Source organism: Lissotriton helveticus, chromosome 4_2 (genome assembly GCF_964261635.1).
Source record: "Lissotriton helveticus chromosome 4_2, aLisHel1.1, whole genome shotgun sequence".
Taxonomy (NCBI): Eukaryota; Metazoa; Chordata; class Amphibia; order Caudata; family Salamandridae; genus Lissotriton; species Lissotriton helveticus.
In genome coordinates this window covers 706,147-994,504 of record NC_136064.1, presented here as the reverse complement: position 1 = coordinate 994,504, position 288,358 = coordinate 706,147, and the positions used below count along the sequence as shown (strand labels likewise).

The following is a 288,358-nucleotide window of genomic DNA, read 5'->3' as shown; positions in this document are numbered from 1 at the left end:
AGCTCTTAAATTTGCCAAACTTATCACTGCCAAAAAGCCATCACCCAGGAGCGTGCTGCTTAGCCCAAGAGAGGACCATCTCAGTGACAATGACTAACAGTTTGACCTTCCGGTGCCGGTAAGAGGTCTCATCCTTCTGGGTGGATCTGTGCGGACCTCTAAACACCCTCACTTGACACCTACATCCTTGGATGGAGACCAGTCAGATGGGCCTCTCGAGGAGCCGCAACATCCACGGATGTGCCAAAGAGTAATGGTGGGTCCGCTGTCTAACCCTCTGGTGTTTAACACCCATTCGGCCACCCTGCCATATCCTCTCCACTTCTAGGGATGTTTCCCAGACTCTTTGTTATATTCATGGTGGGATGTTGGGGTTGGTGGAGGGTTTGTCATACTCAACCACGTTTGGGGGTTGGAGTGGGACGGGTGGGATTGGGTTGCTATTTATAGCTGTTATTTGATGTTGCATATGTGGGCTGTGTCTTCTTCCCTACCATTCTGCATGGCAAGCACTTCTTGTCTAACTCTGATTTTCCCCGTTCATTCTTTCTCCATAACGTCATGCGAACAACCAAATGTCTACCTGGAACATGCGCAGGCTCAATGACCGTAGGAAAGATTGCTTTATACATCCATATCTGGCCAGACACCAAGTGGATATTTGCTTCCTTTAACCACTCCATCTTACTCACTCGTCTGCCCCAGGGCTGGGCGCCGGATGGTGTGGTAAATCATACACTTCCCTATACTCTGGCTACGCCAGAGATCTAGCCATCCTACTATGCAAAGGCATACAGTGGCATTTTCGATGCGCCATTAGTGACAACTGAGGTCGCTAAGTCCTCCTCGCAGGCTCTCTAAATAGACAACCTTTTGTCTGGTGGTTGATAACCAGCCTCTGCCTGGAGCAATACTGTGGGGCGGTGACTTTAATGTGATATTGGATGATCAGTTGGACCTATCGGGGGTTTTCCAACATCCCCACCCCAAACTTAACACGATTATCCTCGACAACCATCTCCAAAACATTTGGAGGCACACACGAATGGAGCAGAGGGTACATGTATTACGTCACATCACAATGCATGGTCCAGAATAGATTAATGGTTAGTCTCCTGTGATGTTCAGACCTTGGTTGCAAAACTAGTACCTCTGACCTCCTCTCTCTCACCTTGCCCCCCATCCTGCTGGAACTCCTCATTCGCCAGACTGGACATGTCTTTCCACCAGGCGGTATGCATGGAAATAGTGGGGTACTTTGCTCATAATAAGCGCTCAGTGGATTCTCTGAACACCCTCTGGGAACCCCTATAGGTGGTTGTCTGTATTGTTAAACAATCAGGTGTATTAAAGGTCATATGTAGGAGGCTTGCACAACTAGAACATTATATTCATGCTCTTGAGATAGAATATTTCTACTCTGAAGATACTGGCAAATTGGCAGCTATCAGGGACAAACTGACAGAAATTTCAGATGAAGTGGTCCGAGAGACAAGCTTATTGAACCGTGATAATCAGGCCCACCGCTACAAGGAGGGCGACCATCCAGGGAGGACCCTAGCCGATATGCTCCGTAAATCGCGTGCATCTACCTACATGATGGAGCTGTTGGATGACAATCTAGATCTCCACTCCACCCCATTGGGCTTTTGAGAACAATGATCTCCTTTTACACTAAACTTTACACTGCCACTTCTGTCCACAACGAGAGAGAACTGCTTGCATATCTGGATACTATCCAACTATTATGGATAGACCGGGCCTACCTAGACTCCCCGTTCACGGAGGAAGAAACAGTACAGGTCATCGAAGTCTTCTGGGCAAAAAAGCTCTGGGTGTGGACAGCTTAACCCCCACCTATTATAAAGAATCTCCATCCATTCTTGCACATCACATGCTCTCCATGTTCTAAGAATCTCTCGATAAAGGTTCCCTGCCACCTTTTCTAAGAGAGGCGGTCATTGTGACGCTTCTCAAGCCAGATAAACCTGCCTCCCATTGCGACTCCTACAAGCTGGTTTCTATGATCAATGTGGATAACCAGATTTTTGCGAAACTTTTGTCTAACTGCCTTCTTCCCGTCCTGCCCATGTGAGCGGATCTATCCGGATTTATTTCTGGCAGCTCCACTTCACACATTCACCGCACCATCCTCGCGGTTATGCATCATTTCCACCCCCAGGTGTTGTCAGTGGCCACCCTACTTGATACAACAAAGGTTTTTGACTCGCTGGAGTGGTCCTACCTCTTCCAACTTCTTGCACGTTTTGGATTAAGCTCTCATTGCCTCTGCTGGATACGACTCCTCTAAACTCTCTCCACTGCCCGCGTACGACTTAACATCATGATATCTGATCTGTTCCCGATCACTCGCAGCACATGCCTGGGATGTCAATAGTCACCAATTTTGTTTGCTATGGCACTGGAGCCCCTGGAAGCACGTCTAAAACAACACCAAGCCCACTGAGGCCTTGTTTTTACTACTAGGAGGCTGCTAGATTCCATGTATGTGGATGATGTCACCCTATATGTCTGCAGGCCCAAGGAGAACATTGCTCTGTGGGCCGCGAGGTCTAACGGGCATGGAGGTCAGTTGGTCCACGTCAATATTATTTCCCCTCACAGATGGGACCCAATCCTTCACTACGGAATACCCAATAAAGTGGGCATCTGATCCAGTAGGATACTTGGGCATCGGGTTCAGTCGTGATTCAGACGAACTCTGGAAGGTCAACTATGGCAGCGCCGTCACGAGGCTAGAAGATAGAGTACCAATATGGTCTTGGTTTTGGATGTCGCTCTTGGGTCGGATAGCGATAGCGAAAATGAATATTTTACCAAAGTTTCTATTGCTTTTTCTTAATGTGCCTATTCCCCTTATGGCTACTTTCTTGAGGCATCTAAGATATAACCTTATAGCGCTAGTTTGGACTGGCAATCAAACCCGAGTTTCATGGGAGCTTCCCACCTTGCCACTTGCTCAGGGTGGTGTGGGCGCACCGGATTTGTTGCTCTATGCATAATGAGCTCAGGCACAATACCTACATTTTTTGCTGCACACAATGCCATTCCAGTCTCACACTGCAAACGAAACCGACAATGTGATGCCATGGACCCTAGCCACTGCTCTTTATCTACCTTACAAGACACAAAGGGCAGAGATAGACTCTGTGGAGTGCATGCACAGGGCATGGGATGGCATGCGAAGACGCGCTCGACTCCCCTACCTTTGCACCTTTGGGCGAAACTCCCAGCTACCAACCCTGCAAAATGGGGTTGCTAGGGTGCACGCACGTGGACGAGGCCTTATAACTTTTGCAGACCTCTATCCATGACATACTTTTATACCTCCATTTGAGCGCCCTGCACCCACACCTCCCACTGCATTAGAAACATTCTTCTATTATCAACTTCTTGCTGCCTGCCGTACACTACACCGCACATTCCCAGTTCCCACCTACATTCCAGGCTCTAGAACACATGCTCACCAATCCATCACCGTGTAAACTAGTCACCTCCTATACTCCATCATGCAACATTCTATGCTAATCAGAACACTGACTGCGCGCATGGCGTGGGAGGCAGACACAAAGCCCTCTATCACAGATACCCTCTGGTCCTAATACTGCGCTCAGATGGAGACACTTTCACCCAACTACATGTTAAGATTGTTACACTTTAAGTTCCTACAGCACCTGTACCGAACTCCCATACTGCTCTCTAGAATGGGGTTGGGTGACGACCCTCGCTGCCTCAGGTGTGCTTCCCCACCAGCCTCCTTTATACACCTAGCCTGGCACTGTCCAAGGTTGCAAAGTTGTGGGAGGACGTGTTCTCCACCATTCATACCATCACTGGACACTTACCCCACCGTGGCCCTCAAAGACACTCCAGCCTGCGACCGCCGTCTCACCTCCATGCTTCTTCTCATGGCCAAGCGGAGATTGGCCATGTATTGATGCCGGCGACCTGCTCCCATGGTCAAAGCTTGGCTACGAGATGTTGCATATTACCAAGAGCGGCTCTCTCACTTCTGGGAACTAATGCCATTACGATCCCGTCCCAAGGACATATGGGAATCTTTTCTTTCTTTCATGTGCCAAAGACTCTCCCCTCCACCCCCGCTAGGAGAAGCTCACTCCGAGATTACCCCTGATCACTCTAGGTCCTAAATGCTTCCTCAACTACTCTAGGAGTGATATCGCTATGGGCGGATCATGGCGTCTGTTGCACACGCAACTGACATGCTGAGCTGTGTTTCTCAATAGCAGGTAAGTATACTCATGCTGGCTGTGAGTCCTGTATTCGCCTTGCTTGGACTGATGTAGGTAGGGATATCGGGTAGAAAAGTTGTAACCGTCTACACTATTGTGGCATTGTGCAACTCCCTCTCTCTACCCAGTACCTCTATGCCCCACCTGACCAATTTCCCCCAAAAAACTTCTCCCCCTTCTCTTTTCAAACTGATGTAGTTGTGCCACTGATTTCCTCTTGACTTAAATGCCAATAAAACAAATTTTAAAAATACTGCATGCCCTTCATTGATAGTTTATGAGCTTTATACATTCATTATCAGGACGTTGGCCATGCTGTCTGCTACTGAGGAACACTGCGCTCAATTGACTTTATAGACTATCCTTTAACAACTTTTTTATTCTATTGACCTAAACAAATAATTATTATCTTTACTCCAGTAATGGACATAGAAGAAAGATAAGTCAAAAGCATGGACAAACACTAAACACAATTGTTATCCAAACAGATTCATTAAAAAGCCTACTGCTGGTCTTCTGTCTTCGTTATTCATTTCTGAAACTGTAAATGTATAGAAGCCATAGTTTTACCGATTCAAATATAGTTTTTTTCCGAGGATAGGGCTGTCAAATGTGCTGGAGGGAGGTTATGTATCAAAGGAATACAGAAACTCTACATCCAATTACCCAAATATGCTTGGCACCGAGGAGTAAGAGACGGCAGGAAGAGCAGGAGAGGGAAAGGAACAGGCACTAGAGCATCGTTCACACCAGAATCTAAGGTTGTGAATGAAAAAGACTTGTTGGGATCTGTTGGAAAAACGTGCTCAATTATTTATTCCTGCTGGAAAAGGAGTTCAAGGATCATTGGCCTAGCACATGTGTGCACCCTTGCAGGAACTTACTTGATGCTCTACTTGCAGTCCCAAATTGTGGGTAAGGTTGTGTCAGTGGAATAAGAAATTTTGCATTGAATGGACAATATTATTTTAAGGATAAAAACTTTTGAGGCTGGAAAATTTAGAGCTGAATTGCTCATGTGAGCAATTGCTCTATTTCGTATTAAACCTTCAGGCCGGGTTTCTCAGATTTGTGGTTTTTCTTGCATTTGGCGTTTTTTCCTCAGCCCCTTCCTTATAGAAAGGTTCCTGCAGGAAATCAGTTCTGTTTAGGACTTGTACAATATTTAGAAATAACCATAGGAGCTAGATACTAAATCAATCAAATATGAACAGGGTAGGCAGTCAACAGAAAAGCGACTGAGTGATAATATTGAATTGTTGGTTAGACTACTTAGTCACAATTTTCAATGAATCACACGGCGAGGCCTATGTGTGTAAAAACACAACAACAAAGTAATCAGTGCAAATAAACAGACTCCAGTGCTACAAATTCATAAAAGGATAAAAAGTTTTGACTGCGTAGAAGGACTGAAACAGTTATTAAAAAAAAGTAAGCTGTGAATTCCTATTGTAAAACTATATGTAAATTACATGAGTTCTTAGCAATTTCAGTATGAATGTTTCGCTCCCATATGAGACCTTCATCAGGGCATGATATGGGTTCAGGGCCGGAGTTCACATCTGTAAACGTTAACACCTAGTACCAAATACAAAGTCCAACCATTAAGTCAAACCTCCATATCAATGCCATTTCCATCACAAATGCAATAAGAGATAATAAGAAAGAATGTGTTGACCAAACCCAAAATTAGATCAATAACTAAATGGCAATCATTACATTTGTAAAGAGAATAGCAATGATGGAAGGTCGTTAAAAGGCAGTGTGCTTGCAGAGTCACATAATTAATGGGTACAAAGCCACAGAAACATTCAATTATTACAAATGGGTCAACTGAAATCCTTATATTGATATATTCAGAGCAACAGAGTTAATCAACCAATCAAGGACCTAAGTGTGAACTAAGTTTTAAATGGAGGTGGGTGGCAGCTGAAGCAACTCAAAGAAGCCAAGACTTACCAACATTAGATGAAATACCATTAAGGCACATTGAGTCATAGTCATATGTCCGCAAAAACATAAATACAATTAATCATTTGCAAGTCTGTGAGTGAGGACAAGCCAAACAAAATACCAAAATGAAGGCTCACACAAGGAAACTAAATTTACAAACCAAGGAAAATATTGTTAAGAAAGTATAATGGGTGCACCAGAAATTATGAAGTACAGGTGGACCAAATTATGCCATAGGTAACTAAAATATATGTAAAAAAGCAATTTCTGCAGCAATGCAGTATTAGCTTGTGTTTTTTCCTCTGTGTTACACTTGTTACTGCTGTATGGACACAAGTTTTACCTCTTTAGTCTTAGTCTAATACCTAACTACAATAAATCAAGGTTGGCCAGCTATATGCTTTATGTTATATGATGTTATGTCATATGAGGTTATATTATATGGTGTTATGTTGGTTTTTATGCTTCATATGTTGATATATTTTATGTTTTATGTGTTTTATATATGATATGTTATGTTTATTTGTATAGCTGTTCTGTTTATTTGCATAGCACACAACTCACCCAGGAAGATATCCTGACGCTGAAGCAAGAGCTGTACGGGCCGAGCCAGAGCTAGGTTAAGAGTCAGGTCTTCAGTTTCTTGAGGAAGTCAAGAACAGAGGAGGTGAAGAACCGGGTTATTTAAGACCCAGCGGCGCCAGGGGCACGCCCAAAGTCTTCGGGTTCACCTGCCCTAGAGTACAGAGACACAGGACTCTTCGTGGTGACGTCAAAGATCGAATTTATTGACTGCAGCCAGTAACAGAAGTCCTAGAAGTCATCACGGTATGAGTTCTCAGGAGACTGCTCAATTTTACAAAGCAAGTCATCCCTTTTTATGCCAAAAATCACATTCCAGACAAATACCTAACATTTACAAACTGTCCAATCACATGTGGCCACACCAGAAGTATCGCATGACGGTAAAACCCACTTTTCAGTTGTCCAGCCCATGATCAATCATCGGTCAAACCCAACATTCTTCTTAAAACAGGCTGAACAAACCCATAATAAAAAGACCACAACCCATATCATAAATAAGCCATAAAGGAAGAAACAGAAACAAGTGGGAGAAAGATAAGACATATTTGTACATCGTAAAAGTTTTACGATGTCCTGTGCTTTGATCCTCAATCTTGATCAGCTACTGGGAAAGGAACTGGCCTAACAAGGTTGGCTTCAGGCAACAGGGTCGGTTCACTCAGGTCAGTCAGGAGTCAGCTAAAGTGTACGTGTACTAAAGGCTCGTTTGGCCGTAGTCATCGGCCTATGTGAGGGCAACCACAAAATGGCTGCCATGCACAAAATGGAAACCAAGGTTCAGAACAGAATCTTCAAATACATAGTGAATCCTTGTGCGTAACGTGGCAAAATCACTCGTACTTGCTGAACTCATCGGTTACGGTTCCTCGTTACCCAAATCGTAACGGAACCATGACATTTGAAAGATGGGTTCAGAATTCACGGAACCTCAGACCCTCTTTTTGCCCTTACATAGGCAATTACTCAGTCTATATCAGAGTCGATGTCAATTCTCATTAGATCACCAAGGTGTTGTTGAAGCATTATCTTATTCCTCTGTGTATCTCTCGAGGCAGGCGATCCCCTGACACACATAGTAGCACAAAGGCCACATATGGCAGGACCGCACTGTATACAAAGACAACACGAGAAAAGAATTGCTAAAGCCACACCAATGACCATCAGAATCTTCCATCCCCAAGTGGATATCAGTCCCCAGATCCATCCAGTTAACGACCAATCTCCTTTGTCCACATGTATAGACTTGGAGATCTTATGTAACTTAGAAATGGCCTCATAAACTGTCGGAGCATTATCTGGGATAAAAACGCAGCAACTCGATTGGATCACCTTACATACTCCACCTCGATCTGCGAGTATGACGTCTAAAACCATACGATTCTGTAACGTCATAAGGCGATCCTCTTAAAGCTCAGCTGTCAGATTACTTAGGGCACCAGTCAGTTTCGTTTATGGTGGATTCAACCACTCTCGTCAATTGCCGTAAGCCTCTGCTGTTAGCCATAGGTCCCCAAAAAGGTAAGAAACCCTTCAAGAAGTCTCCCACTTCCTTTCCAGCGGTATCTTCCCGATCGAGGACACCTCTAACAACTCTCGTCTTGTGGTAATCTGCAGCAGCAGAATATGTAGGAGGCAACAAGTATCCAACATAACACGTTCCCGAAAAATCAGGGGGCAACCATGTATATGCTCTGTTGTAACAAACAAAATACGTGCCTTTAGCTGCCAAAAACGGCGGGGAAGATTGAGACGTAAAAGCGTACGTCTGAGTACAAACACTCTTCCCCAGCTGAGCTTTCGGATTTTTGCCATTACCTTGCAGACATAACTGACCTCGGTGGGGTACGACCCAAATCGGAGGTGACCTCTTTCGTTTCTGTTTTTCACTCAGACTATTACTGTATCCAGTTGCATTCCAACCGACATATGCCATTAGCTCATCTCTGGGAATAGTTCTATAAGTGTCAATCTCTCTACTCATATTCAGAACTCCTTTCACCAAAGCTTGATTACTCGTGTTTTCTCTTACAGAACGCGGAGGATAAACCTCAAGGGCATAAAGGAACATAGTCTGAAAAGCCCACAAAGAACCATTCTGACTAAACGGTAAAATCAAATAGGGAACACCTCTATCCGTAGTATGCGGCATAAGACCACACACCCAGCAATTAGTGATGTTCACCACCAACTGATGTTGATGCAGTAACTGTATGAACGAGTTGTTTACAAATTCTGACCTTCTAATCTGTTCATGTTCAGGTAAGACATGAAAGGAGTGCAAAGAAGTAGTAGTAGGAAAAGACATAGGTTGGGAGGTGGGTGCAGAAGTCAATTGGGTAGCAAAAACAATCCCACCCACCAATGCTAACGTCATGCTTAAAAACATCAGAACACATGTAATCAGGAAACATTTTCTATACATTAATTTACACAGTTTCATTTTAACAGCAGCTCTCTCTGTCTCAGGAAACTCCATCCTCTAACCGTGCTGTTCGCGGTAGTTGGTTTTCTTCTGCTAAGGAATGCGTCTGTCAGTCCAGGGAATGCCCTGAGACCAACCAGAACCGTCAACCTTGTGTCACACAGCCTGCAATCCCAAGTCTTTATACCGCGACCCTACAGCTGAGCTCGGATGGCAGCTCAAAAAAGAACAATAGGCCAAAACAGTTTGGATGAGAGAGTGCAGTTTTCCAAAAACAAGAGGGAAAAATATTATGCTTTTATTTGTTCATTGTTTCTCGGTCGTAGATTATAACGGCCTTTACCAGGCACTGTGTGATCTGTAAATAAGAGTTCAGGCTCAGTGGTGTCCAATCTCAAATGTGGAGGTACAGCTGCTTGCAGAATGTCGTCGTCCTCTCGTTCAGAATTTGTCCATACTAGATGTGCATCGCTAAACGGCATGAACTTCGGCACTTGTTCTGTCTCTGAATCACCAATACCATCACGGACCCACTGGTCATACGGCAGAGGTAAAGGCACCCTCTTACAATCTACGCCGTGGATCCAATTTCGTTTCCCGAAAACCTTCACCAAAGTTCTCGTTGACCGAAGGACTTGATGAGGACCGGTCCAGCGGGGCTGCTCGTTTTTGGTCCGCTGAAAATTCTTTACCAGGACCCAGTGACCGGGATTGATGGTGTGACCTGGATCCACAGATGCTGGTGGCAAGTTATCATGAACCTGTTGTTGCAAAACACGCAATTTAGCCGTCAAATCATATAAATAGTCCACCAACACAGGATATTCGATGTCACTAAACTTCACTGGCCTCGGCACTCCCCACACATTCGCCGGACGGCCAAAAACTATTTCATAAGGACTAAGGCCAATCCGGGAATGCACTGTAGTTCTAGTTGACAAAAGTGCCAACGGCAAAGCATCTGGCCATTGAAGACCAGAACTCGCCTGAATTTTGGCTAACTTTAACTTCAAAGTGCCATTGTAACATTCCACTAGTCCAGCTGATTGGGGATGATTTGCAGCATGAAATTTCTGTTGGATCCCCAACCCTTCACACACTCTCTTCATAACCTTCCCCACGAATTCACTCCCATTATCACTCCATACCATCCTTGGCAACCCAAACCATGGGAAATATTCTTTGATCAAGACTCTAGCTGTGGACAAGGCCGTATTGTCTTTTAGGGGGTATGCCTCTACCCATCTAGAAAAGGCACAAACAACTACAAGGACTTATTTCAAGTTGTTACACCTTTCCATGTGGATAAAATCCAATTGCAGAACCTCGAACGGATACGTCTGAGGCGCAAAGTGACCAGCTGGAGTTGGAGTTCCCTTGCCAGGATTATACATCAGACACACCATACAATTCTTGACCACATTCTCAGCACATTTGGGAATTCCAGTATTCTGCCATACTGGAGCCAACAACTTACTAATTCCTTTCACACTAATGTGAGACAAACCATGTGCCATCGTAACCACCGCAAGCACATATGCATCCGGCAACATCCATCTTTGGTGTTCTGATAACTCAACCCAACAACCAGTCGAATCTAACCTACCCGTAGTTTCTCTCCACGCGCTCTTTTCACTTTCAGTAGCTTCAGCTTGGATTGATTTCACACTCTCAATCGTATCCTCACACATTCCTGCTGCACCAATCCATCTCGCAGGGCCTGCAACATACATTCTACTCATCACATCTCTCGCTGTTTCTTTCGCAACTTCATCCGCAAACGAATTACCACGACCAACATCATCCGTAACCTTCCGGTGAGCACTACACTTCACAATCGCAACTTACTTCGGCAAGGTAAGTGACTCCAGAAGCTCATTCACCAACTGTCCATGTTGAATCTTAGTCCCATGCGACGTCAGAAATCCTCTTTCTCTCCACAAGCGTCCAAAACTGTGGGCAACACCAAACGCATACGGACTATCAGTGTACACATTCACTCACTTTCCCTCAGATAACTCACACGCTCTCGTTAATGCAATCAATTCCGCTGCTTGCGCCGAATTATGGCTCATGCAGTTTCAACAATTGTGCATAATGTCGTTATGGCATATGCTCCAGTCGTATCACCATTCGGGAGCTTGTAGCAGGAACCATCAACCCATAACGTACGATCAGGATCCGGAAGAGGAGAATCTCTCAAGTCAATCCTACCCTTCGTCTCCTCTTCCGTCCTCAAAAGACAATCATGCTGTTCCTGACCATCTGTATCCACTGACGTCGGCAACAACGTAGCTGGATTCAACACATTGCACCGCTTGATGTGCACATGACTAGCCAAAAGCGTCAATTCATAACCCGACAACCTCGCACTAGTAAGGTGCTGAGTCTTGGTTTGATTTAATAAAGTGTCCACTGCATGTGGAACCATCACAACCAATGTATTGTCCATTACCAATCCAGCAGACTGTCGGATAGAAACAGCCGCTGCCGCTGTAGCTCTTAAGCAACTTGGCAACGCTCTAGCTACTGGATCTAAAGTCGACGAGAAATACGCACATGGACGCTGCTTATCAACAAATTGTTGAGTCAAAACTGACTAGGCACAACCCTCTCTCTCGTGGACATAGAGTGTAAAAGGCTTACTGTAGTCAGGAGTACCCAACACTGGAGCAGAACACAGCGCATCACGCAACTCAGAAAAACTTTTCTGACAATCGTCAGACCAAGGAAGAGGATTCGGTATATCCTTACAAGTCAATGCCAACAGAGGTTTCGCCAGCAAAGAAAAATTCGGAATCCATTGTCTACAATATGATGTGATACCCAGAAAAGCAGGTACCTCTCGCTGCGTATTTGGCACAGTCATTCGGGCAATCGCTTGAATTCGTTCTGGGGTCAACCTTCTTCCCTCCTTCGACAAGAGATGACCTAAGTAGGTCACTTCTTGGCGACAATACTGCAACTTTGAAGGTGACACTTTATGATGCAAGTCAGACAAATGTCGTAACAAAGAAAGAGTAGCTTCTTTACAAGTTTCCTCATCATCAGCAGCCACTAACAACTCGTCAACATACTGAATAAGAGCAGTACCAGCAGGCATCGCAAGAGTATCAAGCTGAGTTTTCAAAGCCTGGCTATAAATAGAAGAACTTTCACAATAGCCTTGGGGAGCGCGTTTAAACCGGAAGCTTCGGCCTCCTAAAGAGAAGCCAAAAATATCTCTACTCTCCTCAGCAATCGGAATACTGAAGAAAGCATTTTTCAAGTCTATGACTGAAAACCAGGCAGCTGAAGCCGGAATCATGGTCAGTAAGGCAGTAATGTCTGGGACAACTGGGAACTGTGGCACGACAATTTAGTTAACCTTTCTAAGATCGATTACAAACCTGTAAACAGGTGGCTGAGAAGAGTCAGAGCGCTTTAAGACAGGCAAAACCGGACTGTTACACACATTATCTCTCGTTTCTTCAATCACATCTTTCTCAATTAAATCATAAATGATTGCTAAAAGCGCTCTTTCACCATCGCTAGAAATCCTATATTGGGGGGTACGTGGCAATCTGACATTCGCTTTAAGCGTCAGAACTTAAGGTGAAATCTCCAAAAGACCCACATCATTAGGACCAGTAGCCCAAAGAGTATCAGGGAGAGAACGCAATTTCGGTGGAAGCCGATCTTTAGACAAATACATCGGAGAAATCACTTTCTTACCCAATGTAAGCTGTACTCCCGGAGGAGAACAATGCAATGTCGCATTCAACCTTTTCAACAAATCCAAGCCTAACAAATTCTCACCACAACCTGTCGTTAAAATGAGAGGTGCTTCCAATTCACAAGGCCCTATAGAAAGAGACAAGGGACTAGAAACTGGATTACGAACTGGGGCGCCAGAGAATCCTACCGAAACGTTCGTTAAGCCAGACAAAGGTGCGCCAGGGAGTTTAGAGTGCATGATAGAACTCTTCGCTGCACCAGTATCCAAAAGAAAAGGCTCTACCACACCCGATGTGGCTACTGCAACATAAGGCCCACTCTGATCTACTGGAACCGACACTACTCCCTCTCTTTGTCTATGGCTGTCCTAACAATCATTATAGTCGGCATTCTCACTCTCCACATAATAGTCGTCAGCATAGTACTGAGTCGACGGACCAGCCGCAATTTTCTGTTGATCGAAACAATTCATAGAATTTTGCGGGGGGAAAGGAACGTTCGTTCTGAGGAAACGCACCACGTCCTCTACCCCTCGACACTTGCTGGAAACCACCACGACCTCTCGGGCCGTCTTACCACTCGCACGCTGTCGCAACACAGGGCACTCATTTTTATAATGACCTTCCTCCTTACAATACGCACACTGATTCAAACCCAAGAGTGGTCTTGGAGGAAAATACCCAACGTTCTGTTGCGGTCTCTGAAATTGTGGAGGTTGCTGAAACTGTGGGCGTTGCTGTGACTCTTGCTGATTCGAGCGAGGCGGATACGCCTGCTGTAAAAGAACCTTTGTCTTTAAGTCTTTTGTCTTTTTCTCTGCTTTCTCTTTCTCGTCCTTATCCCTATTCTCATAGTACTGTGCAGTCGCCAATATCTGGGCCGACGATGAAACAGCCCAAGAACTTTCAGAATCTTTCAACTTATTAGAAAGTTCAGGAAGTAAATTAAAGACAAATTTGTCCACAAATAATCTTTGCCCACCTTCCGTACTCATGTCCTGACCACTATGATCTATGAATGTTTCTTCAAACCTAGTGAAGAAATAAGATACACTTTCGTCCTTCTTTTGCTTACATGCTGCTAACTTGTCCCAATTTACTCGTAACGCTGGCATCATAGTTTTCATAAGATTTATAATTCTGCCAGGTAGTTCTGCCACTAGAGCCTCAGGCTTAGAACTACCAACTTGTCTGGCATCCGCAGCAGCAATATTGAGCCATGAGTCACCTAATTCAACTGCATGATCCTCATGATGAATCTTTGCCCATAGAGGTTGAGGTACTACGTTACCCAACAGCATATCTATGTCGGCTAAATTCATGATGCATGCGTCAACTGTCTGAGACAATTCTTTGTAATAGCCAGCTGGATTCTAACGGGGATCAGGTAAAGACTGTTTAAGGGCCAAAACTTCTACTCTCTTCCATGGCACATGTACCCATACTCTTTGAAAATGTGCTGGTATAGCTGGGGGAACATTATTCGGACCAGCAGCTACTGTATCACACCACACTGAAGGAATCTCTCATCGGATACTGTCTCACTTTCCTCCTAACTGCAGAACCAGGCTCAAACAGTCGCTGAGAAGGGAAATCGTTTCTAAACGCAAGTACCATCGCAACTGCTTCCTCAATTCCGGGACCCACTATCGTCCCTTTTGCAAACTCAGACTGGACATTTAGCAATTCTAGAGGGACTGAACCCAAATCATTATCTTCCCATTCCTCACGAAGGAAAGTATACATAACTTCAAAAACATACCTTTGTTTCGGTGCCTCCCACTGCTGGAAAACATCCATAACTGACTCCAAGTTATACCTCGAAACATTCGAAACCCATCTGCGGGCCAAGAGATCTAACACTGCCCGTTCTTCGGGACCAGGTAGCTGACTACGCATTTGTTTACGTGCAGAAACAGGGGTCATACTCAATGACCCAAAGAAAGGAGACAAAAGACCAGTAACAGTATCAGTCATTCGTTGTCGAGCAGAAGGAGAAGCTGTCATAAGGACAGGAGACAAAGTATTCTGAGGTGATAGAAGCATAGGGTTAGTAGCAAGAGAAGTTGAAGGTACAGGAGAATAAGGCAAAGTAGTTCCAGACAAAACCGATAGCAAGGTCGGCGGCCCCAGAGGAGGCTGCGCCGTAGGAGGAAGAACCAGCTTAGGAGGAGCCGGTGGTTGAGCAGCAACAAGAGGTTGTGCAACTGGAGGTTGCGGAGGTGCCGTAGCACTCTGTGCATAAGGGGGTGGTAATCTCAACAAATGTGACATTAAAGGGTCCTTTTCAGGATCCTTTGTCACCTTCTCAAAGAGAGGTGGCAATGCTGGATAACATTTATCAATAGCCATATTATGTTGCCTATCTGATATCTCAATTGCTTTATCTTCTTCGTCTTCTTTAAACTGCCTAGCAGCTTGCATTATCGACAACCCCTTTTCTCTCTTATCAATTTTAGCTTTTATTATTTCTCGTTGTCTGGCTTCTTTACGCCAAAGGCGAAAAGAGTCAAACATTGCCGGCCGGGCTTTCTTCCTAAATTGTCTAAAATCTCAGTATCAAAACTACCATGTTGGGGCCATCGTAAAACACCATCTTTTCTAGTGTAACGGACCCATACTTCATTAAACGAAATAGGGCCCACGCCGTGTTTAGAATAGAGCTCATAAGTAGGAGTTCCAACCGGAGGTATCGGACATGAATCCTCCAATCGGGAATCCCTGTTGCAACCACAACCAAACCAAGTACCAAATTTGCTACGATTAGGCATCTTCGCTCACTAATCGAGCTTCAAACTTCAAGGGATTATCTCTACCGATACACTCGTAAATATACAAGACCCTCGGCTTTGGAAATTGCAATTTTCAAATCAAAACTAAGGACCAAACAAACTAAGAACCAAGAACCAAAAAACTAAGGACTGGGAGCGACCCACTTATACTTAACTAAGGTATCAGTCACGTCACTAGAAGACCCGTCTCGCCTTACAAAGCTTCCCAAAGAGGGGTCCAAGACAGGGCGACAGTCAGGGCAGCGGTCCTTCGTAGCCGTCTAGAAAGTGGGAAACCTCGTAGCAAAGACCTTCAGTCCACGTTCGACAGGCCGGGGTCGATGAAGTGGGGGCCCTCTTCCGGAATTTCCTCACGAAGCTCCTCACGATCTTCAGGCTTGGACCGGTACCGCTTGATGTCCCCCGACGTTGGGCGCCAACTGAAGAACCGGGTTATTTAAGACCCAGCGGCGCCAGGGGCACGCCCAAAGTCTTCGGGTTCACCTGTCCTAGAATACAGAGACACTGGACTCTTCGTGGTGACGTAAAAGATCGAATTTATTGACTGCAGCCAGTAACAGAAGTCCTAGAAGTCATCACGGTATGAGTTCTCAGGAGACTGCTCAATTTTACAAAGCAAGTCATCCCTTTTTATGCCAAAAATCACATTCCAGACAAATACCTAACATTTACAAACTGTCCAATCACATGTGGCCACACCAGAAGTATCGCATGACGTTAAAACCCACTTTTCAGTTGTCCAGCCCATGATCAATCATCGGTCAAACCCAACATTCTTCTTAAGACCGGCTGAACGAGCCCATAATAAAAAGACCACAACCCATATCATAAATAAGCCATAAAGGCAGCGCGGCTGGTACTTAGGCTCCCTAGGAGGTCTTCCGCTAAACCAGCTCTGCGGGCCCTCCATTGGCTTCCAATTGAGAGGAGAGTGGAGTTTAAGGCTCTAGCCACCTGTCATCGCATTTTGAGCGGCAAAGCGCCCAGACCGCTCCAGAGCCTAATAACCCACTACGAGCCCACTCGCAGTTTACGGTCTTCTCAGACTGGGCTGTTAAAAGTCCCCAGAGTATTAAGAGCACGTATGGGGGGCAGGTCTTTTAGATATCTTGCTCCCAAACGTTGGAATGCTCTCCCGCTGGAACTGCGACTTGAACCTTCTGAAGTCTTATTCAGGAAAAAACTGAAGACGCATCTTTTTAGCAGATAGCCTTGCGGGAGGAGGGGGGACAGCTACTTCACTTATCACAGCGCGGGGACACGCCAGTGGCGTAACCAGGCGCTTAACAAATGCCCGAAATAAATAGGAAGAAACAGAAACAGGTGGGAGAAAGATAAGACATATTTGTACATCGTAAAAGTTTTACGATGTCCTGTGCTTTGATCCTCAATCTTGATCAGCTACTGGGAAAGGAACTGGCCTAACAATGTTGGCTTCAGGCAACAGGGTCGGTTCACTCAGGTCATTCAGGAGTCAGCTAAAGTGTACGTGTACTAAAGACTCGTTCGGCCGTAGTCATCGGCCTATGTGAGGGCAACCACAAAATGGCTGCCATGCACAAAATGGGAACCAATGTAGTGTAGCTCCTATTTTCCCAATAGGCTCTGCGCATTGGAATAGTACCTACAGTAGTAAAGGCCTAGGCCAGACGTTAACTAGGTCTACTACTGTCGATACTAGACTTAATTTTTGGGTTTGCCAGCTAAGCTCAGAGTTCGCTAGAAACTTTCTCGAATGTTCAAGGAAGGATTAACTCCCCTGATTAGACAAGAAGGGATTTAGTTTCTGACAACCATAGAACATGACAACTTTGCTCTCCCCTAATCAAGAGTCAATCTCAAGAGTCGTGTGAGCACAAGGCAATTATTTTACTCAGTCAGTACGTGCATTCTTAGTCTCATCAGAGTGTAGAGAAAAGGAGGAGACGGGCGTGTTCAATAAAAGATGTTATTTATTGATCAGTCTCTTTTCTCGTACAAGAGAAATGGATCGATATTATTGCAATACTTATAGTTAAGTAAAGTGCATACATTAAAAGCAATAGTATAAAATAATACTGTAAAAACATTGATATGGTTTCTGAGCCATATGATGTTTAAAATGATTAAAATATATTTACATACACATATACATTTGACTAAACGTACTCAACTGGTGTTTCTAAATACGCCTACCCCGTGTACCTGACCTAAGTCTAATACGTGGGCGGGAATAGAAAGTTACAGTTTAAGTTAAGTTTGTTTTTGCCAAGTGAATAACTAAAGAATTCTCTAGGAGGGGTTATTCAGTTCTGTACCTGGAATTTAGGATGAATGAGGAATGGTATCTCTTTCTCTGCTCTCGATATTCCAGGCTGCCTGCGAGGGCTGCCCAGAAGCGCCGGTGCTGGGTCTCTCGGCTTGAGATAGCAGCGCGTCTCTCAGCGCGTCAGGAAGGCGGGGCTGCTGCCAGCGGGGTCTGCTTCTGCTCTCGGCTTCGGCAAGTATGGCTGCTCCGTCTTGTCACCACGCGTGTGTTTGCATAGGGCAAGGTCGGCAATATTTATACCTTAAAGGTGCCGGGATTGACGTAAGGATGGACATAGGTACGTCAATAAAGATGTCATACGACTTGCTCGTTAGCACATTCTTTACTAAAGTTCTCTGTGAAATCAAAACAATGGCCGCACGGATTATCCAGGTTGTCATAGGTTTGATTTGTTATGAGAACGTCGTATGCCTTATCAGGGGCTGGAGGAATGTCGCTTGTCTAATTAGATCTCAAGCGTTATGACCTAATCAGATAACACGTTCCTGTGCCGTAGTGTGACTGCGTCAGATAACGGTATCTGCATCATGGGGGATTTCTTGCCTCATGGGCTGACTGTTAGTTAACTAGCTAGTAAGTTTAACCAGAATAGGGTCAGGAATAGGGGGATCGATTCAGAACCTATAGAAATACACGACACCCACTCCACGCTAACTATGGTCATATCTACTAATCTATGCATAGTATAACATAGTACAACATACTATAGAGTATAGTGTATACCTTACCACCCCAAAATACATAAATGCATTTTGAAATTTTCAAATATACTGAAAAATTGCAGTCATATATATTGTATGCACTTAAGCTATGAATTAAATGCAAAAGTAAACACGCATTGTTATGCATTATTGCTTGTTGGTATATGAGAAATACACATGAAATGGCTCTTAATATGGCTATACAGAAAAAAAGTCGAAACCATTTCATCACATAAAATATATTGTGAACATACCAGCGGGCAGCTAAAGTCTATATAAAGTATCTAAAAAAAATAGAAATCTTAGTTCTCTAGGAATAGTTTCTTACTTTAAGCAGAAGATCAGTGTCCCGGGCAAAAAATATATAGAAAATTTTTTAAGGGCTTGCTGAAAAAAGTTGCTGTCCGTGAACTGGATTGTAATTGTTCATGTGACTTTATTTTTAAAGTTGAAGGCCGAATTCAGGGAACGCCGTGTGCGAGTTTACTCAAAAGTCTCTATTTCTGTTTCGGAGAGAACATCATATCATTCAGGCTTTCGAAAAAACTGTCAACAGCTTCATGGGAAAGTTCCACTAAGTCGGAAATAGGGGTAACCATGCATTCATGCGCATGATTGTCTGCATTGACATTCTGATTTGCATTGCTGACAGAAGGTCGTACCTGTTCGATGCTGCTTTCATCTCGTACTTCACTACTCTTCAATCGCAGTGGTGAAGATTCCAGGAATGCCGTCATCAGAATTGGCAGCCTTTGAGGGCAGCACAGTGCGTGAACCTTGGTAGGAACCAACAGTGTATCTGCATCCACCGGCGCATCCGATTGTAGCGTCAGACAGGTGTCTAACACGCATTCTTCTCCGCATAGCAGACACCTTAGTACAGGTAAAACACACCTTTGCCACATTGGTCGAAATGATAGAAACCAAGTCATGTTCAGGTCTCTAAGCCGGGAGAGTCCCAGGATTTTTGATATCCGGTCCCGGTATCCAATGGCTAGGATCGTATCTTCCATTGTCGCGAGAGTTTGATCTGTGACATGGGTTGCCATATCGAAAAATAAGGACTAGGAATAGGATTCCTGCAATTAGTCCTAGTATTAGGGGAAGTCCGCCAAAAATCGAATGGACGAAATCTGGAAAAATACCCAGTATGGCTTTGAATGGTGTTAATGCCATCGAAAATACTGTCTTAAATACCTTTGAGACTCCTGTGGTATCAGAAATATTTAAGATTTCGCTCAGGATTTCCGCGAAATGTACGGGGGAATTGGTTGATAATAATGTATGTATCTCTGCAGTCGTCCTTGCGACTTGTAGATCATACGTTTCTTTTGATGACGTGAGCCTTGTAGGCGTCTGAAGAAGCACTGTTTTCATTCTGCTTAAAGTGTCTATTCGAATAGAAGTAATTTTCAAACTGGGCCATGCCCTCGCCTCCCTGTCTGGAAAGGAGCTGGGGAACAAAGAACGTCCACAGCACTTGACCTTCGCCGTCGTAGTGACGAGATAAGGAGTCCCGGGCATAAGACTACAGCATCTGCGGTCTACAATAAGAATGTAACTCCCATTATAGAGTCTTTGAAAGAATGGTTCTATTTCAGTTGCAGGTGCGCCTTGCTGGTGACATGAAAGGTTGTATGAATTCCCTTCACAGGCTCCGTGCAAACTAATACCGTTACACAGAAGCGTGCCGCTTAGTGACATAGCACAATTGTTGCCACTAAGAAACACTTTCTGTCCTTTGTTACTGACACATGCATGTGAATAGGGCAGGTTCCAAGTTGTTTTAAGGTACCCCTTTCCCAATTTCTCGTACATGCCAGCCTGTATATATTTTTGGCAGTATTGAAACCTGAAGGTTGAGATTGGAATATTTATGATTCCGTGGATTATCCATTCACTGACAGGTCGTTCTGACATTGTCAACGGTAATCTTTCTAGTTTTTCAATGCTCAAGATTGTATAATCAGCACCCTTCTGCGCCATACCGATTTGTCTATCAGTAAGGTTAAAGATTTGGAATAGTGACGTAGTGTTGATTAAACGCCAAGGCACATAGCCTGAACGCAGATTTTGTAACGTCCAGCCAAGCTGTACGATAGAACGCAATTGTGACTGACCATGTTGTAATAACAGTAAGTCTTGCGATAATATATCGATTGCTGAAGACACAATGCTGTCCAATGAAAAAATTCTGGAGGACAGAGTCATTAACCCATTGTCCACTACAGAAAGTGATTTTTCCAAATTAATACGGTCAATTTCCCGTATTCTTTCTGCTGTCTCAATTTGAGTAACCTTCCAGGCCTCATTATATGCTGCATATACAGAGGCTGCTATGAAACGCTTTTGACGCTGTTTGCGTGGTCCCATTATGAAATCACGCAAGTCAGCACCATCAGTAAGTAAAGTTAGGTGTTGCTTAATTTCAGGCAGTGTGGAAGTTTGTAGCCATTGAAGGCATAATTTGCCCACACTGTAGGTTGTTATTATCCCTGGGTGTTGTCTTTGGGGATATCTAGGGTCTGGCCTGGTCATTTTGAAACCCTGTGTTTTATTCAGGAATCTATCTTGACAGTGATTTGTATCTGTGGGCCAGATCAACCATTGTTTCCAATCAGGATGTGTTCTGTTTTGGTTAAGTATATGGTTTACGTCTATTTCTTCATCTGTATCAGAGTTATTGCTAAACATTGTTGGCTTTGGAATAGACGGGTTATTTAAATCTTTGATTTTGGCTAAGCCAAGACAGGTGGTTTGTTGAACAGTGTCATTTAAAAATATCATTTGTTCTGGGATCATGCAGGCTCTAAACAAAGCTTCTAAACCCTGTACTTGCCATTCTTTTGTGCCCCAAACACTTTTCAAATCAACATTTTTGTCCCAATAATCGAATCCAAAAGTATTCATTTTTTCAAAGAATGAATCAGAATAAATCAATTTTGTGTTGGTTATCATGGTTTTGGTCCCTGTCTTGTTTGACAATTTATAATAAAATGTTTCAGCATTACTAGTGTTAAAACCTTGAAAGTATGAATATTTGTCATAAACGGTTCTAGAGCTCCCTTTTGGAGGTGTAGCACAATGTTCCCATTGATTAAAATTTAAAACATATCTAGGTTGTGCAGATTTATGCAAGAAATGGTTACCATAGTGGTTATAGCAATACATACTATCATAATTTGTAGAACCTTGCAAATAATCATGTTTTGTAAATTTAGCAGACATTACTAAGTCAGACATCATATTGTTTATACTTTCAAAGTCCCAATCATCAGCAAATGAGTTTGGTTTTGCAAAGTCACTCAAAGAGATCTTAATTTGGTGTGGATATTTCAGGATCTCGACCGGACCATAAATTTCATAGTCAGTGTTGTCCCAGGCTACCCCACCAGGTATTGGAATTGCTGTGAAGTTGGCTGAAGAAAGTTCTGAAGAAAGTTCTCGTTTCTCGACGTGTGAAGATGTGTGTGGTTTGAGGACCAAGTTGATGTTCTGACTTGCTGTGTCCATTTTAGCATATTTTCCCTCAATGAAGCGTCCCAAAGTAAATACCATGATGAGCCAAAGTATGAGGATAAATGCACCAAAACCCACCCAAAATTCAATCCATGGAGAAATCAGATATGTTTCTTTTAGTTGTTTCAAAAGTTCCTTCGCTTTGTCTTTAAAGGATTTTGATGATGGCTGTGTCTTTTGTTCGCTGAAGCCTTCAGAGGAATCATCGAAGTTGATGAAGTAACCGGATGCAGTTCTGTCAATTGTTCCAATTGGTTCAGGATTTTTGTTTTTTGCATTTTCACTTGGTACTTCAGTATAGATTGGTGTGTCTCTGCTAAATGTCTTTATTTGGGTTTTCAGAGGTCTAAGTTCTATTGCATTGTTGCATAGTCCTTGTTGTTCTTCTGTAGGCGTTTCGAATGTGATGAGCCTCTTTGTTAGGACCTCTGTACTGGTAGCAAACCTTGGTGTTCTGCTACTTATTGGGAGTCCACTTGGCCTACTGTTTGTTATTGGCCACATGTTGTGGTTTTACCAGGTCGATGGATACAACTCGGTTCTCCTTTTTTCCAGCAAGTGGCGGTAGTACAACTGATCTTGTCCCGTTGACAGACAAGACAGGAACTGCTTTTCTGTAAGAAGGCCCAAATTCCTTCTTTACCGCGATCTTCTCCCTGACTAGATCCCCGACTTTTGGAATCCAGACAGGTCTTGCTGGGACAGGTGGTGATTCTTCAGTGGTTGTTGGCTGTTGTTTCAACTGTATGTTGCTCAGGTCTTTTCTTGTTTTGTTTAAGTCCTGCAAAATAGCCAAACGGTCTTTGACATCAAAGCTTTTTTCTGTTACCACTGAAGTCTGACTATCAAGGTCAGAGATCAACATCCTAGTTCCGAATAATAATTCGTACGGACTGAATCCCTTCAGAGAATTTCTTGGCAAGTTATTTAGACTACGTTGGACACTTTATTAGATGTTTGACCCACCCAGCTCCCGAACCTAATATCCTTTCTATTATAGATTGCTTTCTGTCTTGGTTTTTTCTTTACACCATCCCATACCCTCAGGAAGGAAGTGAGAAGATTCCCGCTGGGCTGTGCTCATTTGGTCATTCTTTTTCCCCCCAGGCTGGATTGCCTGAGAAAAAGAAAAAAAAATGGTCGAACGTAGCATGCTCTTAGCGTATATGCCATTTAGACTCGCAAATCTTGTATAACAGTCCGGACGTCAGCTGAGTGCTGTGGATCTACATTATAAGTGGGAACTAGCCTGTATATGTTAATCGCAAGCCATTCTTTTTGCTGGTAACATTATCTGCCTTGATACGACGAGGTATTAAACTGCTTCTCTCCCCACTGCGATCTCTGTTGCAGTTTGGGCAGTTTTTTACAAAGATGGTAAGATGGAGGCTCATGCCTGGCCACCAGTACCGTGATTGTAAATCTTCCAGAGAATCTTTTAATTTAAGGTGTCTGTGACCCTCGCCCATATGTGCGTCTGCGATTAACAAGTTTCTCCTGTCCTTGTTTGGAATCACTCTATCCCCCACTCCAGGGATTCGAGCAAAAGGGACGGAGTTTGCATCGATTATGTATGTATAATTGAGTGGATAGTTGATCGGTAACGCTGAGCAGTCGCCTTTTGATGACGTTTTCACCGCCAGCAATGTTTCACCGTCAATGTATTTTAATGTATGCTTTTTTCGATCTACGGGAGCCGATTTAGTGGCTGCCGCTGCGGCTGTCTCAGCCAATGAATTCCCCACAACGTGAACGCCATCACGTTGATGACTCAGTGAGTGAGTCACGTGAGTCTTTGGTAGTTCTTTCTTCAAAAGAGCTACTTGTTCCCAGAGAAGTCTCTGCTTTATTGGTGCACCTGTGTCATCTTTGTAACCGTTCTGAATCCATGTCTGCAAATCCTTGTTATATGCTTTGACGCAGAAATATGAATCTGACACTATAAGTGTCGGGAATTCGCGATCCGCATTATCTAGCGCCATTTTCAAAGCTATTAATTCAGTTTGCATTTCTGAATTTGTTTCTACTGAGTGTGATTTTGTTAATAGAGGTCTTAGTTTACCTCCGCGCCACACTTCTTTTGTGATCTCACATGTGGGATTGTATGCATGTTCTCCCCAAACGGAGGGTTGAGCATGTCCGTCTGTATAGATTACACAGGCGTAATGTCGTAGAGGCAGAATGTCGATTGGCAGAGGATACGTTTTTTCATTTTTTAGATTTTTTAATTCTTCTAGTTCTGGATCAAAGAAGTAGTATACTTTGTCCGTTGTGATTGAATTTACCCATTGTAACCATTCTGGATCCAATGTTGTTGTTGGTAAATTACACGGTGTTGTTAATGCTTCAAAGGCTGATTCAGCTGTTCTGACTGTGATATGTCTACCGTCAGCTATGTCTTTTTCTCTAGCTATTGCGGTTTGAACTGCTTGAACAATTTTTCCTTTGTTGCTGAATCTCTGTTCAGCTTTTGTGTACAAGTGTGATCTGAATGCAATTGGTACCTTTTCTCCCTCATTAGAGGTCAGGTATGTGAATCCGCATCTCCCTGGGATGACTCGGATCACAAGGTTGCGTGTATTATCACGGGTTTCTAATTTTGTTTTAATTAGCATGTCTGTTTGTAAGGATCTCAAAATTTCTGTGTGTGTTTGAGTCCAACTGGATCTTTTAAAGTCTGGTTTAATTAGATCGTAAAGGGGTTTGACCCTTTCTGCGTAATTTGCAATGTAAGTTCTTCCGAAATTTAGGAAGCCTAGAATTGACTGTAGGTTTTTTAGTGTTTTAGGAGCTTGGATTACGGCACATTTCTCTAGGAAATTGTCTGCCAGGCTTTTGCCTTCACTTGATAACTCATATCCTAAGAATAGGACTGTCAGATGGGCAATTCTGGATTTTTTGAAGTTGAATTTGTAACCCTCTGCAGCGAAACCAAGTATTATGGTGTTCACTCTTTTCAAGTGAGTTTCCAAGTCATCATCTGTTAAGTAAATGTCATCGACATAAGATAATGCTTCATCATCATATTGTTGTAGTAATTCTGTTACTCTCGCTGAGAATACCCCCGGGCTATTCTTGTACCCCTGGGCTAACCGACAGAATTGTTTTTGAGTGCCATTTACTGAGAAAGCTGTTAAATATCTGCTCTCTGGTGCTATGTTTTGACAAAAGAATCCGTTGGAGATGTCCAAGGTAGTTTTGTATTTTTTGCGCACTATGTTATTCATTAGTGCAGCACTGTGTGAGTTTTGCACTGCAAAAGTTTTGCACCATGTGTTAAGGTGTCGGTAATCCAAAACTAGACGGTATGAATTGTCTGGTTTGGAGACCGGAAACAAAGGGTTGTTCATTTGTGAGGTGCAAGTTTCAATCACCCCCTGGTATTCTAGCTGATCTAGTATTTCATTTACTTGTTTTTTAGCTTCTTGCTTAATTGGGTACTGCCTTTGTGCAGTTGGTTGTGATTTTAACTGGATTTTGTGAGGAGGAGAATCCTCATCCCATCCTACATGATTTTTATATAAAGCAGGTGCTAAGGCCACTGCCCACTTTCTAGCAAGTGTGTATTTTTTATGAATCGGGATTTGATTCGAGAAGGCAGGCATAATTACTTCTTCGCCATGAGGGCACTCCCTGACAAACTCTGGTGGCCAGTCTTTTTCAGCTAGAAGTATGTCATAACCCTTTGAGAGGTTATCCCAAAATAGTCCCCTTATTTTCCTAGTCTTATCTCCCTCTATACGTAATGTTATCTCGTATATTTTGTGGGGCTTGCTAACTCTGGTATCTGCAGTTTCCACTTGAAGGTATTCATTCGTGTCCACTGTCTCCAGATGATCCATAAGGACTTTGCGAGCTATGCTCACCTCTGCTGCGCTGTCTAGCATTGTCTGAGCCCACTCTCCGTTTTTCAATTGTGTCCTCAGTATTCTCGGCATTGTTAACTACCTTGATACTGGCTACCTTCTTTTTTGGAAATTGTGATTTCTTTTTCAGTTGAGCAGGTTCCTTGTCTTTGGACTTGGCGTGCTCTTCTGATCGTCCTCTTCTTTCCGATTTCTGCGAGGAATTCTGAAAAGATTGAGAGGGACGTGTATCAATGTCTTGATATCTATCAGGTTTTTTAATATTATCCCTATTTCTAAGGTTATATCTATTCCCAGAGGGTTCACTCTGAGGTGACCTTTGTCTCGGGTTTGGTGATTTCTCTCTTCGCCTAGGAGACCTTCCTCTGGACTGGAATTTCTTTTCTTTAGGATTGGATTGTTTGTTCCCATCCCAGTTCTTTTTTGGTGAATTATTATTATTATTAAAAAACATTTTTTCTGGACTTGTAGTCAGTTGCGGTTTTACTGGTATTCCACCTAGACTATCTCTGCCTAGTTCTTCATAGGATTTTTCTATGATTCTGGCAATTTCAGCTGGTTGGTCTGCTATATCTGTCTCTTTTAACCTCTGGCGGATCGCCACGTTTGCTGCTTCACCCTTTATGTTGGCTAGTAATATAGCCGATACCTGCTTGAAGTCTTTTAGTAATTTCATACCAAGAGTTAAAGCGGGTTCTGGACCGTATTCATCTTGAATTTGTTTTAGCACATCTGGTATTACCGAAATGGATGGAACACCGTGCGTTTTTGTGTAGATGGAAGCAAAGACTGTACCCCAAGTGTCACAGTCCTCAATGTGTGGTGCGATTCCCATTGGGAGACATATAGTCAGAATCCTGTGTTTTTCTAATGGGGTGGTGTCAGGAAACACCGCCTCTATTTGGGTAATTTTCTGTGCCAACCAGAATGGTATTTGTTCCCGTTTAGCTGGAACTTTACCTAGGCAGGATTGGATGTTCTGTGGTGTAATTTTATTTGTGTTCCCCTGGTGAGGGGTCAGCTGTGGAAGTTTAATCGCTGGCTGTATTGTTGAAGTCCGCATTACATACTGAACTAATTGTCTGTGAATTTTTAGTAGTTGTTTTAGCTGTATTAGCAGCTCTGCTGCAGGCATTCTTTCGATGTCTGGATATGGTGTGTATCCGGCTAAGACCGGCCACGTTGCTCCTGGTCTTCCTAAAGGACCGAGCCTTGTAATGTGATTATTATGTTTTAGGGCGCCATCAAATAAGAGCAAATGCTCTTGGAATTTGAGTGGTACTTCCACCTCCTCGAAAGGAGTGTACTCATTAGGAGGTTCCTCTACTTTGTAATAGTGGAAGTACTTTGTTATAGTATTAGCTGCTGGAAAATGTATCCATGTATAGTATACCTCTGTCTGCCGATATTCGTGTGCCTCGATTACGAATATGACTGTGCCACCTCTAGGTGTCAGTCCATTTTCTATAAGTTTTAAGGTTATAGATCTTCTTTTGGCGACCGGAATGAGTATTATATCCGCGTCTGCTGCTTGCATGGTAGCATCAGCATCTGCTATTTTAGTAGCTAATCTAGTAACCTCTCGTTCTTCATCGCTGTCCATTTTGCTGACAGGATGGTATTATGTTTATTTGCAGATCAGGTTCCTTTATGGAAACAGAGATTAGATGCACAATATTTTGGAACACTGTTTATCCTTCAACGTTGACTTAGACCAAGAACCATACATAGGAGTTCCCTCCTGCGAGGTTTTGGAGGATATTATAACCTTTCACCCACTCCAGACGTCTTTGGAGTATTTGGGAAAAGGGGTCTGAGTGAGAAAGCACGACTGAGTTACTCTAAATGTCTTACGTTAGTTTTATCGCCCTTTCCAAACGCGTTGGGCGCCATGTAGTGTAGCTCCTATTTTCCCAATAGGCTCTGCGCATTGGAATAGTACCTACAGTAGTAAAGGCCTAGGCCAGACGTTAACTAGGTCTACTACTGTCGATACTAGACTTAATTTTTGGGTTTGCCAGCTAAGCTCAGAGTTCGCTAGAAACTTTCTCGAATGTTCAAGGAAGGATTAACTCCCCTGATTAGACAAGAAGGGATTTAGTTTCTGACAACCATAGAACATGACAACTTTGCTCTCCCCTAATCAAGAGTCAATCTCAAGAGTCGTGTGAGCACAAGGCAATTATTTTACTCAGTCAGTACGTGCATTCTTAGTCTCATCAGAGTGTAGAGAAAAGGAGGAGACGGGCGTGTTCAATAAAAGATGTTATTTATTGATCAGTCTCTTTTCTCGTACAAGAGAAATGGATCGATATTATTGCAATACTTATAGTTAAGTAAAGTGCATACATTAAAAGCAATAGTATAAAATAATACTGTAAAAACATTGATATGGTTTCTGAGCCATATGATGTTTAAAATGATTACAATATATTTACATACACATATACATTTGACTAAACGTACTCAACTGGTGTTTCTAAATACGCCTACCCCGTGTACCTGACCTAAGTCTAATACGTGGGCGGGAATAGAAAGTTACAGTTTAAGTTAAGTTTGTTTTTGCCAAGTGAATAACTAAAGAATTCTCTAGGAGGGGTTATTCAGTTCTGTACCTGGAATTTAGGATGAATGAGGAATGGTATCTCTTTCTCTGCTCTCGATATTCCAGGCTGCCTGCGAGGGCTGCCCAGAAGCGCCGGTGCTGGGTCTCTCGGCTTGAGATAGCAGCGCGTCTCTCAGCGCGTCAGGAAGGCGGGGCTGCTGCCAGCGGGGTCTGCTTCTGCTCTCGGCTTCGGCAAGTATGGCTGCTCCGTCTTGTCACCACGCGTGTGTTTGCATAGGGCAAGGTCGGCAATATTTATACCTTAAAGGTGCCGGGATTGACGTAAGGATGGACATAGGTACGTCAATAAAGATGTCATACGACTTGCTCGTTAGCACATTCTTTACTAAAGTTCTCTGTGAAATCAAAACAATGGCCGCACGGATTATCCAGGTTGTCATAGGTTTGATTTGTTATGAGAACGTCGTATGCCTTATCAGGGGCTGGAGGAATGTCGCTTGTCTAATTAGATCTCAAGCGTTATGACCTAATCAGATAACACGTTCCTGTGCCGTAGTGTGACTGCGTCAGATAACGGTATCTGCATCATGGGGGATTTCTTGCCTCATGGGCTGACTGTTAGTTAACTAGCTAGTAAGTTTAACCAGAATAGGGTCAGGAATAGGGGGATCGATTCAGAACCTATAGAAATACACGACACCAAGATTCAGAACAGAATCTTCAAATACATAGTGAATCCTTGTGCGTAACGTAGCGAAATCACTCGTACTTGCCGAACTCATCGGTTACGGTTCCTCGTTACCCAAATCGTAACGGAACCATGACATTTGAAAGATGGGTTCAGAATTCACGGAACCTCAGAGGCTCAGATGTGTAAGAGCAGGTAGGTCGAAGCTTTAGAAGTGCGGTAGGAGGAGGCACGACTGTTGGATCTGGTTCTGCATATGCAGGGAGTGTGTGAGTCGAAGTCGAGCTCAGTGGAGGTGTCTAGTAGGCTTGTGAAATTTCATGTGGTTGTTGAGGTACGCTAGTGTTGTGTAAGGTTGTGTATGTGTTGTGGCTTGGGAGCCAGTGGAGGACCTTAACATGCCGGTAAAGTGAGCATGGGGTGGGAGTTTAGGGTAAGTCTGGCCGATGAGTTTTGCATAGGCTGGAGTCTTCTGGTCAGTTGAGAGTTGATTCCTGCATAGAGTGCATTACAGTAGTCCAGTTTGCTGGTGATTACTTTTTGGGTTACGGTTCTGTGAGTGCTGTGGGGAGCCATTTGAAGATCTTGAGCATCTTGTTTGTGTGGAAGCAAGATATGGAGACTGCGTTCACTTGGCCAGTCATGGTGATTTGGTTGTCAATTACTATTCAATGGCTATTTGCATGGCTTGCAGAGAGGGTTGTGAGTCCAAGGTCAGCAGGCCATCATACGGAGTCCCAGAACATGGTGTCTTTGTCAAAGATTACTATTTCTGTTTTGTCTGTGTTGAGCTTGAGGAAGTTGGTTTCCTTCATCTGGCAACTTTGGTTGTGCAGCTGGAGAAATTGGCTCAGGTTTTGGCATCTTGTTGGGGAGGGACAGTATGAGCTGGGTGTCATCAGCGTTGGACATTTTATTGATTGCGTGGGAGTGGGTGATGCTGGCCAGTGGGTCATGGAGGTGTTGAACAGGGTGGGGTGAGTGGACATCCATGTGGAACTCCATAGAGGAGTTTGACAGGGTCTGAGGAGAAGGGGACCAGATTGACTGACTGGGTGCGGCCTGTCAGAAAGGTGCAAATCCAGCGAGGTGCTGGCTCTTAGTTGACTGCTTTGTGCAGTCGTTGGATAAGGATGGGGTGGGAGATGGTGTGGAAGGCTGACGAAAGATTCAGGAGAAGGAGTGCTGCACTCTCTCCCCCGTCCATGATCATCCGGATGTTGCCTGTGGTGGTGATGAGGGCTGTTTCTATATTGTGGTTGGGAGGGCCGGACTGGGAACCAAAACCGGCCCTGGCAAAGTGCTCAGCCGGTCCCCTCCCCTCCCCTCGGGGGTTGTGGGTGCCGCCGAGCTCTTTGCCAGGGCCGGTTTTGTTACAGGGCCAAGTTTGCAGCTATGCTGCAAAAATGGCCCTGTAACAAAAACGGCCCCGAGGGGCCTCAAACCGGCCCCCGACCAGTGCGGCGCACTTGGGGATTGCCCGGTGCCCGCTATGGCCAGTCCGGCCCTGGTGGTTGGGTCTGAATCCTGATTGACTTTTGCTGGAAAGGGTAGCATGGAGATAGGACGGCTGTTCGGGTCTGGTGATGGTACCTTATGGAGAGGAAGTACTGTGGCATGATTCTAGGCATCAGGATAGGTGACAATGATGGTTGGGGTGAAGGCTGCTCTGATGGGGTCATGTCCTCTGATAAAGATGTGGTGAGGGCAGAGGTCTGAGGGTGTTCTGGAATGCATGAACTGCATGGTCATTACGGTTTCTTGAGTGGTGATGGTGGGCCAGTAGGTCAGGGTTGTCGTCTGGGTATCGGTTAACCCTGGGCGGGCAACTTTGCTACTCGCCCTTTGCAAAGTAGGCGAAGCAGGCAACACTACGCCCACTTCGCCACCCGCCTCCCTCCCGCCCTCCCTAAATGCTTTAAAAGAAGTTATAAATGAATTATAAAACCACTTACCTTGTCCGCCGCGTCCCCGGGGATCCCGCTCGTCATCGCCTCGCCGGCGCCGCCGTCTTAGATACTAATGCGCATGCGCGGGTGGCTGCGCACGCGCATTAGTATCCAGGACGAGCGCGCCGGCGGCGCGTTGACGAGCGGGAGCCCCGGGGACGCGGCGGACAAGGTAAGTGGTTTTATAATTCATTTATAACTTCTTTTAAAGCATTTAGGGAGGGCGGGAGGGAGGCGGGTGGCGCTTAGTGGGGCTACGCGAAGTGCGCGGGTGGGCGTAGTTTTTTGCCCACTTCGCGTAGCTTTGCGAAGCCCCACTACGCCCAGGGTTAGTATCGGTAGAGATGGGCAGGAGGGCTGTGAGGGTGGAAGGGTCCCATTGGGTCCCGATGTTTTTGTAGATGCTGCAGTGGCCTAACAAAACTTGAGGGGACCCCACTGCAAAGTACTTGGAGCCAGGTCTGGTGGCTCAGTGGACTAATGCGTCCACTGCAGGGGCCTGTGTTCGACCTCATGGTCACAGGTTCAAATCCCAGTGGGTCCACACAGCCTTTCACCTATCTGAGATCGATAAAATAAGTGCCATTGAGTTGGGTAAACATCTGTTATTCAGTGCCTAAATATCCTTATGCACTTTACAAATGCTATGTTATGGAGGGTCCCCCCCAGACCCAGTCAGGATCTCTCAGGCCAATGGCCTGCCGCGCGTGCACAGTGCCGGCCAATGCTGGGTGTGTGACTGAGTGTACGAGCGCACTACCTGATCCCAGATCCAGTCAGTGTATTGTGCTGAGGGGCCCCCTGGAGCTCACCCCCCTCCCCCGCACCCCAAGGGCTAATGTTATGCCACTGAGATGGATGCTGGTGATGTTGTTGCTGAAGAACAGGGACAGCTGGTGCAGATGTCCTGAGAGTGGATTACGCTGGTGGAGCTCACAGCAATGCGTGTGGCACCTACTTTTACCAAATATCCATTTGAGGTAAACACTTCTTTTTGCAAATCTGAAAAATATGCAGCACATTGGGAATTATACGGCAAGCGCTGTAAATATATAGTTGGACGGCCACAGATCCACATAGTCCCATTGGCCTAGTGAATAACGGAAAGCAGAATTACTTATTAAAAGCAATTTACAGTAAATTATCCCGCCTAAAGAAGAAAGGAGGAGAGCCAGTAATAGAAGTAACTGGCGATTGAGATGCAAGTCACCTCTTGGAAACAGCTCTTTGTAAAACTGCTGTCCAGCCTTTTAAAATAACCTGTTTTTTTAATACATCACACGGTGAGCCATTTCTGAGCGCTGTGAACGAGTGTTTCTGAGAGCCCTCCTAAGAGTTCATCGACCTTCGAAGAATGGAAGGCTGGGTTGGCCATATCGAGATTCGTTCTCGTGACCTGAAAAGCCCTGCTGATGCAAAGTCGAGCCTAAACACTCTGAGCCAGCTTCCCGGCGTTAAAGAACCATATACTGCAGTGTATTCGAATATATTTCCACGTAATGTTTAATTATCTTCCTTTAAAATAAAACAAAAATGAGAAAACTGTTTTGCTGAAAATTCTCCCATCTTGGTACTTGCAGGCAGGCAGCCATCCGTCGGCCTGCAGGGCACTCACCCCTTGTTGGAGTGACGGATGACCGCTGCTGCTCTGCTCCCGCCCTGTGACGCAGTTTACATCCGAGGTCAAGGTCACGTTTGGGGGGGAAAAGGGATTTTTGGTTCCGATGTCAGAACAGGCGTCTGTCGGCCTCTCTAGGAGCGGCCTGCTGGTCCTCGTGTCCTCGGCAGCAGGCCCCGCGCCAGACGCAGGAAGTCACCCAGCCAGAGCCGCCGTGCCGAGTGGTCCAAGTGTCAGAGACATGAGTGCCAGTTACCCAAGAGTGAACCGTGTTGCAAAATCAGGGGGGGGGGGTCACCGAAGCAACTCGAAGCGACGGGAATTTACCAAAATAAGATGACATACCATTAAGGTGCATCCATAGCGCGCCTTTTCACGTCGTTGATGTTTAGCTGCAAAATAAGAAAGTCAATCTCTGGATAATATGTGAAGGGGGGCAAGTGAGTCCAATAAAGTACGGAAGGAATACTCCCCCCCCCCAGGAAACCGAATTTACAAACGGCGACCGATCTCGAAAATTAATACAGGGCATCAGGGGTGACTGGCTACCGCAGCGTGGCACCTTCTTTTAAGGATGATCCATTTGAGGCAAACACTTTTTTTTATCAACATCTGCAAATTATCCAGTGGATTGTGAATTATGCGGCAAGTGCAGTAAGTCAGTTGTGTGGGAAATGCTGCAGCTACAGAATCACATTTTTGCAGTGATCTTGGGTGTTAGGAAACTCAGGTGTAGTTAAATTAGCCCGCTTGAAGAAATAAAGTCAGTCACAAATAGAATTCACCAGATTGAGACTGGAAAGCAGTTGTGGCCAAAATGAAACCGGTTACTTTGGAGATGGAGAATGACTCGAAGGTAAAAGAAGTCATAGAAAGAAGTCTGGCAAGAGAGAGGTGCCAGTCACGTTTTGTCGCACCCGTGACACAAACGGCTCTGTGTGCAATAGTCGTTCACACTTTAAAAACAGCCTGTTTTGAACACCACACCGCGTGCCATTTCCAAGCGCTGTAAACAACGGATGTTACCATTTTAAATGTAATCAATTTACCGACCTTGGAAAGATGGAAGACCTAGTTGGCCATGCCAAGATTCGATCTCGTGACATGGAAACCATTGCAGATGCCAGCGTCGAGTCTGAACACTCTGAGCCATCGCACTGGCGTTTAATATATAATGAAAGGGATTCAAATACGTCTTCAAGTATTCAAAAATATTCACTTTTCTTTGTTTGAATGAGAACGAAAGTGGGAAAACCGATTTGCACAAAATCCTCCCATCTTGGTACTTGCAGGCAAACAGCCGCTGGTGAGTCTGCACTCACTCTTGTCTTAATGAGGGAGGTCCTGGGAGGACACACGCTGCCCTGCTGCTGTCCTTCACTCGGCCATTGGACATCCGACTTCAAGTTCAGGCTGGTTTGGGGAAAGGGCGTTTTTGGACTAGATATCAGAACAGTCGACTGCCGCCATTTAGGGGTCGCCTGGCTTTCTCTTTGACCCCTGATTTCAGTTCAGCAGATATAGCAGGCCGAGTAATGTTTTCTGAAAAGGAAATGTGTGGGACAGCTTGCTTTAAAACTATTTAATAAAGACAAGTGTTTTTTTCTCTCTTCTTTTCGGTTGTCTGTATTAGGGTATTTTTAGGGAGAAGAGGCGTAGGAGGTGAACGCCCTTCCAATACTTTCTCAGTTAGGCCTCCGGCCCTGGGAGGGCGGGCCTGGTGACATCACAGTTGAGTGTTTTTCAGAGCGGACGTTCACCCTGTCCTCAGCCTGTGTTGTGCTGACAGGGCCCAGGGAGCCGGACACTATCACATTTTAAATTGCTTGCTGGCCTCCTATCCAACAGTGTCTGCCAAGTTTACCCCAGTGACATGGCCCTCACTTTAGTTAGGTCAAGTCGAGAATCAGGAGCTTATTTATGGGGCTTTGGCGCAGGGCTGCGCTGCACGTGCCCTTGCTGTTGTATAGTTTTATTTCGAAATATTTATCATTTCTTAAAAGCATTACAGTACAAAACAGTTTTAAAATATAGACCAGTTGTGCAGTTCGACCATCTAATACAGAAAGGCAGTGCAGTAAAAGACAGTTTAAAATGTACAGCAATTTGTGCAAATCAGCCATCTAAAATACCTTTATACAACAAACAACGATATACCATCATTAGGAAGAGTAAAAAAGACACAGCATCAAGTGGCTAAAACCAGAAGAGTCGGGATGGATGACCTTTACTGGAGGAGCAATTTCCTCACAGATCTTATCCTCCAAGCCCATCCCAGAAATTTTGCCAGGCAACAAGCAATCAAGGGGTCAGTATCTGCTCTTAGCATCTGTAAGGCCTCCACGTGTGACCGGGTGCCCAGCCTCAAGCAAAGGGGTTTCAGCCATCTGCGGCGAGGGGCAACATACGCTGAACACTCAAACATTAGATGGGCGATGGATTCATCCCTATTGACACAGAAAGGACAGGTCGCAATGGTTTGCCAGGGTGGTTTCCAGTTCGCTGTCCATATACCTAGGGGCAGAACTCCAACCCTAAATTTAAAATACAGTGCCCTATCTATTGGGTTGGAGATCAGGTCCAGGTAAGGTTCTCTAAGGGGGAGATCTTTAATAACCAAAAACTCAGTAGCAGATCTACATAGGTTGGAGTGGCTCGCTCTCTCATTTCCCACCCACGACCAGAATATTTTCTTTAACAGCTGTTTAGGTGGTGAAGATCTATTGGCCCAAGCGTCTCCCAGGCCCAGTTCGCAAAGGAGGCGCTTTACTTCCATGAGCCAGCCGATCTTATACCAGCCCGGGGTTGAGAGGAGTTCACGTAGGGCATCTGCGTAGCTTGAGAGTTCAGGAACATTCCATATGAGGGCCTATAATAGAAGGGCGTAGCTTTGCCTGCTCGGCTATGGAGCGTGTGCCTGTATCAAGTAGGAGAGGAAGAGTGGGAGAGCTGTGAGGTAGCCTCATTAGGTCTTTGTGAAATTTGTTCTCAAGATGGGTCAGAGTGTCAAATTTCTGCGTACCCCAGAGCTCTGCCCCATACAACGCCGCACTCACAGCTTTTGCCCTATAAATATCTAATATCACCCCAATAGGTTTAAGGGGTGAGGCACGATGTTCTTTTAATAACGCACCTGTTACCCTCCTATGAGTCAGAATGATTTTTTGATGGTGCGCCTTCCAACTCATAGAGTCACAGAGTCGGATGCCTTAAATAATCGAATTCCCTTACCCTTTCGAGTGGGACTGAGTCAAGGGTTGGAGGGTGTACTGTCTTCCTAGGGGGGTTCAAAACCAAGAACTTGGTTTTGCTGATGTTAATGGCCAAGCCCCTGGAGTCGCAAAACTCCTGGAACCTCGATAGCAACGTTTGGAGACCTAGCGGGGTTTTCGAAATCAACAGGGTATCATCTGCAAACAGGAGAGTTGGTATCTTCCTGCCCGCCAGGGAGGGTGCGTCTGCTGGTAGTTTAAGAAGATGCTCCACCACTCCGTTTAAATATAGTGAAAACAGAGTGGGGGCTAGCACACACCCCTGGCGGACGCCCCTGTCTACAGAGATGCGAGATGTTTTTTGGCCCTGTGCGCCCCATCTAACTTGAGCAAAGTTGCTTTCGTGGAATTTGATGATCAAAGCGAGCAAGTACGGGGGGATGCCCAAGCCCTCAAGAACAGCCCACAATTGGTTACGTGGAACTAGGTCAAAGGCAGTCCGCAGATCTATAAAGGCGAGATACAGACTGCCTTTGCCCAGCTTGACCACTTTCCAATAAAGCATTAGGAATCGGAATGTCTGCTCAATCGTGCCGGTGCCTGTTCTAAAACCGGCCTGAAAGTCAGACAAGACCTGCTTTTCTTCGGCCCACTGCAAAATCCTCCCTAAAACTACTTTCCCTGCTACCTTCTGGGTAGAATCAAGCAGACTTATGGGACGGTAGTTGGCAGGGTCGTCCCTACAACCTTTTTTAAAAATCGGGACGACTTCCGCACCCCTCCACGAGTCCGGGAGGCATCCGCCAGACATGGCCTCATTCAAAAGTTGGGCAATGAGTGGGCTCCACACCTCCGTGTTAGTCCGGAGCAAGTCGCCAGGGACGCCATCTGGGCCTGCCGCCTTGTTAGGCACAAGACACCTGATCGCTTCTTCAACCTCCTTGGGTGCAAAAGTGTGGTCTAGATCTGTGTTAGCTACCGGCACACTGTGTCTGGGACCCCTATTCTGTCCAAGAGCCCCTAATGGATTAGAATAGAGCTTGGAAAAATGAGCCAACCAGGCCTCCCCTGTGATGTTGCATGTCAGCAATGAGTCGACCGGCCTATCCCTGCCTCTGAGCAGGGCCCAGAAACCCCTTGAATCCTTTTTGGAGCAGGCGTCCATTAGATCTCTCCAAAAGTTTGTTTCATGGGTATCCTTTGCCACTGCTTGGGCTTTTTTATAATTTTTCCTAGCGAGTGTAATCTGAGCGGAGTCTTTCTTTCCAACCGCCCGGATGAGATCGCTTTTGGCTGCACGACAGGCAGAGGAGTACCATTGGTCTCTACCCCTAATTGCCGATCTCCGAGTGGCCCTGGCCCTACCCTGAGGAACTGTAAACAGGTTACTAAGGGATGCGATGGTCTCCGTGAATGTCGTAAGAACGTCATTATCAGAATCCAGTGCACCCAAAAAGAGCTTAACTTTTAACATTATGTTCCCAGCTTGGGCCGTTCTCACTTCGTCCGCGGCGACTTTTGCCCATTTTAATCGCCTACCACAATTGGATGGCACAACTTCGTGGGATGATTTCCAATTGGATCGAGGCGATGGAGAATTCCCTTCTTGCCACAGGAGGGCAAGGGTTAGGACCAAGGGATTATGATCGCTATCGGTTGTTTGTTGGACTTCCATGTCTTGGAAATACTGCCATAAGTTATGGTTTAGCAGTATATAGTCTATTCTCGAGGTGTAGCCCACCCTGTTAAAGGTGTGCGCACCCCTAGAATCTGATTTAGATCGGCCATTAGTGGCCCTAAGGTCATGTTCTAAACAGAGAGAATTAATATCAATGACATTCTGGGTCCATTTTTTAATTGGATCAAGAACGAGCAAAGGGATGCCTCTCTTAGCATCGTCTTCCCAGGTGTCCAAGATGTCTTCGCTGGCTAGCGGTTCGAAACAGCAGTTGAAATCTCCAGCCAGGACAATGAGGGAATCAATGTTGCAACCACTGAGCTCCTCTTCGACTCCAGTTAAAGATAGCAATGAGTTCCCCCCCCTGGCCCCTCTAAGATACAGATTGAACACCTCTAACTTCCTGCCCCCCGGGCACTGAATAGTGAGTCTCATGAGGTCTGGAGATTGGATATTTATGTGTCTTATGGAGAGCCCCAGTGTGATACTGACCCAGATAAGAAGGCCACCAGAAGGGCGGCCTTTACTGCCCTTAGGTTTAGATGCTGGTACAGAGTAGGTCGTGAAACCCACCCTGTGGAAGGGCTCCAGGCACCAGGTTTCTTGAAGGAGGCAGATCCCAAAGGGCTCCACAAAAGAGTTCCAGTCTGGCTTATCGAAATTTCGAGCAAGCCCTGCCACATTCCAACTTAAGATCTTGAGCTGGGAATTATCTGTGGATCTATTGCGGATCGAGGGGGCAAGGGCAGGGGAAGCAGTGTTAAAGCCGATAGGCCGGGAGGACTGAAGAGGAATTGTAGGTGACGACGAAGCAAAAGCTATCTCACTCACAATTGCAGTAGTACTGATGGTACAATTGGTATTGAGAAAATGCAGCGAGCCCTGTCCAGGCAAAGCCTGAGTCCTGGTTTGAATAGGGAGGACAGGGCTAGTCCCAACCAGGGTAGTCGACAAGGGGCAAAAACCAACTTCCACCGAAGATGCATGGGGCTGAGTAGGTGGTGCCAAGTCAGGAGGCATTGGTAGTCAGTCAACATCCTCGAGACAGTCAAACCTGTTTGAGGTTGTTATCCCGAACCAGCCTCTTGTTGGATTATGCTCTTTGGAGGAATACCCCCAGCTGGGCTGATAGGGAACCATGGACCAACTGCCCCCGTGTGGGTATGCAACTCGAGGTGGGTAAAAGAATGAAAATGGCCTCGGGGCAATAGAGGAACCCCCATTTTCCACAGCCCAGGAACAAATATGGCTATCCGTGTAAGGGTCTTCGAACGTCACGACTATACAATCGCCGGGAATGGATTTCCTTGTGGAACCCACCCACGGTACTCTACGTACCATTTTGACTCTGCTCCTCCTGTTAAAAGTTAGGCTGCAAACGTCAACATTATCGGCGCCCTCTTGCTCTTCTTGAACCCATTCGTGCACGTAAGCGGCAGCCATTTTGAGCACCATGGCCTCCCTGCCCCTCGCTGATAGCCAGCGCGTCTCTCTCTCTCTCAACCTCGCAGGCACCCCCCCCCCCGCACGCTGACAACCCCCCGCTCTCACATGCCTTGGGTCGTAAACCCCTCTTCAGCGCAGCTCTGCCCCGGAATCCCATCCTGTTCCCAGCGCGACACCTCCCTTCATTCCTTTCATGGTCCCAGGCCCTTCGATACAAACCCCCTTTTCCTGTGTGCCCGTTTGTCTTCCTCGTTCCCAGGCCGCCACCTGGCCCTGCGGATACTGTTTATTGCCCCCCCGTACAGTAGGAAGCTTCCCCCATTAAAGGACCCTCGAATTGATCAAAGCCCCCTCCCTATGAGATCCGATCAACCCCACACATCCTGTGAATCGGCGGAATGTCCAGCTGCGCGATAATCATCACCTGTTGTGACCGGGGTGGGGACTTCAACTGTAAATGTGTGTGGGAACGGGTCTGAAGGGGAGATTCCGAGGATGTCCTTTCATACTTCAAAGCATGGCAAGAATGTGTTACCTGCAATAAAGATCATAAACCTGTGTATAAGAGGCCAGGCCTCAGAGATGCGGTTAGAGCACCTCGTGACGATACTTGCTGTCCGAACTGATGTGTTCTCCTCCGGAGAGAATAAACCCTTGTTTCCTGCCTTCCAGTCTCCAGCGCCTGCCTCTTCATTGATTAATATTTTGTGGGTTAAAGAGGCGATACCGCCGGGCAATACTTAAGGATCTTTGTTTATTGGTTGTTCCCTGACCTTTTTTACAATTGGCGCCCAACGTGGGGCCCATCAGTGACTCGTGGATCCAGTGGGAGAGGTCCTGACGACAGAGTGAACGACTGCAACGATCGGGAGTGCACCTGTCCGTTAGACCCTCGTCTGACAGCCGATCATCCGAACTTCACTGGTTCCGAACAGACCTCTCTCGAGTGATCTACGGTCCTGACTGGGAACCATCAGGAGTGCCGCGAGGATTACGAAGAAAAGAGGACGATCGGGCGCTGGATTCGGAAGACAAGAAACTGTCCATGCGGTCCGGGTAAGGTCGTGTAAACACGACGAATTGCAAAATGATTGTTTGATTGTTTGGAAAATACTAGTATTACTCTTTGTCGATTTGTTTGGAGATTCGCTGTCTGCAAACGGAGAAACAACAGGCTCTCTCTTTGCAAGCAGTGAAGGATAGGTAACGCAGCCGTCGTGCCTATCTTTCTCCCCCACTGATTAATTATTTGAACCTGGACTACTGTTCACGGATTGTTTTCTGGAGATTCTCTGTCTGCAAACAGGAAAGAGCAGGCCCCCCCCCCTTTACAGATAGTGAAAGGGTAGGTAACGCAGACCTTTGCGGGCCTACTTATTCTCCCCACTGAATTGTTTGATTGACCGAACGTTGACTATTCGATATTGGTTCATGAGGTATTCACTGCCTGCAAACAACGTAGAATAGAAATATTCTGTCTAGTCTTTGCACGCAGTGATAAGATAGGCAGTGCTGACTTTTGTCCCCGTTGTGATCCGTCATGCCTGTCTTCTCCCCACTGATTTGTAGCCTGTTTAGCCCGGACCGCTTATTAGAGATGAACCATCCGGCTCCACTGGAAGGCACCCCTAATAAGGACATGTTCATGAAGCATGGATTGATCGCTATAGCCTATAACAAGCTGTGGCATAAATACACGAAAAAGGATCGAGAAAGTCAGTGGCCACTGATAGGATCCTTTGATGATGACAAAATAAACGCGCTAGAAACAGCCCTTGGTAAAAACAAGACAACGCCCACTATGCTTGATAGTTTCGGCATGTGGCGCAAAGAAACTGAACAACGTAAAAAGAAAACTGAGAGTAGGTTGGGAAAAGAGCTGCGAAAAGCAGCCCACTTAGCTGCTCAGAAACTAGAAGAAGAGATAAAGGAAAGAGAGAAAGCCAAACAGAAACTAGAAATGGAAACATCAAGCCAGTGTCCGGTTAGAACGTCCTCCACGCTCTACCCTGATTTACCCTCGAAACAACGAGCCAACGATGATCTGCTGTTAGGTCCTCCGATCATCTACATGCCCCCTCCATATGCCCCTTCCCAACCCTTAGCACAGCACCCACCACCCCCAGGTACAAACGAGGGTAGCGCCACAGCTTCGGCCCCCATGGCCTCTGTGCCGGCCGAACTCCTTGTATTAAATACTACGCAAACGACAACGTTAGGCGACCCTGAGACCCGAAGGGTTGGTTCTGCAAGAACAAGCAGACTAAGCAAAGATGAGTGAGCAGGGATCGACAAGATAGCAAGGACACTGGTAGAAAGGAAGGAAGATGAAGAGTACATCACGGATATGTTTAACTCGTATACAGGGAGTCACAGACGACATTTTACCGTACGACTGTGTTACCATGTCTTGAACGCATACGAGGACCGATATCGAGACAAAGGTCCCGAGAGCCTAACGACTCTGTACCGGAAGGTCGATATCGGGGATGAGGGCGAGTGTGATGTGACGGACCTCCTTACGCGTACGCTTGAGGTTTTCCGCCACCTCACAGAACGAGAATCGGGAGCTAAACCCACGACATCCGTAGCGACCGAACCACAAACTGAGCAATCTAACACCATGATGCCGATACGAGAGGCTGCCCCTTACTGGGTTCCTCCACAAGGTGAAGGGACTAACGATGATGCAAACCACAAAGATGCAAAAGGAAGGGTAGTGTACAACTGGGTCTACCAGCCATGGGACCGGCAAGAGATTCTGACATTCCGGAAATCTCTGCCTGACCTACGAAAAAACCCCACTGCCTTCTATACTGAATTGGGTACAGCCCTAGGTTCAACGATTATGACCCTGGCTGACATCGACTTGTTTTTCGGGTTATGTCTACCAGCTGATGTGTGGAAGCAAATCCGGAAAGTCGACCACCTTGAGCTGTTTGGACATACCTGGTCACAACTCGATGGCATTGATAAACAACGAGGACCTGGACAAAAGCCTTTGAAACCCATTCTAGACCTTCCAGATAAAATCGTACAGAAATTAAAAACCCTGATTCCAGAAAAGAAAGTGGACTGGTCGATAGTAACGGCCTGTTGCCAGAAACCCCAGGAGGATGTATCGGACTACTTCTCCCGGTTTGAAACGGTGTTCTCCGATTACAGCGGCCAGGACATGACCACTGCAACCGGACACCATCTGTTTGTCCAGAATTATGTTAAGGGTCTGTCACCGGAGGTCTCCCAGAAACTGCAGGCTAGCGAGAGTAGTTGGGCAGCCTCCAAACCTACGGCTATCCTCCAGATGGCCCAATATTATGAACATCAGAAAAATGAAAACGATAGAGCAACAGAGAAAAAGAAGAAGGACTTGAAAGAGAGGGTGATGATTGCCCAACTGCAATGGGTGACTATAGGACGAGACCAATACCGGGGAAACTATCAGACGAACGTCCCTAAGACTGCACTTCCCAAGGACCGCACTTTGACTCCCCACATTGGACGTACAGACATTAGAGAGGACCAGTGTGCTTTCTGTAAAGGAACTGGCCATTGGAAATCCCAGTGCCCAGTTCTTCTGGAAATAATCAGAAGCAAAGACCCCAAGGACATAGCAAGTGGACCGAGAAATAAGGGACAACAGCGAGGGCCCCCAAATGACGCGACTAACGACAGATCAGGCAGACCAAATACATTTGATCGACCCAGACAGAACCAATGCCAGCAATCTGACTACGATGACGCCCACAACTTTGCATAGGACCGCCAAGGGCAAGGGAGGGATCCAGTCGAGCTCTATGTTGACCAGCAAGGCCCTTACGTCACTGCTAAGGTCTTGGGTACTAAGTCTCCATTTCTGGTAGACACTGGCGCAACACGTAGTGCGTTATCTAAACGACTGATTCCAAGGGCACCCTTGTCTGGCTCACTTATAACATCGACAGGTTTCGATGGAACGCCCTCCACTAACCCTTTGTCCGCCCCGATCCTCTTCGACTTAGAAAACAACACCACTGACACCACGTTTTTGCTTTCCTCCAATAGCCCTGACGCCATTATGGGACTTGACTTATTGAAACACTTCCGAGCGACAATAAGATGTTCTCAAGACGGAGTCCGAGTTTTCCTTTACGACAACCCCATTCTGCTTAGACATTGCCCTCCCCGACGCATGTTTTCCATCACCGACGCTGACACATCCCTGCTTGACACTCTGCCTCCGTATCTGTGGGCCAAGACGGATTCGGACGTAGGGCGCATGTTGATTGACCCAGTGCACATTACTGTCCGACCAGACGCAACACTCCCAAAACTTCCACAATATCGGATATCGCCCGAGGGCGAGAAGGCATTGGTAAAGATTATTCAGTCGCTGATAGACGCAGGAGTGGTAGAGGAAGTGGTTAGCAACGTTTGCAACAGCCCTATCTTGCCCATCATCAAGAAACAGGGAGAGGGAGATGAGAAAGCATACCGTTTTATCATTGACCTTCGAGAGATCAACAAAGTGGTGGTACCCCAGTACCCCGTGGTCTCAGACATCACCACCATCCTGACTTTGATTCCTTCTACTGCCACCACCTTCACTGTCATTGACCTCAAAAACGCATTCTTTTCCATCCCCATCCACCCAGACAGCCGATATCTCTTCGGCTTCACCCTAAAAGCCCGCTCATATAGGTTCTGCCGAGCACCCCAGGGCTACACAGAAAGCCCTAGCATCTACAGCCAGGCCCTCAAGAGACAACTGGATCAAGTCCAGTTACCCGATGGAGTGGTGTTAGTGCAATATGTCGATGACATCCTTTTGGCAGCCGACACCACTCCATTAGCAGTTACAGCCACCATTCAACTCCTGCACTTCCTTGCGGAAAATGGCCACAAGGTCTCCAAGAAGAAGTTGCAATTCTGCCAACCCCAGGTCACTTACCTAGGCCACCTTTTGTCCAAAGAAGGAAGGAAACTCACTCCCGACCGGATCCAAACCATTCTCGAAACTCCTGTCCCTAAGACCAAGAAACAGGTTCGCTCCCTACTAGGCCTCACCTCCTTCTGCCGACAGTGGTTACCAAACTTTAGCCTCGTTGTGAAACCGCTGCTTTCTCTGCTAGCTAAAGACGCCCCCTTCCCACTCCCTTGGACCCCTGAGTGTCAAACCTCCTTCACGGAACTACGAGATGCCCTTTGTTCGGCCCCTGTCCTAGGTACCCCCGATTACACAAGGCCCTTCTCCCTTTACACTCACGAAAGGGAGGGGTGCGCTTTATCTGTCCTGACCCAGTCCATTGGCCCAAAGCAACGACCGTGCGCTTACTTCTCTGCCACTCTTGACCCTGTAGCCAGAGCCTTGCCTGCCTGCCTTCGAGCTGTAGCTGCTGCTGCAATCTCTATCCGACAGAGTGAGGGGATCGTGCTCTCGAATTCCCTCACGGTACTGGTACCCCATGCAGTTGACACCCTCCTGAACCAAACCAAGACGCAACACCTGACGAGTGCACGACTGACTGGATATGAACTGACTTTGCTTGCACCCCATATCACCCTGAAAAGATGCACCACACTGAACCCGGCAACTCTGTTACCCTTACCAGAGAACGATCCCAATGTGCACCCTGTACATGACTGCGTGACTCTTACGGACGAACAGACTAGAAGTAGGGTTGACCTCAGAGACACGGCTTTTCCTGACCCTGACAGAGAGCTGTGGGTGGACGGTTCATGCATCAAACTCCCCGATGGCACCACTTCCGCTGCCTATGCAGCCACCACGGCTCGAACTGTAGTCGAGACAGCCCGCATCACGCAACGATCTGCCCAGGCAGCGGAACTGATTGCCCTGACACGAGCCTGCATTCTGGCAGCAGGAACCACAGCGAACATTTACACCGACAGCCAGTATGCCTTCGGGGTGGTTCACCATTTTGGGCTCCTTTGGAGGGAAAGGGGATTCCTGACCTCACACGGCACCCCCATTTTGCACGGGGATCTAGTCTCCGCCTTGATCGAAGCTGTCCTTCTCCCCAAAAAGCTTGCAGTCGTCAAATGCCAGGCACACAAAAAGGTGACAGACATTATTGGGCAGGGAAATGCACTAGCCGACATCACTGCCCGAACGACAGCTGAAAATAGGACGACAACACATATGTACGTGACCAGGTCACAAGCAGAAAAATGGACTGACGCTAGGGACACTATTAGAGACATTCAAATGGCTAGCACACAGCACGAACTGACTGAATGGACACGGGTGGGATTAAAAGATGACGAAGGCTGCTGGCGGACAAGAGACACAAACAAATGGTTGCTACCTGACTCGTACCTGATTCCCATACTGACTATGGCACACTCCCCTGCCCACATAGGATCAGCCCCCATGATTGAACTTGTCTCCAGAGTTTGGCACAATGATAAAATCACAGACTCCGCCAAACGTCTGGTCCAACAATGCTTGATATGCCTGCAACACAACCCCGGGAAAGGAACTGTAGTACCCCGGGGAGGATTTGGGGTCCCAAATCACCCGTTCGAAGTCCTGCAGATGGACTACATCCAGCTAGACAGATGCCAATGCCTGAAATATGTACTTGTTGTGGTATGCGCATTTAGCAAATGGGTGGAAGCATACCCAACCCGTGACAACACTGCTATGGCCACTGCAAAAGTACTGTTAAAGGAGTTCTTCCCCCGTTACGGCCTTTGTCGTATTTTATGGAGCGATAATGGCCCCCACTTCATAGCCGAAGTCATCCAGCTCATCTTAAAGGGGTTGGGCATCAAGCAGAAGTTCCACGCAGTCTTCCACCCCCAGTCTGCTGGACTTGTTGAGCGACACAATGCCACACTAAAGCTGAAACTGGCCAAGATAGTGGCTACCACGGGTCTGAAATGGCCAGACGCCCTCCCACTGGCATTGCTATCGATGCGTTCCACCCCCACCAAACATCACTTAACACCTTATGAAGTTGTTTTCGGCCGACCCATGAGTGTCTGGTCTGCACCGAAACCAACTTCCATTCATGACGTCCCGGACGTCCTAATGTCTGATTATCTGTATAAATTGACTGAAACTCTGTCTGTCATTCATCAGCAGGTGCAGCAGGCCATCCCCGATGCTTCCAGGGGTCCGGGTCACGCCATCCAACCTGGAGATTTCGTGCTGATCCGAAACTTTCAGCGGTCGAAGAGTTTGGAACCCCGGTGGACGGGCCCCTGGCAAGTGTTAATCACCACCCGGACGGCTCTTCGTGTGGAGGGGAAACGGCACTGGCTGCACGCACACCACTGTAAGAAGGTCTCCTCGACCCTGGCCACGACAGAAAACATCGACAACCAAGAAGAGCTCCTGAACAAGGACCGACCGTCACTAACCTGCTATCCTGATACCGAAGCACTTGAACTTTCAAAATTCTCTGATCCCACTGTGCCATCCAGAGAAGGGTATTTCCTGCGTCGAAAGGAGGGAGCTTCGGCTAAGTAGACCACGGACTAAGTTAAATCTCAGAACGGTGACCTAAACACCACCAAGGGTCACCCGGAGAGAAGCTAAACGAAGTCTGTGGTTCTGCCCGCTACCGAGCACCTTGAAGATGATGGAAGCGCCAGATAAGAAGATGATGGAAGCGCCAAATAAGAAGATGATGGAAGCAACAGGAAATACCCACTACAGAAACCTAAGAACAGACAGACTCCACAGCTCAAAGACAATTGCACTCTTCATCACAATCCTTTTCTGCTTTCTCCTCATGACCACACTCTGGATTATGGAAGAAAATGCACCTGCTCACGAAACATTCCTGACCACTGCTCAGCCTACCACCATGAAGGAACATTATCTGATTTCGCTCTCTCCTCAACTCAGAGAGAGACGAAAGGAGTTTGGGAATAACTCTTTCGTACAGCTACTTCACCAGCACAATGGCGCCACCAATGCCACCAACTGTTGGATCTGTGGGTTGCTACCCCACGCCACTGGACACTCGATACCATTCATCCCTTCACCCTTCTCAGTTCATGGCTCCTGCCTTGCCTGGCTGATCCTCCTGCAAGAAAGCTATAAGGACAATGCCACCTCCAGCAAAACCGTAACGCATTTCTTCCACGGGGTCTGGCGAAACAAAACAAAGACACACTTCTGCCCGCAGACCTCCAACGACTCAATCCACATGGACATCCCTGCTAAAGAACGAATTGAAATGCAGGTGTTCAACAATCCAACCTGACCCACCTTCTCCTACCTGCGGAAACGAACGGCTGCCACCCTGACTGTGGCCCTGTCAGTCATCAACGTCACAGGCCACATGTGCATAGAAGGACTTGGGACACAGCTGGTGGGCCGCAGTGCTTGCCGTTTTACCAGAACTTTGGACTCCATGGATCCACCTTCCTTTGTGTCGTCCCCAAACATGTATTTCGTCTGCGGCACAAAGGCCTACACCTGGCTCCCCAAAGGCTGGGGGGGCACTTGTTTCATCTCCTTCATCCTTCCTCCGACTTATGTGGCCCCAGCGAATCATCATAGACAAAAACGAGCCAAGGACATTGAACAAGCCGACTCAACAGGGGCGCAGTTCCTCGATGCCATGAAGGGACTTGTTCCCCTCTGGGGCCCGATGGCAAACAGCCGTGCCATCCGACATCTGACTCAGGCAGTTGAGACAACAATGAACATCACAGCTGGTATCTTTGCTAACAACACCGCCGAGCTTCAAGTGGTCCGCTTGGTGGCCCTCCAGAACCACCTTGTCCTAGATGTGGTTCTTGCGGACCGTGGTGGAGCATGCCGCATTATTGGGTCCAGCTGCTGTACATACATACCGGACAACTCACCCTCAGTGTACAAAGCCATCGAACACCTTCACAGACTCTCTTCAGAAGTCCACCAGGATCAGGAAGAATGGTCGCTTGGTGGTTGGTTCTGGAACACCGTTAAGAACTGGGGCTGGAGACTGTTCACCATTATCCTGATTCCTGTAGTTGTGATATGCGGTCTATGCTTAGGAATTCAATGTCTGCCACCTCTGTGTTCATTATGTACAAATTGTATTTGCCCTAAGACTGTGGACTTTGGGAACGAACGCATGGGAGCATTATATGATGCCGAGGTTAGGAATTTGATGAAGATTGACATTAAGAAGGCAAGTTGGCTAGATATGTTGAAAAGGGAGGACTGTTAAAAGTTAGGCTGCAAACGTCAACATTATCGGCGCCATCTTGCTCTTCTTGAACCCATTCGTGCACGTAAGCGGCAGCCATTTTGAGCACCATGGCCTCCCTGCCCCTCGCTGATAGCCAGCGCGTCTCTCTCTCTCTCAACCTCGCAGGCACCCCCCCCCGCACGCTGACAACCCCCCGCTCTCACATGCCTTGGGTCGTAAACCCCTCTTCAGCGCAGCTCTGCCCCGGAATCCCATCCTGTTCCCAGCGCGACACCTCCCTTCATTCCTTTCATGGTCCCAGGCCCTTCGATACAAACCCCCTTTTCCTGTGTGCCCGTTTGTCTTCCTCGTTCCCAGGCCGCCACCTGGCCCTGCGGATACTGTTTATTGCCCCCCCCGTACAGTAGGAAGCTTCCCCCATTAAAGGACCCTCGAATTGATCAAAGCCCCCTCCCTATGAGATCCGATCAACCCCACACATCCCGTGAATCGGCGGAATGTCCAGCTGCGCGATAATCATCACCTGTTGTGACCGGGGTGGGGACTTCAACTGTAAATGTGTGTGGGAACGGGCCTGAAGGGGAGATTCCGAGGATGTCCTTTCATACTTCAAAGCATTGCAAGAATGTGTTACCTGCAATAAAGATCATAAACCTGTGTATAAGAGGCCAGGCCTCAGAGATGCGGTTAGAGCACCTCGTGACGATACTTGCTGTCCGAACTGATGTGTTCTCCTCCGGAGAGAATAAACCCTTGTTTCCTGCCTTCCAGTCTCCAGCGCCTGCCTCTTCATTGATTAATATTTTGTGGGTTAAAGAGGCGATACCACCGGGCAATACTTAAGGATCTTTGTTTATTGGTTGTTCCCTGACCTTTTTTACACTCCTGCCATTCGGGATCGGTCTGTACGTATTAAGCCAATGCATAACCTTATTCTGTAAGGACCGGTGATATTCGTGGTGGCCATTCGCTGCCTCCGGCACGCCCGTCAGAACCACCACATAATCATTGGCTTCAGGAGGGAGATCAATGTACCCCCCTCGGAAATTGCTCTTGATGTGAGGGCCCCCAGTAGGACGAAAGGAAGTTTTATTCTGGGAGACCTGAGTAGGGCGGTGGGTGGAACTGTTAGGATTCTGCCTCCTGGGGGCAGCCATATTAGTGTGGGTGTGTGTTTGTAGGGTGGAAGCATTTGGGGTGATAACCCCGGGCGGGGGTGCCGGATTTGTAGTGACGACTCTCTTGGTGCGTGGTTTAGGGATAGGCTGAGTGGGACAAGGCGCAATAGGGTTAGAAGACGAGCCATGCGAGACTGTGGGGGAAGGGATAAAAACCTGAGGAGCAGTGTTATTCTCTATCAAGCCTTGGTGTTCAAGACCTCTCAAGCCAAGTGTAGCCAAGGCTATAATGCTTTTCTCCATCTCTAGGAGATGGTTCTAGATTCGAGAGAGTCTTAAATCCAAGGGAGATAGGAGGTTTTTTAGGGTATCCCAAACTACTCCTATGAATTCCCTTTCCCTCCCCACCTGATCATTTAGGTCGAGGTCTGCTCTCTCAGTTGGTGTATTGCTTTTGGTGGCAGCAGGAGCTACCCCGACATTATCAGTGCACCAAGGAGCCTGTGGGAAAGTATGGAGCCTTCCCAGACTACCGTCAGCTGAGATGTTGACAGCGTTAGGTACGTGTGCCCCCAAGGTTTTGGCCTTCTTATGTGAAGAAGTCGATCTAGGGGTGCGTTTTCTTTTGTGCGGATTGGCCGGAATGCTATCAAGTCTACCGTAGGAAGTGGACGCATCAGAAATATCTGGGGAATAAGAAGTGGGGGTGAGGAGATGATGAGGGCTACCCACAGGGTTGGACAAACTTTCGGGCAAAGGTAGTGGACACAGGGGTGGCGAAGGGATAGGCAAAACTGAAGTGTCGTGAACATCAGCCATCGTTGTTACACACTGTTGGTTGTGTAAACGCTTCGGAGTGATGGCTGATGCTATGTGCCCTAGGGAAGATTTCTTGGAGTTTGCAAACTCTAGTGACAGCTTCCTAGCAGCCGCCAGGTCAAGGGACACTCTAGTTTGGAGTTTGGTAATCTCCTGGTCTATGGCGATATTTGTGCGTGTGATAAAATCATCCATAGGACCATTATGAACCAGCCCCCCCTTGGCAGCCCTATTGCGAGTAACACGAGTACACATGATTGCAAGAATAAACTACCAGCCTGGACGAAAATAATGGCCAATGTCAGTTAGGGGGAAGGCAAGGCTAGGGCTTAAGAGAAGGGGCCCAGACCAGACCTCTCAGACCTCGAACGGCCTCAAACGGCCCGCTCTTAGCCCGGTCTTCGCCCCGAGCTGCGGGAGTCCCGTTCCTAGATGTAGGGACCGTTATGGGCGGTGGGCGGGCCACAGGGAGAGCGGACCGGAAGGTCTTGCAGGGTCACGCAGGGACTCCTGGGCAATGGAGTCCCTGCACACGCTCGCAGCCCCGCTGTGCCTCGCACCCAAGCCCTGCTCCACCACAGCGCCAGATGCAGCACTCAAAATCCAGCCCCCAGCCAAGGAGGGCGAGCTTCAGCAACAGGCAGCAAACAGGCAGCAAAAATCCCAGGTGAGCGCCAGGAAGAGCGCTAGCAGTGAAAGTGGCGTCCCGTGCCCTTGCTGCGCATCCGGTGCATTCCTGTCTTTCCCCCTGCGCTGGTGCCGTTTCGGTAGCCTGGCGCCAACACAGGGACCCTTGCACTGTGGTGCAAGGGTGCCTGCGTTGCATGCAGGCTTGTTTTGGTGTAGGAAGGGGCACCTTCCTGCAAAAAAAACAATCCTGGGAGGCCTTTTCCTCTTTCTGTGTGTTCTGCAGAATGCCTGGTGAAGGAGGGGATATGGAAATCATGGGCAATTTCAGTGGTCGTTGTAGAGCACTACAAGACTAGAAGAGAGGTCATGCAACCAGAGAGGTTTAAAGATTTTGGCATGAGATAATCTTGTACACTTCTCCCAACTTTAAGCTTTTATTGTATTTATAATATTCAATGTTAATATGATACTATTTCATGATTTGTATTTTATTATTTTATAGATTTTCCTTTTGCAGTTTTTTTTCATATTTAAGGGGGTGGGGGGTTGCGTTGACTTATCTTCCACTGCCCCGTTTTTTTTTAGCACAGATTATCCATTTACTAGTATATGAAAACCCATTTGATCAAATATTACAAAATTGTAAACCAGTGTGGCGAGTCCAACATCCATCACAAAATGGCTGCCTCCAGGTACCACATATAAAGGAATTGCATCATTTACTGCTGAGAGCTTGTCTTCAAATAATTACCTCCATGATGCAGATAAAAGTCAGGAAAAATCCAGATTTTAAGCATCAAGGGCTTCCCCACTCTGCTCATCGAGGCATCCAAATAATTTTTAGGTTGAATCCTACCAGACAGTACAGCTATCTCGTTTGCTAAAGACATCTTGGGGACTTTCAGGAAGCTTCCTTTTTTTTTTTTAGGAGAGAGGGGGCATTCTGTATTTTAAGTGAGACGACAGTCTTGCCTGGAACTTGAGTTGAGAAGATACACTGAGGCTGCTCCTAATAAATGTACTATATACAAGCCTGTGTCCAATGGACGTCATTTGGGGGCAGCCAGGGGTCGCAGCTGTGACCTCTAGCTTGCTCCTTGCTACTCCTGACATTTCCTTTGCGACCCCTGGCCTCAAAGGGAGCAACACGTGTGCTTCCTCTGAGGTCAGGGGTCGCAAAGGAAGTGCTAGGAGTAGCAGGGAGCAAGCCAGAGGTCACAGCTGCGACCCCTGACTACTCCCACATGACGCCCATGCTGTGTCCTCTCCTCACTATACTTGGTACTTGCAGGCAGCCATCAGTCGCCCTGAAAACTCTTGTTAGAGTGACGCGTGACCTCCGCTGCTCTGATTCTGTCCCACATTTGGCCGTGCGTCCGACTTCAAGGTCAGGTTTGTTTGGGTAAAAAAGTATTTTTGGCTCAGATGTCAGAACAGCCGACTGACGGCCCCTCTGAGAGCGGCCTGCTCCTCCTCGTGTCCTCAGCAGCCCCCTCACCAGGGCACAAGTCCTAAAAAAAAGAAGTGGGGGGTCGCTGACGTCACAACAGGTAGTGACGTCACGAAAGGTGGCTTGCACCATCAGACACATTGTCTCCCCTTGCTCACCCCTTAGCAAATGGAGCCACATATTCACTCTTTGGCCTCTCTGGGGCGAGATCTCGCCCCAGGGAGGCCAAAGTGTGAATGTTTGGCTCCATTTGCTCCAGCTATCGAGGTCCCGGTAAAATAAGTAGGGGAACGCCGTCCACCCGCGTGGTACCCCGACTCGAGCCCTGCCCCTCACCCACCCTGTTAGACAGGACGGTATCCAGCAGGGCCCCTGTGCCAGGAGATCCGGGGGCCCTCCGGCTTATCGCAAGTTTTCCAAGAGTTGAAAGAGTGTCTCTGGGGGCCTAGGGCAGGATGCAGCGAGCGTGCATTGTGCACGTGGAAAAACGCCGCATCATCCTCAGGTCCCAATTTCTAGGTTAAACTTAACGTAGAATCTCTGAAAATACAAAAGCATGCTTTGGACTGTATTGGAATCTAAAATTACAGTACGAAACCTGAACACAAAAAGTAACGATTAGGGATTTTGCCTTTACTTATCAGTAGTGTCATATTTTTATGTTTCTACAGGTTTGTGTAGGAACGGGGAGAAATAAATCAAACAAATACCAAAATATAAATTTAAAAAACAGTCAGTGTAACTGACGAAATCTATATAGATTTTAGCTGTTCGCCGAAACTCTGGGTTTTTGATCAGTCCCTGGTTTGCAGTCATGGTCTCCCAGCAGTAGCCGGTGGTCTTCTCAGTTATCTGTGCAGAGCTTCTTCTGCTAGTGTGACGCGTTGGGCTCATCACCTGAAACTGGAGGTGCGCAGCGGCTCCATCCCTTGCTTGGATATGCATGCAGAGGATGAGAGAGCACCGTCTAGATTCAAGTAGCATTGACTCCCACTGCAGTGGCTCAGTTATTTGTACGGAATGTAGGACAGCGGAACTTGGCACAGGCGCGCAGAGAATCCACCTCCCCACTTCACCTTGGAACCCAAGAGCACCATCTGTGGCGTCCCTCAAGGTTCATTCCTAAGCACCACCCTATAATACATCTACATGGCATGTAGCCTCCAGCCGATATCATCAGAACACACAATATCAACATCATATCCTACACCGGCGACACCCATATCAGCCTCTTACTCTCAGCAGACACCCACCACCACCAACACCAACTTCCACAACAGCATGAAGAATGTCTCAGCCTGGATGAAAGACAACTGTCTGAAGCTCAACACGGAGAAGATTGCTGATCTTTGGCAACCATACCACTCTCTGGAATGACACCATACCACTCACTGAACTCTGACCCACCCCACTAGACCACACTCACACCCTCGGACAGCAAACTCATCATGAAATAAAAGATCAACACACTCTCCGCATGCTCCGAAGAATCTACAAATTGCTCCCCATAAGCATGAGAAAAACTGTCTCGCAAGCCTTAATCACCAGCTGTCTTGACTACGGTAACCTACTGTATGCAGGAATCACCACCAAACTCATAAGCAGGCTCTAGACGACGTAGAATCAGCAGCCAAACCGATCCTCAACCTGCCCAAAGTGACCTACAGCACCCAGCATCTGAGGAACCTCCACTAGCTCCCCATCCAGAAAAGATGCCAAATGAAACTACTGACAGACACCTACAAAGCCCTCGATGACCAAGGAGCAGCATACATGAACCACCACCTGAACTTCCACCAACCATCCAGAAACCTTTGCATCTCCTTCCTCGCCATGGCTCAGACACTGCGCATCCGCCGTCGCCACAGCAGAGGCCGCTCCTTCTCCCGCCTCGACGCCAAGTCCTAGAACGCCCTCCCTATCCACCTCCAAACATCACCCTCTCTGACATACTTTAGAAAGAGACTCAAGACCTGGCTTTTCAAATAAGCTCATCAACCCAGCGCCTGGTTACCCTCATGGGTGATAAGCCACGCTCTGCAAGTACTGATTGATTGCTTGATTGATTGCTGATGTACTTATTGTATGGTTCATTGGAAGGACGATATTGCTGCTGTAATATCTAGGTGGCTTGCGGTTTTGGATCATGATATTTTACCACAAAATAATCTATAACCACATCATCTGCTTTGAAACGGGGGTGGAAGAACAAGGATGTAATGTTTAACACCAGGAACATAGCATAGTTGCTGCAGTCGAGGTGTGCGGTGCATGCTGCAAATGAACAGTGCAAGAAATATACGACAATCCCTATTGCTGTATCCATGAGGCAGCCTGCTCCTCGTTTAATCATTTTGGTAGATCCAATATGTTTTCTTGTGCAGGAAACCCTTGTCACAAGTCTACTGACAAGTTCTCTAAAATTATGTTATAGGTTGTTGCTAATGGAGTGCTATACGCTGTTGTGTGACAGCCAAAGAGATGTTCCATTTGACTTGGGTGGCTACCATCCAGGGCTGGGAAGAGAACAAAAAGCAGCTCTGTCAAATTGTGTCACACCGGCCCTCATACTGCACAAAACAAGCGAGCCTGTTCAATGCTAGGGAAGGTTTTTTGTTGGGGCGTGGGGAGCTTCCACAATGATAACATTTTTACAAATAATTGGAAATGTGGTGCGTTTTATAAAACATTTTTCATTATATAACCGTGTCCAATCGTTGAATGAATGTATAGAGTTTGGCGACAGGGCTGCATAGCTAAGGGGATAAAGGAACAGCTGGATGGTTGCAGAGCAGGCGGGTGAATTAATTGAAGAATAGATGACAATTAACACAAAGCATTAAACTTTGATCCAAAACGGGAGTGAGAAAGAGATAACCACGTGGTGACCAAATTGCACAACCTGAAACCAAGAAAGCCTGCATCAGTCCCAGCTTCCACTTGACCATATTGTGTGATCCTCAGCATTTACAGTTTTTAGTGTCTCCATTTGCTTAATCATCACATAAGAGCACCTTTAAATACATCAGTTTAGGGTATGCTCGGTGTACCTGTAATGTTACTCCTTCTTTTTACTCTATCGATACAGCCTGCTGATGTGTTTAGGTGTTATTTAATGCACCTGATAAATAATGAAATCAAGGTACGTTATTTATCTTGTGTGATAACACCTATTATGAGTTTGTGGGGAATAACATGCAGATTTTGGTGTTCAACGTACCAAAATCCACCTGATACGGAAAATAGCGTATGCTGTTCCCTTGTTAAATTTCAGCAGGTTTGATGCCCTGAAATTTAATGAAGGTTGAGTTATTTAACGCTTCCGACAATTATCAGATGCTGTAAATACCGTCAAACTCGTAATGTCCACCGATGGGTAAGCATGGGTCAATGCCAAGGTCGGAATTCACTGGCACACTCGTATTCAAGCACAAAGGGGGGCTAAAGACAACTCTCTTTCTTCTTGATTCTCGAATAACCACTTCATTAGGGCAGTGGTGCTGGGGAGATGAATGTTTTTAAGTTCATGATAAGGATCACTTCTAAGAGTTGCCATTCTATGTCATGAGATAATTAAATATACTAAACTGAAAAGAGTTATAATGGCCACTTCATAAACAAATACATTGTTGGGCATCTTTAAGCGTGTGTAGTACATCAAAAGAACATTAATAAAGTGGAATACAAAAAGTTATGCTTTAAGGAGATGCAGCAGGAAAAAAAATCGGTACTAACCAAAAGCTCCTGGAGAGGAAAGGTGAACGAGACGCTTGAAAGAAGAATAAACTAAGTTTGCTTGGACCTTATCTTTGTGAGTGTATGTTATATGTGCATTACAATGGCGAGGAGTGAAAACAACGTTGGGTAGGGTTTTGTTCCCTATAACCTCACTAATGTTGACCCATCCAAATGTAATTTGTATCAGAGCGTAGACGCGTTTCGGTGGTATTAAGTGATTACAACTCCTGACGAAGGTGTTTGTAATCACTTAATACCACATACCATATAGGGAACAAAACCCTACCCAACGTTGTACCAAAGGATTCTAGATTTTCCTTTGCAAGTGTTTCACAACTAATTAAGGTGTGTTATCAAAGACTAAATGGGTGAATGATCTGAATGTTGGTTGTGTTTAATGGTATACAAATAACCCTAAGGGAAAAATCCTGTTTTTACATAAGGTTGCTGATTTTATCCAGTTGCATTTTCTCCTGTTTTTTCTTTTTTTAATACTAGTCTGTTGGACTGTCATAATTGAGGATGTTGTAATCAGGCAGTACGAGGTGGCTTGTGGTGGGGGAACTGCTGGAAGCAAGTCAAGTCTGTTACCCAGGCAGTACCAATATTATGAAATAAATAGGAATCCACAATGAGAGCAGATCTGGGTTTCGGGGTATCTGCTGAAAATGAACATGGCCGGCTAATTCTTTACAGAAGCTCTGGCGAGGAGTGTGCAGTTCATCTGGATGTCAGGTTGGGTCTGACACTCTCTCTAGGTGTACAGGATCAGATCTTGAATCTCAGAGCTGAAGCATCCTAAGCAAATTCTCAGAGAGGAATGCTGCAGCCTGTGGCAGCCAATGATTGGATGCCCTGAGCTGGATAGCTGATGCTGCACACCAAGGGAAGAAAAACAAAAGCAACAAGGAGAGGGAAAGAGGGTCTCCTCTAGTCGTGGGGATGTAAGCACACAAGTATAAAAAAATCAGTCAGTAGATTTATAGAGCGCTACTTTGTCACCCATGATGCCGGGGTGTTAGGCTTGCCACATTCTGGATTGGACAGGCCTCTTACTAGGCTAAAAAGAGTTTGAGATTTGCTAGCCGAGTGTAGAACAGTCTCCTCAAGGTATTTGGCCTTGGCCTTGCCTATTGACTGCTAGTAAGTGTGAAGTAGATTTTTTAAGGCTACTTTATCTGACTCTAAGTAGTTACTCCTCCATTTCCTTTCCGTTTGTGTACAACTAGTCTTCATCAACCTCAGCTCTTCATTGTACCAGAGAGCAGAAGGTTTTTTGCAACTTTTAACTTTCCTCAAAGGCGCAAACTGGTCCAACGAGCTAGTGATTTGATGGCATAGATTCAGGTAGTTCACTTCCACCGAATCTTGCATGACATAACTGTTGTCAACAAGCCGGGGAAGGTCCGTTAGTTTTCATATTTTGGACCATTCCCTACTAGTACGAGTAGCTGATGTGTAAGCTTAGTATAGTTGAAGATTATCAACTTTCAAGGTGAAAGACCAGGAAATGGTCTGTCCAGCATTGTGGAAGTATTTCCTTTACGACTATATTGTTTTCATCAGCAAAGTTAAGGTCGAGCACATGGCCCTTCTGGTGGGTAGGATGTAGTACCAGGTGTTGTAAATTGACATTCTTACAGGCCTGGCAAAGTTCTTTAAAAACGGTGTCAAGGGTGCCATTCTCCCAGAGATTGAAATCTCCGAGGATCAATAGCTTAAAGTGAGACTATGATAAGTTATATATGGCATCGATCAGTTCTTGATAGACATGGACAGCACCCACTGGTGGTCTATAACAAAGTAGGCCTGTACACAGAACCCCACTAGTATCTTTGAGTGAGAACCCCAGCGATTCAATCCCCGGGATGTCCTCCACACAAAGTGGGGTGATATTCCAAATGTCTTTGTATATATAACCTACTCCTCCCCCCTCTTCCATCCAGCCTGGGCTTATGGCAGATTTTATAACCTGGAGGGCAAGCTAACCCAAGCTCCACTTCGCTATCTACTCGTGTCCAAGTTTCTGTAAGAAACAGGACATCGAGGTCTTAATTATCCATAAAATAGAGATCTCCAAGTGATGTTTGCTCAAAGATCTGGCATTAATCAGTCCACAATTAAGAGTCCCTGAAATTACTTTCTTAAGGGGGTACTTACCAGTCCCGGTGCCACTTTCATTGCTCATGGTCCCATCTCTCCGAGTATTGAGCCAAGCAAGCTCGTCTCTAGAATAGACCAAGCGGGAAGCGATTGGGCCTACATATCTGGCGCTATGTGCGTCCGGGGCGCGGATGGGCACAGACAGGCTTGCCTTTGGCGCGCGGTCGGCGAGCCCATTGCACGCGCGCTGCACGCTTGCACCACCTCCATTAAATAGTGAGAGTGCAAATTATCAACTAGAACTCACTCTCACAGACGTGTACACCAGTACATCAAGGGAGCGTGAGAAGAAAGTGACTATGTGCAGCAGAAAAGGTAGGGGGTGCAAAAATACAAAGTATTTTTGCTAAAAAGCAGCATCTTTGATTAATAACAATATTAAAATACACACAATGCCCCACTTAAAAATTAGCAGTCTTAAATGCACAATCGTGCTTTGGCTATCGTGCTGAACGTGCTGCAGTAATCTCGTATCTAACCGCGCGCTTGCACCATCTCCATTAAATAGGGACACTGCAAATTATTGACTAGAATGCTACCCAAGATGGAGTCGCTCTGGTGACTCGCTTTCACAGACTAGTACTCCAGCACATCAATGGAGCGTGAGAAGAAAGTGACTATGTGCGGCAGAAAAGGTAGGGGGTGCAAAGGTACACAGTATTTTTGTTAAAAAGCAGTATATTTGATTAATAATATTCAAATACACACAATGCCCCACTAAAAATTAGCAGCCTTAAATGCACAATTGCGCTTTGGCGATCGCACTGAACGCGCTGCGGTAATCTCATATCTGCACATTGCACCGCTTTCATTAAGCGAGCTAGGTTTGTTCCTTTAGCGCTCCATGGGAGTGCATGTGTGTTTTTTTGTACTCTCTCCCCTGTGGGTTGCTTTTCCCTTCACACCTGCCATGCTCGGTGTTGCTCTCCCACCCCACCAGCTCGTCCGGTGTTTTTTTCACGTCACTCTGTCCAGATTGTTTAGTTTTTTTTTGTAACCCCCTCACCCAACTCTCCCTGTTGCTTTCTGTAGGAAGGTGGCTACCTGACTATGGTTACCCCAGATTTTATGCCTGTGATTAGCTGGTTTTTTGACTTAGTTGACCTGGTTCCCTGCTAATCAGGGCCCCAGGCCATCTGCTCTCTCTGTAAAATGGATTCCATGTACCCTAGGTACATACCACAATTGGAAATGGACTCCTTGTCAGCCCCTGTATAATGCACTATAGGTGCCCATGGCATAGGGGCCACCAAGGCCTACCAGGGGCTGCAGCATATCTTTTGCCACCCCTGGCTGGTTCTTAAATTGACACAACTGGCTGATCACTCAGCTGGGGTAAGGTGGTGTCATCACCCCTTACTTAGGTATAGTATACCTATATCTAAACCTATATCTGGACACATATAAACCTGTGAGCCACTCCTATGGAAGGCCTCATCAATCCTGGAGGCAGAGTGCGTGGTTTAATGTGAGATGGAGCTCTAACATGAGCTGAGCCTGTCTGCAGCTGTCGGGAACAACTCCCTAAGCTGTTTCAGGATAACGCCATACCATATACTCTTAAGTGCCTTATAATCCTCGCGGTTATATAGCAACTCTGGTTTGGCTTTATCAAAACATGTCGTGTAAGGTGTCATACGATTTGGAATACTATCCCCTCGCCAGTTCTGGCGACGGGGATAGCATTCCACCCCCCTAGAGGGGTAGGACATGTTGCTTTACTTAAATGCGGTTAATTTCTCCAAAGACCTTAGATCCACAAAATGGATGCCTCTGCCACAGACAAGAGTCTGGACCCCTGCAGCTGACCGAAACTCAGCCAAATGGGGCCTGGACAAAGGGTTTCCTGTCACAGGAGGGTGTCACCGCCCTCCAGACAGGAGATAGTGGATTGTAGCAGGGAGGTTTGAAAGAAACCAGACACTGCTTGGGGCGCACAAGGCTGCCCCTTGCGTAATCCGGCCAAACCGGTTCTGGGGCACTCCAGCCCTCGTGCCAGGGCGGCCTGGATCAAAGGAAGGGGGTGTATCCACCCACTTCCTGGGTCCCACCCATAGGGGGGGACCTAGCAGGTAATCACGCCCCCCAGATTCGAATAAGAGTGGGAGCAGTGCCAATGCACATCAGATTTCCTGGAAGAAACATTAGAAACGAAACTCTGGACCCTTGGACCTCCATCTCAACGTGGAAGCCCGAAGAATCTCCCTTGTGGTCAAGGAGTGACCACCCTGCAGCAGCAGGCACCATCCAGCCCTCGACGTCTACTTGGTTGCAGTTCCCGCCGGAACTCGAGCGACTGAGATTGACGAGATCAAGCTTGCCTGCCTTCCAACAGCCCGATCCACAGTCCCTGCAGAGCTGACACCCGTGGAGGCGACCGGAAGCGTGGGGCACGCCATCTTGAATTGACCACGAGACGCTGACCGTGCAGCCCACGAGTGACCCTCAAAGCTGTGCACCGGGGTTTGAGAAGCCCCCACCCTGAGCTACTCTTGAACCGAAGTTCAGCCCTCCACACTCGACGAGTGCTGCGTGGGGCCCTTCTGCTCCATTTGGCTCAACGCGTTGGCCCGGTCACTTGCCAGCCGGCTAGTGGTCCCTGTGCCGACGAAACTACAAAGAAGACTCGTGAATCTGGTTGCTCCAGATCCACACCAGCTCCCCTGAAAAGGAGCCCCCACTCTGACCTTCCTGGTTCGAGTGAGAAGCAATCTCCCGGTTCCGCGTGGATTGCTTTTGCCAAGTGTTGTTTGCTCCAAACTTGAAGCCGACAGCGCCGACGGCGAGAGCCTGCGTGGGACAGATCGTGACCCGCTCCTGGACGTCGCAGATGCCCCAGAGCCCACGTGACAGCGGAGAGAAGCTCCTCGACGACCACCTGATTGCGCCCGACATTGCCTGGTTCCGTCCTGGTTCCACCCTGGTCACTGCTGAGTGACCCAGACTCTGTCCCCTCTGCTTTCAGGTACCCTTCGACTTGAGTCCACCCTTGGACTCCACCGGACACTTCATCTTCAACCCGCCTGCAGCCCTTTCAGCTTCAAGCACCAAGAGCCTGCGTGTCAAAACCCGACGCCACTTCGACCCTGTGCACCCACTTCCTGTGGGTGAGGTAACTTTGCTCCGCCGGTGTTCCCACACTGGTGCACACCTCTAGGGTCTGTGTCTTAAGTTTTGTTCCTCTAGGTTCAGCGGAGTGTCCTAAAACTCTAACTTTACACTTTTTACGCACCATTGGTTAACATTGGTGCATGCGTGCGCTTTCCGCACTGCTCCCGAATCCCGAGGGCCATTCCCGACTTCAGCATTGCTTGTCCTGACTGCTCCCAGCGATTCCCTAGGCCCTAGGCCTAACCACTGCTCGAGTGGCATCTCTTATACCACTTGTTTAGTATATGGTTTGAGTGGCCCCCTGCCCTCATCCATAATTGTGCAACTTGTATGTTTAAACAGTGCTTTTGATTTAACGCTTGTGCCCCTTTATTCATAAAGAATACTGGGGATTGTTTTTAGTAATAAACACATATATTTTTATAATATATACTTGTGTGGTGTCCTTTCATTTGTTATTACAGGATTGTATGTGGTAAAACAGCTCGCTTAACACGACCTCTTAAGTTAAGCCTTTAGGCTGCTTAGTCCATGCTACCCCTAGGATAGCTTGTCTAATAAGGTTGACTTACAACCAGACACCATAAGGGATTGTTTGGTCTGATAATAGGTGGTTCCAGAATTGGAAACATCACCTATCAGGCCAACTTCTCACATTGGTGAGCAGCGGTGCGGATTTGAGCTTGCTGTTGTTTTACCATTGCAATCTTTGTATCAAATTGAAAGATCACATCAAGTACCTCTAGGTACATATAAATCAAAAGCTTAGCATATTAAGTTCTACTGAACTTAGTAGTTGTAGATTAAAGGGATTAGCACACCCTGACTACAACTCACTAGCAAGGTACAGTAGGAAAACACTTAGTGTAGGTAAGTGCACCACTTACACCTCGCTAGCAGTCATGTCTGACACAGGAAAAGCCTCAGGGTCTGCTTCTGTGACAGTTGACCTTACCAAGGCAACTTCCAGCTATGACAAGTTAACCTGAAAGGACTTGATTGCCTTGTGCATATCAAGAGGGTTAAAAAGGGGCAGAAGTCTCACCTGTCCTATCCTGATAGCCATTCTAGAGCAGGATGACTTAGAGAAGGGAAATGAAGCTCCCTTAGAATCAGGAGAAGGAGTGAACCCCCCTGTAACTGATACCCCTCAAGAGGAAGGAGAAGAGGAGGAAGAAGAGGAGGAGGAGGACTCAGATGTAGAGGACCCAGAAGATCAGGATCAGAGGGGTAGCCAGGTCCAAGTTGCCAGGCTTAACCAGGCCAACTTAGACCTACTGGGAAATGGAGAGGGCCAGCACCTCCCCAGATCCAACCATGTCATTCTCCCAGGCAACAGAAGAGTGAGATCTCCCTCAGGGGACTCTCATATTTCTAGTGCCTCAAGAGAATCTCAGAGAGGCATGACTGCTTCTCAAAAGCTAGAGCATAGGGCCAGAATGAGGGCTGTCAAACTCCAAATAGAGAGGGAGGAGGTAGCCTTGGCTCAAGCTAGACTTGCCTTGGCAAGAGAGCAGAAATTGTGTGGCTTAGATGCCACTGGTGGCAGCAATATTCCTAAAGAGAAACCCAGGTCCTATGATAGTAGAAACCTGACAAAGATTGTGCCCCCCTACAAGGAAGGGGATGACATCCACAAGTGGATAACTGCTCTTGAGAGAGCCTGCATGGTACAGCAGGTTCCTGAGGAACAGTGGGCAGCAATCTTATGGTACTCCTTTTCAGAGAAAGGGAGAGATAAGCTCCTCACTGTTAGACATGAGGATGCAAACAATTACAAAGTCCTGAAGAGTGTTCTGATAGATGGGTTTGGCTTAACCACTGAACAGTACAGGTTGAAGTTCAGAGACACCGAGAAGACACAGACTCAGGACTGGACTGATTTTGTTGATTGTGCAACTAAGGCTCTGGAGGGTTGGCTACATGGCAGCAAAGTACATGACTTTACAGGATTGTATAATTTGATTATGAGGGAGCAGATCCTAAGTAATTGTCAGAACCAGCTCTTACACCAGCACCTGGTGGACTCTGATCTGACCTCTCCCCAAGAATTGGGAAAGAAGGCAGACAAGTGGGTCAGAACCAGGATTAGGCCTAAGAATCAGGACAGTAACCAGAAGAAGGAGTCTACCAACCCTCAAGATAAGGGTGGGGATAAAAATAAAGAAAAGACTTCCCCAGGGCCCCAAAACTCCAAGAATGGGGGTGGGTCCCAAGACACTTCTTCAACAGAGAAAAAGCCTTATTGTTATGCCTGTAAACAGGTGGGGCATTACAAAACAGACAACTGTTGTCCCAAGAATAACAATAAAGAGAATATACCTCCAAAGCCAGCTCCAACACCTCCTGTTACTGTCAGCAGTAATCCCCCAGGAAGTGGGAGCACACCCAGGAATCTGGGTGGGTTTACTTTTGGAGCCCAGGAGGACCCTGGCCTATCCAGGTCCCCCTCCCCAAATGATCTTGTTTATGAGACTGGCAGGGGGTTTGCCAACTTCTCTGATTGCCCAAATACTTTGAGCAAATATAGACAAGAACCCATCATCAATGGTTTGAAAGTTGAAGCTTTTAGAGACACAGGGGCTAGCATCACCATGGTGGCTGACTGTATAGTCCCCTCTAAGCAACTTTTACCAGGTGCCACATACCAGGTAACAAACATTGATGGCGTCAAAACCAATCATCCCATGGCAGTAGTAAGTCTCAGCTGGGGAGGTGTCATTGGCCCAAAGAGAGTGGCAGTGTCATCAAACTTGCCTGTAGACTGCCTACTTGGTAATGATTTGGAAATCTCAGCCTGGGCTGAGGTTGAACAGGAAACCCATTCTAGAATGGTGAATTCCAATGGAAAGGTTAGTGGGGCTGTAATGGCTACAGCCCCAATCCAAGATGTCCTTCCTGAAAAGGTTGGTAGGGCTGAGAAACTCTCTGCCCCATCTTTAGCAAAAGCTCTTCCTGAACAGAATAGCAAAGCTGTTATGATAACAGCAGAAACCCAAACTGAGTCTCCTCCTGAAAAGGTTGGTGGGGCTGTGATGGCCACAGCCCCAACTCAAACTGATATGTGCGTTGTGAAGCCTGAAATGATGGATAACTCCACACAAACTGAGAGCATGGAGGAGGAAGAGAAATCTCCCCCTCACCAGACTTTAGGACAGGATCAGCCTCCTCAGGGAACTGATCTTACCCCTGATGAAGGAACTGCCCCAGAGGTTGTTAGGCCTGGCCTGACAGAGCCTCTGATGGCGGTGGACCCTTCTCAGGTGGGACCCAGTCTGGAGCAGATAACCTGCCCCTCTCTCCCTTGCCTTAGCCAGCCCAGGGCTGCAGAGGACAAGAAGGACAGTGAGACCCAGAGGGCCCCCTGTCAAATAAAGCACCCCCATCAACAGATTAGGGGCACCAAAACTAGTAAAACTTTAAAAACTCCTGAGGGAGCCCCCTTAAAGACAGTTAGGGACCTCCCACAGATGGATTCTGTTGGGCACAGCCAAACCTGGGGCCCAAACCTGAACTGTCCCTCCAGCAAGCCAAACAGAGGGACCCAGCCTCCAGCTTTAGGTAGCCAGAGGTTGACCCTGAGAGCACAGTGCAACTCAGTTAAAGAAAGAAAGGCACACATGGTGGAAGATAATTGGAGGAAGCCAAGCCCTAACTTAGTAGAGCCTCACTTCAATACTCCATATACAAACCAGCCTTTAACTTTGCATAAACACACCCAAGGTAGTGATTCCCTATGGTGGAGACCCTCTAATACCCAAAGGGTGAGGGACTGCTTAGTGGACCATGAGACAGGGGGTACCCATGCTAGTGCAGGTACTTCCTTATATGGCCACTCAGGCAATATAGGCTTACCTGGCCAAGGATAGCCTTATCTCCTTTCGTTTGGGGGGGGGTTATGTAGGAAGGTGGCTACCTGACTATGGTTACCCCAGATTTTTTGCCTGTGATTAGCTGGTTTTTTGACTTAGTTGACCTGGTTCCCTGCTAATCAGGGCCCCAGGCCATCTGCTCTCTCTGTAAAATGGATTCCATGTACCCTAGGTACATACCACAATTGGAAATGGACTCCTTGTCAGCCCCTGTATAATGCACTATAGGTGCCCAGGGCATAGGGGCCACCAAGGCCTACCAGGGGCTGCAGCATATCTTTTGCCACCCCTGGCTGGTTCTTAAATTGACACAACTGGCTGATCACTCAGCTGGGGTAAGGTGGTGTCATCACCCCTTACTTAGGTATAGTATACCTATATCTAAACCTATATCTGGACACATATAAACCTGTGAGCCACTCCTATGGAAGGCCTCATCAATCCTGGAGGCAGAGTGCGTGGTTTAATGTGAGATGGAGCTCTAACATGAGCTGAGCCTGTCTGCAGCTGTCGGGAACAACTCCCTAAGCTGTTTCAGGATAACGCCATACCATATACTCTTAAGTGCCTTATAATCCTCGCGGTTATATAGCAACTCTGGTTTGGCTTTATCAAAACATGTCGTGTAAGGTGTCATACGATTTGGAATACTATCCCCTCGCCAGTTCTGGCGACGGGGATAGCATTCCACCCCTCTAGAGGGGTAGGACATGTTGCTTTACTTAAATGCGGTTAATTTCTCCAAAGACCTTAGATCCACAAAATGGATGCCTCTGCCACAGACAAGAGTCTGGACCCCTGCAGCTGACCGAAACTCAGCCAAATGGGGCCTGGACAAAGGGTTTCCTGTCACAGGAGGGTGTCACCGCCCTCCAGACAGGAGATAGTGGATTGTAGCAGGGAGGTTTGAAAGAAACCAGACACTGCTTGGGGCGCACAAGGCTGCCCCTTGCATAATCCGGCCAAACCGGTTCTGGGGCACTCCAGCCCTCGTGCCAGGGCGGCCTGGATCAAAGGAAGGGGGTGTATCCACCCACTTCCTGGGTCCCACCCATAGGGGGGGACCTAGCAGGTAATCACGCCCCCCAGATTCGAATAAGAGTGGGAGCAGTGCCAATGCACATCAGATTTCCTGGAAGAAACATTAGAAACGAAACTCTGGACCCTTGGACCTCCATCTCAACGTGGAAGCCCGAAGAATCTCCCTTGTGGTCAAGGAGTGACCACCCTGCAGCAGCAGGCACCATACAGCCCTCGACGTCTACTTGGTTGCAGTTCCCGCCGGAACTTGAGCGACTGAGATCGACGAGATCAAGCTTGCCTGCCTTCCAACAGCCCGATCCACAGTCCCTGCAGAGCTGAGACCCGTGGAGGCGACCGGAAGCGTGGGGCACGCCATCTTGAATTGACCACGAGACTCTGACCGTGCAGCCCACGAGTGACCCTCGAAGCTGTGCACCGGGGTTTGAGAAGCCCCCACCCTGAGCTACTCTTGAACCGAAGTTCAGCCCTCCACACTCGACGAGTGCTGCGTGGGGCCCTTCTGCTCCATTTGGCTCAACGCGTTGGCCCGGTCACTTGCCAGCCGGCTAGTGGTCCCTGTGCCGACGAAACTACAAAGAAGACTCGTGAATCTGGTTGCTCCAAATCCACACCAGCTCCCCTGAAAAGGAGCCACCACTCTGACCTTCCTGGTTCGAGTGAGAAGCAATCTCCCTGTTCCGCGTGGATTGCTTTTGCCAAGTGTTGTTTGCTCCAAACTTGAAGCCGACAGCGCCGACGGCGAGAGCCTGCGTGGGACAGATCGTGACCCGCTCCTGGACATCGCAGATGCCCCAGAGCCTACGTGACAGCGGAGAGAAGCTCCTCGACGACCACCTGATTGCGCCCGACATTGCCTGGTTCCGTCCTGGTTCCACCCTGGTCACTGCTGAGTGACCCAGACTCTGTCCCCTCTGCTTTCAGGTACCCTTCGACTTGAGTCCACCCTTGGACTCCACCGGACACTTCATCTTCAACCCGCCTGCAGCCCTTTCAGCTTCAAGCACCAAGAGCCTGCGTGTCAAAACCCGACGCCACTTCGACCCTGTGCACCCACTTCCTGTGGGTGAGGTAACTTTGCTCCGTCGGTGTTCCCACACTGGTGCACACCTCTAGGGTCTGTGTCTTAAGTTTTGTTCCTCTAGGTTCAGCGGAAGTGTCCTAAAACTCTAACTTTACACTTTTTACGCACCATTGGTTAACATTGGTGCATGCGTGCGCTTTCCGCACTGCTCCCGAATCCCGAGGGCCATTCCCGACTTCAGCATTGCTTGTCCTGACTGCTCCCAGCGATTCCCTAGGCCCTAGGCCTAACCACTGCTCGAGTGGCATCTCTTATACCACTTGTTTAGTATATGGTTTGAGTGGCCCCCTGCCCTCATCCATAATTGTGCAACTTGTATGTTTAAACAGTGCTTTTGATTTAACGCTTGTGCCCCTTTATTCATAAAGAATACTGGGGATTGTTTTTAGCAATAAACACATATATTTTTATAATATATACTTGTGTGGTGTCCTTTCATTTGATATTACAGGATTGTATGTGGTAAAACAGCTCGCTTAACACGACCTCTTAAGTTAAGCCTTTAGGCTGCTTAGTCCATGCTACCCCTAGGATAGCTTGTCTAATAAGGTTGACTTACAACCAGACACCATAAGGGATTGTTTGGTCTGATAATAGGTGGTTCCAGAATTGGAAACATCACCTATCAGGCCAACTTCTCACACTTCCCCTTCCCTTGCTGCTCACCGTTGATGCTCCTCGCCAGATTTACTTCCTGCATCCACCCTCGCCAGTTGTCGTCATCCCCAATATTTTCATTTCCTCTTCACTTCTCAGGAGTGTCCGGCAGCGACAATTTGTTATGTTGAGCTCCTTTTTGTCATTGCACTTTTGAGCACATTTTTGTTTCTTTATTTCACTGCTCCAAGTTGTGCGTACACCATCTCAGAATGCAAAAATAAATTTAGTAAAAATGGCCACCCCATTATGACACGTGCATACATTTTGACACATTCATGCGTAGACACGCAGGAACCACCGTAGTATCACATGCACAGTTAAGCATCAGAAAAAAGTGTGATGTATAACTTATCAATATCATTAACAAGGTTTTATTCTTATTGACAATGCTGAACAGCATTCGTAAAAAGCACTGGCTTCTGACAAAGTAAACAAGCATTAGCAAAGCAAATAACTCCCCACTAATTTTTAAAAGAATAGACCGATTGGCATTGCCAGTCATCCTCTTATGTTTGAACCCTTCTCAGTTACCAGTGTCATTGAGCCAGAGTGAATCTGCTTCTCTTTCCCCATCATCCGCCCCCATGTCTAGCGAGTGGTAGGCCTTCCAGAGGCCTACAAGCGTGCAAGGAACCAAGCTTTCTCAGTCTACTGAACAATTCAAATCTCTAATAAAAAAGGATTCTATAGCTCCGATACACTTCATATCAAAAATACTGTGATTGTCGGCTTGAATTGACCCCAAATCTTAGCGAAGAGCCATTTAATCAGTGCCCGGTACCATGTCAAGTGGGTTGAATATTGTTTTTGTTGTTAGACTAGCAAACTGCAGGCACGAAAACTGGACTGGATCAGAATTGTAATGCACATCTTGCTAATAAATAGCCACAGTACCCACAGAGCCAAGCCTAAAACCTCTCCAGGTAGAACGCTCTCTGTACAGGCCAATCAATGCCGTGGGAGCCAAACGTGAATGCTTTTAGAGCCGACTGTGCTTAGATCAGCCATTCAATGCCCTGAGACCACCATGGGATCCTCTGTAAGCCAGCTGTGCTCGGTGAAGGCCATTCATCAAAGACATTCATACTAACTGGAAACCACCAGCGTCAAGAAAATAAGCCACATCCTCGCCAGGTAGGATGCTCTAGGTACAGGCCAACCAATGCGCTGAGAGCCATAGGTGAATCCTCTGAGGGCCATTTATACCTATTCGATACCCTAAGATCACACTGGAATCCTCTCCAAGTCTGCTGTACTCAGTGCAGGCCATTCAGAGACATTCCTTTTAACTGGAAATCACCACCAGCAAAAAGCAGAACAAGTACAGGAACCCAAAGTGTTACTTTGCAGCCCCGCGCTACCAATTACAGAGATGCTGAATACCAAGGCTGCATCGTCCTACACACTCACACCGCTTTCATCCATCACCTTACATTTCCTTTCTCTTTATCTCATACTCACGAGTTCTTTTCCATGCCTACTTTGGTACTTTGCCACTTCCTTTTACCTCCTCCTTCTTCCTCATGTCTCACTTTTCTGCCTTTCTCTCACTTGCTCTGGATCAGAGTCTGATGATGAATATTATACCCCACAAATGAGTGCTGGTGCCCACCACGTGTTAACACCACTATTTCACCACCCCGCAATGATTTATAAAGTGCTATATAAATAGAGCAATATAATACAATCCAAAACTGTCTTTAAAGAAACCACTCTGTTCGGCAATCATTTATTTAGTTACAGCATTAGTTTATTTATATTTTTGCTTCTGCCTGTAAAAAAATATAGCTTGATACAAGATATTCATATATGAAGGTATTATACAAATTAAGAAATTACCTTCAAGAAATATTAGGGTGGATTTCCATTTTTTTTTACTTACTCAACAAAAGCAAATAGACCCTTATGGTGTTTTTAAAGAACTAAAGGGCAGTACTCAGAGGCTTGTGAGATCATATTCCAAAAAGATTGATAAATGGGAAGTTTACTAGTTTAGTGCAGGTCTGTGGTGCATCCTGGTGGCGCCCACCAGGAGTGTAATCCATTCCCAGAGTCAAGTGTGTTCATAGTAAACTTAATGAGTGACGTAACACATCTGCGTTGGCATAGGTAATCAGATCAGTTGTTCAAATTTGTCAGATCTTTGATCTCAATTAAAGGCAATAATGTGTGTCCTAAAGACGCCCATAATGCCCAGTGTTCTATCGACCAAAACACACACACGGTCTAAATTTTTTTAAACAAATATAAATATATAAATATCCACAGTCTCTCCACTGGGTCCACAATGTTGCTGCCGTCCAGTTTCCTTAATTTTGATGATCAGCTGGAAAACCATTTCCATTTGGGATGTCCTACGAAAGATATGGAAAGCTGCATGTACACCGTGGGTGTAGTTCAATTCCCAAGCTGAGTGTTCTTGGCCACTATTGAAGGGAAAAGGTTCCCCAGATGCTTCAAATGCGTCAACTTGGCACCTTGTTCACCACTGGAGACAAGGCGAGAACCCATCCAAAAGGTGGCTCTGCTTGCAAATTTACTTTGTGCTGTGAACCACCTGGAGAATAAATCAATAAGCCAGGGCAGGTCACATGCCATCAGATTACTGCTGTAGACTTAACTCTGGCAGATAGGACCTGCTTGAACCTTCTCTTGAGATCCTGCATGTTGGGTGATTTAGGCCTGATCAAGTGCAGACCTTTCCTCTTCTCGCCGTTGCAGCTGGCCATCATCCTGCTCATCTCCTGGCAGAGATGGTGGAAGGCCTCGTGCACCCCTTCAAAATGTTCCCGGGCCGACACTTCGCAGTAAGTCCCAGAAATCTCATTGGCCAGCTGAAGACCTTCGGACGGCGACACTTGCCGGGCCCGCAGCAGGTCTTCCTTGTTTCCGATCAGCAGCAAGGGGATGTTGGCGTTGGGGTGGATTTTTCTGATATGTTGGTAGAGAGGTCGGATCACCCTGTAGCTGTTGTAGTCCGCGATGGAATAGACCAGAACGAATCCGTCGGCCCAGTACATGGAACGATTGATCTGCTCTTGACAGCAAATACTATCGGTGTCATCCTGTGAAGAAACGAAAAAGAGAAATGTTGTTGGTAGAGGGAAGAACCAGGAAGTCATTTCATACATCATGGAATAAAATGCATCAGGCATGAAAAGGGCAACTGTTGTGCAATGCAATGAACATAGGAGCGGAAGCAATGAACACCCCTCCAGAGACTGCTCCACTGACTGGCAGACCAGTACACATAACTGGACTGTACTTCGAGGTGTACTTTGCATTTAATAAACCGCGTGTTATTACAGTTCAGGTAACAACAGGAGTCCACGGCACTAATGCGTGCCAGTGGATAAAACTACCTGGCACAATGTGGCGTTATCAAAAGAAATTTCAAACAGATCAAAATAACTTTGTAGATCACTTAAAATTGTATGTCTTAAACACAGGGGATACAGAAAAAATAAGGAAAGCATGTCTTCATTTAGGGGTAGCAGAGGTGGCAATCGTCATCTTTGTGTAACAGCTGGCTACTCACGAAGATTGTAACTAGCTTTTGCTCGCTTTTTTGAAGCTGTCTGATTGGGGCAATAAATCTATGTCAGATGGCCAATACCCACTATATGTGGCATTGTCACCAGGCAATCAAAGGGCAGGTGACCGCACTTCAAGGGCAGGTGACCGCACTTCAAGGGCAGGTGACCGCACTTCAAGGGCAGGTGACCGCACTTCAAGGGCAGGTGACCGCACTTCAAGGGCAGGTGACCGCACTTCAAGGGCAGGTGACCGCACTTCAAGGGCAGGTGACCGCACTTCAAGGGCAGGTGACCGCACTTCAAGGGCAGGTGACCGCACTTCAAGGGCAGGTGACCGTACTTCAAGGGCAGTTGACCGCACTTCAAGGGCAGGGGATCGCACTTTCCAAGGGCAGGGGATCGCACTTTCCAAGGGCAGGGGATCGCACTTTCCAAGGGCAGGGGATCGCACTTTCCAAGGGCAGGGGATCGCACTTTCCAAGGGCAGGGGATCGCACTTTCCAAGGGCAGGGGATCGCACTTTTCAAGGGCAGGTGACCGCACTTTTCAAGGGCAGGTGACCGCACTTTTCAAGGGCAGGTGACCGCACTTTTCAAGGGCAGGTGACCGCACTTTTCAAGGGCAGGTGACCGGACAGCATGGCTGAAAGTAGCAAAACGAAGTGCAAAGATGTGGTAAGCACTGGACGCATCATTGTGTTTTGTTTTGCTTTTAACCATGCTGCACAGCAACTGTGCCTCTGTACAACATGGTAAAAAACACATTGACAAAGCCATACAGCTCTTGCATATGTGAGAGCGGATTGGCTTTGTCAATGTTTTTTGTGGTGTCAGGGGTGTGGGTGGGATGGCGCAAGCAACAATGGGTGGGAGGGGATGGTAGCGGTTGCCACAGGGCAAGTAACAGCCTGTGGTAGGGGGACGGGGAAGCATAAAAAATGGTGTAAGCAACAACAGGCAAGCAACAAGCAACAATGCGGGAGGGGGCACAGGTGAAGCATAAACGCAGGGGAGGGGGAGTTAAGCAAAAACGAGGTACAACAGGTATGCAACAACGTGGGAAGGGGTAAGCAACAACAGGGTGAGGGGAACAAATATTGACCACTATGGGGAAGAAGTACCTCAATCACAGAGCAAGCAGTCTTAGGGCGCTGATAAAAATGATAAAAAACAATTAGTACTTGGTCCATGCTCCACGGAAGGGAGAAACAAATGAAGAGAAAGTGAAACTGGTATGTGTCAACCACAAAGGAGCCCACAAATATGAGTGACATTGAAACCAATGAATGGAGAGCAGTGGATGGGCTCCAAACGCCCTTTAAGTTAGTTATCAAAAGATCTTGCAAGGGACAGCACATCTCAGACGATGCCAAAAAAGTGCTACATGTGGGGCAGTGAAGCGACAGACCTTTTGGAAAGGTTAACTGGTTGCCTTGTTGATTGCTGTATTTAAATGTACAGCAGACTAATAGTTCCGAAGAATGTGCTGCATTAAGACGCACATTTGATTTTGCGGGGAATTTAGTGAATATTACTGTATAATTCCAGTGTTTTGGAATTATACGGCTCTGAAGTGATGGGAGGGAGTTCCACGCGTCAGCTATATGGTTAAAGTATGTGCTGACTTCCGATAAGGCTCATAGAACAAGAAGAGTGTGAAACTAGAGATCACAACATAATGTGTCTGTTAGTCTAGACTAGCACCACTTTTGAGGTAACGCAGTCTGGAAAATGTAGACGTGACCCGCCATTCTTGCTAAAACGGGTGCTCGGATGCAAGTATCCCTGATTTCTAGGAATAATGTTCCTACCTAAAGCACGCCAACACTCATACTGGGAACTCGTAGCCCACAACTCAGACACTTACCCAGGCAATATAGTTTACCTTCTGTTTTAGATATTAGCACACACTTGCTAGTCGCTTATTCAATACTGTAAATTAAATGGTAACATCGACAGCAGTTTCTTGGCGAGGCTCATGATGATTCAAGACCTGCTCTCCTCATGGTACTCACAGCAGTGGCTGTATTCATAGCTGTAGTTCACAGGACTCAGTTGTGCAGAATAAACTAACCAGACGGGGTATCGACTGTTGCACCCCTTGCTTGCCTCCATCTCAGCCTACCACGCACACTATTACAATCTAACATGACTACGCCAGGTCAGATGCACATTCCTGCAAGCCATTTTGCCTGTATTCTTCAGCATGTACCTACCGCTCTTTCATCAAGCTCAGACACTACGACACCCCCTTCTACCAATGCTTTACCAACAGAGACCAATACCAAGTCTTGGAAAACAGCAAACGCTGTCGGATATCCTACCATTCAAAGTCCTAAAATTCATGGGCACCAAAACAATACCCTTGTTCTCAAACTCCAAATACAAGTCTGGTCCTCCTCAAAGACCCGCAACTCTGTACCCGTCCTAGAGGAAACCATCCCTGCTCGAGCCCAAAGCCGCCTAGATGTCACCAGACTGTGCTGTAACACTTGACCCCCGTGAACACCCCAGGAACTGGTGGCTTCCGTCACATACATGATCCCTTTGATCCTTTGGTATCAGATAGCTTTGATCATTCAGATCCCTTTGATACTTCATTCATTTGATCCCCCAGAAGGGAAATGAGAAGTTCTTAATATCATAAACTTGGCTAGATTATACAAGCCAATGGCGTCTAAGTGGTTTATAGTGTTACAATGAGACATACCTAGAATTTCTCCCTTCAGGGTACTTTGCTAATGTACTGTGAAACCATAAGAAAACTTCGGACCCTTTGCCTCACCAACAAACACATCCACACAAGTATTAACAACAAAACTCTGTGCCCCGGATGCTTCCTCCAATATGGTAATTCACATCATTCTGTGCAGCTACAAGCAGTCACTGCATCTAAGTGCAGCAAACCAGGATAGATGCCGATTGCGCATTAACTTTCTTTAAGAAAAAGTGATTAAAAAAACTCCCGCTACAAAAGTTGCAGTTTTCCAGGTCTCCTCCAACTTCACAAAATGTAACACTGGATTAGTAAATCATGAGGTATTGTGCATTTGCACATGTAACGTTTTTTTCCAACAAAGAAATGTTTACCCCCAGACACACCTCCCCACCATACAAACATTAATATTGTTAATTTATCTTCTCTTACCCATCCCAGAAAGTCAGATACTACTGCCTTTGATAAGATTACATTTGGGTACAATTTCACAAATCTTGTTTCTGTCAATCAGGATGTAGAATTCACCACCACAAATTGCTCTTTTGTGGACCCAAGTAACTCTTGACTGTACAAGGCTCTAAATGCCTGAGGGGCTATGTCAACCATGAGAAGTCACACTGGGTAGACCACAGAGGAGGACTTTGCTAGGGCTGGTAAGTAATTTTGGGGTGACTAAACATTCCTGAACTATCCAAAAAGCCTTTTGTGAGATCTAAATATCTTTCTAGACAGTGGATACACAGCGGATGAATACAAGGACACTACAAACGCCAATCAAGGTTTTGACTTACAAATGTCCCATTTCTATATACATTGAAACATTTAACCTGTTCAATTACAAACATCTCAATTTGTAGATAGTGTGAATCATCCGTTTCCAGGATGCTCTAGTCCTGTGCATTATCCAGATCAATTTTCAAAACTTCACAGCACATCACAGAAGGTGGATCCAATCGTTTCTGCTGCCTTCCTTCTAGACTTTTCTCCGTAGCTCTGCACTCAACCTCGGATTTCATATAGACAGCGAAATAAGTGATTCAGCATTGAGAACATCCATCACGGGCTTCTACTATTGCCATGTACTCGCCATCAGCAAATTTTGCTCTTATTTCTAGACTGCCAAGATAGTGATAAACATACTCCGGTCAGCAAAGGCCGCTACAACAGTGGGTACTCACAAACATTTTCCCGGGGGCCGCCAAGTTTGGTCTTTGGTGTGACCGAGGGCCGCACTGATGCCTGCGGGTGGGGGGTGTTAACGTCTGTGTAGGGGAAGCAAAGCATGTCTATTTAGTGGCTAAATTCCTGTTTGAAAACCATCACTTTAAGGAAAATACTTCATAATGCATATTTTGAATTACTAAGGTGAAAATGGATCTATAGGTCAATGAAATACACTTTTTGAATTTTGAAAACACTATCCTATTTTTGCACGTTTGCGGTCTTTAAAAATAAAGGTGTGCCTAAAGTTAAGGGCCTTGTTACTTCCTTTCCCTTTCTGCAATTAACTTTTACGTAAGTGCTTGCTTTATATTTAACATTTTTATTTGTGTTTGTGCTGAGTCGAGTAAACAGCAGCTCTGTGCTGCTGCCCGCGGGCCGCACGCAAAGGTTAGCAGGGCCGCATGTGGCACCCAGGCCGTACTTTGAGTGTCACTGCCCTAGACACTCCACCACTCCTTTCATCTCTCGAACAAGTTCTCAGTGTGAGTACCTATACACTGTAAAACACTACCAGGTTAACTCATCCCAGACTGTAGACATTAATATCCTTAAAAATGTCCTTCTTTCAGCGCATATATTTCCAAAACCATAGACAATCCCATTTTTCATGCCATTCCTTCTAGAAGCCCAATCTCTTGCTTCCCAAAAAATGGTCAATCACATCCTATTCTGATTACGGTTAATTCCTCAGGCCCAATGAGTATACTTGCCGACGTGATGTCTGCAAAGACAGTTGCCTTGCTCAGCCACCAAACACTACAAATGTATATTCAGGTTTCATGCAGACGAGCACTACAACTGCATCTTTAAGGTTCTTCAACTGAAGACACTCCAGAAACTACATAGAGTCCAGCATTACACATGATGCCTCATTTTAGGACTGAGATACTTAGACCAAGCCAGCTATCAAGACTCTGCAGAAGCAGACAATTTAACATCATAAGTTCCCCTGGTACACAAAGCCCAGGAAAATCCGCAGTCCTCACCATGGACTGGAATTTGGGGTCCACCCAGAACCAACTCAGACGCAGCCCACATGAGGTGGAGAAGCTTGTAACAAAAAGTAGGCCTCGCTCTAGGATCCTGTGGGAAGAATGAAGTTAGTTTTAGAAAGAAGGGAAGCAGTGAGGGCCCAGGTCCCAACTTGGGCATAACCTGCCCACACAGGAAGGACATCACAGGAAGTCACATTTAACCTCTCAGCCCTTTAGTTGGATATCTGAGCTGATGACGTTGATGGAGAGGATACTGAGGGTTTATAAGGTAGTCAAAACAAAGGACATCAGGGAGTGCCGATGAGTGGCTCATGCAACGCGTCCAATAACCACCAGAGAAAGCAGCCAGTGGGCAGGAAGTGTAGGGGAGCTCAACTCCAGCCCACTGGGGAACCAGCTGGAGGGTGGCAAAAGGAGCCTACCACAGCTTCGGCCTCTGGAAGAGATGCACACCCACCCTTGTGGCACACACGCCATCTCAGTTAACAAAACAGGGTATATATCCTGTCAACAAAAACCATAGCAGCAGTGCAAGCTGTAAAAGCAGCACTGCTGAACAGAGAGTGGATACTTGTGGGGGCTCTGCTGCTGAGAGATGGAGAGGACAGCGTGAGGCCTAAAGTAAGGTCATGGCATCTGAGGACAGCCCTCGCGCCCACCTACTGACAGGTGGAGTCTGATGCACAGGAATTAGTCGGGTCAGACGGTGAGGAGATAAGGGCGGGACATCCGGCTGCAGCCTTCAGCTCGATCACGCTGCCAGCAAGTGCGAGAGACCCGCATGGGACGAAGGGGTTAATTTTCCTTTCAGCTTAGCATGCTTTTTATTATTCCTTCAAGTAGGGCCAATGCTTTATTTTGCATGCTTTCTATTCTGTCTAATAAGGCCAGGCTGGTGAAAGACCACTCCAGCCCCTGGCTTACACTTCACGAGCCAGCGGCTCTCAGCGCAGAGATTTTGGCAGCTGTTAAGCCTCTAATGGAGTTCACATCGACTCTTCCCTCCCCCCCCCACACACAGAGATATTAATTAAAAATAGAAAAACTACATCCTGCGAACGGCAGAGCCCCGGGTTCCAACTCAAGTATCAGTCACTGGAAGTACAACAGCGCGGCGGACAAGAAACAGCTGGAAAGGAATTAAACTCGGCCTGGCTTCTGGTCTGTGGCATGACACGCGCACATACCCGGGCCTGCAACAAAAGCGAAAATGGGCGACGCTGCCAAGATGACAAGAAAGGGCAGAGCAACCAACGACTCCGCTCAAAGCCTGCTTCATGCCGGAGAGGGTGCATTACAGGCTTAACTCTACTATACCCCGGGCCAATGGAATTAAGTGGCAGGGGAGGGTCTGATTATGGGCAAGAAGAGGCAAATTATTAGACCTGGGCAGTAAATTTCGTTCCGCTCGCGGAATTTGCGATATTTTGACATTTTCGCGTTCCGGGCAGAGCGCGAAATTGTCAAAACTTTCGCAATCTGCCATGAAACAAGTATTTTCTTGTTTGCGCTTTATAAATGCGTTCTCACGTGCGAGGTAGCGACTTACCGGGTCCCTGCGTTCGCCGACGCGTTTTCCTATCCGTTCGGCACAAGATGTTGGATTGTTGGTAGCCGGTCGCGCTATCCCGCGCGAGTTTGCGATTGCGAACACGTCATTTGACCCGGAACAGGAAATAAGCATCACGAGCAAGATGGCCACGCCCATTAGCGACCGCATGGGCAAGTTGGAGATAAATTTCCCAGCGAGCACGCAAAAACACTTCGCGAACGGGCAGGAAAAGCAATCTCCGCATCTTCGCGAAAGTTTTGTGCGCTCGCAGAGATTTTGAGCAATTTCGCGATAATTTGCAAAAGTCAGTTTCGCAAATTCCGCCCACCCCTACAAATTATGCGGCACATGTGATATTACTTATTCATTTTGTCATTTGTAAGCTTTCTTTTTTACACTGTCTGGGCATTAACTGTACCTCATTAGTAACAGTTTGAAACCCAAATACAGCAATAAGTCACAGAAAGGTGATTAGTCCAGCTGTGCAAAGGCCTTCCACTGCGCAGCAACACGTCACTGCACTTTTACTACATTTTGAACCGTTTGAGCTACAAGCAATGTTTTTTATTAAAATCTGCATATTACGTGGCAGTTGATGGATTATGTGGCAAATGTGGCAAACCAACAACTAAGCGAAAATCGCTGTGGCCCCGACTATACCTGAAGCTGGAGCCACCAAACAGGCATGATGAGAAGCATTTGCTAATGACGCCACTCCGTGCAGATAGAGTTCCTTGAAGATATCTGTTGTATTTTAGATGTAAATTGAGAACTAACAAAACGCTGCAAGCAGAGGCTCTGGTCATGGAATACCTGCATGAGTTACTCACAACTATCTTACTTTTTGTTCCAACTGATGAGACAGAAACCGAGCGGGAAGGTTGCAATTATGAAATGTTTAGTGGGGTGGCATGTAAGACTGGGCTCTCAGAGGCCACATGCCGGCACCAGGCACTTTTTCCAGGACACTCTTCCTTAGCAGGTGAGCGGTGCTGGAGGTGAGTCACTTGGAACCTGGGGCCACAACAGTAAGTGGTGCACAGTGGTTTACTTCTACAGTGCTACCACCACTGTCGGTACAGAGCGTGGCAACCACATGGTCACATTGTAGCCTAGGACTGAACTATATTCCCGTATTTTACAACCACCAGTGTGGCTGTGCGGCATGGTATGGGCCTCGTCCATCACAGTACAAGCACTTCTGGTACATGCCAGCACTTGCACGCAGTTGCCTTGTTTGAATTTGGAATAAGTGGGTGCTTAAGTGTGTAGTTGTTAGAGTTCATGGGTGTAATCAGGCCTATGAGGAAGCACTGTTGTTACGTGTGAGGTCCCAAGAGGTCCTGCGAACATCTTGCAGCAACTTGACACTCAATACGTAGATGTTTGCTTCAAAGAGGATCCAAGTGGATGTCATCATTGGGTTGTGTACCTACTCCACTCGATCTTACATCAGTTCTGAGCTGCGCATGCCAAATCCGATGCACACCAAAGCTTGTAAGTGTGACTGCCTGGGATGACTTGGTAGAGCCAGAGGTTGCATGTTCAATGCATAGTTCAATCCGGTGTAAGCTGGGTGAGCATGCTTAGTCTGCCCTTGGTTGTGTACCTACTCCACTCGATCTTACATCAGTTCTGAGCTGCGCATGCCAAATCCGATGCACACCAAAGCTTGTAAGTGTGACTGCCTGGGATGACTTGGTAGAGCCAGAGGTTGCTTGTTCAATGCATAGTCCGATCCGGTGTAAACTGGGTGTGCATGCTTAGTCTGCCCTTAGTTAGGAGATTACAGCCAGGATCTAGCATAGTCCACAACTGTGTCTGCTGTGGTGTGACAGGAGTGCAAGGTCCACACAAACAAGTCACAGCCGGTCAATCTACTGCAAGCCACTGTGCTGTCGACCAAGGAGGGAATGTAATGCCGCAGAACAAATCGCCCTGTTAGAGGGAACGGGTGAGCCCCTCACACCAACGTACATGATCCCGCTGGTATCTTTGCTACAAAGACACCAGCACAGCATGTAGTACCCAGGTTCAGAGGTCCATAAGGGCGGGATTCGTGCAAGGACAAATCAGATTAATGCGTGCCGATGAAGTTATGAATAAGCTATTCAGATGGGCATGGAAAGAGCGTAGGACATGGCACGTAGTTTGTGGTGTTTGGAGTATGTGTTCCTAATGTGTAGGGTCGGTGGACTCGACAAAACAGCTGGAAACAACGGTGTGTGTAATAACGTGTTATTGCCTAGTTTGGAACTTCATTGGTGCATGCTTGCATATTCACACAAACAGCTCGTCAACACAATGCCTGCAGGATGCTGGGCAGCTCCAGGCACATCACCGTCAACAACATACACTACACATTTCCGATTGGAAGGAAGACTGCTGCTAGGAAACCGTGGGGTAGTCGTATCTGCACCTTCCTTTCGGATACTGATGAAGAACTTGGTGGGGTACTCAAGTCTCAACAAAGTCCTTCATAGGGTCTTTATATTCACCAGAGGACACTTTCAGCCAAGGCTAGGCTTGATCAGGGTTTCAGGGCTGGCTTTTCTGTTGGAGTTCCCTAAAAAAGGGGTCATTTGGTTTTACAACTGCATATAATAATCTGTCCAGGTCATCGGGGATGATTCTAGGCACCTCGATGTTTGCTTCCCTATCCTAGAGAGGATACTTTATAACTTCCTGGTTGCAAATAGGGTGTGGGATGTCATGTTCAGAAGCCTCAACAATGACTTTGAAAATGATGGGTTTATCAGCAGCTCTGGTGTTGAGGCTCCTGTAAAACTGGACACATCAAATTAGGACACAATGTGGTACAACGAGAGTGCAGAGAAGGATCTGAAACAAATTCTCTCTATAAACAAGCAGTGCAGATCCTGCTCACACACTATGCAGAAGATGAAACAACCAAGAGGAACAACAGACACAAACTTCAAGTAGGGCATTTCCAATAGGCCTCCGTCAAGGTATGACGCGGGTAGTGCTAAATGCAGGCAAGGGAAGGGGTCCTGTTCGAAGCAGGTACAATTTCGAGGCAGTTCTAATGAAGCTTGGACACTTGGAAGTCTAAGGGATGGGCATGGAGGCCCATCGAGTATGGAGCTTACATATCATTGTGCCCAGTTGCAATTCGCCATTGCGGTCACATGCCTGACGCCTCCTTACATGTCCTTTAATGTCAATTATTTGGTCTATCTTGTTGCCACCGTGTGTATTCCATTCTCTTCTTCTGCATGTGATCTTAGCTTGTGTAATTCTCTTTTTTTGATGACTACCGAAGAAAATGGGGTCTTTCTTACAAAACAAATAACCTTGCTAGTTCAATAGAATTAAGAGTGTTTTCTCTAGCTAGGCACATAATGACACTAGTAGTGTTGGTTTATGTAAGCACAAACTTCCCAGTGCCAAGAATCCCAGTAGCGATAATACCAGTTCTCTATAAAATCAATATTGCTCCTTCTTTTTGGTTCCGACTACTTAACCTTCATCACACTTATGCTTGTGGGCAAACCTACGTTGCTCGCTTTTATTCTCTCATTGTGCTTATTGCACTCGCGATACTCTTCTTGTACTTTGAGTATACTCCACCTCTTTCAAATTCTCATGAAATATCAATTTATCTTTATTTTTCCCCAATTTGCTTTTTTCTACACTTCTTTTGCCAACTTCACTGCCACCCTTTCAATCTCTCAACTGATGATTCTTTTTTCATTTGATTTTAGGTCAACCCCCTGATCTTTCTCCCACTTTATGCACATTTTGTTCTTCTTCATTTAGACTTGCAGACTTTTAACCTCTTTGACCCTTCTGTATTTTGTTCATTTACTTCGCTCACCCCTTTATTACTGCAAGGCTCTTCGCCTACCCGTTCATCAAACGTAGGTCTACAACATCAAACGGTGCAAGGAGCTTCAGTGGTGGGCGCAAAATTATTTGTCTCTTAGCATGCTCCTCATAGCCGGAAAAAATGTGTTTTGGTGGAATTTTACAGTAATTTAGTGCCACCAATTCTTGAAGCACCGCCATACCCTCATCTAAATACCCTTAGTTGACTGCGGGTGTCTCCATTTTTCAGTTCTCTCTGGATAAAGGCATTATAAGTAAAATAATTAAATACCTAATATCGGGCCGCAGACCTTCAGATAGATTTCACCGTGTTAAACAAGCAGGGTCTGTCATGGGGCAGGACCATACGCCTATTGCTTTTACAAACCATGAGGGGGAGGGGGCAAGTAAAGAGACAGGGGTTTGTGTTGCAAAGTGACCCAACCCTGTTGCCCCAAAACAAAAGCTTCCTATGCTGCTGGTCCTTTCCGGGGAGTTTTCAACCCCCCACACCCCCATGTACATCAGCAGGGCCCAGCCTCCAAACATCTGGAAACCCACAGTGCACAGGGGTTACCAGCTCATTTGTTCTTCCACTGTGTGGTATCAGCTTCTAATCATTAGATAGTGTGATACACAATGGGACTAGGAGTTGGCAGATCTGTAATGTATACACATCTGCAAACATGCTAAGCTGCATGATGCTGTGTGCACACATGCTCATCCTTGAACTAAAGAAATAAACCATGCCCACCTTTATCTACAGAGAACTGAATCTGGCCAGGTTTTCATTGCTTCTGGGAGTGCCAAAATATGAAACAAGATAAACATCAGTATTGGTAAAGATAATTGTTTTGACACTAGCATCACATGAGGATTGGAAATGTGCACGCCGTACAAACATTAAACCAATTGCCTTTGCCAATGGTTATTTGTGAACACAAAAAACGAATATGAAAATTGGATGTTACAGATTAATACGAGTTTTGTTTTCTGTAGGATCAATATTTCTTAGGTGTTTGTTAGTGCTTACAAGTGCGGTCGGGCGGCTCACCAAATGATTACTCACGTAAAACAGTTCCCACGCATTCTGATAGAACAAGCACTGGCAAAACCAATTGTTTGCGCTTTGAGACCTATCGTTTTCCGTAATAATTTTCAGCCATGCTGAACAGTATCCTCAATGCTATGAAGCATTGTTAAACAAAAAAAAATAAAACACCTTGATACCTGGCATCCGATCTTGTAGGCGACAGCACTACGCAGGAGTGCTTCTACAAAACGATCAGGGACTAAAAATAAAAATAAAAAAAATGCCACAACGTTTATTTATTTATTTTAATCAGGTGATGTGTAAACAACACTAGGGGTTGGGAGTGGTAGCAGAAGCAGCAACGGGGGCAGAAGCAACACGTAGGGTGCTAGAGCGCCATGTTATTTTGAAAATTTGTAGGGGTGCCCCATAATCCCAAGTAGTCAGCACCTACATATTTAGAGGACCATGTTATTGTGTGACTTTATAATATGGTACTAGGCCGGGGATCAGTGCAATATGTAGTTGTGTGCTTATATTGTTTAAAGAACTAAAGTAGTGCCAGATTCGAGAATATGCCTTAAAAAATGTAGAAATTATTGCTTCGTGTTTAAAATGTTGCATTAGATTGAACGTGCCATATTAAAAGTTGCACGTATAGGCTGCCAATTTAAGAAACGCGTGATGCTCTAACATGAAAAGGAATAATGTTTAGAAATGTAATGAAATATTGCTTTAGAATGGTTTAAATGTAATGCTTACGTTGTATTAGAAATGCATTTAAAAGTGTAAAGGCCTGAGACATGAAATTGCCAGCAGAGGCCTAACTGTACTTTTCTTAGCATAACTAGAAAGGCAGGGTTGAATGTTTCCTTGGGAAGAGGCTCCTGTTTACAGTCGAATTTCAAAAAACTTAGAGAGTGTACAGGATTGTTTCTCATGCATTTCTCTTGCAGGTGCAAGGCCATGTAGCTCGTTAGGTAGAATAATCCATTGTTTTAGGAGTTAGGCTGGTAGGAGTGAGAACGAAGTTAGTCTATTGGTATGCGAAACTGCAAAATTTGGCGGAGAAGGTGCCTGGGACCCAAGGACACAGCAACGGTTTTTGGAAGAAGATGGACCTGTGCTGGAAAAGTACAAGGAGCTGCACCTGCCTGAAGGAGGTGTGCCATGGGCGTGTTGACTGTTTTGGGATTTTGTATTAGGGAAAGTGCCCCGAGGGAGGAGAGTCAGTTGCAGTTGAAGACCATCTCAGTCGTAGTGGGGTTAGAGTTGGAGTCAGTCTGAGTCCTGTCTAGGGCAGTCCAATTGGGGATGCAGTTAGACAGGGTCTCAGTGGGAACTAGGCAGGAGAAATTAAGGAGCATCTTAGAACGAGCTCAGTAGCTTCAGCTAATTACTTGCGGAAATTGAATGTGCTACTTATGGAGCCTTCACAGCGGACACCTTTTTCTCTTGCCTGGGAGGAATGTTATGTAGGGATGTCACCTTAGAGTTAGTGTAGAGATAGACAAACCTTTTCTTTCCCATTTGAGCAGATGCAGTAAAGACTTCAAGTGAGAAACAACCAGTGTATGCCTAATGCTACTTGAACTTACGTTGCTCTTTAATCTGAGTCGTCCGAGACTCCTGCGTAGGATTATGTTTGTATTAGTGCCAGTTTATATCTTGAACCTCTTGCTGAGGTGCTTGTATGTTCAGTTATTTTTGGCTTTGTAATAAATCTTTAAACTTTACTTCGTAGTCAGTGGTCCTTTGGATTGAGATGTATCTGGCCTTTGGGAAATTGTCATAAGTATGAAAATAGGGAACTTTACTTCTTTGCAGACTAAAGAGATCCAGTCGGCCAGGGATTCTAAGGATTGGTAAGGACAAATCTGTATGATAATCCCAGTGTCATCAAGGGCATGGACAGGCGGAGGAGAAGCAACATGCGAGAGAGCAATGTGGAGCAGGCAAGGGAGAAGATCACAGGCGAGCAGGCAACAAGGTGTAACAGGGATGGGGAGGAAAGGCGACAGGCGAGAGAGGAGAGCACGGGTGGGGAAGCAACATGGAGTGCGGGCTGAGGAGGAGAAGCAAAGGGTGAGAGCAACGCGGAGTGGGTGGGGAGAAGCACATGGGCAAGAGAGGAATGTGGGAAGTACATGAGGACAAGCACAACAGAGCACAAGGATGACAGTGAGCAACATGGAGTGCAGAGCGAGAGAAGCACACGTGGGAGGCAGCTGCAAAAACATGCAATTTGTGAAGTGCTTAAACAAAAAGAAGAAAGTAGTGCTTGAAAACCAAGCTGTGGAAGCACAGAAGTCATCCAATCAAAAGTGATGGTAAAGAGACCAGGGTCCATGGGAAGGACAAACACAATGTTGACACGCTGGGACACGAATAAGAATCAGGCAAATGCAAGATAGGAAAGACAACCAATGGTGTGTACTGGGTGAGCTCCAAGCCCCTGTATGTTCGTGGTAAGCCCACAATGTAACTCGCACCAGAGCGCATGCAAAGTCTAGTAGGCAAGACCTAAAAATGGTGAGAATAAATACTCCAGAGGGTTGATCCAAGATGTAATTGACAATTTCTTAAACAAATGGCTGAAGGATACAAAGAAAAAAGAATGGTTGATGGAGGATTGTCCCAAACTCCTTAAAGAAGAAGAGGGGGAGAGGATGTAGCCTCAAGGCTAGAGCGGTCGACCTCGAAGCTGGGGAACCGGGTTCGAGTCTCGGCAACGGAACTAAACATCCTGGGATTCTGGGCAAATTACTTAATCTCCCCATGCCTAACAAAAATGAATGTGTCTTTCATTAATATTCAAACAGTTTATACTGAGTAGCAATCTTTTATGAGGGGTTACTGGACCCAAGGAAACTATACAAACCACTGGAGATGCAATTAACTAACCAGAATTCTCTTCAGTGGTGTCCCAGGATGGCCCGGGTGCGACAGAACTAAAAAAGAAAGGATTGGCAGGAGTCTAATGCTGCAACAAAATCTGTATCACAAAACAGGATGTGTACTTCCCGTTGGAAAACAGAATCTTGGATTACTAACATGTTACAACTGGCCATCACCGAGCAAGCCAAGTTAAAAGTGCAAGACGACACCCTCAGCCTCTGCCTCTATGAATAGAAGTACCACCTTATTACAGATTTTATGACGAGAAATTGCATATTCGTTACCTTCTTGTCTGACAGAATAATTTCAGACAATGGATGCAAATCTCAAATGTACATTTTATTGTTAACCTTCAGGGTTTCTCGTAACTAGAGTATGCTTAATAGGGATAACAGAGCTTGTAGCACCTTATAGCTGAACATTCAACACAGTGTAGACTGGATTGACAAACCTGGTAATGTATATTTGAAGAAGTACCTTGTCATTTGAATAAACTTTCATTTTGATGAAAATAAAAAAAGTGATTTTTTTTCCTATTGGGTGCATGCAGAACTCGGTTGGAAATATTTTCTGTTGAATCAGGCATTTTTTGGCAGTAGACTACGTCTCTCAAAAAGCCTGCCATAGATTTAAAAAAAAAAAAATCAGCTTGACATGTCTTAATTAACAATTGTTTGATTAATTACTGTTGTATGGTAAATTGTACAAATGACCAGAGGTAGCCAGGAGGTATAATTCAAGTAGAGGGTTTATTAATAAGTTGTTATAAGTTTCAAAGAGGTTTCAAGGAGGTCCCAAGGAGGTCCCACCAGGAGCAGCATCTTAGCTACTCAGCCCACTCACTCCAACTGTCATTCTCCACACAAGCAGACACACCAACATTCTACTCTCTCTCTCATCAGGCATTCCAACATTCCACGTAGTTTCAACTTATTGTTGTTTATTGTTGTCCAAGGGAAGGGGATATGTTGTACCTTAATTACCTCAAATGCATCCTCTCCTTAGCTGCTCAGCCAAGATGAATGTGGTGTCTGCGTGGAATGTTGGAATGCCTGATGAGAGAGAGAGTAGAATGTTAGTGTGCCTGCTTGTGTGGAGAATGACAGTTGGAGTGAGTGGGCTGAGTAGCTAAGAAGAGGATGCATTTGAGGTAATTAAGTTACAACAATTACCTATGCTGAATAAACCTGGACTTTAATGTACAGATAGAGGCCATTCATATTGATCATGCCACGTCTAATGGCATACCATTAGAGTTATCTTTTAGACATGTGGATTTTAATGAGGGTCAACATTAACATACATTCATAATCGAAAGCACCACTTCCACAGTAAGCACTAGGGACTGCTACTGATGAGGAAGGACACCTGGTACGGACTCACTAGGACAATTGCTTGAGCTCCCACTTAATAGCCACAATAAATTATTATTATTATTATTTTGGGATTTATATAGCGCAGCAGCTACACAGTGAGCGTCATGGGGCTTGGCAGTAAATTCGGATCCCAAACTTACAAGGGGAGTTACAAAGCAGACCCGAAGAGCCAGGTCTTAGGGAATCATTTAAAGAGCTGGATGTCCACAGTACAGTGCTTAATTTGTAAAAAAATAAGTGCTGGGACTCTCATCAGGAGTCAGTTTGCACCTGACCATTTCTCCTGTTAGTGCATCCTACTAACCATGAAAGTGGGGAGAAGATGTGGTGTAATGGCCAGAGCTGTCGACTTCATAGTGGAGGAACCAGGTTTGAGTCTCGACGTCGGCTTAACATCCTTTGATTTTAGGCAAATCACTTAATCTAACCTTAAATTATTGTATCCTTAAGTGGTGCTCATGAAAAGAGCCGATGTTGATGATTAAGTGCCTGTTCTGAGCACTGTAACCCAACAGCTCAAATTAAGCACTGCCACAGTGGTGCAGAGCTGTTGTGGGAGGACATTCTATTCCCTGGTAGCCAGATAGGAGAATGAGCTGCCTCCCCACCTTTTCCTTCAGAATTGAGGAATTACCACCCGGGAGGAGATCAAAAATAATTGGTTGGAGTTTGGGCACTGTGCCGTCCCGTTATTATAGGGTTTTGTATCCCAAGGGTTAGTAAGCGTAAACACACAGAATGCAAACACCTGATAACATTTCTGAAAATTTCACATATCACTCCTCGTGGTGCACAGGGCTGTGGCCTTTACTTCTTTTTTGGTAGCATAAGGACGGCAATATTCATGCCCCCTCCAGGACAGGCCGATGCACGTTGTCCTGACCCAGCGCTACTCGCTCGCTATGGATGGACGGGACCACATCATTAGATCTATCAGGTGACGCTGGTCAAACCACCGGACTCACCATGTTTAACCCCCTGGCTGCGGCCGTAATTCTGCACCTGTGCGGCACATTCAGATCGCGGGCCTGGTCATGATGGCTCCCGGCCGTCATCAGCACACGCCCACCGTAACTGATGACGACCGGGAGCCGTCATCAGCACCGAAGGGGTTAATATCAAATAGTTGTTGACCTAACCACAGAACATCATCTTAATTACCAAAGAGATAAGGTAAGAACTACACATCCCTCAAAACCTAAGTTAGGGCGATACTTCCATGAGCCTTGAAAAAGGACCAGGACGGTACTCTGCAAGGAACAAAACACGTGTTGTCTGCCAGACCCTCACGTTTTCAGTACTGTACAAGAAGCGAACGATATTCAAAAACAAATAATTCAATAAATGAGCAAATACTTCTCTCAAGAAACCTTGGCGGAATCTTTATATTTTGTGTTTTTTTACTATCTTCAATTATGTTAACATAATTATCTGAAACTAGCCTCTTTATTCCGATATTTCAGCAGTACTTCAACTTTGAAACTTACTTTTAGAACATAACTCCGGAAACAAGCAATCCCTGGAGACCAGTTATTTCAGATCCCAGCTTCCTCCCTCATTGCAACAACCCACCGTGTGCTTAATGAGATTCCTGACCCAGTTAAACATTAGTTCCAGTCTGGCCTTTGAACACCAACACAGTGTGTGGTTAGGTTTCCAAGACAATCAGTAAAACGAGTGGATGGCTTGCTCCTGTGTAAGTAATCCGAATAGAAATCTGATAAAGGAGAAACCACTTCACCGCTTACTTGGTTAAGCAGCAAATGCAGTAAGTTGAGCAAACTTCACATCCAAATGGAATCTGACTTTTGATAAATTTGGCGTCACCATAGGACACCATGTCATGATGGGACAGACTTACACAGTCCTTGACTTCCTTTACACAAATCATTTATTTTAAGCGTGATAGCGCAATAAGTGCAAGACTACTTGTTCCACAATGCGTTGAGGGGGTGAGGTGTTTGGGGACCCCAGGGGCTCATGGACTTCAACTGTGTCAATTGTAGCCTTTTACCTTTGATGTCCTGGGGTCACATTACTATTGCGCACTAAATTGAGAAGTAAGCACGCGTTTTAGCACTTGGTTCTCAAATAGTGAGGGAGAGCGGCCTATGGCTTACTCAGAGCTGTGATGTGAGCTGGAAACTCAGCAGAAGCTATAATAATAAGAATTAATGCTACCATTTAACTTTAGGTTTAAATAATTTGTAAGCCTTCAACACACACCATAAACCACGTGGCTTGGGCAGAGTAAGAATCTCTTTAGTCCATCACTAGATCCACCCCAAAAAATCCTACTGCAACATCACATAATCGGTGCAAACAGAATCACCTGGGAGGAAGGAGTAGAGCAGAAAGTAAAAAGATGAAAACATTGACACACAGTTATTTGAACACATTTTGCTTTCTAGACTCACCCCCACTGAAGGAGGACCACTGGTCCATGGACGGATCCGCCATCCACATTAACTCCTCCCACCCAAAACCTCCTCTAGTCTAACGTCAGGAAAAGCAACAAAACAACTGCTTTACAGCATCCATCACCTAGTATCTGAACAGGATAGGCTGCCAGGAAAGGCCTTAGCCAAGTTCAGCCGCATAAGCACTTTTCTCCGTTCTATCAGGAAACCAACTGGGCTACAATACCGCTCTCCATCAGCCCACTCCCTACTTCCATAAGAGCCTTCTTGATAACATCTCAGTACTCAAGTCAGGAAAGAGTTGGTCCAAGTGCAATTGTACTGTGGCCTTCCCGACTACCACCTTCAACGTTTTGTCCCTCCGTGTTGACTTTTCATGATCACTATAACAGCACTACCTGTAGCCACTTTACCACCCCGCGAACTGCGTGGCAACTGAAATGAGCTGCACACGGTATGGAGCACTTTGGTGTACCGCGTCAGCACTCATTTCTTCCAGTAAGGATTTAGCAGCCATTGCCACAGGGACACCCAGCCATCTCATCCAGGTCCCTTGATGCATGCTTGAGAGTCTGGACCTTAGTATGGCCTTTATGAAGGCAAGTAACAAATAGGACTTTAAGGACATCAAGTCCTGCATCACCGGTCCAAATTCCTGAGCCTGGCGCTCCAGCAGCATGATTCTATTCAAAGACTTCATGCTCTCTCCATTCTTGCCACTTTGTCTGTTAGCCCCTCCAGCTTTCCTTCAACAGCTCTCACGCCTTCCTCAATGCTGGCACTTCTGCTCTCAGCTAGATCACAGAAGGGCTTGTTCCTCTACTGTCAACTCCTCCATTTTCAGACCCTGCAGCCATCTCCTCTTTGCTCTTCCCAGATGCCCTCATGCATGGAACTATCGTTATGCCATCTCCTGTCTGCCATTGAAGTGCAATTTTACAGGATTAGGAAGGTCAGCTGGAGGTTCAAGGCTTTATTGCATACCCTGATGGTCTGGTGATGCCATGTTTGTGAGTATTTGCAAAGCTTTTACAAATCACTCAGTGTCAGGTTTTATTCTTGAATGGAGGCATGGTGCACTTCATAGCACCCAACGATCTCGGCTGGTGGATGGCCCAGGGGAGTCAAAATAGTATCTCCCTTGGTGAGAATCCTCTCCTGCTCATCACTCTTGGTATCATCTTGTTTCCTAGTAGCCCTGGTTAAGGTGCAGACTCGGCATTCATTCTCTATTTCCAACCTTCCCCTGTGCACCTAATCGCCCTGCAGGCCCCAGACAGTGTTAGGCTTCAACCAGGGATGCTGCCTGCTTCTGGTTTGCCACCACCAGTCTAGGGATGCACCATTCAGTGTGCAAGCTACATCGCCATTAGGGTGGAGCGGTGAATGGAGAGGCCTCCACTGCTGCACCTGTTGATGCTACCCAAGTACCACTTCCAACTGAGGCTCTATGACCCGCCGGCTGCCACCTGCACTCCAATGTACTCTCAGGAGCCCAGGGAAGTTGTAGGAGGTGAGCAACCAAGGCCGCATTGAGGCCGCTGTTGTGGATCTGACCAGCGTAGTATCCTACCTTTTCATTTCAAAACTTAATTAATTGTATATATAACTAAATATTACACATGAAATTATAAATAAAAATGTAGAAGCACACATTGTAATTCAAGCTGCCTATTTGCTGTGACATGTTTGCCTTTTCTAAATGGTCTCCCCAGTTTTTTATCATTTTACTGGACCTTGTGCACTGCAAAACTGCTATTCAGTGGAAAATGATCTGCGTGCAGGCCTCTAAATGGTATTTGTGAAATTAGTTCACCCAATTAGGCTCTTTAGCTTCCCTTTAAGGCCATATAAGTTGGTGAAAAAATGCACCATTACACAGGAGTTAAATGCCATATGGGTGCTGCAGTGTGTATTTACAGTACTCACAAAAAAAAAATGACTGTCAGGAACCTAAATGCACTCTGGAAGGGCTCTAGTTTAAGGGCACTGCAGTAACTCATGGAAAGGAAACATGCCTTTACCCTGCAGGAAAACTTATTTTTATATATTAATAGCCTACTCAAAGTGTAGCCTGTAATAACATAGGGAAGGGTGCCTAATATGTCAAAAAGTGACACTATGGAAAAAAAGTATGGCTTCACAGAGCTTGGAGCCCTAAAAGTTATTTCACTATGTATGTATAGCTACATTTTCTATAGGACAAGCCGAGGGGTAATTAGATTATTTAATTTTCTATCCATGCCTGCTCAAATGCCATCAAATTCGTACTTAAATTTCAAAATCCAACCTAACTGTAAAATCAGACTTTTGATATAGTAAGCAGAAAATAAACCTTATAATAATTTACTTCAGGCTGCCTAAGCCTGAAGTGGCTTACATTTCTACTTTTTGAATCTTTAAAGTTACCCAGCAGCCCCTGGTTGACTTAGAGTAATGCAAAAAGAACAATTGAAGGCCAAAATGCTGAAGAACGTCAAACACTTACCCCCAGTCACAGATAAGGGCCTACATCGATAGTTTTTTTTTTTGCTCGCATGCCATTCCAGTTTGGAGCCAGCCATATGCAATCAGTCTTGACCCTGCTCCCTATGAGAACAGTCTAGGCTGAACTGCAAGGCCAGTCCCTACTTGGACCGTAAACAAGCATTCTAGGACCGGTTTTGTGGTATCACCCCTCATCAGCCAAGATAGCTTGAATCCAGTGGCATGGCGAGCACGGCACCCGCGTCTGGGTATACCTGTCTGACTTGGGGTACCAAATGCAACAAGCACTGGCGTTGCCAATAGGTCTCGCAGTAGGAAAGTTGGAGCTATTACAATTGCAAATAACAATGCCTTTTATTTTTGTTTTTATTTTAAAAACATAAAGGGCTTTGTCATTTACAAAACCAATAGCTCCAACTTTCCTACTGCGAGACCTATTGGCAACGCCAGTGCTTGTATGAGATGCCCATTGATTGGTATCTGCCTTTTAGTGCACATTCCCTGAGATTATTTATTTCTGCTTTCAGTGCACAATTCGGATTATCAGATAGGTTGTGCTACTCTAGTGCATTTCACTAACCAAAAGAATGCAGAGTGACTAGTCTGAGCTACTTAGTGGCACGGTGGTACACAGTGATGGAGTCGGCTCTGTCTAGTTCGGTATGAAATTTTCGGAGTATGTAACTGACTTTCGACCTTTCCTACCGTCTGTTAATTGAGCTGTTTCTGGTGGTCATTCGAGGTCGAGTATTTGTGAAACAGTATGTGGGCGAGTGGTGGCTCCTTTAAAACGTGACATTGATGCAGCCGGTTTAATGCATACCTCCAAGCTTGGCAACAAGGAAACATTCAGACGCAGGTGGTTTGTTACAGCTCTGACTGGACATATATGTAATGTTTTTCTCCTGAATGTAATTGAGACAGTAGATTTTTGTTATGACGGGGGTGGGGGGAGAGGCAGCAACATCGTGAAATTGTATTTTGGGGTGAAAATAGACAGGTGCGACTGGCGTACTTGCGCAGGAATTATAACTTTTCAAAAGCAATATTGTGCGTTTTCTGTGTACTTTCACCCTGTATATATTACGCATGCCGGGTCTGTCCGTATCACTGCATTTAAATGGACAACGCCTTACTAAACTTTGCTCGCGAAATCAGCCTGAGTATTGAATGCATCATTCTGTACTTTGGTTATTTTTGAGTTACTTAAAAAAAAAAAAACGGTACAATTTAGAATATTTTACGGGAGAGAGTGAGGCACGTGCGGGAGAATGTCTTGCTGTACATTGAAGCCATGGCATGCTTTTAAAACACACACAAGGGCTTTTGCCTGTTTACAATGGATTGGAATGAAAAAAAAAAAACAAGCGAGAAGATGAGCGGCCGGGAAACTGAAAGTACGGCCGGCCGGCCATCCATAAATAATTAGGGGAGGAGAAGCCGAGAAGCCGCAGAGCGCACGCTGGGCGAAGCCCTTTGATGTGCTGTGCGGCCGTTAAAAAAAATGCAATTAGGAGGGAGGGAGGCTGATGCGCGTGCTTGTTTGGTCACGTGATTCACGTGAACTTAAAGAAAACCGCAGCGCAAGAAGCCCTTGGTTTCACGAGGATTTTCAGGACATGAATTCTCGCTCCGCTCAATGCGCTTGCGCGCATTGATAGGTCGCGAGACCTAAAAAGGACAATTGATGGATAGAATGCTGAACAATGTCAAACACTCACTCCTAATATAGAGATCTGGGCCTTAATCTTGAAGATTTCAAATCCAAAAAAATGACCAAAGGTGAACCTTGGACCAGTGTGGCAGCAAATCTATTTATCCACTTGGTGAAGCATGCTTGGCGCCTGAGAAATCAAGATTCATCTTTATCCTGTTTGGTGCTTTTGGTGCCAATACCATCAGCTTTAGCGTGAGCTCGATTCCTACGAGCCACAGCATTGGGCCGGTAAACAACCTTTACAACGAAACTTTTACAACGCACTACCATTACAACGCGGTCATTACAACGCAAACCATTACAACGCATTGCGCTGGGGGGCGCTCTAGGATAGGGAATACGTTTAATTTACTATCCAACACCTTCCCTAGTGTCCACGGGGACTGGAGTTGGAATAGTAAATTAAACTATTCACTATCCAACACCCAAAAGCACTATGCGTTGTAATGGATTGCGATGTAAAAACCGCGTTGTAAAGGCAGGCGTTGTAATAGCCTGCGTTGTAACGTCATACATCCCATTGGGCCTTGTCCCGCTAAAAGACTTTGACTTCTGTTAAGGATTTTTGTGCATTTATGTTTTCATGCAATATTAACAAAGTACAACATGCGGTTTCTCACTCAATTACCCATGGACACACTGATATAGTACTATTGTCTATGAAACAAATTTCCTATGTTGTGTAGAAGAGTGATTTTGTGATTCTTGTCAACTAGGCTCCAATTTTTCCCCTAGCAGTAATGTTTCGAAAGAGGACGTCACCCTTGTCCTCCTGTACATCACACTAATTTCTGCAGCATGTAGTCAAGCATATTATTATTTGTTTATTTCCATTGTCGTTACTTATGCTGTTCGATAAATCTTTTATGGCTGAATCACCAAAATGCAGCAATTACTACAAGATCTTTCCGCTAGATCACTTAGGCCTGTTCACTCACATTGAATAGCTGTTCATGTACCTAGTTTGATCCACCATCTCCTAATTAGATTAGCACAGAGGGGGCAGAATCATCATTCGTGTAGTGGGATAGTGCTTAGGTGCTAAGGCAATAAGACGTTTTAGGAGACTGTGCTCGGATGTGCTCTGAATGTAACAATTTTTATCACACCACATGAATCTGCAGTTCAGTTACATTCATATGCGAGAATAATGTATAAAAAGACTTTAATTTGGGGGTGAACTAGAGACTTTCCTGATCTAATAGGGATGCAGTCTGTTGCTTTCTCTCTGATTTTGCTACTCACTTGGAACTTAAAATATTTTAGATGTAGCATTTTTTTGTAATGCTCTATTTGCCGAGAGCCTTCCTAGCAAATAACCAGTATTGTAGTTTATTTTTGTGTAATAAATCTTTAAATTATTCCACTGATCAAGAACTTCGATATTGAGTGGGTCCTTTTACTTATTTGGACTATATTTCTGATATTTTGATGTGTTGGGAGGTGCGTTATCTCAGGGACACATTACCTCATGAAGTGGAGGTTTAACACTGTCCCAGGTTTTCGAAATTGTGTGTGTTTTGAGGTAAATTGCGAGGTGTCAACATTGTGGGTTTACCCCTGCCCACACTTACATTTCAGAGAATATGGCATAAGTTAAAAACTTTGACTGGGTCGACCAGCCTGGAGTATCTGACCGCTGCACCATGACTGTTGACCTGAAATTGCTTCTAGAGTCCCGGATAACTACAAACTGTTTTTTGATTGTGCTTTACTTTATCATGTTTTTTTTTAATTAAAAATGGTTCATATCTCTGGTTCCCCTTATCCTATTTTAACAATTCTCTTGATTTTTTTGCTGAATTAATCATTCTCTATTTTTCTAGATTGGTTTGGGAGTTTTACTGTGTTGTATTCTTTGCATTAAACTTGTTGGCACTGCTTGAACCTAACACACTACTCTGGGTATTACCTGCTGTTTGTGCAAGAGCTGAGCAGAGATTCTCTCAGTTATGACTTAACCAGATTGTGCTTATTAAGTTAAGGGTTCGAAATATTACACCCTCACTTGCAACACCACCAAACACTCCCAGGTCAGGGACTTGGTGGTAACCAGTGGTACACACCGAATTTCCCAGACGGAAGGATCTCAACACACTTCCTCATAAGGCTGATCCTCCTCTTAGGTCTCCTAGCAATGATGATCAGATAGTTCTTTGGCCCCATGGCACAGCTTCCTCAGACAGTAGGCGTGTGTGATGCGATGATCTCTTCTGGACAGCTTATTCTCCTGCAAAGCTATCCTCCTAGTAACACTTCCAGAGCAGATGTCTTCCTTCTTCAAAGAAGAGCCTGGCTGCATTTTCAGAATTCCAAGTCTTATTGACCACTCCCAGGTATCCTGCTGGCCTGATGACTCCATATGGCAGGTGGTCCTCTGGAGAATTCCGTCCAGCAGTACATTTCTACCAGTCTTCATCTCTCATGGTAGGGTCTTGTTGCAGCTTTTTCCTGAACCTGAAGAGGAGGTGGTTAAAGATCCTAGCCTTGCCACACAGAAATCTCCCCCCCCACACTGCTTTATGGGTCGTGGCTGATGTTAATGAGAATCCTGGGCACCCAGAGCACAGCAAGTGATCAGTATGTGTGCTTCACATGATCAATCCATTCTTCGCATGATTACCTATTAAGGGCTATTTCATCACTTCTTCCAGATATGGATGTGATTTCCAGAAGCCTCGCTCTTGTGCTTGTTTGGGTCAGACCTTGACTTTTGCTTATTAGCTCCAGGTTGGTACAGCCACATCCTTTGTCACTCAAATGCAGCAGGAAGATGGGGTGGGGAGGAGTGTCCCAATATGGATAGAGGAAAACAAACTACAAATTAAAAGTAAATGCATTCCTGCCTCAAACCTGTTTATCTTGACTACAATGATATTCTTGTGGGAAAGGGAAAGATTTTTCCAGTGCTCGCACCACACGTGAGACAAAAGACAGTATAATCCTCACCCTCCAGAGCCCAGCTGTGGATAACATCTTGAGGGGTGAAAGAAAGGGACCTCTGCAGCCCCATCAAACAATCCATTTCGTACAGCCAGCAAAACAATGGAGCCCAACATGGATTATTGCATACATATTGTAACACATAACACACTTCATGCACATGCCACCTCCTTCATACACAGGCACACTCCACCCACGGATGAAGAGAAAGGGCCAGTTGCGGGAGACCCGCAGACCTTTCAACAAAAGAATGCAACAGGCAAAAAGGGTCTGCCCATTACTGTGTTCACCGCTGCCAGCCTTTCTCAGTCCAATGAGAAAACAGCAGTCATTCTCAAAAGGAGGTGTGCCCTTTGGGTGCCCATCGCAACCTCCTGAGCACACACTGGGGGCTCAGTCCATTTCATTGGGGGTCCCATATAGTTACCGTGTTGCCTGAGGCAAAAATCAAAACCCTCCGGAGACAGTGTGCCTAGCATTCCAAGTGAGTGTAGCAGGGATGAACATTCTACAGAGCCATGTAGGAGATATTTCTATCAAAAGAGGGGGTAAATAAAAGCCTCATGACGGGAAACAAGGGGTCTTATTAATTTAGAGTCCAATGATAATCTTAGTAAATTAGAATTTGCTGAAAACCAATAGAGTGGCCATAAACACCAAACATCTGCTCACTGGGTAGAGAGAGAGAGGATTTGTATCACTAGTGTAAATGGTTCCAATTTCTCAAGAAAATACTTTGTATCAGTGCATGGAGCTCCCAGCAACTCCAGGTGATTGCCTGGTGCTATTACCTCAAATTTACAGCCAGTACAGTAAGCATTTACTTAGATTGGTATTATGGGAGAGGTCTTGCCTCCAATTGAAAGGCAACACCTGGGACACTCAAGAATCAATGACTGGGGCCTCAAAATACCTTCATGAGATAATGAAAAAAGTTTGGGGGGGTCACAGTTCCCAGGGATTTAGATTTGTTATATTTTGGAACTCAAAAACCATATATCAGCCACGAAACTGGTGTTTAATGAAAGTTACATAACATATTAAAATAAAAATATATAAGATGTATTTTTTAGCAGCTATATAATGAAAAGGTAGCATTCGGAGGCATTTAAGGGTTGCTACACACTTTCCATGCATCACAGATCTGTTGATGATTTACCCCAAATTTGTGACGCAGAATTAGGGAGAGGAGTTGGCCTAACGGCTAGGGCCCTCGACCTCGGACCTGGGGATCTGGGTTCGAGTCTCGGTAACGACGCCAAAAACTCCTGTGATTCTGGGCAAATCACTTAATCTCCCCGTGCCTAAAATGGGTCGTCATGTAACGTAACTGTAAAATATGTAAAGCGCTCTGATACCTGATTCGGTTCGGGTCTAGTTCGCGCTATATAAAACTCTGCAAAAAAAAATAAAATGCTGAAATAAGCAGTGAATGCTGCCCAGTGTTTTGATGTCAACACAAGTTTGACCCCAGTCCATATTCTAGTCTGTGTTGCTGATCAAGACTGAAAGGGAGGCCACCTATGCCACATGGAAGGTAATCATTACCATGAAATGTCCATCCAACAGATGAACAAGAACAAAAGTCCTTGCTTCAGACTAATCGACCCACAGGAAAATTTACTTTCAGATGGGATGAGGATACCAAATGGGATTAGCCCCTGCCTCACACGGATGGGGTGTCCGTTCGAGACCAAGACAGGGTCCTTCATACTCTCACACCAGGAAATGGGGTTAGCTCTTTCCTAGGGGGATTCTTGGCTATACACCTACATACATGCTACGTACATTTTAGGTACATCTAGTTAGGGTTAGTATCTTAGGAGTAAGCATTTTACGGTCATGTATATATATGCTTGCATATCCTTGCTGGATGAGAAGATTCTTGGCTATACACCTACATACATGCTACGTACATTTTAGGTACATCTAGTTAGGGTTAGTATCTTAGGAGTAAGCATTTTACGGTCATGTATATATATGCTTGCATATCCTTGCTGGATGAGAAGACGGGGTCGAGTGTGTGTCCGGCGTAGTGGGTGGGGGTGGTCACCAGCTGCTTGAGACCGAGGTTGGCGAGGTTGTCCAGCAGGGTGGTGGTGTTGCGGTCGTTGTTGTTCTCCAGGTGGAAGTTGAGGTCCCCTAGGAGGATGTAGTCGGCGGAGAGGAGGGCTGATGAAGTTTTAACTGTTACTGTTTTAACACTATGGTAGAATTCTACCATTTATTTACTCTGTTGGTGCTTATGACTGTATAAATCTGTTTATGTCTTATGGTTGTTGTAGCACACGTATTTTACACTAGAATGATGCTGGTTCAATAAATGCATATTGAAAAAGTCCCCACCGTTTATTCTGTGTATCCCTCTGAGACAAAGTAAGCGTGAGTGAGCGAAAAGTACTGTACTCTTTCCACGTTCCTGAGGGATCAGGGTTGTCGTGTTCGATAGTTACCAGAAACTTTTCACTCCTTGGTAAGAGGAAGGCATAGTGGCACTATGAGCTAGCAGGACTACAGACTAACCTATCCTGTGGGGGTATCTGGAATCAGTTTGGATACCAATACCATAGTTTATGTTGTCTAAACGCACAGGTCGTATATACATTTATAGGAACTACACGACAAAGGTCAGACAGCTACAAGTCAGCAGAGACAAAAACACAATATTTAAAGAAACACACTTGAGGATGTTGTGGTTTTGTCACGTAATGCTGACCGCTGAGCCTCTCCAGGCGAGGTCGCCCCCACTCCGCTGCTCTTGCCCACTGCCTGCCTGAGCCCACTGCCTACCTGAGCCCTGCTCTGCTGCCTCGCTGCTGCCTTCTGCATCTCTCCCCCCTCCTGCTGCCTCGCTCTTGCCTTCGTCGTTTTCCTTTTCCTTCTCCCCTCTGCTAATTCACTCGTTTTTCACCTCTTTATTTTCCTCTTTGCCCTCTGTGCACCCCTTTCCCCCCTCTGCTGCCCTCCCCCTTCCTTGTGTCTCTTACCGTCCGCCGGACGACCCAGCCGCCGCTGAGCCGCCCTCGGACCTCCTTCCCGCCGCAGACCACCGCCGACCCCGCCCCCTCCTGCCCATTGGCCGCCCCGCTCCCGCCACCCAGCTGACCCGCCCTCCCAGCTCCTCACTTATGACGCCCCCAGAGTGACCGCGCAGCGGACGCGCGCAGCGGGAGCACCGAATGAGCGCCAAAGGTACGCCAAAGGTAAGCCCGTCTGCGCCCGTCCGCGCCTGGACCGCGCCCAGTGCCAGGACCCCTGGCCCCCGCAGACACCAGCCCACCCGCCGAACCTACGACGCCGCCGAACTCTACGCACTCAACGCTGGTCGAAGCCCGGGCTGCTATCGAGCCACCCCGAGACGCACCCACGGTCCCTTCGGCTGCCACTCCTGCAAGTTCACCTGCATCCGGACCTGCACTACACCAGCTTCGACCAAGCCGAGCACCAGCAGCAACCACCTCAAGTGCATCCTGCTCAACACCCACTCCGTCCACAGACACGCCGTCCAACTCTGGAACCTGATCGACACCACAGCCCCAGACGTCGCCTTCCTCACGGAAACCTGGATGAACGCCTCCTCATCGCCCGACATCGCCATCGCCATCCCGGACGGCTACAAGATCATCCGGAGGGACCGCGTCAACCAGACAGGAGGAGGCATCGCCATCATCCACAGGAACACCATCCGCATCACGACCAACACCGACGACACCCTCGCACCCGCCGAACACCTGCACTTCCAGATCCACATCAACCCCAAGACCACCCTTAGAGGCACCCTCATCTACAGACCCCCGGGACCACGCACACAATTCAGCGAAGACATCGCCGACTTCATCAGCCTGCACGCCCTCCTCTCCGCCGACTACATCCTCCTAGGGGACCTCAACTTCCACCTGGAGAACAACAACGACCGCAACACCACCACCCTGCTGGACAACCTCGCCAACCTCGGTCTCAAGCAGCTGGTGACCACCCCCACCCACTACGCCGGACACACACTCGACCCCGTCTTCTCATCCAGCAAGGATATCACCTTCAGCCACGCCACCGGACTCCACTGGACGGACCACATCTGCGTCCACTTCAGCTTCAGAAGGACCACGATCCGCCACCACCAGCAACAGGTTGCACGCAGAAGCTGGAACAAGATCACAGCCGACCAGCTCGCGACTTCCCTGAGCATGAGCCCTCCCACCAGCGCAACAAACCCAAGCCAGGCCGCCACCAACCTCGCAAAGTGGATCAGCAACTGCGCAGACGATCTTGCCCCTCTGAAGACCCCGCCTAGCAGACCAGGCAGCAAGAAGGCCCCATGGTTCACCGACGAACTCAAGAGCTCCAAGAAGAACTGCCGAGCCCTTGAGAGAACCTGGCGCAGAGACCCAACACCGGACAACACGACTGCCCTCAAGCTCGCCACCCGAAAACACCACCAACTGATCCGCGCCACCAAGAAAACTGCATTCAAGGAACGACTCGACAGCAACGCACACAACAGCAAGGAACTCTTCAACATCGTTAAAGAGCTCTCCAACCCCGGAATAAACGACATCACCCCTTCGCAAGACCTCTGCAACTCCCTCGCCTCCTACTTCCACAACAAGATCGCAGACATACACAACAGCTTCAACACTCAACCGACGCACGCCACGACTGAACCACCGCCCCCCACCACCACCCTCCGCGCCTGGACCCCGATCAGCACCGAAGACACCATTCGCACGATGAACTCCATCCACTCTGGATCTCCGACCGACCCCTGCCCTCACCACGTCTTCAACAAGGCCGACGCTGTCATCGCACGCCACCTGCGGGACATCATCAACACCTCCTTCGACACCGCTACCTTCCCGGAGAGCTGGAAGCACGCCGAACTCAGCGCTCTACTCAAGAAGCCATCAGCCGACCCCACCGACCTCAAGAACTACCGCCCCATCTCGCTGCTCCCGTTTCCTGCAAAAGTCATCGAGAAGACCGTCAACAAGCAGCTGGCCGCCTTCCTCGAGACGAACGGTTCCCTCGACCTCTCGCAGTCTGGCTTCCGGGCCAACCACAGCACCGAGACCGCCCTAATCGCTGCCACCGATGACATCCGAGCCCTGCTCGACAACGGAGAAACAGCGGCCCTCATCCTCCTAGATCTCTCCGCGGCCTTCGACACTGTCTGCCACCGCACCCTAGTGCAGCGCCTCAGCAGCATCGGACTCCAGGAGAAGGCACTGGAATGGATCACCTCGTTCCTCGCCGGAAGGACACAGAGAGTCCGCCTCCCCCCGTTCAGATCAGAAGCCACCGAAGTCATCTGCGGCGTCCCTCAAGGCTCCTCGCTCAGCCCAACCCTCTTCAACGTCTACATGAGCCCCCTCGCAGCCATCGCATGCCAACACAACCTCAACATCATCTCCTACGCCGACGACACCCAGCTGATCCTCTCCCTCACCAACGACCCCGCCACCGCCAGAACCAACCTACACGAAGGGATGACAGATGTAGCCAAGTGGATGATGAACAGCCGCCTGAAACTGAACTCGGACAAGACGCAAGTCCTCATCCTGGGTTCCTCACCCTCTGCCTGGGACGACACCTGGTGGCCCCCCACCCTGGGCAGCGCTCCCAAACCAACTGACCACGCATGCAACCTGGGCTTCATCCTGGACTCCTCCCTCTCCATGACCAGACAAGTCAACGCCGTCTCCTCGTCGTGCTTCAACATCCTGCGCATGCTACGTAAGATCTTCCGGTGGATCCCCACCGAGACCAGGAAGACAGTCACCCAGGCCCTCGTCACCAGCCGTCTGGACTACGGCAACTCCCTCTACGCCGGAACCACCGCCAAACTCCATTAGAGACTCCAGCGGATTCAGAACGCCTCAGCACGACTCATCTTGGACATCCCCCGCCGGACACCTGAGGGATCTGCACTGGCTCCCGGTTAACAAGAGAATCACCTTCCGCCTCCTCACCCACGCACACAAAGCCCTACACAACCAAGGCCCAGGATACCTCAACAGCCGTCTCAACTTCTACGCTCCCACACGCCAGCTCCGATCAACCGGCCACGCCCTCGCCGCCATCCCCCGCATCCGAAGAGCCACAACAGGAGGAAGGTCCTTCTCCTACCTGGCCGCCAAGACTTGGAACTCCCTCCCGACCCACCTCCGCCTGACCCAGGACCTCCTTCAGGAAGCAGCTCAAGACCTGGCTGTTCGAGCAGTAGCGGACCCCCCCCTCCCCTAGCGCCTTGAGACCCCCCGGGTGAGTACTGCGCTATATAAATGCTTTGATTGATTGATTGATTGAGCATGATCAGTACAGACAAGTCCAAGTGTAGTTTTTAGCAGTTCCTTACAAATGGACCCCAATTAAAGACGGGCAATGCACATTTCAAGATAGTAAACAGAATTCCCTTGGCCATGACAAGATAAGCCTGTTTTCATCAAGCACTTTAATCCTCGTCCTTCACCACTGTCACTACACTACCCGTTGCAGCCGAGCACGCGGACCTCTTACAGAAAGTCCCGATTTTCTTTAAATCAAACACACAAAGCCTCATCATTATCATATATTTCTACTAAGAAAAACTTAGTAAAAGAACTGGGTTGCAATGAGTTTTTTAGCAGTGAAAAAGAAGAGGATCTCAGGCACGTCTGGGACGTTTGAGATGTTGCATTAAAAGGTGTTACTTGAGCCTCAACTAGTGAGCATGAAGGTACAACCCAGTATATGGATAGGAGTTTAAATGATGTTTTGAACAAAAGGTAACCTGAAGACAAATTTCCGCTGAAAGAGTTTTCAGACATGGCCTAAAAGGATGGTTCGATGCCAATGTTCCACACAAAAAGGAAACTAAGGAGAAAATCAAACTGTACTGAGGTATCTTTATGGTTGTGCTTCACATGTGGTCTATAGGCTTTAATCCAAGGCCCCTCTAGATGGGGAAGTCTGAACAGTGTGATCCTCGTCATTTGGGATCTGGGCCACATAGTTCATTCGAAACGCCCTGCATGCGTAGCATAAACTTTTTTACTTGTTGTCAAACTATTCACTTCTCCATTGCACACAATGCTTTTTACATGCCAAGAATGAGGCACGGGTGTTTGTTTTCTTCTGTACTTGTGAGGGCTACAAGTCTGCACGTGCAGTGTAATGCAGCGATAATATGTATTAAATGGGTCGCCCTTAAGGACAGGTTCTTTGCTAAGACCTTAACAGCAACAAACGCCAGCAATGGACATTCCAGAATATTGCTTGGCTTGATGACGCGTGCCAGGGTTTTAAGAGAGGTTCTGTGACGTCATACGCAGGAAGGCCCTTTAACCAAACGCCTTTCACTACTCCAGAGCTGGAAAGAAGGGTCTCTGGCTGAGAATAGTTTAATATGTTTGTGTTATTAAGAAGCAAGTTAGGCTGGTTAATTAAAAATTAGATGTTACCTTTGCCCGTCCCAACCCAATCTCTCCCCACTCTACCAGAGCCCGCTAGAATATTTCTTTTAAACTAGAACCCACCGATTTTATTTTTACAGGACCCAGTTGCCCAAATATATTGGTTAACAAGTCACAGTTTTACCAGCACCGCTGAATGAACATATAAAACAGTAGGATCCGGCACTCTACTCAATGGAGTTCTTTCTTATGGGCGAACCTATAATTTTCTGCTACAGAGAAATTAAGCCCGCCTAAGGGCAATTTAGGGTATCCTGCAGGGTCAAGACGTGAAAGTAGTGTGCTTGGCTCTGATAGGGCTATTCCAGGCCAGGCCCGGTTTGTAGGCTGAACGATTGTACCCACTTGCTTCATTGCTAGGCTTTCACGCAAGCCTTTCATTCAAGTACTGTGTAAACTGGGGCAAATTCACAGCGTGAGACAGAAACATGAGGGAGAGACAAAGGATGATGGGGAGAGGAGGAGACAAGTAGTAAGAAGGGGAGATCAGAGGGAGAAAGTGTTAGAGAAAAGGGGAGAGGAGGAGAAAAGAAGAGGAGAGATAAAGCAGGAGAGAGTAAGACCGAAAGAGGGAGAGGGAGTGAGACCGAGTGTGAGTGAGAAAGTGAGAGAATGTTGGATAAGTGTGAGTGTGCGCGTCTTTCCAGCTTCTTGAGAAGTAGTTGAATAGAGGTGAGACGGCCCGGCTCGGTCTTCATTTATTGAACATACGGTGCGGGAGTTGAGGATTGCGGTAAAGGGTTGCGTAATGGGTAGGCATAAACTCAGGTCTATGATGAGGCTCAGTTTTAAGGTAAGCTTTACAAGTAGGATTATGCACAAGCCTAGGGTAAGTTATAAGGTTTTGGGCAAGATTAAGGTCCATGTAAGAGTACAGATGAGGTATTGGCATCTCTGTAGCAAATAATGACATGGTATTTATGTGTGTGTATGCAATATAGTAGACATCAGTTAGGTCAATGTAAGGGCACATCTAGGAATTTCCTGCCTTTCTGAGAACCTCCAGGCAGCCCCAGTATGGGCCGCCAAGAGGCCTCTGGAGTCTGAATTGATAAAAGACAACTCAAATCATCAGACGAAAAACCATATTTGAATTGCCTGTTTGGCCTACTCCAGAATTCAATAGAAATAAAATGGCTTCTTTAGCCTATTGGTTCTGGCACCTTTACTTACTAGGCCAACTCCACTGGCACTGCCTACCACCAGAAATCCAGCAAAGCCCCTCGCTGCACGAGTTTGAAAAACCACAAAAAAAGTGATCTTCTAAAACTAAAGAACCACAAATTACCACTCCCTGGGCACCTGCCTGGCTCAGTCGCTATATATTTCTGTTAAGATATATCGGTCTTCACCATATAGATGCTGACTTTGCATATTTTTTTTTAAAGGCGAAAATAATACGATTGGTTCCCTAAAGTGGATGCTGGAGGCAGCACACACTCTTAAGTGGACATTTATATGAAGTCAGTAGTTTTTTAATTTTACATAGCCCACAAATGTGTTGGTAGTCCGTAGACTTTTTTTTCCAAGACTGTAAACTCGAGACATCCAAAATAGCATCTATAGACCATGGTCATTATGCCTCTGGCCTCGACTACGAATCTCATGCACCCCTGTTGGGTCCACTTTGGTAGTCAACAGTCTGTACGGGACCAAGGATTATGGAAAGGGGCCCCAAAGTGGATCTGAGTTGCATACTCGGAGGTCTTATGATAAAGACCGTGAACTCAACAATCCAAAATTGCATCCTAAGTCAGTGGCTAAGGTAGCAGGGCTGTAGACTTTGAAACTCATGAACTTGTGCGGGACCTTGGTACTGAAACCGCAGATTATGGACTGTGAATGCAGAAGTCCTATGCCTGTTTGGGTTCAAAACCAATGTTTTATTATTTTATTATTATTTTAGTATTATTACAAATTTGGGGGATTTGGGGAATCTTTGGGAAGCTACCCACTCAGAACTGGGGGTCAGGGTGTGCTCATGGTAACCTTTATGTGGCCTTTTTATTATCAGGATGCAGTGATTGTGCCCACATTCTGTAATGGTAGGCACAAGAGAAAATCCTCCAATATCTAACAGGAGGCCTTTTATTTTTGAATTTGGGTACGCAAATCAAGTTTGCGGATTGTCCGTAAACTAAAACAGACAAGATATACAGAAGTGTTAACCCATTCAATCCTACTCTTGACTTTTTTGTAGTTAACTACTAAATAGACGTTGCACAAAGTCAACAAAAGCATGCTTTCTGAGTAAAGTTCTACTTTCAAGCCAACTTGGGTGTAAATAGGTTCAGGAGTTTTTGCTGTAGCTGCAACTAAAATTTCCTATGGGCGCTAAAATTAGAACACGTCCTTTTGAACCTCCCCTTTCAACTTTATTCCACCTGTGCACGGAAATATATATACAATATATATTTATTTATTTATATATATATATATATATATATATATATATATATATATATATATATATATATTAAAGCTTTGGCACAGTTTGACAAAGTTTCATGCAACTTTCCAAAAAAAGTCTCATTTACCTCCGCTCCTTCCTGAAATGTTTCAAGGTGATCCATCAAGCGGGGGCTGTGAAACAGGAGGGCCCTAAAACATGTTTTCCCCATTAAATTTTCCATAGGCAAATTACACAGCAACAGTAAAAATACCAGAATGGAATTACACCAAATTTGGCAGAAAGCTAGATCTTTACCCAGAAAGCATGCTTTTAGTGAATTGTTGCAAATCAGATGAGTAGTTTTTGAGAAATTAAGTTTTAAATTGTATGTATATATAGAGATGAAAGGATCCGTGGGCCCAACAGATCAAAAGATAAGGTCTGATTGGCTGCCACAACATCAAAGATGTTACAGCAGCCATTTTGGGATTCAGGGACTCTGTCCCCTGCCCTGAAAAAAAGATGCAAAAATTAAAAAACATACAGGGGAAAGGTAGGGATACCCTGATCCCACTAGGCCTGGTGGATTCCTTGCACCCTCACATATTAGAATACTCATGACATGTTCAGTGACAACATTGATAACATCCTTAATGACATCGGAAATTACATCATTGAGAACAACACTGTGCTGATAACATCCTTAATGACATCGGAAATTACATCATTGAGAACAACACTGTGCATGGTCAGGGCACAAGTTCTGTTTTCTTTAGGGCTGGAGTTCTAATTACTTGAAATAACTATAACCGACATTCCAGACATTTTACCCTAACTAGCACGTCACTCTAGCCTTAGTAAAAAATAATATATATGTATATATACACACACACAAACACACACAGACAAATCTATGTCTATATATACACACACAATAAAAAAAAGAGTGGTACAGTCGACATCTAATACTAAATTAATTAAAAGAAAAAGATTACATTGAAAAAAGTTGCACAAAAAAAATGCATGCTTCCAAATATTATTCACCCTGAGGTAAACACCCCACAATTAATCTGAGGGATTAATGCAGTTAACATAACCACATGAAAAAGTCAATAACACCGCCTGAAGGAGAATACACAGCACACACAGAGCATCCAAAATTCTTGAAATCTGAACTAGACGAAAAAAAAAATCAACTGGATATTATAAGATACCTCATAATTTCATCACAAATGAATCTATTACTTGTGCCCGCTAATACACTCAGAGGCTCAAGATATGCTGCGCCCATGACAGGGACAACAGAGGCCGTGCAGCAATAAACAAATCTATTACCTCTAGCGACACAAATGGTGTATCTTGAACCTGAAGAGAAACCTGTTCTCCGTCAATAGTCAATTTTCTGGCATAGAGGGCACCTGGAAAGCAAAGAACAGGATGTTGAGTAAAGAACTCCAATATCAACTGAGATCAAAAACACTACTGTTCATATTTAAACACCGCCTGTGGAAAACACAATGTAACCAGGATTTGCAATTTTAGTACATAATTTCATCATAAACTGCAGGAAAATGTATATAATTGAAGATCAAATAGGGCCTCTACAAGAATTAAAATGAGGAAGTTGTTCACTGTTGGGGTGTCAAATACAGGTTTATTGACAGATTTTAGGATTAGTTAGAACCAGAGTTTAATGATTACAACTGACTAAAAAATACTTTCCATTAAGATTCATTGTATGTAGTGCCATAGTATGTGGGCATAGTGAAATTCTAGTAAGTGCCCAGGTCTCCTGCATCTACACTGGGTGGACATCATTGGTGTAAGCGCTTTCATAACCATCAATCATATTTGGGAATGGGCACCACGCGCAAAGAAGCAAATAGTTTTATTGTAAAACAGCTGTTTGCACAGGTCAGGCGGGATTGCAGATGTTCCATTAAATGAGGTTTAAGACTCAAAGAATCAAAAATCATAGTTACTAGACTTAATGCTTAGCTGAATGCAAATTAATTCCTCATTTATTTAAACAATCTTACGATAATTCGCAATTTACAAGTGTTTTTTAGAATTTGATTTTCATTTTGTAGAGAGCGACAAATGTTAGTGTCCACTTAGGAGGTATTGCGGAGAAGCCTAATCTAGATAACTTAAGTAAGATGAAAAGAAAACTACAAAGATGAAGAAAATAACCAGGTTTACAGATGCTTTCTAAAGAGAACAGTTTAGGTTGGCATCTGAGGTGTCACTGATTTCTAAAAACCACTTCAACATACACACGTGAAATATTACATTTGCATTAAGGTATTTTTCTGTGACTGTGTAGACTCGATGTAGAGCTCTTGGCTTAAGAGAAGCCATCTTGTAGTTATGCAGCAGAAACATATTAGGATGTTAATATACATAATGGATGCATTTTAGTATTGTCTGTGGTTTCTTGATCAGTATGGATATGGGTCAACACTGTGTAGCAAAGTAGGAAGAAAAGGGAGCAGACTGGGTGGGTCTAGTTGGACAAAAAAGTCTTCTGATAATTATAGAAAACATGACCAGATTTTATCAGCTAAGCGAAATCAGTTTGCTAGGTCACTCCTTCCATGAACCTAATTTTCAATGAGCCTAGAGTATTGCATTTCCAAACATACAATCCGTTTTTCTAGAATTAAGCATCTTTTTTCTATTATTAGAAGTTAGAAGGCTCCACATAAGAAAATGGCAAATGTTTATGGTAGCTCTTAATCTGATTTTTGGCACTCTCCTGGCTAACATCCTTTCTGACTCAGCGGAACTATCAGATCTGGGAGAAGAACGCCCGCTCCTCCGAAATTCCCCTCCAATGTGGAGTGCCTCAGGGCTCCTCCCTGAGCCCAACATTATTTAATATCTACATGTCCACATTGGAGGAGGTTATCACCCCGTTCGGAGTAAGCGTAGTAAGCTATGCTGATGACACTCAACTAGTGGTGTCACTATCCCACCCCAGACAACAATCAGCAGAATTATTCAACTGCCTTACGCAGGTCCACTGCTGGATGAACAGCTCAGCCTTGAAACTAAACGGGACAAAAACTGAGTTCCTGCTCCTTGGCCCGAAAGGACTTACACTCTCCCCGAACATATGGCCAGCTTGCATGGGCCCCCCCCCCTGATCCAAAGGAAGAAGCAAAAAGTCTTGGTGTGTGGCTGGACAAAGACCTCTCATTCACCACACAAGCAAAAACAGTTGCAGGGACCTGCTTCGGGCTCATGAAATCACTGAGGAAAGTCCTGCCCCTCCTACCCCCCAACTCCCAAAAATTGCTAATCCAAGGGCTAATACTCTCGAGGTTGGATTACAGCAATGTGATCTATCTGGGCGCCCCCGAAGCGACGCTTAACAAGCTCCAGAGAATCCAGAACACGGCGGCGCGGATTCTCACAAACACCCCTGCCAGAGTCTCGGCTAAACCGGCCCTAAAACTCCTCCACTGGCTCCCGATAAGGGAGCGGGTCAAATTCAAAGCCCTGTGCCTGGCCCATAAACTGCTACGAAATCAAGGCCCCCTTGTCCTCAGGAAATTCATCATACCCTACAAACCTACAAGACCCCTTCGCTCGGACACGGAAAACTTCATCATGATCCCCAGATACAAGAAAGCCCGCTCAGGAGGAAGACGTTTCTCGGTCCATACTGCACGTCTCTGGAACTTGCTTCCTCACGACCTACGACTGGAACCGCAATATCTTCGCTTCAGGAAGCTGCTTAAAACTCACCTTTTTCCCCAATGATTCACGCTCGCTGTAACCCTTCTGTCTGCCCCCATCCCTTACGTTCCCCCCTGGCCCACTGAACTTAGGAGATAGGGTCCACCAGCGCTGGGATACCTCCTGGTGACTACGCGCTCTACAAAAATAAATAATAATAATAATAATAATAATTTTGTTTACCTCCCTTGAGACTTTGCCATCACATTATTAGTTACTGCAGTGAGGCACAACTTATCTTTGATATTAGGATATTTAAGCCCATCAACACCCAGCATTTACAAGATGGCACTTCTGCAGTTATATATGACCACTCAAGTGAGCTGCCTGGTCATGTGCCTATCAAAGATGTGATTGGGATGCAATCGCAATAAAATCACACAATGGAGGGGTCAAATGAATCAAGAATGATGATGGGTGGGGAGTGTGCTCTAGCCACGAACAAGAATGGTCGCTTGATTTCGGAGCACCGACGCGAGTCGGGCCTCGGACGGAGATGGTGGCCTTTAGGGTGTGGCGGGGGTCCCACAACCTACCCCTTTACCTCACACACCTTCTGATGCTTGGCCAGGGACAACTGCCATCCCAACCCAACTCTTCTGTGTCTAAGCGAGGCTTCGGGGCCTTGAGGCTGAAGTGAAGCTTCGGCTCTCGCCTAGCAGCCTCGTCTCTACCTCTGGAAATGGTGCGGCAGCGGCTGGCAGCCCAAACCTTGCGGCGACCCCAGTCAGCGCCAGAAACACATCGTGGGACCCAGGGCTTGTATCCCCGACCAGGACAGAGGACTTACCATACCACTACCGTGGTAAATAAAGACACGGCCCAACTTGTTCCCCAGATGGCTCAGTGCCTGCATGCAGCCATATACTGGCGCCCTAAAGACCCTGTATTTGGGCACACACTAAGACGTGAATTGCTGCAGGTAGGTGGGGGCTCCACGCACTCCGCCCCCCCACCCCCCTGCTCCACCTCATCGCCTCACTCCCGCTATACCGGCACACAGGGACCAGGAATTGGACACACGTGGACAACAGCGGGAGGGCCTGGGCGCGATCCCACCGCAGCACCTTCCCCCAACGCATCACCTGGACATGCGGTAGCGCAGCTACAGCATGGCGGGGGCAAATCGGGTATCCAGGCCCCAGCTTCTCCATCCACCACAGCTCCAGTGGAACCCGATTGGAGGCCTATTCACACAAAACAGAGGACACAGACCCACGAATGGGTCTTGCCTCGTCACCCATGGACCCACAACCTATCCCCACATACCTACGTAGCATGAAACCACAAGTCCGAAGTGCCCCGCTCTACCCTACCTACACCGAGTAGCTAGATCGGATCCACTCTCCGGCCATCTCGTCCAGTCTGCCACAGAGGACCTCTCAACCCATCTCCTAGGGCCTCTCAAACCCCACAGACCACCTGCTGCCCCACACCCCACAGCCTTCTTGCAAGGAGGCCAATTCAGCAGACCCAGGGACAGGTGGGCAACTATGTACTCTGCATTACTGACCAGCCGCCATGTTAGCACAGCTTGCCTGTTACCTCAGCACCAGAAACACTAGCTAAGAAAGCTCTTTCACAGTCATACAGAGTGGAGTGAGGCGCACCGGAAAAGAGTGCACCCTCAGCGTTGTCCCCAAGGGTCCTGGTTCTGCCTTTAAACCGATTTATCCAGGAGTCTGCACATTTGCAGCAGCTTGGGACCTGCAGGTACTCAGCCAGCCTTACTCTGCAGATCATCCAGGGGGGCTCCTTCTGCAGGGCCCATAGTCATTGAAGGTCGGCAGTGCTTGTAGGCCCTCCAGTCTAGAAATGGGAGGCGCAGAGCAGCAGATACCATCCCAAATACCACTCTTTACTGGGGGCCGGACCTGTACCCCGGGAAAGCAGACAGCTCCATAACGATCATGGGTGAATGTCAGCTGGCGAGGCCATGTGCAAAACCGCAAGGCAGCTCCTCTTCATCGAAGCTCTTAAACAGCCGCGCACCATGACTGCACCGAAGGGCCCCCACCCTAAAAATGCCTTGCCCCAGCCTCCTGCAACCACAGCTCAGGACAGTACCATGGATCGAATTCTACAGGAAACCTCGGTGGAGGGCCACTGACTGGAAGTCATGGACGCTAACATATCTACCCTGACTGACGAAACAAAGTCAATACGGCAAAATGGGCTGGACCAGAGGCTGACAGTGATGGAGGACCACCTGAACTATGTGCTGGACAGAGATCGAGAACTTCTCTTCCTCTTCAGTAAGCTGATGGACGTGGAGGATCACAGCAGAAGGGACAATATCTGTTTTTTTCAGATTTCCGGAAGCGATAGAGGGCTTCAATGTCAAAGCCTTCCTCAGAGACACTCTCCCAAAGCTCTCGAGTGTCTCCATTGAGCCGCAGCAGGAGATGCAACACGCTCATTGCATCGGCCCTAATGCGCAAGGATCCTACGGATCGTCCCCAACCGCTTATTGCCTGTTTTTTTAACCATGAGCAAGCTCAACAGCTACTATCTGTGGCATGCCCTCAAGCCCCACTTACATACTAGGGTCACGAAATAGGCATGGCAGTGGCTTTTTCCAGAGAGGCCAATAACCGCTGCAGGGCCTTTCTCTCCTTTTGACCCGCCTGCGCCAAATGAATATCAAGTATGGCCTCTTAAGAACTGCATGATTCAGGATCACCAAGGACGGCATCTCCAAAGAATTCTACAATCCGGTTGGACCTGCACTGTTCGTGGACAATTCTCAAATGCAGGACATGGACACCTTATGCTCGTTAGCCAAGGCGACCCACAACACAGCCCCTCCACTTCCGGTGGCAAACAAACACTGGGTCCCGACATCAAGGCAGAGACCCCGACAGAGCAGCCCGCACCCATGGACATAGAATGCAGGCCCTCCATGCGTTAGCGGTTGTCATCCAAGATCAGGTTTGAGACAAATCTCACTCTCCTATGAAACCCAGCTAAGCAACAGGGTGATTGCCAAGAGACTTGTGCTGTTGTCTCGCAGTTGGAACAACTGGACCTACCGATGCAAGGCTGAGAGCAACAACGCCCGCCGGCTGAGTATCACACCACCAGTCTTGAACACTTTTATAACTGACTGCACTTCTCATTGATATGCCGGTTATAGTTATTATTGTTATCATTGTACTCTTTGTTTGATTCATATTATACGCGTCGAGCCCTAATCTCCCTCCATCCTCCATCCCCGACCTTTTTCTCATGAAATTCAATTCTCCGCCCTTAGCGAAGAGCAAGTGGTAGATATCCTCTCACTAACCAAGTCTGGGTCCCCACTTGATCCCTGTCCCCCATTTATCTTACATCTAGCTATGGATGAGGTTAGTACATCGCTGACCCCTCTATTAAATCTAGTTATAGGATCAGGGATCTTCCCTATGGGCTGGAAAATGGCCTGTATCAGACCTATTCTAAAAAAAACCTCGCTGGATCCCTTGGAGACTAAAAGCTACAGCCAGATCTCCTGTTTACCTTTACCCTCTAAAATCTTGGACTAAAGCCATAAACCTAGAGCTGACGGCTTACCTAGAGAATAACAACATCCTTGATTCCACCCAGCATTGTTTTAGAGCCCAGCATACTACAGAATCAGCCCTAATCATGGCTACAGAGGAGATTCGTAGGGTGATGGATGAGGGCGGTAGGGTGGCCTTGATTCTGTTAGACCTCACGGCAGCTTTTGATACTGTAAATCATGCAGTGTTAATAAATAGGCTGCAGTCTGTGGGAGTCAGCGGCAAGGTTTGGCCCTTTTAACATCTTTCCTCTTCTACGGGGACCAAATAATATACCGGGAGGGTTTGAGGTCGAAACGGTTTATCCTTTCGGGTGGAGTCCCTCAGGGCTCGGCCTTGTCCCCTACTCTGTTCCACATTTATGTGGCCTTTTGGACCCTGCCTCATGGCGTGGTCCTACCCCTCCCGAGTGGCGGGCCCCGGACGACATCGGCCCTCCACAGAGCCCCGGGCGGCCCCTTCCGCCCGATCCTGCACGCACCAACACTACCGGTCCGGTTACCACCACGGGCCCCCACACCGGCCTGACTCCATCGTGGGCCCATCACGTCCTGAGCACGAGGCCTCGCCCGACTCCATCTTGGGACCACCACGTCACGAACACGCGGCCCCGGCCCCAGCGAAGCCCCGACATCGAGGCGCCAAGATCTACCCAGGTGGTCGAGTGGCCACTCGACAGATCCCGGAGGAGGGGAGTTTCGATGGCCCTCCAGCCGTCCCCGGACGCCTTGTATCGATCGCCCCCGGCATCCCTGGGTGCTGGCTCCACCCCCCTGCTGGGTGTCTGGACACCATCTTCCCGGCCCCTCTGGCCCCCAGGCACGAGGGTCCGGACATCAAAGGACTCCAGTCGTATATCTGGGCCAGCCCCGGAGTAGGACGCCAGTTGTATCCTGGACTGGAAAGCCCTACTGACGCTGTCACGGCCGACACCAGAAGAACTCATTGTCCCTGTAACCAGAGGATACCCTGAAAGCCTGCTGGCGCTGCCGCGGCCCACCCTTGCCGAACCATCTTGAGAGCCTGCTGGCGCTGCCGCGGCCCACCTTTGCCGAACCATCTTGAGAGCCTGCTGGCGCTGCCGCGGCCCACCTTTGCCGAACCCTCTTGAGAGCCTGCTGGTGCTGCCGCGGCCCACCTTGGCCGAACCATCTTGAGAGCCTGCTGGCGCTGCCGCGGCCCACCTTTGCCGAACCACCTTGAGAGCCTGCTGGCGCTGCCGCGGCCCACCTTTGCCGAACCATCTTGAGAGCCTGCTGGCGCTGCCGCGGCCCACCTTCGCCGAAATCATCTTGAGAGCCTGCTGGCGCTGCCGCGGCTTGACCTCTCGGAACCCCCGGCTCGAGGATTGAGAGCTGTGCGCAGGGTATCCCTTCATACCCCCCAACCGAGACTGTCCCGCTACCCTGACCCCCTTTTACGAGACTTTACAGACACCTCGGTCTACTTGTATATATCACTGAGAACCAGCAGCCTTTATTTCCTGATAAAGCTTACGAACTCGACCTCTGGTGTGGTGTCCATTTGTAGTGTGTGGTTACTCTGCTGTACGATCCTAGGAGAGGGCCCTCACCCAGGAGGCCTCTCAGTAACGCTCGGCTACTTCTTGACGGAGAGGTGGACCTAGGGGTGGCCAGTCAGACATCTTCTGCCTCCCCCGGGGTCGCCTTTCTAACATTGGTGGCAGGCGACGGGATCCGAGCCGACGCAGATCGTACAGAGAGTAATTCACTCACTACCGAGAAAAACACACCGCGACCATGACTACTCAGGAAACCAGACAGACTGCGGAATTCCAGAAAGAAAAGATGGAAGATTACAGCCACAAGGAATTAAAACAATTCTGCAAGGACCTAGGCATCGCTACCACGGGCCTCAACACCAAAGAGGACTTTAAATCAGCCCTGCAAGCCTGGGCGGACGCCGATAACGCGCCACCCCAGTATGAAGACAACCCGGGCCCGAACGGACGCCCGGAGACCGACGCGAACCCAGCGGGGGAAAGACCCGCAAACCTGGACACGGGCCTCCCCCACGGAGACGCCCGAGAACAAGAGAGGAACAGGCTCCACGAGTTGGAGCTCGCCCGACTCCGACAAGAAGGGGAGATACAGCTGGCAGAAAGGAAATTAGCCCTCGAGCAACTACGGCTGGAAGGAGACCTAGAGGAAAGGCGAAGACAACGAGACCTCGAAGAAAAGAAACTCATGCTCGAGCATGAGCGCGGCCTCAAAGAACTGGAAATCAAGGCCAAGACAAACGAAACCGGCACCGCCGGGGGCAAGACCTCACCCCCGCCGGTGGACACGAGGGTGCACATACCCAAGGAGGTCGTCAAAGAATACTATAAGAACGACGACATCCAACAGTGGTTCAAAGCCTACGAGGTCGCCATGACCGCCCATCGAGTACCCCTCAAAGACTGTGGCGCCGGCTTATGGGGAAAGTTCATCAACGAGGGGAGAGACGCCCTGCTAGAGCTCCCCGACGCCGAGATGACCTTGTACGAACACATGAAGACCGCCCTCCTCACTCGCTACGGACTCACCCCCGAAATGTACCGGCAGCGATTCCGAGACTGTAAAAAAATCCCCGGTACCACTTGGGTGGAGTACGTGAACTTTTACAGCAGAGCCTTCGAAGGGTGGATCAGAGGCTGCCAGGTCACCACCTACCAGCAGTTGGTCGACCTCCTCCTATGGGAACATCTTTCCAATAACTGCTTCATCGAACTCAGGCAGCACCTCCTCAACAGCAAATTGACAGAGCCACGAAAACTCGCTGTCGAGGCGGATAGATGGGTGAGCACCCGAGTTCCCCGGAGTCCAATGGGAGACTACGGCCGGGGATTCCCGGGGAACCACCGACCACGAGGCGGCGGAGGAGGCCAGAGCAGGGGCCGAGACACCCCCGCGGGGTCATCCCCTACCTCCCCGTCGCCATCACTGGGTTGGAGGGGGGGCCCCCCAGCCAGACCCGGGCCCCGCCCGAATGTTACGTGCCACAAGTGCCAGCGACAGGGCCATTATGCGAACGACCCTCTCTGCCCGATGAACCAGCGACCCGGCACCACCGGTCCCCCGAGCTGCCAGATCGCGGCCGCCGCCCTGAGTGCAGAGGGAGGCGAAGAAGAGGGCGACGACACCGAGCAGGCCGAGTGGGAGCCCGCCGCCATGATCTTAGCATGCCTGGGTGATCGAGACATGATCCCCCGAGACCCGATCCCAGGTAACACCCAGAAATACCGCCACTGGAGCCAGCGTGACGGCGGTCCGCTGCTACTTGGTGACCTCCGAACAAATTCTTCCCAACGTCTTGTGCCCAGTACGGTCGGCGGACAACTCTGAGAGTTTGTGCCAGATGGCCCGCATCCCCTTCGAGTGGGGAGGGGTGTCGGGCATGCTGAAAGTGACTGTCCGAGACGATTCCCCCGTGGACTGCCTCCTCGGGAACGACCTGGAAAGTTCCCTCTGGGCCGGCGTAGAGCGGAGAGAGCACCTGGGGATGCTAGGCCTTCCCGAGTGGGTTTGTGCGACCACCCGCTCCATGTCCGCCCGGGCCTCCACCCCAACGGAGGAAGCCCCGATCGAGGAGCCGGAGTGACCCGCACCTCCACCGCCCGCCATCCCCGAGGACGCCGACCCGGAACCGGGCCCCCAGGGGCCCAGCCATGAAGAAATCACCGAGCTCAGCCACCTTCCAGAACTAGCTCAGTGGCGCCAAGAAGGTGGCCCCACCCGCGAACAATTCCGACAAGAACAGAGCACCTGTCCCTCCCTCGAGGGAATCCGACGACAAGCTGCCACTCAAGCCGCTGGAGACCCTGCGGGGTCCCACTGGGTCTATTGGGACAACGACCTTCTCTACAGTGAGCAGAAGATTGCCGAACTAGGGGTCGTTCCCCTCCAATTTAGAGACTTCCTCTTGAACTTAGCACATGATGTGCCCCTCGCCGGGCACCTGGGGCAGGACAAAACTTACAGCCGCCTGGTGACTCATTTCTACTGGCCGAAAATGCGCAACGATGTGCATAATCACTGCAGAACCTGCCCGACCTGTCAAGCCAGCGGGAAGAGCGGGGGGAAAGTCAAAGCCCCGCTCCAGCCTTTTCCCGTGGTCACCACCCCCTTTGAGCGAGTGGGGATAGACATCATGGGGCCCCTGGACCCCCGCACCTCTCAAGGGCACCGCTTCATCCTCGTTCTGGTGGACCATGCCACCCGCTATCCGGAAGCCATCCCCCTCCGAACCATCACGGCCCCAGTAGTAGGCCGAGCCCTAATGGGGATCTTCTCCAGAGTCGGCTTCCCCCGAGAAGTCGTGAGTGATCGGGGCACAAACTTTATCTCCAAGTACATGCGATCCCTGTGGCAACAGTGCGGGGTCACATATAAGTTCACCACCCCGTATCACCCCCAAGGGAATGGACTTGTGGAGCGGTTTAACCGAACACTGAAGGGAATGATCAAGGGCCTAGAGGAGCCCCTACGACGCAAATGGGATGTTCTGCTGCCTTGCCTCCTGTTTGCGTATCGCGAAGTACCCCAGAAGTCCCTGGGGTTCAGCCCCTTCGAACTATTGTATGGGCACCCGGTCCGAGGCCCCCTCCGCCTGGTCAAAGAAGGCTGGGAGACGGCTGTCCGAGGTGCTCCACCAGATGTCTACCAGTACCTCCTGACCCTCCGCAACCAAACTCGGAAGTTCGGGGAACTGGCCGAAGCCAACCTGGAGGCTAGTCAGGAGGAGATGAAACGCTGGTATGACCGGAATGCCTCGTCCATCGAATTCGAGCCGGGCCAGCAGGTCTGGGTCATGTCCCCGGTTGAACCTTGCGCCCTCCAGGACCAATGGACGGGGCCCTTCAAGGTGGTGGAGCGCAAGAGCCCCGTCACTTACTTGGTGGACATGGAGTCCCCCAGGAACCCCCTCCGGGTTCTACACGCTAACCGGCTCAAGCCGCACTTTGCCCGCACCGAACTAAGTCTGCTGTTAGCGACCGATGACGGAGCTGAAGATGACTCCGAACCTTTGCCAGATCTCATGAGCACCACTGAGAGGGACGGCTCCATCGAAGGGGTCATGCTCTCCTCCACCCAGACCCCAGAACAGCACCATGACTGCTGGCAGCTGCTGGGGCAGTTTGCAGATCTGTTTTCCCTCACCCCTGGAGTCACCCAGTGGTGTGTCCACGATGTAGACACCGGAGACAGCCCGCCTGTAAGACACCGCGCTTTCCGAGTGCCCGACCGAGTGCGGGCCTGCATCCAGTCCGAGGTGGCCAAGATGCTAGCGCTGGGGGTAGTCGAACCCTCCGACAGTCCGTGGGCCAGCCCAGTTGTCCTGGTACCTAAAGCCGCCGCCCCCGGAGCTCCGGTTCTGTGTTGACTACCGGGGGCTGAATGCCGTCACCAGGACCGACGCCCATCCCATCCCCGGGCGGATGAACTGATCGATCGCCTGGGGGCTACAAAGTATCTCAGCACCTTCGACCTCACGGCCGGGTATTGGCAGATCGGCCTCACACCTGGAGCACAAGAGCGATCGGCCTTCTCGACCCCTGATGGCCACTACCATTTCAAGGTGATGCCCTTCGCCATGAAAAACGCCCCGGCCACCTTCCAGAGACTCGTGAATAGAGTGCTGGCCGGGCTAGAAGAGTTCAGCGCCGCCTACCTAGACGACATTGCGGTGTACAGCCTCCGCTGGGATGCGCACCTGACCCACCTCCGGGAGGTCCTGACAGCCCTCCGTCGGGCCGGACTGACAATAAAGGCCAGCAAGTGCCAGATAGGCCAAGGGTCCATGACCTATCTGGGACACCAAGTAGGGAGCGGCCAGGTGGCTCCCCTCCAGCCAAAGATTGACGCTATCCAGGCCTGGGAGCCCCCGGTCACCCAGACCGCCGTCCGAGCCTTCCTGGGGCTCACTGGATACGCTTCATCAAAAACTATGGGAGCATTGTGGGGCCCCTCACAGAACTGACCTCAAAGAGACTACCACAAAGGGTGCACTGGACCCCCGAGTGCCAGGTAGCCTTCGACACCCTAAAGACCGCTATGTGCACCGCCCCTGTGCTCCAAGCCCCCGACTACAGCCGGGAGTTTGTGGTCCAAACCGACGCCTCAGAGCACGGCATTGGGGCGGTCCTCTCCCAAATAAACCCTGAAGGGGCCGACCTTCCCGTTGCCTTCATCAGCCGGCGGCTGCTGGCCAGAGAACAGCGATGGAGCACCATCGAGAGGGAAGCCTTCGCCGTCGTGTGGGCCCTAATGAAGCTCCGGCCCTACCGCTTCGGCACCCACTTCCGGGTCCAGACCGACCACCGGCCTCTACGGTGGTTGATGCAGATGCGGGGAGAAAACCCGAAACTGTTGCGATGGTCCATCTCCCTCCAAGGGATGGACTTCACGGTGGAGCATCGCCCCGGCAACGACCACGCCAATGCTGACAGCCTGTCCTGATTCTTCCGCCTCGGCGAGGAGAATCCCCAAGAAGATGGGTGACTCTCCCCTGCCTTCAGCTGGGGGGGACGCGTGTTGGACCCGGCCTCATGGCGTGGTCCTACCCCTCCCGAGTGGCGGGCCCCGGACGACATCGGCCCTCCACAGAGCCCCGGGCGGCCCCTTCCGCCCGATCCTGCACGCACCAACACTACCGGTCCGGTTACCACCACGGGCCCCCACACCGGCCTGACTCCATCGTGGGCCCATCACGTCCTGAGCACGAGGCCTCGCCCGACTCGATCTTGGGACCACCACGTCACGAACACGCGGCCCCGGCCCCAGCGAAGCCCCGACATCGAGGCGCCAAGATCTACCCAGGTGGTCGAGTGGCCACTCAACAGATCCCGGAGGAGGGGAGTTTCGATGGCCCTCCAGCCGTCCCCGGACGCCTGGTATCGATCGCCCCCGGCATCCCTGGGTGCTGGCTCCACCCCCATGCTGGGTGTCTGGACACCATCTTCCCGGCCCCTCTGGCCCCCAGGCGCGAGGGTCCGGACATCAAAGGACTCCAGTCCTATATCTGGGCCAGCCCCGGAGTAGGACGCCAGTTGTATCCTGGACTGGAAAGCCCTACTGATGCTGTCACGGCCGACACCAGAAGAACTCATTGTCCCTGTAACCCGAGGATACCCTGAAAGCCTGCTGGCGCTGCCGCGGCCCACCCTTGCCGAACCATCTTGAGAGCCTGCTGGCGCTGCCGCGGCCCACCTTTGCCGAACCCTCTTGAGAGCCTGCTGGCGCTGCCGCGGCCCACCTTTGCCGAACCATCTTGAGAGCCTGCTGGCGCTGCCGCGGCCCACCTTTGCCGAACCCTCTTGAGAGCCTGCTGGCGCTGCCGCGGCCCACCTTTGCCGAACCATCTTGAGAGCCTGCTGGCGCTGCCGCGGCCCACCTTTGCCGAACCACCTTGAGAGCCTGCTGGCGCTGCCGCGGCCCACCTTTGCCGAACCATCTTGAGAGCCTGCTGGCGCTGCCGCGGCCCACCTTCGCCGAAATCATCTTGAGAGCCTGCTGGCGCTGCCGCGGCTCGACCTCTCGGAACCCCCGGCTCGAGGATTGAGAGCTGTGCGCAGGGTATCCCTTCATACCCCCCAACCGAGACTGTCCCGCTACCCTGACCCCCTTTTACGAGACTTTACAGACCCCTCGGTCTACTTGTACATATCGCTGAGAACCAGCAGCCTTTATTTCCTGATAAAGCTTACGAACTCGACCTCTGGTGTGGTGTCCATTTGTAGTGTGTGGTTACTCTGCTGTACGATCCTAGGAGAGGGCCCTCACCCAGGAGGCCTCTCAGTAACGCTCGGCTACTTCTTGACGGAGAGGTGGACCTAGGGGTGGCCAGTCAGACATCTTTTGCCTCCCCCGGGGTCGCCTTTCTAACATGGCCCTGCTGGCTAGACCAGTCAAAAGTCATGGGTTAGCTCTTGTGTCCTACGCTGACGACACGCAGCTAGTGGTGTCTGTTACCCAAAACGGTAACATGTCAGCTAAGCGGTTTTGCAATTGTCCCTCCTCGCTGATGTCTTGGATGAACGCAAATTATTTGAAACTCAATACTGAAAAAAACGAGATCTTGGAATTCGGCCAGAAATCTTCAATCTGTAGTCAACTTTGGTGGCCCCCTGAAGCCGGAACATGCCCGTTGCCGGTGTCTAAGGCCAGAAATCTCGGCTTTCTTATTGATAAAGATCTCACGTGTGCCCCCCAAATAAATCAAGTGGCCTAATCCTGTTTTTTCACATTAAAGGTATTGCGTAAGATTCTCCCATTTATCCCTTTCTCCTTGATTCTATTAAGGATAGATTAATGTAATGCCCTCTATCTTGGCGCTGGAGTCAAACCGCTCAATAAGCTTCAGTCATTGCAAAATGCAGCAGCGCGAGTCTTGTATGGTTTACCCAAGCACCATTCCACCTCAGCCAGTATAAAAACACTTCAATGGCTTCCAGTGAGACGTCGGATGAGTTCAAAGCTCTCTGCCTTGTGCATAAAGCCCTCTAAGGAGGTCGGGCGGCAGACATACAGCCACTATTCCCCCGCTACATCCCATCTCACTGTCTAAGGTCTATGGACACTGAGCTGGTTCTTCTTCCTAGGATGAAAATGGTGAGATGGGGAGGGAAACGTTTTTCAATCCTAGCAGCCAAATTATGGAACTCCCTAGCCGCCTCACTGCGACTTCAGCCCTTGCACACCCTTTTTAGGAAGGGCATTAAAAACTTGGCTCTTTATGCAATGCGAATCTTAGGGCAACTCCCGGTTCACTCTACATAACGCCAAGCCGCCTCGGCATAAGTGCGTTCTATAAATACCTTCAGTCAGTCAGTCAGTCATGAAATACCATCACTCATCCCTCCAGCATGCTGGGTCTGGAGCTAAACTACAAAGAACGCCAATGGGCCATCCCTCCCCCCTGCATGCCCCAACTCCCCCCTCCAGGCACATCTGTAGCCACCAACTACTCCTACCTGTTGCATTCTGGCCCGCTCTGCTGTCGGCAATCTGGACCTTCCATATCTGCCTACTATCTCAGGGAGCCTGCAACACTGGAAGGCTAGGAGGTCACCAGCCTCCTCACATTATCATATTCTTTGGAATCTGGCTGCCTACCCACCTTCCCCAGATGATAGTAGGGACTCCATCAGTCTTGTCCCCCCACCAAAGGACCTGTACAGACTCTGAGCCCCCCCCGCCCGCCTCACCCTGCCATCCCTGCCAGCTCATTGGTCCATCTTGATCAGTGCCCTGCCGCCCAGATGAGGCCCCCCTCGAAGCGCTATCTCCACAAGCTTAGACACGCAGTACACAGATCAGTGTTCCCAGTGCTGCATTTTTAGCAGCAGTTACCTATGATGTATTTCCTTCCTGCCCCTTCCACCCCCTCTCTTCACATCTATACTCTTCACATCTATACATACATTTACCCCATGATATTTGCACTTTAGATACTGGTCCCCCCAGCGCGCCCGGGGGTACACCTATCCCCCACCCTTCTCCCATATGTGACTCCTCACCTCCCCAACCCACACTCTCCCCCTTATCCTGACATCTGTTGTTCCCACCGATTCCTACCCCTCCTCTGTATCTCCAACAGACCTAACCCCACCCCTAGCCTTCTCATATTTTTTTTTTTGTACAGAGTTTTATGTAGCGCAAACTTGACCCGGTATCGCTTATCAGAGTGCTTCACATAGCACCAGTTGCATTATAGGAGGACACATTTATTCTTGTTAGGCACATGGAGATTAAGTGATTTGTCCAGAATCACAAGATGTTTAGTATCATTGCCGAGACTCGAACCCAGTTCCCCAGATTCAAGGTCGACCGCCCTAGCCGTTAGGCCAACTCCTCTCCCCCTACTCGTAATTATCAACACTTTCTCACCAACTACCGTGGTATATTTTAGCATAAAGTGTAGCCTCCTTTTGGACCCTCCTTCCTACACTTGATTGTTTAACATTATCTCAATAACACCACACAAGGGGTGAGATCCAGTCTACTACACCTATTTCAGATAGGTTTGCTTCTCTTCCGCTGTGCGCCCACTCCTGGAATGTTCATGGTTTCACGCAAAAAGTCCAAAAGGATAGATATGGCCTTGTTACAAGAGACACCTCTAGATTCCATGGAGTCTGACAAATTATGTAGAGACTGAGTAGGTAGAGTGATACATAGCAGTATAGTAGCAAAGTCAACCCCCGACAGTGGGCCTACCTGCAAATGCTGAGTCGCAGTCCTTCTCTGTAAATCTCTGCCTGTCACCGTAACAAAGACATGGTCCGACCCCAATGGCAGATACGCATTTGCCAAACTACGGTTTGGAGGTAACTCCTTATGCGTGGGGTCCGTCTACGCACCGACTGGGGCGAAACAGTCATTCTTCCTTCATTTGAATCAATTATTAATGGAGGTAGGATCATCTCAAAGTATTGTGGGTGGGGACTGGAACCTTGCACGAGATGCTGTCCTGGACAGAACGGGACCTTTAGACAGAGACAATAAAGCAGAGAGGGCTCAGATGAGTGATATAATATCGGACAACGGACTAGTAGATCACTGGTGCCTTAGTCACCCAACAGGCACAGAGTATACTTTCACTTCCCGGTCCACGATACCCTCTCCAGGCTGGACTATTTTCTCATCTCTCAGAGAACAGTTGTGATCGTTCGGGAATCTTGAATACTAGAGGCAGCATGTTCCGATTACTCTCCAGTTACACTGTCCATAGAGGTGTGTTTGGCCTCCCGGAACGCAAACCATGGCCCGTGAACATATAGCAGCACCGCACACCTCAGGGCAAATCCCAAGTGAAAAATCAAATCTACACGCATCTCTCGGACAATAACTCAGTGGCCTCTCACAGAGTACTTTGGGCTGTCGCGAAAGCCACCATTAAAGGTCATCTTATGAGAGATGCCGCGGTGGCCAACAAACAGGCGCTTACCAGTCAGAAGGAACTGGAGAGGGATATCTCCTCTTAGACCCACCTCTACTCCACTCACCCCAACTTGCATCACCTCAGACTCCTAGAACAAGCCCAGATGGCCCATAACACCCTTTTCACCTCTAAGGGGGAGTGCGCTCTGCAACGACTGAAGGGAGACATTACGAACGGGGGGGAAGGCTGGGTGACTGCTGACGGCACAGCTATGGCAACAGGAGGCAGCAATAGCCATCCCCGCAATCAATTCAGTAGGTAGTGAGGTCCTTACCCACCCCCAAGACATGGTGAATGAGTTTGCCTCTTTCACAAGATGCTTTACACTCAGAGGGACCCAGCCGGCACAAACTGAGTGACCACCTTCCTGGGAGGGGTACGCATCCCTCGTCTCTCAGTCAAAGGTAGAGAGCTGCTAGAGGGGGAAATCAGTAAAGAGGAGATAGCACTCATTATATCCAAACTGCCCTATTACAAATCTCCTGTAGAGGATAGCTTCCCAGCAGAATTTTACTGGTGGCCTAGGGAGAGACGGTCTCCCCAGGAGTGCCACCCTCACCTCTCCTATTGGCTATTGAACCCCTAGCTTCTACCATCCGCAACTCTGCCAGCATAGGAGGTGTCCCACCTCCAACCGGCCACTCCAAGATCTATCTCTATGCAGACGATGTCCTACTTACTCAGACTAATCTTAAACGATCCCTCCCGTGCTTGTTGGGCGTCAGACAATGTTTCAATTGTCTCTGGCTATAAAATAAATTGGAACAAGCGCAAAGCCCTCCCAATTTCGGTTGGCACCACTAAAGCCGCCATACACTGATACCCCTTCGCTGGCAGTGCTCCTTCCTTAAATACCTAGGGATACTGGTGAACAGGGGCACTGAGAGATTGGTCTGGGATGACATGGACCCATTAATAGTCCAGATAAAACCAGGCTTTGAGAAGTGGTCTAACCTGGGGTTCTCCATGTGGGGTAGAGTGCAGGCAATACAGATGGTTATGTTACCTTGCTTTACATACACACTTGGGATGCACCCCATCTAGGTGCCTCTCTCCACACTACGCCTCATCGATTCCCAAATTCGATCTTTTGAATGGGGAATTTACGAAACCCAGACTAGCCGTGACCAAACTGATGGCACGCCGTTCATGCAGTGGCCCCGGCCTCCCATTGGTGCAACATTACGCCCTTGCTCTCCAGCTCTCCCAACTGGCATACTTGCTGCCTGGTGTCCTGGACTCACCGCAATGGGTCCACATTGAACAGGACTTACTCTCTGTTGGAACAGGACTTTCTATCCTATACGGGGACCGCACCCGTCAATTAAGCCCCACCCACCCTGTGCTACGTGCCATGCACAAGGACTGGCAGTGAGTACACTACCTACTCGGGATAGACCCACGACTACATGAAAAAGCTCCCCTGTGGGGCAATGACTGTATATGCATAGACGGACAGACTTTCTCTTGGACTCAATGGAGGGAAGCGGGCATTCACACTTTAGACCAGCTCCTACTTAATGGAGACCTCAAACCATTTGATCAACTGAGAGAGGAATTTGGCCTACATTGGAGACAAACTTGGCGCTTCAAGCATCTGCAGCACTGCCTAAGGAGTTGCTTGGGCCCTCGTCCCTGGTCCCTACAGTCCTCGCCTATAGTATGTTATCTGAATGTGTAGGGGCGTCACAAAGGAGTGATGTCAGGATTATATGGCAAGCTCTCATCCCACCTTTTCTCGCAACCCCTTTCGCAAGCTCTTCATGCCAAGTGGCACACCTTCTTACAGACCACAGATGAAGACGATGAATGGGCAGACATCCTAGAAGCTCTAGATAAGGGCACGAGGGAAGCCCGCTTGAAGTCTGGCTTTTCAAGACGCTACACGACTGGCACTGGACACTGACGAAATTGAACAGAGCAGGACTTCTCCCCATGCAAACTGCTGGCGATGCATGAACACCCACTGTGATATAAGTCAACTGCAAATGTCCTTCGACCCTACCCTTCTGGTCACACATCGGATCGAGCTTGAGTGTCTCCATGCCACTACACCTACCACTTACCACCTCAGTTATCCTCCTCCACGACGTAAGAAATTCAACGGAGCTCTCTCATCCACAGCGTTGCCTCCTGGCCACAGCCAAGACATGTATTCTCCGCCAGTGGAGATCGCCCACACCCCCATCACAGGGGGCCTGGCTGGTGGCAATGATTCAAACAGCCTTCCACCAACACATCATTTACAACCTGCAGGACCAGACTGAGTTATTTCTACAGACATGGGCACCCTTCCTCCGCGACAAGACCGTTGACAGACACCCTGCCCCAGGTTCTCCACCACCCCTGAATGGCACAACTGACTACTGTTGTAACATGGAAAGTTTACTTCCCTTCCCCCCTAATTCCTCTCCCCTCCCCCTCGCTACCTGCGTAATGCCAATGTATGCCCCTCCTCCTCACCTCTCCCACTCCTACCACACCTTACCCTCCCCCAAATCCCCAGATTTCGCACATTCTTTCCCCCCTCCATCTCTCCCACTCTTCCCCTCCTGGGTTACCACTACTGGACTTTAGTATTTACTAGAGTATTTGTTAGTATTTCCCAGTAGTTTTCGGACACTGCCTCCTACCCTATCTCCTGTGACCGTTCTCCTGTCTCCTCCTCCCTTCTTAATACTATATATCAGATCATCCTGTTTACTACTGTATAGCGTATTCACATCTAGCTGTTGGATGACGCTTACCCATTCTGTATGTCTCTTCTATACTTAATAAAATATTGCAACACAAAAAATAGAAGGACGATGGGTGCTTCACAATGTAGAGAGCTGTTGGTGGGGGAGTAGTAGTATATTTATTTATTCGGTTTTTAAAGTACATAAAAAAACATAAAAGCAATGTCACAGATAAAAAAACATCAATTATACATAATTAAGAATGAAAGCTATTACAATTCATATGAAACGTGTTATCCATACAGGACAACGGGGATCCCTAACCATGTTAGCTAATATATCAGCATTCTAGATTTCTAAAATTCATATATTTCCATGGAGATAAAACTTATCAAAGATTTACTCTATGTTTAAAAATACATTTTAGAAATGTCACAATGTATTTACAAATCTGTTCAGTCTCTAGAAACTGTAGTCGCAACATGGCTGGGCGGCATCTTCTAATACCCAATGATTTTAACAGCGGTAACAACCAAAGCTTACGATGACCATCATAAAATTTACAGAATAAAACAGTATGAATAGTTGATTGCTCTGATATTCCATCACATGGACAAGATAAAAGAATTCGGTCCCAACTGTATGGAACAGGAAATACCACTAGTCGATGAAAGATGTTAAGTCTGAATCTAACCAAAAGAAATCGCTCAAATTGTGACAGATCATATGTTAGATATGGTTGAATTGAAAGAGCAGTCTGGATCGCCATTGAATGTTGGACGGAAGCTTTACTTGCTTCTGTGGCGATACGCAGCTCTTCTACGAGGCTCAATGCCCTTGCTTTCAATTCCTTTCTGGATATTTCAGAGATCGTCTCAGATGCGGAGTAGTAATTCCCAAGCCCAAGATTAGTCAGAAACTTTTTCACATACGTAAGCCAACTAATGTTAACTGCATAGTCTAATGGCATGCAATCAGCCACTATTTGCTTAGTGAGTGAGTTTTTCGTTGATGTCCAAATACGTCGCCAAAGTAAAAGTGGTTGTGTTTTTGCCAAATCCACCAAATACGGGATCCCCAATTCCGTATGACACACAAAGGTAGAAGCGCATTTAGGGGCCGCTAGTAAAAATCTTAAAAAAGTGTTCTCTGCCACTTGTAGGGGACTAGTATTGGCATGCCCCCACAATCCAGCCCCGTACAGTGCTATCGTCTGGCATTTGGTTCTATAGATTTGTAACAATTCTACGGGTGGCCTTTTTCCCAGCTTCTGGTAAAAAACCTATGAGTGGAGCGATGGCTCGCATTAAGGGGTGTTTCTTGGCCTCGATTTGCGGGTTTCCAGTTTAATCTGTCATCAATTATGATACCAAGATAGGGGTATTGGCCAGTAACTTTGAGTCTTTCTTTAGTATGGAATATGTCTTTACCCCCTTTTTTTCCTAAACCTGCTGCCATTACATAGGTCTTTTTTATATTTATTCATAAATCAAGGTTCCCCATGAAGGTGGCATACCTATCCAAGGCCTTCTGTAGTTCACGTGGGGTGCGGGCCAGTATCACGGTGTCGTCCACGCAGAGCGGGGATCGGGCGTTTTCTTACTTGCGGTAGATCCTGGCCCCCCTTCAACATTGCCGCCTCCAAGTCGTTTGTATAAAGTGAAAAGAGAAAGGGGGCCAGGACACAGCCCTGCCGAACACCACGCTCTACTCTGAACGACTCAGACAGTTCGCCTTTTACGCCAAAACGTACCCTCGCAGAGGCATTCGAATATAATTCCCTCAAGAAATCAACCAGAGGGACATCAACACCCATTAATAACAAAACGGACCACAATTTTGTGTGGGAGACGCAGTCAAAAGCAGCAGACAGGTCAACATACACCATGCATAACCTGCCCTGCTTTGCACAAACATATTTACCCATCAGCATTGATAAATTTAGGGCTTGCTCGGTCGTCCCAAAACCCTCCCGGAACCTGAACTGGAGGTCAGAGAGAATCCCACCATCATCAGCCCACTGCTGTAAACGCTCGAGCACTATTCTCCCCACCACCTTTCCCAGCGAGTCCAGCAGTGAAATCAGGCGATAGCAGGATACCTCATGCCTATCTCCTTTCTTAAAAATAGGGACCATGATGGATTTAGTCCAGGAGGCCAGCAAACCACTCTTCATTGCTGCCCCAAACACCCTAGTCAATATTGGGGGCCACTAGTCCGTTTTGTATTTGAAAAAATCTACGGGAACCCCATCTGGGCCCGGGGCTTTCCCATTTCTGCTTGCGTTTAACGCTTGAAGAACCTCGCCTATGGCAATTTCTAACGAAATGGGATATACCACCGTAGAGACGCTACTACTGGATACTATATCAATCCCTACTCGTTACGGGCCTTTCAGGAATATTTTTGAAAAGTGTTCCACCTAGGCGGATGCCTCGATGGCTACTTCTATAGTTGGAAGGTTTTTACGATCTACTAAAAAGGGAGCTTTTACCACCCTCCAAAATGCCTCGCTATTTTTATCTATTGAACTTTCATGCAGTTGATCCCATAGGGCTTGCTTTAGTTCTGCCTTCCTTTCTTTACATACTATGTTATAGAGCTTTCTTAAAAATCTTATTTCTTCTGGATCTCTTCGTTTTGTTTAGGGCTGTTTCAGTTTCTTGTGTGCTGCCGTACATTGATAATTAAACCATCCTGTTTTCCTGGGGCAATCTCTGTCTCTTAACTAATAGTAATTCTTTTATTTTGTCTAGAATTACCTCAAAATTATCTAGGACTTCCTCCCCCGAGACTCCCAGATCTAGGCATTTAACTATAGAAGGATAGACTGCACATATCACTTTTCTGGTTATTTCCCCAGTGTCTACCTTTTCCCATCTCAGGGAATATCCGTTTGTTTTAGCTAAATGCAGAGTATTCTGAGTTAAGGCACTGGCTATGGTCTATGATCTGAGGGGAAGACTGGGCGTATACTAGAAAAATTTCTAGACTGAGAGCACTGTGATCACTTAATGTATTCACCAATATGTCAAAGCTCATGACTCTATTGGCCAGAGGATTTGATACTAAGATGTAATCTACTTTTGTCTCATGACCCCGCCCCAAAAAGGTTGGATCTAGCTGACGGGAGTCCATATTTAGTTTATTAAACATCTTGAGTCTCAAGTCTGAGAGCACTTCATTCAGGTATGCCCCCATGCGAGTATGGCTAAAATGCACGATTGGCTCTTCATATTCATCCACCGTCCCACAGATAATACTGTTACTGTGTGTGTACAAGGATGCTGGTTGAAGTCACCCCCCCATACAATACTTACACTAGCTCTAGCTCCTACCTCCTGAGTCAGCTGGGAGAACTTGTGGCATAGGGAACCCAGAACATTCAGGGCCTGTCCTTCCGCTAAATTATTATAAAAATTAAGCAGAAGGATGATCTCTTTATTATTAAACGATAGGCTGAGCAACTGATAATTTGCATCCAGATGTACTACCGTTGTTTTCAATCCCTGAATTGTATTAGCTATAAAAATCGTCAGACCTCCCTTACCCCTACCCGAGGTGACTGCTAATGCAGAGGTAAAGTAGGTTTTATATCCCACCAGATGCAGTTCTGTCATGGCCCATGTCTCCTGGAGACAAATTACACTATGGTTCTGGACAAAATTTAAGGCACTTCCGTCATCAACCTTTGTACGAAGGCCCGCAATATTCCAGAACATGACTTTAAGTGATTGCCCATTTTTTACTGGAATACTATCTTCCGGGGGGGGTATAATATGCTCCCAACTGAGCCTCAGCTACAGATGTATCTACAATATTTTCTTCTATATTTTGGGTGGCCCCTCCTATCGAATTTCCAGCTTTATTTTGGTCTGCCATATTATTTACCTTCCGAGTGAATTGCATTGATGGCGGTTTGACCCTGATGTCCTCTTCCTGTATGTCTGGACCTCCTGCTATTGAACTTTCAGACATTACAGGCTTGGCAGGAGAACTAGAGTTACGAATGGCGGTGGGGTGGAGTCAATCCACTCCTTCTAACCCACACAGCATCGAAAAGTGGTTAAAGGTTGGAATATTAAAACCCTGGTGTTGTGTATTAAGGTTATGGAAACCCTGGTTTAGAGGGAATCTTTGTGGGTGATTAAAAATTGAGTGGTTAATACCATAATGGTCTATGCCACGCCTGTTTAAAATCTGGGTTCCTAGAGAAAAATCTTCAGAGTGTGAGGCCGACGTCTGTGGGTAAAAGTAACTAAGATAATGTGTAGAGCTATTATCACTACCTCTCACATCATACCAGTCGCCGATGTGCCTCACTGCTCGATGATCTTTAAAATGAATGATAATGGCGTCTCCCTTTCTATCTTTGGGCCGATATCCAAGCCAATTTACACGTCTAACATTTAGGATTTCTCCATAGACATGGGCAGGCAAAGGTCTATTATTACACAGCCAGTATATTACTTTATTTTTTAGGGCTCGATGATCTTCCTTTACTCCCACCGGAAGAACAGGAACTCCTGCCATAATAACACCAAAAGGAGCAGATTCTGGTGGTAAATCTACTCTTCTGTTGGTTGGTCTATGTGTATTTTGTAAGGCAATGATCTCATTGTCCTTATTTTGGGAGAATTCCGCTTTTCCCCCTGATTCCGGTATGTCCCCCTTTGGATTACTCATGCTTCGTTTTAGTGCTACTTTAGGGGGAATCGTCTTCTGTGATAAGGACGATATTTGAACTTTTTTGGGGGATTTGGGTAGTGACTTTTTACCTGCATGGTTGTCTTTTTTGGAGACTGTAGGGCAAGGGGGGCATTGTTTACTGAGCAGCGACGAGTTCTTTAGCACCTCCTGTTCGATGGAACCTAATTGTTGCCCAATCCTCTTAACCCTTTCTAATAATGGGAAGATAAGTGATTTAATCAACTTTTCTAAACTGGGAAGAAGCTCATTTACAAATGTGGATGAAGGCTGTTGTCTTGGGGTATTTTTAAAAAATAGGTGTCCGAGTACTACTCGGTTCGGTTTCAGATACCGTCACCAATTTTTTGTCCTTATTACCCTGACAATTTCTCGTCAGCTTCCTCTTTTTTGACTGTGGGACTGTTATGCCCGTTGTTGTAACCGATGTCTCTTTGACTTAATAAGCCCCTTTTTGGGTGAAATAATTACGGGGTCGGGTGATATATTTAAAAGAGTATCTATTAATGAGTCAGTATTGTTTGTATCATGTATTGATATTTCCAGAAGCGGCGACTGTGACAGTTCATTCGTAGATAAAGAATCATGGATTTGGGTGTGGGTATCATCTACATACTGTCTATTTGGAGAAACACACAATGCACTGGGTAATATCTTGGAGACCACAATCAAAACATTGAACATGCAGTCAGATAAACTTGACATACAAATCCACTTAATGAGTACAATAGCGGAACACATATTCAGTATAAACAAAAAAATGGATACTTTGGGAAATCTGTTTGACGTTTTTCGGGGGCAGTCTCGCCCCTGGACCCATGTCCCAAACTGCACCTGTAGCCCAATACTGGAAAAGATTTGCCGTCAATACTCAGAGACATTCTATACGAATGCAAGTATGCAAATCTAGGACCAAACAGTACATTAAATGAAAGAGACCTTATCGCTCGGCACAAAGAAGCACGCAAAGAACCAACATCGAGCGGTGAAAAGAGAACAGTAGACCTGACAACGTTAGCAACGCAACAGATAATAGATAAAGAACTGAAGCACAATTTGCTACCCAACAACAAACTTGATGATAAACAGAAAGAACAAAATATCTTGGGAAACAATTCAGGAGCCCAGATTAGCGCAAACCATGAAACGGCAGAAAAAGATCGCCACGAACATGACAATGAAAAAAAAAAAATCGCACATCAAACAACCCCTAACCAAAAGGCAGAAAAAACGTGCGAGGAAAAATAGAAATCAACCATCGAACCGCATGCCTGCAACCAATCAGGCTTTGATTAATTTCCCGATCTTTGACTGTCGAAAGCCATCATCTAAAGCCATAGAGGAAAATGAGGAGGGACTATGTCAGTTGTCAATAACACCAAAACCAAAACCCCAATGCAGCCTTTGGAAAAACAATGCTATTGAAAAAGGGCAGCAACTAACCGCCAAAGATGAATATTGCAACATCGTAGCACAAGCAAAAAGAACAAGAGTACCAACAAAATTTGAGGAAATCGTGTATGCAACAAACTCAGACACATGATGAACAGGAGATCCTAGCTACATCTTGTGGGGCGGACTGGAGTCTGGGAAGTACCAATTATGATCAGCCTCAATTGAATAAAATATTAGGAAGTCCTAAGGATGAATCAAACAAGAATGGGAATAATCAACGACAAAAAACTTGGGCTAAGCAACAATGTACCAACAGTTGTATAAGGAAAAATGAATGCTGTAGACATGAAACTATTAAGCAGAGGGGCCAGAGGGTAGTGATTAAAGGTCCAGACATCATGCATAAAGGTCCAGACAATATACACAAAGTCACTCTAAAACCAGAAACTGTCATGAGTATTAACGTTACCTCGAGCAGGGATAAAATCAAAGCAATGCAACTTACACCAATAGCTGTCCAGATTAAGCCAGATCAACCACAAGCAAAGATTATTAAGGAGCAACATGACGCATGCCAGAACATTGGGCCGGAAAGACCGACAAGGCGAGGTCCTAATTCTGCGAACACAGTTAACGACTGCATCCCTAATATAGATCTAGGGGGACACATAAGAACAATCATGAGAGTAAAAACTAAGGACAGCATACAATCAGAATCACCAGGGAATGATGATCATACTCAACAAGTCAATAACACAAGGGATGATGCAAGGAACAACGGAAGTAAAAAAATAAGGAGAGCAAGGCCGCATGACATAATCCATGGTACAAAACCAACAATAAATGGAAAGTTACTTTTTATACCTAATTATAAAATGCAAGGTATACAAGATTATCTTAATCGAGGAAATATCCTACATCTAACATCGGCCATCTCGAGCCTCAACCATATAACGTCTGCAGACCTTTTGGAAATTGAATTCATCACCCTTGGAAACAACATAGTCAACGAAGGCACCCTTACAACCTGGAGGAGCATGGAAACTGTCAAGCAGTTACTTAATGAAACTAAGAAATTTGAGGAGTGGGGGATCTCGCTCAAGGAAGAGGTGACTACAGGCTATCCCTCGCCCCTATTAAGGAAGCGTGCTAAATTAGGAGATTACGCTGGGGCTAGCTGAGATACATATTCAGTACTGCAAGGGGCAAGGGGCGCAGACATTTCCAAATTCAACCAACTGAGCAGACCAAGGCAAGATCATCCAACTGAAGACTGAATCCAAAGCAGGGACCGTAACACCCGATATCGCACAGTAAAAGTCCTTTCCTGGAACATCGCCGGTGCCAAAGTAATCCTGAATAACAATAGGAAAACGGACACATGGAATAGCTATGATATCGCCCTGCAGGAAACATGGCTAATAGAGCCAATTGACGTTCCGGGAAGAATCAGTTTTCACGTCAGTGCAATTCGCACTCAGCGCCATGGTCGAGCAAAGGGGGGCCTGTCGGTGTATATAAGCACTGCATTAAACGTCAAGGCCTCCCAACTGGCAGCCTCCAAGGCAGATATGCAAATAATTAAATTTGAGAGGGTGTCCCAGGCTGGTATTGGCACCATTATATTAATCAAGATATACGCCCATCCAAAAATGAATGTAAAAAAAGAATTATTTCACGCCATTAACAAAGTAATATCAGGTTTCCACCTCGAACATCCAGAATGGGAGATAATTCTGACGGGCGATTTCAACTCCAACCTTATACAGCTCCCAGAAGACGAAGACAATATCATGGCTGCCAATGAATTCTGGGCGGTGGAAACGCAGGAGATTCCCCTAGCCAACAAGACTGACCTAGTGGGAAAACAGTTGATGTGGGCTCTGGAAAATCAGGGGCTGCGCGTATTAAATGGAAGAATTAAACAGGATAAACCCCCCTTAACCACCTACATAGGCCAGAGTGCAAACACAATTCTGGACTACACCATCGTCTCGCTCCCTCTGCTGTGTTTAGTCAAAAGCTTCCAAATCCAATGTACAGTGGATAGTGACCATTCAATGCAACACATTTAGATCAATTTGGCACCTTTTAAACATCTAAAAGCACAACCGACAGCTGGGGAAATAACAAAGATCAACCTGAAGTGTATAAGGTGGACGACTAATTCACTACCACAAATAGCCAAAGTTGCCAAACACCTACTTCAAACCACAACCAATGGAAGTGAACTGTGTGCAGAAGCATGGACCTCTTTTTTGAATAAGCTACTAAAAACTAGAGTCAATTTGAGCAATAAATCCAACCTAAAGAAAGGGGGTCAGTTTAGCAATACCATACTATCCTTAAGAAGGCGCCTGCGGAAGTGTATGAGGCAAGCAAAGGGCCACAGTTCAAACTCTCACGTCTGGCAAACAGTACGATCAATCAGGAAACAATATAAAAAACTACTTTGGATTGAAAAAAGAACTCAATTCACAGAATTCTGGACTAAGCTATTATACAACGCAAAAAAAATCCTATTCAAGAGCATTTTGGGCACAGGTAAATTCATTAAATAGATCAGGACAAACAATAAGCACGACCTGTGTCACGGAAAAAGCTTGGACTCAACATTTACTGGACACCTTCTCAGTAAACCCATCGGTGCCACCCACAACAACATCTAATAACACACTAAAAACACTGGAACTGAGGACTCCAGCAGCTACAAAATTTAAGAACCTGAATGTTAACCAGCCGTGTGGAAATCAGACATCCAGTACAGATGCGGAATTTGAAACATTGAAAATAATTAAGAGAAGCAGGAAAGACTGTGCTCCAGGACCAAATTGTGTCCCCCAGGCAATCTACAAGGAGGACCCTGAATTTTGGGCAGGCAAGTTAAACACCTTATTTACATCAATAAATAACACGAGTCGTCTCCCAGAAAGCTGGAGAGGGGCGATCATAAACCCGATCTATAAAGGAGGAGACCGTAAAAATCCATCTAATTATCGTCTTATAGCACTTATCGATGCCGAAGCTAAATACTATGCATCTTTGGTGCTAATCGATCTTTTAAAATGGTCTGAGGATAACAAGAAGATTCCGGTAAACCAGACTGGGTTTCGTAGGGGTACAGGCACTATGGCTAATGCCATGGCATTGAGTTTAATCGCCGAAAAGAGTATACAAAACCACCAAGCATTGTACTCCTGTTTTGTTGATTTCAAGGCGGCGTTTGACCGTGTCAGCCGTCAATTATTATGATGCAAATTAAAGCAGCAGGGCCTGCCGGATGCAATTCTGAATCCCATAATGGACTTATATACTGATACCTGGATGCAGGTAAAGATAGCTAATGGGCACTGTCTAACACGGAAGATCAACACATTTGACGGACTAAAACAGGGTTGTGTCTTGGCCCCCCACCTTTTTAATCTGTTCATGGCAGACCTAACTATAAGGTTGGACGGGATTAACGCCCATCCGCCGAGGCTAGGAGCATTACTCCTGACACATCTCTCCTATGCCGATGACGTGGTGCTCCTAAATCAGACAAAAATAGGTCTGCAACGCCTCCTGCATGGTCTGGCAGAATACACAAAACACAATCGTCTCGAAATAAATAGTCAAAAAACAAAGATCATGATACTGACACGTCGGCGTAACACATTTCCTGTTTTTATCATAGATGACAAGAAGCTGGAAATAGTGGACAATTATAAGTATTTGGGAATACAGCTGGACAGACGCCTTAACTTTTCTTTGCACTTTGATGTCATTGAAAAAAGGAAACAGCCCTGTTATATGCGTTAAACAACATCTCCAAGCAGCTAAAAGGTCCCCATTTTAATCCACTTTTGACAGTCATCAAGGCCAAGCTGCTCCCTACAATAGGCTATGGCAGTGTGTTACATCATGGCAGAAGTGCACAGCTTCTTGACAAAATTCAAATTAGGGTCTACAAGCGGGTTTTCACATTACCGTCCAATGCCTCACCTGCGCAGGTCCGACTGGAGTTTGGCCTACAATCTCAAGAACTCCAAAAAAAGTATGAGACCATTATATTCTGGTATAATATATGGATGAACAGGGAAACAGAAATCAACCTTGCCACGTGGGAAGCAATGCAAAACAACCCGAACTCCCAGTATGCCAAGTATTTAAAACAGTCCCTTGACATTACTGAACTTGCATCGCTGTGGCAAATTAAGCTACCGGTACCATCATTTAAACTAGCTGTTAAAAAGGTTGCAAACAGGCATTCGCTGATCAATGACAAATCGATCTTCAGTCACCGAGCTCACGCATGGATGACAATTCAATCATACAAGGTCCTCAAACCTGCAGCCTATTTCGGGTTTTATTTCTCTCCATATATCAAATCAAAATACCTCAGCTTAAGGATGGGAAATCTGCCGACAAACGCTGATATACCAGACTGGAGGAAACCTGACACTAAGGAGTGTGACCTATGTGGTGACTCAAAACAAGACTTTATCCACCTACTTTGCATCTGCCCCGCACTGGCTCAGGAACGACGAACTGGTTAAAGGCAAAGTTCATTGCGTATGGAATACGTACCTGTCGCTCCGCCACTACACAAACCCTGAGTGCAGCGGATCCACAATTCATCTGCAGATTCATTAAATTTGTCATGAAGTCGGAATGCAAAAGGGGTGTCACTGCACAAAATTGAAAACGAAGAATAGATCTTACTCCGTGTAGCCATGCAAGAAATTGCATCTACCATTCTCCCCAGCCAGTCAATGGATACAGTGGATACATTTGATTTTAACTCACCACCCCACAACTAGTTAACGGACAATGTATAAACAAATTGACTTGGCACTGGACACTTTTGACTTAATTTTCCTCTCTAATGTTGCTAAGTTCAATCAGGAATGTATACTGATCAGTTTTTAACCGATGTTTTTATTCTTTTGTAATGGTTTTTATTAACTATACAATAAATTCACTTCACTATTTGGAGAAACCGCAGATTGAATTGCCCTCAGGGAAGAGCGTTTTTTGTTCATTAGTTCTGATGACAGACGTTTCTCCGTTAGAACCATTTCTTTTTCCAATATAGAAGCAGCCCTGGTGATAAAAGCATCAAGGGTCCCCCTCACAGAGCCCCCCACCAGAGACGGCCTACCTGAGCTATTACGTCTACTCATAGTTCCTTAATAGAGTTACAACAAAAAAGGCCTGGCTATTAATCATAAAAATCAAACACGTATGTCTTCCCAAATTAATAGAGTTAGCACAGACTTTACAAGCTTGGTGAATATATATTCTACATAATAATAGTCCTTACTTGTAGTTCGTATGATGCCTGAGGCATTAATGAGGTGGCTCAGCCCAGCCATGGCCAGCCCCGGACGGCCACAGACGGCCCGCCCTTTGCCCGGGCTTAGCCCCGTGCTGCGTCCCGCGGTGGCGTTAAGGGCGTACCTTAAATAGAAGGAGGAGGAGGGGGCGGGAAGAGGCACCAGGTGTGCGAGGTTGCCACAGCGCAAAGACCTCTGGGCCTCGCAGTCCCGCACCCCGGTGAGCGCCCAGATGAAGATTAAACTACAAGCAAACTAACAGCAGCTCCAGGTCTCCAGGTACGATGTCAGCTTGTGAATCAGCTACAATCCTGGTCAGTACGAAATTAAGGGCTTTAAAACATGAGAAACACCAGTCTTGATTATAAGCAAAGTCCACGACTACGAGCGGGGGAGTAAGGGTGGTCGCGTTTACAGGTTGTTAGAAAAGAAAGAAGAGGGTAGTCGAAAGGACTATGTTCATGCGAGTAGTTTCTCATCACTCTTGGAAAATAAAGAGATGGTGGTATGTGTGCTGAGGATTAGGAATGTATTAGTATCAAAATGTCAGTTATCAGACCTGTATCCTATGACATGAATAGCTGAAGGAGGTATTCTACTTTCCGGACGGAGGAGGTATTCTACTTTTCAGATGCCACATGCCAGGCAGGAAATTAAAACTCTAGTGAACCAATTTGAGTTAACAGATAATTAGTAAAGTTATATTTACTTCCTTTAAAGAAATTAAACTAAGGCCCTTAAAAGATCCACTTTCTACTTTAGTGATCTCAAGAGCCTTGCAATAGCACTATCAACAGCTGAACCATGTGGTTTCCCAAAGGAGGTGTAAAAGTTGTACTTCGAGTCTCTGACAGAACAAGAAAGAAAATGGTTTAATACAATAATAAAAAAAAGTATTCACCACAATGTCTTGGCAGCAGGTTTTGATACAGGTGATTTATAAAGAGGAGGAAGAAGCCAGGATTAGGTCAGTCATATTGTCCCAGCTCCTTCCTGAATTGAGAGAATGTATTGGTGGGGAGATTGTGAAAGTTCATTGGATCATTAGTAGGTCTAGATCAGAAAAAGGTTTAATTCTACCTGCTGACAGGCACTCCAGACAAAGGAGCACACATTTATGTTCATGCTGTTGGTGTCGCCATAGTAGGGTTCCCTGAGCACTGGAGTACCGCTAGTTGGGTAACAATAAACATAAGTTATTCAGCGCCAAGATACCATGGGGTGAACATGCACTTTACAAATACACATGTTATGCTATTTTGGATTTCCTTGGAAGCTCAGAATGTGTGTAGATGCTCTGTGCTGGGCCACACTCCATGGGTGTGATTATAGCGAATGCCCTTTGTCAGCCATTCACTAGACCTGCAGAAAGGGTCACCTCTTTCACCACTACCGCTCTTGCTCTTGGTCGAGCATTTAGAGATGTGTTTAAGACTGAATGATAAGATTCCCAATTTGTATTTGAGCCTAAAATTTGAACTATATGCAGACAATCCTATCCTGTATGTTAGTGATATGAAAACTCTGTTTCTATTTGGGTCAGATATTGTGGGGGCGTTTTACAGCTACTGAGTGAACTACGTGAACTCTGAAGTGATGTACGGTGAGAGGCATGAATATCCCAATGGGAAAGTCTACAATTAGAACGTGAAAAGTAAGTGTGAGTTCTAACTATCTTCAGCATTGACTAAGTTAATTCTGAAGTTAGGCTATTGCTCAACAAAATCCGATACTCCTTTATTAATCATGAGAATTATACCCATTACGATGGAGATAAAGCATAAAATAATATTTCCATTTGAATCAATTTACCTTTATATTATGAACTTGTTTTTCCAAAGAGTGCAATCCATGATCAGTAAATTCATGTCGGCATCATTGTTTCCTAAACAGCTCTGTAACTCTTTGAGAAAGGGTTTTAACACTGCAGGAGTTTCAGCTCTATTAAGGGACCTTCACTAGATAAAGTGGAATGGGAGCAAATTACACTACCTTTACTACAGGACTGTCGGTTGCATTTACAGAGTGAGTGAGATAACCCTCAAAATATTGTCACTATTTTGGATAATGTTGAGCAAGAACACCTCTTCTATTGATGAGCATCAGAAGGCTGGTGGAAATCTGAAGTATCTCCCCTGGGCCATGTCTGAGAAGAAGATAGAACAAGCATTTGCAATGCAATAGGTCGCTCATTTGCGAGAGTTTAAGCTATTGGCATTGTAAATGAGAATGCCTTTTATTTATTTGATAATTAACACATAAATAAAAGACATTGTCATTTACAATGCCAATAGCTCAAACTCTTGTAAATGCGAGAACTATTCAGAGAAGCAGCCGCCATTGTCCCGGCTGCTCGGAACGTGAAAGCACGCATGGCGCACTGAATGTTGCAGGAAAGCATGTCGTGCCTGCAGTAGGAGAAACTCATTAAACAAAATAGTGCTTACAAACGAAAAAAAGACTCACCGTGTAACAACCGAAGCAAGAGGGCCAGTCCTCATGGGAAGTTACAAATGAAGACAAGGCTGTACTAAGGAGGGACTAACAATCCTATTAACGAAGCCAACATTAACGAAGGACAATGACAAATATGAGCGGAGAGTGGGCGGGGCTTCAATCCCATACTCCAATACAGCAAGTCTCGTAGAGCAGCGCATGCGCGCTGACTCTAGTCTAGACCTAAAAAATTATAGAGCACTATCTGCAAATGTCCTTTCAGTGCAGGACGGATGCACAATAATAGGCAACATGTAGACATATTCACAGCTGCAGCATAGGGAGTAGCTCAGTGGGGCACTTCGGCTTATGGCTCTACATCCCTTCTCCATTCATCTGTACGAAAACTACCAATATAAGATTTCAGAAAAAATGTTCTCACAACTCTTTTAAAAAAAAAAAAAAAAAAAAAAAAAAAAAGCAGTTGCAAAGCCAATAGGTTTGACTTGCATTCAGAATCCTGAGCAGAACATTTAAAAGCAGTCTACTGCAGTGGAAAACAAATTTCGGCAAAGCGAATAGGTGTTCCTTTTATAATGAGTGCAGATCTGTTGGCTGTTCCAATGTTTGACTGAAAAGTACTGTTTATAAAAAATAAAAATAAAAACTTAAATCCATATATTATAATATCTCAAAACTGTACATTGAATCCAATTTTTATAAGTGGCATGGTCTACTTTTCACTCTGGAAACTCTAAACAGAATTAAAAAATAAACAGGAAGTGTCAGAATGTATAGGGAAATGCTTGTCAAGGCCAATTTACTATTCATAGGATTCAACCAGTTGGCCCTCTGCAACAGCCCAGTGAACAGATTTATGGCCCTCTAGGAGAAGAATCATGCTGAGTACACCTTCTTCAGGCACCAGCTGAGTGTGTGCAGTACATGGCGGTCCTACCCCCAGTACCTTGAACGCCTTTGTGTGCCAAAGCTTGTGTTTTCAAACAATGTCTGGAATGCAGGTAATAAAACAAGCAACAAACGTTAAAGACTGCTCTTGAGTTAGACAGCAGAAAGAATATCACTGTTGCTGTGCTTTCAAAGACAGGTTTGGAGGGGTGGGAAGCAAGACAGCACGGGGGGAGGTGTGGATTTGAGGGAGGTGGTTCAGCACACGCTGGAGAGAGCTTGAAAATGTGTACACGCTCGTGAAGGGTTGACAAAAACCAAAAAATACAGAGTCCTCTAAATGCAAGCGGTGGAAGGATGCCAGATGTAAACGTCACCCGAAGCTAGGTACTTTGCAGGGGGAGTCCTGTAATAATGGACCAAGCAAAATCGGGTCTCCGACGGGCATTAAGTATGCTTCATACATACAACTCCGCCAATGCCCTGAAAATCAACCAGGCAAAGACGAAGGTACTGGTATTTGGCAGATGTAATAACAAGAAAAGGCTGGCATGGAACGTCGGGCCCGCCAGGATTAACACAACAGTAAAATATAATTACTTGGGAGTCTGGTTCAACGAGACGTCCAGGCCTACAGCTCACCTAGCCGCTTTGCAAAAGAGAGCAGGCGCAATCACATACTCCCTGACCCGGCTGAACCAAACTCCGAGCAGCCCCTCTGCAGAAGCCATCCTGAAGGTGGCTAAAGCTACTTTACTTCCTGCATTAACTTACGGACACCAGGCCTTTCCTGGAGCATGCTCCTCCAATCTTGAGCTCGCCCAAATCTCCACCTACAAAAAACTTTTCCATCTGCCAAGTTTTATTCAGCGGGCAAGACTACGATTGGAGCTGGGCCTACAAAGACAATCTCTTCACTGCGAGGCCGACATCCTGAAATATTTTATTAGGACCCTAAAAGCAGGTGATAACACTCTTAAATTCCAGCTAAAAGGAATCCTGTCTAGCCCTGGCAATCCCTGGAATACCCAGATTATAAAGGCCATAAAAGTGTTAGAGATTGACGAGTCATCTCTCCCCTCAGTCACTATCCCATACTCGGCCTGGAAAAGCACCATCAATAAGCAAGTCAAACTTATTTCTCAGTCCATGGATCTGCAGGCTCTAAAGACATCAACCATTCTGCTCCCCTTGAACTCTTCGTATCTTCTTGGGCGTCCACAAGCATACTGCCAGGAAAACTTAAGCAAAGTGGCTCGGAAGAACATAATGTTTATGCGACTTCTAGGCCTGCGCTCGACGGCCTTCAACAAATGGGCCCCAACAAGCGAGGGGGGGGCTTGCAGGCTGTTTAAATACCACTCCGAATCATGGCTGCATCTCCTGTGCTGCTGCCCGGCACTAGCAGCCCCCGTAAGGTCCCTTTTGAAACCCTTGTTCTTAAAATGGGGCGCCAGGTCGTGCTGGGAGGCCTTGGCCTTGTGCTTTACATGTACTGACATTTAAGTGCTCGCTAGGTTTGGAAAATTTGTGAGACTTTTGGACAATCTTCTATTTCCTCCCTTGGTTGCCATGCTTCCTCCCCCTCCAAGACTCATTACAGGCTTTTTCCGTCCTTTGGCCCAGTACTCTCTGTCTTAACTATTCTATCCAGCCAAGCATAGCAAAACGCTCATATAGGCAACTATAATGCTGCTCCTCAATAAGCATATTGGTCTCTAAGCCTTGAAAATTGTTCTTAAGCCTTGTTTTTATTTGATAAATGTGCTAAAAGCTAAATTTTATACTCGTGCTAAAGTAGACTTTGTATAGCAATGGTTTTAAGTAACTGTGCTAAATTAATAAAAACTTGAAACTTGAGTCCGCATTCTAGCGTATTGGTGACTGGACTTTCATGGCAGGGAAAGGAAGTAAGGGCACAGAAGAACGGCTGAGGACTACGACCCACATATCGGATGATAGCTCCAGTAGGAGTAGGCCCTATGCCTGGATTTACTAGGGTTTGCAGAAATAAAGTAACCTACTCAAGAGCCAGGTCCTGTCCATCACTGTGCACCCGCTCAATCCCCAGGCCTGGCGGAACATACCACAAGTCAGCTCACTAAATGGATAACAAAGTGGCTCCAGAGGAGGTACAAACACAAAAAGAGGAAGGCAAACCATCAAATAGCAAGCAGTCTCTCAACCAGACAGCTTGCGCTATCTGGGAAGCGAGAAATAAAAGCAATTACATTCATTATACAATTTATGTATTTCGAGCGAAATAATTTACCGTGCTATGAATCAGTGTACTTTTGATATGTAAAAAAGTCTCATACCCTGCAAAGCAACCACTTCTATAAGAGGATAAATGTAGCTTTAAACAACCAAGAAGATTGCGTGGGTGAGTAATACACCTCTGGATAGGGCAAAAGCCCACTCTATTTTACAGAAGTGGTAACAAAAATCAGTCAGGCAGACGAAAAAGGACCTTCCCCTTCTCAAGTGCCTGTGCCGGTTGGGGCACATGCGCTCAAAGTTCACAATTAACGCACCACTGCCAGTTGTGATTTTGCAGATTCTAATCCAGCATAAAAAACTCACTTAACCATTCCTGTGTCGTTATTTCTTCTATTTCTTTTAGTGTCAATTTGAATCATTGCATTACACAATTAATGGTACGGGAATAAAACACCCTTAATTAAGCAGTGGTAAAAACAATATTAGAAATGATTTATAGAAAGTATTATACAGAAAAAGCCAAAACGATGAAAAATTCATTAGGTTATGCTATGAGGAAAAGAGTCCTAATGAACAGAGATAAATCCATCACATACTGGTTATCAGCGGATCGAGATTAGCTCTAATCCAAGTCACGTTTGAAGCAACCCCCAAACCAACCAAAAGCTGTCTTCCTGAAAGATAATCGTGTGTAGATACTTTTCTTAAAAATAGTAATCCATTAACTCAGCGTCCCGCTGCTTCCCAGATTCCCGTGTTTACACTGTGCAGATCTGTAAAGCATCGAAAGCTGCATTCAAGCGTCGGAGGGCCCCAAGGAAGATGAGCACAGTGACCCAGAACTGTTCGCGAGCAAGGCAGTGGCCAGGATATGATCAATTTGCATTTGGACAAGAGCTATACTGAGGCTAAACATATCCTTGTCTCCTGTTCCACTTACAGTAGTTTTCTGAGGTGTAGCAGGCAACAGAAATAGTTTTAAACTACTAAAGTCTTAATTTCTTAAATTCTGTGGAATAGCTGTTTTATAAATATTCAACATTGTTGAAAATATATATTTGCCCATATAAATTCATGTGTATGCACTTCAAAGATGCTATGCTTAGATATATCACACTAACATGAGGCCTGGAGCTCCAAAGGGCTTCCTATCTGACCTTGACTGGACAAGCTTCTAAAGCCATTCTGAACCCCCTTAGAGGTCACTTTGCTTGTCCTTAGTTCATGATAGTTTCCTTATCTGGTTGTGCAAGTTGCTTACACAGTGCCGAGCCAGGCTTTCTGGTCTGCCATACCTAGCTGTTTATAATTGGCATGGTGCAGAACTAGCACATCCCTGCTAGCCATATTTGGCTATGTGCCTTATTCTAATTCCTCTGACATGGCATTACTAAATGTATATAGCACCCAGAGACCAGTCACTCTGGGAAGAAGCAGTCTGAGAGCCCCTAAAGCAGGAGACCTGACTTCTTTTTTGCTAATTAGCAATGATGCATGCATTTGGTACCAATAAATACATTTCACTCTGTTTCTGAGCAACCCTGCTATGTCTGGTGAGTTTCATTTTTTTGCTCCTGGGAGGGTGCCAGTATTTCCCTATCAAACAACCTGAATAGACTCCCTCATCCCAATCCTGCCTCAAATGTTGGTTTCTTGTTGCTATTGTAACTAAAGTACAATATAGAGCCACCACTCTTGACGAGTCTTCCTGGCCTCCTCTGTACGACCACCTCATTGAGGAGAGTTCTATCATAACAGCAGTGGGCTCCTGCCTTTGAACGAGTCGGTAGGTCCCTCTAACTTCCATAAAAGGTTGGAGTGTTAGGAATATCAGCTTTTGTTTTGGAAAGGACCTATGTGTACAAGTTAATGTGAACTCTAGTTTTGATGTCTGGTTACAGACCTATTCAGCTGTTAAAACACAGATAATTTAATGGCTGAAGGGCATAAAAAGTATGTGCGCTGCGATCCTGAGTGGAATGGGGCGGGGTCAGTAAACATGGGGGCGTGGCCAGTAAATGAAAGGGCCAGGCCAGTAAATGCGTGGGCGAGGCCAGAGACGTGGCTAAAAAGAACACAATATTCTGCCAGTATTTTGTTGGCCTTTCCCCTTCAGGTACATACATATAGAATAGAACACACACCTTTAAATAAAAATTAAATGCAAGTTCCAACAACCAATGGGAAATGCACTATTACATTATGAAAGCACATTTGGTTAATGTGATCCCTGCTGAGGTCTGTGTTAGAAACCAGACTCTCTCAGAACTGAATCCTGGCTTGTGCTGTGGGGAATTGTAACATTTATATTTATAGTGTTAGAGTTTCCAGCCTGCGGCTTAAAGCACTGTGAATATGCAATTCATTACTTTAAAATGGTACTACACATAATGCAAGATAGACTCCCGAAAACTGTGATTTGATTTTAGAGACTGTTATTAAGAAAAAATAAGTGCTTTCAAAATACTTATTTGTAGTAACAAACAATCAAACTATATTTAATATAGACCTTTCTTTAAAAGTTTCAATTAGAAGGAAACCCTTGAGAACTCTGCTACTAACATCTTTGCATGACCTTTCAAAAATAAAAATAACCGTCACTATGAGGCCTAAAATGACTCAATTAAAGCCACATACTGGCTCCCACACCGCCTTTCGATTGGCAGATTACCCAATTGTGATTAATCAAAGAGACCCCCACCAATCCCTTCCTGCCAGAGGCCCCTGCAGCCCCCACATTAAGGGGGAGAGCCCAAGCTCCAGGGCCCCCCCTCAGCACAGTACCCTGGCCTGAGAGCTCCTGATCACAGTCGCGGCTGGCATTAATCGCCGGTTGGTGTTGCACCGGGGGAAGGAAAAGAGGGGGTTAATACATTTTAAAAACTTACCTGTCCAAGAGTTCCGCATTTCCCTGTTCTCTTGTACAGGAACCAGGCAGCCTCCCTCCCCTAAGCCAATCACAACACTGCAATGGCAGCATTGTGATTGGTCAGTACGCCAACGAGCCAGGCACCTATGAGGAGGCCATTTTCATCCATGTAGTCTACACGCAGCCTACATGGTAGTTTTACCATTTTATGTTTCTGCTTCTCGCACTGCAAGAAAGCAGTGAGGCGACACTCCCCCGCCCTAATGGAGGAGCTGCTTCTGCCCGATTGAGTCCGGAGGGGGCCCCTCCATGTGCCTTGCGGGCGGGGACCTTAATTTTCGCTAGGCCACTGAAGGTCGGCATGAACTATCCAGTAACGGTTGGTTTTCAACCAAAAATAGAGGTACTTGACAGTAAGATTAAATACATATTGGAAACGTCGTTTCCATTAGATACCGTCAACTTCAACCACTGAATATGAGTGATGCAGAAAGGTACATATAGTCCGCCCCATCGCCCCCTAGGCACTGGTCGGTGCAAGTGACGTTTGAATAGTGTTTAACACATGTCCATTATTCCATTGGTTGACAGTACTTCGCCCTACTTCCTTTGCATCTTCAAGCAGCCATTTAATTGGGGTCCAGAGGAAGAGACAGCTAAGAATCCAACATACAAAATCAATGACACAATAAGACTTACTAACAGAAACGCCAGATCTGCTGGCTTTGCCATTGCTTGTTTTAAAGGGGAAATTGTTTGCATTTAATTTTTAACCCATTCCGCGCGGCCGCGATTCCCCCCGTGTGCGGCAGCCGCACGAACAGGGCGGGGCCATGACGAACCCCAGCCGTCATCAGCACACGAGCACCGTGGAGCGTGGGGTTCGTTACCAGCATGGAAGGGGTTAAAGCCCATTGGAAGAACAGCGCAGCTATGGATACTCTTGTAGAAGTTCACCTTCATAAGCTGCAGGGCAGCATTGTTGGGTGTTCTAGGTGAAATGGTAAAAAAAATGCACGCCCCCCCCCCTATTTGTCAAAGAGAAAAGTCTCTCTAGCTATTCATTCAATCCTGAAAATGACATTTTGTGACGTAGTACATTCTGCATGGTCGCGGCGCCATGGTTCACACCACAAGTGTACAACAATGGGATAGGTGTACTCTGCTGAAGTTACAGGGATAGGCATGAAAGGTGTCAAGTTCATTGGTTTAGGAGTGCACAATTAAAAAAACTATATAACCCTAAGACAATAAAGTCAAATAATTTGTGGCTTGGAAGTTCATTTTGTCCCGAGTTAAGACACAGCTTTCTCAAAGAAGGAGAGTTTCATTAGACAGTCACAATTATTTTTACAGATTCTATTGGGGTGATGAGCCATTCTCCGTCCACGTCACAGGATCTGAAAAACTTCAAGATCCATCAAGGGCTCTGCTGACAATCCACATAATTTTTAATTGAATTCTTCAGTTTAGTGAATGGCCACTAGATGTCTGGTCGTGGTGGTCAAACATCATAAGACTGTTGTAATCAGTAGCTTGGAGACTTATGGATCAGTTTGCTCTACGCTGCTGTGTAGACTACGTTGCAGTTGTTCAACAGGGAGAATATCATGGCTCTGGCGGATTCAAGCCGTCGTTTTCTCTAGAGAAGAGGAAGGACCTGATCAGTATCATAAGCTGGGAATTGGCGCCCAACGTGAAGGCCTTGTTCAAACAGAGAACCAAATTTATAACTGTGCATCAGGGTTGCAGCAAGTGTTGAGGACATGGGAATGGGAGCAAGGCCCAGACAGTAGTATTGGTTACCAGGACAACGGATTTGGCAAATGTCTGAGCACAGATAGCGGTCACATATGCAGATAAGACATTGGATTGAGCTCAGAAGTTAGGATTGCTCTAAAGCCTTCAGTCTGCATGAGTATCATCCACATATCACTGCAGCTGGCTGGGTCTCAGCTCTAGACGGCGTGCATGCCCTGCCGCGAAGAGAGACATGCTGTGTCTACTGTTGTGGGTTGGGTGGATGAGTCGAGGTGAGGAATCCCACTAGAATTAAAAGAATCCACTTTTACAGAAGAGAATGGAACATTGTAGGCAGAGCCTACAAACTAAGGAAAACCAAGTGATGGATGGAATGCTTGAAATAATCTCAATCATTGATAATTGCTCTGGCCTCCTCTCAGGCAAGTCCATGAGTTTTCGCTCACTATGCCATTATATACATACATCACAGCTCCAATCGGAATACCCCAGCTTGAAGTAATATACCATGACCCCAGATTCACAAGCAACCAAAGACCGTAGCTTAAATCCTATGGCACAGTGAGCTACAGGACCCACATCTGTGCATTCATATTGCTTAGAGGGTAGCTCGCTGAGAAATACAGCAAGCATTGGTACAACCAATAGATCTAGCCTACAATAGAATTATTTCACAATATCTTGTCAGTGCAGCTGCTGTGCATCAAAGCTGAAACAAAAAAATAAAAAAAATAAAGAGAGCAATAGGACACAGCCAGTACTAGCTGCAGGGTACCAAGCAAAACATTGGTGTACAACGCAGAAGAGGTAGAACGGGTGTGGGGGGGGGGGTAAGCAACACAGAGCAGGGAGGGCAGGTGGCAGGCCAAACAACACAGAGGAGGGAGGGTGGGTGAGGGGCCAAGCAACACAAAAGAGGGCAGTTGGGGGGCATGTAACATAGTAAGGGAGGTCAAGGAGGGGGAGCTAAGCAACACAGCGGAGAGAGGAAGGGAAGGCGGGCGGGTGGGGGCCAAACAACACAGAGGGAAGAGCAGGTGGGGGGCGAAATGGAGGATGCGCCAAGCAACACAGAGAAGGCATCCAAGCAAAACACAGGATGTTGTGCCAAGCAACACAGAGGAGGGAGGGAGGGCAGGGGAGACGAGCAACACAGAGGAGAGATGTATCAAGCATCAAGGAGGAGGGTTCAAGAAACACAGAGGAGGAAAGGAGCACAGACTAAGGAGTGAGGGAAGGATAGAAGGAAGGATAAAGTGAAGGTGAGAAGGAAAGAGGGAGGGAAGGTGAGAAGGAGGGAGTCAAGGAAAGAAGGAGGGAGTCAATGAAAGAAGGAGGGAGGGAAGAAGGGAGGGCTGGCAAAGCAACACAGAGGACGGAGGCAGAGGATTGCGTGGGGCCAAGAAAAACAGAGGAGGGAGATAGAATGGGTTGCGTGGGGGACAAACAACACAGAGGCAGAATTGATGCCAAGCAACACAGAGAAGGTAGGGAGGGTGGGTGCGTGGGGGCCACGCAACACTGAGGGGGGAGGGAAGATGAGTAGAGGGACTAAGCAGCAGAGAGCAGGTGGGTGGGATTCTAGCATCACTGACTTTGGCAAGCAACAATGAGGAGGGAGGTCCTGAGGAGAGTTGGAGCAGTGCTTAATTTGTGCCAGTTGTTTCCAGTGTTCAGCACTGGCACTTAATTGACATAATTTTTTTTCTCCCTCGCTCGGAATACCCGATAAACTATTCAAAATAAATATAACTAGATGGGCGACTGCGTGACATGCCTCCACAGACCGGTATACCCAGGTTTAGGCATGATGAGTGTGTATTGTTCATCACAACAGTAATGTCATCATGTCTTGTTGTCTCAACCCTGGACATTCACTAAATAATTGTGCCGTGCTCTCCCACATCAGTCCTCCTTTTAGCAGTGTGCAGGCGTTTGTCTGCCTCACGGCCCCCTGGTGCACATCTTCTACTTTTAGCTGTGTGCAGGACAATGTCTGCCAGGGCGCGCTTCCCATTTGCTGAGCTGCATGAGTCTGGCAGCATAATGTGGATGTTTTACTCCCCATTGGAGTTGCTCTTGGAGTCTTTACGATTGTTTAAATTGCTTTTGGCAAATTTTCAGCATTGGGACTTAATCTTGTACAAATTAAGCACTTTGGGTAAGCAATATGGAGGAAGGAGGGAGGGAGGAACACTGAGTGGGTAGAAAATAGCTGAAAAGGGGACACAGAGTGCTTAAACACAAAGAAAAAAGTAGCTCCTAAAAATGAGCAGTCTAAGGACACTAGTAATGCATTCGTGCTCCAGGGGAAGCACAAACATAAAGTGAAAGAAAGCCTACACGGCTGAGCAATAAGAAGCAAGCACATGAGTGACATTGAGGCCATCTAATGGTAAGCAATGGGAGGCCTCTAAGCCCATTATTACAAAACAAAAGATCTTGAAGAGACAGTATAGGTGCTGTCTAGGAGAACCCTAAAAAGTGATGGTTGGAATGCTTGGATTAATCTCAGATGCTGGTAATTATTCTGGGCTACATTACAGCTCAGTTTTTTGCTCACTGTACTACTATACATAGGTACAAACCATATGGAAATCAGCCTCCCTATTCGTTGTGCCTCTGAAAATTGCACATATATTGTCAAGAAATAGGGGGGGCGCTAGGTGGCACACTTGCGAATCGTAGCCTTCCTGTGAGGCTCTCGCCGCCCAGCGACAAATATCCTCAATTTATCCTGATTTTGGCAATTTTGGGGGATTTTGGAGACATCCCTGGGTAGCACTATCCCTTCGACATATCCTGGCCGATTTTCAGCCGAATCGGCAGTAGACTGCAGCTGCGTGACGCTGGTGAAAGTATGCCGGGAATGGCCTGCGGAGGTTACAGTGCCTGAACGTCGGCCACAGCACCTGCGTGAGTCCGCGGCTTCCCACGAGGCTGCAGGCTGCATCCAGCGGCGGGCTCAAAACCGTGGCTACAGGGGACCGCGAATCACTGCTGTGGGCGCCACGACAGTGACAGCAGCTTCTGTGATCCTTTTCGTCTCCCCCTGTGCCCATGCTGAGAGAGGAGCCTGACGCGCGGACATTGAACGTGAGCCGGGAGGGGCCTCGGCGCCTGGCCTATCCTCGTGCATAGTGGGCATTGACCGCGTCCCCTGGGCGCTCTGAACAGTGTTGAATCTGCAGCCTACACCTTCCCCCCCCCCTCCCCGCCCGATTCCCGGTAAATCGATTGTAGGCACGGCCATGCGGCCATTTGGGGGAGCACCCGGAAGGCCTTGTTGACGAGGCGACAGGAACTCTGGGACACCAGTGTGGAGGGCGACAGTCACTGGCCCGAGCTGTAGGATCACCACAGGGACGGGACCTGACCAGCTGGTGCCTGTCCGGACTAGGAGCACCCCAGACACCGGCGCTTCACCTGGGGGTAGGGGGCAGACAGAGACACGCCAGGAGTGCTGTGAACCGGCTTGACCTGCGGCTGGGGGCGCCACCATTGCGCCTGGCCCTAAACCATCACCAGAACCGGCAGGTGACGTCTGGACGCATTCGCGGAGCAATACCTTGGGAGCTGCATGAGTGGGAACCGCCGGGGGGGCCTAGCACCCTGGTGGGAGAGCCGCACGACAGAGGTTTGGCTCCATTACACCACCGGTCCCCATTAGCGCTGACATTGTTGCCCCTGCTTGCCTGCAGTCCTGGTACTGGACACTAGTGTGTTGATTGTATGTGCGGAGCTGCTGCCCAGCAAGGGGCACAGCAAACATGGGCAGGCCTGACGCTAAACAGCCGAAAATTAACTTTAATGCTGCTAAGAGGGCGACCCGTACGGTGCAGGACCAGCGGATGCCAAGCGGGGTCCAGTGGGACACTTGGAGATCCCTCCGAGCCGGCTGCTGACCTACAGGATATCCTTCGGGAAGTTCGCCAGGGATTTGCCACGATTGCAGACAAAGTGGACAGGATGTGCTCACGTATGGACGCCATGGTCCATAAACTGGATGTTCACGAAGAACGATTAAAAGAAGCTGAGCAGCGCATATCGGACTCGGACGACACCACGGATAGACATACCTCGCAACTCTCCAGGATGGACAATCTGTTGCGAATAATTGCGGCTAAGAATGAGGACTTGGAAGCGAGGAGCAGACGCAATAACATTCGTATTTTAGGCATTCCAGAAATGACCAGCACAGGGAGAATGGAGGAATATGTTGAGAAATTATTGCTGGCAGCGATTGGATCAGAAACCTTTTCTCTACAATTCATAGTCGAACGGGCACATCGCTCGCTAGGGCCCCGCCCCATGCCTGGCACTGCCCCAAGACCCATCATTGCTAGGCTTCTGAATTATAGGGACAGGGATGTAGCCTTGCGTGCGGCACGCAGCAAGAAATCGCTTTCATTTGATGAAAGACGAGCGGCGAAAGTTTCTGGATGTCAAGGCAAAACTGCGCAAACTACAAATTGGTTACGCTCTTCTTTATCCGGCGCGCTTGAGAGTTCTGCACCAAGGCCGACAGAAGTTCTTCACGAAGCCACAACAAGTGGAAGACTTCCTAAAACAGCTTAAACAATCAAACGGATCTGGTGGTGGGATGGAGGGGCCTCCGGAATCCCCACTGGCGGCAGCAGATGAAGACGAAGAATGAACTTTCCTGACAATGTTGACATCATGGATCTGGTGGCCTTTCTTGTGAGTAGTATTGTACATGATTGGAGGGTAATGACTTTTCCTGGACAATAAATTCTGTTTTTTCCCCCCGAAGTGCCTAATACCAGATCGCTGGGCACCCCTCTTCCCCACTCGTAGCGACTGCTGCCTCGGCTGTGGCTGTTCTGGGTGTGAGGGGTTGTTGTGTCACCACCTAGATATGGCCCCCAGCGGGAAATACCCTACGGCTCTTTGCCATTTACTCAGGAGTGGGACGATATCAAGTCCCTTCTTGGGGAACAGTTTGGGGAGGGAGCACAATACTGGCAGGTTGGGGATGCTTCATTGGGAGGAGGGGGGGAGGAGGAGGGGAGTTGCGGGGAAGTCGGGGGTTTTGAATGTTTTGACCTTGGTAGACACACACAGCCTTATCTTGGGAAAACGTATATTGCTAGTGAAAATTGTAGAACAATGGCTGCACAGCGACTCATGGTGATTAATAACTGCAATGTGATGCCATGGCGAGAAGCGCCGCGTTTGGTATTTCTACATTTACGACTGAATGGCTCAGGATAGTAGAACACAACTGAACATTATCACGTGGAATGTTAGGGGGCTAGGAGATCCTCGGAAGAAGCGACAAGTGCATGCATATTTAGACATACACAACACGCATATAGCTATGCTGCAGGAAACCCATTTTCCACCCCAGCAGTCTAATGTCTTTGCTTCCCGATGGGCTGTGCACAGATTTTTCTCCTCTTATTCCAGCTATGCTAGAGGCACTGCCATATTGATTAAGAAGCAAGTACCTTTCTCCCTGGTGGGCTCACAGTCTGACGATAAGGGCAGATATAGCATAGTATGGGGGCGCTTAGGTATGGAATCAGTTACACTTGTGTGCTGTTATGTACCTAATGTGGACGACCCGGACTTCTACTTCGCCTTGTGGGAGGCGGTGAGAACTATTGGGTCGAATCACATTATTTGGGGTGGCGACTTCAACGTCACTTATGCTCCATCTATGGACAGATCGCACCCCGCTCCGCATCATCACACCAAGGCGGGTGCACTGCTCAGAGACATCATCACAGAACATCAACTTCTGGATGCATGGAGACACGTACACCCAACGAAGCGAGAAGGCACACACTTGACAGCACATGCAGCTACTTGGGCGAGGCTAGACTATTGGTTCGTTTCTAGAGGGCTTGGGCCTGCCATCTGCACAGCACAGCACTTTGCCCGAATCTACTCTGATCATGCACCTGTCAGACTAGCACTCTCTTCGGCGGATCTTAGTCCGCCGGGCAGCGCGTGGCGATTGAATCCCAAAATGTAGATGGACACAGTATTCCAAGAAGAATTGTGCGCTGAGATATTGGATTTCTTTGAGCGCAACAAGGGTACGGTGCGGGACGTAGAGACCATTTGGGAGGCCTTCAAAGTCACACTGAGAGGGTACGGCATCTCCAATGGGGCGGGGGTGCTTCGGGATATTACTAATACACTTCGCAAGATAGAGCGAGAACTGAAAGCTTTGGAAGACACACTGCAACATGCCCCAGATCGGGAAACGCAGGAGAAGGTCAGTGCCAAACTCACAGAATACTTGGAAGAGGCGCAGAGGGAGGTGTACTTCAGGGGCAAACATTGGCAGGCTCGTAGATACAGTGAGGGGGGAGCGTCCGGGCACAACCTTAGCTGATATTGTCCGTACGCCGCGATACTCCAATTTTATAGTGAAGACGTAAGCGCTTCTCATGTGCCATGAGGAAAAGCAAAGAATAATGACAAACCTTGGTTAGAAACATAAAACTTTGTGAAACATGGTGAATTTCGTGGCATCTTTGATATGCAAGGAAGATTACCCTGTGCATCTGGATTTGGGGTGTCGTTCCGCCCCAGGCTTTTAGAACTTAAGTCTCAGCATGAGGGATGGAAAGGTACCAACCCTGGCCCACACAGCAGGAAGCAGGGTGTGCTTTAGAAATTCTGTAACTTATCAACCAGACTCAAAATAAGTAACACACAGCTCATGCGTTCTATTCACAGCTTCTCCTCACTCTGCTACACAACTGAGCCTAGTGATAGTTGACCGCTTAACAACACTTTCCTCTGGTCATCATGCACAACACCAAAATACATCCCACAAAGGCCACGCTGCAGCTCAACATTCTTCCCTTTGGAGTGGGGTATGAAGCTTTACATCAATGCAACTACTGGACAATAACTTCACATGCCACCGAAAAAGCTTTGATACAGTCCCACTGTCACGCATTTTTGTTTGTTGAAAGAGCGGGGGTTGGGGGGGAAGGGGTCAATGTCCTGGAATACTTAACAGGAGTTAAGAGAATGGTTTTAAGTGAGATTACTCATTTACTTTCTTGATCACAAAAGAAAATGTGTTGTGCTAGTCGCATATAATAAAGAAGAAAGTCGGCTCCAAGCAAGACTCGTGTATATTTTAGAAAAAGTTAAAAAGCAGACTAAAAACCTACACAAAAGTTAAAAGATGTAAATATAAATACATGTAAAAATACATTTTCATGCATGTACGAGTATCTCGCTCATAAGGAACCCCACCTGTTCATGGAATTCAAATAACAGAGGTATGTCAAAGTCAGAATTAACAAATCAGATAATTGGTGGAGGTGAAATAAACATTTCAAGTTGGAGATAAGTGGCATTTTTGTGTGTGCCTGGACGGTAGTCTTCTTGATTAGTAAACCAGTTAATGTACAAGCCGCGTGTCACTGAAAGCAATTCTTTGCATATATATTAAAATTTAAATCAAAAGCTACTTTGCTTCAGCATCCCGTCAAGGTTGCTTTACCCTTGCCATGCATTTCTTCAGACACACGGCTGAGCCTGCTGTCAGAGTCTGGCACAGTGGGGACAGACTGAAGGGCGTATGTCTGGCCAGTCTCGAGTGGGCTCATTTTAACTCGTGTTGAGGAACTATAAATAAATGATCAGATAGCAAACCTTCCGGTAAAAACTTCATCCTTCTGTTTTGGAACTGAAAATCAATTAATTTTTATACGGATTGGGGGCAGAGGCGGTTTCTCCTTTAGGTCTCTGGGACTGCACAGCGCCCCTATTAAATTCCTACACCTTTTCTGCAACAAAAAAAAAATCAGAAACAATTTATTAAGAGATACGATCGCTGGGCCGTGGGATTACCTTTCTAAAGCCCTTCAGTGCGTGGTAGTCTTTGGCGATATACACTGTAGGCCCGGGGCGTCGCTGGCGTCACGGTTTGGGTGACGTCTGGCCCTGCATGAGGTCAGGCGTCATTCACATCTATTCATCCAACCCTTCCCCATTCGTCACAGCGTAGGATTGGATGTGAGCGCAGTGTGAGTTGGCACCTTGTCTCGGTAATGGTAAGTGTCAGGGCTTCAAGTGGGCCGGGTCTCACCGGGTCTGAGCACCTGCAGTTTTTTAAAGGAGGCCTCGAAATAAGTCTCTATCGGGCTCTGTTTTGTGCCCTGGCACAGGCGGTCCGTTGTTTTCCGGACTGCAGTGACAGCAGGCACATCCATGTGCGCCTGCTCACACGGCTCACTTTTCTCTGGATTTCCCTTCTCTTTTTGAAACTCAGGAGTAGCAACATTGTCATAGTGTCACCAGGGCTTTAAATGGAAGACTTTTCAATTTTCGATACAAGCCATAGTTGCCGCTTATTTATCGTATGCAACTAACAACCATTTACAAAGCCAATAGTCCTGACTTGTTGTAGGTTTGATGTTACTTGTTGTATCATATGTCTGGATGCAATGACAAATAGCAAACTACAAGTCGAGTGCACACTATGCCAAGCACAGATTTTTAATTTACGTGTTTTTAAGCCATGCCCTTAATGACACTGGCCGCGCCCCTTTGAGACCCCAAAGTTTTTTCAGCCCACTTAAAGCCCTGGTAAGTGTTAATGCTAAACTTGCATTAGGGATATTGTGCTGAAATACATGGTCACGATGACCTTTTCGTGCACCTTAAATACTGTTGCATAGTGCATACTTTGAGTTGTGCCAGGTGTTTGTAAGGGGCTTTGATTGTGAGCTCTGGCACAGAGGCTGAAGGCAGTACGAGTTTCTCACAGTGCCCGTCCGTGGGTTGGCCCCCACCTGCAGAGCTCCCAGAACAATGGTAATTTAGGCAGTTTCAATTGCAACTGGAATAAATGTGAGTGAAGGGGGCACACAGTTGTCAAAATACCAATAAGGCGAAAGTAAAATAAAACACTTTCATGCAAGTGAGTGCAGTGCATGTTGGGAGCGGTGAAGTGACAGATGCAAGGAAGTGCATTCAGGAGAGAGTGAAAAGAGGGTGTTGAAGAGGAGAGAGATGAGATTTAAGGTAAGCAGATGGACGCAATGTGGAGAGAAAAAGGGCATACATTTCTAACAGAGTGCACATAACAAAAGATAAATACTCCTTCCACAGGCCTCAATAATATTTAATTCACAGTCTCTCAATTGAAACATTTTCATGTAATAACAGAAAGCTCAGAGAGAAACAAAATGAAAGGTTGAGTGGCACATTATGGGAATCGCAGAAATGGTCTTTACATGTTTAAGGCACACCCCTTTTAGAGACCCCCACTTATTTCATTCCACTTAAAGACCGGTCTGCGCAGATCTTCTATATGACTGATTGCAGCCAGCAGATGTGTGTGCTTTCCCAAGCCTGGTTAGAGCATTTTCTTCTGAAGTCTATATGGCACACATTTCAAGACACTGGGCAACCACACACTTTAAAGGGCCTAACGTTGTCAAACTGTACAATTTGTACACAACAGTAACTGTTGAAGATATTAATGCAGTAAGATATGGGACAGTTTTTAATGTGCTAAAATATTTTAAGAATACACATTCACAATTGCTTTATGAACCTTCTTACTTTCCTCACTAAATTCTTTATTAAAATTTGTTTTAAAATGTACCATTTGCCTATCTTATTTTAAATGTTTCTCTGAGAAAGGCCCCTCCCCCACCTACCAAATCCCACATTTCTCCTTAGGAGTCTCTCAATTCGCTCGCAACATAACTGTCAAAACCAACTTTTATGCCTTACCACTTTCAAATTTCACCAGTCGCCACTGGGTGTGGCACCAAGTCTATGGTGCGAAAGGTAGCTCCAGGGGTACTGGGATACCCAAAGCCCTATTAAGTAGGTCATGGGGCTAATCTTAATCTTTGCTTCACAGACATAGGTAGGAAAAGCATTTTACCAAGCAGAAATATCAGACACAAGAGACAGACTGCTTGGTAAGCATCCACAGCACAATAGAAAACTGGCATCGGTCCATGAAATGTTTAAAGGAAGCGGGGAAGACGCTGCACTCCCTTCTGCAGCTTGCACTTGCAGCCCTGTTTAAGTTGTCTCTAGAAAGTAAACACTGAATTGAGTTATATTGGATTTTACTTGACAGAAACCATTGCTGCTTCAGTTTACACTGCATACATGGTGTTCCTTTCATTTTCAGAGAATAAGTTGTGCATTGCAGATAAAGAATACTACAAGAATAAATAAGGAAGATCCAGTGGTTGTGCACTGGATGTCCAGGTACTAAACGCCAGAGGGTGAAGGGAAAGATCTATCCAACTGGTCACATTTTTCGATCCCAAAGCATTCGGTCACCACATTCTATTTGCTATTGAATCATGTATACCATGCACGGTCTTATAAAAAAAAAAAGCATTCACCAGATCCTGCGTACATATAATTTGTGTTCATCCAGGACTATGTATGTAGATATGTAGGTATGCATTTTTAGTGCAAACGTAGCCCAAAGCAGCAGAGCAGTGTACAGGGCCAAAGAAAAAGCCCCCAGTCGAAGAGTGATAGGAGAGGTAGCTGGGTTGTGGACCGTTACTGCATTGGGATGCAGTATTCTTTAAAGAGATGTGTCTTCAGCTCTTTCCTAAAGTGCAGCAGAATTGTGGCGCTCAGATGGATCCAGTATGTTGTTTCAGATACGGGGTGCATAGATGAAAAATGCCTGCTGATTTGTTTTTGTTTTTTCAATCTTTTCTGCACTGAGTCAACAGTCTGATGGTGTCCTGTGTGCAGGTGTGCCGAGAACTACGAGAGATGGTGAGCTTGTCGGCAAGGTAAATAGCAGTGCTGGTCGTGATCAAGCCTGGGCGTAGTTTGCGTAGTTTTGCTACGCGAAACTCTGCGAAGTTACTAAAAACTCTGTGAAGTTACGCGAGTGGCGGAGTGCAGCGTGAACTACAGTTTGTGCTGGTTTTCCTGCTGCTCGGGTAGAATTTCTACCCGAGCAGCAGCTCGCACTCGCCAGCTTACTGATCGCGATCGCAAACTTACCATTCAGGATCGCGAGTGAGAAAAAACGTCACTGCACTACGCGGAGCGGAGTTCACCGCCCAGGCCTAGTCGTGAAGGCTTTGTGAATGAAGCAGCTGGTCGTAAAGATGGTGCGGGCCCGCAAGGGAAGCCAATGCAGCCGCATCAGGATGGAACAAGAAACCAAGCTGAATGAGAGCGCTACTGAGCTTCCCAAGAAACCTTCATCTTTAGAGGAATGCATTATTTGCTCCTGGTGAACACCACTCATATCACACATTGCAAATCTCATATAAATCATTGCATGTAAACTCAAACACACACCACTCTACAAACACGTGGGTAGGGGGGACGGTGATGATGGACCTCAGCTAAAGGGAAATTGATGAATTTTAGGTCAATAGCCTCCTTGCATTAGGGTACAGAACCCAAATTAGGCCTTTGCCTGTGGCCCTCACTAGACCTCCAGCAACCATTAGCCAGTCTCTCTAAAGCTTTGTCGGGGGGGGGGGGGCAGTAACCACAGGTTCACTTTGTAAGGTGGGGTGCACCTCTTGGCCAAGAGAGTCTTGTGTGCTGCTGTTGTAAACCATGTATTCCCCGCCGATTCCTTGGCACACTAAATTAAAAGCTCAGAAGACACAGCTTTCCTTGTATGGGGAAAGGGCATGGGGGATGCCCATAACTGAGTGTTCACTACTGTACTGGCCAGTATTGTGCCCAAGAGGCATGGCATTCATCCCCATTCCCTGGCATGTTGAGGGGGCCTGGGGTCTAGGGCAACAGTGATTTATCACAGTCCACCACCGTGCACAAACTCACCTCTGCTAGCATACCTTTTAAACAAACTCGACGGCGCTCTAGAATACAGCTTTTGGTGGTAGCCTAATGTGGGTTCTAATCTTGGTACAACACAGATCAAGGTCGACTTGATCCTTTCACCCAGAGCGAATGCAAGATTCTTACGGGTTCCCCTTGTCAGGTGATACAGAGGACATAAGCACCTTACAACTGGAGGAGGGATCTCCCAGGAACGAGCCTGGTACTAATTGATACCAGCTGGTGCTCCTTTGTGAGAAGTTGTTCCCCAATAGCCAGTTTGAAGATAGATGATACAGAATCAGTGGTGGTTGGTGACCGACAAAAATGGTGCCGACAAATAAAATAGAAATTAAAAAATACAAATCAGCAAACATTTTTAAATTAAAAAAAATCAAGTTTCACTTACCTTAGCCTGTCCTTTGTGTTCTAGTCCCTGGCTCCAGACTTCTCTTGTGCCTGTTGTCCAACTCAGCTGTCTAGGGCAGCTGGGTTGGAAAGCTTGAACTGCACATGTCGGCTTGGCCGTAGCAAGGTAGCCGGCCAAACGGACATGCACAATTCAAGAGTGTGTGTGTGGGGAGTGTCTGTGTGGTGTGTGTGGGGTGTGGGTTGTGTGTGGGGGGCATGTGTGGGGGGGCATGTGTGGGGGGGCATGTGTGGGGGGGCATGTGTGGGGGGCATGTGTGGGGGGGTATGTGTGGGGGGGCATGTGTGGGGGGGCATGTGTGGAGGGGCATGTGTGGAGGGGCATGTGTGGAGGGGCATGTGTGGAGGGGCATGTGTGGAGGGGGGGTGCGCGTTTGAACAGCGCTCCTGCACTCCGATGGAGGATCCACCACTGTACAGAATTAATGTAACAAGGAGCTGATGCACTGAGGGGACTTATTTAAGAGGGAGAGACAAACCCAACTCCAATTTTGTTAGCATGCCAATAACACTCGTCTGCTGTCAGAAGCCTGAACAGTGTCCATTGAACAACAGGTTGTCACTCAAGTAACAGATTGGGGTGCACAGCTTCAAGAAGTCCACTGAAACAATGTAAATAGAAAAGTAAACACTTTATTCGAAAATTGTTTTTCATAAAAGTCAATTGGTTTTTACATAGTCCAGCCTGGATTATGTAAAAACCAATTGACTTTTATGAAAAACAATTTTCTAATAAAGTATTTACTTTTCTATTTACATTGATTCAGTGGACTTCTTGAAGCTGTGCACCCCAATCTGTTACTTGACTATTTGATCTGGAGCACAGTGACGCCATTAAACGGCTGGCGTAGGGGTGGTCTGCACAGCGACTATACCTTTAGGAACCGGCAAAGAGGTGCGGCATAGTTGGTCCGCCGTTGTTGCTTTGGAACTTTAACAGGGTGTCACTCACCTGCTCTGCCAGCCACTAAATACTCTCCAGGCAGCAGCTCAGCAGCTCCCACAGCAGTATACCCTGCCTTTGTAACTTGTTCTGCATCGCTGCTACCATAAACACTTAGAAATTGGCAGGCCTGTTACCTGGGCACAAGCATGGTGTTCCCCACTGAGCACCCTCTGTAAAGATCAGTGGACAGGAACATTTGCTAACAAAGGTTCACGGTGTGCGAGGAGTCCCAGGCCCCGCCAAAGGCACTTCTACCCAACCCACAGCCCCTACAAAAGTAACCAAATACACCTAAAACACACACCAAGCCTGCCACCGCTGTCCTGGGAACGTTTCACACCCCGTAATGGAGTGGACACTGGGTGTACAGGGACTCGAAAAATGAGCTGAACCCCCCTCTGAAGGGGTTTCCAGCTCATCTTTTGTGCCACCGGGTGATATGGTCTCTTCAAAGGGAGACCGAATGAAGGGGGCCAATATAGAGTTCAACACGGTGGCCCCATGTGAGCAGGCAGGTCTGACGTACAGGGCAGACGGTGCTTGATTTGTAAAAGAATGAATGCCTTATTACATATCTGCGCGCCGAATAACAATGCTGCTGGGTACTCTTGAATCTTTAATGTAGGACCCGGATCCCCCAGCATGCTCCCCGCTCCCACCCGATACCTGAGACCCCCATTAAATCATCAACAGAGATTTGCCTGGGTGTAAAACGGCCATGTTTATTCTTTGACACTTCATAAACATGACGATGCATTTCAAATTCATTATTCACAGTTATATCGACATAATTTTATTATTTATCAACATAATTTTATTCTTGTCTTTTTCTCTCTTCTTCAGCAAGATTCTCATCCTCCAGCACTAAGGGGCCATCCAGCTCGCATCTTCCCTGCCGAGCATCCACGCAGGTGCATCCACGCACCTGCGCCCATGAGGATTGGGCCCCAAACCTCTGATCCTTGTCCGTTCTCACCAGGGGCCCGCCCTCCGACCACCAGGCTGCCCAGGGACCCAGGAGGCTCGTAACCTGTCGCCCTAGCCTCCCCAGCCGGGGTCATATTTTCCACCGGGGAGCTTACCGTCTCCCCCCCTCAGTGCTGACCTAGGGAGTACGCAAGGCGGACTTCCGTCCATTCCGTCGGTCAATTTTACTGTTACAAGGTCTTTCTACCGTAACACGCCCTCTAACTACTGAGCTGAAGGGACGGGTGGGTGGGAGTTAAATTAGAAAAGGCGGGAAGTGGGAGAGGACGCTTCCGCGACCAGCAACCGGTCCGGTGGAACAGAGGGCTAAGAGACAGAGGTCACTGCCCCCGGGCCCTAAATAGGTCCCCTGTCCCCGCCCTCTGTCCCACCGGAAACGCGTCACAGGATGCACCGGAAGGGCTTACGCGGCCGGCCACCCCATTGGGTGGACCAGCCGCCAGGAACTCTAGCCGAGGTAGGAGCGGGGGCCGGGGGGCCGGGTCCTAAGTGCGCGCTCGTTTAGGCTTGCGCTTGTCATAGGACCCGGATCCCCCAGCATGCTCCCCGCTCCCACCCGATACCTGAGACCCCCATTAAATCATCAACAGAGATTTGCCTGGGTGTAAAACGGCCATGTTTATTCTTTGACACTTCATAAACATGACGATGCATTTCAAATTCATTATTCACAGTTATATCGACATAATTTTATTATTTATCAACATAATTTTATTCTTGTCTTTTTCTCTCTTCTTCAGCAAGATTCTCATCCTCCAGCACTAAGGGGCCATCCAGCTCGCATCTTCCCTGCCGAGCATCCACGCAGGTGCATCCACGCACCTGCGCCCATGAGGATTGGGCCCCAAACCTCTGATCCTTGTCCGTTCTCACCAGGGGCCCGCCCTCCGACCACCAGGCTGCCCAGGGACCCAGGAGGCTCGTAACCTGTCGCCCTAGCCTCCCCAGCCGGGGTCATATTTTCCACCGGGGAGCTTACCGTCTCCCCCCCTCAGTGCTGACCTAGGGAGTACGCAAGGCGGACTTCCGTCCATTCCGTCGGTCAATTTTACTGTTACAAGGTCTTTCTACCGCCACAAAGGTGACCAGGGCCCACAGGTCCGTCACCTTCCCCACCAGCGCTCCATGAAAGACCTACAGTCTCTAATCCCAGTATCCGTAGCAGTGTGTGCTAACTGTACTCCCTCTTTATGATACATCACCTCACCGTAAACCATTAGGTGTGGAATGTGCCGCGGGCGGCCCTTCACTGAGCACAACCCGGCCCATTCCCCCATTGAGCCGCCTCCCTCGAGACATTCCAGGCTCTTGGCCGCGCTCCGTGCCTTTCCTTGAGATCTCTCAACTCACCAAATTTCATCAATGTGACGCAAGTGGCCCTTCACTGAGCTCGACTTGGCCCATTGCAAGTGGGTCGGTTCACCGAAACCCTCCCGGCTCCTGGCTGCACCTGGGGCCCTCTGCCCTGCGTGGTGTCGCCCGACAGGCATACTCATTCAGCAGCGCCTCATTGGCCGCCAGGCTCCCCAGTGACTCTCCCCTCTCGACAGGGCACACTAATGCACAGGAGAAAAACAGCAAATTCAGACATAGTCATGACGAAATCGTAACCCTTGTGCACCCGTCACTCATGCTCGATATGTGGCAAAACAAACTGACCACCCGCATGCCTAGTAACAACATTGGGGCACCGTATTATCATGCAGGCTCAGGATCCCGCCAGGTACGGTGTGAGAAATACCACCCCCGCGTTCAGCCGGACACAGTATTGTGTTGGACTTATTACCATTATGAGTCATGACCCCCCCATGTCCCAACTAAAATTACAGCGGGATCCGTCAGGTAGTAATGAGATACATGTCTTTAACATGGTAACTATGACCTCACGGGTTCGGGCTGGCCCCGCCCAATCGTCACTACCTGCCAGTAGCATACAAAATGCGACCAGATAGTTCCGGTCAACCCACCAATATTGCACAGGGGCCTACCGACATACGAAATGGCATGCAGTCCTGCGTACATCTTGCTTGCATGGAGCACTGCCGAGCAAAGCCACGCGGTGCACGCACATCTCAGGGGATCTATTTGTAACGCTTTTATTGTGAGACAGGGGCTGTATTATTAAACACGACTCTCCTAACACTGGAATTCCCGGCCGTGCCATTTGTCGTCCCTAGAACCGCGAGTTTTGTTCCCCTATTCAGTTACTAAATACGAATAAGTATTATATTATGTTTTCGCGAAAAAATTCCTCGCGCATACCCAGGAGCTCAGAGAGCTGCTGCCCACTGTATTTAACACCAGTTCGATTTATAATGCCAACCCGGCGCTCTTCGAAGACTGAACACGATTTTATTTTCGAAGTTGTGTTTGTACTAAGGGTATACATGGGCCTATCACGCTACGGGAGTCTTGGTAAGGACTGTACACTGCGGCATTTATCCGTTATTAGTTTTAGGCCTAAAGTGGTGTTCGTACTAAGGATAACGCAAGGGCCTATGACGCTACGGGAGTCTTGTTAAGGACTATTCACTGGGTATTTATCCGGTTATCAATCTGGGAGGTGGACGACCATGTCCATGTTACACTTACCCCCCTGAATGTCACTCCCCTAGTTATAATTCTGTCTGAAGATTAAACCGGCCTTTTTCGGTCTGATAAGGATGGGGACTAGGGCCAGTATTGTTCGATTAAGTGGTCTCTGGTATGCCCTTTTGTTTACCATTAAACTTGCACCGGGCACTTTCTAACCGGCAAAAAGGCTGTGTAATGGTGTCGTACCCTACCCCTTTTTCATTTATCAAAACAGCTAAGCCTCGCGCCACAGTTCCGGCCTGTTGGCAGAGGCATAAGTTGCCAGCTTTCAAACCTTGCAAGTTCGCAAGTAAGTGAGTAGGGTAAGAGTGCCGAGCCGCCTTCGCCATTGTGCCTGAGTGTAACAGGCACTTCATTATCATTGCATACCAATATCTCAGAACATTGGTGCATCGCATCACCAACACTACCTGTATGTACCACGGCCCCCCAACCCCCGAGTAGGCCACCAGTCCATGCTGGTTTAAGGTGCGCCATCAGCAACATCGATTCTGCATCAGCCTCGTGACTGTGCGCTGATGAGAGATTACATTTATTTAAGCCCCCAGAGCTTCAAGGGGCATAAAATGTGTGTATATTTAACTGTGGTTTTTAACACGTTTTAACTGTCTCAGATCACTCGGTTCATATCATAGTGGTGAGAAACGACCTCCTGAACTACATCACTAATGTAAACGCAAAGCCCTTGAGGACGGTCGTGATGTATTAGCTTTCAGGTCCACTGTGTGTACGTTTTTCTTCAAACAAGACCGCTGCTTTGAAGGCTGTTGCCTAAGGGGTCCATCATATTCATTCGCATCTACCTAGCTAATGCCTTAAAGTCATTTAGTGAGCTAGGAGCCAGAACAAGTCGTTTGTGATTTGTGGAAGGTACTGCAACCCTACCGGGCTGGGCCCCCAATTAGAAATGTGAGGCTCGTTGTTGTCAGAGATATCTGTCTGAAAAAGGAGAACACTACTGAAGCATGTTTCCTTTAGCACAAGTTTTGTACAACGGGACAAAATCATAAATGCAGACACTTTTCTCTTATCACAAAACAAATACAGCACCCTTAAAATTGTGTAGTTTGCTCTCCATGCAGGTAAGAGCCTCAGTCTCCCCCAGGGGTAGTTAGCGCTATTGAAATATCTTCATAAAATACAAAAAACAACCACAGTACCATACTCTGTAATGAAAGTGCTTAAAACCAATTTTTATGAGTGGCAACCAAAGTACGTGTCCCCCTTATTACCAGGTTTGTGCTGTGCTCATCCAACCTTGAAAATACAACCAGTGCCTGACCAGGTGATGCCGAGAAACGTGATTGATTAGGGAATTTCTCCTTAGCATGGATCTAGAAAGTCTATGAACCAATGGTGCCAGGCAGTGACTAGACCGCATCAAGTTGCACTATTGCAGTGTACTTCCCCTTGTGCGCCTCATTTAGACATGTTCTCCGCACTTCCCTCTTCAGATAAAGGAATTCATCCCCGCCCTACTTCTCCTTGTTTGGTAAGAGCCGCCACAGAATGTACACTCAACACACAGGCAGACACGGGGGAAATCGGGACACACAGAGCTTTAACACATTTGTTTTAAAACGCTACAATGGCTTTTTATTCCTGCTCAATGTTAGACTAGCCGACCCTAAAAGGTCAACTGACAGCCGGTACCAGGCCCCTACAGATAACGTAAGCATGCGTATACCCCAGCGTACCTTCGGGCTGAACAACAGATGTCTAATCAAATGTAATGTTACACGGTAAAGGCATGGGACGAAGAGGTAATAATTTTCCAGTGTACACAAGTAGCATTTGCACCGCCTAAATCTCGTCAACAGGCAATGCAAAGCTGTGCAGGGTTAAAAGGTTATCTTTCCCTCCATGCATGAAGATAGAGGGAAGTGGCTCAACCAATATCCGGACTAAAAATTACGTACTCATTATTCCATATGAAATAGGACGCATTTTCCGTGTCATAAATTCTAGAGCAGAGGTTAGGTAGCTGCTTTCGGTCGCCTATGACCAACAGTTCACCAAGTGTACACTCGTCACCCAGATGGGCATGTGGGTGTCTTGCCTGTAACACCAGTCTTAATGTATGTGCCCCAAGGCACCCTGCGTACACACCACTAACCAGCAACATTCCTCACACATTAAATCAATGTTCAAAAACGTCACACATAGCAATCTGAAACCCTGGCAGCTATGGTTTTAAATAGCGTGAAGCCTGAAACCGAGCGCCTTACCTAGCATAAATTACATTACATAGGGACACCATCATTTGTTGGGAGATTAAATGTTTTGCCCAGACTCACAGGATGGTTAGCGTGGATTCCGAGGCTCGAACCCACATCCCCAGTTCGTATAGCGTGAACATGAATAATGAATCAGAGCGCCTTACATAGCACCAGTTACATTATATAGTAAACGGACCGGATTATCGAAAGTCTGGCTGATATTGACTTTCTTTACTCTGACCTCAATTAAAAACTTTATACAAACAAAGGGAAGGGGATCCCCGCACCCGGTCCCCACCCCCGACCGTCCACGTCGCCCAGAAAGGAGCCCGTGAGCCCAGGGCCCTGCCGGCAGCCGCAGACCACCGAAGCAACCTAGTCCCCGCACTACCTACAGAAACTCCGCGGCTGCACCCAGGCCCCCGAGCACACCCGACTCCTCACCTGGCGAGATGAACGGCCTCCGACCTCGACGCTCTTTCCCTCATCGTCCCCCGCCATGGAACTGCTGTGCTGACTCGCTGCCACCCGAGGATCTGCCGACCTCCGCCTCGATTCGAATGGGGATTTAAATTAAGTTAAATTAGAAAAGGCGGGAAGTGGGAGAGGACGCTTCCGCGACCAGCAACCGGTCCGGTGGAACAGAGGGCTAAGAGACAGAGGTCACTGCCCCCGGGCCCTAAATAGGTCCCCTGTCCCCGCCCTCTGTCCCACCGGAAACGCGTCACAGGATGCACCGGAAGGGCTTACGCGGCCGGCCACCCCATTGGGTGGACCAGCCGCCAGGAACTCTAGCCAAGGTAGGAGCGGGGGCCGGGGGGCCGGGTCCTAAGTGCGCGCTCGTTTAGGCTTGCGCTTGTCAGACTACCAGACTCTCCCTGGTCATTTATCGCCCTCTTGCAGGTACCCGCTTTGTCCCTTTGGGACTGTTTTCAGCGTTTCTCTTTCTTCTCTCTGTTTTTATCTCTCCTACTCAGAACATTTCTTGTTAGGAAAAATAAGTCCTGGTCCTCAAAAAGGACCACTGGCGGACCCCAGCTCAAATTAAGCACTAGGGACAGCACTCAGTCATCCATCAACACTCATCCAAGGGATTAAAGCACGGAGGAAGGTCCGAGACTTCGAAGCGCCCCTAGTTTCAGCTCAGAGTAGATTCTTAGTACTTTCAATGAAGGAAATGATCCAAAAGTATTTTTTCCAGCCTGGCGTTCAACAAAGTGATCGGGGGTAGGGGTCTGTCCACTAGACTATGATACGCCCCACAAGGAACCAGTATGGATTCTGGAAATATCAGTTCCTGGGTGTTATTTCCTAAAAAATAGCGTCATGGAGCGTAATCTTGGCCTAGAGTTACCGTGTCCTCAGCATCAGCAGTTCATGGGAAAATGTAATTACGCACCGCATCCCAGCTCACCTCGAAGGGGGCCGGGTGCTCGCATTACTGTTTTTTAATCCCCTCTGGGCCCTGCAACTACTTGTTTTCTGAGACGATTTGGTAAAAAAAACAACACATTTTCCAGCGCTCCCGTTAATCCGTCGCAACGGTCTCCGAGGTATGTCATGACAGGCCTAGTGATGGGTGAAATCAGTGTAGGGATTAGAAAGCAGGGTGGATCAGAAAGCAGGGGGGGGGCAGAGAAATCAGACACAGTTGCCCACAAAGTTCATTAGAAGATGCACGTCGTGGGCAGGAATTGCTGGAAACCCATTCATATTAAAAAAAAAAGCATTACTGTGCATTATTAACAAACAATCCCTTCTCAGTGACACATCTGGGACGGGGGTGTGCTCGGATAGGTAGATACGTCGCCGGCGGTGCTGTGGCTTCAGGGGTTCCACAGTGCAGTCACACCAGGGCTGTGCGTGCTCTTTTCGAGGATGGGTCTGGCCAGGCTGTGGTAGCCGGCCCTGACTTGCAGAGGCAGAGCTGGGGAATGTAAAGGTGGCGAAACCGAGCACTAGTCACTACATTGAGTGAAGGAAGACGCTTGTAAATTACTATTCCCTCATATTTTGCATTATTTGAATGTCCATATATCAGAAACAAAGAAAATCATATGTAATGATCAGTTAAGCATGTATACTTTGATCAAATATTTTACATGCAATTACTTGTAGGTGAAATGTGAACAAAATACAAGGCAGGTACTTCTTTGAGGACTTGCTCCATAGCCCAGTACTAAGGGCTTTATTGTGAGTCTGATGATCCACAGACTGCCAGACTCACGGGGGCGCAGTGGTGGCGGTCTTCAGACCGCCCTATTACGATCAGGGCAGTTGAGTCGCCCTAGGACCACCGCAACCACCATGGATCACCAATCCCTGGCAGTGGCGGAGCGGTGTTGGGACCTCTATATGCAACGGCCCTGCCAAGCATTCTAAGAAGTTCATCACTGATACACCTTTCATGGCAGTGCGACCACCATGAAAAGTGTGGCAGTGAGGAAACAAAGAGGGCCCTGTGCCTCACAGCATGTGGATGCACACAGAGGGAGCATAACATGTGCCCCCACCACATGCACACCAGTACCTGCACGGCATGGACTGCAGCGGTCTGTGCCGTGCAAGCACGGCATTTGATGTTCCCATTGTGGTGCCTATTTCTTAGGTACCATGCTGGGAACGTTAATGAACCATCCACCAAGCAGGAGAAAACGCCTAATCTGGCGGGTGGTTTGTACATGGGTTTGAAGGAGCAAGAGCGGGGTGGTCCTGCAGAGCCAAACTCATGATAAGGCACTTAGTCTCCACCCCAATCTGACTGACCGAAACCTTGGAATTCACACTCTGCTATTTAATTAAAGCCCACAGTTCCTCCACTATGGTCAATGGAAACATAATCAAACTAATTGCCCTCGTTTGTAGTCCCAAACCAGTAATTTCGGTTAGTGCATGCACCACTATGCAATGCTCTTTTTCCTGCTTCATTCACTGCCTCACCCACCACCCTGGTGCTCGGGGTTGAACGCCTAAAATGTACAGGCCACCTGCCTTGTCTCACACACAAATGAGATATTCACACACACACACATCCCTACACCACACCTGGCAGACCTTGGACAGGAGGAGGAGCTTCAAACATTCTAGAGAGAATTGAAGGGCCCTCTTGCTCTCCTCTGGGTAGGAATTGCTCCTGGCCTTAGAGTAACGCCTGCCCAGCATTACATCCAGCTATCCAACCCCCCACCCCCATGATAGTCAGTCATACAAAACTGATCGAAAGGCCTGAACCAAGCAGATCCAGAAGTATGTCCAACTACCATCAAGACCTATTCACCATCATCTCGTTGTGCCATGCCAATTATAGCGACTCTTCAATACAGGTGGGTGCACCGGAGCTCGCTTTGCCATAAGTCGTCGGCCCATTATGTCATCATCGATGCATCCACCCTCTCACAGATGTCTGAAACCTTCAATAGAATAGACACCACCTCCACATAGAGACACCCAGGAAGCTACAAGCATCAAAAGTCTTAATGAGACAAATATGAATAATGCTGTCCCCACACTCGGGAGACAGGAGGCTGAGGAAGGGAGGCGGGAATACCATATACAGGCACACAACACTCAACCAGCACCCAACACATAAAGCACTATCACACCTGGTCTTTACTTATAGTGGTGATCCAGAATGAAAACAATCAAATCCCTTTCCTGCACAATCGCTGCAGGGCGCTTTTACTGCGGAAGTTGAAAAGCATTGTTTAAATGGGACTGGGAGTAAATGCTGCAATCAGTCTTCTGGATTATGAAACAGAGATGAATGTGTGTGATAATGTGTGAGATTTGGTGTAGGTTATACCCCACCTTCTACATTACAACACTGGGCTGAGTTTGCACAAGTTATCAGCCGGAGCAATCTTATGCAACATAGACAGGGTGTGATATCGCTTATAGGGTGCTCAACACCTTTGATACTCCAAGTTCCCACTCCGTCTGCCCCCACCTCCCTACAGCTCCAGTTCTGTTCCAACACTTCCTGTACATGCCTTTGCACGATGCTGTATCCACCATGTCATGTTTTTTTTAATTTACCACCTACTATATAACTCCTTCTATGTCCAATTCCTTACAGCTAGGTTTAAGCTATGTTAGTCACACACAGACGAATATAGACAGAATTAAGTTGTGTGCCATATAAAGAGCATATAGGTCTCACCACAGAAATGTTTTTAGTACACCACAATATTTGCCAAAAACATAAGTAGATTAGAACATTAGAATGTTGTTAGCTCCATTGAAGACAATGAAGTAGCTCAGGGCTAATAATGGCTGGTAGAACCCTTTTGCTCCACCACTCCAATGTTTGTCTTTGTTTCTCCCTTTTTAATTTAGGACATTCTAACCTAAGTGGGTAAGATGTTCGAATAGCCTTATAACCCTTCTGCCTCAGTCTATTCTGGCTGCTAAAGGCTCTCTCCCCTATCATGGGAAACAACATTTACAACGCAACTTTTACAACAAACTACCATTACAACGAATTTTTTACAACGCAAAAACTTTTACAACGCATACCATTACAACGCAGGATTTTACAACGCAAGTACCTTTACAACGCATACCATTACAACGTAAGTATTGGTAAGTATATACTTATTTTTAAAATATTATATGTTTGGGTTAAGTTTTCAGTTTTTGGGTAAAGGGGTATTTTTAGGGTTCAGGGTCAGTTTTCGGGTAAAGGGGTATTTTTAGGGTTCAGGGTCAGTTTTTAGTTTTTGGGTAAAGGGGTATTTTTAGGGTTCAGGGTCAGTTTTTAGTTTTTGGGTAAAGGGGTATTTTTAGGGTTCAGGGTCAGTTTTTAGTTTTTGGGTAAAGGGGTATTTTTAGGGTTCAGGGTCAGTTTTCAGTTTTTGGGTAAAGGGGTATTTTTAGGGTTCAGGGTCAGTTTTCAGGTAAAGGGGTATTTTTAGGGTTCAGGGTCAGTTTTCAGTTTTTGGGTAAAGGGGTATTTTTAGGGTTCAGGGTCGGTTTTGGGGGTACAGGGTTAATTTGTAAAAATAAATTAAAATTATATTTAAATTAAATTAATTAAATGTAATTAAATAAAAATTATTTATATTTTAATAATTTAAATTAATTTAAATTAAAAAAAATATTTTTAGGGTTCAGGGTCAGTTTTGGGTTTTTGGGGTACAGGGTTAATTTGTAAAAATAAATTAAAATGATATTTAAATTAAATTAATTAAATAAAATTACATAAAATGTAATTATATTTTAATAATTTAAAATAATTTATATAAAAAAAAATATTATATACTTACCAATATTTACGTTGTAATGGTATGCGTTGTAAAAGTACTTGCGTTGTAAAATCTTGCGTTGTAATGGTATGCGTTGTAAAAGTTTTAGCGTTGTAAAAAATTAGTTGTAATGGTAGTCGTTGTAAAAGTATGCGTTGTAACGTCATACATCCCCCTATCATAGACCCTCACCTGAAGCTCAGGCCTATAACTCGGGTTCATGGTCTTTAACAACTGGTATAACCCTCAATAGTGGGCTATTAGGCTATAGCATGGCCTTCGTGTGGATAGAAGAGATGTGTCATTAAGTAGCAAGTATGCCAGACGGGAAAAAAAATATACAACCTTTCAGTGTCGATTTGATAGAGAAGGAAAGGTAAAAACTATTCAACAGGCAGAAATTTCGAACAAATCATGGGATCTGGAAACTTTCAAAACGGAATAAATAAAAGGGAACATCGAGCCATCAACCACTGAAAAAAAATCTTAGAAAGGAAGCTGTGAGGAGAGGTTGGCCTTTGCTGGTCATCTTTACATTGTTTCTGTACTCAAAAAGTGCCAAGTAACTCCAAAAAGTTCCCAAAAAAGGCCATATTTTTTGACGGGTGGGGCAAAATGCCTGTTGTATAGGCACTATAATTTTCCCAAAGCCAGTCATGCTTTGCAGGGTGGCGGGCTCAGGCCTGCTGCTCGGTTATGCACTGACTCCCATGAGCCACTTTGACTTGGTGTCGGGGTAGGCTGTACATGTCCATGTCGCTGTCCTTCACGTGAGCACCAGTGACATGTATAGGCCTTGAAGGGCTACTCCGGTCACTGTTTAGACTTACATTTCCACTCCTAAATCAAGTGTGAGAATGTAAAATTGTATCCACAGCTCATACAACTCAGTGTAGGATGGGGTCTGCAGTGCAGACAGGGGACATTTTTAGGTCGGATGTTATCCAACACCTTTTTCTATTACTATGTATATTTTCACAGAAACAAATCTTTAGGTTTTAGTGACGTCATAGTTTGGTGAAAACGTCAGTTAAAATTAAGCATTTTAAACTGAAAATAAAAAAAATTAAAAACCACACACTGAAATTCACCTCTTATAGTTGGCTCATATAACTAAAACTTGTGCCCTCGCCATGAACAGTGATGTCATTTCAGCTGTAGTTACAGATTTCCAATTTTGCCTGCATAAGGTTCTCCAGCCAGAACTCAAGACACCCTAAATAAAACACTTGATTGTTACTCAATGGTGGATGCTCACAAATTTCCTGTAACTGAACTCCATAAATCCAGAAATGTTGTTAACCACCTTGTAATACACCCGAGACAAACATGATGGGGTCTCCACTAAAGGTGGTCCACAATTTAGCTGTCCTTAATAATTCTAAACTACCACTTACCTTCCAGGTGGCAAAAGCTACAAAGGTCTATTTTGCCAACGATCCTTCCATTCATGGGCACAAATTTACTTATTTCTGTAGTAAATGTGATCACCCAATCTAGACTGGACTATGCCAATCCACTACACCCAACTTCCCCAGAAAAGCCTCTCAATCACCTCCAATACTTCTATTACTTGATCTGTAGTGTAACTAGACACAAGTATAGCTCAGCATCTGGGTGGAGATGCCTTTACAGGTTGTGCAGCTTTTCAGTGTAGAGATGTCTTTACTGATTGCACATACAATGCAGCATTTCCTTTAATGCATATGGCAATGTATCAGAGACCCCCAATTTGTCTGGTCTCCAAGTTTACTCTACTGAGTAATAGCCACTCAATATACTCAATTGCTCCTTTTCCTTACTATACTCAAAGGAAGATCAGTACCATGTGGAGCTGCATCCATACTTTGGGACTCTTTGCCTTTGAGTATGTGAGTGTAAGCTAATTTGAATATTATATATATATATATATATTTTTTTTTAACTTTTGAAAATCTGGCTTAATAATAAATAGGTCTCTATTCTTTTTTTTAGTTGTACTTACTACACTTTGTTTTGTACTTTTAATATGCTGTTTGTAGTGAACACCTACAAGTAAATTTAACACAACATAAACACTACATTACATCAGATCTTCCCTTTCTGTCAGTGGTCTAACTGCAACAAGGCGGAGCCCAAGCAAAGAAAAGAAAAACCGACATTGAGCCAGGACTCCACAGGGACCCTCTATTTTTGTCGGCTGAAGAAAAAAATGTTTTTGCTTTGCCGGTCATGGGCTGGAGATAGAACATAATGTCTGGAAATCCCCTTTCGGACACAAGAATGAAGTCACTTGGTGGAAACTGTTGTTTAGCATTGGTGTCCCATGGCCTAAAATAGCCTTTCCATATAACCAGGGCTTTAAGTGGGATGAAAAAACTGGGGGGGGGGGGTAGTCTCTCATTGGAGAGTGGCCGATGTAATTCAGGGTGTGGCTTAAAACACTTAAGCTAAAAATCTGTGCTTACCATAGTGTGCCACTCCACTGGTATTTTGCTGCTTTTGCCATTGCATCCAGATATGGAGTACAACAAGTAACACTAAACCTATAACAAGCCAGAGCTACTGGCTTTGTGAATGGTTGCAAATTGCATAAGACAAATAAGAAACAACTATGACTTTGTTGTATATAATATTGGAAATGCTTCTCTTCTTGTGGGTGAGGTTGTGCATAAGGCTACAGCTGCCTACTTTCGAGATGAGAAAGCAGTTTTGAGCCTCCTGTTATTCAAAACATGAATATACCTTTGTGTAATGTAACTGGTCCTCGTGTTTGCTTCAAGTTTGCGCTATATAAAACTGAAGAATTAGTCTCTTTGAATTTGAATCGAAAAGCAGTGACCGCTGCTGAGTTACGTTTTTGTTTCCCTCCACCCTGAAGGTAAAAATGGAGAGCCCGGTAGGGACCTGTCTCGGCACCTGCTTGAACTGCCGGTGCTGAGTACCAGCAGGACCCGGCCCACTTAAAGCCCTGATTATAACTGGAGAAGCAAGTGTTCTATGTATACTTTGACTTTTCAAAGGTAGAATAGCAAGAGGTCAAACCTCCCCCAAAATTTTAATTTACATGGAGTGTTTTTTTTTGTTGCTCACGGCCCATTACAAAGGTGCGATATAAACCGTTAAGTAAATATCTTATTGCCCGCTGACTGGGGATATTCTTTGTAAGATTCCATTTATGAGTTGGACATGCACTGTATTCTATTTCCTATGTATTAAGTCACACATTTAGTTGCATTGATCTTGCCTCTTGTGGAGGTTCCTTACATACTCTGCTTGGGCCACACCCCTTTTTAGGGCCCCTATTAGCCCCAATTTTAGGTACTTTAAAACGAGGCTTGCTGTAGTTTTGCATTAGGCCATGGCTGGTGTTGCACAAGGTGAAATGTAGCATGCATCACATTCTTTGAAGTGTAAAAGATTTTACAACCAGGGATCAGGGCACCTCTTTTCATTTAGAGGAACATCATGTAATCAAGTCCTTATGTTAATATACAAAAAATAACATTTGTAATTAATTCCAATAGTCCAATTTGGTGAACCGAAAGCTTACAATATTAGCTCATTAATCAAGTATTACTCTACTCTTTTCAATTCTATACATTAATATATAAATCTTTATGACGTCAATCATTGTATTTCATATAATAATAACAAAACACACCTATATAAATATTGTAAATATTAAGCACAACAGCATCATTTGCCAGTGTGTTTAAATTGTACCCCCTCCCTCGTGCCACCCAAACACAACTGATGCCCTTATTGCATGTCCTAGCAGGGTCTCCCTTACCTGGGGCATTCCCACTTTCACTCCCAATCGGCTTGCTCCATCCCTCTTCTCTTGATGCGTTATAGTTCACCCATCCACCCGAGGGACCCTTGCTTAGCTTGCCTTCCCACCAGGCAGCGGTGTCTGTTCTATTCAGGGCCACCTGGGGTGATCCCATTCAACCTTCCACCAATAAGCAGCAGCCAGACCGAGAGCAACAGCAGAAGTAAGGAAGGCAGCTCAGGGGAAGAAGGTTAGGGTGTAAATATTGATGCTGTCGGTATATGTGTAGATTTGGAGGAGAGAGTTGTGCCCACTCTCAACTCTTCTGAAATACTCACCTATGCAGAATGGTGGGAATTCTTGGCAACTTGCAGGTATCCAGGACATGAAGCTCATTACCCACCATAGGAAAATGCTGGCTCTCACAATAGGAACAATTTTTGGTAACCTGTAGGCATTCTTCTTAGAAAGATGCCCATTGCCAAAATGCTGGCCTTTGGGTAGTGGCAGAATTTCTTGGCAAATTGTGGGGATTCAGGCAATGATCTTCACCCCTGGTAAAATGCTGGCAGAGGCATATGTTGGTAATTCACCACAACCTGTAAGCATCCATGCCATGTTGCCCAACTTTCGGAAAAATATGGCGTAATTATGGGCCCTGGTACAGTGTGGGAATTCATAGTATGAGGGGCCTATAATGCTTGGTCATTATCGGCATACCGCGTGCCTCCACGGGCTAATGGCTAGTGATAATTCCGGCCATGTTAGTGGTATCCTTAATTACATAGTGATAATTGTGTCCATGCTGTGGGCATGCATACCGCGCATACACATGCTATAAGGCTGCCCATTTGTTATGATGGGACCATGTCATATTGTGAACTTAGATGGCATGATGGTTCCCTTATTAGCATAATGCTGGCTCTCTCACTGTAAATAATTCCTGCCATATTATAGGCAGCCGTAGTAGGACTTGACCACCACGCAAACCTCTGCAAAGTTGTTCAAAATGAAGCAGCTAGAATATTTATTGGTCTATCAAGAGTAGACTGGTTGTCAATCAAGCAAAGGGTGATCTTTATGTCCCTCTGCTTAGTGTATAGAACATTGTATAGCAAGTCTGGGAAGCATCTCCTATCACTGTTAAATTGTACTGTCCCTTGCGGGGGCTTAGATATCAGCATCACTTCCTTATCCAGGTTTCTAAAGGGAAGAATGCCTCACTGGGAGGCTGTGCCTTCTCCCAGTGTCCTCCCACTGGAACAGTCTTCCACTAGTTCGGCGCACACAGAAATCTTCTAAAATTTTGGAAAAGTATTATGAATCTTACCTTGTTCTTACCCAATGTAGTGCTTGAATGTGGCTCAATATTGCAGCCGTGTGTATTGCCAGTAAAATGACTTTTTCTAATTAGCCCATCTTGTATTCTCCTACAACTTGCGTTTAAATTTGTAACGGAGAAATAAAAATTACACATCCAGACCAAATAGTTTAGTTTCTCTAACTTAGATCCGTTTTTTCGTGAGCAAAGCTGCATATCGTTTGCTGGGAGTAAGAAAATAATGCCCAAAGCAGCTTTGCATTCATTTTTTCCCCATCCCCTCTGCCATCTGAAGGAATCTTCTGTGCGATTTCAAGAGTTTATGCATTGACAATCCTTGCATTTTACTTTTTTTCAGTTTACTAAGTACAAGGAAACGTATCCCAACATGAAGTGTTTACATTCCATAGGTTCTCTAAATTGCAGTTACTTTATTTGAGTCCCATAATTGGTGTAGAAATTGGATAACTGCCTCAACCCAAATCTTCATGAATAGCGCCTTTTATTCAGTTTTACGGAGGGATTTTCCGGACGCCAGTTGTCTTCTTACAGTGCACACTGATTCTCTCCTCTGCAGGGCTGGTTTTAATGTTTCCAGTATCTGGCTCCTGGTAGTGCTGTGCGAAGCAGCCTAGACTTAGTATTTGTAGGTCACTTAAGAATAGTGACTAGCACGTGTTTTTCCCCTAATTACTGTCCGCGCACAAGAATCTGTCGCGCTCAACGTATTTGGTTACGAAGTTTGTGTTCTTGACCTTCTATTCACGTAAAAGACAAGATGCACCTGGCCAAACTTCAAAACATGGCAGAAAAAAATGTAAGCCTGAATCAAACAAGCATTTGCAATGCAATAGGTCTCGCATTAGGAAAGTTTGAGCTATTGGTATTGTAAATGGCAAAGTTTTTATTTATGTTTTTTTTTTAAATAGCTAAATTAATAGCTTTGTCATTTGCAATGCCAATAGTTATAACTTTCGCAAATGTGATACCTATAGCATTTGTAATGCAATATGTTTTGTATTTACATGACTTCGATGTATTGATATTACAAATAACAATGGCATTTAAAAAAATTAAACAACTAATACTTCAATAAAAGTTATTGTAATTTATAATGGAAATAGCTTAAACTTTTCTAAAGAACTTTTGTGAAATTATGTTCAGTGTATTTTATTGTGACGAATATCCAAGAACAGAAGTGAAATATTAACATCTTTTTGTGACATTTGCAATAAAGCTTGAAACATTGATAGCGTATATTTGAACCAGTTGTTGTTGAATGGTTGCACAGATTGATTCTGTGAGGAAAGACAACGTCCTTCCAGACAATGTATTTCACAAAAACAGAACAGTGCTTAGAAGCATTAGCGAGCCAAGTGAAGCATTCGTTGCAGTTTTCTCTTACCTTACAACAACTGCGAGGGCAGGGAAATGTTCGCCAGAGCGCGTGCTGCAGTCCGTCCAGAGCTCGCGCCGCCGGCCTGCGACCAGGAAGTCAGGCAGGCCGGGCGGGACAACCGGAAACAGAAAGTAGGAGGGCGGGAGCCTACCCCGCCTCCCACGGAAGACCCGCGATTGTTTGGAGCACCGGAGCAGGCAGGAGCCTACCCTGCGCCCCGGTGCCGAAGAAGGGAGGAAGAGTCCTGCTGCCGGTGAGAGCCGCTGCACAAAGGAAGCCGGTGAGTGGGGCTTCGCCTTCTTGCTGTGCTGCGAGGGCGGGGGGCATGTGTGTGCGCGCGCGCATGCGGCGGCATGCTGTGTATGTGTGTGAGCGTGCGTGCGTGTGTCTTGGAGTCTGTGTGTGTGTTTGTGTGACTGTGGGGGGGGGAGGGGGTTGCCTGTCTGGGTGCCTGCGTGTCTGTGTCTGTGTAAGTGTAAGTGCGTGTGCGCGCGTGTGTGTGTCTGTGTGCATGCATGCGCGTTAGGCTGACTTGCTGGGAGTATGGGAGGGAAGTGCACGGCGCGGCGCTGGACGGAACGTGCGCGTTCGCGCACACAAATCCAGGAAAAAAGCTCGTACCACTTTCTTGTCCCTCCTTCTCCCCAGACTGATAACTATACGTCTCCAGCTGGACACATGCATCCTTCGGATTCAGTTGCCATCTCTTATTACTGTCAAAAGCAGGAATTAAATAATTTCCGACTTCAAACTAGCACGGATCTAGTCATTTAATCAAGTCACAGTTTAGACTGGAGGGAAGTTTATCTTCTCGAATAGTATAATCTGTCCATACAGGGATATCACAACCTGGACTGTATGGGAGATTTCCTTACCCTAAGATGTCACATTCTGGACTGGAAAGATAATTGCCTTAACTGGAACACTGATTTCAGGTACTAACAGGGATATGAAAGTCAGAACTAGAAAGTGCTCTGTCTTTGTAGGGTACTGACATTATGTGCCCATAGTCATGTGATAGCCTGGACTAGAGAAAGATGTGGTTTTAATGGGACACTGATGTTGGCTACCCATTGTAATTGGGGGCATATCAAAATCTGGACTGGAGAAAGCTTTGACTTCACTGGGATAATGATATCATCGACCTACAGCGGTGTCACAGTTTGTACTAGTAAAAACTTTACTTCAATGAGGTACTGACATCGCATTACCATAGTGCTGTCACAGTCTAAACTCTATGGCCTCTTATATGTGTTCTTCTCTAATAGCGCATTATTTATCGCACACGCTCAATCACGATACTGAGATTATTTATAAATGTACGACAAATAATGGCAATTACGCGTTTTGCGGTGAAAATGAGGCAAAACCTGGATTTTGGTCCAGAGCTCGCGCCGCCGGCCTGCGACCAGGAAGTCCGGGCGGGACAACCGGAAACAGGAAGTAGGAGGGCGGGAGCCTAACCCGCCTCCCACGGAAGAGCCGCGATTGGACGGGAGCAGGCAGGAGCCTACCCTGCGCCCCGGTGCCGAAGAAGGGAGGAAGAGTCCTGCTGCCGGTGAGAGAAGCTGCACCAAGGAAGCCGGTGAGTGGGGCTTCGCTTTGTTATTTGCTGGGCTGCGAGGGCGGGGGGCATGTGTGTGTGTGTGTGTGTGCGCGCGGCGGGCTGTGTATGTGTGTGAGCGTGCGTGTGTGTATGTGTCTTGGAGTCTGTGTGTATGCGTGTGTGTGTGTGACTGTGTGGGGGGGGGAGGGGGTTGCCTGTCTGGGTGCCTGCGTAAGTGTAAGTGCGTGTGCGCGCGTGTGTGTGTCTGTGTGCATGCATGCGCGTTAGGCTGACTGGCTGGGAGTATGGGAGGGAAGTGCACGGCGCGCGCAGGACGGAACGTGCGCGTTCGCGCACACAAATCCAGGGAAAAAGCTTGTAACACCCTCTTGTCCTCCTTCCTCCGAGACAGGCAACATTAGGTCTCCAGCTGGACACCTGCATCCTTCGGATGCAGTTTACCAGCTCGACCTAAAAACGGCCACTCTCCTCTGTCATACCACAAAAAAAGGATGCAACTGCTTAAGCACTGTTAATGGAAGGACCATGGATGTCACCAAAATATCAGGGGTAGCGGAAGAGACGTCCCAGGCTATTTGACATTTACTTTGACTGACACACACAGACACACAGACACACACACACACACACACACAGACAGACACAGACACAGACACACACACACAAAATACATTGACAGTATTTGTTTCTTACCTTTGTTTCCAGATAGTGTCATACTCCAGCTAAGGTTATCCCATTTTCATCACACCAGTAGTGATTAATATTATTCACTATTTGCAAAATAATTTTTTCTTCGGAAACCAGGCAAGTGGAGTTCCAACAAGTGTCTATTAGTAAGAGCTACCCCTGTGCTCCAGGTACTGATTTTGTCACCTCTAAGGCCAGGGGTCGCAAAAGCAGTGCCAGGGGTAGCAAGGGGCAAGACAGAGGTCGAACCCAACCCCTAAATGTTGTCAATGGGAAAATCTACTAACTACAGGTACACCCTGTTAGGAGTCCTATGCGACAGTAAGCTCACATAATAAGAACTGTGTACAGCCCCAATTCCTGGGCCTTCAACTTGGTGACCACAATTCCAGCTGCAATTGAAACTCTATACTAGACTCCACACCCATGTAGGTGTAGAAGCTGTATTTTCTATTGTAGTATTTAAGGTATTAGAAGCCTATGCTATTATAAATCAGTTTCTTGCTTTCTTCCATTTTGAAAGTGACGTCACACCCATGTAGGTGTAGAAGCTGTATTTTCTATTGTAGTATTTAAGGTATTAGAAGCCTATGCTATTATAAATCAGTTTCTTGCTTTCTTCCATTTTGAAAGTGATGTCACACCCATGTAGGTGTAGATGCTGTATTTTATATTGTAGTATTTAAGGTATTAGAAGCCTATGCTATTATAAATCAGTTTCTTGCTTTCTTCCATTTTGAAAGTGACGTCATAATACAATACATGCTCACCGCTGCTGTTAGTTTCCTTGCTCCAATAAAGAATTTTGAGCTTTGACACTGAAAGACTGTAGCTTTCTCAGTCACGCTGAACGCGATGTACCTAACCAAGGACAACCCTGGCTGTCCCAAACTGAATCACTTGCTAAGTCTCAAGTCATGCCACCTGAATAGACTCTGGGAACCTCTGCATCTAATATAATAGTATTCAGAGAGAATCTTGATCATCTTCAATGATTCTTCTTGATCTTTCCACTTTGGTGCACATCCTGGGAACCATGTTCTTGTGTAGAAAATGTAGGAAATCCTTTATCTAAAGTCCTATAAAACAACCTGCCTTTTCACTGTAAGAGATACATCTTTCTCCCCACCATAGAACACAGATCTATGCTGGATTTTCTATTGAACTTTACCAAGGTCTTCGTACTTACAATTTATGTACTAATACACCAAGTGGTCGATGATCCAGCTTTTGTACTTCTGTTGCATAGTCTTTAAGTATACTTTTAAACTTTAGCAGTGTCTGTCATTCTTATGGAGAATGCCATAGCTTTATTCTAATGTGCAAGATTTACAAAGGAGACGGGTCCAGTCGGGAAGCACCAAAGTCCATACTGGTACTACACCGCTCCTAGTCAAAGTCATTGGCGTGTATTGGGCAGGTAAGGAAGAGACAGATTTGTGCATCGACACAGACATCTCCCCTCCATCACCTAATCCTGCACCTTGGCTGATTAATCATAAAGGCCTCAAAAAGTATTAGTTCTGAAACTACCTTTTCCTGTGCAGAAACCACTTAACACCTCTTTCGGGAGGCTGGGAGGTAGATAAACACCTCTTTCTTCCGCAGAGGCTCAAATTACTGGCTCTTTCATCACTTAATGTATTTGACTCCCATTCCATCTTTGAACACAACAGACTGCAAAAGCAGAGTTCTGCAGCTACTAGTCCTAAATGAAATGCCTTGACATTGTAGAATCTAGGCACAGTCAGAAAGATTTATTTTCAAATCGAACCCTCACACGCGTAATGTGAGTATCGAGGTCAGTCAGCGCTTAACTTGAGACAGTGGTGTCCGGTGCACGGCAATGGCCCTGATTATAGTCTGCCACATGGTGGCGCTGTATGCCCAATTTTGAGAAGAGTACAACAGTTGTTAAGTAACTCAATAAACATTAACAAGGACTAATATTTGCCACACAACCTTTCTGATAGCTTTGGGTGGCCTGGAGTAGGCTGAAATGTCACACTTGTAGGAATGTGATGAGTAGTAGTTGTGTTGGTACTGTCACTGGCAGCACTGACCTGGGCAGTGGGTGGGGCAAGATGCAGTGTACTCCTGATGAGGGCCTGGACGCTGATTTTCTTTTACAAATTAATCACTGGTGTCATTGTGGCTGGTCAATGGTGGTTCATGTCCTACAAAGATGTGTGGTGTCCTAGGGAGTCATATCATGAACCACCAAGGCTCCTCAATATAAAGAGGCAGAGATGCCCCACCAGGGATGCTCCACCCTCACACTTCAGCCTCCCACTCGTGCCCTGCAACTTTCAGACATCATAACAGAACATTCCACAAAGAATAGAGAAGCACACAGGGTCAGAGAGTACCACACATTGACAGACACCACACAAGATGAAGTGATCAGTTGAAGAAGAGACTCTACTGTAGAAGTTCTATCTGTAAGTCCATGATCTTCCCCTACTCTACAGTTCTTTATATGCATCTCTACGATTTGCCACCAAATTGGCAACATGTAATAATTCTGCAATATTATCTCTCCCAGTTAGGTAATCACTGGTGTGGAATCGGAGGTTACAGAGGCGAAGTTCAGGGCCCTAATCCACCCTAGTCAGTACTCTTAGAGTGCCCTCCCACTTGGATAATATTGCTACTGTAAATAATATCCTAAAATAAATTTGGGTTGAGACTCAAGACATTGTGTTTTTATGGGACTATTTAAGTAGACATACTAATTTGGGCGATTGTGGAGAGTTCTAAAGTTATTTCACCATGACAAAAATGGAGAACCTCTGCCAGGATTACGTTTGAGAGGAAATTATTGTCCTACATGATTTTCTAATGGAATTAATGGCAAGTGTTCCATAAGCTAAAATGGAGACACATTTTCTATAAATACACAAATATATTCCTCAGTCATGAGAGGAAAAATGTAACATGATGAGTAAAACATGTACGTCCCATTGGAGAAGCAGATACCACTAGGCACCTGGAGCGCCAACATTCTGTATTCAAAATGCGACACACCTGAAGGCCATTCTCCTGGTACAGAATCTGTAGAATTGAAATCTTTTTCCAAAGAGGAAACTGCAGCAAATGAACAAAATGATTGATTGAATGTTGTCACAGAAAATAAATACTTTTAGTACTCTGCAATGCTTAAATTAGAACACATTTTCAATACATTTTCAACTGTCTTCCGCATTCAAGTTAGAAATTAGTCTGGGAGGCTGAGTGAAACACATATTATCAACTCTAGCAGCAGTCTGAACGTTAATGCTCCAGAGGCTTACTGTAGCATCACCAGAGATTTCTAATAAAGTTGACTGCTAACATTCTATACTCATGACTGGCTGAGATGCACAATTTAAGCTTCACCCCTATATGTCACTAAATAGCAATACTTGCGTGCATTCGCACAATATATTTACTGTGTGCCTTAACCCTATTAATGTAAAGTGAAGCACCAAACATACTGCTGGAGTGTATTCACTGTAGAAAGTAGTCATTCATATAGGTGTGTGCATTAATATTTTCATAATCATGTTACAAATTGTAGTTCTCGTTCACACTTATAAATAAATGCATGAGTACATAAGAATGAAATTCCAGTAAAAGCAGTATAACTCAAAGTGCACAAGTATGTTTTCCATTTTTTTCTATATCTGTAGGTACACCTACAATCATGTATTTAAAGTGTACACTGACTGTTTTTCACTGTGTTAGCTTAACTAAAGGCCTGAAGCATTTGGTCTTTAATGTTGAATCTTCAACATGACAGGTTTGCTTGTGCGGCAATGTTCTTTCTTTGCAGGTGCAGTCACCTAATCTCATAGTCAGTGAAAGGCTTATTGTGTAGAGCTTCTGAGGTCCCGCAGGAGAATTTTTGGCAAGAATGAGAGGCGCTAAAAACCCTCAAGGAAGACTCCTTCCTATTCATGTCGCATCAGCAGCAGGGAGACATCAAAGGTCGTCCTGACGTTCAAACCGTAGGATGGGAAAATTGAGTGACGTTGCCAATTTCTACTGTGAGAAGGTGAAAACTACTGGAGTCGATGACATGGAATTCTCAAATGTTCTGTGGGTTTAATTGGTGTTCACACTGTGAATCTTTAAGTCAGAGTTTGAGGTTTTCTCTAAACTTAAGTGGGTTCAGGAAATTCTGTGTTCTAAGCAGAAGGGTTCTACGAGAGGAGTAGCTATCATTGTGCCGGCAAATAAGGGTATCAGGATGCAAAGCTGGGGAACTGATCAGTCTGGGCGATGGCTGGTGGCAGTCCTTTCTATTGGCAGCTTCACCTTCTTAAGTGCTGTTTACTATGGTCCCAATGAAGACAACCCCGGGTTTCTTAAAAAACTAGAAGAGTATATGATACAGTACACAGTTCCAGTTATTTTGGGAGGCGACTTCAACCTCATATTGGATCTCCATCTGGATCGCACCTCTATGGCAAAATACAATTCCCCTAACAAATCCCTGTCAGCCCTGAAGAATATTATGAAAAACTTTAACCTACAGGATGTTTGGAGAGTTAAGCAAGGGAATCTTAGGGAATACTCGTTCTACAGTAAGAAATATAAACAATACTCTAGAATCAATCTCTTTCTTTTAGATCAAGCCTTTCTGTCAGATATTGTTTCAGTATCCTACATTCCTGTAGGTCTGTCTGATCATTCGGTCGTGGAGCTAAAAATTAATCTCAAAGTCATCCCCTCATCATATAGATGGACTTTGGATAGAACGATCCTTTTAGATGATGAAATTAAAAGTAAAATTAAGGGAAACCTGTTGGAATTCTTCTTATTCAATGAGAGTACAGCTCCAGAACAAATAGTCTGGGATACGCTTAAGTCCTTTTTAAGGGGCATTCTTGGGTCGCATATGGCTTTAAAGAGAAAACTTATGAAAGAAAAAAGACAGATTTGACCTTGAATTGATCAAAACAAAAGAACAACAACTACAGTTAGCTGTATTGGAAGATAGATGTAGGATGCAACAACTCGAAAAAGAGCTGTTTGAGTTACAGATAGGTTTTAAGGCACGTGCTGATAAAATAAACAAGGATAGGTGGGAAGTGAGTAAACTCCGAAATTTTGAATATGGAGAGAAGTGCCGCTCTCTTCTCGCCTGGAAAGTTAGAACGGAGCGGAGTAGGAATAATATTAGTACACTAATTCAGCGAGGTTCAGGTTTGTTCTTAATAGAAGATGCTGAGATCAGGAGAGAGGCCAGAGGGTTTATGGAAGAATTATACCAGGAGCAGAATAGTCTGGGGGCGGATGAGCTAGAACATTGGTGGGCCATGAGAGAGTTACCCCAGTTGAGTGAATCGGATAAAGAATATTTAGCTACAGAGATTACTGAGGGAGAGGTACGGGCCCAATTGAAAAAGATGGCTAGGAATAAGGCCCCGGGCCCGGATGGATTGCCGACGGAGCTGTATAAGGACAACGTGGAAGAAATCCTAGCTCCATTATTGTCAGTACTTAATAAAAATTTTATACAGGGGGAGGGCACCCCGGCTTCTTGGTCAGAAGCAACTATTATAGCAAAGCCCAATAAAGACCCCAAAAATATAGAATCTTACAGGCCCATTTCACTCCTTAATTCGGATTTAAAAATCTATTCAGGTATCCTAACGTCCAGATTGGCAAAAATTATTAAGTCTATCATTCACCCTGATCAGCGGGGGTTCATACCAGGGCGTCAACTGAACAAACTTACTTTTCAAGTTGTAAGAGCAATGGATATGGCAATGGAGAGGGGGCTGCCGCTGGCTTTTGTTGCGATTGATGCTGCAAAAGCATTCGATCAGGTCAATTGGCTCTTTTTATAGAAGAGGTTCTATCAAAAACAATTACTTGTTCCCCCAGATTTATATTTTTTGGTCTCCTCCTGGACTATAATGTTAGTAATAGCATATCGCAGTTTATCTTCTATGTTATTGTTATAGCCAGAAGGGAGATCTGTAGGGAGTGGAAATCTGTAAGTCCTCCTCGATTTGTAAACTGTCTTAAGAATATTATGGCTGTTAGTCGTTTAGACCTACTGTGTGGAGGGGAAAGCGCTGTTAAGATCTGGTCCCAATTAACTGCATGGTCTGAGAGATAACGGACAAGGTACACAGAATGTCCAATGATTATGCCAGAGGTTTAGTGGTCCTGTCCTCCCAAAGGGGCACGATACATCATGAATGGGAGTGGGATAAGGAAACGACCTACCTCTGGGTGATCTCCGTTGGCTATCCACGGGATCCAGGGCGGGAACAGTTAGCCCGTGTTAGTGGCCAGGAGAAAAGCCCATCTAGAGTTGACAATTTCTGGTGGCATTTATGAGGACGAAAAAAGAAAAAAAAAAAAAAAGAGTTTGAGGGATACAGAGCACTCTGTTTTTATTATTCTCTTGGTCTAGTTTTATGCTACGCATTGTCTCGATTTGGAGAACTTCTACTGAAGTCTCCACTATACGGACACTTTCCTGCTATCCCCAATTCAACTAGGTTTTCTCAACTTTAGTTTGAGACTGGTTTAGGTGACTTTAGAATTATTTGTGTATAGACAGTAGGATCGAAACCTGTACACGATTATCAAATCCTATTTCTCATCTTTCGTATTGCTGCAAATGAATTTCTTGCATACCTTATGCCACGAAGACTTAATTTCATTTGACACTTTTGCTCACCTGTGGTAGTTTTGTATCTTTACAATAGGTTTTTGAGATTTATATTTATCAGTTTGGCCCTTAAAACTCATTTAAATTTACTCATCAATTTCTGGTCCTTAATGTGTGGCCAAATGGACTACAATGTAAATTGAATTGTTTGATTCACATGAACTCCTCTTTACCTTTCAGGCAACTAAAAAAGATTAATCGCAGGAGAAATGGTAAAATCAGAGCTGTGCTCTAGTACTGGCAAAATGGATGCTGCTGAGTAGAGGAGATTTACTGTAACAAGCTTTTCCTATGGGGTAGGCTGTAGTAAATTACCCTTGAGTTCTTCATGCAGATATGAAACCAACTGAATAAAAGGTGAGTCTTTAACTATTTTTAGAACGTAAAAATATTTAATGCCACAAACAACAGTTGACCGAGATCCCTACCTCAGTCTAGCATCACCTTTGCAGATCGTTTTTCTAGGGAAATCCATCCTCTCTCTGGATTAATACCTTCTCAATATTAAAATAGTAACATGTTGGTAGTTGTTGAAGCCTTTTTAATCTTTGATCTAAATGTGTGGCAGTACAAACTGGAAGTGCAGGTTGCAGTTTGTTCATTTTAAATATGAGGTAAAATCTGCAGATTTGCGTTCATATGAATTGCTATTTGGACATTTAATTCTTGTTTTAAAATTTTCCCCCCACTTTAATAAGTAAATGCATCTCCCTGCATGAGTTTGCAGTGTCATCAAAATTATTTTATTGTATGTGTCAGGGGGTCCCCTGCTCGGCGCAGGCTGAGCTAACCGACTCTTCGTCTTCCCCACAGAGCGGTTGCTACGGGCCCTTTAAGGACAGCCTGGCCTTGCAGTTCCCCGGACCACCTGACTTTGTCGGCCTATCAGGGCCGGCCTCGCGGCTTAAGGAGGTGGATCCGGAAGACGCCAGCGCTTGTGAGCCGCGGAGGATCACGTCGTGGGAATCCGACGTGCAACGCCAGGAGAAGCAAGCCGACCAGGACACCGAAGGACCTGAAGAGGACGTGGAGGTGCCCCTGCTGAGTGACGACGGAGACGGGAGCCCGACGGACGGCGTAGCAGAAGCAAGGAAGCCAGGAGGCCAACGGTTCTGTGTTCCGCCCAGCCACGCGAAGGAGGACGCGTGGCTTCTTCAGGTGCGTGGGCGTTTGCGTGCACTGTTTCATTGGAAGAGGGGAGGGACCGGGTAGGCAGCGAGGCGCTGTTTGGGGCACTACAAACTCCCTGTGCACATACTCACGGGTCGCCCTATATAGATGTCCTTGCTAAGCGGTGGTGGTTGCCTGTTCCCTCACTCCCTACCCTGACTGTAACCATAGACATTAGGACAGTCCACTAAAGCCCGTTATTCTCTTTTTCTTTGCATACGCTGGAGTCCGGATGCCTCCACCCAGGGGAAACTACGCCTGAAGCCTAGGATCCTGGACTTTGCCTGCGTTTATACACCTACAACCCTGTGTTAAAAACATTAAAAAAACTGTAGAACTGTCGCCCAAGTGTTGGCTCCTTCCTTCTTGCACCCTCAAAGGTGACAGTATGGTAAAAAAAATATATTTACTTTCCATAAAAAAAGTTGCAGTGGATACTTTACATAGGAGTATATTTAAAGGTAATTAATCAAAACATTAAAATAAATAACACCGTAAATCAGGCAGAACATTATGGCTAATATTTTAAAAACGTAGTATAAACTGCTGTGGATTACACATGATGCGGAACACTTTAAAACTATAATACAAAAAAAAGTGAAAGAAACCCATTTGGGAACTCCTTTATTTCACAAACTTGAAGAGGCAGTGATAAACTTCTTTCATGTAATATTCAGCCATCTGTACAGGAAAGTGAAAGATTCTAAAGCTGCTTCCCTTGCTAGTGGAACATTCCAGAGCTTTATTAAAGTTCTGTGATCTTTGCAGGCAGCTATTTTAGCCCTGTGGCCCGCTGCCAAGTGCTATACGGGTAGTTAAACGCCCTGAACCAGAGTCATAAGCCTGTGATGCACGGCACATCCAGAGGGGAAATCTGTTGAATGTTTAGCAGAGAATATTTGAAGCCAATTGGAATTTGATTCAGCACTCAAGTTTGTTAAGTGGTGTGTTTGAAATTTTCACTTTGGTTTAATGCTTTCCGTGGTGCGTAGGTAGGTAACCCTACTGAGCAATAGGGTAGTGAGAAACATGTATTGCATGTGGTTCCTGTACCTCAAGAATCACCCCTGCCTCGCACTCCTTTCAATTTTCCTTAATCAGTGACACGAGTCATTTAAGTACTTTCATTCCTTTTTATTTTCAAATTTTCTTATTTTTTATATTCATGATTTCTTCCTTCTGTAATATTGTCATCATATTACATATTAATCATTTTTGACTTCCCAATGCATTTCAAGCAATACTGCCCTTCCTCAGGGGATTATCTTTATCTGCAAGGTCAACATAATAAGTATTAAGCGACTGGAATATCATTTTGATACTAGTGCTGTGTTACAAAAAACCTAAACAACAAACAGTAAACAATACATTTTTCACAATAATATATCCATAACCGTGAAACCAACGTTGGTGTGGTGTCTGAAACTTTTAAATGGTTTGTGACCTTTTAAGTGGTTTGTGACCTTATCACCCGTTTAAGAATACGAGGAAGGCCGACTAACCTTGATTTGATGTTCGGTAGCATTCTGCACGAAATAAACGTCGAAATCACGACCTGAGGGACTCTAGGTCTCTCCTCTCAATCTCCGTTCAGCGGCGTTTTTCGGTTTCCGATCATGTGACCGGACGTCGCTTAATACACGTCGTGGAACGCATAAACATAGTTAACGGACTGTTCATGGGACCGAACGTCGCTTAGAATACCGCACAGAGCGTGTAAATATAGAAAACGGACTGTTTGTTGACATTCACGTGCACTAGAAATGTGTGTTGAACTTTTAACGATGCTATATGTGTTTCAGGATAAAAGACTCTAGTTGGTTATATGTATATCACCATGTTTCATGTACAATTTGCTGTAGAATTATAACTAAATTTATAGACAATCAATCTTACACGTGACTTAAAGTTAATGACGGTGTAGAACTGACAATGAATCATCGTACTTCCCAATATCATTATGTACATGTAGTTCAGAGAAAACAATTAAAATCCAATTTTTCATTGAGTCCCGATGGGTTCATGGTATTGAGGTGATTGATCCAAAAGGTTTCTCTCCTTAGCAAGTGAGTGGCATTGTCTCTCCCTGGCAGAATTGGTACGATTTCTAGGATACAAAATCTCAGTTGGCTCACATTATGATTGGCTTCATTGAAGTGTACTGCAATTGGTGACTTGTGGTTCCTTAGTCGGATGTTACTTTTATGTTCAATAATCCGCGTTTTCAATTTCCGTTGTGTTTTACCAACGTATGATTTCCCACATGGGCATCGTAACATATATATAAGGTTCATCGAGTCACATGTTCCTGAAACTTTCAATTTGATGGGTGTTCCTTTTGTGGGGTGATTGATGGTGTTACTTTTTATAATCGCGGAACAATTTCCGCAATTATGGCACGGTAAGGTTCCTTTGTAGGTGTGTGTAGTTTCAGTGAGGGTCTGTTTGATCAATTCCTTGACATTTTTTGTTCTTTCATAAGCAAAAATTGGATCTTTTCCAAAAATGCCTTTGAAGTCTTCTTCCAAAGTTAATAGTGGCCAATGTTTTTTAATGCTTCTTTTTATTTCACCACTCCTAGTGGAATATTTTGATACGAATACCATCCTTTGGTCATCGTCCTTTCTTTTTTGTGAGAGTAAGTGTTTCCTTTGCAGTTTGTCCGCCCTTTCCGCCGCGGATTCCAAGATGTAGTCAGGATATCCTCGTTTTTTAAATTTATTGAGTGTTTCCTCCTTGTGTTTTTGATACAGTTCTTCTGTGGACGCTATTCTTTTTATTCTCAGCAGTTGAGAGAATGGTAGGTGATTTTTTAATGAGTTTTGATGAAAACTTTTAAAGTGCAATAAGTTGTTCCTGTCTGTTGCTTTCGAAAATACACTGGTGGTAATTTTGCCCTCTTCATGGTTGATTAGTACATCTAAGAATGATAATTCTTTTCTGTGAACAATAGATGTAAACTGAATTCTTTCGTTTACTTCATTCAGATTTTTTATGGCTTGTTCCAGACTGGCCTGATTGCCCTTCCATAAGACAAAGATGTCGTCGATGTATCTCTTGTATATGATGGTATTCCTTTGCCATTCTTCATTTTGAAGTATATGATCGATCTCGAATCTATACATGAAGGTATTTGCGTAGCAGGGAGCTGCGCAATTGCCCATAGATGTACCAGAGGCTTGTATATAAAACTTGTCTTTCCACTTGAAGTAGCTGTGATACAGCGTGAAGTGTAATAGTTCCATTATGAACACTTTCAAGGATTCTGGCAGAGAATATTCACAGATTAACGAGGCCATGTTGAAACAGGTTTACTCAAGCATGGACTCTTGCGTTAAGGTTGGGTAACGTCCGAGGTCTAGTGAGGAACCAGACAGGTGCCACATCTGGTGCAGCATATGTGAAAGCAAGTACCTAAACCTCGTGACTCTTAGGTTTGTAACTATTGGAAAGTATTCCCAAACTATATGCTTAGGAGTTTATTTTGTGAGAGAGAAAGATGGGCTAGAAAAAAGAATCATACAAGATAGAAAAATGAAAGAAGTGGGAGGAATGGCCTTTGGTACTGAAAAGAAGTGTCAATTCAAAAAAAGCATTGGCAAAGCCAGACGATTGCATTGACGATCAGAGTAAAACATTCAGCTACAGTGAACAAATCCAAAAGAAAATGTATAGTTTTCTGTATCTAAAGCATCTATTAGATAAAGAATTACATTTTTGACTTTTCAGAGTACATTTGAGATTTAAAACAGTCCCTTGTGCATTATAATGTAAGTATTCCACGGGAGGTAAAAGTGATACAAAATGCCAATAACATGAGGTGAAAGGTAACTAAAGCCCACCCATGTATCTTTTAAAGAATATGCAACAAGAGGCCACTTAGCTGTGCTGTCAAGACAGACCTATAGATTCAGCATTCAATGCACATATGTTTATCTAGAAATGCAGGTAACGCGTAAGCAGAGAGCATATAAACGGAGGATAAAATGGACAGATTGAGAAAACAAGATCAACTCTGTTGGTAGCTAAAGAAAGGATGAAGTGCTTTAGTAGACCACGCAGGTCATAAACCGTTACCATAATACAGCAAAAAAACTAGAAATGAGCTTCATTTTTTATACACTTCAAGTATAGTTTTAAAACATTTCCAGCGTTATCTTAGCTCTAGCGCTATACTTCGTAAAGCAAGTTATTGGCCAGTGCAACATTTCATATCCGCACATTTTTCACTGCATTAGAAACGACGTACAAACCAGTATGTAGCGCACATCTAAGTCCACAGGTTAGAAAGTACAACCTCCCCTCTTGTTCTCTCACTTTAACAACCGCTTACACAGGGTTGAAGAAGGACAACCACCTAACTCAAGGGCAATATGGACACTCTTCAGTCTTGAACTTTTCACCCACAAATCACTGATTTTAGGTGTGTTAGACTAATTAGTTAAAACAAGAGGACTCCTCCCAAAATGCATCATGCTCTCGGGTCTGGAAACTAAGTCTAATGATCTGGAGGGAGTCTGGGGTGACGCATCTTCTAAAGATAGGATCTACTGTCAGGAGCTGGGTCCCTCAGCGGAAATGAACCGATACTGGGTTCCAAAAATAACCCCAGCGAGCCCCTTCCACCTACTAGAGATCAGATATTTTTGCACCGTTGTCTTGGTACAACGCTCTCAAGGTCCATTAGAACTATCCTACTTATAGGTGACGTCACTACAATCCATTTGATATTTTTAAAGCAGAGAGGTCAAATCTTGTACATTTAAAATCCCCTGCAATAGATGAATCCTTGTCTTTTGTGAGCCTAAAAATGAGAGATGCCACCTCTGTGCGTTGCTCTGGGGGCTTTAAAACAAGCTCCAATGTAGGTGCCGCATTATGGTACTTCGATAACTGCACGGCCATCTGCCATTGTTTGCCCACACAATGATTTAGATCGGCTGATATCTCAAGAGGAGGAAGCCATAAATGACCAACAGGGAGACCTTCCACTCATAAAGGACTAATATAGCGCTAACGAAGACAGAAAGCAACAGAGCTCTGTACAGAGTAGAGGATGCGGAGAACAAACGGAGAGGATTGGGAACGAGTTAGTAGATGTAAGGGGTGAATCACCGCAGAGAGTCAATGGCCATAAAGGCATCTTATGAGGGGGTGTTAAACTAAATGAAGACTGGGAAAGGAACTAAAGGATGCAAGGTCAGCATCTATGAACAATGCTATGGGGCTTACTGAAGATAGCCTTAACGGCAGCACAACCCTGTGAAAAGGTCCATGTTGGTTTGTCCGAGTGCTACCACAACCTGTGTACACGACTGACTCTTTGACATGTTATAGGTCAGATAAAAACGAGGTGTTTAGGCGCAAGCTGGACCGGAGAGTTACCATTAAAACAAGTGATAGCCTCCACTTAACACCTTGGACACTCACTGTGCCAGGTGAATGTCTGAATATCAGCTTATTGCTGGTCCCTCGTAAAGGTCCTTGTGAGGTGGTGTGACATTGTGGCACCGCGTACATTCCTCTATGAAAGCCAACAGATTCTCAGCAGGGTCAGGGGTTGAAAGGGAAAGATTAGGATCTGTAATAGTCACCAGCCCACCCTTTCAGGCAGCTCCTTGAGTTTAAAGTGCCACCATTTTCCCGAACATTCAGAAAATAAAACAAGCATTGCCAAAGCCAATAACATTTTAATCCCTGGCTAGAAAGCCTGCTGCAGTAAACAAATATACGAAAAATGATTGTTTCCTGTACACACCGCATTGGAGATAAATAATTTAACATGCGACAATTCAGTGAGATATAAGATAGCCCTTCATGCATTGCAATAGAAGCACTCTATGGGAGATGGAATGATACACCAAACAGATAATGGCACGAAGCGAGAGATACTGCTTTGTGTGGAGCCAAAGCCAACTTTATAAGACCTATTGTTACCAATTCCTTAAAATGTTCACTGACAGCTGAGCTCTCAAGCCAGAGCTAAAAAATAAAAAACGCAAAGACAATTCATAGATCATCTATTCAATACAATCTCTTGGTTTTAGGTTATGAGAAAGAAACCATCTAGAAAAGTGTCTAGAGCTTTGAAACATTTTCCCCCCATGTCCACAACAACCCCAATAAAGTATTTATTTTGGTTCATTTTCAAAAAGTTAAGAAGCCCACAGAAGATTGAATTTGTGCCACATGCATGCACAAAAGACAAAATAAAATGATTTTTTTTTCTAATTTCATTGTATGGAACCACAAACATCTCCTTTGCAACATCTGTGCTCTTGAACTTACCCTACTAAATTGGATAGTGCAACATAAAACAACATTGTGCATATGATCTAGAGTTCATTTTAGAGAAGGTACAAACAAGGGGTAAGTCAGGGTTTCTTAGCATTAACAATAAGTTGCTGCATACTTGGTGCCATGAATGTTACACTAAATCAAAATCTTACCAGTGTTTGCTTCGTAATCTCCAATAAACCGTTTTGTGAGGAAGCGTACAACCAGAGCTGCAAACAGAACAGAAAAGGTAATCATCCTAGGATATATAGATTAATTTTCTACAATGTAAGTTTGCATCTATCTGAAACCTAGTCTAGTAACAGTACTCTTTCAAACGGTGGTCCAAGGGGTACACCCATTGATGTTGAGCAACTGGAGCAGAACTAATACCATCACTGGCCCTGTAATGTATTGTTTGAGTCCACAGTTTCCAGCTTAATTAACAGAGTATAAGAGGATTATTGTGCGGATACTCATATCGCTACCACCTAACAATATTTTGTACTTTTTAAATTTCTATTACTGGTTAATTATGATGCCACAATGTGCAATTAATTAGATATGTTGCATGAGGCACCTTGCTCTCATTCTCTTATGTGTAACTGATTAAAGCATTTGAGAAGTTTTCCCTTTCCACTTCTACCTCCATTCCACTCAATGATCCCCTACTACTGACCTACCAATCTCTTTGCATCTTTCTTTTATGTCCTTACCACTTGACAAACACTTTACTTTTTCTTCCCAAATTTCTAATATGGATTGAAATTCTGCTTTCTATCCAATTTCCTTGCAGACTCTCACTCCAATTATCCCTACTCTCACCTTACTCTCTCCCGAGCTTCTTTAATGCGGCCTCTACCAACAACTCTCTAACTTCCTCTCTCTCTCCAAATCAAACCCACCCTTGCATTCAGTGAGACTTCCTTATTATATCTGATTCTCATTCCTTTACGGCAGACGATCCACCCTGAATAACCAAGCATATGCTTATCAAAGCACCGAGATACTTATTGCAGATCTGTTTCACGATCTCTGTATAGGGCATCTTAAGACAGATCTCCTTCGTCTTTTCCACTGAGAGCCATCCTGATACTTTGACCAAATCCACCCCATCCATGTGGTAATAAAAACAAATTTCTCACACTGGCCGATTTTACAACCAGAACCTTCTTTATAAAGATCACCAAATTCCTTCCCCTTCTCCTTCACCCCCTAATACTGTGCTCCTCCCCACAATCTCACTTTACCCCTATAGCTGTCCCTCACCATCTTTCCATTTATTCTTGCTCAATCCACTCCCCCCACTTACAACCCTAGTTCTATATTTCTATGTTACACAAGTCTACCCTTCCACTTGGCACCCATTGTCTTGGATTCCTCACCAAAACCCTTGCCCAAATGTATCTCCTACCATGGAGACAGGTCTATCTTTACATAGAGTACTGTATACTGCCAAGGTTGGATGACCGACCAATGGTCCAGTCTCTAAGTCTGGTCCTTTTATCCCCCCCCCCCCCCCCCCTCAGTCTGAACACTTGCTGAATCGTTACGACTTTATGTCTTGTAACAGGGAGAGGGGAAAAGTTTCTCACATTCTGATTAATACTAGTACCTCTGGTAAATTTACAGCGGACTCAGTCTCTTGCATAGACATAGACAGATCACTCCTAAAGCTGCACTTCCCCCACTGGAATGAAACAAGTCTTCAAGACCCTCACTTGCGATACAGAAGCCTTGCAAATTAATGGCCCCCAAAACCAATCCTTTTTCACCAATTTTGTCAATATGCGGTTTGTTCAGGATGCATCCTTGAACCTCATCCTCACTGATCTTCAGCTTTTTTAATCTGAGGATGCTCTTGTTTCATTGGAAGATTAGGGGCCAGCTGTACGACCATATATTAGTGTGTCAATACTTTCAATGTTCTGATTTGTTACCTTTACCTCAAATTGTAAAGTGCTCTGATATCCTTCGGGATCAAGTTTCGCGCTATATAAAACTTTATAAATAAATAAATAAATTCCACAAATTGCGACTCGCAAAATGGAATGTACAACAGTGTCTGAGACAAGGTTTACGATTCGCAAATGGGTCGCAAGGGACCTGCCTCATTGATATTGATGAGGCAGGCCGCAATTTGCAACCCATTGGGAATGGCTGGCAATCACAGGGATGGTGGCCAGGTGGGGTAAGCAGACTACCATGTCTGTGACTGCTTTTTAAATAAAGCCTTTTTTTTTTTTTAATGCAGGCCGTTTTCTTTAAAGAAAAACGAGATGCATTTCAAAAAAGAAAAATGAAACGTTTCAGTTTAATTTTTTAATAGCAGGTCCATGGTTCACAAAGCTTATTTTGTTAGTCAGTAATGGGTTACTGACTCACAAAATAGGGTTTGTTAATGCCGCAGACCTATTTAGCAGTCGCAAACGGGCCGATTTCCAATTTGCGGCAGTTAAAAAGGGTCGTACGTCTGGCCCTATGACTCAAATCATCCCAAACATGCAAACCTTTATCTCCTTCTTTATAACTCATAAATTCCTAGATTTTTAGGACATGGACTGGTGTCCTGTTAGACCCGGCTTCCTTGGAGTGGTTTCCCCGGTCTTTATGCCTCCACTTCCTGTATTTTTGGTGTTAAGCTGGACTTCGTTTTTGCTGGTTTATGTACTCTGGACACTTTACGACTGCTGATCAGGGCTAAAGTGCAGGATCTCCCAGTGTAAATTGTAATGCTCATTGGTTCTCCATGATTACCATATTGATTTACAGGTAAGTCACTAGTAAAGTGCACTATGTGTGGCCAGGGATTGTAAATCAAACGCTGCTAGTGGGCTTGCAGCACTAGTTGTGCCGCCCACATTAGTAGCCCTGTAAACTTGCCTCAGGCCTGTCATTGCAGTGTCTGTTAGTGCAGTCTTAAACTGGGCAATTGCACCCACTTGCCAGGTCCTAACCTCCCCTTTTACTACATGTAAGACACTCCGAAGGTAGGCCCACACTACTCCAATGGGCAGGTGCAGTGTATGTGAAGGTAGGACATGTGTTGGTGTGTTTCACATGTCCTGATAGTGAAAGACTGGCAATTTCATGTTTTACTATTGCAAGGACTAGTTCTACCATAGGCTATCATTGGAGCTGCCTTGTAACAGCTTACAAGTGTAACTTTCAATTAGGAAGAGCTAGAGATTTTAAAAACCCATATCTTTTAGTAAAGGTGGTTTTTAAATTGTGCGTCTGATAATGCCACTTTTAGAAAGTGGCCGTTTTCTTGTTTAACCATCCTGTGCCTCTGCCTGCCTGTGGAATCAACGTCTCGTTTAGAATGACAGGGACCTGTTCGAGCATTCACTCTAGACAGCCACATGAAGGGAGTTGAGGTGTGCCCCACATATCCTGATGCCCATTACCAGGCGGATGGTCCTTGCTGAGCTAGAGTGATGGGAGGAGCTGTCACCTGCACCTCAATAGGGCTGTGCCCTGGCCTTTCTCAATGCGGTCTCCACCTCGCTGGAGCATGCCTGGTGTCAAGAACAAGAACGTGTGTACTATATAGACAATACTTTGAAGAATACCTACTTCAAAGGCCAGAATGGGTGCAAGTATTGGACCTAAATCCCCAGCCTGTAGAGCAATGCTGGATCAAGTAGAACCTCTGCCAAGGAGAAGAGCAGAAGAGCAGTGAGGAGCAGTAGTGCCCCTTTGCTGTGTGTTGCTTTGCTGGGTTGGCCTGCAGTTGCTGCTTCTGCTTTGGAGAGGAAAAGGACTGGACTTTGCTTTGTATCCTGCTTGTGAATTTTCTCAAAGGGCTTGTGTGTGCTTGCCTCCTGTTAGGTAGTCTCAGGGCCAGCAAAGACTTAACTTGCAGCATCCCTGAACTCCACTGCGGGGAGTTCTGACCTGCCAAGTGGTGCCAATTCCAGTTCTTGGCCCTTGAAGGTTGTTCCTTCCGCAAACGTCTGCTTGAAATCATAAAAAATAGAGAAAAAAACCCCAACGCATCGTCCTTCCAGCGCTTGTTTTTCTGCCGCACCACCACCGTGCCCCGCACCAGGTCTCCAAAGTCAGATATCACAGCAGTGACTCAGACGCAGACCCTGCTGTGTGGCTGACAAGATCAATGCATTGTGGGCTGTGGCTTAAGAAATGGATGCAGCGCCGGGTTGCCTCTGCACAGATCTCCAGTGCGTCGAGATGCTACACTGGAGACTGTCACTAGTCATTGATGAACAAGGAAGCATCTATAAACATATAGAGATAAATTGGGTTCAGACTGGCTGCTTCAAGAACAAGAGAAGCAAGGGGTGCATCTGTCCTCCAGCTCTAAGTGGGCCAGAGCGGAGCCCTGGCAAAGCAAAAGAGACAATGAACCAGAGCTCTTTGTGTCGGTCTATTTCTGTTCTTTTCTGGCTTGTAACATTGTAGGTACTGTGGCTTATGAATAGTAATGTGGGCGCGGGGAGCCCATAAAATCTTACAACCCAAAAAGACACCTCAACAACACGCCCATGGGTGGATGAATTAGGGACAGTGGTAAACCTCAATTTCTTGAAACAATGTGTCCCCAAGATCAGGTACTACACAGCATATCATAATACAGCCAATTAAATGTGTGATAGACTCACTAAGTGAATAGGGTAGAATTGGAAAATTTAGGAAGATTTTACAAAAACTGATAAGGCACAATACAGAAACTGTAAATAAAGATGCATAAAGTCATTTCCATGAAGGCTCTCAGCAACAGCACACTATAGAACTAGAGGCAAAAACAAGAATTATTTTATTCCCAAATGAGCAGTAAAATCAATAAGAAATGGGACAGCATCCCTCGTATCAAAAAGAAAGTCATTAGGGGTTCTCTGGCTTCACCCCAAGTTTCAAGGGTTTATATAGGATATCGTCTCAGACTAACATTAAAAGTGACATTCAAGAAGGTGTGAGCAAAGACAATATTATTTTGATAAATCTAGCATAGAAATAAGAAGCATCACACTCTACCTTACCGCCTAAGAACTGTCCACTACATGAATATTGATTCAGCTAGAGGATGCTGAAGTCATCCGGTGATGGTAGAACAAAACTAGTTATGAAAACAATTATGTGGAAGAGACCTTGAGCACTTGAAACATTACTGAGCCTGTGTTGGAAAAGTTTTCTTCAAGAAGAGCGAGAACAGAAATAACACGACTATGAATAACTGTGCACAGCAGAAATAATAAACGGTGAATGTGCAGGATGAGACATCCATTTTGCATGGAGGCCTAATTGGCATAAGCCAGTAATAGAGATTGTATCAGGTCATAGCAACATCCTTTTAAAGGCAATAACAGTATATACGTGTACACGTGTAAATTCAAATGTAAATCTATATTTTGATTGTTGTTAATAGTGTACAATTTTATAAATTCACAAAAACTATCCCCTCTGATTATTCTATAATCACTACAACCCGCAATAAAGCAGAATACAGTCTGCAATATTTTCTGCTTGAGATTTGATACCTCCAGCAGTTTCAGTTTATTATACACCCAATCTATGGCATCTTCCAGATCAGTTTCATTCCACTTCGACAAAGCCCTTTTCTTTTAACACCCACAAAAATATTAATTCAGAAAATATGAATAAGCAAAATGAGCAATTAAACAAATCAACACAATTGCAGGGGTTTGCATATTCCTCAACACAGCTCCCCACAAACGATCAATCTACTTACTGTTGGGGATTTCCTAGCACTACAGTTCCTCTGCATTGCTGCCATTGCCTGTATTGTAATTGTAGTGCTCGCATTACTCTGCTCGCATTGTATTTGAAAGTAATTTATGCCCGATTGTGCATCTGCCCATACAGTCACCTCAGTTTGTGCCCCAGTCTAGCCCTGTTTCGCTTTCTTTTTCTTGCTGCCATTTTGTTGTTGTTGTGCCTTTACAGCCCGTCTCTCCGCCCCGCTCACGCCTCCCAGCTGCTGCTCCCTCCCACAGATAGTTATTCACTGGCCCGCCTATCCCCGCGCTGTGACTCTCCTGACCCGCTCAGAAGAGGTCGCTCCCCACGCTTCCAAAGCTCTGTGGCATCGTAGCGCTTCAAGCTGCTCCCAAGGCACTGTGGCATCGTAGCGCTTCAATCTGCTCCCGAGGCTCTGTGGCATCGTAGCGCTTCAATCTGCTCCCGAGGCACTGTGGCATCGTAGCGCTTCAATCTGCTCCCGAGGCTCTGTGGCATCGTAGCGCTTCAATCTGCTCCCGAGGCTCTGTGGTATCGTAGCGCTTTCAGGCTAATTTAGTCCACCGCTCGCTCTGCTGCCATTATCTGTAGCGCTATCTCAGTGTGATTGTTGGGGATTTCCTAGCACTACATTTCCTCTGCATTGCTGCCATTGCCTGTATTGTAATTGTAGTGCTCGCATTACTCTGCTCGCATTGTATTTGAAAGTAATTTATGCCCGATTGTGCATCTGCCCATACAGTCACCTCAGTTTGTGCCCCAGTCTAGCCCTGTTTCGCTTTCTTTTTCTTGCTGCCATTTTGTTGTTGTTGTGCCTTTACAGCCCGTCTCTCCGCCCCGCTCACGCCCCCCAGCTGCTGCTCCCTCGCCCCACCCCCCCCTCCACTATCCACATATGACAGATGCTTTTGCGCGCAGCGTTCACGTGCAGCGGACACGCCCAATGCGCGGCGAAGGTGCGCCAAAGGTAAGCCCGTCTGCGCCTGGACCGCGCCCAGCGCCAGACACCCTGGACCCCGCAAGACCCACCCCGCTCGCATTACATACGACGCAGCAACCCTCTCAGCTCTGAACCCCGGCCGCTCACCACAATGCTACCAGGCTGCCCCGGGACACACCCATGGACCCTTCACCTGCCACTCCTGCAAATTCGACTGCATCAGGACCCACACCAAACCCACTAACTCCAAACAGTGCCCCGACAACAACTACCTGAAGTGCATCCTCCTCAACACCCGCTCGATCCACAAACACTCCATTGAACTCTGGAATCTCCTCGACACCACATCTCCGGACGTCGCCTTCCTCACAGAAACATGGATGAACGCCTCTTCAGCTCCCGACATCGCCATAGCCATCCCGGACAGCTACAAGATCATCCGGAAGGACCGCACCAACCAAACAGGAGGAGGCATCGCCATCGTCCATAAAAACACCATCCGCATCACGACCAGTTCCGACGATCACCTCGCAGCCGCCGAACACCTTCACTTCCAGATCCACACCGACCCCAAGACCACACTCAGAGGCACCCTCATCTACAGACCACCAGGACCACGCACACAATTTAGCGAAGATATCACTGACTTTATCAGCCCACATGCCCTCCCCTCCGAAAACTACATCCTACTGGGAGACCTGAACTTCCACCTGGAAAAGAAGAACGACAGCAATACCACCAACCTTTTAGACAACCTGGCCTATCTCGGACTCAAACAACTTGTTGACACCCCCACCCACCTTGCCGGACACACGCTCGACCCAATCTTCACCTCCAGCAAGCACATCTCCTTCGATCACACCACTACTCTCCATTGGACGGACCACAGCTGCGTTCACTTCAACTACAAAAAGATCTCGACGCACAACCCCCCACAACCTATTCCCCGAAGAAACTGGAACAAAATTACCACCGACCAACTCCTCACATCGCTTCACCAAAACCCCCCTGCCAAATCATCGGACCCAAACCAAGCAGCCACCAACCTCACACAATGGATCACCCACAGCGCTGACGAACTAGCACCCCTGAAAAACCATCAAATCAAGCAAGGCAACAAAAAAGCCCCCTGGTTCAACGACGACCTTAAGAAATCCAAGAAACTCTGTCGTACCCTCGAGAAAGCCTGGAGAAAAAACCCAACCATCGACAACCTGGCCTCCTTCAAGAACGCCACCCGCAAACACCACCAACTCATCCGATCCACCAAGAAATCAGCATTCAAGGATCGACTTGACAACAACGCCCAAAACAGCAAGGAACTATTCAACATCGTCAAAGAATTTACCAACCCCAACGCCGGCTCCAACGACATCACCCCCTCCCAAGACCTCTGCGACTCTCTATCCTCATTTTTCTACAACAAAATCGCCGACACACATAACAGCTTCAAAAACCAATCCGAAAATCAGCCCACTTCACCCACCCCCGAACCAAAACCGCACTCTAACAACCTCTACGCCTGGAACACAATCACCACCGAAGACACCATGCGCCTGATGAACTCCATCCACTCAGGATCGCCAACCGACCCTTGCCCTCACCACATTTTCAACAAAACAGACTATCATCGCACCCCATCTCCGCGATGTCATCAACTGCTCCCTCAACTCCGCTACCTTCCCGGAAAGCTGGAAACACGCCGAACTCAGCGCCCTTCTAAAGAAACCCACAGCAGACCCCACTGAACTTGAGAACTACCGCCCCATCTCGCTCCTCCCATTCCCCGCCAAAGTCATAGAGAAAGCCGTCAACAGTCAACTCGCCGCCTTCCTTGAATCCAACAAATCCCTTGACCCCTCACAGTCCGGCTTCCGAGCCAAACACAGCACCGAAACAGCCCTCATCGCAGCAACAGACGACATTAGAACACTACTGGACAACGGAGAAACGGTTGCCCTCATCCTACTTGACCTCTCCGCAGCCTTCGACACAGTCTGTCACAGCACCCTCATACAACGTCTCAACAATGTCGGAATACAAGGAAAAGCACTGGAATGGATCATCTCGTTCCTCACCGGAAGAACCCAGAGAGTCCGCCTTCCCCCTTTCAGATCAGAGGCCACCGAAGTCATCTGCGGCGTACCACAAAGATCATCACTCAGCCCCACCATCTTCAACGTATACATGAGCCCCCTCGCATCCATCGCACGCCAACACAACCTCAACATCATCTCCTACGCAGACGACACCCAGCTAATCCTCTCCCTCACCAAAGACCCAAACACCGCCAAAACCAACCTACACGAAGGAATGAAAGATGTAGCCGAGTGGATGAAGAACAGCTGTTTAAAACTAAACTCGGACAAAACGGAAGTCCTCATCTTAGGTTCATCCCCCTCTGCCTGGGACAACTCTTGGTGGCCACCTGCCCTGGGAACCGCACCCACACCTACGGATCACGCACGCAACCTGGGCTTCATCCTAGACTCCTCTCTCTCGATGTCCAGACAAGTCAACGCCGTCTCATCATCCTGCTTCAACATCCTACGCATGCTCAAAAAAGTCTTCCGATGGATCCCCACAGAAACAAGAAAAACGGTCACCCACGCCCTGGTCACCAGCCGTCTAGATTACGGAAACACCCTTTACGCCGGAACCACAGCCAAACTACAGAAAAAACTCCAACGCATCCAAAATGCCTCAGCCAGACTCATACTAGACATTCCTCGTCAGGCTCACATTTCCGGTCACCTGAAAGACCTCCACTGGCTCCCCGTTAACAAGAGAATAACGTTTCGTCTCCTCACCCACGCACACAAAGCCCTCTACGACCTTGGACCCGAATGCCTCAACACACGACTAACCTTCTACACCCCCACCCGCCAACTACGATCATCCAATCAAGCCCTCGCCGCTATCCCACGCATCCGTAAATCCACCATGGGAGGCAGATCCTTCTCCTACCTAGCGGCCAAGACCTGGAATTCTCTCCCCACCCACCTCCGCCTTACTCAGAACCACCTCTCCTTCAGAAAACAACTAAAAACTTGGATATTCGATAAGTAAATGCACCCCCCTCCCCCAAGCGCCTTGAGACCCTCTGGGTGAGTATTGCGCTATATAAATCTCTGAACTTGAACTTATTAAATCTCTGAACTTGAACTTACCAACCTTACTAAAAGCCTTTCAAATCTCACTAACTCAGGAACCTACTACTTCCCATAAGCCTTAGTCTTCATGAGAAATGTTAGTTATGTTTAATTCATAAGCATTAATAACCCTGCTGTTATCGGCGTAAGTGTGTAATGAACATCTGCAATAAAAATATATTTCCCAAAAAAAAAAAAAAAATAACCCTGCTGTTATCTGGGATGAAGCTACAGTATTCTTTTACCTTTAAAACCCGGCAAACACTGCCTTCCTTTGCGAGAATGATATCTAGTGCTAAGCTGTTTTGCATATTCCTTGCATGCATTGCAGTTAACTCTGTGTTAATGCACCAGCTGTATTCGAAGTGGTCCAATCCTCCAGCATAGACAATCTTCTAATATTCACATCATTCATAGCCACTCCAACAGATGGAACCATAGCTCCTAATACATCTAATACTATCTGCCCAAAACCACATTTCACTCTCTTCAACCAACAGCATAATTAATCTCACTCGCATGATAAAGCCTAGGGCGTACTAAAGCCAATAGCAAGAACCCGCCCAATTACCAGCCAAGTTGAAGTGAGCAGGTTTACCACACACATAATGCATTCCTTTCAGGAAGGTTTCCTCACCAACCAGAAAATCACCACAAACGCCATAACTGCTTTCACACTCACTCTTTCCCACAAACTCGATTAACTGAACTAGTGAACTAGAGGCATGATGCACCATGCACAATTACACCTTTCTCTCACGCGCCATTCTCAACCTTGGATGTAAATTTGAAAACTTAAATTCCTTTTAAGCCTTAATCTGTTCTCTAATTTACTTCTCATCTTCCTAGTTTCACAAAATATTCACTCTCCTCATTATATTATTCTTTAACACATTCATGCACTTTAATCAAACTACACAAATAGTACCCTTTAGTTTAAGCATAGCGTTAGTTTATCCAACTATATTCAAATATTTACTAAAGGTTACCCTATTCCCAGCATCTTCGGAAACGGGACTCGCCTCCAGCGAGACACTATCAAATATACTAACAAAAACAATACAGGACAAGCTGAAAGAAATAGGTAGCTGCAAAAGGGAATAAAATACACACCATACAATTTATGACTCCCATAAGTTTATGTTATTCATACAACACATTTGCATAGATATTGTACTTAAAACTACTAATTAAATGTTTCCTATTTGTCAGTGTGTTATGTTCAATTACTGTAGTCAATTCAACTTGTGAGGAAACCCAACATACCCAATGGGAGAAATTATTCATGACAATATTTCAGAATCAACAGGACTTGCATAAATTTAAGGAGGCTCTTCTTCCAAGAAGAATTGGCAAAGGTTTTTTCAGTTGTAATTCTGATGAAGCGTACTTTTTGTTCGGAATTCTCCTTAATATTGCTGTTTTAGCAATAGGCAATTCTTTATCACTGTTCTCTGAATCTATTTCAATTACTTCTGGCTCTGCTCATATGGGCTCTGATCTTTCATTCTCCTAATGCCTTTCTTACAAGTGCTCTTCACAGCCTTATGAGACACGACTCTTGTATCTTTACTGGTGACTAATGCTGACCCTTCTTCATTCACAGATGAACTGGTGCTTTGACCTGCATCAGAGACTCAACTCGCTGAACTGGTTTCTACACCTGGAGGTTCTAGAGACTTGGTTTTTCAGCTGGAGCTTTTCATGAGCAGAATCAGAGACAATTTCTTGCTGCTTATTTCTTCACTCTGATTCTCAAGTTGAAAATGCCAACTCGCACCTTCACCAGGATCTTCACTTTGATTTGCAACAGCAACTTCTCCAGTTTCAGCAACAACTTCAACTTCTTCTCCAACTTCTCCTCCCTCTGGAACCATGTTGCAAAGTTGAGTTTGACTCTGAACAAATGGTTGTTGTCACCATGTCATTATTTGCCAGCTTCACTCTTCCTGTTTGAGTAGTGTGGATCCACTGCAGGACTGGCAACACTTCACAGCAGTGTTATTCACAAGCACAACTTGATATGGTCCTTTCCAACATGTCTTAAGACGTTTGCAGACTTGCTTTTTGGCCAGGATCCAGTCTTCTGGTGGCAGTGTAATGCATGAAGTTTTTTGTCAATGTGGTTACCAAATTCACTTGGCGAGAGACAAATGTTACCATTGTTGTAGAAATTACATTTTGTTTCCATTGTCACTTTCCTTTTTAACTTAGCCTCTTTTTTCAATGATGGTTTGCACATGTTTTCCCCTACCTCGAGAATGTGCCAAGCACACATTTATTTCTAGTAGACATTGTGCCCTGTAGTTGGCACAACTGGTTCCAGGGTCACACACATTAGAACGCAATGCCCTTTTTTTTATTTTTGTGCTCTAAGATATGACTCTCTCACCAGACTAACCAAAGACACTCTGGCACTGTACGATAAGGCTGGTGTTTTATTATTTAAGTAGCGTCCATGCTGAAGTCGGTGAGAGACACTTCATGCTGGAGTTATTGTAGAAACTGCTGCGAGCGGTGACTGAAATGCAGCCCTGCAGGCCCAGAACTTCATCCCGAGAAGGAAGATCGCTGTGCAAGAGAAGTGTGCAAGAGAAGTATGCAGGCCTGTACACTCAGATGGGTTCATTTGTTAAAGCACGGAGACCAGCTTCCTGGCACATTATGCCAAGGTATGGGGTTAGATCATTCCAAACGTTGTGGCAGAAGGGTATTCCTGAGATGCTAGTGTAGAGGTATTAGTGATAGATCAGAGTAACATTAGGAACAATTGACATGGTTGAATGGTTTGTGTTTTTCATCATTCTAATAATGCTTGTAACAACCATGTGCATCATCAACAACAGTGCAGGAACAAGGAGAGGCACTGGCGAAAGGACTACACTGAAGAAGCCAAAATTCGGTATAAGGAAACGGTGGCCAAATATAAAACCATGATTAGTGAGGCCAAGAAAAAGTTTTTTAGCGACAGGATTGAACTAGCCAAAAACTCCACTAAGGCACTGTATGAAACCACTAAGCAGTTAGCTGGCTATTCTTCCAACCTGACCCCACCTCCTTCCCAATCTCTCTGTGACGCCTTGGCCAACTTCTTTTTTAGTAAGGTCAATGACATTTATTTGGCCTTCTCAAACAACACTAACACCCCCTCTATAACCACTACCTCTACCCGCACTGGCCCTATGCTCACTCAGTTTGCAGATATCTCCAACACCCAGATAGCGGACATCATTTTCACGATTAGATCAGGCTCTGCACTTGACCCCTGCCCTTTTAAAGTATTACTACCTGTTATTGATGTGCTTCTTCCCGCTATTACTTCAATATGTAATTCCATGTTCAGAACAGGTATTTACCCAGTCACCCTCAAAAAAACCCTCCTCAAACCGCTATTAAAGAAGCCACATCTCGACATGGACGAAGTAAAAAACTACCGGCCAATTGCTAGCCTCCCAGTCCTGGCAAAAATTGCCGAAAAAGCATTGAACCTACAACTGTCTGCTTTTATAGAGGAACACCATCTACTCGATGAGTCCCACTTTGGTTTCCGCCGATTCCATGGGACGGAGACGGCTTTGATTAAAGCCGCGGATGACATTAGATCCATCCGTGACGTTGGGGGTACAGGAGTATTAATACTGCTAGATTTATCGGCTGCTTTCGACACGGTCGATCATGCTATTCTGATCGACCGTGTCGAAAACATGGGTGTCCAACAAACTGCCAAGAAACTTTTGGCCTCCTTTCTGGCTGACAGGACTCAGGCGGTCACACTGGGATCCTTTCATTCCTCCAATCTGTCGCTGCCATGTGGGGTACCTCAAGGCTCATCCCTAAGTCCGACACTTTTCAACATCTATGTGTCGAACCTAGCTAACATCATTCGAGCACACGGGATGAGCCTTACCTCCTATGCAGACGACACTCAGTTGGTCCTTGCCATTAAAAATGATGGCCGAGGGGGGCGTGGCTAGCAGCCTACGATGGCGGCCGCAGCTTAGAGAGGCTCCCGAGAAGAGGCGGCTTCCCACAGCAATCTGAAGTATTAATCCTGATTTTAACGGTGCTTGAAGGGGTGGACCGGACCCGGAGTCCTTGCGGCACCCAGCGCAGCATTTTTGGGACGGCGGCTGCCTGACCGCAGATCCGAACCACTTGGCGGAGCCCGGAGAGAGGTGGGGCCTATCGTCGGCCTGGAGGCAGCGGAGTAGCGGACAGGCTGAGGCCGGCCGGAAGTTGCTTCTCGGCAGCGGTGATTGACCGGAAGTGCCGGCTCCTTGGACGCGCTGCCCGAACATCCGTGGGGGGTCCTCCGGGAGCCCGGTGACAAGGGCGGGGCCCCGCGACGTCCAGCAGCAGCCAACACGACCGTGAGGTCGAGCTCAGGGGTGCGGACAACGCCACAGATCGGAGAAATGGAGCCGCCATTTTACGCGCTGGACGCGCGTCTCACCCCGAGTCCCTGCAGCGGCCGCCCTTGCTGAGCGGAGATAAGGCCAGCCTCCCGGGAGTGCACACGGAGGTCCGCTGTCTTGGCGGACTCACCTTTGGCAACGGACGGGTGTGAGGAGGTCACATACGGCAGGGGCGGTGAGTCGGATACCTTCCCCCCCCCTCCTGGAAAGACTTTGACGAGGGCTGGAGGGACACTAGCAGCACGCACGCCGAGGGGGCACTACGTTTCAGCAGAACGCGGGGACACGACCCAGCACTTGCCGCGGTCCGCTGCACCCCGCCTGGCCTGCTAACGGACGCCCCGCGGACATATAGGCTCGGCGGGCCGCCTAAGTTATAACGCTGTTGGGTGGGGTGTCACATCAATTCCCACTCGTGCAGATAACGCCCTGCCTGACCTCGCGTTGTGATTGGGGAAAGACCCAGCAGTCAAGGCCATAGGCGGGGCCAGTGCTCTCACTCACTGAGGAATCTAATGCGCTACCGTCCCACAGACGGTTACAAGTAGACGAGTGGCCAGCCCTCCTTGGCCCGAACGCCGACCCTCCGTGGCAGATCGGAACGCCTGTCACCACTGCATCATGTCAAACAGAGGCCCCCGGCACAGCGCTACCCAGGCCAAGCTGGACAAATTCGCCTATGAGAGGCAGTCTCCTCCCCAAGAGCAGCGCAAGACGGCGGGGAAAACAACGGAGACCGAGGGGACGAAAAAGGCCACAATTGAAGATGTCTTGGCGGCACTGGCTCAGGTGCAGGCGACAGTGGGAGCTACAGCCACTGAGGTCACCTTGATACGGGCGGACCTCCAGAAAATGAATGAAAGGGTCAAACAGGTGGAGGTTGTCACCAAATCCTTGGTCGAAGATGTGTCCGAACTGCAAACGGCAATGGAGCGACTACAAACGGACAACAAACTACTCCGAGACAAACTGGACGACCAGGAAGGACGCTCCCGGCGCAACAACGTCCGAATTTTAGGTGTGCCAGAATCGGAAGATACGGGGGCAATGGACCTCTATGTGGAGGACATAATCAAAACCAGGCTCCAGCCTAAGGGACTGTCGAACTTCTTTTCGGTAGAGCGGGCCCACAGGGTGCCGGGGGGAAAACCTAAGACAGGAGGCCCACCTCGCCCAATACTGGCAAGGCTGTTCAATTTCAGGGACCGCGACGCCATCCTGCAGGCCGCTAGAGTGGCGCCGGCCATCCAGATCCAGAACTCGAGAATAGCCTTCTTCCCGGACTACACGGCGGAGGTCTCCAGGAGGAGGAGGAAGTTTCTGGAGGTAAAAAAAACATTGAGGGAGAAGGAACTGCCGTACTCGATGCTATTTCCAGCCCGGCTGCGAGTAGTAGCGGACAAAAAGGTGTAGTTCTTCGACACCCCGGACGCTGCCCGGGACTAGCTTGAGGGATGGCGCACCGTGGACCGGCAGCGAAAAACACACAGACGGAATCACGACCGCGAAGGAAACAGCGGGACTGGCTCACAAACATCTGGTAGAGAAGGAGCGGTGGGCTCTCCCTCACATGGATTTGCAGGAGCCGGCGGAGAGGAATGACCCCTACTCTGAGATCGGCGTTGGAGGCAGTCGCTGACCATTGACACACCGTTTCAAATGCTGCACGTGGACTCTGGCAAGGCTACCCCGGAAGCACGCAGGGATGCCGCCTGCTCGGGGAGACGCTCTCCCCCTACACGCAAGTACTCTGGTTGTGGGATGGGTCAAGCACTCTGCTCAGTTGGGGGGGGCGGGCAGTTGAAAGTCCGTTAGGCAGGGGTGCAGGGAGGGGGGGTTGGGGAAGGGGTTGTTCATTTAAAATTAGGAACACACATGTACGGTGAAAGACAAAGACCAAGCTTCCACATGAGTCAATACAAGGTGGGTGGAGAGGGCAGGGGTCTAAAGCTTCCATGAGGACCTTCAGCAATTTCCTACACGACTATACACCCGGCGCCCGTGACACACTTGCCCATCGATATACCATGGACCCCATAGTATCAAATGGCTGACGTTCCAATTCCTGAAAGGGGTGGAGTAGACGTTGAGACACAGTGCCCCTCCTTACGCCTAATGACCTGGAACGTGAGGGGACTGGGGGACAAGGTGAAACGGGGGCTGGTACTAACCGCGCTTAAGAGACAAAAACCCACCATAGCACTACTACAGGAAACTCATTTAACAGGGGGGGCTACCAAGGCCATGGATAGACGAGGCTACAAGATGATAGTCCACTCGGAATTCACGTCCGGCTCCAGAGGGACCGGTATCCTGATACAGAAAAACACACAATTTATCCCCCTACTTACTAAGACTGATGATCAAGGCTGCTTCGCAGCCCTGCAGGGGCAGTGGGAATGAAAGCTTCTCAACCTAGTTTCAGTATACATTCCACCGGCACTACACTCGGTACACCTCCCTAAACTGGGGGACTTTATTCTGACTCTCCCCGAGGGGGAGGTTATCCTTGGGGGGGACTTCAACGCAATTCTGGATACACAACTCGACCGGTTTCCAACCCCAGTCCCCACGGGAGGGATCCCCCGCTTCCAACGGTTCTTAACCGCCATGGGCCTGATTGATATTTGGAGACACCTCCACCCCGGTGCGAATCAGTACACCTTTCATTCCGCGGTACATGGGAGTGTCTAGAATCGACCACTTTCTGACCATGGGAGATGGTCTCCAACATGTAGATACAATGGCAATTCACCCTCGAGGGATCTCGGACCACTCCCCACTTACTCTCACACTCTCCTCCCAGGAACGAATGCGCAAACGCATATACCCCATACATGCAACTTATCTCAAGATTCCCCAGATTCGCAAGGCTCATAAAAAGGCAACGACACAATATTTCACTGAGAATGTCCACTCGGTGCGCTCCTCCGAGGTACTATGGGAGGCTTATAAAACGGTCTTACGGGGACAAGCCATAAACTCCATCACGGGCTACAAAAGAGAACGGTCTCAGGACCTGGTTGATCTGGACTTAACTTTGCGGGAATTGACAACGGCACACGAACGACACCCCACTCCATCCACCCTACACACACTGACACTGCAACAGCAGCTATACAATGATCACTTGCGCATCCACGTGAAAGGGCACCTAACCGACACTCAAAATAGGATCTACGAGGTGGGCGACAAGGCAGGGAGAATGCTGGCATGGCTCGACAAACGGGAAGGGAGTTCTAGGGGAATCCAACGTTTGAAGGATGAATACGGGGGGATACATACTAACCCGGGACAAATTGTTGAACTGCTTGCGGCCCACTTTGAACGGGTGTACACCCCTGAACACACGATCACTTCTGAGATGGCCAGAGAAGTACTAGCACCGATCGAGGTCCGAACGCTGTCCTCGGAGGTGTCATGTGAGCTGGAAGCAGACATCACCGCTGATCAAATACACCTGGCAATTCGTGCCTTAAATCCGGGTAAGGCTATGGGACCTAACGGAATACCTGTAGAGTGGTATCAGGCGGTGCCTGAGACCCTCAGTACATATCTGCTGGGGATGTTCAAGGAATGTCTGGAGAGGGGTACACTTCCGCCGGATCAGAGAGCGGCGACTATAGTGGCTATCTCCAAACCAGGCAAACCACCTGAAGAATGCTCCTCTTACCGCCCCATCTCGCTGCTTAATGCAGAGGCCAAAATTCTTGCCAAACTCCTAGCGACGAGAATCTTGCCCCACTTACCGTCTCTTATACACCCGGATCAGTCCGGATTTATGCCACACAGAAATACGGCATTAAATCTACGCAGACTGCATGGAGTACTGGCCAGGGCGGAATCGGTCACATCACAAGCAGTGATATTAGCCCTTGATGCTAAGATGGCTTTTGATCTTGTAGAATGGACATACTTGTTTGAGGCGCTGTTGCACTTGGGTTTTGGGCCCCGCTTTATTGCATGGGTCAGACTGTTGTACACTGACCCGGTAGCTCGGGTGGTGGCCAATGGACATATCTCGCGGATGTTCCCACTAGGGAGGGGTACAAGACAAGGATGTCCCCTCTCGCCGTTATTGTTCGCGATCTCGCTGGAACCCCTTGCCACTCTTATTAGAACCTCGCCCCTACTCAAGGGCATTTGCTGGAGGGAGGGTTGGGAGGACCGGCTGTCCCTGTATGCAGACGACATGCTGATATACCTAACTAATCCGGACAGCGGAGTGCCAGCCCTATTACATCTCTGTGATATACTCACGGCAGAATATCCGGCTATACACTTAATTGGAGCAAATCGGAATTATATGCTCTGAAGGGGCAGGTTCCGGCCCTCGGCGCGGGGTGTCCTCTGAAGATAGCGGGTTCGTCGTTTAAATACTTAGGCATTCAAGTTACTAGTGACCCCGCGGAATTCATGGACAAAAATCTGAAGCCCCACTTGGATAGGCTCAAGCAAGACGTTAAATTTTGGTCGGGACTCCCGTTAACGGTCTTGGGACGAGCTGCACTTTATAAAATGATGGCCCTGCCAAGATTTTTGTATGTCCTTGAAAATACACCTTACCCCGTAGCCCCTAGGTTCTTTCAAAAGGTTGCTGCATTGGTTTCTAACCTTCTATGGGGTAACCTCCCCGCACGCATCGCCCAATCCAAACTGCATAGAGGTTGGTTTGACGGTGGTATTGCCTTACCCAACTTAAAATTGTATTACTGGGCGGCACACCTTAAACCCATCAACCAATGGCTCCATGCTTCACAAGCCGAGCCAGCATTCCAGGCTGACAGGGGGCAACTAGGCACTAACAGCTTATTGGCTCCATTATATGACCACCGTAAAATTCGCGCCTTAGTGGGACCCACCAAACTAACGGTGACGCTCTGGCATACAGCGACGGCTGCCCTGGGTTGGAAGGGGAGGATCACCAAGCTGACTCCACTGTGGGACTCTCGAGTCCTCGGCCACATGAGGAACAGCAGGGGGTTTTCACACTGGGACACTATAGGGATATCCACGGTGGGCGATCTTTGGGACAGGGGGGGGGTGGTGCCCTTCAATAGACTGAGAGAATTATACGAACTCAGCGAGAGGGAGCTCTACAGGTACATCCAAATACGACATGCATTGCTAGCGGCTCTGCCCATAGACACTGACCTGCCCGAGTCTTCCCCGCTGGAAGATCGCCTCCTCACTGAATTTATGGTTGAACGCGCAACATCTCTTACCTACCGCAAATTACTCAACAACTTACCAGACCCAACACTGTCCTTAAAGGCGAAATGGGAGGGGGACACTAGTGAGATGGACGAACATGAGTGGAATGAGGCACTGGCGTCACCTAAGGAAGTGGGCATCTCTGCACGACTACGGCTAGTGCAACTGAAAATACTACACAGGGTGTACTATACAAGGACAATGCTACATCGTATTCACAGGATAGAACACCCTTACTGCCTTCGTGGGTGCGGGGAGGAGGGCACGTTCTTTCACACCATATGGGACTGCCCCCGGATTCAGGAATATTGGAAGCAAATATTGCGAACAATCTCACAAACACTAGAAGTAACGCTGTTGCCTGAACCGAAGAGGTGCCTTCTGAATGTAGGGGAACCTACGGATCTCTCTACACACGGGCAACTCTGGGTTACAGTAGGATTGATGGTAGCAAAACGTGATGTCGCACAACGCTGGGGAGTGGCAGAAGTGCCGACCAAGTCACAATGGTGTTTAAATATGGATAGGGTAATGATGACGGAGAGGGCGGTGTACTCTAGCCGTGCCTGCCCGGGGAAGTGGAATAAAATATGGACCAAATGGAATATATACAGAGGGGAGATTTGCGACCCCTTGCCGGAGGACGTCCAGGATGAATCAGATGAGGAAGAGGAAGAGGAAGAGGGCTAGTGGAGTGGGCGTTTTGTGAGAGGGGGAGACCAGGGATTAGGATAGTGGCCTTATACTACGTTGCCACGCAGGATTGACAGGGGGGATTACATGGAGCGCCAGCTCAGAGGGTTATATACTTGACCACAACATGACCCTCAGGGGCTGTAACGGGAATGGGGGGGAATCTGAAATGAGACACCTTGGTGTGATATTTACGAATGATCAGTATTGCTCTATGAATGACCACATTCTTGTTCCTAACGGTTATTTTGGTTTGTTATTGTTCATGAAAACTAGAAAATCAAAAACCATTACTTTCTGGAAAATGCTGCTTGTGTTGTACCTCTTCATTGCAGCAACTGTATTGCTGTCTATAATATTGAATACTCTACCAGAGACTTTATGGGGCTGTATTGTGATTAACAACCTGCTATAGCGGCCAGCCCGTTGGGTTGTAGGCATTCCGCAGTGTAACTTAATGGTGCAATAAAGGTTTTTGAAAAAAAAAAATTTTTTTTTTTTAAAAATGGCCATAAAATAGCCGAGGATTTCAAATTGGGCATGTTGGCAATTGGGGACTGGATGGCCTCCAATTGCCTAAAACTAAATTCCGACAAGACGGAAGTGGTTATCTTCGGACACTTGACCCCGGAATGGTCCTCTCTCTTGTGGCCCTTGTCCCTTGGACTTCCCCCTAAGCCTGTCAGTAAGGTGAGGAACCTGGGAGTTATCTTCGATGACCGCTTTAACTTTCTCCCACATGCCAATCAAATCACTTCCTCCGCCTTTCACAAACTGAGACTCATAAAGAAAATCCTTCCCTTCCTCCCCGATACAGCTGGCAAAACCTTGGTAACTTCCCTGGTACTGTCCACTTTGGACTACTGTAATGCCTTGTTCATAAATGCACAAGGAAGGGTCATAAATAAAATGCAAGTTGTCCAAAATTCAGCCGCCAGGCTCCTGGGCAGAATTCCCAAACATCTATCTGCTACGGAAACCATTAGAGATCTACATTGGTTACCCATTAGAAATAGGATAAAGTTCAAAACCCTCTGTATTGTGTATAAGGCTCTGCACAATCTAGGACCTGCTTTTCTCACTCAAAATCTGATTCCTTACTGTCCCCCCAGAACATTACGCTCTTCCACTTTAAATGACCTAATGGTTCCCCGTACCAAATCTGTTTCGTGGGGAGACGGAAGATTCCTGGTGTCAGCCCCAAAACTATGGAACACTCTGCCTCACTCGATAAAAACAAGCCCTTCACTCTGGTCATTTCGCAAACAACTCAAGACTTGGCTCTTTAACCAATAAATTTAGACTCCCCTCTCTGGTTAAATACTGCAGATATCTTAGCGCCGAGACGCCCACGGGCCATTGTTCGCGCTCTATAAATATTATTAATAAATAAATAAATCTGCTTAATTATCATAGCTCACATTTTATTTATAACGATTAGATCTTTTCAGTAAAGATTTGAAAAATTATTCTTGTATCTTTTCTTTGTGACAATTTGGGCATGCAAAAGTGACAATCGAAAAGTAAAAAAAAAAACTTTATTTGTAAATTTTCACATCAAACTGGGAGGTCATTTACAGAATCCTTTGAGATAATATCCATTGACTTATTTTCTTTTCACGCATTAGAGTCCTAAGCACATAGCACAGTTGAATATGCTTCACACTTTTCATGACTCCACAGCCAAGTCTGCATCATATACAATTAGGGTTGCCACAAGCACCAACGTTTACATACTGCTGCTACCATCAGACTCACTACCCTGTTCACTTTCTGTACCCTTTGGGTACAACAATTCTCTGCATAACTCTACAACTTGCTATGTCCTCTTCCAACTTTTCGTCCTTGCGGCAGGCTTTCATATGCAGTTCCTCCGCCAAAGACCACTCTCCTAAATGCATCGCTAATGCAATATACAGGGCAGGTGTATGGGGCTTTGTTAATACCTTCCACATACAAACTGTGAAAAACTCATTTTTAAGATATATTTCATCGCTACCTGCCAGCTCACCATCTTATGCCTGCCACGATGAACTGGGTCTTTCTTTCATTTCTGATCTTATGAAGTTAAAACCAATACTCCTGTGGCACAGGATCTGGACAAAGGATCCACTGAAGCTAAATAGGGAGATCCTACAGGACTGCCTAAAACTGGAAGGGGCTTTAAAGATCCACTGGGTAAAGTAAGTGCGTGACTTTATGAATGATATTGATCACCCAGAATACTTTTCTGATCCTAGGTCCATACAGGCAATTTCTAGAAAGGCCCTAAGAAAGGAGTGTCTTCAGCTATTGGCCACAACAAGAATGGCAGGAGAAATCATTAAACCCAGTGTGAGGCAACATCAGTTAATTGTAACCACCTTTAAAATGGAACCTTACCTTACTTTTGTACCTGGCACTTGGGACAGGCGGTTATTAACTTGGTTCAGGCTGGACATTAACTGCAGACCCGTGACCTTCCCTAAAATTAATGATTGGTCACAGGTATTGCCTTTATGTCCATGCGACAATCACTCTACTCAGTCTACTATTCATCTGGTTTTATTTTGTAAATTTTATGTAGTTCAGAGGAAAGCATGGATTTTACCGATTTTAAAACTACAGGGACTGCGACAATGCCATCCAGCATTGAGTAGGTTACACTTTTTAGCGAATGAAATAACTGCCTGGTGCTTAACTATGTTCTTCAAGAAGGTACTTTCACAAAGGAAAATCAGGACAATGAATGAACTATAGTACAATTGACTTTTGAAAATGTTTATGGTTTTTATTACTGCAGTTTTAACATTAATTGATATTTTAATGTCATTATTTGGATTGCTGTTTTTATACTTGTAACTTTGTGATAATATGCAATTTTGTTTTTATTCTTGTGCCTTTATTATTGCTATAACAGCAGTCGAATAAAGCTCTCCTTGACCACTCTCCCACATCTCTCATCCAGTTCACAAAAGAGGGAGTCCGCTCACCCATCCAGCAAATGGCGACCCTCCGTTTAACCAACACCAGCGCTAGCTGTAGTAGCTTGTTAGCCATTTTCCTTTTTTACGTTGCGGTACCAGCCCTAGGAGGCACTGTTCAGAGGTAGCTTCTAGTGCAATTCCCACCCCTCCATGGAGCCATGCTACTACATCAAACCAATACTGATGAACTTCTGGGCATTCCCATGCCAAATGCATGAACCTCGTATGGGCTCTATGACATTTAGGACATTCATGCGAATGGGAGGCATCGATACAGTGGCACCTCGCCGGAGTCATATACAACTGTTGCAAGAAGTTATAGTGTAGCAACTTCAGCCGGGCATTGCAAGACACCTTACGCTTTAGCGTACATACTCTCACCCAATCTCTCTCCGGCAACGGTGCCTGCAAATCCTGGTTCCAAGCATCCCACGCCCTAAGAGCCATAGATCCCGAATCCGCCCTCATGGCCTTGTACAACAAAGACACCAGTCTGCGCCCACCTCCACATGTTAGCAATATGTCTAAGGTGTCAGTGGTCCGGGGCATATCTGGATAAGTGGGCCATGTCAACTTGGCCAGTTCCATCAGGCCATCATATTAAAGATATTGCACTGTCCGAGGCCAAGCTCTTCACACGCCTGCTCAAAAGTGAACCCTCTCTCTATGCCTGGAAAGACATGTTTTCCACCATCCTTCGTACAACAATCGAAAAGGTTAGATTGGTTTACAGGAAGTCCTTGGGAATCAGAGTGGTCATGTTCGAGGTTACAGATAACATGCATAACTCTGTAAGGTTAGGGATTTAGATGCACTACTGTGTGCTAGCCTGACCAACATTTACTGATTAGATAAGAAGACTCAGTCTCTGTGTTATGAAGTTTGGTTGATCTACTACACAGTCGTAGTAACTGTATAACATCATAGAGTTAAACCTTTGCAGTAATAGAATATGATATCATCAGTTATTGACACAAGCACTGCTGAAGGTATGAATGCAATCCTCATTGCTCTGCCCATTATCACTTCATGTGGCAAGAGTCCAGTGTTTGACTGGAGTAGTACTTTTTTTTAAACTTTTTTTTATTGCTTTTGTATAGACAAAGTAAACATCCAACACACCCTCCACCCAATTTCAGCCATCCCTCGATTCCAGCCAGCACCACCGTCATAAAACAGCCACACTACATGGCATGACAGCTCAGAATAGGCATAACCAAAAAAAAGAATAAATAAATAATAAAAGACCAACACATCTTGAAAAGAAGGGGAATCACAGTCCATCTGGCAGGGTGTGAAAGCTGGCCCACCACCCACCCCATATTTCCTGTATGTCTAGGGGCACCACCTGACTTTATAAATGGACTCTTCGGCCACTGCACACCCTTCACATCTTGCTGCTTCTCTGATCAAGTACATTATTTAATTCACTTATTATATGACGTTAGTCTATTTAAATCAACTGTTCCCAGCAAATTTTCTACAAATTCAATCTTTAAGAGACCAATATTAACCTCCCTCTCTTTAGGGACCACAACAAGGTCAGGAGAGCAGGAGCAGCAATAGGTAGAGTGGTAGTAACAATGGTAGAAACAGTGACAATATTCTTAGATGGGAAACTTGCACTATATGTTACACAGTCACTAGTTACTGCAAGTGCCATTGCTCTTGTGCTCGGCTCTCCCGATGCACCCATATCAGGTACAAAGGTAAAAAACACTAGTGCCTGCGTGTACGGAGTAGGTATAGAATTGAAAAGATCATAAAAAATGATCCTACTCATCTGCATCTTGTTCTTGTTCCCCTGGTCATCCTCATCAGACTTTGGAGTGGTATTTCAAAAACTATTACAGGAACAACTCTTACTCCAGCTACCACATCCTCTATCCAAAGTCTCTCCTGAATATCCCACTTGGTTTCTAACCACTGTCCAAACGAACCCTTAACCGGTTTCTTCGTTTTCTTTCTCTCCTTCTCTGTGGTCATTCAATCCCATATATTCAGTGCCTTAAATTGTATTAGTCTAGGTTTTTCATTCAGTTTCTCTCTAAGAAAATCTAGACTTCTAATGGTCATGATACCCTCTAAAGGAAATTGCAAGTCCTTATCACCAGAAGTTTATTCATATCATCACGAATACTGGTGCACGTATAGAGCCCAATATCTGTCGACAGTTTGTACAGAGAAGACATCTTCTGTCGCTCCTTAGCAGGTGCGCTAGGCGCTTTAATCTTTTTCAACACAGCACCCATTATTCTCACTCAAAATAATTTCAAAACGGTACAAAACAAGGGAACAAACACTGAAAGACAGCATGGAAGAAAAGGTCAGCTTGGGATGGTGAGCCTGGAGGCCTCAAAGGTCACAAGGACCTCCTAGAACATGCACTTCTTGTAAGCAAGAGAGGAAGGAGACAGGCTGAAGAGGGGAGATCAATGGCACGAGCAGGTTGTGGCGGTGAGAGAGGGAAGAAAGGCATCAAAATGCATCCTCCCTTGTAGATTCAACTCAGCTACTAGGAAACTGGACACTACAACAGACATACAAGACAAAGCACCTTGAAGCACAACCATTGCTACACAACCTTTATAAAGATCTAAGGTTTTTCTACTCTGCGGTTTCAAGTCACCACACAGAAAGCGTAACTGCACTCATGGATTTCACACAACCAGTTCCATGAAGCATAAAAAGCTAATACCAATTGAAGCAGAGAGCAGAGCCCACCGCTTGCCTCCTTACCCGACTACCTGTCTCATTGCATCTCCCACTCGTGGAGTCACACAAAATGATGTGGCCCCTGCAGAATCTGAAGGGCCCGAGTCTATTACTTAGAGATATTCATTGGTCTTGGGCTGAAGGATTTCTAATGTCTGCTCCCTACCTCCCCCTCCCTCCCTCCCTCCCTCCCTCCAAGTATTTATGCAGCCATGAGGGGGATTCTCCAGTCCTACTTGGGAGCAGGCCTTATAACCAAGCCCTGCTAACTGAACCGGTACCAGTCATGCCACCCTGCTGTAAACTTTCAAGAGACAATTTCAAATGTTCTATAACAGCCGCAGAACAGGTCAGTCCAATTCAGGATACCCAGGATGACGTATAGCATGCAATACATTGTCTAAAGGCAGCAAACAATTTAAATACAAAACCAGTGGCGGCGAAGCCAATAGGTCTGCCTGTATTCCATCCCAAAGTGCTTCATCATGGATTAAATTGTATTCTATTGTTATTGTATTAATATAGTGTGTGATACCCTACAAGAGACACCAAAGCACAGTAATTTAACGTAAGGTAAGTACACCTGGAGGGGGAGGGGGCAAGTGGTTGGAATAGCGACAAATCAAGGTTTGTCCTAGGTGCAGGGCATTTTTCGGTCAGACCCAAGTGACCAGTGTGGTGCTCTCATCCTGATACAGGTTGTTGCCATTAGGATAGAAGTGGTGCAAGGGACAGAGCACCTGGCTGGAAGGATGTGGGATAGGAGTGTGCCCCATGTAAGAGGGTGTTACATGTCGTATGTGATGACTAGCGGAATGCACTGTGTCTTACTGCGCTTATCCTGAAGTAGAATGAAGAACAGTGCAAAACAGTGCATATACCGTCCATTATCGAGCTGAGATCTAGGTCTTTGATGCAAAGTGTCACTGTGCATCACTCCTTAAGAAACTGCCGGGCCTCCATTTCCTTCTGGAATTTCATCTTGGCTATTGAGGGTTTTCCTTAGTTTTGCTACTTGTGCAGAGACTGAGATTTCACATACAAGTCTCCTGCTGTTGGAGTGGCGATCGGTTAACAAGAATAACATGTTCTAGGAATATCTTTAGAAGTTAGCTCGGTTGGACAGTAGGCTTTTGCCTTGGAAGGCCTGTTGGAGAGATTTGGATGCCTGGATGCACACAGCCATGGAAGCGAGCGGTGCCTGTCTGTGATCCATTGATACAGGTGCAGGGGTTGGAGCCATCTTGCTACTCCATTTTGGATCCTTAGCTATTTGCAGAGGTTAAATAAAGTGACCTCTAGGGTAAAGACCACTTGCAGATTCTACTTAGGACATATTGAGGGAGGTTTCTGCAGACAACCAGGATGTGGTAAGAAGCATTGAAGGGTTTGCATCGTGTAGCAGGCAGTTCATATGATTATTCGTGAAGGATCAGGACAATATTGGAGTCCAACAAGATTGGAAAGTTAGTGTGCATCTGTGTGAATGAGTAGTTGAATGTGTATAAGACTGGCTGGCTGAGTGAGTGCTTGGTGGATGAATGATAAAGGTCTGGATTATTTATGGAAAGATGACCTCTGAATGGATGGTTGAATGAATGAGTGCCTAGATGGAGCCAACAATTTACAAAAAAAGGTAATAGGCCAAGGCCTCAGCAAAAGGGGTATTATTATGAAAATGTCAGATTTACCAATATCACGTAAGCGCAATCATTACATAGGAGCAAGGCTCCTTCGTGCCTACAATATATAAAACATCATCATTATGCCAGTGCAGGCATTATGTAGGAGTGGGCACTATCATGTCAGTAATTACCACCATTATGCCATAGAAATAATTGGCGCGTGAACCATCCATGGATGCTCACAGCCTGCCAATTATACCAGGACTTGCTCTCATATTGTAGGGCCAGAATTGTGAACTATCACATCATGGATGGGTGTCCACAGCATGCATAGACCTGCCATCATGTTGCTAGGTCCTGGAGGGACGGTTCCATGCCAGATTTTTAGCATATCCCCATTTAGATAAATGTCGTTATATTAAAAATCTGGTATGGATCCACCCTCTCAAGCCGACTTTGGAGAACCCTGTGCTTGGGAATTAATTATGCAAAAAAACACAGTTGATGGACAGAATGTAGAACAATGTCATAGATTCACCCCAGTACAAGGATCTGGGCCTATATCCATCTTTTTTTGCACTCCACACCACCCTGGGTTAGACACTGGCTATATGCAAATCAGCTCTGTCCCTGTGCCTCATTGGAACAGTCCAGTCCGAACTACCAAGCCATGTCTTTCCCAGACCGGAATCAAGCATCCAAGGACCGGTTTCTGGCTATCAGCCTTCATCAGCCTGGATAGCTTGACTCCAGTGGTGTGGAGAGCCTGGGACTCACGTCTGAGCATCCCCAGCACACTCGGGGTGAAATTTGCAAAAAACACAGTTGATGGACAGAATGTAGAACAATGTCATACATTCACCCCAGTACAAGGATCTGGGCCTAAATCCATTGGTTTTTTGCACTCCACACCACTCTGGGTTAGACACTGGCTATATGCAAATCAGCTCTGACCCTGTGCCTCATTGGAACAGTCCAGTCCGAACTACCAAGCCATGTCTTTCCCAGACCGGAATCAAGCATCCAAGGACCGGTTTCTGGCTATCAGCTTGGATAGCTTGACTCCAGTGGTGTGGAGAGCCTGGGACTCACGTCTGAGCATCCCCAGCACACTCTGGGTGAAATTTGCAAAAAACACAGTTGATGGACAGAATGTAGAACAATGTCATACATTCACCCCAGTACAAGGTTCTGGGAATTAATTATGCCAAGGGTGTCCACCTGCATGCCACTAATTGCCACATTTCCCCAAAAATGAGAGAGCTCTCGCCCCTTTTAATTTTCACAATCAGTAACACTTGAAAGTAAATAATGATGTGCAGTCCATCAAAACACAAATGGAGAACTTGCTATAGCAAACACAAGCACACACGTTGCAGACGTTCCTCCTTCCCAAACGCCCACAAAAGGTTATACATTTGTGGCACTTCCTTCCAACACAGATGGCTTGATATATTATGCTTTCTAAAATTTCAAAATAAAGTCCTGATGCAGGCCCGACGTAGCACAATACAACAGCAACACGCTACATCAAAATAATAATGCCGAATGATTGTATTATCTTATAGTTGTGTTGCTCCTATGTTTTGTTTTTTATTATGTTTTAGTACTAGTGTGTTGTGAACCGCATAGTTAGTTATGTTGCCTAGGTATATTTTATTTAGTTGTTGCTGTATGCATTGTCATATTGTACGTTGTGGCGTACGTTCTGTGTTGAGTGTTTTGCATTTTTCAAAGTTTCTGCTGCTTTTGTGTGGTTACATGGTTTCTGTTGTATGTAGTGTTTCGAGTTTGGGTTGTTCTGTTTTTGTTGTGAATGGTCTCCTGTATTCATTATGGTGTGGTGTATTGCTCCGTTATGGTTGTGTATGTTCTCTATTGTAATTGTATTCATAATCGTCTTGTTGTATTATTGGTATGTTGCGATATGTATTGTGTTATTATTGTTGAAGTTTTGTTTTTTTGTAATATTAGTGTATTTGTATAATATGGAATGATGGTGTGCATTGCTGCGTTGTTATTCGGTTGTGTTGTGGACCTGTTGTGCAGATGTGGTGTTCGGTCTCATTTTTGGAGGGTATTGCTCAGCAGAAGTAGTGGCCAGCATTACAACAAAGTGTGATGATCAAATGTGATGGGGCTGTGATGCAGATGTCCTGCAGGCATATAAAGCACTGATGAGAGGATGTAGTGTAGTGGTAGAACGTGGTAGTAAAGGAAGCGAGTGCGGGGAGGTCAGGGGAGTTTGCGGTGGTGGCTGTGGTAGAGTAATTGTGGAAAGGTTGGTTGTGGTGGTAGAGGGTGGCTGTGGCATGGCGTTAGTCTGATTTTGCTGCAGTTATGTGGCATTTTGAAAGAGTGGTGCTTGGTTTACAAGTTCATTGCTTTTGGTGGTAGTTGCTACATGCATTAACAAAGGAACATGTGTGTGCTGGCATTTTCCGGTAGCCAGGATTTGTTCCTGGTAAATAAGTTCAAGAAACATCATCTTAAATGTATTTAAAAGTATTAAGTGTCTCAGGTGTAGTGTCCCTCCACACAGATGTTCGCCTTAACTCAGTCCCAACCTGTACTCCAGCTGCAAGCCCAGCTGGCCTCTGGTGGAGCGCGTAACAACAATCAACACTCAACATTCCAGTCACTCATCACACACAGCCTACTACAAGTACAACAGACCAAGATGCACTCCTCCCCCGGTTCAACCACGCAGAGGAATGACCATTAATAACTGCGCTCACGACCAGTCAATCCTTTCTTATAGCAAACCACTTCATGGTGCAGCAAAACATGTCACACAAAATGTCAACCATTGTCCGACTGCACGCAACAGGAAACTAAAATCTAAACCCTTCCATAATGTGGGCCAAAATATTACAAGAAAACCTCTAAGGCCAGGAAAGTGCAGAGAGGAGATCTTGGTCCTGGGGAACCAGATTTGAGACCTTGCATCGACCCAACATTCTGCAATTTTGAGCAGGTCACTCAATCTCCCCGTGCCTAAAAAGACAAAAAACGTGAATCTGATCTTTTGTAATGTAATCAGGTGCTCAGTATAGTGCTCCAACACCCTTGGGCCAAGTTCGCAGTATATAAAACTATAAAAAAACAAGCATTGGCAAAGCCCGAACTATTGGCCTTGTCAACGTGAATGTCTTTTAGCGATGTGGTCTAGCAGCACATCTGTTCAGCATGGATGAAAGCTACTGGAAGCCCAGAATCACAGGATGCTGAGCCGATGCAGATTCATGCTGAGTTACTTGTCCTACCCCTCCTAACACAATAAGACGCGGCCTGTGCTGGCCGCATCATAGCACTTTTTTCGGTGACTGTGGCACAGTTTGATGAATCGTCACAAAACTTTCCAAAAGGTGCTACTTTTGACTAGTTGGTGCATGGAAAGTTTTGTGGGTTATCTGTCAAGTGGGGGCCGAGGAAAAAGGAAGGTCCCAAAATGCAAAGTTCCCATGCATTTTCCATGGACTTCTTTAAAACAGGCTACAGCAAAAACTGCTGAGCCTAATTATACCAAATTTAAAAGGAGTCAAGATCTTGGGCCACAGATTGTGCTTTATGTAATCTGGTGTATATCGGTTTGGTCGTTTTGGGGAAATTAAGGTTAGAAAATAACTATTTCTGAACACTTGGGTCAGCACGAGTCGAGAGACTCTCGCCGAGACGCCAGTTTAAACAAAAGAGTATTCCGATTACCCCATGGAGCTTTGTTTCCCTTGGGCCATCTCGCTCCCGCAAGACTCAGACTCCTGTGGGAGCGAGCGTTCTGATTGGCGGCCAGCAACATGAGAAAAGTGTTGCCGCGCAGCCATTACAGGACTCATAGTGCCCACACTCCCAGCGCTTACTCCACTTTGCGCACCATAACACTTACATACCAAGGAAACTCATGAGACAGATTTGTGGGAAAGCAGTGGTGCAGGTTTATTTTGCACAACAAGTAGCAATAAGGTGGGTCATCTTACGGGCGATCCAATGCGACAGCCCCTCGCTGACCCGCATGCCTAATGAGCCATTCTTGCACGGCGAGTCGATGCTCTGACGGTGCAGTCCATTATCACTTTCTTTCGTTCACTCCCGCCCCGCCCCCCCTGTCAGGGCGGAGCAATGAGGCACACCCCCGGTCGGTTCAGGCCCCCCGACCGCCCGAAGGACTAACGGGGCGCCGACGCTGTTTCCTGGAACCCCCTCGGCTCCAGGTTCTTGGCTCAGGCACCCCTACTGTGCCAGGCAGAGGTATTGACTGTATCCTTCTGCCGCAGAGGTACCCCTACTGTCCATCTGCTTCCAGATCGCCCTGTACTCCGCCACAGCTCTGGAGGAGGCCCCCGTCGATGACAGAGCCCCCCACCAACTAGCTACTTTCGGCCGCTGTTTAGTGCACCCCTATCATAGTATCCTCCACCACACCCTTTGTAGATTTATAAGGACCGTTCTTATGACTCGCCCTTTGTTACATAGGCCGCACCTCGATGGGGATTGCTTAGATACTGTTCTTAGGCCACGCCTTTAGTTACATAAGCCGCACCTCTAATGAGGACTGCGTGGACACGCCCTTAGCTACACAAGCCGCGCCTCAATGGGGGTTGCGTAGATACTGTTCTTAGGCCAGGTCTCACTCTCACAGGACTAGTTACCACAACATTGATCTTGCCACCTTGGGACCTGAATGACCCATAATTCACTGCCGGGGCGCCCTGCCCTCTTACTAGTGTACCTGGCCCCGGGCCCTCCACCTCTTGTGAATCCTGCCATTTTTTCATTGGCTGTTTACCTGCCAATATCTACAAGGGGAGCCGCACGTCCTTGCTTAGCCCTGCTTCTCTGTTGCATTCTGCATGTTATTTGCAATATTTTATGGATGCTACTGGAAGACCGGTGATATTGGTCCCAGGAACCAAAGATGGGTATGGCAGGTATAACGTTAATGCCTGCAGCGAAAAGCCCTCATGTACATGCCTGAGACTGATCAGTAATTGTTGTAGCTTTCTACTTGCAGCTCATAAAACTAGAATGGAATCCATCCTTTCTATATAGCACTGTGGACTCAGAAGGATATGGGACTCTTGTACCTGTAACCCGCTGTCTCATGTGATACATATGCATATTGTTTCCTTCACCACTCCACAAGCTATTGTCCCTGTATGACGCGCATGTTACCCAACCGTGCTCTGCCATCCTGCATAGGGATGCGTGGTGCTGTCAAGCATAAAATAGTGCTATTTAAATTGTTATTGGTAAGTACCGGGATAGGTAAAGACGACTGGCATTCTTACGGTGCCTGCACTAATGTAAATTGTTATTCGGGTAAGTACCTGGACAGACAAAGACAACTGGCGGAGCCACCATCGCCTATCTTACGTTTGTTCTAGGCCTGAGTGTCTACTACATCTTGTAGTATTTCACCACCCATTGTATCCTGACGCTCTCGTAACCTGCACACTTATCACTTGTCCCTTCTGTAATGCACTGTTTTCTACCTCATGTAACGCATAATAAATAAATGAACAAGTTGACCTTGCATTGTATAATTCGTTCCTTTTTTTTTTTTTTTTTTTAGTTAGGGCCAGGCAGGGGGCTGCGCCGCCTGCTAGAGCACTCGGGTTCAGACTCTTTACTATCATGCTCGATATATGTTGTTAAAACAAATTCCTTCTCTGTAAGGGGCTGCTGATAGCTAGGCAGCCAGAAGGTGGCGACAGTGACTGTGTAGTTGTACACCACGAAGCCTGTCGGGCCTGTATCGCTCCCTTGATGGAAACCCGTTCAGGGGCTGTTTCCCTGGCGCCCTTAAACGACATTTTTAATATGGCCCAATTCCAACTTTGACTGAGCCTGTCTGTGCACTGCTAGTACAACCAGATATATTAACTAATCCCCTGTTACAAAAACGTATACAGTCACCGTGCACTTTATGTCACTCCCCGCACATTCTGCCATGTATGTACCACCCGAGCACACCCTCCAAATGGATGCATTCTCACGTAAACATTAACTCGCTCCAACATAACGATGGAACTGTTACTTTAAACTACAGCAGATGTGTGACATAGTCAGTGACTGGTCTGCTAGTTAGAAGGCACATAAGCTAGCCTGAATTGTCATATACACTCATTACCTTAATTCCAGCTCCGTTCGGCGCCAGGATGTCAAGGGCGTAGGCCACAACGGCCATCTCACATTCCGGAAAATCAAATAGTAAAGCCTTAGCAATTGTTTTACTGACATTAGTATGAATCAACCAACTTAACTTTAAGCTGCCATTAAAACATGAATACACCTTTGCGTCATAATGGTTACCTGGTGGATGTGTGATGCTTTCAGTGGCATTGGGCCCGGACTAAATTGTAATATCCCTAAGTTATTTCTTTTAAACACTGTAATCCTTCTAATGTCGCCTGTGGCCTGGAAGGATAAGGGACTCTAGTACCTTTGGACCTGCTATCCCATGTACACAACATGCATACTGCCTCATTTACCCACTTGTATTGTCCCTGTGTAAGTGCATGTTACCTACCGCGCTCCGCCATCCTGCCGAGGGATGCTGGAGCTATACAGGAATCAATCCTGTGCCTAATTCGTAAAAGATGTATTATATCCTTACGCATAGAGTCAGAAAGTGTTCTATCCATCGTTGGGAAGCCAAAGAAGGCTGCCTGAATAGTCCTGCACCCATCACTTGTTACGATTCGTTACCATAATTTGTCAGCTCAGGTGGTGCCAGAAGTTCCCGAGTGGTATTGGATAAGCTACCTCCCTCTGTGTAATTACAGCAATGGCAATTCTCTTTCCTGTAACTTTCCAAAGTTGGATATGCTCTTTAGCAGCAATGGAAAGTCTCTTCAATGTAACCTGTGAAGTTGAAATTGCTCTTTAGAAGCAGACATTTGCTTTAAAATCGCCACACCTCAGCCTCTTCGACACGTTCGTCAGAAACTTCTCATACCAGGTTTACTCGACCCTTGCATATGTTTGCCATGCGCTCACCTTAGCCAAGCGTGGCAGGGTGAGAAAAACAGATAAATTGTTTGGCACATTTATTAAGGAAAATATGACAACAGTTACCGTATACTTTTATTCTTACTTACCCACAAACTCGCACTTGCCTTTCGCGATTTGCCAGGCATTGAAATTGACTTATGTACTACCAAGTATAGAAAAGTATCGATCGCGTGCCATTACAGGAGGACTGGTCTACTGAACGTTATTTACGCTCCAGACCTCACTTGCTGTGTTCGATTACCAAAAGGAAACCTAGTTTTAAAGCAATTTAACCCGCTCTCGTCCCTTGGAACAGTTCCTTCATTGAGAACAGGGACCAAACCTGTGAGCCGTCAATAATTGTAATCGTTTGCCACCACAATTGCGATCACCAACTACCCAAGCAAACAGGATCGCACCGACCCTGGATTCTGCGTGGCCGCTCTGTGACAGCCTTGCCAACGTAAGCACTTAACCTGTGTTTTATATGTAGTCAACGCTAACTTTGTGTAGATGTTATTACTTCTTTCGGGTAGCAAATGCCCCTCTTTTTGGTAATTTGCGCTATGTGCTCACTGTCATAGAGTGTTGTATAGCCACAGCGAACATGGGGTTGTGCCAGTTTGTAGAAGCACATTAGAAGGAATATCGCACTAGACAAACACGGCGTTCTGGTGTGTAGCATGTTCTGTTATGTGGACCCCCAGAGATTTATAGTGGCGCGTGTCCGGTAGCAATTTCCCCGTTGTCCTTAACGCAATATGTCAACCCACACTGCCCGAGTTACATTCCTGTACACTTGTGCTCTGCGGGACCAATCAAGCTTGTGGAAGTGACCGAACAAGCTTTGTAGAAGTGAAGCTCCGGTTACTAATGGATACGTCGGCTCACAAGGCTGGCTTTGTGCGTCCGCTGTGTACGCTTGTCTTATCTGCATGGTTAGAACCGCGTCATTGTCACTGGGGGCCTAGGAAATGCTGCGTGGCGAGACGATGCTTGTGCAGGCGTCTGGATCACGTTACCGCATGCACAGACAATGCCCAGCAGGAACACCATCCTAATGGATATCTGACAGGGACAGGCAGACAGGTACTGCAGGCCCCGAATAGAACAATGAAAGACCGCAGCAGTGCAGAGCAAAACACAGCGCCTCTAACTGCTATTTTCATATACCGTGTCTAACCTGCTCCATGTTTAGGCAACTCCCCGCCTATTAATCTGTTCTAGCATTGCCCAAAACCAGGAATCAATAAGTACTACTTATGGCATATTGCCTCATGCTACAATGACTGATAAATGTACTCATCCTTGTAATAAGTCTGAGCTGTGTTTTCAGGGCCTTTGACAACTGTTATTGCCATTGGCTGTGGCAGTGCTCTATAATCCTTAATTATGGAATATGTTGCACCCTGACGTAACTAGGGAGACATGGGTCCCAGTGCAAGCAATAAACAAGAGGCCCTCCTTATAGGCCGGGAAGTGAATAGAGCAGCAATCAGAGTGCAATGGGCCCCTCGAGCCGATGGCCCTGGTGCTACTGCACCTGCCGAACAACTGGTAGCTACGACCCTGTGTTACACTCCACTAAATGTTGGTTGTTTCGTCCCGCCGCCCTCAGCCGCTGCCTGCCGCAGGAGTGGATGCACAGCCAGCCCCGCTCTGGTACCTGTGAGTTACACGCTGCTTCGTTCCCTCCGACCTATGCAACCCAGTATTACCTGTCGCTCCCTCAAGAATCCGGCGGCTATCCCTGCCCGTGCTCCTGGCAATGTACTGCTCCTTCCAGGCAGCCGCTACCGGTCCCAACCCGCGGTCCAGAACGGAATCTGTAATACAACACTGTGTTATTTGTGGACAGACTACTCTTTGCCAGTCCACTTGCGCCAACGATGCCCCGCTCGCAAACGGCGTAGGCCATACGTGCATTTACCTGCTATTCCTTAAATTCAGCCGCTGTCGGTCCTTTCCCCCCCCTGTGGCAGCTACCTTGAGGTATCTGGAAGAACAACAACTGTTATTCACCGGCATGTACGCTTATGCACAACAACTTTTGTTTGAAGTCATATACTCCAGCTTGCCACCTTGAGGTATCTGAAAGAACAACAAATGTTATTCACCGGCATATACGCTTATGCACAACAACTTTTGTTTGAAGTCATATACTCCAGCTTGCCCGGTCATTCCCCTGACCCCGTGGCCCGCAAAGATATTAATTTCGCTATTTTTCAAAACCCACCCTTAAATGAAATTTGTGTCATTTATAATGCAAAAACTTATACTTTCTTAATGCGAGGCCTATTGCATTGCACCTGCTTGTTAACTGAGCGCCTTTCCGCACGCTGATATTACGACGCATTTCGCACCGAACTGTCCCTCCGAGCCACTGAATCTTTCCGCACGTCTTCCCGTTCTGGAAAGGGTCACATCTTAAACTGGTACAGGCTGTCTAATCGTTCTTGCTTACATATCTCCATCCTGCTATTGCTCTTGTAACCCAGCCAAGCACAACTGCTATTGCCTCGACCTGCTGCACCCACCTCTGTGTCTGATATTCAATGCACGTGCAGTCTGCAATGCTCTACCGAGCATTTGAATGCCAGTTTCGACCATTCCCTGACCCTGTAACCCACAAAATGGCCACCCCGGGTCCATGCCATATAAGTAAATAAGGAAGTGGCTGTGATATAAGTTTGACTTATTAATTCTAGTCCCAACCATCCAGTAAAAGGCCAGCCTGACTCTACCGCTACCACCGCCATGTTCCGCATGCTCGTTGAGGAACCAGGCGTCCCCTTGAGTTCCCCAAGGTATAAACCACCATGTTGGGCTGATATAAACCACCATGTTGGGCTGATGCTGAGTGGGTGTATTTCCCAGGGAAATCCTGCTTGCATACGGCTGTATCCGGATACAGGTAACATTTTGGATCTCACTTTCGGAAGGTGCCCTCAGCAGCGCTACGTTCCCAAAACGCTATTCCAGGAGCCGTTCAGAGAACCGTGGGTGCAATCACGCCATTTCAAATGCAGAAAACTAACATTTCCACTTCTATCAAGCATTGGCAAAGCTCGCACGCAGGGCCCGAGGGCTTGATATTTATAAGGGCGTGCATACCAACACAGCCTGATCGCATATGGCTGTATCAGGGAAACTAACATGTCCACTTCTATCAAGCATTGGCAAAGCTCGCACGCAGGGCCTGAGGGCTTGATATTTATAAGGGTGTGCATACCAACACAGCCTGATCGCATATGGCTGTATCAGGATACGGATGTGGCAGGCTCAAAAAGTTCAGTTGTAATTAGCCGCCATATTATGTGGCAGGCTCAAGCAGTTCAGTTGTAGTTTGCCGCCATCTTAGGGTCAGGCAAACAAATCAGATACTTCTTTATTTTCATGGGACTTAACACATTTTTTAATCGGCGCTGCATCCGTTTCACACTCACTGTGATTTCTCTTAATTCATGGGTACGGTAAGGTGGTACACGTTAAACTGTATCGATATTCTGAATCCATATCAGTTTAAATCTTAGCGTATTATGCTCCGCATTCTGGAATGTTTCTTTTCCCCAGCAACACAGTAAAATCCTTCTTGTTACTCCAGTCACCCGGGATGTGTTTTAGCTGAAAGTTGGGCTACACTGCTACAATGTTACCTTTACGTACTCCAATGACTGGCAAAACGCCGCTAAGACTCGCAGATGGCATTTAGTATTTCTCTAAGTAGTGTCTCATAGTCTGAGCATGCGCAGCTAATTACACTGCAATAAAAGCACACTGGTCACTATGCCTGCAATTACTAGCCCGAATTGCTAGCGCGAGAGCTTGGATTTTTAACTGATGCGTGCATGCTACACACGATGTTTCCGGGGCGCATATGTTCATCACGGAAGGGGCGGGCGTTATGAGGGCTAACGAACGTTGCCGGCCAGAGCCCTCCCTGCCCCCGCTTTGCCCCGCTCCCCCCCAGGCAACCAAAACAACGTCTAAAGAAGGCGAAATTGTGTTGCGTCCCATATTGCCCTGGGGGGGCACACCCTTGCGCCGTCGCTTCCCAAGCACCCATGTATCGCGCGCTGCTATCCCTTCCTTAACTACCCGTTGGTACCTAACTTGCCTCGTGGTCGGCAATGGCGGCTGTCCCTAACTTGCCTCGTGGTCGGCAATGGCGGCTGTCCCTTTCGCTGTCCCCCATGCTCACAAAACGTTGCTAATCCTGCGTTTGTTCTGCAGAAACATTGTTAACAACGCCTTCGTAGGTACCTAACTAGCCTCGTGGTCGGCGATGGCGGCTGTCCCTAACTTGCCTCGTGGTCGGCAATGGCGGCTGTCCCTTTCGCTGTCCCCCATGCTCACAAAACGTTGCTAATCCTGCGTTTGTTCTGCAGAAACATTTGTTAACAACGCCTTCATAAACATTATTACCAGCACGCCTTCGTAATTCATGTCTAATGCCATGCGTGCGTTTGCTCCGCTCGAAAGGTATTTTCAGAAACGCCTACCAATTAGTCAAAATTCAACATCCAACTCCCTTGTTACGTCCGCTCGTCCTCGCACAGCTAGTATTCTGCTTTCTATTAGCGCAATACCTTCACTGCAAACCGCCGCCTAACCCGCCTCGTCCTCGCATTGCTAGTGCTCCGCTTTCTGTTGACCCATATGTCCTACTACACATCGCCGCGTAGCTTGGTGGCAGTGGATGCTCGCGGCAAGTTGCCGATTCCCTATGCTTAACGATGAACCTGAAACAGCCCGATTCCGCTGTCCTAACTACACAGACCCGCGCACCCAGCTTTCCACCGAAGCGCTCTCAGACACTACCCGAACCCACTCAACATTGTTCTCCGACAATGGACACGACCAGCAAACCCCAGCCCCCCCCGTGATCACTATCACAGGGCCCAATCGACCTGAGCATGTCCAGGGATCGGGCCGGGGGGAGACCAAGCGAATGCTACATACCTCTGAAACCGATGAAAGAGCGAACCGAACAGCGCAGAGCAGCCAGGAACGCGACGGCAGGAAAAGCCGAGCCTCGCTGCCGCGCTTACTTTAAACCCCTTAGGGCCGCCCCTCCCACCTGGTGACCCGCGCCCATTGGACGCGCCTGAAAGGGGGGGGGGCAGCCAGGCTGACGTGCACCGTTTTGCTCGCGCGGAATGTGGGACTAAGATGCTGTCTCGCTTAGCTCCCCTTCGCGTCGCGCGGCCAGCGGCAGAGACTTGGTCCCCGTCCTGGACAGTGGACAAATGAAAATGTAAAGTGGAAGGGTAGAAATAGCTTGACTTGCTCGTCCCCAGTGGGAGGGGGGAACCCTTATGGCCATGATCCGGCGGGACTTGTGCATTGTGTATTTACTGTAATGAATTATCTCATGAAACAAGTAAAAACAAAGCATGGTCTTTGGACTTAAAAAGCAGAGAAAAAGGTGATTGCTATTCTGTGGCATATGTGAGCAATGTGTTACCGAGAAACTTGGGCTCAAATCCCAGCTTCCCCTATTTAACCCCACTATGTGATCTGTGGCCAATCAATGTGCCTCATTTTCCCCGACTGACCAAATTTGAACGGGCATTCCAATAATTTGGCTCGAGAAACGCGCTCTAAAAGAAAACCTTTCATTTCTAAATTTAAAAAGTCTAACATTTTTATATGGCATTTGCTGCGTGATTGCATGCCAGTTCCTTCAATGGCTCGGCTGGTGTTCTGGCTCTTGGAGGTAAGCCAGCACCCCCACTAGGCGAGCTCTATGAATAGGCTAACTTGCCTATCTCGAAGCACACAGCCCCCTCCCCCTCCCGAAGACTGAAGAATGCGGTCATAAGAGGACAGACAGCTTTTTCCGGAAATATCTCCTAGTAATTATTAGCCCTCTCTTCCCCTTTCAAGCTTTTGATAGAAGCAAGCGAACACTTGCCAAGTTTCAGACTCTCGGCCTGCTGCAGTTTTTCCTATGTCTCTGGAACTCTGCTCCTCATGAACATAATACATCACTTACTTCTTTTGATTTCCGGGTGTTGTAATATTTCCACTTCAGAGCTTAAATCACCCCAGGTTTCTTTTAATGGTTCCGTCATTCTAAGAATGACATTTCATTAAGTACCCCGCACCTCTCAACAATTCACATTTTTTTGAGGCTTGGTCCTGATGTAGACAGCATCAGTGCATTTGTGATCATAAAAATCCATGTGTTCAGCTGCCCTGGGCACAAATCGAATTGTTGGTTCTCAGACTTCCAATGGGATAGGATTCCTGGCCTTGGGACACACATGATATATTTTATTTGTGCTGAATATTGTACCCACATTCCCACCTCTAACATGGGTTCCATTTTTAGGCCAGGCTTGACAGCCCATGTCAGCTTTTCTTTGGTTACCAATTCTCCAATGTATACAAAGAGTGGGGTTCGGCTCCGCCCCACAGGTGTATCACCATATCACAGCAAGCCATTGGCGGTCTGCGTTTTGCCGTCGTCCTACATTTTACTGCTCTTGTTTTTGCTGACCTTAGGACTCTACCACTCTTTAGCACAGAGCGCATGCGCTCCTTAAAACATGGTAACACTGGTAACTTCTACTCAATTGGCATAATTTACTTATAACTCCCTAGTAAAGTGGTACTACATGTACCCAGGGCCTGTAAATTAAATGCTACCAGTGTGCCTGCAGCACAGATTAAATACAGATTGTCCCACCCATTTAGGTCGCCCTCCCAAACATGTCTCAGGCCTGCCACCGCAGCCTGCGTGTGCAGTTTTAAACTGCCATTTCGACTTGGCAAAATAAACCTTTTGCCAGGCCCACACCTTCCTTTTTTAATACTTATAAATCACATTCATGGCTGGCATGGCTCGCGGGGTAGTCACACAGGGGGGAGGGGGAAGAGGGGGTTTAATATATAAAAAAATTAAAAATGTAAATGTATTGTATTGCAACTTATATAGCGCACGTATCACCCGAAGGTATCAAGGCGCTTGCTTAGGGAACCCGTCCTGGTATTCCCCTGTGAGATACCCTGGCAGGGTATCCACAAGGTGAAAGCCAGGCATCCCGCCGCGAGGGGCCGTGGTGGAGATTAAGCAAGCTATTGCCCAGAGTCGCAGAGTGTGACCCCGTGAGTCGAGTAGGCACCGGAGCGAGAATTGTCGAGTCCGTGGAATTTTGAGCCCGAGACCCGCCGAGGCGGGGAATCGAACCCTGGTCCACGGCTGATCTCAGCTTCCGGGTCTGCCGCCTCTAACCACTGAGCCACGCTTCTCCAGAAAGCAGAAAGCAGTGGGACCGCCATAGCGGAGGAGCCGCCCCTGATAAATCACCTTTAGGGTAGACCCTGGACGGATCACTGACATAATATCGACCTCACAAATATCGAGATACAAAAATATCGAGACAAAAATATCGAGTCAAAAATATCGATTGACAAAATATCGACTCCCTATCTTCAAACAGGTAAGTACCAAAATATCGACTCCAAAATATCGACTTACAAAAATATAGACTGTCAAAATATCGATTTTTTTAAATGTCTTAAAATTAAGTTAAAACTAATATAGTAATAAATATATTTAATATAAACTTAGAAATAATTATTAAAAAAATGTAATTTTAATAAATAATTTATATAATTAAAAAATTATATCACCAAAAATAATATATATATATATAAAAACATATTATTAAATAAACATATATAACATTTTTAGCGTAGCATAGAAAATGGTTAAAATTTATTGTTACAACTATAGTGAGTTCAACATTAGCAAAAGTGTTGGATAGCGTAGAGGTAAAATTTACTATTCCCACTCCAGTGGGTGCAACAGTAGGGAAAGCGCTGGATAGCGTAGGGGTTAAAATTACTATTCCCACTCCAGGGATGTATGACGTTACAAAGCATACTTTTACAACGCCTACCATTACAACAAAACTTTTACAACGCATACATTTACAACGCATACATTTACAACGCATACATTTACAACGCAATATTTTACAACGCATATACCTTTACAACGCATACCATTACAACGTAAGTATTGGTAAGTATATAATAATTTTTTGAATATAAATTAATTAAAAATATTATACTATAATTTAATTTTATTTAATAAATTTAATTTAAATGTAATTTTACTTTATTTTTACAAAGTACCCCTGTACCCCAAAAACCCAAAACTGACCCTGAACCCTAAAAATACCCCTTTACCCAAAAACTGAAAACTGACCCTGAACTCTAAAAATACCCCTTTACCCCAAAAAACTGAAAACTGACCCTGAACCCTAAAAATACACCTTTACCCAAAAACTGAAAACTGACCCTGAACCCTAAAAATACCCCTTTACCCAAAAACTGAAAACTGACCCTGAACCCTAAAAATACCCCTTTACCCCAAAAAACTGAAAACTGACCCTGAACCCTAAAAATACCCCTTTACCCAAAAACTGAAAACTGACCCTGAACCCTAAAAATACCCCTTTACCCCAAAAACTGAAAACTGACCCTGAACCCTAAAAATACCCCTTTACCCAAAAACCCAAACATATAACATTTTAAAAATAATTATATACTTACCAATACTTACGTTGTAATGGTATGCATTGTAAAGGTATCTGCGTTGTAAAAACATGCTTTGTAAATGCATGCGTTGTAAAAGTTTTTGCGTTGTAAAAGTTTCGTTGTAATGGTAGTGCATAGTAAAAGTTGCGTTGTAAACGTTGCATACCCACTCCAGTGGGTGCAACAGTAGGGAAAGTGTTGGATAGCGTAGGGGTTAAAATTACTATTCCAACTTCAGAGAGTGCAATAGTAGGGAAAGTAAATACTTCACAAATAGATATAAATAACATAAATAGTAATACCAATTACAAATAATTAAAATATTTTACAAGTGTATAAAATATATTAAATATTTATTTATAAATACAAAATACAATTATTTAATTATAAAAATTGCCTACTCATACTAATTAATTACCTATTAACAATAAATTAATTTACAATTTAAAAATTAATCAATTAATTTTAATTAAAAATTATATTTTAATGTATTTCCTATTAATAATTAATTAACAATTAATTCAAAATAAATACCAATAAATTAAATGACATATTTAATCAGAATTAAATTACTTCCCACCCTATTCCCCTATAAACCAACAACCCGCTACAGAAAATAAATTAATGAAATTAATATATTTATCAAGTAATCAATTAAAATGATTTACCAATTATATTTTAATTAATTACCAATTATTATTTAAGTAACAATTAATTCTAAATAATTAACAATGAATTAATTAACATATTTAATTAATTATAATTAAATTACTTCCCACCCTATTCCCCTATAAACCCACCACCCGCTACAGAAAATAATTTAATAAAATTAACATTTATAAATTAATCAATTTTAATTAATTACCAATTATATTTTAATTAATAACCAATTATTAATTAATTACAAATTATTTCTAAATAAATATCAGTAAATAAATAAACTTAATTCCCACCCTATTCCCCTATAAACCCACAGCCCGCTTCAGAAAATAAATTACCAAAATTAAAATATTTATCAATTAATAAATTATAATTAATTACCAATTATATTTTAATTAATTACCAATTAATAATTATTTAACAATTAATTCTAAATAAATATCAATACATAAATTAACATATTTAATTAATTATAATTAAATTACTTCCCACCCTATTCCCCTATAAACCCACAGCCCGCTTCAGAAAATAAATTACCAAAATTAAAATATTTATCAATTAATAAATTATAATTAATTACCAATTATATTTTAATTAATTACCAATTAATAATTATTTAACAATTAGTTCTAAATAAATATCAATACATAAATTAACATATTTAATTAATTATAATTAAATTACTTCCCACCCTATTCCCCTATAAACCCACAACCCGCTACAGAATAATATTACACAAAAAATTAAAAATATTATTAACTTACCTTAAATTGGATATTTGTTGTCTATATTAAGTCTAGTCGATATTATGTCCATTCTATATTTTTGATTCGATATTATGTCCATTCTATTCGATATACATTTTTTCTAGTCGATATGTTTGTTGTCTATATTATGTCTAGTCGATATTTTGTCCATTCTATATTTTTTACTCGATATTCAGTCCAGTCGAAATAAAAAACTCGATATTATGACTGCCCACCACCCTGGACAGCCCAGAGGGCAGGTTGCAGTATATTTAAAAGGTAGAACAAATGTTTAAGTTTTATATGTCCTGGTAGTGAAAACTCACAATTGTTTTTCATTACTGTAAGGCCTACCTCTCCTATAGGATAACATTAAAGTTACCTTATTACATTTAATAGGGTGTAACGTAATGGGAACAGGAAAATAGTTCATGTTTGGTGTCTTTGAAATTGTAATGTAAAATCCTCTATGATCATGAAGTCCGATTTTTAATTACTGTTTTGATAATACCATTTTAGAAAGGTGGCATTGTCCTGCCACCTTAGGGGCTAGTGAACAGTGCATCCCATTTTACAGTTTCTGTTGTTTTCGATTGTCCTGCCTTAGCCATTTAGTGCCTGTAACTTGTCTCCGGGTCACATGACTGGGTGTAGTTTACAATTGGGCTTTGTGTATTCCTCCTACACAGCCACACAAAACAGAGCTTAGGCATACCTGGATGGGGCATCGCTGGCAGGATAAGAGGGAGGAGCTGGGCCCAGCCCTACTCACACTTGAATAGGATGTTTCCTGCCGCCACACAAAGGGCTGCAAACCCCCTGAAACTGGTCTGGACCCATGGCCAGTAAGGCAGAACACCTGTGCATTTCAAACGGAAACCTCCAGAACCATCTCCCATGTCAAAGGCAGAACTGGGTATAAATATTGGACCTCCGACACAAACTCTTCAGTAGACTTCTGGACCTGCGGATAATCTGCCAAGAAGGACTGCTGTGCTGCTGAAATGGCTGCCACTCTGCTGGACTGCTCTTCTGAAGGACTGCTGCCCTCTTGCATGGGTGAGAAGGACTGGTCCTGCATCTGTTAAACCCAGGACCATCAGAGTGACTGCAAGGGCTAGTTGGTTGTCTTCTGAACTTTGCTGCAAGACTTTGCATTGCATGCACTCATTGACAGGATCCTAGGCGGTGCAGGAACTCACACTGCATCTCGGAAGAGGTGCATCACTTCACCTGCACTACATGTCTTCAAAGCGAACCCTTGGGATACTCAGCAATCCAGGATTGAAAGTATTTTTTAGCGGGCCTAACTGGGAACCTGTCGCTGGTTCGCGCTCCATTGCGGTCAGCCTTATCTTTTGACTTTGTCCAGGTCCGGAGCAACCAGAAATGCACAGTGGGCGCATTTTTGCACTCTCTCTCTACTGAAATCTTTAAAGTTGAATATTTCCAGTTCTATTGATTAGATTTATGTTGTTTTGGTCTTGTTTAATTTATTAAAAACAACTCTATTTTTCTAAACAGGTGTGGGCTCCTTCTGTGGTGTGTTTTCATTGTGTTACTGTTTGTGAAGTGTAGTACAAGTACTTTACATATTACCTCCAGGTTAAGCCTGACTGCTCTGTGCCAAAATACCCTGGGCTTTAAAATGAAAAGGATTGTGGTTCTGCTTGAATAGGGTGTTGACTCCCTCAACCAGTAACCCAATTTCCTACACCCATTGATTGGTTTCATTATCATGAGAGAGAACAAGACACAAAGAGGTTTGAGTCAAAGATCCTGCACCTGTTACTAATAGTGGCTTGAAAGTATGGTGATGGTGCTAGAAAACCAGGAAGTGCACCCCTCTCCACTATTGGGTTCAACCCCAAAAATGATCATGAAAAGATTGGAATTAGCACACATCAATTATAAATCTCATTAAAGTTCATTGGAACATCGAAGATCCTTGATGAGTTGAAGAAAAAGCAGGTCCAGATTTTTCTTATGATCGCAAAGGTTTTTATTTATTGATAAGTATATTCAGTTGTTAAAATCCAATATTAAAAAAATTCATTTAGCCAACGCGTTTCGTCTCAGGAGAGACTTCTTCAGGACTCAGAATTATATATATGGGGTTTGCTTGTACTCCATTAGCAAAGAGAACTCTAAGACACAAATAAATATAGTGCCAGGGTAATCATCTTAGTGTGATGAAGATAATGCAGACAATAGCATAATAGGCAGGGTGGCCAGCAGCATTGAAAACGGCTTCTGTGCTCAAATCTTGTAAAAGCTTTCATTATCTTCATCACACTAAGATGATTACCCTGGCACCATATTTATTTTCTTTTAAACAGAGTAATCTCTTTCTGAAGAGTTTTGCGTGCCTGGTCTCTGGCAATGAGGTCGGGAGTCCCCGCAAGCCGCGTGACTCGCGGACTGTACGGGTCTTATTTTTTGATGTGTGTGGGGGGCCTTTAAGGTGGTCCCCACCCAAGCCCCGGGGACCACCACCCCCGGGGCTTTTCTAAAATATTCACGCGGGGCACACGGCCCCCCCCCCGCAGCCCGCCACGTTGCACACGTCACATCAAGCCTCGCCCCTCCCTTCACCACTGTGCAAACGCGCCCGGGCTGTGTTTTAAGTTGGAGAATTAATTCCTCTTAAGTCCTGAGGGTCCCTGGGGCCAAGTAGCCCACCAGGGACCTCCAGTTAGCGCCACAGGACTGCGTTGCAGAGAGGTGGTCTGAGGCCACGCCCCTTTTTACACCTCTCTGCAACGCAGCTCTGTGGCGCTTACTGGGAGGTACCTGGTGGGCTAGTTGGACCCCAGGGACCCTCAGGATTGAAGAGGACTTAATCCTCCAACTTAAAACACAGCCCGGGCGCGTTTGCACAGTGGTGAAGGGAGGGGGCGAGGCCTGATGTGACATGTGTGCAAACAGGCCCTTTGGCACGTTTTAAGTTGGGGGATTAATTCCCCGTCAATTCTGAGGGTCCCTGGCAGACAACTAGGGCACCAGGTACCTCCAGTAAGCGCCACAGGGAGGTACATGGTGGGCTAGTTGGCCCCCTGGGACACTCAGGATTCAAGGGGGCTTAATCCCCCAACTTACAACGCGCCACGGGGCACGTTTGCACACTTGTCACATCAGGTCCCGCCCCCTCCCTTCACAACTGTGCAAACGGGCCCTCTGGTGCATTGTAAATTGGGGGATTAACTCCCCTTGAATCCCGAGGGTCCATCGGGTTTTACTAGCCCACCAGGTACCTCCCTCAAGTAAACGCCACAGAGCGGCGTTGCAGAGAGGTGTAAAAAGGGGCGTGGCCTTGGACCACCTCTCTGCAAAGCAGCTCTGTGGCGCTTACTGGAGGTACCTGGTGAGCTAGTTGGGTACAGGGACCCTCAGGATTCAAGGGGACATAATCCCCCAATTTACAACTTGCTAGGGGGTGCGTTTGCAGAGTGGTGAAGGGAGGGGGCGGGCCCGATGTAAGAAGTTAGCAATCCTGCTGTGTGGGACTTACTGGTGGTAATAAAAGGGGTAATTGGCCCCTTAAAGTTGATGTTGGGTGCTAACTACTCCTTCTATTACCTCCAGTAAATACCGCACAGCGGGATTGCTAAGAGGTGTTTGAACGCCACGCTCACCTTTCTCCACCACTCTGCAAACGTGACTGCTATGTTATAGTTATAAATTAGCATTTAAAAAACCTTTGAAATTCACTGAAAAAACCATAGGTTTCAGGGACGTTATAGTTCGAAATTGTCATTTAAAAAACCTTAGAAATTCACTGAAAGATCCATAGATTTCAGGCACTTTATAGTTAGTTGGACATTTTACTCGTACAAAACCATAGAAATTCCGGCGTTACAGTTAGTTCAGCTAACTATACCTTGTGCACCGCAATGCACTGCTGAAGACATCGCATATTACATCATTCATGACATGGTCAGTGACATCACTGATGACATCTTCCACATGATAATCTGATGCACCTCCTCACACCCTAATATAGCCTTTGACACACCCACTCTAAAATACAGACTACCATTCTCGAAATCATAGACACACCAATACCAATTACTACATACCCACTCACTGATTCCTAGGCCAACACACACATCCACTCACTCACCTATACAGTCACTCATAAATGCTGTTACTCATCAATACAGCCACTATCATATGTACTCAAACACCCATACAGACACTCACATAGCGCCACTCACCAATAGAGTTACTCACACAGCTAGTCAGTAATGCAAAAACTGTATCACACTCCAATTTACTCACCTACTCAGTTACACACACCACCTCACTTATGTATACAGATACTAACACATACTTACTCTCATATACAATCACTGACACAAGCACACACTCATCCATACAGATATACTCACAATCACTCACTCACATATAATCATTTATATACTTCAGCACTCAAATATACTGCCTTTCACATATGTAGTTACTCCGACATGTACAACTAAAACATCCATTAACTCACCAACACAGCTATACAAACACTCACCCACCTATACAGCCCTTCACTGATGCACTCTTGAACCCATCCACCCAGTGAATCAGCCACTCACACATCTATGCACAGAGTCACACCCCCACCCACCCACACAGACACTCAGACAACCAAACAATAACCCATATAGACACTCATGTAGCTACTAACCAACCCAGGTGGCCGCTTACACACCAACTAAGAAACTGTTAGACATTTACACAGTTTTCTCACGAACCCATGCATTCAGTAAGATACACTTAATCAGTCACTTTTACAATCAGTCACACATCTATTAAATCATCCATTCAGACACTCATACACCCACTCATCCTTCAGTGCACCTTGGCATATATGTAAAACATATTTACAGAATATAGAAACACACAGTTACTGGATGATGTCATCAGTGATGTCACGGACCATGTCATGCATGATTTAATGTCATCAGCAGTGCATTGCGGGGGCGTGAGTTATAGTTAGCTGAACTAACTAGAACGCCGGAATATCTATGGTTTTGTACGAGTGAAATGTCCAACTAACTATATTGTGCCTGAAAACTATGGTTTTTTTCAGCGAAACTTCAACTAGACCATATATATATATATATATAAGCACAAGAGGGTTCTACCGGGATCGTAGCTCCCAAGTCAGGTGGCGTCCAAATTCGGCGAACCACAAGCCGAAAATCCAATAAGATCCACAGGTTGCTTACAAAGCATAAAGGACGCACTCAGGAAATTGCAGAAAAGCGGATTTATTTATCCAGCAACACGCTACGCGTTTCGACAACTGATTTGTCTTGATCACACGTGAAAACCCCCTGGTGGTGACAATGAGTTATACATTTCGATCATGTAAACACAGACAAAGGACATACAAGCAGTTCCACTAAAGTAATGTAGTAAAACGACCGCCATATTGGACTGGTGAAAAATGACCATAGTATCTCATAATCGGACAGTGCCTGAGAACAAGGAATTAATGCAGCGCAAGTTACTGCACCCAAATAAACATTTGAGGACAAGTGCCCTTTTAGACTTTAAAAATAGTTCAAATGAAAAATACAAGTAAGTATTACTAAAGTATCTCGTAGTAGGACAGTACCTACAAAACAATACCAACTATTGTCATGCAACATATTTAAAGAAGAATGAGGACTAGTGCCCTTCCAACTGAAACAGCTATTCAGTCGTGGATGTGAATATAAGCCAGATTCACTAGGTACATTGGTTACGGCGGTCTGGAACAATAATCAAAACATGGACTCGTCAATTGACATGTCTAGCCATGTACCAGAAAAGTCTTGTAAACAAAACGAATATGTATACATCGGACAACAGGGAGAGTGCAAAGAAATCAAAAAAGTGAAAATTCTACTTTCATTCTTGTGGTAGTGTCATTCATCCAAAGTTCCATATGATAGAGGACCGTGACAATAAATGTGACAGGATTGAACACAGGAATTCTCCATCATATCCTGAAAAATACACATAAAACATACAGTTAAAATCAAAATAAAATCAATGTAAACCTGCAAAGGAAAACATGAATGATTATATCTTTTTAACTTATTCATATTACACAGCTTGTTCTGAAGCTAACATTGATAATGTTCGTAGAACTAAAGGATCCTAGGAAAAAGGGGGGGGGGTTTGTTAGGTGTAAGAGGGAGGTGAGGGAGTGATTTATCCCTCATGTAAATGAGTGGCAAGCTCCTCATCCCAGTTATGCCCTCCCGGAAATTTAGTCTCGAGGTCCATGATCCAGCGTGATTCCTTCTTCCTCAACGCCAGTTCACGGTTACCCCCTCTTCTTCCAACATTTACCTGTTCTACCACAAAGAACCTGAGCAGGGAATTGTCTGAGTTGTGGAATTCTCTAAAGTGCCTTGCAATAGGATAGTGACTGTCAACATGAGTGATGGCCCTGAGATGTTCCATTACTCTCTTTTTGGCTGTGCATGTGGTGCTACCCACATACCTTTTGTTACATGGGCATTCGAGTATATAAACAACGTACGTGGTGGAACAGGTGAGGAATTGCTGAATAGATTTATGTTCCTTCTTCCCTGGTATGTTGATATACTTCACCATAGTACTGTTGGAGCACGCCTTACAATGCCCACAGGGGTAAAACCCTCTAAGACCTTGAGTGCGTTTTTTGTTGTCAGTTATGTCACTTTTAATGAGCATATCTCTCAGATTCCTGCCTCGTCGGTAAGTAATTTGTGGTCTAACAGTGAGGAGGGGACCTACGATATTGTCACTACGTAAGATTTTCCAATTACTGGCAAGTATTTTCCGTACTTTATCGGATTCCTGATTGAAGGTGGTTATAACTCTCACGTTGTTCTGGGTATCACTACCTATGTCTGAGGGTATTATCAATGTTAGCTTCAGAACAAGCTGTGTAATATGAATAAGTTAAAAAGATATAATCATTCATGTTTTCCTTTGCAGGTTTACATTGATTTTATTTTGATTTTAACTGTATGTTTTATGTGTATTTTTCAGGATATGATGGAGAATTCCTGTGTTCAATCCTGTCACATTTATTGTCACGGTCCTCTATCATATGGAACTTTGGATGAATGACACTACCACAAGAATGAAAGTAGAATTTTCACTTTTTTGATTTCTTTGCACTCTCCCTGTTGTCCGATGTATACATATTCGTTTTGTTTACAAGACTTTTCTGGTACATGGCTAGACATGTCAATTGACGAGTCCATGTTTTGATTATTGTTCCAGACCGCCGTAACCAATGTACCTAGTGAATCTGGCTTATATTCACATCCACGACTGAATAGCTGTTTCAGTTGGAAGGGCACTAGTCCTCATTCTTCTTTAAATATGTTGCATGACAATAGTTGGTATTGTTTTGTAGGTACTGTCCTACTACAAGATACTTTAGTAATACTTACTTGTATTTTTCATTTGAACTATTTTTAAAGTCTAAAAGGGCACTTGTCCTCAAATGTTTATTTGGGTGCAGTAACTTGCGCTGCATTAATTCCTTGTTCTCAGGCACTGTCCGATTATGAGATACTATGGTCATTTTTCACCAGTCCAATATGGCGGTCGTTTTACTACATTACTTTAGTGGAACTGCTTGTATGTCCTTTGTCTGTGTTTACATGATCGAAATGTATAACTCATTGTCACCACCAGGGGGTTTTCACGTGTGATCAAGACAAATCAGTTGTCGAAACGCGTAGCGTGTTGCTGGATAAATAAATCCGCTTTTCTGCAATTTCCTGAGTGCGTCCTTTATGCTTTGTAAGCAACCTGTGGATCATATATATATATATATATATATATATATATATATATATATATATATATATATATATATATATATTCACTGAAAAAACCATAGGTTATAGACCATATATAGTTAGGAATTAGCATTTAGAAAACCTTATTTTACTCACACAAAACCATTGAAATTCCATATATAGTTAGTTGCACTAACTATATATCGCGCACCCGCAATCCACTGCTGATGATGTCACATATTACATCATTCATGACATGGTCAGTGACATCACTGATGACATCACTGATGACATCACTGATGACATCTCAAATGACATCACTGATGACAACATCCAGTGATTATGTGTTTCTGTAAAGTTTAAATATGTTTTACATATTGAAGAATGAGTGGATGTATAAGTGTCTGAATGAAGGTTTTAGTAGGTGCGTGATTGACTGTATGAGTGAGTGATTAAATGCGTCTTACTAAATGCACGGGTTAGTGACTAAACTGTCTGAAAGTGTGCATCAGCATGTCTGTTGTTGTGCAAGCTGCTGCATGTGTTGATCAGTAGCTATATAAGTAGCTATATGGGTTATTGATTGGTTGCACAAGTATTTGTATGGGAGACTGAGTGTGTGTATGGCTGGCTGGGAGGTGTGTGACTGTGCAGATCAATGTGTACTTGTATCAGTGATTCTATAAGAGAGTAAGTATGTGTTAGTATATGTTTGAAAATGTAAGGTACTCTATGTTTAACTGTGTAGATTAGAAAATGGAACTGTGATTGATTCTTTACAGGACTGACTAGGTGTGTGAGTAACTCCATGGATGAGTGGCAGAGTGTGAGTGTCTGTATAGGTGTATGAGTGCATATGATAGTGTTGTAAAGATGAGTGATTGTATGTATGAATGATTGTATGGGTGAATGAGTGAATGTGTGTGTAGACGTAGGAATCAGTGAGTGCGTATGTAGTAACTAGTATTGGTGTGTCAATGGTTTCAAAAATTATACTCTGTATTTAACACTGGGTGTAACAGAGGTTATATTAAAGTGTGAGGAGATGCATTGTATTGTCACATTAATGATATCATCATTGATGTGACCATTGATGTCAAATGAGATACCATCAGTGATGTCATTTGAGATGTCATCAGTGATGTCATCAGTGATGTCACTGACCATGTCATGAATGATGTAATATGTGACATCATCAGCAGTGGATTGCGGGTGCGCGATATATAGTTAGTGCAACTAACTATATATGGAATTTCAATGGTTTTGTGTGAGTAAAATAAGGTTTTCTAAATGCTAATTCCTAACTATATATGGTCTATAACCTATGGTTTTTTCAGTGAATTTTCAAGGTTTTGTAAATGCTAATTCCTAACTATATATGGTCTACAACCTATGGTTTTTTCTGTGAATTTCATTGGTTTTTTAACAGCTAATATCTGTAGCTGTAAAATGTATTCTTCTTTAAATCCAAAAATATATTTTATATGTTTATGAATAATTTTTTTTTAAAATATTTTTTTTTCTACGTTCCCGCTTCGCGAATCGGGAAGCTTCCCGTTAGCTGACCTTGATGCCGCGAAATAGACCGCGAGCCGGTAAACGTTTCTTTACCGCAAGTGCCGCGTTAGAAAACAACATCGTGACGCCTCCCGTCCGCATGACGTTCCACGTTGTCGCGTGATACATCATATGACGTGCTACGTTAGCGAACTGGTACGCGAAGCGAGTCGCAAAGCGCAGGTTTCTGGAAGCAAACCGTGAGGCCCTGCAAAGCGCTTAACGTAAACACAGCAAGTCATGTGACTTGGTAATAACACTTTTCATTGGTTCATTTCACTTTTGGTTTCCTAATGATGTAAGACTAGGTCATATAATCTAAAATGAACACTTTTGATTGGTTGAGAACTCTTGTTTTTCCCAAATGATGAAAATCCCTCCTTCTTTCCTCACTCTGACTTTCATCATTGTGAGAGAAAGACCCTTTGTGATCACTGAGCAATGGCTTCTTTAGTAGCTTCAGCTGGTGCTTCCCCACCACCTCCACCACATCCAAGGAAGAGTGGACCACCTGCTCAAGTTATAATTCAACAAGAAGAGGAAGAAGAGGAACAGGACGACGAGCACGAAGAGAGGCAGTTTTTGCCTGAGCAGCCCAAGACGTCTCACCGGAAAGAAAACTTCATTTGGCAATTTTTTTAAATTCCCAAAGGTCAGAAAAAAGTAAATGCAAGATACGTAACTTGCCTTATATGTCAAGATAGACTGTCCAGAGGAACCGAGAAAAAATACAGTTTCGGAAACTACACAATGCATCGCCATATGACTAGGTGGCATCCTAACAACTACAGTGCTGCACAGTTTCGGAACGACCTAGATAATCTCCCTATTATGGCCAGAAGATCTGTTGTACCGGAAGTAACGGGACCAGAGGGCAGGGAGATGGTGCCAAATATACAAATGAAATTTGGTGAAGTAAAACACATCTGCGTATTTTGCGATGGATTCATTTCCTACGGAGAAAGAAGCATCACTCTGATCAACAGAGCTATTGACTATCATATGCAAGTTTGTACGAAACGCCCAAAATAATAAATACTTCTTTTTTTGTTTTGTTGCTCCTGTTGAGCCCTTTACAATGAATCGTTTTCATTGCCCCCTCCAAGAAAACCCCAAAAAAATATAAAACTGTTCAGAAAAATTCAAAAAAAGTAAAAAAATGTTCCGAAAAATAATAAAAAAATATAAAACAACAAAAACAATAAAAAAAAAGTTCTTTCCAGAACTACCTCCCCGTTATTAAAAAATTGGTACAATATTTGGAACTGTGCCAACCTCTATTTCTCTTAGTTCGCTTCCCAGTTCGCTCGCCGGTACGCAAACCGGAAGCGAACCAAAAACAGTAAGTATAAGGGAAGGAAACAGACACTTATGTTAAAAGAAAGACAGCTATAGGGGAGTAAACTAGAGATACTATTACCCGTAATCCACTGCTGATGATGTCACATATTACATCATTCATGACATGCTCAGTGACATCATCAGCAGAGGATTGCGGGTTTTTTGGCAACGTGCCTTATCCACGGTTTAATAACGCTGCCTTTTGCTTTATATAAGTTTTCAAATTGTATGAAATATATACCAATAGGTCGTTATGAACCTTTAGGTAGTGCTTTTCTTCATGAGGTCTGGTCGCTTCCATACACATACAGATGTTTCAAAGATGATCAAGAAGTTTATCTGAATGGAGAGGAATGCACTGAGACGCCAGATCATTCACTAATGTGTAGGCACATACAGTTACACGGTTCATGCAACAAACACCGACCAAATATGGCTTGCGTGTTGCAAGGCACGCCAGTTCCTGCTATCATCCCCACGTTCAAGTTGTTGGAAAATGGTAGTTATTTGATGCTCAATAATGAAGATTGTTCTGAGTTAATTAAAAGTATTCCTTTTATCGTAACAGTAAGTGAACGGGTTATTTGCTGCAGAAATGTTCTATTTCCTCCCACACATGAACATAGGGAGTTTTCAATCTGGCCACAAATACCAACCTTGGGACAGATTTCAACGGCATGGCAAGAATAAGAGCTCTTTTGTCTCAGAGAGAGGTGGCCTGGAGTTCGGCCCGTGAAACTTTCGTGCTTCACATAGCGAACACCCGTACAGAGGTGCAGACCCTTTTTCAATTAAGATTTGCCTTTCAATTTCAGTAAGATGGTTCCGACTATCTTTAACGCATCCTCCACAAAGGCCCTGGCGCACTTTTTTAAAGTTGTTACCAGTGGTCTCGTGACTTCATTTGAGAAAATCTTTGGAGTCATCCCTGCTTCCTTTCATTATATTTTCTCCACTCTGCTTCGTGGATTGGCATTTTTACTTGCATTACCAGCGGACGCTCTTGTGCTTTTTTACATTTTTAAATATGGATGTCCCTCCTATGCAACCTCCCACCCTGCAGATGCTGACACTGTTCCGCAATCGCATGCTAGAATATTATGGCACAATGCCGTTGGCGATATTAAGCACGGCATATGGATTATCTTTTCGATTCTCCTACTTCACCTGTGTCCAGCCTGTATTTCACTGCCTGACCTGTGATTTCGATTGGGCCATTGATTTGTGTCTCTGCGGACCGGTTTCTCCTGACGTCGACTTTAATCAGCTGATGACTCCTATCATTACTCACGAGTTGGTTTGTCCTGGCGAAAGGATTATGGCTGTGGCATTGATGCATGGACTACTTGGTCCCTGGAATTTACTGGCGGCAGCACAGTCTTTCTTGGAACAGAGCTTTCTTGAAAACCCACCGAGCTGTCCTCTGATGGTGATAGAGGATCCGGTGCTGGGAGAGCACGTATGTTCTTTTCCGCTTTTAAATTGGATGGCTGAACTGTTTTCGGATGAAGACGGTGACTTCCTATTGGAGGCTGTTGCAGCTTATTTTGCATACACAGTTATGTCATAGACCTTTTTCATGTTTGATATGCTGAGTACTAGCATTTCATTGACAATTCATTGACTTATTTGTCAAGTTTTTATTATTTACCTTGCCTATTGGCTTAAGACTCGATAAAGTACTTGGCTGTTTTATTTTTCTTTAGCATTAAATTTTCCTAGTTTTTAATGCTTTACCTTGCGGACCGTCCACATATAAACTTGCAATCTACTCTCATGAGATGGCACTTCTATTATCTTATTCAGTTCGTTTCCGGATCATGGGGAGGTGTCATCTAGGTCCTGGATATCTTTACACCGTGTTAAGTTAGCATGGGCTCATTACCGGTTTAAACGCCATTTTTCCTTTTTTGCAACTTCTGCACACGACACTTAGTTGTTGCTTTAGCTTTCCACCTAGTAGTTCATCGTGGTTTACATGAGAATAATATGTTATTGCTCTACTATCTGCTTTGCTTGTTAAACTATATCTGTACAGCGAGTGCTAAAGTTTCAAGAACAACACGATACAGAATTGTTATGAGGTCTGATCTCCACGACTTCATACTCCTAACATAAGTGCAACTTCTGCCAATTCTGGGCATGAGGCGGGTTTTATATTGCTTTGCCAAACACACATACACAACACTTGATGCGGTTCACATGAAGAAAGAGCTGGTGTATGCTGATGTGATTCCTTCAAATCTAAGACACTAAAGTATGGGCACGCCCTAAACCAACACAAAGAGACCTTCTTAGCAAATAATATAATATGTGTATTAGGGAGGGTGAGATATAAGCAGCCGCGGGCCGTGGAGGGAGTTACGGTGAGGCAGGGAGGCGGGGAGGGGGAGAAGCAGGGTGGAGCCCTCTCTACCTTGCCCCTCCCCCTCCCCGCCTCCCTGCCCCACCGTAACTCCCTCCACGGCCCGCGGCTGCTTATAAGTGTTGCTAACTCTTATTCATTTACAGCATGTTAACATACTGTCACCATTCGCTTTTTATGTACTAGTAACTATGCTGGTAATTTTGCTACTGATAATATGTGTACTTGTATTCTCCACCCTGCTTCTCCCCCTCCCCGCCTCCCTGCCTCACCGTAACTCCCTCCACGGCCCGCGGCTGCTTATAAGTGTTGCTAACTCTTATTCATTTACAGCATGTTAACATACTGTCACCATTCGCTTTTTATGTACTACTGACTATGCTGGTAATTTTGCTACTGATAATATGTGTACTTGTATAATCTAAGATACTACGCCTCAGAAGACGGCATTAGTAAATAAACATTTCAAATACACATGTGTTCTTCTTAACTCCATGTTCTGGTTTCTAAGAAATATATAACGACCGACTGTTCATGAGTTCCACGTATCCTGAGGTACTATAAGTTCATATTCTGGATTGTCTAAACATTGAGAGTTTGTTATATCCAATGTGACACTGTACCTAGCTTGCTAAGGAGTTTTTGATTACTAACGTGAGTTTTGGGACACCCTAATTCGCCGAGGTTCCAATCCTCTGTCCACAGTTCTGTGTGAGAACAGAAACCCTGCGACAGGGGCACCCCCGACCCTTGCTGGAGCTTCATCACACTTGCGATACAACTCCAGCAATGCGCCACCTTTACGGCACAGATACATCACGCATCTGTGCTGTTTTTGCCCCATGATGCGCCGCATTGTAAATGCAGCACACCATAGGTGACGGAACAGCGGCACAGAATGACTAACACATCCCTGGTGATGCGCCAGTCATCATAAATGTATCCCTATGCTTCTTATCTTGTTAGAGATGAACCGCCATATGTATCATCAAAGTTTTTTGCATTTCCTAAATAGCGAACTTTAAGGAATAAATAGCGATTCTTTACCATTCCTAGTTTGCGATTAGCTATTTGCTAATTACAAATTACCCATTCATTTCCTTCATTTCCATAGGGCGGTTGGACTCACTTTTAGCTCGAACGGCTGAATGGATTTGCACGAAACTTGGCAAAATTGTAGGGACTGGTAGCCCGATGTGCCTTTGCTATGTCTCAAGATATATGCTCCAGTGGTTTTTACGAAAATTAACTTTGAAAAATATATATTGGGCTACATTGGCCTATATATATGTTGGAGCCCAAATGTAGCCCAATGTAGCCCAATGAAGACCAATGTAGCCCAATGTAGCCCAAAGATGGCCGCCAGACACACAAAAAAACAAATGTAGCCCAAATATCAGCCAGATGTAGCCCAACTATAGCCCAGTGACAGAATGACCAATCCGCTTCGCAAACCTCCGTTACGCGAAGCGGAGCGCTGTTACAGATATATATCTTTTTTTGAACGTTAATTTCTCAAAATCCACTGGAGCACATATATTGAGACCTAGCAAAGGCACATCGGGCTACCAGTCCCTACAATTTTGCCAAGTTTCGTGCAAATCCATTCAGCCGTTCGATTATTATTATTATTTTTTTTTTTTGCCCCGCGGGGCCCTTTTAAAACCTCCACATCAAACCTAGGGGGTCAGCGAGGATCTACTATTCCCCCTTATGGTCATTTGCCCCTTCGCTTTGGCCTCCTCTTGTCTCTCGATCCTACCGAGAGACAAGATGGCGGCCGCTACGGACTGTTTGGAATGTTGACAGACGCCAGAGAACCAATCAGCTTCGCTTCACAAAGCTCCGTTGCGCGAAAAGTACGCGTCCTGGGCCGCTGCCCGGTCCGCTGTTACAGATATATATCTTTTTTTAAACGTTAATTTCTCAAAATCCACTGGAGCACATATATTGAGACCTACAAAAGGCACATCGGGCTACCAGTCCCTACAATTTTGCCAAGTTTCGTGCAAATCCATTCAGCCGTTCGGGCTAAAAGTGAGGCCAACCGCCCTATGGAAATTAACATGGGAAAAACGCGTTTTGGGACCCCCCTTTTTTCTCGGCCCCCCCTTGACGAACCCCCCCAAAATTTTCAGGGGCTGCTCAGAAACAAAATGTGCCATTTTCCTGAAAATTTCAGCCAATTCCGTCCACAAACGCCAAAGTTATTAGACATAGAATTTTCAAAAATCCCATAGAGAAAAAATCCTAACTATATATACCTACTGGCGACCGCCAGTAGGTAATATATATATATATATATATATATATCCTACTGGCGGTCGCCAGTAGGTATATATAGTTAGGATTTTTTTTTAATAGGGATTTCTGAAAATTCTATGTTGAATAACTTTGGCGTTGATGGACGGAATTGGCTGAAATTTTCAGGAAAATGGCACATTTTGTTTCTGAGCGTCCCCTGGAAGTTTGGGGGGGGGTTTCATCAAGCGGGGGCCGAGAAAAAAGGGGGGTCCCAAAACGTGTTTTTAACATTGAGTTTTCCATAGGGCGGTTGGACTCACTTTTAGCTCGAACGGCTGAATGGATTTCCACAAAACTTGGCAAAATTGTAGGGACTGGTAGCCCGATGTGCCTTTGCTATGTCTCAAGATATATGCTCCAGTGGTTTTTACGAAAATTAACTTTGAAAAATATATATTGGGCTACATTGGGCTATATATATGTTAGAGCCCAAATGTAGCCCAATGTAGCCCAAAGATGGCCACCAGAGACAAAAAAAACAAATGTAGCCCAAATATCAGCCAGATGTAGCCCAGTGACAGAATGTCCCAGAGTGTTCTAAAGAACAACTAGAGCGCTAACAGTCTTACTTATGACAAAAGTATGGCACACCTGAAGTCATCTTGATTGGAATAAAGTGTTAACACTTAAAACATTTAATTTGCAAAGGAACAAAATGAGGGGGTTCATTTTGCCATAGAAATTACGATTAGTGCTGAAGAAAGAAAAATTAGGGCACATTTTGAGTGACTTCTCAAATCCTCTTATATTTCATTAAAAAAATTCTGATATGCAGTCTCCCAAGATGGCCACCAGAGACAAAAGAGCCCAAATGTAGCCCAAATATCAGCCAGATGTAGCCCAACTATAGCCCAATGACAGAATGTCCCAGAGTGTTCTAAAGAACAACTAGAACGCTAACAGTCTTACTTATGACAAAAGTATGGCACACCTGAAGTCATCTTGATTGGAATAAAGTGGTAACACTTAATACATTTAATTTGAAAAGAACAAAATGAGGGGTTTCATTTTGCCATATAAATGCTATATATATATATATATATATATATATATATATATATATATATATATATATATATATATATTACCTACTGGCGGTCGCCAGTAGGTATATATAGTTAGGATTTTTTTGAATAGGGATTTCTGAAAATTCTATGTTGAATAACTTTGGCGTTGATGGACGGAATTGGCTGAAATTTTCAGGAAAATGGCACATTTTGTTTCTGGAGCGTCCCCTGAAAGTTTGGGGGGGGGTTTCGTCAAGCGGGGGCCGAGAAAAAAGGGGGGTCCCGAAACGTGTTTTTAACATTGAGTTTTCCATAGGGCGGTTGGACTCACTTTTAACTCGAACGGCTGAATGGATTTCTATGAAACTTGGCAAAATTGTAGAGACTGTGTGCCCGATGTGCCTTTGCTAGGTCTCAAGATATGTGCTCCAGTGGATTTTGAGAAATTAACGTTCAAAAAAATATATATATGCGTGACAGCGTCCCGGTTAGCGCCCCGGTTCGCGTACCAGACGCGTAACGGAACTTCGCGAGGAGAAGCGGATTGGCTCTCCGGTGACTGTCAACATTCTAAACAGTCCGGAGCGGCCGCCATCTTGTCTCTCGGTAGGATCGAGAGACAAGAGGTAGAAATAAACGAAGGGGGAAATGAATGAAAGGAGGCAAGGTAGACCCCTCCTGGCCCCCTAGGATTGATGTGGGGGCTATTAAAGGGCCCCGCGGGGCAAAAAAAGAAAAAAAAAATTCGATTTTTCGCGGTGGAAGCACTACCCGGTACGCGAACCGGGTAGCTCACCGGTAGCGTAACGGGAGTCCGCCATCTTGTGTTTCGGACGAATTTAGTCACAAGATGATAAACAATGTTGGGAATAGGTATAAGGGGGCACGGGAGACATATCCTGACCCCCTAGGTTTTCTGAGGGTGGCTGAGGAGGCCCATATATGTAAAAAAAAAAAACGGGTAGCGTTCCGGAAAGCGTAACAAGGGGAAAACCAAGGGAAATAGTAAAATAATATTTTAGAGTGCTTTGAGGTAGGGTAGCTCTGAATAGAGCCGTTGTGTTGTGTGGGTGATGCAAGTACCAACATGTAGGTACCAATGAAGAGTCTAAAATTCAATGTACACCGTCTCCTCTGTAGATATTTTGTATGTTCTAATATGTAAATGTGTGGAAAAGTACTTCATGCTTTAAAGCAATTGTATTTTTGAACTGATTGTTCTTTCCTATTAGTCCTCCTCTTTGGTTTTTTTCCCCACACTCTTCTTCAGCATGATAGTTGATAAATTCGTTCCCTCAAAAAATTTATATACATAAAAAAATTATATTAAATACATATAAAATATATTTTTCCTTTAAAAGAAGAATACATTTTACAGCTTTTGATATTTGCTATTAAAAAACCATTGAAATTCACTGAAAAAACCATAGGTTATAGACCATATATAGTTAGGAATTAGCATTTACAAAACCTTATTTTACTCACACGAAACCATTGAAATTCGCATATATAGTTAGTTGCACTAACTATATATCGCGCACCCGCAATCCACGGCTGATCATGTCACATATTACATCATTCATGACATGGTCAGTGACATCACTGATGACATCTCAAATGACATCACTGATGACAACATCCAGTGACTGTATGTTTCTGTAAAGTTAAAATATGTCTTACATATTGAAGAATGAGTGGATGTATAAGTGTCTGGATGAAGGATTTAGTAGGTGCATGACTGACTGTATGAGTGAGTGATTAAATGTGTCTCACAGTGCATGGGTTAGTGACTAAACTGTCTTAATTTGTGCATCATTATGTCTGTTGTTCTGTAAACTGCTGCATGTGTTGATCAATAGCTATATGAGTAACTATATGGGTTATTGATTGGTTGCCCAAGTATTTTTATGGGAGACTGAGTGAGTGTGTGGGTGGCTGGGAGGTGTAGGACTGTGCATAGATGTGTGAGCAGTTGATTCACTAGATGTATGGGTTCAAAAGTGCATGTGGAAACAGCTGTATGGGCGGTTGACTGTGTGCATGAGTGTATTGGTGAGTGAATGGATATCTCAGTGCTACATGTCAAAGTAAGTACATATGTAAAACACAGTACATGTGAGAGTTGACATATATAAATAACTGTGCATAAGAGCCAGTGAATGTGTGAGTGGCTGTATGGATCATTGTGAACTTGTATCAGGGATTGTATAAGAGAGTAAATATGTGTTAGTATATGTTTGAATAAGTAAAGTGTGTATAACTGTATAGTTGAGGAAATGGAGGTGTGATTGATTCTTTGCATGACTGACTAGGTGTGTGAGTAACTCCATGGATGAGTGACAGTCTGTGAGTGTCTGTTTACACTGAGTGTATCTAAGGTTATATTAGAGTCTGAAGAGGTTCATCGTATTATCACATGAATGAGGTCAACAGTGATGTGATCAGTAATGTCAAATGAGAGGTCATCAGTGATGTGATCAGTAATGTCATTTGAGATGTCATCAGTGATGTCATTAGTGATGACATTTGAGAGGTCATCAGTGATGTCATTTGAGATGTCATCAGTGATGTCATTAGTGATGACATTTGAGAGGTCATCAGTGATGTCATCAGTGATGTCATTTGAGATGTCATCAGTGATGTCATGTCATGAATGATGTAATATGTGACATGATCAGCAGTGGATTGCGGGTGCGCGATATATAGTTAGTGCAACTAACTATATATGCGAATTTCAATGGTTTTGTAAATGCTAATCCCTAACTATATATGGTCTATAGCCTATGGTTTTTTCAGTGAATATATATATATATATATATATATATATATATATATATATATATATATATATATATATATATATATATATATATATTCCACACAAACACTACAGTGCTCCACCATCCGGCAATTCGATGCAGCTTGCTTCCTGCTCCAACTTTTTAAGATGTGCGTGCCTTTTTGTGTGATTTCAGCAGCCCAGGAAGAAGCAGTGCAAGACCGCGAAACGCGTTGGCACATCTTAAAAAGTTGGAGCAGGAAGCAAGCTGCATCGAATTGCCGGATGGTGGAGCACTGTAGTGTTCTCTCTCATTGCTTTGGGAACTTTGTGTGGAACATAATACACGGCATCCCTGCCGTGGAGAGAGGAACCATCGTCAGTTGGAGCTACACCTCTGCCAGCTGACTGAGGCTTTGAAATCGAACTCATCGAGATCATGGAAGCACAGTGCTCGAAATGCTAATGAAACTTGCATCTATGCCCCGACACCTACTAAAGGTTAATATGAAGCTTAAAAATTTAAATGCACATTGAGTTCCCGAATGCGAGCGAAAACAAGTTCAATGTCCCATCATGCATTACTAGAAGAGACTTGACAGCACACGCCCAATGTGGCCAAGCATGAATAAATTGAATGGAAATGAAGGTAATGCGTGCCTTTTTGTGTGATTTCAGCAGCCCAGGAAGAAGCGGTGCAAGACCGCGAAACGCGTTGGCACATCTTAAAAAGTTGGAGCAGGAAGCAAGCTGCATCGAATTGCCGGATGGTGGAGCACTGTAGTGTTCTCTCTCATTGCTTTGGGAACTTTGTGTGGAATATATATATATTCACTGAAAAAACCATATGTTTCACACCAGTTATAGTTAGGTGGAAATTTTACTCGCATAAAACCATTGAAATTCCCACGTTATAGTTAGTTGGACTCACTATAACTTGCGAGTGCAATGCACTGCTGATGACGTCACATATTACATCACTCATGACATGGTCAGTGACATCACTCATGACATCACTGATGACATCTCAAATGATATATATATATATGGGCTATAGTTGGGCTACATCTGGCTATTTGTGCTACATTTGGTTTTTTTTCGTCTCTGGTGGCCATCTTTGGGCTACATTGGGTTACATTGGGCTACATTTGGGCTCTAACATATATATAGCCCAATATATATTTTTTCAAAGTTAATTTTCGTAAAAACCACTGGAGCATATATCTTGAGACATAGCAAAGGCACATCGGGGTACCAGTCCCTACAATTTTGCCAAGTTTGGTGGAAATCCATTCAGCCGTTCGGGCTAAAAGTGAGTCCAACCGCCCTATGGAAATTAACATGGGGAAAACACGTTTTGGGACCCCCCTTTTATCTCGGCCCCCGCTTGACGGATCCCCCCGAAACTTTCAGGGAAGGAGCGGAGCGCAGCGAGGCAAAGTTAAGGAACATTACAGGCAGATCCCTCATTCGGCGCCAACGTTATTCCCAATAGAATGTTGCGGATTTCCTATGGAAAATGATCCTAATTATAACTACCTACTGGCGACCGCCAGTAGGTAATTAATATATATATATATATATATATATATATATATATATATATATATATATATATATATATATATATATATATGGTCTAAAATTATGCAGTGATCAAGAACGCTGAAGTTCGAAACGCGTAGGCGATCTCAATTGTTACCATTAAACAACTTGAAAAACTATCTCTGAGTGGAGTGCCATCAATACTTGAAACTGTCGTGTTGGATATATATATATATATATATATATATATATATATATATATATATATATATATATATGGTCTAAAATTATGCAGTGATCAAGAACGCTGAAGTTCGAAACGCGTAGGCGATCTCAATTGTTACCATTAAACAACTTGAAAAACTATCTCTGAGTGGAGTGCCATCAATACTTGAAACTGTCGTGTTGGATATATATATATATATATATATATATATATTCACTGAAAAACCATAGGTTTCAGGGACGTTCTAGTTAGTTGGACATTTCACTCATACAAAACGATAGAAATTACCCTGTTATAGTTAGTTCAGCTAACTATAACTCGTGCACCCACAATGCACTGCTGATGACGTCACATATTACATCATTCATGACTTGGTCAGTGACATCACTGATGACATCTCAAATGACATCACTGATGACATCATCCAGTGACTGTTTCTTTAAAATGCAAATATGTTTTATATATATATATGCCAAGGTGTATTGAAGAATGAATGAGTGTATAAGAGTCAGGATGCATGATTAAGTATGTGTGTGACTGACTGTATAAGTGAGTGATTAATTGTGTCTTACTTAATGCATGTGTTAGCGATTGATACAGACATTCACACAGTTTAGGTTGTCAGATGGTGTGTGAGTGGCTCCATGGTTTGGTTAGCAGCTAAATGAGGATCTATATGGGCTATTGATTGCTTGTCTGAGTATCTGTGTGGGTGCCAGAGTGTCTGTGTGCATGGGTGGGGGCTGTGACTCTTTGCATAAATGTGTGAGTGGGTAATTCACTGCGTATATGTGTTCAAGTCTGTATCTGTGAACGGCTGTATGGCTGGGTGAGTTTGTGTATGGATGTCTTGGTGAGTAAATGGATGCATTCATATTCTCAATGGGAGCTCAGAGGGAAAAGGGACAGGGTCGCCCTCCACTCAAACTTAGTCCTACAACAAAAGACCCAGTCCACGGACGCCAAAACATATCAGTGACTAGAACAAGGACCGTCAATATGTACTGTTACCTATTACTGTCCTCTACAATTTATGAGGGGACAATACACTGTACTCCACCCAAATTAACATAAAAAAGAGAGCCTATCCTCCTTGACAGAGACACAGAACAACAAGTACTATGACCTATCTAGGTCAATGTCAGAGGTCCACACCACCAGTGTTGGACTGAATTCTGCTTAGAAAAAATGTGTGAGAAATAAATGACACCTCACGGAAACACCACCAACGGGGTAACTGGTATGTAATTTCCAGACAAGCCCCTGTCTCATCATCGGTAGTCACTTGATTCTCAAAGAAAGTAGAAAAAAGAAAAAAGAAAGGAAGTGTCCAAAACAAACAACCAAAAACGTGTAACAAACAGTGGAAAGCAGAGGCATCTGCTAGTGACAAACATATAACATAAACAAGTGCATAAAACACAGCATAGAGTTCCCTTAACCAACTTTATTTATAGGGAAGTGATTATATGCTGCAAGAATAAAAAGGCTGGTAGCTATTCATGCATACCATTACCTATTGCCAGTGCCGACATGTTTCACTGCCATATCAATTTAAGCAGTTTCATCAGGGCTGCACTTATATGCCGCCACTCCACTTTTGGACACTCGTTCTGTGTAAACTGCCAAGGAAGAACAGGCGCAAAGAACCAATTAAAAACATGTAAACAAACTATTTGATAGCCATATATAAAATGTGATATATAACCCTTGTTTACCCAGAGTCAGCCTAGTTGCTCATACCAGCCGCCTCGGGGTTGAGAAGGATGCAGGGGTACTCCGAATGTGAGTGCTCGCCTTCACTTAGCATTAAGCTTTCTGCTGGTAAAGACAAAACATTTTTTGCAAATGTGTAGGAAAAATAAAACTGGACAACCAGTCTCATTGATGCAGGGTTCAAATAGTACGGATTCAACTCGTATTCATTCATTCGTACAGACAGTGGTATGAATTCTGTCAAGAATACAGCAAGCACGTAATCTCTTGTATTCGTACTCTTATAGATGTATCCTATGAGGAGATCTCATCATAGCCTCTAGCTGTCGAAATACTGGGCAAGATGAACAGCTTCAAACTGCCTAAATTACCAGTTCAGCCATACTACACTTATCGGAGCACAATTCCCCTTCTATTTGCAAAGTGCACGAACGCTGCCGTGCCCAAAATGCCGGAAATGTCGGAGCACAATTCTGCTTCTATTTGCAGAGTGTGAGAACGCTATCCTGCCCACAATACCGGTACCGTCTTGGAACCGGATAACAATGATACCCCTCACCGTGATACCGCCGTGTAGGCGCTTTGTCTCCTCCACACCGTTCCAAGATCCAGACGCGCTGTAATAACAGCCTACAGCGGTCTCCACCCACAACACATGTCACATGACACGAGTGCCGAAGGTAGCGGCCATGTTAGAATGGTGAGGGCCGATGCGGGGACTGTCTATAGGCAAACAAGCGCGAAGGTATTATAGTGTAAACATTATACCTAGCGTGCGCCCACACTCCGTGAATGCTCAGTACATTGCCAGAAGATTTTTAGTAATTGCGTAAATGGATGCCTCAGTGGTACATGTGTGAGTAACTGCATATGTCAAAGGCAGTATATGTGAGTGTTGGACTGTGTAAATGACTATATGTAAGTGATTGTGAGAGTGCCTCTATGGACCAGTGTGTGCTTGTATTAGTTATTGTATTAGAGTGAAAGTATGCGTTAGTATATGTTTAAATAAGTGAGGTGGTATGTGTATATAACTGTACAGACGAGTAAATAAAAGTGGGATTCATTATATCCATTACTAACTAGGTGTGTGAATAACTATGAATGAGAGTCGGTGTCTGTACAGATGTGTGAGTGGATATGATAATGTTGTATTGATAGCTGACTGTATGTATGAGTGACTGTATGGGTAAATGAACTGATGTGCGTGTTGACGTAGGAATTAGTCACTGGATATGTACTAGCTGGTATTGGTATGTTCATTGTTTCAAAAATTATAGTCTGTATTTTACAGTGGGTGTATCAAGAGTTATATAAGAGTCTGATGAGGTGCATCAGATTCTCACGTGGATGATGTCATCAGGGATGTCATTTGAGATGTCATCAGTGATGTCATCAGTGATGTCACTGACCATGTCATGAATGATGTAATATGTGACAGCATCAGCAGTGCATTGCGGGGGCGCGAGTTATAGTTAGCTCAACTAACTATAACAGGGGGATTTCTATATTTTTGTAAGAGTGAAATGTCCAACTAATTATAACATCCCTGAAACCTATGGTTTTTTCAGTGAATGTCTAAGGTTTTTTTTAAATGCTAATTCCTAACTATAACGTCAATAAAACCTATGGTTTTTTCAGTGAATTTCAATGTTTTTTTAAATGTTAATTTCATATTTTAATATTTATAAAACATAATTTTTCAAATTGGTTTACAATATTTTGCAACTCGATTATCCTTTTTTTAACTTTTACAATCATGTAATATTTCATATCTTCCCCCAAAAAATTTATATAAATTTTATTTTTATTTTTTAGAAAACTAAAGTCCCATACCGGTAGTCTACCAAGCCCCATTAGCACGCAAATCCTATCCACCATATGGAAATGATGTGCATTTTGTATCTGACGGGTTCGTGGCACCGCATCCTGCATAACATATACGTATGAGGTCACGCCAGCTGCTAGTTTGGTATGCTACAGGTACGCAGTACCAAGCCACACATTACGTCATGTACAAATGGGCCGGGCCCGCAGCGTGTTGCGTATGTGATGAGTGCACGCTGCCAGGCCCCATCTTACGTCATAGACGTATGGTGTCACGCCGGGTACGCCATTCCCTCATTTTTTTAATGTCTCAAAAGTCTATGTAAATAACTTTAAAGTGTATATGAGACCAAGCGATAATCTAAAATATTTTAAACATTTATATATTTCTAACTGTAATAAACTTATATTATAGCAAAAATGTGGTCTCAAAATCGAGTCGGGAGCGGTCTCCTTGCGCGCTGAGTGCGTGATTGTCATGTGACCATAAAGTAAAGCATTTTATTAGTTCATAACATTTCCCATTGTAGCAGTTGCAAAACACCACCCATTTTAGTCATTCTATCTACAGTATTTGATTAGACACCTCTTCTGCTTAGAGAGCATTTTTGAAACTTTTTGCTATGTACACATATCTTACACTACACACAACATGCAACCACCATCTTCATCAATATTCCTCATCTGTAAAGTACCCTTCCACCTGTGATAGGCATACACCTAAAAGTTACATAACCAAAGTTTTCCCCACTACCAGAGGTAACATGGTTGCATACGCTGTCCACAGCACAATGTAATGTAGTACGTCCCAGGGGCAGTATCATGCAGAGATAATGAACACACGGACACAGATAGATAGTGGAAGTGGGTACGGGCACGTGCGCTCAACACCTTTTTATTACCAGGGTCACATATCCAGTGACATCTGTGGTGGATGCGTGTGGAGTGAGTGTAAACCAGCCCTCAGGGAATGGTTGTTGCTACCATCAACTACAACAGTAATCATTGGATCACACACAGACATTCAATATTAAAATAATCAATAGTTTGTGCTGCAGTAAAGTAGGGACAGTACATGTGAAATAATACAGAAAAGTATTCTATGGTAAAAGAGCCACAACTTGTGGTATACCGAGACACAATCAATAGATCTGAAATATTACACAAAAATATTGTATCATAAAGGGTCCATCTGTCCTAGTGCACTCAGATAGCCACATCAAAAGCATTCAGCGTGTGCACAGCCAGCGATGATGCGTGCTGCGGGTGGGCAGTACTAGGAGTAATATCTGTTGCCATCAACACAGCATCATCTGCAATAGCGACTCAATCTGAATTGTGAACCCTGTGTCTGCAGTATAGGCCAGAGAGAACGGTCAGCAAGTGCCCACAGCTACGTAAGGTGGACTTGAGCTACACAGTTTGTCATAAGAGAAGCAACAAAAAGCGTGTGCGGAGCCTGCGATGATGGGTATGCGTGGTGCGGACAAAGCGCACTGCAGCAATGTCTTTTCCTACAGGACTACCAACTCAATCTGAATTGTGAACACTGCTGTCCGCAGTGTTAATTGAAGACAGTACTCACACAGACATCCATGAATACTTTTTTAGGTCGAGGACCGTAGGCTGCGCTTGCGCAGTTCGGTCCGAAGATTTAATGATTTTTAGTTAGGGGCTTAAACCCCCCCTCTTCTCCACTGGCTGGCCTCGTAAATGCTGGCCAGCCATTGGAGGAGAGGGGCATCACTCCCTTTAAGCGCCGTCTTTTTCGAATTCGAGGGTGTGTTTTTTGCGTTCTCTCTCACCGTGACGTCATCCGTCACTCAACAAAAAACACACCCCCGATTCCGAAAACGTCGGAGCTTTGCGGCAGCCATTTCTGCCCGACCGCGTCCAGCCCTTGCATCCATTCGCTTGCTTCCACGAGCCTCGTTACTTATAAAAGCCAACGTGCAAAAGCACAGAAAATGCCACGGTGATTCCACAGGCCACAAACCACTTGTCTTCAGCTTCCCAGCTAGGAGCGCACTCACACCTCAGCTGGATTCAGTGTCAATATTACCTCGAACAATGAGCCACAACGTCATTCGGATTTCCCTGTTAGTACTGCACTCTCATCTCACTCTTGGTGCTGCACTCTCATCTCACTGTTAGTTCTGTGCTCTAATCACTGCACTGTGATCTCACTCTTAGTACTGCACTGTGATCTCACTATGATTACTGCAGCCTGATCTCACTCTTTGTACTGCACTCCGATCTCACTGCTAATACCACTATGATGTCTACCAGTTTCTGGCATTGGGGCCTGCAGGGTCTTGCATTATGGGATTTGTAGTTTGGTTTTGGAACCGTGAAGTGAGTTTAACTGAGAAGGCAGGAATGGCCTTCTTGTGTGTGTTTTGACAGAGAGGCCAGGCGGAAAGCACAAGCTATGTGATTCCAAGCTACGTGTGACGCTGTAGCTCTTTCAGCTAGCCCAGGACAGATGCCGTGCTTGACGCAGGACCACATAGCACTTCCAAAGCTGCTCTGGGCTCCTGCCTTGGAGTGAACTGGATTCCTCAGACAGAGAGAGGAAAGGGTGAGCCTGAAAACCAGGACTGACATTCTGCCTCGCTTGGAGAGGTTTTACCAGCTACGGCTTCCCCTCCCGCCCCTCTCCAGTGTCCGTCCCTGTCCCCCTTGCCCCGCTCCTCTGCCCACCTCTGGAGTCGCCCTTTCTTCCCAGCCACAGAGCGCACTCGGTCCTCTCCTCCTTTAGCACCACGTGAGCAGCGGCGGGCAGAGCCTCGCACACTTCGAAGAGGATCCAGAAACACAGCAGCTGCCCGGGATGAGTCCCTCCAGCGACCTTTGTCCTTAGAGAGGCTTCCAGGCGCCTCTGGGCGCACCAGCGGCACTGGGTGGCAGCGCACAACCAGCGGGGGCCGCGTGGGTGCACGCGTGAGATCAGGGCAGAGGGTGGGCAGCGCGCGTGACAGGGCAGAGGGTGGGCAGTGCGCGTGACAGGGCAGAGGGTGGGCAGCGCGCGTGAAAGGGCAGAGGGTGGGCAGCGCGCGTGACAGGGCAGAGGGTGGGCAGCGCGCGTGACAGGGCAGAGGGTGGGCAGCGCCAGAGCCAGGAGGGATAATGCACGCGAGCGGCGCTTTGAAGCAAACTCTTTTGTGAATGAGCCCAAGACAGTGCTGGCGGGGAAGAGGGGGCGTCTCCAAAGACCTGTGTGAGAGTGCCTGCTGCACATGTATGACACCCCCAGAAGAGCGGAGTACAGAGCGCACTCCAGCGGATGTGTGTGCTGTGACCCGGACTGGAGGAAACTCGCACTTTATAAATGAAGCAGAGACCGAGGCCCGGCAGGCGGGGGGACGGGGGGGGGGGGTTTACCGTTGCCTGCACACATTACAGTCTGGGACTGGGCCAGTGTGCTTGCTCCGTGCCAGGCATGTCAGCGGCTCGCGGGGCGGGAGGGACTTGGAGAAGACGTTCTCAGGATGAGGGACTTTCACTGGACTAGCCCGGATCTTCTATCCTATCATGGCAAGGCTTGTTTTACCGCCCACAAGAGCTCTTGCTGGAAACGGTGCAGGTATAAACCTCCTGGGGAAGGCGGCTGAAAGGTCTGCTCCAGTGCTTGCCACGGTGTAATATGTTTTGCAAAGCGAAAGCAACGTTTCTGTATCCGTTTTTGCGTACACTGTGTTTTCTACATAGCATGCTGGATTAATAACATTTTCGGTACAGTTGACATATTTTGAAAGAATGTTCTGAGGGGTAAAGCAGCAGGTATACCTTCCTGTGCACCGTCCCTCGTGGGCTGTTAGTGCCCTGGTGTGGGGGATAAAATGTGCCCTCGCAGAGTGGGCCCTGGAGCTCGCACGACTTGAGCCATTTTGAAAAACGCAGCGATGTTTATATTTATTAGGACGATATGACATACTGCCTTAATTGCCCACCTTCGACGAAGGAAACGTCACGCAAGGTTTGATCTTGGGGAAGTACCCAAGGACCCCAGCACCCTAATATGTCAAATATTGAGACCCACAGGAAACCAGTTCATCGCACGTTGGAACATTAATGCTGTATATCTATCCTCGCTTTATCTCCCGCATATATCCCCCCCCCCCCACTTTCTCAGCTGTACATTCAGAGCGCGTTGAAACTTTTGACATAAGGTGCCAGATGTTTTTGGGAGAATCCACTTAGAGGGTTCAAGTTGCCTTGTATGCATCTCAAAAGTCCTCTCATTTCATACAGATTTTCTCAATTTCAAGTAGGGCTCTTTTTCGCTTTTGAAATCTGTGCCCCTGGAGAGACGGGGGCGCATGTCCCGTTGAGCTGTAGCAGCGGAGTGAATGGCTGCAGCAGGCCCTGTGGGGTGGCCCTCCAGCACAGGGCTGGGAAACATTATGAATCAAGGGTTTGCCCGGGGGGAGCAGGGGTGTCAGCTTTTCTTCCAATAGGCGGGAAAGGGGCCGTTGTCACTAGGGTGACCAACTGGCATTGGTGCAAATTCAGGACGGTGAGTGTAAAAATTCAGGACAAAGGGTCAAAATTCAGGACACAAATTCAGGAAAGGAAGTCAAAATTTAGGCCATGGAGCATGGGTCACTCCGCTCACAACTGCAGTGCAGCCGCAGAGCACGGGTCACTCCACTCACAACTGCAGTGAAGCCGCAGAGCACGGGTTACTCCGCTCACAACTGCAATGCAGCCACAGAGCATGGGTCACTCCACTTACAACTGTAGTGCAGCCGCAGAGCATGGGTCACACTTGCAGTGCAGCCGCAGAGCATGGTTCACTATGCTCACAACTGCAGTGCAGCCACAGAGAATGGGTCACTCTGCTCACAACTGCAGTGCAGCCACATAGTATGGGTCACTCCACTCACAAATGCAGTGCAGCGGTCGAGCATGGGTCACTCCGTTCACAACTGTAGTGCAGCCACAGACCATGGGTGACTCCGCTCACAACTGCAGTGCAGTCTCAGAGCATGGGTCACTCCACTCACAACTGCAGTGCAGTCACAGAGCACGGATCACTCCGCTCACAACTGCAGTTCAGCCACAGACCATGGGTGACTCCGCTCACAACTGCAGTGCAGTCTCAGAGCATGGGTCACTCTGCTCACAACTGCAGTGCAGCCACAGAGCATGGGACACTCTGCGTGCAGCCACAGAGCATGGGTCACTCTTGGCATTGTAAATGACAATGCCAATTATTTAACGATTTAGCTATTGGCAATGTAAATGACAATGCCATTTATTTAGGATTTAAAAAAAAAAAAAAAGTCACGAGCAATGCCAATAGCTCTACCTTTAATAATGCCGAGACCATTGCATTGTAAATGCTGGTCTCACTTCCTCTTCACAAAATACAACAACATAAATTACAGCAAACTCTGCAATAAATAAATCAAAACAGTTCGAATTGCGATTTCTGCTGTCTACAGTGTAGACTATTTAGTGTTCCTTTCCACTTGCAAGATAAATTTGGTCATTGTAGTTAACCTACAAGTCATCTAAAACAATGTCTTCAAGCAAGTATACTAAAAGGATGTTGTGTATATTTCAATAGACATTGTAGTTACTTGACTACTGGATTCTGTAATCACCACTCTATCTGAATTGTGAACACTTCTGTCTGCAGTGTAGGCCAGAGAGAGTGGTCAGCAAAGGCCCACAGCCACGTAACGTGGTTTTGAGCTGCCCAGTTTGTAATACGCAAAACAAAAAAAAGCGTGTACAGAGCCTGTAATGATACGTATGCATGGTGCAGACAGAGCGCACTGGAGTAATGTCTTTTCCTATAGGACTGCATCATCTACAATAGCGACTCGATCTCAATTGTGAACCCTCCTGTCTGCAGTGTAGGCCAGAGAGAACGGTCAGCAAGGGCCAACAGCAACGTAAAGTGGAATTGAGCTGCCCAGTTTGTAATACGCGAAGCAAAAAAAAGGGTGTGCTGAGCCTGTAATGATAAGTATGCATAGTGCAGACAGAGCGCACTGGAGCAACGTCTTTTCCTACAGGACTGCGTCATCTACAATGGCGACTCGATCTGAATTGTGAACACTGATGTCTGCAGCGTTAATTGAAGGCAGTACTCACACAGACAACCATGAATACTTGTTCTCACTACCTCTTCACACAATACAACAACATAAATTACAGAAAACTCTGCAATAAATAAATCAAAACAATTTGAATTCCGATTTCTGCTGTCCACAGTGTAGACTATTCAGCGTTCCTTCGGACTTGCAAGATGAATTTGGTCATTGTAGTAAACCTATGTCATCTAAAAAAAATTCTTCAAGCAAGTATACTAAAAGGATATTGTGTATATTTCAATAGATGTTCTAGTTACTTGACTACTGGATTCTGTATTTAAACAAATCACCACTCGATCTCAATTGTGAGCCCTGTTGATCGCAGTGTAGGCCAGAGGCACTATTCATTAACGCCTCACAGCCACGTACCGTTGAATTCGAAAGCATGGAGTTGGTTGCATCAGATCAGAGGGGGTACACAGAAATAATCACAGACTTTAACTTCTGACATCCTCAATCATAGAATCAAGACCCCATTTCACTGTCCGGACCTGCTGTATCGCAGTGTACTCCACCGACTGGTGTCAACCAAGCACAATAATCATGTGCAACAGTTAGCTACGCAAGCACATTGTCTGATGCACCTCAACGGAGGGAGTTTGACGAAAACCAAGCAGCAGGTAATATTGTGGAATCAAGACACCGATCCACTATTGCTAATGAATTTGAACTGGCAGAGCACGGGTATTGCCAATTCATCACTCCGATGCGGATAGTAACGCTTTTTGGACCTCAGAGGGCGGTACAGGTCCATCGCCATGTCATGTTTGTCCCAGTAATTGCACTGATACAGTTGATACCACTGTGGCCGAGTCAGAGTCGGGCAATCCCCTAAATTTCGCAGTGTGACCCTAGCTTAGCTATGAAGTGGAAAGGCAACTATGGAGGAATGTGGCTGCAAAGCTAAAACAGCCGCCCCCATCAAAGTAATAAAAGTAATCTGCTTTCTTGGTTCCAGCCTTCATCGCAGTCGCAAACACAGACTTCTGCAAGTCAGACATGCAATTCCCTGTCACAGGACCGCTTGCTATTAGATGTTTTGTGTGTGAAATCTAACAGTATTTGTGAGGAGAAACTGAAACCGCTGTCGGAGTGCTTGGACCGGATAGAGGGTCTATTGGTAAACACCTTTAAACATCCAACCACTGAGCACTTGGGGAACAAAGGTCGTGGCCTATTTACACATGCACTTACATTTTCGCACAACACTTCGTGTGTTAATTTGCATGTCCTAGGTAAGAGCCCCTGTGCTTATTGTCTGGGCAACCGTGGATTATCATCAAATGCAACCATTGAGGGCTCTGACACTGTGAAACCCATAGCCTCAAGCCTCAGCGTTCAGCCTACCTCAGCCCGTTCCCACCTGACAACCTCCAATTCATGTTCTCAGGACACTGGCAGTTCTGCTCTTGCTCCTTGTCAAGACATTTTGTGTCTCGGCCCCGCAGCCTGTCGCCCAGTACTAATTTTGGCTGGTCCGGCCAACAGGAGTCATGGGATCAGCTACGGAAAAGGGTTGCTCACTGGTTGACCAAGTACAAACACTTTAACGTATGGAGCCACAAGAAGGTCATAATGGGGAAGAGGGCGGGGTGGCTTGGTTAGTCAAGGAACAATATTGTGGAGGACTCTATTGTAAGTTTCCAAAGGCTGCCCGCGTACGGAATATATTGAGAGCAAAGGAATTTAACTGTTCAACCAAACCAAGATTGTCACCTTACCTATTGGGTTTTTACAAGCCTTCGGTCTCTGTCCCAGATGCCCGTGCTGACCCTGCCCAGACTCCAAGTGTGCTCTGCACAAACAGGTTCTCCTCTTAGTGATTTGGAGAATATAGATCGACTCAAAGGTCTCATTAGAGATACAGCAGCCATCTATCGATAATGTCACATCTACATTGCACCCCACCACTACTGTTCCCGGGGCCGATCTTGAAGGACAGTGGCCAAGGATGCTTGTGTAGCATCGTCTAACTACACACAATAACGAACCTGTAACATATCCTATTACTGCCCGCACTGGAGTCGGTCTGTTCTTGGGATGGGGAAGCCCTGCCGCTTAAAATATTAAGTTGAAACGTGGCAGGCCTTCGGTCAAAGGTTAATATACCTGACTGGCTCAGATTTATTAGGGGCTATGACATTGTACTATTTCAAGAAACTTTGGACACATTGTCCTTATTGGTAGATGGGTATCAGTGTTTTTGTGTCCCTGCTATTCCCTCACGTTGTGGCGCACTTCTGGGCGATTGGCCATTTGGTTGAGTATTGCCATAGGAGGCAATATTAAACCTGTGGCTACCCTGGATAGCACCTTCCAAGTCATAGTTGCAAGGACTGGTTGGAGTCTGTATATTGTTAATTGTCATAACAATGATTTCAATGGTATCCCAAACACGAAGTCCCCACTACTATTTAATTTTATTTCTAACATAGTGGATGACCTGGCACTGTCAGGGCACGCAGCATACCTTTGCCTGACTAATGATTTCAATGTACGACTTCCTTTCACAAGCCTAGTACTTTGTTCGTCTACAAGTACTGACACGCGCAGTGCAGAATTATTTTCATTTCTTGCCCCCCTTGATCTGGTTAATGCCCTGGAAATAGTAGGACCGATTGGTTGTGAAGTTCCCACTTTTCGGGGTAGACATAGCTCATCTATAACTAAATTATGTGTTTGTCACTTGCAATCTAGAGGTCTTACTCTTACATGGTACAGTAGTCCCAGTGACCACAATCCCATTGAGACCACATTATTCCTTTGCCCACATGGAAAAGTTTAGGATGGATAATGAGGCCTGTGATCTGCAACCTTCTACTGATAACTTGAGGTTGACGTGGAGACTGCTAGGCCCAGTACAAATCTTTAGCACTATAATCAGGGCAAACCTCGGGATGGTGGAACTGTGACTAGCCGAAGAGGCCAATGATTGTCAGGTGATGGAGTCCTTCATTGCTCTTTGTATTAGTATCAGGAAGCCCCTTTCTAAACCTCTACACTGAACCTCCCAGGAAGGTTTAATACTGAATGTTCAGCGGTGAACAGGGCATTGCGCTTAGCCCTGGCTTCTAAACACAAGACTCAGCATTGAGGACCCTACTGTGTAAGCAATATAAAAAGATCCCGGCTAAACAGTGGAAGGACTTAATCAGGACTCAATGGTACATGCTAGTTCAAGAATCACAGCTGAATAACAGTAATCCTTTCAGGACCAATGTATCAGAGTTGAAGCTTAAAAGTTGGCCCTCTAGCTCCATCTTGCTAGTAATATATGGGAGGAGCGCTTTCGTAAAATGTATGCCGCACCATTAACCTCTGACACTTTTTCTATAGACTTGCGTCTTGTATCACTCTTCCGGATGACCTTAACAGAAGTTGAAGACGTCATCAAAGTGTCAGTGGTAAGGTGCCGGGCCCTGACGGTGTCCCAATCGATGTTATGTTTTGGGCACCCCTGCTCACTGACGTTTCGAACAACCTTGCCCACTCCTCCTTGCCTGACACGTAGGGACATCTATCATTGTGCCTATCTTTAAAAAAGGGGATCGATCACTCCCATGTTGCTACCAGCCGATCTCATTCAGGCCCAAAGTGGGAACGGTTGAGCAGTGCCTTAATCTAAATCAGGTCTCCCCCTCTACTTACCATTTATGGATCTATCATCAGCCTTTGACTGTGTGAATTGGTCGAAATTGTGGCTCTTGCTTATAGATCCAGAGGTTTGTGTTCTTGTCAAAAAGAATCACCTTCGTTTTGTCAACAATGAGTTTTAGAAAAAAGTTCTGCATCCAAATAGATACGAGAGTAAGACAATGATTAAGATTTAAAAACTATGGCAAAGTTATCATCGGGGATCAACACAATGTTATAAGTGTCGTTGGCAAGATAGTCGATAGGCCAAAGGATTGGATGAGTTGTACCAGTGGGTCAATATAGAGGTCAAATAAAGTAGGGGACAGGGAGGATCCCTGAGACACCCCACAAGGTAGGGAGAATGCATCAGAATACCATTGTTAAGCTCCACTATGAACTCTGTTTGTAAGAAAGTGTAGGAAGGTACTATCCTTCTGCATGGTTACCCCCACATTTTGCCTGGGGCCAAGCGGTTTTTGACTAGTCTGACTGGGATCCTGCTAATCAGGACCCCAGTCTCTCTACTTTGTCCCCTAAATTGTTATGTTCAGTACTTTGGTACATCCCAGATTGGATACTGGGGTACCCTTATCAATCCCTAGTATATGGTACTAAGGTACCCCAGAGGTCCCCCCATGGGCTGAAGCATGTATTATGCACCCATGGGAGACAATCAAAACTGTACCTACAGGTCTGCCATTGTAGCCTGTGTAAGTTGGTGCTTGCACCACTTACGAAAGATATAGGGTTTCTATATATAGGGTCACTGCACTTAAAACCTATAAGTCACCTGTATAGCAGGCTTTTGTAATCCTGAAGGCAGGGTGCTTGGTTCTAAGTATGAGGGTGCCCATGCATGAGCAGGACACCCCTACAGCCTACGGAGTCCATTCTCCCGGGTTGTAAGTGAAGCAGCCATATACTATATAGTGGGGCACCGCTTAATTACGCGAGTACCATCTCCAAATCGGCTGCAACGCATCCTATCATGTCTGGTATCAAACATGTTGGAATCAGACCCCCCCACTGTAAACGGTATGGGAGGTATGATTCCAAGCACTGGAAGAGCACTCAGTTAGGCTCTCAGTGCTCCCGGTACCAGTCCTCTAGACCCGGACAGCACGACATGGCTGCTGCCGACCAGAGACAAGATTCTGCTCTCCTGCTGCTGAGCCAGGCTCGAGCAGGGGAAGGCAGAACAATAGGTATCCTGTCACAGGGAGGTGTGGCCACCTCCCAGACAGGATTTAGTGTATTGGGGCTGGGTGGGTGCGCTTGCCAGCGACATTCAGTTTGCATGAGGAGCACATTTGGTGTCCCAGTGCTCTGGTGCGAAACTGGACAAAGGACATAGGAGTAACCTCCCCCCTGTCCAAACCCTCCCCTGAATTGTCCCAATGCTTTCCTTAGGGTAGTTAAGGCCTACCTGTGGGTGGGTCCCTAGATTTGTCATAGGACACTATTCAATTGAGACGCCACTTCATTTTCTACCGTCTGGGCACTCTGGACTTTGCTGGACTTAGTTTGGGCTCGACTCCGTCCCCCTTTCAGTCTGCTGCATCGTCTGTGCCTGTGCCCCAGACAAGAACCTTCCAAGGCCTGTGGGCATCCAAGACACTTGAAGGAATCTCCTTTGAAGTGAAGGAGTTACTTCCCTGCATCTGCAGGCACATCAACCAGGCTGCCTGGTCTGCTGATCCTGAGCTCCTACTGACTCAGGAAGGTTCTGCAACACAGGTGGTGGTTCTCCACAACTCTCGAGCCCTGCCCTGCCCTCTCATCAAGTTTGAGGCCAGTATCCCTCGGTGGGAGCCGCAGGAACCGAACACCTGTGCACCACGTTGACTTGCTGTTGCAAAGGCTTGTTGTCTTCCATTCACCAAGATCTTTGGGCTCCAAGTAGCCCCAACAATCTCCAGTGACCAAAATCGTCATCCATCCTGCATTGCTTGCACTGTGGTCTTCATCTTTTGGTGAGCTGCTAGGAGGTCCTTTTGCTACTCCAGTGCCTCCGGCCTGTGGGTCCTGTCAAGGGTCAGCTTTGTTTCCTTTGGGCTCCCCCGATTGCTTGGGGCCTGCCCGGACTCTCCTCCTTGTGGTGAGTCCCCTGGACCTTGCTGGTCCTGACATTGCACCTTCTTCAACATCCATGTAGTTTGCAATTGCCAAGGCTTGTTGGTGGGTGCTCCCGCCGGACATCAACCTCTCGACTTCCGACATGGGACAGCTTGTGCATGGCTCCTTGTCTTCCTCAGCGTCTCCTGGCCCTCACAGCTGCATTGTCAAGGTCACTGTCAACTCTTCTGCAATACCCGACTTCGGTGGGCATTCATCTGCCAGATCTCCTGGCCACTCCTGAGTGACATAGACTCTGTCCCCACTGCTTGCAGGTACCTCTCAACTAGAATCCACCTCCGGATTCCACCAAACACTTTCTACTTCTTCTGCAGGGGCATTTGCCTGAAGTCCTCCATTGGGTTCGACGGCGGTTTCTGACACCACTTCACACCTATGCACACGGCTTCCTTGGTGTAGATAACCTAAGTACTAGGGTATCCACAGGTGGGGTGGCTCTCCAGCCTTCTGTCTTCCACAGGGTTTCTTCAGAGTCCACCGGGAAGGGTTGTTAATGTTTAAAAATCCAACAGCGACTTACACGTTGGCTTGTAAGGAGAACGCAGTTGTGTTCCCACACTGCACACACTCTCCGTGGGGTCCTTATCTAGTCACCTGGGGTTGTTCCTTGGGTCCCCAGCACTTCTACGTCCTCTCGCTCAGGTCTTGATCCGAGTCGTGGATCTTAAACCACTTTCTTATTATATGGGTAGCCCCTCGCCCACCCCCTCCCGGGGGGGGGGGGTCCACTGTGTATTCGGTGCTATTTACTGTATTTTTATGCAAAGTATTGTGTGCATTGTGTTCATCTCTGGATAGGAGATATCTAAACGTGCTAGAGAGTATTATATAATAAATATCGTTTTATAAAACCTGGTGTGTTCTTTTTCCATTTAATCTATACTATAAGATTGCATTCTGGTAAAAACAAGCTGCTTTTAACTCCTTCTGGGCTCAGCCTGAAGGCTGCTCTCCACAGCTATCACTTACATTAGTGGATATCATATACCAGGCCAGCTTCTCACAGACAGGACTTAAAAAGGAATAATGCTGCACTGCGAATGCCAACCCTCTCAGGCCTGTCGATCAGAACTTCATGGTTAACCATATCGGATGCAGCTGAGTGGTCCAAGAGGATCAGAGCAGCTTGTCCTCCCAAATCCACTAGCTTCCGAATGTCCCCTGAGGCCACCACCGGGGCAGATTCAGTCGAATGGTGGGCTGTTGAACGAGATTAAGGAAATCCTTTGAGTACAGAAAGGCTGTGAGCTCTTTGTGGACTACCTTTTCCAGGATTTTGGCCGGTAAAGGCAGCCGAGAGATGGGGCGGCACAAAAGAACTTGGACTTACCTATTTAGAAAATCGCATTACGGGTTGGCCAGTCTTACTGTGGCTTGTAATCTGGAGGAACTCCCAGGAGGCCTTATCGAAAGATATTAGAATGGATTGTCGCTCCCTAGACAGAGGGTCACTCATTCCTTGGTTGGCATATTTGAAGGCAGAATATTGTAAGACTGGTATGCAATCTGCCTCCACTGACCCACTATCTTGCACTGGAGTAAACAAAAAGACCGTGGCAAAAACAGGTTATAACAATGAGGAATCTCGTCAGATAAGGGAATCGGAGGGGAAGCCCATGTGATGGCCTATTTAAACCCGAGTGAATCGGATTGTTCCATTGAATACATTTGGCATGTATATAGCCGTTGGGAACATTCTTTGTTATTCCGTTTCAGATCAGATACAATGAAATATTTGCTATGCTTCCCCTTGGGCTTTGCGCAGATTTTCAATGCTAAGCCCTGCCCCTGCAAGAATATATTGGGCCAATCGATGCTCCATTTTACCTTCTTTTGTCAAATTTATGCAAGGTGCACTAGACTCTTTTTAATTAAAAGAATTGACATAATGTTGATCAATGCAGGCCTGCCTCTAGATTTGTATTGTTACTATCTAATGCTGAAGCTACTTTGCAGATCGGGCCTGTTTTAAATCAGCTGTTCGAGCTTGCAGGTCCATGTTGTCCTAAAAATATTTGCTGCTATTATAGTTTTTTTGACAATGTTTTTATTACCATACTTTTTATCCTTATATTTTATGAATTGCATTTTTCGTGTTTGTTTATGTTGTATGATGCTTTTATAGATTGAATTGAATACAAAAACCAGTCTGTTTGTTTTTTCACTGTAGCATGCTTTTTAGAATCTTAGCCAGGATGCTAAATGTACGTCAGACATATTGGCTTCTTAGCCCTGCCCAGTTACTGAGCCTCAGTGCTACTTTCCTTCATTTCCCATGCCGGAGCCCAGTCATTTAGGATAAGAACAGCCACCCCTTCCCCTCCACACACTTGAAGGAATGAAGCAGCCTAGAAACCTTGAGCCACTGGTCCAGTCTAGTCCTGAAACCATTCAATTCACTTTTTGTGTCCAATTTTGAAAAAGCACCGCTTGATGAATCAGTCCAATCAAATACGAGAGATAGATAACTCTCCCAATATCCTTGTATATAGACGCTGAGTCTTTATATGTATTTCAATGCTTGTTTAATGTTCCATTTTAGACAAAAGCCAGCCAACGCGTTTCGTTCTAAGATAGAACTTTTTCAGGGCAGAAAAGCAGTCCCGTGCGCGGTATTATCCAACAAGAAGAGGGGGGAAAGTCCTTTATTTCCGACTCCCCACGACAGACTCTATGTTAAGAGTAGTATATATACACTTCATGAAATTGTCCTTCATCTAGTTCAGTGTATGCATAAACACAGCTAACTAGAAACCGATACCTTCTATTAGATCAGCGATCTTAAATTACGAGTCCATGGTATTATAGCTGAGGGTATATATTATTCAAAATTCCCAAAGGGCGAATATTTCCACGGTAGTCACCTCGTTTGTTGGTCACAATAAACCAAAACCGCGACATTCCTCCAGTTCAGAAACACGCCGCCTCTGCTGTAGAGGCGGCGTGTTTCAGCGTCTATATACAAGGATATTGGGAGAGTTATCTATCTCTCGTATTTGATTCATCAAGCGGTGCTTTTTCAAAATTGGACACAAAAATTGACATTCACCCTATGTTTTGGGGTGGTGCCCTTAGGACAGAGGGCATTTGAAAAAATAGCACGCTAAGCATTGGAAATACTTTGGTTTTCTTTCTCTGACAGGTCCACTGTCCAAGGTGTTAATGTATAAACCATTCAATTCACTATTGTCAGCTAAGAGCCAGAAACTACCTGAAATGCCACGCACAGGTGCCCCTCCATCTCACTTTCAACCCAGCACCTTGTTGCCATGGTAGAACGGATTTAGCTCCAATTTCATGGGATTATTATCCAGATTCATGTCCTAACCAAGTACAGTTCCCCCCCCCCCCCCCGCCCATGCAGCCTTCATCACCCCCTCTTTTAATGGCGGCCATTTCACGGTTTCCTTTTTTGCCAACTCTGGCCTTGGCATATGTGCCTGCCTTAACTCCCCCTGCTGGCTTAGTTGTAGCTTCCGTGCAAGAATTTACTCATTTTAAATCGAGTTCGCCAATCCTAATCCCCAATTCCGGGTCTTGGTTCTTGATCCTTTCCATCATAACACCAACATGGCTGCCACACCATGGATGTGGTTATCCTCTTGTTTGAGTTATTTTTGCAAGTCAAGGCAGTTCTCTAAGGCCTGCAGAACTCACATGCACCTGGGCCCCTTGACCATGGCTGGGTTTGGTGGCTCAGTGAACCAATGTATCCACTCTAGTATTGGGACTTGCATCTTATGGTCAAAGGTTTGACTCTCTGCAGTTCCACTCAGCCTTTCATCTTTCTTAGGTTGATAAAAATGAGTACCATTGAGTTGGCTAACAACAAACAGCTGGTATTTCAACACCAAGATGTCATGTCAATAAGTAGAGGAGCCACCGAAGGCTTGAGCCAGTGCCTAGCTAGGACTCGAGGTTCCAACCTCTAGCTCAAAACGAGCCGAGCGTCCATGTATTTTCATCCTTCTACTCATGATATAAGCTTTTTGTGCCAAGAATTAAAGACAAAGCAGTAACCTTTGATATAAAACATATCAAGAAAGAGGTGCTCATTTAGTGGCCGAACTAAAACGGAGACCAGAAAACATGGGGTCAATCTCTGCTTCCCTGTTTAACCAAACTGCATGATCCTAGGCAAATATTTTATTTCTCATAGCCTCCTTTTTGCTTCAGTATCAAATACAAGGGCACCTCCCTTCAATTAGGTGAGTTCAGGATGTGCAGGGCACAAAAACCTATTGTTTGACTTAATAAACTAATTTCAATCAGTAAACAACATTTACCCCAAATCTTTTTCCCCGCAGGGAATCACAATGCGGTCATTACAATGACCGCGTTGTGATTCCGCATACCTTACTCCGCAAGTCGGAACAACGACTTTCGGAGGGGGGGGGGGGTGTTGGATTTAAAATCCAACACCTTCCCTATTGTCTGCACAGACTGGAGTCGGAATAGTAAATTATACTATTCCGACATCCAGCGCCCCCACTCCGCAAGTCGTTGTTCCGACTTGCGGAATAATGGTTGTAACAACCACGTTGTGATTTCCTGCGGGGAAAAAAGTCTGCGGAATAACATCATACATTAATTTTAATCATATAGGACGCCTCTGACAACTGACGCCGATTTGTTTACTAATGGCATTGCGGTCAGGCGGGGGTCGGGATGTTTAAAAAATATCACTTTTAATAAATACCTCTCAATACACTGAGTGATATGATCGGATGTTCCAATGTGAAACACTACCGCATGTTAAAGAAATACACTTTTATGAATTTTGAAAAGACGTTAGGACGTTTTTAGTTTACATGTGGCTTGCTGACTCGACGCGTGCACAGGCTTTTTGAGCCAATGAAGTCCTTGGTTAAGCTCTCCCTGTTAATTTATTGGTTCGCCCACCTCCATCAACAAGCATTGCTAATGCAAGCATGACAACAGCCTACTCCTCAGGGTTTCATCACCAGGGCACAGAGAGCGGAACAGCCAATACCTACTCTTGGAGGCTGGTTTTGGGCATGGAATAGGTATCACTTATCTCGTGCAAAAACAGATTATAAAAAGAATAAGACTGCTTGAACAAAGAAGAGTAATACCAATTATATAAAGTAAACTTGCATCAGCATTAATAGGTTTTATGGCAGTCCGATCGCTACTTGGGGATTTAGAGTAAACACAATTCTACGTCAGGACCGGAGGCTCAGGGTATGCTTTTCTTTCTTTAGTAAGAATTCAACAGCAGCCAATAACAAAGTAATAATACACAACAAGCATAGGCCAAGACAATAGGTCCCACCTATGCAAGCAATGCTGTACATCAGAATGGCTGCTGTTCACCGTGGCAAAAAGTAAGTAGGGGAAAGAAGAGTGGCATGGATTGGAGTTTGTGGAGTGGCATAGAGCGGTGTACAGAAGAGTGGAGAGGAGTGAAGTGGAGTGGCATAGAGTGGTGTACAGAAGAGTGGAGAGAAGTGGAGTGGAGTGGCATAGAGCGGTGTACAGAAGAGTGGATAGGAGTGAAGTGGAGTGGCATTGAGTGGTGTACAGAAGAGTGGAGAGAAGTGGAGTGGAGTGGCATAGAGCGGTGTACAGAAGAGTGGATAGGAGTGAAGTGGAGTGGCATTGAGTGGTGTACAGAAGAGTGGAGAGAAGTGGAGTGGAGTGGCATAGAGCGGTGTACAGAAGAGTGGATAGGAGTGAAGTGGAGTGGCATAGAGTGGTGTACAGAAGAGTGGAGAGAAGTGGAGTGGCATCGAGTGGTGTACAGAAGAGTGGAGAGGAGTGAAGTGGAGTGGCATAGAGTGGTGTACAGAAGAGTGGATAGGAGTGAAGTGGAGTGGCATAGAGTGGTGTACAGAAGAGTGGAGAGAAGTGGAGTGGAGTGGCATCGAGTGGTGTACAGAAGAGTGGAGAGGAGTGAAGTGGAGTGGCATAGAGTGGTGTACAGAAGAGTGGAGAGGAGTGAAGTGGAGTGGCATAGCGTGGTGTACAGAAGAGTGGTGTGGAGAGGAGTGGAGTGGCATAGAGTGGTGTACAGTGGAGTGGTGTGTAGTGTCATGGAGTATCGTAAAGTGTTGTGGAATGTCGTGGAGTGAGTAGAGTGTTGTAGAGTAGAAGGACCTAGAGTGGAGCACACTGTCAGTCGAGTGGAGTGGAATAGAGGATTTTGCGTAGAGTGGCGTACCGGGGAGTAGAATGTCAGAGAGGAGTAGAGCATCATAGAATAGAGCTGAGTAGAGTTGCATGGAGTGACAGACGTATTTGCGTAGAGCGTCAGAGTGTATTAGAAATAGAAATGGCATGGAGTGTATCAGAGTTTAATGGAGTAGAGAATTGTAGAGTGAAGCGTCAGAGTGGAAAGTCATACAGTGGCCTAGAGTGAAGTGGCATATAGTACAGCGGTGCACAATAGATTAGCGTAGAGTGCAGTGGCTTAGATTGCATTGGTTTTGAGTAAAGTGCTGTACAGTGCATTGGTGTAGAGTGCAGTGATGACCAGTAGAGTACAGTGGCATAGAGTAGAGCGATGCAGAGTAGCCCGCAGTGTCGTTGAGTGCAATGGCGCAGAGGGCATAGAGTGCAGTGGCAGAGTGCAGAGGTGTAGAGTAGATTGTTTCAGAGTAGAGTGAAGTGGTGGAGTGTGGAGTGGTGCAGGGTAGTGTCACAGAGTGCAGTGGCCTAGACTGTAGTGGTACTGTGTAGAGTGCAGTGTCAAGAGTGCAGTGGCTTAGATTGCATTGGTTTTGAGTAAAGTGCTGTACAGTGCATTGGTGTGGAGTGCAGTGATGACCGGTAGAGCACAGTGGCATAGAGTAGAGCGATGCAGAGTAGACTGCAGTGTTGTAGAGTGCAATGGCACAGAGGGGCGTAGCATGCAGTGGCAGAGTGCAGAGGTGTAGAGTAGATTGTTTCAGAGTAGCGTGAAGTGGTGTAGAGTGGAGTGGTGCAGGGTAGTGTCACAGCGAGCCGTGGTCTAGACTGTAGTGCTATGGTGTAGAGTGCAGTGTCATAGAGTGCAGTGGTGCACAGTAAATTAAACTGGTGTGGAGTGCATTGGTGTAAAGTGCAGTAGAGTGGCGTAGAGCGGTGCAGAATAGAGTGCAGTGGCAGAGTAGAGGGGCAGAGAGTGTGGCGCATGGTGCAGAGTAAAATGACAGAGTGCAATGTGTACAGTGGCGTAGAGTGCAGTGTCGTATAGTATGGTGGTGTAGACTGCAGTGGCATAGACTGCAGCAGTATTAAAATGAGTGGAGATTGGCACAGAGTGCAATAGAATAGTTTAGACTGCAGTGGAATAGAGTAGATAGTTTTATAGTAGAGTAAAGTGGCATAGAGTAGAGTGGATTTCCATAGAGTACAGTGGAAAAGTGTGGAGCGATGCAGAGTGACGTACAGTGAAGTGGCATAGAGTGGAGTGGTGAAGGATAGAGTGCATTGGCATAGGAGTGGAGTGATTCAGAGTAGAGTGGATTGGTTTAGAGTAAAGTGGTGCAGTGGCACAGAGTACAGTCATGCAGAGTAGGGTGTCAGAGTGCAGTGTCAGAGTGGTGAAGAAAGAGTGGTATAGAGTACAGTGGTGCAGAGTAGAATAGAGTGGCGTAGATGTAGTGATGTGGAACGCAATGGTGTAGAGTGACGTAGAGTGTAGTGACGTAGATTACAGTGGCATACAGTAGAATGTTGTTGAGTATATTGGCACAAAGTGCAGCGGTGCAAAGTAGTTGGCATCGGTGCAGTGGTTTTGAGTAAAGTGAATAGGCGTAGAGTGCAATGGTTTAGCAGTAGAGTGGCGTAGAAAAGTGCACCCAAGAAGGAGAAGGTAATTGATATGCTGGTATGCAAGTGTGGTGTTGGGGCTTTAAATCCTGAGCCAATGAGAGTTGCTGGTGTCACATCTCATGCTAGATATGTGCTGGGGAATGGTTCTTTACATAACCGAGTAGTGGCAAAATTAACCCTGTCAAGGAACTGTGTGCTTTACATGCCGGAGCAATGTGGACACTGGCATCATTGCATTACATGCAACAAGATGGATTGATACTTTCTGGAGCCCAGCAGCCTGGTGGTGATGAATAACCCTCGGCTGCCCCAGCACTTCGAGCAGCCATGGCCTAGTTAATAATCAGTGACCCCTCCAGGGCAACGGGTGCCAGTGCAGCATCAAAAATGATGTTGTGTTTCCTGGCATTAGATTAGTCACTATACCAGACACTACAAGACCCAGGGAACAGCTATTTGCCTGACGCGTATCCGGCACTTAATATGTTTCGCAGACACATGTGATTTGCTGTTGGAGAGAAATATTAATCTTTTGTGCTGTGGAAGACTTAAGTATTGGAGTATTTCTACAGTTCCTCTTTAGCATTTCTTGTAAAACCTATTGCTTTTTAGCCAATATATTTAGAAAAGTGTGCAATCTTTTATTTAAAAAAATGAATTGGGAAAAAAATCTTCTATTACCTCAATTTAGGAGATTAGGCTCGACTGTCGCGCATACAATGTAAAATTCGGATTGGTAGGAACATATCTCCAGGGCTGATTTTGGTTCCCATAACAAGTCTGAAGTGGGGTTGGATAACATGTGGGACACAGAAACCTGATCATAACTGAAGCTTTCATGAGACCCCTAGGAGCACAGACAACTTTATTGTTTCATTAAACAAACACTTCCGGCCTCCGCATATGTATTTCATCGAAAATTGAGTAAAGATCACCTTCGAAGCCTTTCAAAATCGAGTCACAAAAGCAACACAATCAAAGACAGTTGTGGTTAGCCAAGAAGCTCAGCTCCGCACACACCACAAGAAAAATACCCTACATAAATGATTAAAAAAAGAATCCGGGCCCTTGCAAATGTTTAACGTGGACTTTAACCTCTCGCTGGGCGCAGGGGGAGTTTTAAATTGCTGTTTTCTTAGGCATTTCACGCATATTTAATATTCTGTAATGGTTTCACTAAAATGGAAAGACGTAACCATGACAAAAGTTGAATTATGGCAAACCCCCCCACGCCTTTCTGGCGAGCAATTCTTGGAATACAAAAGGACCCGCGCTGCGTGTCTCAGCAGCGGTCCCGTACCAGCAGCGACGCCGAAGCACTGGCCTTCGGAAAGCACAACCGCCAATGGGAAGAGCTCTGAATGTGAGTTTCGAAAACAAAAGTAAAGCCTCTACAACTCCCCGTCCGACCAGCTGGAGGCCCCGGGGCACTTTCGAGCTTAGAAATGGAGTGAAACTGTAAACTATCACTTTTTATATCGAATATTATCCTGATGTTAATCAGGTTTCAAAGAACTATTTTTGAGAGGCAAAAAAAGAAACCGAGGCACTTGGAGACAAGGTGATTCGCACACGATCATACAATTTGCGCAAGTGGGATACGCTAGGAGTATATATACACCTCTGGTCTGTTGGCGTTAAGTATACATCTTGCAGAAAGACCCAACCTAGCCTCAGTCATTTTCCACCCATAGAACCTACCACCTTCCTGCAACAGAAATATCAAATAGATGGAAAGAAGACAGTCTGAAACAGCAGGTGCCACATGACTCAGTCTCGTGTGAGACCTTCAGCCAAGGTTCATTTAAGAAAATAAATAATCTCGTGCACCTGGATGCCAAATGAAAGGCAATTATTTTGCCATTCAACAGTAACACCAAAGCAGAAGAATGCCATTTGTGACGCGATTTAAAATACTCTGTATACAAAGGTATCTTTAAAAAATCTTATAAAGGGGCCCTGGCCGCAACTAGTTACAGAGTTTTAACCAACTACCATTGCATTCTGGGACGTGTAGTTTCATGCGTAAATTCGTAAGAAGCCCGGTGTGACAAAACTCCATGTGCTGAACAGCCGGTAAGCACAGTCAAAACGATGTCCCGACAGCAACAAATGAACTATTTTCAAGACAACCCAACAAAGAAGATAGGAAGAAGTGCGGCTGGCCACCGAATTTCTAAGCGCTATACAAATAGTAATTATAAAGTTAAAAGATGTGCTTCATCTCAACCGGTCCCAGTCCACGAGGGGGACATCTTCTTCCAGCCCTGGATTCTTACTCACCAGCATGCTGGCACTTGTAGTTTTACTTTCTATGGTAATCACAGACACCCCAAAACCCTCGTGCGTAGTAACGCATAGAAAAACATTTAACTGTTAGGATGTAAGCCATCACACCAGGCGCCCTCACCTGTCTTGCCAACGCCGCTGCCCCCCAGCACGACAATCTTGATAACCTTGTTGGGCGCGCAGTCCGGGGGCGGGTACTCCGGGATGGGCACCAGGAGAAAGTTACTCGAGTGCTGGGACATGTTGGCATCCCTGAGTGTCAGACGCATCCCTTAAGCCCTGACGGGGAGACCATCCGAGCCATAGCAGTGGGTTTCCTCTGTTTCCTACCCTGCTGCCCCGGGGACGCGGGCGTGGGAGGGGCCTTTCTTTCCTCTCCCCCCAAGCAGCACAAAACGGTCCTCCCGCCAACCGGATAAGTTGTCTCCTCGAGAACAGAGAGGATTGTGAGTCTGGAGGGAGCCTGCCGTGGGACTCGGAGCCAGCAGCCCTAAGCCAATCAGATGACGCCAGGGGCGGCGGGATTGATTCATGGGTTCAGTGATGGCTCGGATTTCCATGTTAATACTTCACGGCTGTGTCGTTCCCTGACAAGCTGGTGCACACCTCTGCTCCCGCACAGGTACACACACTGCCGTCACGCAGAGTGCACGCTGTCCCGTGTCAGGCACACAAGGTCCTTTCGCACAGAGTTCACGCTGTCCCGTGTCAAGCACACTCTTCCCACAGAGTTCACGTTATCCTGTGTCTGGAGTGAGTAGTTCTTTCGGTCCTGTGTTGTTTCTTTTATTTCTTTGAAGTTGCATTCTGTTCTTTCCTTTTATACGAAGCGATGCCAAGTGGCTGGGTTTCCTCTGGTGTGTCTTCAGTCAGTCCTCCGTTTATAGCTAACAAGCAGCCCCCCCCCTAATAAATGTATTATACAGGGCTTTAAGTGGGATGAAAAAACTGGGGGTGCTCTCAAAGGGGCGTGGCCAGTGTAATTAGGGGCGTGGCTTTAAAACACATGCTAAAAATCTGTGCTTAGCTTAGTGTGCCGCCTCACTTCTATTTTGCTGTTTCTTTCATTGCATCCAGATATGTGATACAACAAGTAACATCATACCTACAAGTAAGAACTATTGGCTTTGTCAATGGTTATTAGTTGCATAAGATAAATAAGCTGAAACTATAACTTGTTATATATAATACTGAAAAAGCTTCCAATTAAAGCCCTGGTGACACCATGACAATCTTGCTGCTGCAGAGTTTCAAGAAGAGAAGGGAAATCCATAAAGAAAA

General features: G+C 45.9%; 1 protein-coding gene across 2 annotated transcripts; it reads right to left on the bottom strand.

Annotated features, from left to right (window-relative positions):
* Nucleotides 1–69,855: 69,855 nt before the first annotated feature.
* On the bottom strand, nucleotides 69,856–287,582 carry LOC144752013 (ras-like protein family member 11A-like). 2 transcript variants are annotated; one of them, XM_078639973.1, is made up of 4 exons: nucleotides 287,199–287,575; nucleotides 196,457–196,513; nucleotides 108,037–108,119; nucleotides 69,856–71,199 (listed from the first exon to the last, which is right to left on the bottom strand). In XM_078639973.1, exons 1-4 carry the CDS (start codon nucleotides 287,344–287,346, stop codon nucleotides 70,732–70,734), a joined length of 756 nt encoding a protein of 251 aa, XP_078496099.1. In that variant the 5' UTR covers nucleotides 287,347–287,575; the 3' UTR covers nucleotides 69,856–70,731. The 2 variants fall into 2 exon arrangements, with proteins under 2 accessions (XP_078496099.1, XP_078496100.1); XM_078639974.1 differs by lacking the exon at nucleotides 196,457–196,513 and having other exon boundaries at nucleotides 287,199–287,582.
* Between the last annotated feature and the right edge of the window lie 776 nt (nucleotides 287,583–288,358).

Excerpts from the sequence above, each read along its gene's own strand:
- LOC144752013 (XM_078639973.1), bottom strand. The coding sequence starts at position 287,346 with ATGCGTCTGACACTCAGGGATGCCAACATGTCCCAGCACTCGAGTAAC. Across the intron at positions 108,120-196,456 it reads AGATTACGAAGCAAACACTG|GTGCCCTCTATGCCAGAAAA; the intron begins GTAAGATTTTGA and ends TTTGCTTTCCAG. Across the intron at positions 71,200-108,036 it reads CACCATTTGTGTCGCTAGAG|GATGACACCGATAGTATTTG; the intron begins GTAATAGATTTG and ends GTTTCTTCACAG.